At 39.2% G+C, this 232,823-nt stretch overlaps 3 protein-coding genes, 2 long non-coding RNA genes and 1 pseudogene across 14 annotated transcripts; 1 reads left to right on the plus strand and 5 right to left on the minus strand.

Moving 5' to 3' along the window:
• Nucleotides 1-1,445: 1,445 nt before the first annotated feature.
• Nucleotides 1,446-42,864, minus strand: AOX1 (aldehyde oxidase 1). Its single transcript, XM_072874099.1, has 34 exons — nucleotides 42,827-42,864; nucleotides 41,805-41,997; nucleotides 41,537-41,645; nucleotides 40,857-40,983; nucleotides 39,898-39,959; nucleotides 39,209-39,289; nucleotides 38,214-38,294; nucleotides 36,934-37,078; nucleotides 36,672-36,764; nucleotides 34,738-34,889; nucleotides 34,404-34,497; nucleotides 31,204-31,313; nucleotides 30,137-30,321; nucleotides 28,835-28,997; nucleotides 27,872-27,964; nucleotides 25,741-25,910; nucleotides 24,370-24,496; nucleotides 23,715-23,837; nucleotides 22,438-22,534; nucleotides 21,385-21,509; nucleotides 19,782-19,915; nucleotides 18,391-18,478; nucleotides 17,279-17,365; nucleotides 14,707-14,898; nucleotides 14,176-14,403; nucleotides 13,016-13,111; nucleotides 12,179-12,307; nucleotides 11,613-11,687; nucleotides 9,885-9,937; nucleotides 7,664-7,778; nucleotides 6,958-7,023; nucleotides 6,177-6,365; nucleotides 4,537-4,704; nucleotides 1,446-3,448 (listed from the first exon to the last, which is right to left on the minus strand). Exons 4-34 carry the CDS (start codon nucleotides 40,930-40,932, stop codon nucleotides 3,398-3,400), a joined length of 3,648 nt encoding a protein of 1,215 aa, XP_072730200.1. The 5' UTR covers nucleotides 40,933-40,983; nucleotides 41,537-41,645; nucleotides 41,805-41,997; nucleotides 42,827-42,864; the 3' UTR covers nucleotides 1,446-3,397.
• Nucleotides 42,865-61,178: 18,314 nt separating this feature from the next.
• On the minus strand, nucleotides 61,179-64,313 carry LOC140657359 (uncharacterized). The gene is made up of 3 exons (XR_012044295.1): nucleotides 64,017-64,313; nucleotides 62,951-63,105; nucleotides 61,179-61,309 (listed from the first exon to the last, which is right to left on the minus strand). It is a non-coding gene; the product is annotated as an uncharacterized lncRNA (long non-coding RNA).
• Nucleotides 64,314-65,490: 1,177 nt separating this feature from the next.
• On the minus strand, nucleotides 65,491-68,985 carry LOC140657360 (uncharacterized). Its single transcript, XR_012044296.1, has 4 exons — nucleotides 68,865-68,985; nucleotides 68,565-68,715; nucleotides 66,036-66,212; nucleotides 65,491-65,635 (listed from the first exon to the last, which is right to left on the minus strand). It is a non-coding gene; the product is annotated as an uncharacterized lncRNA (long non-coding RNA).
• A 154-nt stretch (nucleotides 68,986-69,139) lies between these two features.
• Nucleotides 69,140-80,672, plus strand: KCTD18 (potassium channel tetramerization domain containing 18). 2 transcript variants are annotated; one of them, XR_012044294.1, is made up of 8 exons: nucleotides 69,140-69,241; nucleotides 70,135-70,332; nucleotides 71,595-71,806; nucleotides 72,722-72,915; nucleotides 74,055-74,149; nucleotides 74,594-74,696; nucleotides 77,149-78,223; nucleotides 80,418-80,672. XR_012044294.1 is itself a non-coding variant. In XM_072874269.1 (7 exons), the coding sequence occupies exons 2-7, from the start codon at nucleotides 70,176-70,178 to the stop codon at nucleotides 77,678-77,680; spliced, it is 1,293 nt and encodes a 430-aa protein (XP_072730370.1). In that variant the 5' UTR covers nucleotides 69,140-69,241; nucleotides 70,135-70,175; the 3' UTR covers nucleotides 77,681-78,888. The 2 variants fall into 2 exon arrangements, 1 of the variants encoding a protein (XP_072730370.1); XM_072874269.1 differs by lacking the exon at nucleotides 80,418-80,672 and having other exon boundaries at nucleotides 77,149-78,888.
• Nucleotides 80,673-82,421: 1,749 nt separating this feature from the next.
• On the minus strand, nucleotides 82,422-227,256 carry SPATS2L (spermatogenesis associated serine rich 2 like). 9 transcript variants are annotated; one of them, XM_072875083.1, is made up of 14 exons: nucleotides 170,063-170,199; nucleotides 148,139-148,211; nucleotides 128,901-128,962; nucleotides 116,676-116,784; nucleotides 113,079-113,128; nucleotides 111,846-112,086; nucleotides 106,541-106,741; nucleotides 105,980-106,115; nucleotides 93,292-93,350; nucleotides 89,714-89,823; nucleotides 89,057-89,159; nucleotides 85,692-85,912; nucleotides 84,431-84,509; nucleotides 82,422-83,271 (listed from the first exon to the last, which is right to left on the minus strand). In XM_072875083.1, exons 3-14 carry the CDS (start codon nucleotides 128,937-128,939, stop codon nucleotides 83,255-83,257), a joined length of 1,365 nt encoding a protein of 454 aa, XP_072731184.1. In that variant the 5' UTR covers nucleotides 128,940-128,962; nucleotides 148,139-148,211; nucleotides 170,063-170,199; the 3' UTR covers nucleotides 82,422-83,254. The 9 variants fall into 9 exon arrangements, with proteins under 9 accessions (XP_072731184.1, XP_072731180.1, XP_072731177.1 ...); XM_072875079.1 differs by adding an exon at nucleotides 132,751-132,826 and having other exon boundaries at nucleotides 82,423-84,509; XM_072875076.1 differs by lacking the exon at nucleotides 170,063-170,199 and adding an exon at nucleotides 227,238-227,256 and having other exon boundaries at nucleotides 82,423-84,509.
• On the minus strand, nucleotides 199,399-199,555 carry LOC140657823 (U2 spliceosomal RNA; annotated as a pseudogene).
• Nucleotides 227,257-232,823: the final 5,567 nt, after the last annotated feature.

Below are 232,823 nucleotides of genomic sequence, written 5' to 3' on the forward strand. Positions count from 1 at the left end.
TTTAGAGTCAGTGTAGGCTTGCAGCACAAAGTAGTCAGTCCCAGATCTTTTACCACTCCCTGTTAGAAGGAAAGAAAATTAGTCTCAGCAGAGATATGCTGCTGCTTTTGTGGTTTAGCCCCTAATGTATGCCTGAGAGCTACCACAATGCAAGCACTGAAGTGATGCCAGTCACTGGATGCTGCAGGCAAAAGCCCTAATGGGTCCTGCCAACTGCCGCACTGCTGTAGTATTCCACGTGTTGTAGGTACAACGATGCAGGTTCAAAGGCCTAAGAAGAGAAAGAACCAGACCCAATACAAGATTTTGGCAGTCCAATATCTAATTTTCAGAGTACTAGGCCTCCAAATCAGAACCTAGTATTTATGTTAGGTGTTTAAGCTTACACACACACAGAATGGGAGTGCTGAGGGTGGATAGTTATAGAAACACTTCTTTCATGAAGAAAAGGAGTCAAAAGAGTTCTTCTCAACCATCTCCAGTTTGGGTGTTTCTGTACAGTGTACATTAATATGTCAATAGTCATCCAATGTGTCAGTGCCTTTGGAGCCCTAACCTTTCTGCTTATCAAGCCCCCTGAGTCTGCACATTTTAAAAATATTAAAAATGTAACAAAAACCCCCTAACGCCTGTATAGTCTAAGAAAACTTCTTTCATAAGCATGAAAGAGCATAAGCTCTTTCATAAGCATGAAAGTAGTATGTAGCCATAGTGTCAACTGTCAGGATGTTTAATTGCTGATATTTCTAGCTTCCACGCAGTTTTTCAAAGACCTAAAAGCCAGGAGACAGCTTAATATGTTTCAGCCCCCAAAAAACACAACCACCCATGTTTGGTACACATATAGACTTTACTGAGACAACCAGACAACAGTGCCACCTTTAAAGAGGCAGGGAGGAATCTTTGTTAATAATAACTGAGAAATGCTGACAAGCAGACGTGTGATCTGCACTGCAGAAAACAAAGTGTGGGTCTAGAATATGATGAATCCCTAGAGTGCAAACACCTCAGCACTGCAGGTGGGGAGATGTCATTGCCTGCAAAGGTCAGGCCACGATTTTTACAAGATTTGACTTGTCTGGAACTAACCAGCACCTGTGCTGATGCATAGGTACATAGGAGAACAACAGATAATGCACCTTCCCCCAGTTCAATAGACCTATGTGCTTCCTGTTTCAGCATATGCCAGGATTTACCCAAGTTTTGGGGGTGTTATCAACACGTGGGGTTGTGAGCTGTCATTAACAAGGCCATGCAGTGAAACCAAGAAGATGTTTCAAATCAGAAAAACTAATTATGGCAGCAGCATTCACATTTAATTTGATTTATTGACTTTCTTACAATATATAAAAGCCAAAGTAACACAAAGAAAGTTAAGAAAAAGAAGTAAGAACCAATGGGGCTTCAGCTACCTAAACCACACTTCTAGTGTCACTTCAGGTGATTTGCTATAACCTGCGTGGCCTCCAGTTGCTACGTCGTATCTTCCAGTCCTGTGCTCTCCTATGTTTCTGCTGTCTTACGACATCTAAAATGGTCTAGACACATATGCTTAAGCAGTGAATTTCACCTACTCATAGTGGTTACAGAGAGACAAACAAATTGAATCAATAAAGATTTCATATCTTAATAGCCAATGCAAAACCAGTTTAACCTACTAACCTGATTTCTGTCACAAATACAGTATCAACTCATAAAAGGGATGGAAGGCAAGAAGAGAAAACAGTCTGTGGAAAACTGAGGAGCAGTGAAACAATACGAGCCTGCAGGCTGACATGTCAAACAAATTAGAGCCATTTATTTTAATTACAAATGGCAGCCTTCATGGCTCTGGAGCAATGTGACCTGTGAGTAACTGGAAGAGCAATCACCACGCTCAGCAAGGAATAACCGATGCAGAGGTTCACTGAAACCACACACTGAATGTACAAACTACCCATTTTCTCAGTTCTAGTTTCTTATCAAAGAACCTGATGCAATTTTTCAGGTGCTACTTTGGGTAATTTCTGTAGACTCACTAAAAAAAGTGAAGCATTTTCTCTGTATCAGGATGTATCCCAGATCAAAGCCCCCAGTTCAAATACCATGGAGATTTCTGTATTTGTGTGTATGTGCTTTCAGAAGTGAAATCTCAGCTTTGCACTTCAAGAGGAGGAAAGGCTGAAGTTCTCAGTCAGTTCAATACTGTGGATTCTGATGCTGAAATCTGAATATTGTGGCCAGAGCTTTCATAATATATTAACTTTGATATATTCTGTGTAATTTCTTGGTCTCATCTTAGGTTACAAATATATACATACTTCAAATCTAATAACACCAGAATTTCTGTTACCATTTAATACAGTGCTGCTTTATATTTTCTGGTTTCCTCCAGCTGCTACTACTTGGGTATGGTCTAATCCCACCGAACCCTCTGCAGCATCAGATGACTGATCTCTGCAGATCATCTTTTGATCTCATTACGTTTTTTATACCTTCTTTATCACAGGAGTGGTCAAGAGTGGGAGAAAGTTCTTAACTGTACTTTGATGGCTCAATATAGTCCTGAGCACAGGATTAAGCACTGCGTAAGAATCCTTTCCAGAGACAGGTTCATCCAGTCTCCTATTTAAAGCATGCTGAACTCCATGTGAGTTTTCCCATTAAGTTCAGAGGCTTTTGGCTTGCTCCATCAGAAAAAGAAAGCTTCCAGTGGAAATTATAACTACGTGACTCTTCCAACTTTTGGGATAAAATTAATCTCCTGTATATGTAGGTCAGCCATAGCAATTTGCCTGGCATAGCAAAAGAAAATCATAACTCTTGTTTCTTGCATGTTTTTAATGCAAAGATGTCTGTGCCAAAAGAATCTAAAGCAGCTTTATTCCAGAGACCACTTCTGATCAAGAAGGGACTGAATCCAACAAACAAGGTTCTGGTTCCTCAATAGGCAAAGATCTCTGCACTCACACTCCACTGCAAGACTCAAATCTAAATTAGAAAATTAGCTGAAGCTATTAAAAAATAATTTATCATATGAAGTTGCTAAGTGTAATAAGTGGCAGTAAGTTATCTCACATACCTTTATGTTTCATCCTAACTTTCTTCTCCTGCAGCACTGAGCTGAGCTGTTCAGCAGATCTTTTTTGTTGAATACATATGCTTCAAATGCAGGAGATGTATTTCTAGCAATTAAGTGCAGTAATTTAAGCAAAGTACTGTAATGAATATACTGGATGGAGAATGAAGATAAGGATAGAAGATGTAGTGTGCATATTTTTGGTAGCTGATTCTATTCTGAGAATGAGAAAATGAGAAAATATATCTATCTGTGTGTTGATTAGTGTGTATTGGGGCGGTAACTCAGTTTTTCATTCCATTCCATTCCATTCAGGTCTTGGGTACTCTGGTTTGTCGTTCACACAGATATGGCCCGAGGAGTGGAGGAAGCAGATTCATCATTTGTCATCTAAGAGAACAAGCAAGAAATGAGAAGAGTGACTTGTTAATATTATTTGACTGGCACGCTCCCAATATCGCCCTTATCAGGTGCCTCCAAGTCACTCAGCAGGGTCCCTACAGGAGACTACAGGAGAGTGACTACAGTCACTACAGGAGACACCTACAGAAGATGGCTGGAAGGAAGGTCAGTGATAACTGGGGTCAGGGCCAAACAGGGATGGAGATGTATGGTCTCTGCACTGGTGGACTTCACCTCCCGCAGGTTCCTGAGATGAAAGCAAGCCCACGAACCTATTGATTTGGGGGCCAATGATGCCCCACCACGACCACAGAAATACTACAGGAGCAATCTGTGAGTGAGAGCTCAAGAGTTTCCATGGAAGAGCCTCAGAGGGTCAGGGCACAGTATGAATTTATATGCTGGCAAGGACCTTGCTTCACAGATGTTGTAGGCTAAATAAAAACTTACACAGAAAAAGAATTGTAATAGCAGTGGGAACATGACTGCAGTGAACGGTTGCAGAAAACATAGACTATAAAGGATCAGCATTATAAGAAGTGTATTGCCTCATTTGTTTTTCTTCTGTATCCTTTCGTTAGCTCTGAGCTAATTATTTTTCTCCCAAAGAGTACTGGGCATAGCAAAGAGTACCAGAATGAGGTGACAGTGCCAGAGTGCAAGTCAGTGGGGGAAAGCACCTGGAAGGACACTGAAGATGCTTGGGAGCCGATCCATTTCACGTCAATAAGAGGAGCTATTTAATCCTCTACAGGATTTGACACACAGAAGAAAGGAGAAGGCTTCAGGGAAAGAGGGGATTGTAAAAATTATGTAAATTTCAAAGAAAAAAGAAAAGATGATACAAAATCAGGGAAATTCCAATACAATGCTTGAATGGCATTTTTTGGAATAACTTGTGTGAGTGAAATGTGTTACTAGACATTTCAATTACAAGGATCCATATGATATTGTGCTATACAAAGCATGACCAATTGGAGACATCATTAGGCATCCCACCATTCAAGCGTGCCCAAAGCAGTATGCACTTCTACCCAGAGATACTTAAACAGACCCTTCCCCCACCTTCCTATTACCATCTCAGTAAAGTCATCTGCGCAGCCTGCCCGTATTTGTTCAGCGGTCAGAGGGCTGTTCAGTGTAAAGGTCTTTTTCAGTCCTCTTTCATTCCTCACACTAGTTACTGCATCTCTCAAAGCAAAGAACACAGAGCATCCCAAGAAAAGTCCTGCCTCACCTATCCCCTGAAAAAGAAAAAAAAAAAAGTCAAATAGGTGTAGGTTTTGAGCAAATGAGAGGAGTACATGCCATATCAAAATCAACTAAAAAGCTTAAAAATCAGTGACTCAGAAAGTGTTTCGTCCTTCAGTAAGGAAGTTTATTTTAGATTTAGTGGAAGCAAGCTTAGATCACACCAAGTCTTCTGATGGTAGCTGCTTTCAGGGAGTTTTTTAGCTGGTTGATTTCAAATATTGGTTATTGATTTTAGAATCTTTTTGGCTCATTGCTAAACTGAAATTTAGAATAACTGGCAGATAAAATTAAAACAATCCAAACCCAGGTACAGATACAACTAAGAAACAAAGCCTGAACTCGTGATTCAGGCTGTGAATGTTTGCCCTGCGGACAAACACCACTGACCTCAGCAGGCTTGACATCCTCTCACTGGTTCTGACATAAGATTCACATTTGTTCCTTATCTCAAAGACAGGTCAAATCCACCCTTACTCCATAGTTCTCTCAGTGCTGTGGTATTGAACCTTTTAATTTGGACTGGATTGGCATATTGCAATTGAATCTTACTTATCTCCTTGCTAAAATCTAAGAACCAAATGTCTTCCCCAAACATGGTGCACGAAGACAGAATCACACCTTCTTACAGTGAGTTTTAAGGTTAATTATAGGAGATAAGTTCACAGAAAAGGATAAAAGCTCTGTTTGAAGAGGGATATTAGTACCAGATCTCTAGATCAGCTCCAAATCAACTATGTAACTACTTCACCTAGATGATAATTTTTTTCAAACAAATACTTTTCTAATTATGTATTACTGAGACAGCTTTAAATAATTTTAAAGGACCTATTTGTTCTTTAATAACTTTTGCCGTAAAATATGCTTTTTCCTATCATGCTGTTTTATTTTACTGTATTCTAGAAGCATACCTAATACTTGAAACAGCTGGAAATCTGCAGAATTACCTTCATCTTGATTTACCATTACTACTTATATGCAACTGGTCAGAATATTTGCTGGTGTAAATTGAGGCAATGATTATACCAACTGAATATTTGAGCCAATCTCTCATAAAAATACACACATACAAGCCTATTTCTTATTGCATAACACACATAAGTAAGCTGCACACTCTCATTGTCATTATGATTTCTCCATCAATTTCTTTGGTATTTTTATTCTAACCCTTCAGTTTATCAACACATTTTAAAAGTATGGTTTTAAATTCAGCTTGCAGCTTCTGTGTATGCTCTGTTAACAAAACCCTAAAATTACTACTTGCCAACCATGAAAGATATGCAGCAATATCCTGCATTATGTCTTTTCATATTAGCTTCCCTGATGTCATAAATAAAACAATTTTATGGACATTTGTTTGAAATGCTAAAGAAGAGGAACTGAAAACTTATATATGTTTTATATCAGAGCAATTTCTCTGTTTGTCCTGTGATCTAAGAATTAGGCCCTGTGATGGTTTGCTTACCTTGGATGCATAGATGGCATAAGGATTTTGGGAAGATGACAGCAGGAAAACACTAAACTGTTCTGGAATATCACAAACAGCAGGGATCTTATACTGATCTGGACCCCGAGTATAGAGGACTCCTTCTGGAGAGTACTTTAATTCCTCCATTGTGTACAGTCCAATGCCTTGAACAAAGGCACCTTCAATCTTTAAATAAGAAAACAAATAGCATTTACATTCTCATGTTTGGTAAAATGGGTAAAACTTTGGCAAGAACTGATTTGTATCACTAGCTGTTAGAAAACCATTTTCTCTCCTGTTTGCCTAATGGGATTCTTCAACATTTTGGGGCTACCGTGATGGGAAAATCTTCCACACTCCTCTCTCATACCAGGCAGAGACAAATGCTTTCATGATTATGAGATCTGTGGACCAACCTGCAATAAAGAAAGGTGTTTCCCTGCTATCAAGTGGGGAAGGCAGGTCAAACAACAGGAGAATCTGGAGACTGCAGATCACAAACAGGATTTAAGTCCAGCAGATAGTGGGCATATATACATACAGGAAGTACTACGGGTTGACAGCATGGGTAAAATTCAAGCTTCACTGACATCTACAAAGCTCTGACACTGACTCAAATGGGGCAAGTCTAAAAGTAATGGACCTTCTAATATGATCTATGACTTACAACATTATCTAGTAAGAAATTAACATTTTGTGAATTAATGACACAATCTTCACTTCAGATAAGGCTATCAGTATAACAGAAATAAGACAGCGGGAAATTCTTGGCACATACCTGTCCTATATCCACAGCTGGGTTTATGCTGCATCCAATGTCCATAACAATGTCTGTTCTGAGGTTCTGTCAATAAAATTCAAATGCGTGTTACTGAGAGAGATGCATGGAGTGGAGGCATTAGAAAATAATGGAGGTTAGAGATGGTATTCAGTAGAATAATATATGCTAAGACAGAGGCCCCTCTGTGTACACAACTTCAAAGTAATTTCCAATACCCCATTACAAGCAAAATGGGCTTGTCTCAACTTTAACAGAAGTTTAGCCAGAGACAGCCCTGCCAGATTTTTCCCATTGCACGAGGAAATCCCCACATAAATAAGTACAGATAGAGGGCATATGATCAGCAGTCTATGACATTTAGCTGTCTAGATGGTCAAAAGCCTGGAAACTGAATATTTAGCTCTGCTGTAATTTGTTTGCTGGCAAACAGGGAGAGAACAAGCAAAGAACATGTCAGACGTCTCCCATAACCCAAAAAGTGAACCCATATGATATTAATATAGATGTGACAAAAGCTGGTTAACACTGCACAGCTTTCATTCTGCTCCACCTGTAATTTGCATTTACACTGTTGATATATTTACTATCATGTGAAGACAGGTGACTTACTAATGCAAAACCTGAATGGTTGTTGGAGCATCCAGTGATACAAACAAACCTCATTTGCATTATTTACACAACTTCCGTGACACTCAGTTATTACCTTGTGATCTCCTGTTAGACAGTTAATTTCAACCTCTGAACAAGCAGCTCCATAAAGAAAATATGTGAATGGCTGTCCTTCCCCTTTCTCCCAATCCATGTTTTCATTGTAACCTCTGATAGAAGAAACAAAGTCCACAAGAAGAAAATTAATGAATGTTTGCATCATAACAAAGCAGATGAGCACCTGAAAGTTTGAAACTACTTCAAGTGAAATCTTAAATAACAGGTCAGACCCCAACAGTTAAGTTCCATGAAATCCTACAGAGCACTAGTAGTTTAAGTTTGATAGACCTGGTGTTTATATAAAATTTAGCAGACAAGCAAGCTATTTCAGTTCAGGAGAGTCTATAACCAGCATAACCCCAGAAATATACTAATAAAGACATGGTAATCAAGTACAGAATACAAATTTAAGGTAATGGTTGCTGAGGTCATAGCACATAAGGGAATTCAGAAAAAGAGAGAAAAACTGGTCAGGACCTATGAAAGAATAATTTAAAAGAAATAAATTGAAGAGTTAAAATTACAGAAACTGCCTACAGAATGAGTGAGAGGGTTAAAACAGGAATATTGAAATAAAGGTGTAATTACTTAGAAGGCAATGGGTCTAACTGAGGAGACTACAGTAATCAGGATTGATGGGGTAGATTCAATAGACACAAGAGGACAGTGAAATGTGGTATCTCCCAACCATGTGAGCTATGTGACCAAGGCATATTTTCTGATCATGTATGACTGAAATGTCTTTGTTGAGCATATTTAAAATCATACCCCAGAGAACAATTATAGTATAATTCAGAGCATTGAACTGTACATTGAAAAAGGGATACACAAAATCAACATATTCAACTTTTCACATCCCATCTACCTCAGATGGCTTTGAGATTCTTGGATATGGAGAATATGACTGGATAAGAACTAGATCGATACAGGATTTGAGGCTCAGGGATTTGCAGATGTTTTTGGACACCATTAAATGTCAATAGCAAAGTATGACTTGCTCATCGCTTTGGAGATATCAACATTCCTAAAGGGCTGCATAAGCAGAAAATGTATTTGAACAGACTTAACAACAGGAAGGGACATTTTGTTTGCGCTTTTCTCGGTGTTTTAAATAAGCATGGGTTTGCAAAGTGCCTCTTCAACTTAATCCAGGCAGCCTGAATACCTGAAATGTTGCTATTGATAAGTAGGTAAATACAGGTGAAGGGAAAGAAGATACAAGGCACAGCAGGCTAAGGGAGAAGCTTTGCTTTGAATCCCACCTGACTTACAGCACAGGAATTTTTCCTTTCTGATTCTTTATAAACACTGTGAAAGAATTCAGAGAAAAAGGACCACGAGACTGCACTGAGAGAAAGCAATGGGAATTGTGTTTAAGATTACTGTGTCCTACAATAGCATGCTGCTGTGAATAAATCCATATCTAAGACTATATATGGTGGGAATTCTCTGAGGCTCCAGAAGCAAAGCGGTCAAAACAATGACTCCAAAACTAGGGTCAGTAAGCAACCCCACTTCTCGTGTAAGCACTAAGTCTGCCCCTAGCTTTCAGTTAGTGCTGAATCATGGCATCTGATTCCTGAGTTAGTTTAAAAAAAAAAAAAAATTACCATGAGCTTTCTCTTAAACTCAACCAGATATTTTAAATTCTCCTTCCTCTAAAGAGAAATAACCTTAAGTTTCAGATCTAGAATTAAATGGTCCTAATTTTATACAAGTTCACCTGGTTGCTCATTACAGGAGTGTGCTGGATAAATTTTCTAATGCTGCCACTCATTCTTCCTGTCGTGCAACTCGGTGTGATTGTGTTTGTGGGTAAAAGTTTAAATAATTTGTAGTACAACAATATTTATAGCTTATAGCAATACAGCCTCCAGTAAATAAACTATATCCCACTTTGCACATCTACTGTTATGGGCAGCAGTCACCTTCTTGATGCATTCTGGTTTGCTAATGGCTGAATCATGGAGCAAAGATGGGATGAAATATTCTTTTGATAATTTCTAGAGAGTCCACACAGGGCTAGGCATAAATTAGCACTTAAACTTTATACTCCACCCCTGCTCCTGCCCCCCCCATATCAAAGAATTACATAAAACATAAACCGAGCCATTAGAAAGACCTATTGGACAGGATCTTCTATTCACAGCATTGGTTATCTTCAGAAATCAGTCCTCATCTAACCTATGCATTTTTAAGGAACAAAAATATATTACCTAAAGTAGCCAGTAGCTGAAAGACTCACACTCTGTTTAAAAGCTTCTTTAATCTGTAAAATATAACAGTGTTTGTGGTAAACCAAGGAAGGATTCAGGAAGGAACACAACATACATATATTTACTTATTGACATATATTTACTTAAAAACCAAACTGTAACAAATTGTAAAGAAAGGAAGACCAGCTGAGTTAAGCGTGTTTAGCTGCACATGGGGCCTAATACTGTAGAACTAAAACCCCTTTTGATGAGTAATCTGAATTCTTTTGGCAATAGAATAAGGAATAGACCTGTCAACAGTGGTGTTCTTGCAGAATATTTATTACTGGTAATGCCATAGTCAGAAAGGGCCCTGCTCAATTTTTCTGCTCAAGTTCAACAGAAATGGATCCCTCTTTGTCAATGGAACAGAGCTGGTTGTTAAGTCACTGAGATAAAAGATCTGCATGGCCTATTTGCACAAAAATGACGGTTGACAAGAGAAATGCTCTTTGCAGTGTTCTTCTGTCAGTGGTAAAAATGACAGTATGAGGTCCTAAATCTATTCCCTTTCAGTGATTCTCATGTTAGATGTACTCAGTTTACAAGTCAAGAAGGTATTTTATTTTTCTTTAATTTTTAATTATAATTTACTGACTTTGCAAGACGTAAAATTACTTCTCTGCATATATTAACATTATTTCTTAGGTTAGCCATTTCTGCTAATATTTTGGGTGTGTCTGAATTATCCAAATTAATTTGGCACCTATTAGAGGAGAACTGGATTTTATCTTTGCATACATAGCTGTCAGTTATCAAGCTACCGCACGTATTTCAACATTATTTCCTATTGCTAGGAATTACTACTGCCAAGAAAGTGTTTACATTTTCACAGTTATTATAGTATTCAATCACTTGAGAAGAAACATCCTAGTGTACTGGATCCGTAAATGCCTCAAGGAAGGGATTGTCCTTTTTGTTAGGCCGTAGATAACAAGCAATACTGAATAAGAAGACATAACAAACAGGTTTTCTTTTAACATCTCAATACATAGGACTAGATTCCTAGCCATATCTTCATAAAAATAGTTGATATTATAGCAGAAAGCTTTTAGTTAAGAAAATGCAGTTTCTAGCCCTAAAATTCTATACCAGTTTCAAGTGGGCACAAGACAAGGGCCATTTCTATAAGTAGCTTTAGCACTACTTCTGTACTACTCTACTTCAAATGTAACTAATATTATAACTAATTACATATTAGAGCAATGGGAGCAAGGATTCCTGCTACCTTTTTTTCAGTTCTGTAATATACTGCATATGGAAGAGAGGTGGAAGGAAGAGGTTGAGAAGGCTTCTCTTTATTGATTTGGTAAAAATAAAGCATAGCCATGTAGGAAAACTGACACTGTACACATGTACCCTGACAATCTTTTGGCAACAGCTTGTCTGAGGGTAAGCTGGGCTGGGTTATGTTATTGCACAAGCTGGTATTTTTTTGTATATTAAAAAGTTCTGTGCCTCCAAATGTGACTTCACAAATAGCTTCCCCTCCTTTCCAGCTAGATATGATCTGCGGATTGTTTCCCACATATCTAAACCAAGTGCCTACACTCCATCTTTCTGTGAAATAACCTGTTTCTGCAGTTTTTAACTGTAGGATTATTAGGCTAAGCAGACTGATAGACGACAATACATGTATCACAGTTTCTGCAAGCACACAAAACACATTTAGTAGGATACACATCTTACCCAATCATTCCAGGTCCCTTTTGGATTCTTGTTGATGATAGGCTGCAGGCGTTTCAGAAGAGTTTGGCAAGCATCCTGGTGAGAAGTCAGGAGAATATAACACAAAATTAACACAGATATGTTTGGTACTATTCAAGATATGTTCTAGTTAGTACTTAATTAGTATATGCTTTACTGTCATCTTGGTTTGAAAAAGTATAGTAGGAGGTGTCATTTTAACTGCATAGACACAAACCTTATAAAGGGTTAAGTTACAAGGGCTGGAATCTGCATGAATCAGTAGATTTAGAACAGGAACAGGATACAAGATTTGTATGGGACTAGTTAGTTTGTTACATGAAACAAGGATTTTGTCAAACATAAGCCTTTTGGGGAAAGCTCAGATCACATTCTGAAAACTCATAAGCACCATTACTGAGAAACTGTCAACAAGTCAATGGCAATCTCTAGTGGTATTATTGGTAATCTCAAACTTGATTTCTATGGGATCACTAATGCTTAAAGTTTGGCAGGTACTAAATACCATGAGGGATAGAGTGTTTTTTAAACTAAATACTACTCTTTACCTTCACAGCCATGCCATTGACATCTGTCCCTGCAGATCCTACTGAGGGACATGCATTAGGAACAGTTGTTGTGCTCGTTTCACAGAAGTGAATACATGACATGGGGATGTTCAATTCCCGACTAGCAACCTGTTTCAGGAAGAACAACATATTCTTCGTTTTAGAAACATACTAAACACTCCAACAGTTTCCCAGTACTTGCAAGAAATCAGTGATACCAGGAAAGATAAAGTTTTAGCAAGTCCTCTTCCAACATCCAGCTGAAATCATTCTGCCCAGTTTGTCAGTACAAAGAAACAGAAAAGAAGGGCAATGTTTTAGCTGTACTCAAACTCTGGATTGAGACTCTGGAGTCCAACGTTCAGTTCCTGATTTTGCTGCTTATATCCTGTATGACTTAGAGCAAATTATACAGGCCCAGATCCCAAGCTTTCATTGACTTGATAAATATCTTTACAGATCTGTCTCTCAATTATCCATTAAACAAATACGATCATAATAATATCATCTGGACTGTATATTAATCTGAATACTGACTTTTTTTTTTTACCATGGTTTTTACGGGATCAGCCCCAAAAAATCTGATTTCTAATAAGCCTCTTCCCATACCATTGGAAGAATAAAACCCAAACAATCTGTTTTTTTCTTCCTGCTGTCTCTATGACTCTTAATGAAGGCATCTTTGCTTTCTAACTCTATCAATGCAAAGAAGCAGTGGCTATGCTGATAAAGTAACTGTCCTACTGGTACACTAACTAACCAAGAAGAAAACCTTCACATTGTTTATCTGCATGACAGATAAAGCAGAAGGTAGTATTTGTTTGGATCATTTGTTACCTGGATCATTTTTGTATGAATACCCTGCCCCATTTCAATTCCACCATGTGTCAGAAGCACAGACCCGTCAGTGTAAATATGAACCAGAGCAGCAGCCTAAAAAAGAAAAACAAAATCAAGATTAGACTAGTGAGAAATGTGTTGTATATGGTGATGAACTGATGACCAAAAAAGACAGACACAGTTTTGAAGTGTATTTCAATTTATCTGTTTAATGCTTTTGAATAGAAGGCAAAATTTGGAATGCTAGTCCCTGCTCTTTGTCTATAATGAACTTCAAAAGAAAAAGATACAAATCCTTGGATGTCTGCTTTTTCTGTTGCTAGATCCTAAAATAAAGCTACGCCTGTCACAGTATCTCAATGGTTCCAAAAGAAGCTGGAGGACCTCCCTCACTAGTGGCTGTACATGCAAATTACTGCAAGTTCCATTTTGTCTCTCATTGATGTTTGAGAGCCTTTGGACACAGGTGTTTCAACCGCATGGGTTGGGCAGGCTGTCAGCATTAGACACAGCAGGAAGGTTCTGAATTATTTTCCTGCTGGACTCAGGTGGAAGCAGCACTGTAGACTACAAAGACCCTGTGACTTTAGTCTTGAAAAGAGACAGACAGTTTGATATGATACAAGTCAGTCAATTAATTTTCAATTGATAAAATACTGTCTATTCCAGAAGCACTGGACACCTATGTTAAACAAAATACAAAGACCAAAAATACTACTGTCCTTTTCTTCCTTAAACTTAGTCTTTGATGACATCAAAGGGTTAAGTCTTTAAGAACAGCATCCCATAGTACCCCCCCAGTCAGAAAGAGTAAGCTCAGAGATACTTCTAGAATGGATAACTTATGCAATGAACACTTTGCCATCAGTCTTCAAAACTTTTTCATAAGTGTTCAACTCATCTATACCAATACCACATCACAAGTGATGGGGCTGGCCTTTAAGTAAGCAGGGTCCAAGCTGCCTGGGTCCTGAAAACCAAACAACTTTGATCTCAGCTTGAAGAGAGCTAGAAGCTAGTGTAGCCTTCAGAAACAACCATTAGGAGGATGATAGTTTCACAGAAGTTGAAAGATAACATATTGTATCCTAAGGTAGAGTAACTGTAATCTTCTATGGATAAAAAGCTTAGCTCACTTATTCTTTAAAGAAACTAACCTGAGAAAGGTAACGTGTGCCTAGTCCAAACGGAAACTTCATTGGTACAATGGCAATTCCTTTTTTCTTCCAGTAATTTTGTTTGTTAAATTCATTGACAGCTGTTTTTCTACTGTAGTATGCAGATTTCTCCATACATTCATTCCAACACCGTATTAAGTTTTGTGGATCAAGCTTTTGTTTGAAGTGTGTCTGGTTGTTCTCCTTATACATATTTATTTCCCTAATCTGAGATAATAAAATTAACAGCTATTACTCAATCCTGTTTAAAGACAGACTGGCCATTTGGGGGGACTAGTAAACAACAAGAAGATTACTGTATGTTTTTTGAACAATTACCAGCTTGGTTCAGTTTGTAAGAGCATGCTATATATTCAACAACCAGACATTGATTTAAAAAAAGTTAATTTTAGCACAAATTATTTTTGACTTAGAAAAGATTTGTTCAAATAGTTGAGCTAATCTAAAGGGTTTTAACTTTCCAACTGCACAGACTTCATTTCAGGAAAGAAGATGTCTTCATTTTGTCACCTTTTCTGGTGATAAACCAGTTTTATCTGCAACTCCTGTTATCCAAGTTTCTGTCACCAGTGCTGACTGGGGAAAGCCAAACCCTCGGAACGCTGTGTTTGATGGCAAGTTTGTTTTGCAGGCATAAGCCCAGCATCTCAAGTTGGGAATCTTGTATGCATTGTCCATTTTTAATAAGGATACTTCTGCTACCTGAGGTAGGGGACAAACAAGTATAGTTAAATGTCAGAACAGTGCTTCTTTCAAATTAACTTTTAAATCTTCCTCATCTCATATAAAGACCTTAACTTGAGACAATTAGCTTTAAAATTGGGTTTCTGTCAATCACTGGTAGTAAGAATACTTTTATGCACACATACAGACTTTATTCATACATTTCTCATGCAGCATATTAGTTTTCAGTTCTTTTTTGATATTCACAGAACACAGCTGATGTTAGTAGTAGCTGAGTGCTAGTCAGTAGTTAAGGATGTAACAGATACTTAATTTTATGATTGATTTTGCTCCTACTTCAATATCTAAAGCCACACAGAACTAAAAATAGGCAGATTAGATTTAAAGCAATAGGAGCTATGAAAGGAACTAATGAAAGCATTCTGAATTATCACGTCCTATGGAAATTCACAGTTAAGGTTTAGTTCCACCAGAAAGTATATGTACTGCAGTCTACAGTGTCTTCTGGTTGTTACATTTTTCTTTTAGATTTCACATGACAAACACAAAAACACAAGAAAAGGAAAATCCCATATTAGATACCTAAAATTATGGTCTAGGAGTCAGTATCAAAATAAATAAATAAGTAAAAAAATGTTTTGATGCCTCTTGAAGAGGCCACTGGCTCTCTTCAATGTTAAGTAGATTTCTCAGAATGACAAATTTAAGCTTGTATTTCTACTGTTCCCACTGAGCTTTAAACAACAAACTTCAAAACTTTTCTGCACAGAAACAACTGAAGATAGTTTTGCTGTAATAACTATGCATATGAATAATGTCATATAATGCTACCTTTTCACTTAGGAAATACAAGTTGAAATGTTATTTGCAGAATAATAATAATTTAAAAAAGAGTCATATTTTGGGGTTTTTTTATTATGACCACAACTTTTAGGGACTTCAGAGAAAGTATGTGTATGAAGCTGATCAATCTTAAGAGGGTTATTGATAAATCAGAGTCAATACAATGTATAGTTATAATAAAACTCTTAGCTATGCCAAAGTTTCTTCCCAGAAATGTCTGTTCTAATCTTGATGCAATCACAGAGAGTTAAAACATATTATTAATTGTTGACTAAACAATAACTAAATTAAGCATAGATTACTGGTACTCAACTCCCATGCTGGAAGACCAGTCTTTATTACAATGAGCATCAAGCATCTTGACTCTCTAGGGGTAGGCTCCCATAGAATAAGGCCTTCTCTAAAGAAAGAATAAATCCCAAAATACCGTCTTGGGAACACACAGATAAGTCACACTGGCCCAGAAAAAAAAAAATGGACTGTAAGTTTGGTAAAGCTTAGAATTTTATTTCCAATAAACCTATTGTCTCCTTTTAAAAGTGTTGAATTATTAATGCTATACTAATAGAATCAATGGAATCACACAGCTAGACCACTGGTTATTGATCTAATTAATTAGGGAGTGATGTTAGAGAGTTAGGCTGTTATCACATGTGCTATTTGTGCTATTCCAGCTGCAGCTGAGTTGGGTGGAAAGGTTACTTGGTTGGGTGGAAAGGTTACTTGGTTGGGTGGAAAGGTTACTTGGTTGGTTATCACTACCTCCAATTCTAGGTCCACCAGCTTCACTGTATCATTGTAGAATTTCATCTTAAAATGGTTCTGACATGTGATCTGCAATAATGTACATGCTTTTAATCATGGATTTTTTTCTAACCCAGGTTATTTTTCAGAACCAGGTTGGGCAGCAGTAGCATGGGCAGTTACACTGACAGATTTCAGAGTGCAGAAAATACCCATAGGTGGGGCAATGACAAGCAGATGAGGGGTAGTAACCTCAACAAACATTTCAGTTACAGCTAGAATAGCCTGCGCAAACACAAATAGCTAGTGACAGTGACCAATATTAAAGCAAGCAGCATTTTATACTTTGCAGACCTCTAAGTGAGGAACTGAGATATACAGCACAATAAATGCAGACCCAGTACAGAAATTAATAGAGATAGTAACAGGACAAATATCACCATGAATTTTCTGAAGGCTAAGAAACATTTTCCCAGCCTTGTAGACATAAAGCTTTAGGCAGGCACAAATGCAAGTACTGTGTATTTTAAAAGGAATACATTGTTAGTTGACATGTTTATAATGAGCAAATAAGCCTGAGAAACCATTCATTAAGTGAATGCGTAGGAAAATATAAAAAAGTAGTATAGTGCTTCACTGAACTGAATACGGAAAGGTTAAACTACTAGGTGGAGATTTTCCAACAACCCATAGTCCCTACATCAAAAGGCTATATGATTAACAATACATGTGCAAGGGAATTTGGCCTTCATCATTTTCCAGCTAATGATTCCTCCATGTTATAAGATTTTTCAGCTTATAAAATCCTTACCAGGACAGATTCATCAGGGGTGCATCCTCCATTAATGTAATATTTGGCATCCACAGCTCTGATCCTACCATCGTTCATGAAGCCAACCTAGAAAGATCAGCAATAACCTATTCAGATTTTGGCATTCACTTATTTCTTCAGTGCTTGTATATTTTGAAAATGAATGTAACCCACACAATTAGGGTCACACTGCACTATTAATTTCTGGGCAGCATTCACTGAAACTATAGAAGGACAAGAGAGAAAGAAAGTATTTTCCTAAGATATTGGCTTTCCACCTGGCATCTGTGATCTGTATAGGTACAGCATATAACAAGCAACATCAGACCATTGGGAAAGGAAGAAGCAGGGAAGCCCAGTGGCTTCCTGTGTATTGCCTGAGATGGCTGATAAGGGTGTCATCTAGGAATGTTCACTGTAGACAAAGTCAAATCCCGCTCTGACTGTAAGAATCGCGTCTGGTGGATGGAGTATGACATTTGTTTTTCTTAATGAAGAAATGTTATCTTTATCTCTCATCTCTCTTTTCATCTGTTGCCACTAATAGTTCCTCAATTCTCAACATGAGCTACAGCTCATTTTCAATTTAAGGGAAGCATCTTATAAAACCTCTTTTACTTTACCTATAGAGTAGAGATGGAAAAGAAGGCAGAAATTGTCCTAATGAATAGTTATGACTGATGACAGTGCATGAGCAGGGAAGAGATTGATTTCCTCCAGAGGGTGAGTTTTCCAGTATGACACTGTTTCTGTGAAAAACTAGCTGCTCCTTTGTGTGAAACTAACCATATGGACAGTTTAAAATAAACCTCTGCAGAAGAAGTCTGAGCTAGTTTGGCTTCCCATTCCCAGAAAGACAGACAGAAAGAGCTATTAAAGGAAAAGGACACGAAGGGACTAGAAAAAACCAAACCCTGCAGAGATAGAAGCAGAAGCAGAGAAAGGGCTGTACAGCAACTTTATCTCTTGGTTTTCTGGCTAGTAGTTTTGTTTTAAAATTGAATTGATTATACTAATTTTCATTAATACAACAAGTATTAACCAGTAACACTGAAATACTTATTCACAGAATATAGGCAGGTATTTTTTCACCGAATTCTTGTGGCACTCACTTTATATTTACCAATAAAAGGATGTCGGCCACCAGTGATTAACATATCATCCCCTCGGCTCAGGATAAGACGGACTGCTCTGCTGGTTCTAAATCAACAAAAGAAAAGTCAAATTTCAGTCAAAATAAGAGATGTTATTAACAAGATGGCTATTCATCATGTATCCAGATCTAGCCATGCATATAAACATGCATTTAGATTAAACTTAACTTTAATAGGCTTAAATATATGTTTAAAGGTATGTCCAGAGTTCATATTGTTTTGCATTTACAATCATGTCAGAATTTCCATTTCATCTCTTGAAAGCCAACGAGATAACTCAGTGCAAACTTCTTCTGAAGAAATTGTTATTTCAGTGTTAAGACTCAGCTGTGTTAAGTGAGCTAACAGCGGTTAGCATTCAACCTTAAGCAAGAAATAGTCGCCTCTTAGCTATTCAGAATCATACTGAAATAGGATGCCTTGGAAAAAAACAAAACATGGATAATAATAAAAATATGAAAATTAGTCTACAAACGCATATACCATTTAAAATAGTTACTTTTGAAAAAATGGACATAAAATGTAAAATAAAGTCCTAACAATAAAAAAAGATTGTTTAAACTATAAAAAAAGATTATTTTTAGCATGGCCTGGTTAATCCAAAACACAAATAACATGGCCAAAAATAATCAAGAGCAGTTTGTACAACAGTGACAGTAGTAACAAGAGAAATGCATTGAGCTAACCACTCAGATTACAAGATCATTTTGGCTAAGACAGGACCTGATGCGCATTCTGCAGCAAATAAGTTATGCTTATAAAAGAGGTTACTATCCCCTGGCAGCTAATTGCCAATATAGTCCTGCCAAATTTGGAGGGTGGGGAATGGAGCTTTATGTGTTAAAGTTCCTAAACTAATTCAAGTAGTATTAGCAAAAACATAATATCTAATTGATTTAAGCTAATTTTGTCTGAAAGATGTTGGGGACTGAACTAGAACTGCTTGTTCTTAAAAGCAGTTCCACTCATTAACTCTCTTTTCTGCATCCTGCTGTGCCAGTGAAGTTCACATCTGGATGGTTAATGTCATGTTTTGAACATACAAAGCCTCAGTAGTTAGGGACCGGTTCTTTCGAAATGCTCAATCATTTCAAGAATATTTGTAGCTTATACTAATCCCCATTTCTTCAAGTCCCATTAATTTAGTTGAGGCTAGAGCTGCTTAACATAAGCGGTCTAACAAAACAAAACAAAGAAATGCACTGAACAATTTTACAAAATGTGAACAGTCAGGATTTTATGACTTTTTGGCTAGCAACTTTGGGAAAGGAGAAAGCATTTTAGCCAAAATGCAAAACTCGTTCACACCATTTTCTCTTCATATCCCAATACACACATGCCACACTTACTTGTTTGCTGCCACTGCAGCAACTGATGCCAGTAAGCCAGCTTTCAGGAGTTTCCCACCAAAAGCTCCACCAACTCGTTTTACATGGCACATGATCCTGTTGGCTGGAATGCCTAAACTTGCAGCTACCATCTCCTGTAAAACCAGTTTTAATCTTTTATGCCAACTCAAACTAAGCCTAAAAATTAGGTTCTGAAATAAAAACCTTTTCTAGAAAAGGGTTCCATAGATGTTACTAGCTTTTTCTTTTTAAATCAGATGAACATAATTTTTCCTTTACTCTAGGTTAAAAAGCAAGAAAGAGATAACAACAAACACTCAGCAGTGTTCACATTTAAAACCTCTACCATGGAGACTGTGAAATGGCCATGGACAGGAGTGAAGAATAATACCCTTGGATTTCATTACCTAAACAGTAAGAAGCTTTGGGTATAAGAAAAAGGGATTAGAATACAGATTTTATTATTTTTATTACTAAGATCAGAAAATTTATTTTAATTTTTAATTCAAATAAAACCATTTTTTAAAATAATCTAAGGTCTTGCTAGTGTCAGCAATATTCTTGCTTCAAATCATTTTCTCAAACACAAAGTTCTTCATGCTTCTTGGCTATTGGCAATACAATAATAATGGAAATGATAAAAGGAGCTGAACTGGGCTTTGAACACAAAATGCCAGTGTTGAGTCTGAAATACTATCAGTTCCATGCACCATAGCTATTACTATGTAGACCATATGCTGTGTCCGCGTTTGCTTTACCATTTACCATCATGAAAATGATCAGAGGGCTGGAACACCTCTCCTGTGAAGAAAGGCTGAGAGAGTTGGAGTTGTTCAGCCTGGAGAAGAGAAGGCTCCGGGGAGACCTTATTGTGGTCTTTCAATATATAAAGGGGGCTTATAAGAAACAGAAAGAATTTTTACCAAGGCCTCTACTGACAGGACAAGGGGCAATGGTTTTAAACTGAAAGAGGGTAGGTTTAGACTGGACATAAGGAAGGAAGTTTTTACAATGAGGGTGGTGAGACACTGGAACAGGTTGCCCAGAGAAGTTGTGGACACCCCCTCATTGGAAGTGTTCAAGGTCAGGTTGGACAGGGCTTTGAGAAACTTGATCTAGTGAAAGATAAACCTGTCCGTGGCAGGGGGGTTGGACTAGATGATCTTTAAAGGTTCCTTCAAACCCAAACCATTCTATGATTATGATTTTCGCATGAAGCAGCAGTCTCACCTACAGCTATTAGAATTGATCAGACCCTCAGCAGACTCTGACTCTGCAGGGTGCTGACTGCTCAATGGAAAGCTAATGGGGATGGAGGAGCCTCAGCACTCCACAGGGAGTTTTTCATGCCTACAATAGTGGGGCCTGAGGTACTTTGTTCAAAGGGAAATGAGAGACTTTTACTTCCTCCTTATCCTCATGGTGTAGTGGTCAGTGTTTATCAGGTTACAGCAGTACTACAAAGCAGCTGTTGTTGGATAATCCAGGTGTGCAATTTCATGTTCCTACTGCTTCTAAACTGTTAAGATTGATTTGTAAACCAAACTTAAAAAGCTCTATTGTCACAGGTTCAACCGCTTTCTCTGAGAATGCTCTGTATTACCTGAATAATTGCTGGATGCTGTGTTGACACATACAGATCCATTTCTTTATCTTCTCCTTTTGGAACAGCAAGCACACTCTGAGTCTCCATGTAAAAGTGTTCCTGTCCCCCAATGTGAATCTCCCCTGATCCAAAGAGAAAAACACAAGTATTACTGAGGGAAAAGGACAGAAGAAATGAACCGGGAAAGAACTAACTGCCCATCATCACGTAAATTATGGTAATCAGTGTCAAATCTTACGATGCTTCTTGCATGAAGGAGCAACATCTAAAATAAAAATACAGATGAAACTCCTTGCAGGATTAAATTGGTCTTGTTACAGTGGCATCAACAGAACTTGATTAATAGTGGAACAATATTGCCTACAAATGGTGACTATTAAATAAAACATAGATAAATTAAACAAAGCATGGACCTACTGGACCAGGTCAGGAAGAAGGACACCAAGATGGTCAGGGGCCTGGACCACAGGATGTATCAGAAGAGGCTAAGAGAAGTGGATTTATTGGTCCATAAGAAGAAAAGGGTTAAGGGGAGATCTTATTGCTGTCTACCACCTAACGGGAAGTTGTAGAGAAGAGCGAGCCAGAGTTCTCAGAGATGCACAGTGGAAGGATAAGAGGCAATGAACACAAGAAATTCCAACCCGATATAAGGAAAAAAAAATTCACCATGAAAGTGGTCAGACATTGGAAGAGGTGCCTATAGAGGTTGTGGAATCTCCATCTTTGGTGGCATTCAAAACCTGATTGGACACAGCCCTTAGTAACCTGCTCTAACTGCACCTGCTTTAAGCAGGAGGTTGGACTAGATGACCCCCTTCAAACCTAATTATTCTGTGATTCTGTTTCAAGGACAGAGGATGCAGAAAGCTTGAATGTAGTAGCAGGACCACAAGACCACTAGGTTTAATCACACTTTCTTCCAGGTGACCAAGAGCTTTCTCAGGCCTAATGGCTATATTGTAAAAATGTAGAACTGGGACTTGAAGAAAAGACACACAAACCCAAATACTGACAACAACTTCTCACCATATATATTCTGCAGTTTACCTTCAATTATATTATCGACAGTTTCAAATGCCTGATCAACATTTCCTTGTTCTAATTTTCTTTTTGGTTCAAAGAACGAGTTGTGCTTTATAGCTTCCTGCAGTGGAGAAAAAGATAAATAGTTTTTTAAAGTATTTTAAAGGTTCTCAGCTTGTTGCAGCATTTTACTCTCAGGAGAAACACCATTCTCTTCAGAGATTTGAAACACCAGCTATCAAAGTCAATGAACAACTGTATGTCATCACTTTACTGTCATAGTTGATGGGTTTGTGTATTCAGTTCCAGCAATTCTTTCCTGATGCATCTTGTGTTACTGATGCTAGCAGTTTCTGAAGGAAATGCATTCAGTTTATTCAACCTGCTCTTCCCTCTCATGCATCTAGCAAGTGACCAAGAGAGCACAGGATAAGAATGCAACCTCATCATCCAAAGAGCGATGCCATTAAGAGGGGAAGAAATCACAAGGACTAAGTAAAAGTAGAATCTATTTATTAAGTTTGATTTACTTTATTTCTAATAAGTCTTCATTGGAGTTTCAACTGTAATGAAATATTAGTAAAATTTGCCAGTCTTTAAAAAGGGATTACTTCTATTTTTATACCAGAAGGACTGTTCTGTTACACCCCATGTGCATTATGGAAACAAGCTGTAAAGTGACTACCAGAACTAATGCTGATTCCCTGCAAATGTGTCCTTAGTTCCTTACTTCCACTCATCTCATTAACCCAGCATAAGTCCATTTCTCCAATGACTCGCACATCACATTTCTAAAATGTTCTATATCCCTAAAATCTTTCCCCTCACATTCCCCCAACACTTCCTACGTCTCCAGCCTAACTTTGTTGGCTTGCTAGCCTGACAACAGATACAAAAAGCTACCGATAATCAGGAGCTGATCATTTAGCCAATATACACATGTTGATAGACCAACCAGTAGCTACCAAAAGAATTATAAACAACCAGCATGCTCATTGCCTTTTCCTCACTGGGAACATTAAGAGAGTTCTTCTTTTCTACTCTTATGTTTACTATGATGAAACTTGTGGGGCCTTAATACCTTTGAGACTGTTGCCTATCTATCACAAGTGGTCAGAATTATCCAAAAGGTTGAAAAGTTATTTATAGGGAGACTGACAGACTGGTTAGTTGGATGTTCATATTCACCTTGTTTCCTTAGAAAATCATGTTTAAACAGCAAGTGAAGAGTGTGAACTGCTTCTTCCATTAATTATATAGATAAAACAATTAAAAAGCAAGAGAAAAGAAATTATTAGTACCTCAATTGTTAAGATCACTGGTTCCAGCACTTCATACTCTATCTTCACTTTTGCAGCTGCTTCTTTGGCATGAACATCTGAATCCGCAACCACAGCACAGACAATCTGACCCACACAAATCACCTGTAAAATACACATCACTTAATATAACAGTGGATTCAAATTACTCCCACATGTGCTGCTGATATTCCTCCTTCGTGTAACCACTATTCATGTTTCCTTTTTAGAATTTTTTTTTGACTTAGGATCTCTGTATTTTTTAGATCATCCATGAAGCTAACACATTATTAGAAATGCCAGTATAACTGGGGAATCAAGGAAAATACAGTATTCAAAAATGGATAAGTGATTTGGGAGCCTAACTTTCAATGAAATATACTCTTCCAACAACTCAGATGGTTTTGTGAGGTTTAATCTGTATTCTTCTGATTTATATATTTTTCTCTAGGCAGAATATAATGTACATCAGCTATTTTGAAGTTGAAAAGGGAGTGGGAAAAAATTGTAAGAATTTACCTTGTTGTATGCCTAAAGTGATTCCCTGACGTACACTCAATACAGAAATTCAAGAGTCAGCAATTAAAATTTCATTATAAAAATCTGAAGAAAAACAGCAAAATGAAGAAAATCAGTTTAAAAAAGATTGTAGTTATACCTTGTTTCTTGCAAATACAATCTCCGGATCATTGGAGTAGTAGAACTCATTTGTAGCTGGTACATCATGAGCTGTTATGACATCGAACACACCTGGTTCTTTTAGAGCCTCTGAGGTATCTATAGATCTGATTGGGATATGGGAAGAGAGAAGCGTAATTCATCAGTTTTACAATGTGTTGCAAAGAGGAAGGGAATGCAATACAGAGGTATGTTTCTTGTACTGCCAGGATCTGCTCATAGGTTCAGACATGCCTTTTCCTTCTCTCTACGCTGCCTGAACTGCATTGATTTAATGAAAATCACTGCACAATTATGATGCTACAATTGCAACTTTCTAAGACCTCACAGCCTACACAGATATCAAACTGATACAAATAAGCATCTGCAAAATGGAAAGTTCATGCAGAGAATTATAATAGAAATTGCAAGACCAGTATGAATGGAGAATGAATGGGAATGTATGGGTGTAGAAGTATCAGAAAGAACAGCAGAAGGTCTATAAGAATGGCATGTTTTGATAGCACTTGGTTTAGCTGGTCATCAAGATCCCAGCACATCTACAGGCATCTCCTCTGGACACCTAGATCAGAAGACAAAGGAGAGTGAATATATCCTACTGACTCACAGAGATGGGGGTGATGTCAGCTCCTTGATGGTACCAAAAAGAGCACATCCAAACCCAGCATACTATCACCAACCTAAGAATAAGCCAGGAAATATGACAAGGACTCTATAGTTAGCAGCCCTAGTCCTCTCTGTCATCACAATTAATCCTGACCAGACCATCTGGATACACATCTTGGTGCCTGAATGCTGGGCAGACACCTTGGATATGTGCATTTTGGTGCCTGAAATGTTGAAAAAACTGCTAGAATAGATGTATCTTGGCAGTATAAAAACGTAAGTGAAAACAGTTTTCTTTCAAAATAAAATCTTCCCAACTTCCTCTCCTGTAAGGCCTTATATGAGCTTTGCTACCCTGTTGCTGCAATGTTGCAACACCATTTCCTATATTTTGAACAATTTTCTTTTTTCATAATAGAGTTGAGATTTCAAAGCTATGTTGGTAAAGCTGAGTTTCAGTGCCTGCTTGCACTGCATAGCTCAGCACTTTGTGGAGGTACCTAGGCTAGCTCTAGGCTGGCTCATGGACCAGAAACAGTTCAACCTTATTAGTACAGCAATATGGAGTGAGACACTTAAATCCAATCAGAGCCTTCTACTAGAGTGACAATATTGCTTCTAGCACCTGAGCCAGTGTGGGTATCAGGCATGCTGTTCTGTATACACATAACTCATTAGTCTGCTCTACGAATCTCAGAGAGCAATTCGTAATAACACTTTCCTCAGATACACTTTGAACACTTACACAATCTTAGCATGAGCTCTGGAACTAGTCACGACAGCCATGAAGAGCTCCCCATCCACAGAAGGAAGGTCATCAATGTAAACTGCTTCACCAGTGGCATGCTTAATTCCAGACTGGTGCATAATGGGCCGTCCTACAGGATCCTGGGGAGACTGACTCGGCTCTATGTCCTGTACAGTCAAAAATACACACACCCCCACCCCCAAATAGTTAAAAAAAGAATAGTCATGTTATTCTTATAGTAATCAGAAAATCAGATGAAGGAACAACTGTTCATATTATCATCTTCTGGTTCAATATTGAAAACAGATGTGGACGCAGGACCTGACTGCTGCTCCTGGGGATTTCTTCAATTTCTTCTCTTAAAGAGCCTTCTGAGAGCCTTGCACAGGTTTGTCTACTTGGATTTTTTTCCTTAATCTTTTACATCAAAGTGATACAAACAGCACTTCTTTTTCGGAAGGACAGTTTCCTCTCTTACTGATTAGTGTCATGAATCTTTGATTAATTTTCTGAATTATTCTCACAAGATTCTGCTCTGTATTTTCCAGTGTCTGGTGTTGTATTTTGAGCTGTTTGCACTGATTCCTAGGTTCGTCTTCCTCGCTGAAAGATTGCAACTGATTGATGTAAATCAGTGAGAAAATGTTGTTTAAATATTTCCTTCCCAACTTTATTTCCTTGCACCTGTGTATGAATTTAGTGCTTTATTAACCTTATTTTGATAAGTCTTTCCTGAAAGTTAATTCAGTGTTGCCAGTTAATTCTGCCACACCAACTAACTGTTGCCAACTTCCAAAACACTTTTCCAATTTCTGGGTCAGTGTTCACACTAACTTTTTCCTTTTCTACATTTAGAGCTAGTTAATTGCTCACAACTTAAAACCTTTTTTCTTCTATAGCTTCCAGCACACAAGTGTTCTGGCTACACATTTCTACCTCCTGCACTTTCTGGCACATTGTCTACTATTAGTCAAAGGCCAAGAACAGACATTTTTCACTTGACTGCCTAAAGTTCCTCAAATGGCTGTCAGCCAAACCATCTCAACTTTTCCACTAACAGAATGACCAGGTATTATCTTTCAGGATATGTATTCTTTTCTTCTCCTTAATTTTAAAAGCTTAATAATGTTCAGATTAAGAACTCCAGACAAAAGATAGGGACTTGCAAAAGTTAGATAGAAATTTAAAGTGAAAAAACAGATTTTCTGTGTTTCTAAATAATTTCTGTTGCTCAGTGCCCACTGATCTGAATAACAAATTGTTTTCATTTCTGTTGTTTAGTCACTTTCTTGAAGCTGGGGAATAAATTGCTGAAAGTCATAAAGAACTAGTTCCTTTGATACTAGCCCCTTTTATAAGTCTGTAGAGTTTTTTTTTATGATAACTCTGAAGGAAGCTGAAGATCACGACTTCAACAAATTTAAAGTATTTAAAGCTAAAATGTTATTCTAAAGAATATCTGAAAATGAAAAAAATATGTTTACCTAGATTTCATTTGAATTTTCTTTAGGTTTTCAAAAACTTGGGATTTTTACTTGTGTATTGAGGGTATTAAAATATCAAAAATCCTTGCAGGAGTTCCCACCATGATCTAGTCAGAAGGGTGAGCTCAGAAAATCCAAAAGGTGTTCTTTGCTGCCCTCTACTGCTGACTTCTCCTTGAATACTCTTGTTAATTTAATCAGATTGCAAACTGCATCTTGATTCCTAAATCTACAGTAAGACCTGAGAGCCCTCTGAGATCTTAAGAAAAGTGTATCTTGAGACAAGAATACTACAGTGATAGCTATAGACTTGGGCTTTTCAATCTTTTTTATTTTCTTCTGATTTTTTTCCAGTTGGGTTGCACGCTGCAATATACCAAGTTTAAGCAGTCTGACAATGGAATTTGTTCAGCATATTTATCTTTTGAGAACTGTTTAGAAGAAGTGAGTATACTCATATAAGTCTATTTTTACAGATAAGGTTTTTCTAATTGAGATGCAGTTAAAATCAACCACTAAGAGCCTGTTGCCTTCAATCCTTTGGAAAATTTGTCCCTGAGCTTCACAGCAGGGGTCATGCTTGAACTGTGACTTTTTACCAAGTCTTAGAAAGCACAGAACAATCTTAGAATAAAATCACTTGCCTGGTATATTTGGATACTCCGGGGCATTTTGGTTTTGAAATCTTGTAGGACACTCCTATATTCCATAGGTATGCCAGGATAGTGGCAAGGATCCTGAAAAGGAAGTGAATTACCACTAAAACTCACATTTTGACCATTCCAAATAAAAAAGCTAACAACCAAAATCACCGAATACATACTCTTTATACAGGAAATTCCTTCAAGACTCTCACAATCTGGAAAGGCTCTAAAATAACAATTTTAAAACCACATAGAGTTTTGAGATTTCACTAAATACTATTTAAAATATATTGGATTCAACAAATATGCTTGTTTAAAGTAAGCAACATAAAGCAGGGACAGTCAGAAGAGCTTTTTTCTGGGGTCTGATCAAAACTGGCACAGAATCACTCCTGGTAATAGTAAAGTACCTAGTAATGGTAATTCAGAGGAAAGAGCTCAAGGTAACACAGAAGAAAAAGGCAAAAGGGATATTTTTTCCTCATAAGAATGGTTTTAAGACAAAAATAAGTAAATTACACCTAGAATGTATTGGGAAGTCACATTTTAGAGTCTTCCTCTCTCAGTCAACAACTCATACAAGAAGGAGGGTTGGTTTAACACCTACAGTTGCTTTCCAAAGCCTTTATTTCTATTCTGTCTTTTTATGTTTTGAACTACAGATGGAGTAAGACCTCATGTATGTTTTCTTTGAGCCTGGGAGCTCAATACTGATATATTGTTGCATTAAACATTGCTCAGTTTTTTTAAAAAGCCTAATGTCCAAGGTAAAGAGCACCTAAAAGTTAAATGGGCATCTCTCCATCAATCTCTTTGGGAGTTAAGCGCTTACTGTAGATCTGTTCTTCTGTAGATCTGAACTCCTAAGACAGTATTTAGCACATTGTACAAATTGCAAGCATCAACAGATAGAAAAAAACCTTTCATTTACTTGCACAAAGCAGACATGGAGAACTAACTTACCATTGTCTTTAATGACTGCAATACTTCCAGGAAAAATCTGTAGAAGAAACTGACTATCAAAGTTTTCTTATAGTCTACTTTTTCACCACTGGCTGAGCCTGGAAGAGCAATTTCTTTAAGAACTAGTCTGCAAGCTTCGTCCAACATTTGTTCATTCCAGTGTCTGTCAGGAAGAATAATAGATACAGACCAGGACTCAAAAAAATAAATACAAATTGCAGTAATACATTTGTACCATGGACCACAGGCATAATCCTGCTCACAATGAAGCCAAAATACCAATTCTAATAATGGCCTGCAACTTTGAAAACAGCATAGGTCACTGTTGCTCACAGAAGTGAGGTCCCTTAAGTCAATGGTATTGAGTGCTATGCCAGACTTTTTAAAATAAATAAATAAATAAATAAAACCTATTACAGCTTTAAAGCTGATTTAACAGTCTTACAGATTATCACTATTCTGCAGATACTGTCCTATATTTAAAGAAAAGTGGATAACAATATTGGTGTAAACTGTAGATGCTTTCAAGGGATCTGATTAGTGCTGGATAGTTGTTACATTTTCTGAAAAGGCTGTCTCCTTGAAGTATCTCAACACAGTTAATTCTCCATAGTTACACAATCCTAGATATCAAAATATAAATCTGTTAGAATAAATTTAATCATGTAAAGCAGCAAAAAAAAATGAAACTAGTGAAACAGTTGCATATTAAATGGTAAAACAGTCCAGTGGTACTCCGTTCAGATAAATGGTTTTATACTGCTTGAATTATTTGTAATTTTTTTCCTCCAAACCTTGGATGCTGCAAAGTGGGAGGGAATGTCAGGGATTAACTTTAGAGATTATTAGGATCTTGTAGATGAAGAGATATTGAAAAGGTTAAGGCTTGACTTGTGCTCCTAAGTGTACTGGGCACATCTGAAGTTCTCAAACTTTGTAGCTATTAGGGCCAAACTGAAGGACTCAAGAACACTGGGGGATTATGAAAACCTACGGGGTACACCATCATTTACCAACACTTGGGTTCAGGTGCACAACTATGTATACCTCATCCACCTATCTCGCAAGCTCATATCTCATATCTGTCTGCATATTTCACACCGGAGTTGCACCCATGCGCAGACTCCAAAATGTAACAATCCTGAGAAGTCATCATTAAGGTATGACCAGATCATTCACTTGAACATACGTGGCATCAGTCAGGAAAGTGAAATCTTTCTGTACTTTCATGCTCCAAGGAAGTACACCCAAGCTCTCAAAGTCCCTTTATGCAGAGATATAGAGAAGGCAGAGAAATTGTACCTTCCGATAAGTGTCCAACAGGTTTGTTTTGCACAGATTGTGGTCGAGACAGCACCTCCATAGAAAATGCTTAAATCCTTTATTATGTCGGTACCTTCTTCAAAAAGGACTCTCATTCCAGCATTGGTTATTGGGAGAGCATTTTCCCGTCTTGGTGCTTGTCGAAATGCAGAGACATACTCCCCCTGGGCAAGATCAGACAGAAGTGGGTAACCTGCAGACATGTAAGTATCTGAAAGCAGAACTTGTTATTGCACTATGTGAAACAAGAGAAGAAAAAATGAAGAGCACAAATTCAACTTCCAGAGCATTCAAGAGCATATACTTCCTTCTCTTGACCTTCAGTAGCTTTACCATCTTTGATTTTCTAGCAGCTCATACCCAATCCTCCATCATCTACACAGCTAAGATGACCTACATTTTTTCATGGTAGATAGCTGGAAGAGAGGGATCTTGTGGAGTGGAGTTGCATTTATAACAAGACCAAAAGCTTAGAGACTTCAAAGTATTGCGAAACTTACTGAAGTTTAGTTAGCTACTCAGAAGTTTATCAAGTTACTCAGATAACATGACCCATAATTCTCTTACAAGATCCCATACTCACTCTTGCAAACACAATACCAGTTAAAGACTATTATTCAGTTCAGTAACATTTATGGAAGCACCACGCACATGTCCAATCTTATCTCATTTTAAGAAAAATCCTCAAGAGATGACAATGCTTGATGCCAACCATAACACAACTGAGCAGCCTGCTTTGGTGAGGACTATGGCAACTTGTCCAAGACCCCTTTCTGTAGGGGGTCTAGACAATTGCTATTGCCCTCATCATTTTAGGGTAAACTTTTGTCTGAATATCACTCTTTATATATCACCAACTACCTGCTGAGTTGTGTTTTTTAGCTGAAACTGGTAGATAGTATGGCACTGACAGGGTCAAATGTAAGGAATTCAGAAAGTGAGCAGTAATAGTGTTACCTTAAACATAGGGATTATGCCCCCTCCTGCTCTTTATTTAATAGTCTTTAACTCTGCATAAAGCAAATCTAAACAAACTAGCAACTTACCTTCCTAGAATGGGGAATATGGACAGAGACTAAGATCTCTTCTGGCGTAATGGTATTGTTACCAACTCCATCTGCAAAAATATCACTCAAAGGAATCTGTCGCTTTCTTCCTAAAAAAAACCCAAAATCCAGAAACTTCTGTACTGTTGTGCAATTAACATACATCAATCATATTTTAATTGGCAAGAAATACCTGCAGCCTTCCTGAGTAAATAATAACTGCAGAATTTACATAACAAATTATTAGTGGTATGCTCTATAAATACAAATGACTGCTCCATCTTGCATGGCATCAGAACACCACAGTCCTAAGAAAGTGCCCAGAGATCAATCCCCATCCTGTAATCCTCCCTTCTGATACTGCCACAATGATCCCATCCCCACTCCTGTCAATCAGTTCTAAATCTCTGCAGCTGCTGTCATCACACCCTTCCTTCTAAAATGTACAGAATGAGGAAGAAAACTGAATGGCAGAGAACTGCTGCAAAAGGAAAAAAAAAAAAAGATTATTTGTTTTTTGTTGTTCTGAGATTTTGAACACTTCTAGGAGTCCAGAAGGGAATCAATGCTATTGCCTTTTCCTTTCTCTTTTTGGTAGATCATTCTAAAAGTTTGAAGATGGGATTTTGAAAAGGGAAGAGCACAAAATTCTGCAAGGAACCAAAATCTGTAAGAGCCCTTTGAACACTTAAACTTCATCTATGCTATATTGGGTTTGCCAACATCACTACACAGTTAAGCTAGCAAGCCTTCTGGAAATGCAACATTTTAACATATGTAAGTGATTCTGTTAATTAAACAAGCTCCATTGGCGCAAGCAGTTTTGTTGGTAGGACTGCAACTGTACCAGTAACACAATTGTCAAGTAGCATTGTTGTTCTGCAAGAACATAGAGGCATAAACATTGTACAGATGGAAATCCACACTGATTCACCGGTGTGGAATTTAACCACGTGTGTTTGACAGATGAAGTCAAAATGTGTTTTTTACTAGTCTTCTGTGTCGTTTGTACTTTTCACATGCTACCTAAGGGGCCCAATGCATTTTTAAATAAATTATTTCTTATTAATAGACAATATTTATCTTGCAGTAGCCCTGACCTATCCCAAGACTTTCCATAGCCAGATAATATTCTGTGCCATTTTTAAAAGCTTCATATATTAAAATACTCCACTCACATTCAATGAACATGATATTTCAAGACTGGCTGCTTTACAGCAAGATTATTTTCTTCGTGTTTGTCATGTTATGTGTGATGATGACACTGTAACCTGTTCATCCTAGAATATCATTTAGCATTAAAATTGCATTCCTTAAATATAACTAGTGTGACAGCAAAACTTTAGTAAAGGAATTTTATTTTGCTGAAGTGTTGTCGTGGTTTAACCCCAGTTGGCAACTAAGCACCACACAGCCACTCACTCATTCTCCCCCCTCCTGGTGGGATGGGGGAGGGAGGGAACTGGAAAAGCACAAGTAAGAAAACTCATGGGCTGAGATAAGAACAGTTTAATAATTGAAATATAATAATAATAACAACAACAACAATAATAACAAATTGTAATGAAAAGGAAAATAATGAGAGGGGGGAACAAAACCCAGGGGAAAAAAACAAAAAAAACAAGTGATGCAACCGCTCACCACCCGCCAACCAATGCCCAGCCAGTCCCTGAGCAGTGATCACTGGCCCCCCTGCCAACTGCCCCCAGTTTCTATACTGAGCATGACATCATATGGTATGGAATAGCCCTTTGGCAAGTTTGGATCAACGAACTTGGCTGTGCCCCTCCCAGGTTTTTGTGCACCTGGCAGAGCATGGGAAGCTGAAAAGTCCTTGACTAGTGGAAGCACTACTTAGCAACAACTAAAACATCAGTGTGCTATCAACGTTATTCTCATAGTAAATCCAAAACATAGCACTATATTAGCTACTAGGAAGAAAATTAACTCTATCCCAGCTGAAACCAGGACAAGTGTGAATCTGAAAAATAACACTGTTAAGAATAGCAGCGCTGGCATTTCTGGATATTTGCCTTTGCAATTCAATCCAGAATACACTTCGTTTACATACATAAAGATCATTGTCCAATCCCACCTGTGAGCCTGCCAGGATCTAGGAAGGTGCATTTTCTCTTACATTGTGATCTAAGATAAATACTAAGAACTAATATTGTTTCTGCAACCTCCTTTTCTTGAACAATCCACTTCTCCTATGTTTCACTGACTACCGTTTGGTAAAGAAATATGTTAAAAACCTGTGAAAACACCTAAAACCCTCTCCCAGCTGTAAAGTTCTGCCAGGTTAACAGAAAGATATATCAATCAGTGATCCTACTCATGACTCAAATAAGTAGGCACATCATTAGAATTGTTAAGAAGATGCAAATATTTGTACTTCCACTTGTCAGAACAACATTCTGACAGGTATTTTTCCTCTCAATGCCAAACTATGCAGGAAGAAGTCATGGAAATCACACAGCATAAGTTTTTGTGTATCTGTTCCAAGAAATCTTGGCTCAGAAAAAAACCCTTAAAGAACATGTATTTCAGGGTGTTGAGTGGAGTATTACATGGTCTGAAATGGCAACACGCACCCTGTCTGGATCAAGGGCAAAAAGGACATAAGCCATCTAGAAGGGAGAGCATGCAATTCCAGGCCACCAGATAGCTCATGTTGACCAATAACTTCATCAACCTTAAGGTAGTGCACAAGAAAAGGAGCAGGTAGAACGGAGTATATATACAGTGATGGAAGGAAACTGAGGAAATGGGCATGGAAAAAGATGCTGGACTAGTGGCTCCTGTATCAGAAGTAAGTATCTGTGAGGAAAGAGAAGCCAGGTTCTCAGGGCCAGAGGGTGATTTTAAAACCAGGGCAAAACATGCATTACAGAAAAAAACTACTAGGGAGGTGAGGAGGTAGTATACAGCTACTCAAATTGTGAGGTTTTATGAGTGCTTATAGTAATTCCCTGCCCACAGAAGTACATGTGATCTGGTTAGTCTGAATGCTTACCCTTGACATGAGAATCTTTGACATGTTCTTCATTTGCAAATTGCTTTTCTTGCAGATGTGATCTTGTATGAGAGTGGGAAAAGGGTTCCTTAAGAAATGCTCACCTGTTGTTATTTCCCCTCTCCGCACACAATAGGATCCTGTACCTCTGGCACTACTACAGAGACAGACTATCTCTGCTTACCTCTTGAAGCCAGATTGAGCATACAGTTGCTGGCTGCCAGAATAGGATTCAAGTCTGAGGTTGATTTTCTGCTTATGATGTTTCCACCTAATGACTTGAAAAAAAGAAATTTATGTCACCTTTCTCCATTACCTTCACATTTTTATGTTAAGTGACAATATAACATGCAGGCTATACATAAATTTATACATATCAAAAGCTCAAAAAAGATGTATTGATAGAAAATTCACTGCTAAAAACAGAATTTAAAATGCAAGTTTTACATGTGGTCAGGAGCAATTTCACATTTCTTACAATTTGTTACAATTGTTATTGCAAGTAACACACAACATACAGCAACGTTTCTTATCTGTTCTCCACCCAGAGTTCTTAATTGCTGCAAGACAGCACAGAAAACCTTTGTCTTCTCTTCAGGAAACTCTGAGATTGCATTTGTCAAGATGTCTTTCACTAGAGACAGGCTGCAGGCAGCTCCCAGAGTTAATCCTGTAATCAAAAGATTATGGAAGTGTAATGTGCACATTGCTTTATTGCCTGGGTTTTAAACCATGTTCAGACTGTAGAGCTAGGACTGCTTATGTGGAATACAGGCAGATACAAGGAGAGAGGCCTTTGCATATTAAAGGTACTGTGACCTTCCATTTCAGGAGACTGAGGGTAATATTTAATGAAATTATGAAATTGAGCTAATAGCTCACCACTTCTACTAAAAGGGAAATCCCTTCTCTGCTTCCAGCTGCCCATTCCAACTGCTTCCCTTGCACCAACTTTGACTGAGTAAAGGTTTAGGTGATGTTTCACCCAAAGGTGAGTCAGCTTCAAAATGCTTTCAACAGGCTCTTCCTATGTTTAAACATTATTTTCATCATAATTTGATCTTGCTTTGCATATGTACATTCTAGTTATTCTCCTAAGGTATGGGTAGGCACTATTCACAAAAAAGCCCAAACAGTCCTAACACTGAATATGGTATTCTTTTTCCCACTAGAAAGACAACCTATAACTATATGGATTTATTTGAATAGTTATACATTTTTTTTGAGATTATACTTTATAAAAATTTCAATAGTATAAAATGGTAAAGAGTGCCTTTCTATTCAAAATTATTAATAGACTTTATTTATGTAATGTATGAATGTTTTGAGTGAACACTGGAATTCAATCAAAAATATAAATGAAAATATATATAATTTTTAAATGGCTTTTTATTAATCAAGTACAGCAATATTAAATGTTGTTTATTTAAAACCAAAATTTAATCAAAACATGTTTTGCATTTAAATCTGATTAAAGAGAGAAAATACTATTTCTGTCTGGCAAACTAAACTGTGTATCTCTTGTTTTAGAACTAGTAAGTCTCACCTTCTCATAACTAGATTTTATTTACAGATTAGAAGAAGCAGTAAACATTATCTCTGCTTCCTTTCAATTCCCAACCACTTTTCAGCTAAGAACAAACTAGTCATTGACTAGAACTGGATGACTGACCTGAAATGAAAAAGATATTCTAAATGCAATGACAAAACTGTCAAATACAGTTTACCACTTCAAAAAAGTGGCTTCAGGCATATAGCAAGTTACTTTCATCAGATACGGGGTTTGATTTTCCTTAAAACTTTGGCAGTAAACTTGCACAACGTAATTTATATGTAATTAATTTAGGCTATTATAGTAAGTTTAAATCTATTTCAAGTTGTTATTTCTAATTTCAATAGAATTTATTTAATAACTAAAACCTAGTCTAACTTTAACTAAAAAAATATCCATGCTTATCTTAAATATATAAATTGAGGTACAAAATTCTTAATCTACAACAATTAATGCTGTTACGGTTGAGAACAAGACTAGTTAATGCATATTAGCTATGCCAGTTTAATCACAGCCTTTTTTCTAATGTAGACAAGCATGCAATGTTGCTAACTCTCTCTGTGGTTCTGTATGGGCCTCTCTCTGCTATACAGCATAGCATGGTACAGAGATCACAAAGCAAACATTGCATGATTACCAGTATTACCAGCATAATTACCCTTGCACTATTATGGCTAATGGGGCCCAAGATAATATTGCTGGTCAGTACTGCACTGTGTCATGAAGAAAAAACTGTATCATGCACTGGGATGGTGGCCACAGCCACCTTGACCTGGGAAAGAACCAAGCATGCTTAGGAATGAGTTGCACAACACTTCACACCTCCAGCACTATGGAATGGAGCAGTATCCCTTACTGCAGAGGAATCTCCTGTGTCTGAACAAAGTAAAGTCTACTGACCATCATCCGTGCATTTCACCACATTCAGATCCGGGATCCTTGCAGGAGCAATAACAATTGGATGGAACACACCTCTAAATTTCATCTCAGGTCCTATCAGATAGGAATAGACTTAGACAAAGACATTTTCCATAATGACAACTCCAACATAGTGGAGAGTAAGCTTAAGGATGAAAATGCAAAAAGAATGATAAACATAGCTCCACTCCTCCCATGCACACTGGAACTATAGCAACAGGAGCTATTCTGATTGTATACATACCCACACTGGTGTTCCCAACCACAAGAGGTGCTTTGGGGTGGGCAGCTTTCAGATCCAGTAATTCATCTAAGCTTACAGGAGAAATCCATGTCATTCGCTCCCCATGAAAAAACAGAGTTCTTTTTGGTTGATTTTCAGCCATTCTCTGATGGTGAAATATGGCAGATTTAAATATTTAGACATATAGACAGGTGCAAGGTCTAACAGACACTAGACTGAAAGTCAAAAGACGTTCTTAAAGAATGGCAGTTCTACTTAATCCTTCAAAATTGGACAGAAATGGGACTGTTATGCACAGATACTCTTTGCACAGTGGTGAATTTCTAGACTGCATGGGTGAAACGTCTTCAATTAATTCCAATGGGCTAATAAACAAGATTGATAATAAATAGCCCCCAAGCAAAAAATGTAGGAATAGATCCTGCAATTGCTGAAATTATTAGAAAAGTGATAAAAAATACTTAGGGAGGTGTTTGCACACTTAGCTTTCTTGGAGTTCACCAATGATACTGGCAGCAGCATCCCTTTCTAGATTAACCATGCACGTGGATGTCTCTCGCTGTTCTAGCACTGTTCACTGATGACTCAGAAATAGCTTGTGAACTAGCGGTGGTACAAATACACGGTCAGGAACCCCTGCCCCACAGTTATCAATATTTCTCCATAAGCAGCCAGCTAGTTACAGAGAATTTGGCTTTGAATCTATAGATTGACAATAATGTAAAGCAAACAGCTTCCAGTTTTTCTAGGGCAAATACTGCTGTCAATAATTAAGCATGCCTGACACTTTCCATTCCAGTGCCCTTATTTCAGCTGCTTATATCTTTGTCATACTCTAATCACTGGGGCTAAATACTCCCCAGTCTGGGTGGCTATCAGAGGCTGACATTTTGACAGAAAAGATCAACAAAACTATTAAGCCACAAAATGGGGAAAATGCATTGTTTTGCCAATTTTAAAAAGTGTTTGCCATTCCATTTCCTGAGAAGCATTTGTATTTTCAGGTGCTGCACCGAAAACTCACTTTAGGTTACTTCTTTTTCTTCTCACCTAATACCTAACTCTGCAACTTCATTTTCCCAATATGATTGGGTTTTGTATGTGAATATTCAATAAGCTCACTCAAAAAAAAAAGGAATATAATTTTGGATTTATACTAAAATGTTATGACATTTCTTCTGATGAATTACTGCTAAGCAGGACTTCAGAATGAGTTATGAACTACAGACTACTAAGGAAAAGACAGAGCTAAAGAATAGTCTATAAGCAGCAAAAATTACCATTAGTTCTGGAGGAAATATAAGCTCCTGGGTGGGATCTAAGGGCTGGAATTCATCTGTTGAAAATAGTCTGGTGGAAACCTTAAAAAGAAAGAAAACAAGCAAAGACCAAGAATTTTCTCTCATTAACTGCATCCAAAAAAAAGGCAAAACCAAAAATAAACCATGAGGGTCCCACTGAAGTCAGTAGAAAATTAGTAATTCCATTAGCATTTGATTTGGTGCTAAGTTACCATGCATCATTTGGAGCTGCTGAGGTGAAGAAAGTGTTCATAGCAGTTTCTCAAAGTTCACTGCTAACACAAATGACAGCGTAGAGGCAAGCAACTGAAAGACTAACTACAGGCTTCCCGTAGTCCTACTATAAGAAAGTAGCTGGTTCCATGCCAACCTACAGTACTCAAAAAGCAAAGAAGTAGATCAGATATTATTGGAAGAAAATTGAGAACAAAGTCAAATATTCATATGGAGAAGAGGTTTCATATAAAATTACAATCATAACTGATTTTTAAGAGTGTATCAGTTCTTCAGACTCAAGCCAGCAGTTAGATTCCTAAGAGATCGGTGGTTACATTCAGATCAGCGCTGATCATTGATTTAAGACAGTTCCACATCTGCCCTGATTTCTTGCACACTATGATGATCACTGTATGAGTAGAGCTGAGACTGAATATTCCTGAACTTGGAGAACTGCTCAAATCTCGGCTCTGGAGACTCAAACTACCTTATACCTTATACCAACTATCTGCCACATCATCGCCTCCTCATACAAATATACACAAAGAATCCCTAATGTTTAGAAATATCTCCAAATTTATTGTAAGGAATCATAAAATACCTTATTTTACAAATAATATTATGCAAGGTGAATAAGGTGGAGGATAAAAATGGCAGACAATACTGCATTTACTTTCATTACAAGAAAAAAAGCCATGCAATATTATTTCTGTAAGTTTTATATCTAAATACGACAGGTAAAATACTTAAAACCCTACCTTCTCTTCCTTGTCAAACAAATCATCTTCCTGATCCAAGCAACACTTTCCATTTGCTTTCCTTTGACAACAAACGGATTCCTAAAGTAGGAATATTCCATTAGTGAAATATTGCCCAGAATGGCAATGAGTTAAAGCCTGCTTAAGCTGGTAAGGGTGTCTCTTTATATTTCAATAAAGTTATAGATGAAGTTTAATAATAAGCTAAATTGGAAGGATTATGTGTTAAAAAAGTGATATTCAAAAATAGCTTAAAATCATCGGATGTTGAAGTCCTTAATACAAAATAGTTCATACTATGTGATCTTGTGAGAACACACATAGATGCTCTGCATTGTTTCTTTTACTCACTGTTCACTCTCCCGTTTATTTCACTGTAGGTTTCTGACATGTTGCATTACATGATAAATTACTAAGAACTTCGATCCAAATTCTGCTTTTATTTATGCCAGTACTGACCCACAGTAAAACACATGGAGTTACTTCAGATTACTGTTCATAATCCAGGCTAGACACCAAGTTAATTTGTGTTAGTCAATTTTTGTAATGGATTAGGCCACTATACACCTTACTCGGACCTACATCTCTTAACAGAGGAAAGAGGTGGCCTTAATGAAAATCTTGATGGTTTGTATACATACATACACTAATGGGCACAATCTAGTATTCCTATCATCACTACTTCTTACCTTACAGAAGGTTTTACAGACATCTAGGATCGGCCTATATCCAGTACAGCGGCACAAGTTCCCTGAAAAAAGGAAATCAGTAAGAAAAAGCTTGTTCTAAAGCATGTGGCTTTAAAATGTCATGTCTTTATATGAGGTTTGCATTTTTGAAGCTTAAGGAGAAATGTTAGCTCTCCGAAAGACAAAAAAGATCAGTGTCACAAGACTTAGGACCCTGCAGCTCCTGAGGAAAAAGGCTGGTGTTTCAAGGGAAGTATGAAATACTTGAGAGCTGCACTAAAGGGAATGCTGACTACAGCTTAGTATGCAGGAGAATAAGAGATTGTACAATATCCTTCACCCACTCAAAATGGTTTTTTCCTTCCCCCTGACTTATTTCTAATAGTGAAGGAGGTTAGCATTACGCCTCCATCTAAGTTCACCTCATAGTAACAGGAAATGCCTTTGGCTCCACTGTGACTCTAGAGCACAACAGATGACAAAAGGCTATTTTACCTGCAATAAATGCTCACACTTTCCCTTAGTGAAGATGGTCTGCACCTCTCTACCTTATTTGACTGTTTTATTCCTGCCACAAAGGGGCTCTCCTGTGAGGCTTAGGACTTTCTCAACTCCAGATGTAATGGGATCTCAGAGACCTTCAGAGGCAGCTACTTCTCCAATATGACATCATTTTTGCACGTCTGATTTAAAGCACTTCAAAAGACACATATAGGGATGTTTTGAACACCTGTCCCTGAAGCAATCCACAGCTCCATGCTTCATTTTCCAGGATAAAAGAATGACAGGGAATACAAGGTCTGTATCCAGTAGCAACTCTGCTGGGAAGCACAATTTGTATAGAGTACATACATACACACATGCATGTGTACTCACACAGATATGCTCTCACATACACAAAGTATCTGAAGAAAGTGGTTCAAGGACATACCTACAAATTAAAAAGTGGAAATATTTACCAGCCAGAGCCGCAATCATCTGCTCTGAAGTTGGTTCTGGGTGGTTTCTTAGCAAAGTGTATATGGACATCACCATTCCAGGGGTGCAGAAACCACATTGGGACCCATGGCACTTGGCAAGCCTTTCCTGAAATGAAATACCACAAATAGCACTCCATCCAGAGCACATCACCATTCTAATGAACTCTTCCTTAAATGGGAGATGCCATACTAAATGTTGTCTTCATAGTAAATCAGATTTTTTAAGTAGAACAATTTAAACTATCTCACATAAGAATAATTATTTTGTGTGTGATGCCCAGGCATATCTTACTAAGGAAGCTAATTAACGTTCAGTGGACTTCTGTCTTTTTTGCATTCATACTAAAACACCAGCTAAAGGGGCACTGTCCAAGATGCACCGTTAGCCCAAATAGAACACAAGACTGGTCCACTCCAACAATTCTTACATACCAACTATTTGATCAGGCTGTCAGTATTAAAGCAAGATCTATCATGAGACATATCTCATCAGCCTTGATCAACCAACCATCAGAAACTCATGTTGTCTTCTGTTACCATTTAGCAGGGAGAATAATAATCATGCGAAATTCCCATGCCCTAAAAGCACTGCTACTGAAGCCAGCCCATACAAAGGAAGAAATCAGTAATCCTCTTACACAGTGATACTGTACTCTCACCTGAACTGGATGAACCCTGGTTTTTGTACTTCCAACACCTTCCACTGTGGTGACTGCTGCACCATACAAGGAGCAAATGGGAAGCAAACATGCATTTGCTGAATAATGTCTTTGGAACATAAACGAGAATAAAGAACATTAATGTTATTATAATAAGATGCATGAATATTACTTTGCGGTCAATCAAGACATAGTTTATACTTACAAAGCAGTCATTATCATCATTTGGAATGAGAAGAGGGTAAGCTTTATAGAAGGGATCACTTACTAGCTGTGTCTCTTGTCTCCAGTATAAAAACTGTATCTATGAGGACAGTTCTGTAGAATTTATATCTTCCTTAATACTTCAGTCTTTTCTAATTGCCCTCTTGTCTCTCTTGCCCACAAGCAACCTGTCAAGTGTGTTTTGGAGGAGGAAGGGAGGGTTGGTGTAGTCGTTTGCGGGAAGTAAAGAATTACTGCTGAAAATCTGTAATGAAATTTCTGACCCAAAGGAAATTCTGATGTAAAATAAATATCATTCTAAATAGGAACAACATACCAAAATGAAAATTCTTCAAAGCTTTTCATCATTAGCAAAAAAATGTTTTGTTTTACTGTAATTGAAATGTTTCTTTTCAAGTGTCATTCTGACTGTTTTAATTTCAACTCTTATAATAACTTTAAAGATTTTAATTTGTATTGCATCCCAATGTAATGCAATCGTCAAAAGGAACAACTGGAACATTTTTACTTTTTCCTCACCTAAAAAATATTCAATAGACAATGACATGTTACCATTTAACAATTTGACTGGTGTTTTCTCAATTTAAAAGTAACTTATTCCAGTTTTTAGCTTAATGAAACTCTGGTTTTGAGTTTCAAAGTCCTTCTTTTTGTGGGTGGGGTGTAGGGAGGGAGTTCAGTATTAACAGGCCGGTAAGACTCAAACTTCTGCCTGCCCTACCTTCCCATCAGTCATATAACACAGCTGCAGGTAGGAGCCACATTCCAGCAGTCAAGACAAAGGGTGTTAAATGTATGCCTCCTAAAGAGAAAACTCCTTGCAGGAGCTGTCAGCATATATGAGCAAATTAAGCATTTGAGCATGATACTTCAGCAACTTTACAACACAGCTGAATTAACAGTATTTTTCACAGCATTCTCTGTTGGATTAAAGTGACCCTTCCTTTGGATTCTTTTACTACTAAGTACAGATTTTACAACTTTGTTTTTACAGTTTCATATCTGGAAATGGAATCTACAGTCATAAAATTCTGTAAGGTTTTCAGAATTTTCTGTTAAGGATACCTTATCTTCTTTGAAGCTGGCTCATAAGTTGATATCATCACCGTGCAGGCACCACAGCCACCTCCTCCACAGCCATACTTAGTTCCTGTAAGATGGACTGAAAATGCTGTCATTAGGGAAAAAAAATGATCAGGTGTCACTTTGGTCTTTATTCTGCTCAAAAGCTTGAGGACACCTTTTTTCCTGAACTGCTAAGGAACATAGAATTGGTTTGGTACGATAGCATATATATCAGACTCCTTTCTATGTTGGATTAAAATTTTCAGTGAAAATAAGATTGAAGCTAAAGAATGACATGACCAAAATCCTGTTCCCAAGAAAAGAGAAAACTTGACTCTGACTTATTTTGGAAGAGGGGTAAGTTAGGACAGAAAGAGGAAGTGCAAAATAGTTTTCTAAGTGAAAATATGAAAGGAAAAAGCATGTAATGGGCAAAATAGCTGTATATCTAAAGTTCCAGCGGAACACTAAAACCAATATCCCAGTTTTTCCCAGAAGGCCCATTTATAGTCAGGATATTAACCTTGCATCTCATCTGAAAGATCACACTTATGAGAGAAGTGCTGGTCTCTATGAATCTGGAACAGTGGCCAATCTGAAGCTGTGAATCAACAAACAGGTAATTTAATGTTCTACAGCCACCAAAAGGAAGATGCCTTACTCCCCATTTCTTCCTCCTCTTCTGTCCTTCCTCTTCCCAACATTACCTGCTCCAAAACGCAAGACCTCTTGAACCAAGTCTTTTTCGCACTGTCCCCTCCATGAGCTGACTAATGATGAGATGACTAATTAGCAGGTGAGTCCTAATCCAGCTGAAAGCCTCTGTTTTTCCTGGGTTAGTTTTCTGCTGGCCTAACGAGTGGAATTAGTACACAAGAGAGGTCTGAGGAACTCCACAGCGAGCACAAGGTGCAGGAATAGAACTGTCTACCAGGAGCCAGGAATGATGGAGGGGAAACAGGCTGCCTTCTTTTCACACCACATTGTCAAAAGAAAAAAATGTGTGTCAATGTGAGGGTTAGCACTCTTCACTTGCGATAAAGCTTTGAGATGCATGTATTGCTTTAAGGTCTTATCTAATCAAGCTCTACCACTTTTTCCACTGTAAAGTGGTTTACTGAGCCCTTTCACAGACATCCTAACCTGTCAGATAAAGCAAATACATTTTAAGATACTGTTTCTTCCCTTCTTGCACTTTTATTTACTTGTTAATTTACAATGGGCCTTCCAGTTATTAACAGTGGTCTAATGTGCTGATTCTTATGGCACTCAGCCTCAAAAAAAAGATGACAGGATGCTTAGAGAGGTATTATACCGTACCTTGCAATTATAAAACATATTACTGGAAGATGCTAAAGTTCCTCATGCTCACTCAGGCAATCATTTCACATTATAGTTTGGCAACATCAGCATAAGATATTCCTGTCCTATATTTTTGTTCCCTGACATTAATTTTTGTCTCTTTACCAAAGTTAGCTGTCCCCCTAGCTGTGTTAACTCAACTATATGTGGCGGCTTGGTGTGAAAAGGATCAGTTCCTCTATCTGGCTAACAAAGTGGTGTCAGACACAGCTGGGCAGGCGCAGCTCAGGGAATGGCACACTGTCATACAGATCTAAGCAACAGAGAGCAGGAATACTACAAGCTGACACTTAAACTGTATGGTGAAACCAACTAGCTCCTGAAAACAAGTTAATCTTATCCTTATTTTATAAGCAGGGTACAATGATATGGAAAGGTTAAATGATTTTTCAAGGTGTCAGAGCAAGTCAGTACAGAATTACATTATCTCACTCACCAATGCACTTTAACCAATGAAGTACAACTCTTGTGATAGGGCTGGTACTGAACTACTTGGTGGGTGTCAGCCTCTCCTCCCAAGTAACAAGTGATAGGACAAGAGGAAACAGCCTCGAGTTGTGCCAGGGGAGGTTTAGGTTGGATATTAGGAAAAATTTCTTCACCAAAAGGGTTGTCAAGCACTGGAACAGGCTGCCCAGGGAAGTGGTTGAGTCACCATCCCTGGAGGTATTTACAAGACGTGTAGATGTGGCACTTAGGGACATGGTTTAGTGGTGGACTTGGTAGTGTTAGGTTAATGGTTCGACTCTATGATCTTAAGGGTCTTTTCCAAGCTAAATGATTCTATGATTCTACTTTTTATAGTCCAATGGAGTCTGAAGTTGTTCAAATTACTGAAGAATAATTTCATAAGCTCCATAACTACAGCAACCTATTCTGCTCCAGACTCCTCTTTATGACTGACCAGTAACAAACATGTTTTGACTTAAGTTTTTCTTTTGAGACAAATAGAAGAACTCTCTCCTGTGTGAATTCTATAGTATATAGTAGATCACTTGCCCTGTGGGGGGTATGTTTCATGAGACAGTCTAGGAAGCTGCAAAAAGGAGAGATTCTGCTCTTCCCCACATTTGCTTCCTGCTCCTGGCTGTGCGTCCCTACACATGTGTTCAGAATATTACACAACAGCTTCATGAACACTGGAAATAAGCTTGTGGCGTAGCAGATTTTGGAAAACTTCTAATTAGAACAGTTCAGAGCAGACACACAGTCAGGCTTCACCTCTGAAATGGTGAAGAGAAAGAGAGGAAAAGATCAGAGCAAGTGCTGCACAATTTGTAGCAACCCAGAAAGCCACTGAGCTGTGGACCGAAACCAAGACAGGAGGAAAGAACCTTGTCTGCAAAGACAAAACTGCCAGGATGAGAGCTCTAGCTGTCCCAACTTCTGTTCTGTCTTGTCTAACGAATTTAATTGTTTTTCTGTTTTAAAAACATACTTGTTCCTATTTACTTACTATTAACCCTGGGTTTTGAGTTCAGAAACCTGTTTGGAGTTCTTATCATAAGAAAAAAATAGATTACCTCAAAACTCCAGCAGACTCGGGGTCTCACCACAAGATCTCCCCTTTCCTGGGAGAGACACTCCTACAAAACTTGGAGGCTCCTATTCTGTCAAGCTTTATGTATACTCGCCAAAAGGTTCTTAGGTTTCTTTATGGGGGGAGAGGGAAGGAACACAAATACACACATACACATCATGCCGATGGCATAACTTTGTTTGTTTAGGAAACTAGGCTAAAAATACAGCAGCTCACTGAAGAGTATTTGGCTTAAGAAAGACACATCATTTAATATGGTTGTTCTATCTTAAGGGAGTCACAACTTCCTTAACCTGGCAAATCACCTTTTAATTAACATTTATGAGAATTTTGCTTGAATAAGGCTTTCAAATGAGTTACTTAAGGGAACAGACAAGAAAAGGATACGCCTCTTTCGCAGATAAGACAACAGCATTTGTTCAGGATCAGCATTTTTCTCTATTATCTGCAGTAAGAAATGAAAAACAAGCTTTAACTAAGAAACCAAGGTTTTTCAAAATTCAGGGCACAGACTACATTCCCATAAAGCCATAAGAGAATCCTTCTCTCGTTCCCTCTCATAGAACTAGACTAATTGCCAAAGAGCACAAGAGAATTTGGGCTCCTTCTGGAAATTCCTTCTCAGACAGGTATGTTTCCAGGAAAGAAGTGCCAGGGCACCTTGCAACTACTAAAAATAACTGCTGGTCATACTGAATGGTCATACTGAGGGAATTTACCTTCAGCCACGCTAGAAATAAAAATGCAGTAGAACTGTGCTACAACAGAGGCAGCATAGCAAAAAGAATTAATGATTTGCAGATTTTAAAGTCTCCCTGGCACTTTAACCTACCGGGATGAACACCAGAGGAAGCCTGCAGGGCTATCAGCAGGAACCACTTTTCTTCCAGCTTTATTTTACATAAACTTTCACTTGCCGTAATAGACTAACAGGATAGAGCAATAGAAATGCCTACATTCTTGACCGATTACAGTATTTCTTATTCCATTGCTTAGAACCAGCTAGTTCTGTCCAGTTGCATGGAATCAACAACCAGTTTAATTTTGTTCTTGCAATATTATCTTTATGTTGGTCAATAGTCCATATTTTGGCACCTGAGTCTTGCTGACTTTCTGTTGTGCCTCTGAACATCTGACACCATCTGATGCCTCTACTCTGATACCATCAAAGATGAGAAGCCAGGCACGTACAAATGAAAAACTAGTTTGCTCACCAGCCAAATTTGATACTCAGCTGAAAGTCTATTTCACTTTGACATGTTTTTTCCCCCAAATGCAGCAGAGCTAGCTAAAACGGGATGTTGTAATCATGTTTGTCCTCCTCTGCTGCTTCTCCCCTTCCAACAGCACTTGCTATACGCAGGAAAGTGTTAGTGTCCTAACACTAAAGTAATACTTTAGTCCTAACTAAAGTAATACTTGGAGGCTGATTCGCTTCTTACTCAGCAAGGAGGAGATGGGAAGGAATGCTTCTGGAGGCTTGTGTGAGGATTCGGTTATACTCCCATGAGGAAGAAGTCCGAGGAAACCAAATCTGTGCCCACACCCTTCGGCGTTAGCTCTGGAACAGCAGCCCCCCCTTTCTCCACAGTTTCCGGGCAACACTTACCTTCCTCCCATTCACATAGAAAATCAGCTCCTCAGCCCCCGCCGCCCCTTGCAGAGGCATTGTACCCCAGACCCGGCACCAGCAGCGCCAGGAAATCCCGGGCAGCTGCAGCAGCCGCAGCTGGAGAGCCCTTGGCAGGCAGGGCGGGGCCGGGGCCGGGGCGGGGGCTGGGGCCGCGCCGCAGGGGGCGGCCGCGGGCGGGAATCGCGGCGGGGCTGGCGGGGACACCGCGCCCGCTGAGCTGCTGCGGCTCGGAGGGTCACGGGTCAGCTGTTGTTAACGCTGGGAGCTCCTCGCACGGTCCATGTACTGGATCCTTTCACGAAGACATACCTCACGCTTTCTCAAAGGGCATGTACGTTCCTGCAGAGCAAAACGGCAACGTTAGCAATGTGAACTGCTGTTACTTTCTAACAGTAAAATCTCCAAATCACAGAATCACCGAATCGTATAGGTTGGAAAAGACCTTTAAAATCATCGAGTCCAAAAGTAGTTTTAAATTGTGGTAAAATCCAGCAGTGTAGTGATCGTGAGCCCAACAGGAATTTTGCGTTAATTTGCACTCACAAAATAATCGTCAGTAACTTCCAGGTATTATAAGCATTTGTAAGGGCTACTTGTGCAAGCAAGGGTTTATAGAATCATAAATATTCTCCTCTTCCTGTTTAATCCAAAGATATAGAATTAATTTTCCTACAAATTTTAAAACAATCAAAATCTTTATTAGTGGTAAACGAAAATATTAAATGCAAAAAAAATTAGACTGAATAAACATGAGAAAAAACAACTTGGAAGCTATAAAAATAAGTTCAAATTCCCTTACCCTCAGCCAAATAATCTTAATACTTGTGACAGCTACAGATTATTTTTTATCTTGAATATCATGAGCTGTTTTTACATCTTTTTCCTGGCAAGAGCTTCTAATATATCAACTGATCTGGTAAAAGAAGCACATTTAGTGAAGATTTAACAGGCAATGAAACATTATTTACACAGTACCTGAGTAAGTGACCATTTTGCAGAACAATTAAAAGAACTGCATCCTAGAAAATAACAAAGTAAATTTTATCTGTGTATAGAACATCAATTTGAGCAACAAAACCCATAAGGATGGAGAAAATGAGGAAAGAAGGGCAGTAGCAACAATAATGATTTCAGAGTTACTTAAAATAACTTCTACGCATTGTCAAGTCATTTTCTTTATCCTTTGTCACTTTGAAAGATATCTGTACTAAAAGGAATGGAAGAAACTAAGGCATAAAGCCCTAGGCCTTATACTTTCATTGAAAATACATGCTTTTATTTGGAACACCGTAGCGGTCTAGCTGGTAACACCTGAGGCTGTGTGGAACAACAGGACCTTCACTGAAAAAATAATTAAGACCAACTCCAAAAATATTAATTTTTTTCTGAGAAAATGAAGAATGTGCTTCTGTTTCTAGCTTTCAAACCATGGGCAAGAGAGAGAAACAACCATTTAAAAAAACACCATGCTTTGCTGCTGCAGTGCCAGCACAGGGAACACAAGTTGTAACAGATACTTCTTTGGGATTTCTCATGAATGGTTGGTGATGTTGATGAACAGTGAAAGCTAGCAAGAACATTCAATTAAGAAGCCCCAATTAATTACAAACTTCTTAAAAAAATACAAGAAAGAATGTATAAAACCACTCTATGTGTAATTCTTTTTCAAATAACATTGAATCAGTATAGAATCTATCTTCCCAACCATTTCTGCACCTCTTCATAATGGTCTTGCTGACGTAGCGACATACACAGCATGTTTCAGAAAGAAAAAGTCTGTTTGCTAAAACTTCTCTGATAATAATTTTAACAGCTCTGTTTCACAATACAGATCACATTGCCTGGGCGATAAGTTTCGTATTGGAAGAATTTTCATACTGATGGAATACTTTTTTTTTTTCTGGTGAGGTTCTACCTGAAGACATCTTGCTGTCCTTATTGCTGTACATTCACAATCTTTGCATGGTCTCTGGAACTGGTGACCACAGCTAGACAAGCTCCCTGTTTAGGGGATAAAGGTCCCCTATGTAAACTACCTCGCTAGTGGCATATTTAACTCCAAATTCATACATGGCATGTTTTACAGGACCTTCAGGAAGCTGCCTTGGGGCTACAGACCATCATTAAAAAAACCACAACAGAAAACAGTTGTGGTATTACTCAAATATTTGTAAACAATGCTTCTGTACCTCTTACTGTTTATGTTTATAGTTCAAGACTTACATGTAGAATGGACACAACTGAAAGCTATATCCAGGAGTACATTTTGATATGTATGACTCATTTTTCTGTCAAAATATGCAGCTGAAATTCTGGCATCTCACAGGAGAAGGACATAGGTTCCCCTTGTTGAACTTCATGAGATTCCTCTTGGCCCATTTCTCCTCCGAATGGCAGCATAACCATCCAGTTTCAGCCACTCCTCCCAGTTTCGTATCAACTGCAAATTTGTGTAGGCTGCACTCTGTCATACAGGTCATTAATGAAGATGTTAAACAGTACTGTCCCCAGTATAAAACCCTAGGGAGCTCTAGTGTTTTGCCCCCAACTGGACTGCGTGCCGCTGATCACAACCCTCTGGGACTGGTGGTTCAGCACTTTTCAACCCACCTCACTGTGCACGTAACTAACATAGTGCGTCAGCTTGCCTGTGGGATGTTATCAGAGATAACGTCAAAAGCCTTACTAAAGTTGCGATAAACAACATCTGCTCTCCCCGCACCCACCAAGCTAGGTGTCTCATTGTAGAAGGCTACCAGGTTAACAAAGCATGATTTCCCCTTTTGTAAATCAATGCTGACTACTCCCAATCACCTTCTTGTCTTTAACATGTATGGAAACAGTTTCCAGGACTATTTTCATCATCACCTTCCCAGGTTACAATGGAAGCTACAATGAAGTACGAAGAGTACGGTCTGGTTTGGTATTTTTAAGAATACATTATAAATTTAAGAGTATCCATTACACGTCTTAAAAACAGTATCAAACCAAAGGTCTAGCTAACCAAAGAACTGGTCTCTGAAGGTTTCAACAGTGAATGCCCTTGGAAAAAGTATAAAATTGGTCAAATGCATAGTGAGGCTTCTCCAGAACACTCTTCCAGCCTTCAACAATTTGCAATTGAGGGACATCCTGTGCCAGAAATGGTGTTTCTGGTAATTCCTCACAGATTTTTCTTCCATTAATTTGTCCGATCATTTTTTAAGCCCATGTAAATTAATAACATCTACTCCTGCAGTAAGGAATTCCTCAGCATAACTGCATATTGTGTGAAGAACCACCTTCTATAACCAAAAGAAGTTAACTTATTTGTATCTCATTAAAAATAAGCTATGGCTATATTGGTTGCAAAATGAACCTGAACCTTATCCAACATAATCTGTAAAAGTTGTGTGGGCTGTGAGCTATAGCCTGCAGCTGGCAGCATCTATGATTCAGGTAATGCCAGAAAACCGTTTGTCAGCTGACAGTACATTATGGAATGCAGAAGTGATTAATGAGGGTCCAGAGGGGAAGCAGTACAAAAACCTGATAGGTGAATGGTATGATGCAGTCGTTATCAGTCGTCACACTAGCACTCTCTCAGTTGGAAACTCAAGGTGTTGCTTTGTCTGGATCGTGTTTACTACTGAATTTCTATTGCAGTGCTATTTACTTTCTGGCTGCCTCTGGCACATACTCTGGACACTAGACTTCTCTCTACTGTTTCTCAAAATATTACTTCCTCATTCAAATTTCAGTATGCTTTTGTCAAATCCAAAAGTCAACTACCAAAAAAAAGGGACTGTCTCCATCTATTTCAGTAGATTTAAGATTTGGGATGCTTGTGTCTGTTCCAACCAGCACTGAGAAATGGTTCTACTCATGGTAAATATGAATAACTCACATTAAAATTTGCAAAGGTGATTTATTTTTAATTCTCATTAAAACGTACAGTTTTCTTACAAATTAAGAAGTGCTGCAAACCCTTTGAACAGATTATAAATTACTGACCAGAAATGCAAAACACAAGAGTGGAGCCTAACCTGTATTTGCCTTCCTCAGTAAAGTATTCTGCGTCCCTTATATAGGCGCTCCTTTCCAGGAAATTCCACTTTGGATGACCTTTACTAATCAAAGAACAATAAGTACTCTATACTGCTAAACATATGTATATTTAAAAAATTGTACCCATTTTAGAAGTATTGTTCGTAAAGGCAATTCTCTTGTCTTCTTCAAATAAATTTTGATTTACTTTTAAAACTTCTTTTATTTTTTACTTTATAGACTGGGGAATCCAGAAATTGTGTATCTGTAAACTGATCCCCACGCCTTAATTTGCTGTAAACAAAAGAAATAAAAGACATCATGGATGAATATCACCAAGCACCTATGTAACTATAATTATAATAATTATGTAATTATAATAACAATTTCAAATGGTAAATACTCTCAATGAAAGCTTAATACACTAAAGAAATTAAATTTATGGAAAATAAATATGTCTGAAATAACAAGGCATAGATAACTGCTGTTTTCCAAAACAATGCTAAAAATAGTAGTCTTTTTATGTGGCCTGTATCATATTAATATGTGAGTAATCATAACTTATTCCTATAAGACAAAACTAAAAAATGATTTAAACCAAGAGCTTAACAGTATCCACTCAGGACAGCAGACTTGAAAATAAAATATAAATAGGAGACAGTAATCTAAAATCTTGAGTGACATCCACATTTTTTTCTGTTATTAATTACTGTCTCTCTCCAGAAATACAGAACCTTATCATTGTGGGGTAAAAGAGGAGAATGTGTCAATATCATAATATTACAGCATTTTAGCATCCAATTCAATTAGTAAAAGAAAAATGTAACTCTAATCCCTTTGCATTTCTTTTACAAGCTATCTGGCATAAAAGTTTCTGAAAAGCCAGTGGCAAGTTGAAAAGACACTTCCTACATTACTTTTAGCCCCTGTTTGTCCTCAGTCTCATTGCTTCAATTAATTGTTTGCTTACTTACAGAGGTAAACAAAAATGTTTTGATGGTGTATGAGAACATTGTGCTAATTTTTTCAGTTTGTGGATTTATTTTCTTCTCCTCCCACAGTTTTGCCAGAAAAGGAAGACATACTCCTTTTACACCTTTGTCATAAAGTAAGATGCTATAATCCTTTCACTCTCAACACTACTATGGGGAAATCTTGATACTGTCTTTACCTCATGAATATGCATTCTACTAATACACACACAACACAGCATAATTTTTCCTTAAATTAGTATTATACTTGATAATAACAAAAAACCAAACAAAAAACCCCAACGAACTTTGTGGCAAAAAACTCTCAGAATATTTTCAGAAGTAATCAACTTAAAGGTCCATTGGGATTTAGATCTATTCATGTAAGTGCAAACATATTAATTTTCTTAATGGAAATTTGGCTTTAAAATCCTCTTTTAAATTTTAATAGTTATTTCACAATTTATGGCTTGTCTTTTAACAGTCTCGGAAATCCTGTGCCACTAAATTTGCTAAGAACACTGAGAGGTAAATAACTAATTGTCAAATTAATATATCTGAAACTCAGATAATTTCTTGTATTAGATACAGCTAGCTAAAGCAAAATGACTGAATTATATAATATTAGTGCATAAATTATCTTGCCACTTGACAATATGACAAGGACATTATTATGGTATAAGTTTGCATTTAACATTTACAATTATCCACCTCTAAAGGGGTTTATATAATGAAAAACATTAAGAATTCACCATTATTCACTACTAGTATAAAATGTTACATTATATGTAAATTTTGAGACTTGAATACTGTTGGAGTCTTACTTTGGCACTTGGAAATCCAGCCACATGAATAAGAAATGTTTTATATCAACATTGAAGTATCTTTGCGAAAGAGATTTGTGAAAGAAATAGTTCAACTCTTTATTTGGGGGTTTTAATAGCAAATCTTTACTGGAGATAGTTATGTACTCCAAAAAACAAACAAAAGCCCTAATTTATGTATACCTACCAGTTTAGATTGGGTTCTTTGTAGCAAATAGCAGCTCCTCGTTGTCTAGATGCTGCTGCGGATTTTTCTTCTAAAGTTTTGGGGGATTTGGGTAAGGAAGTGTGAGAGCATGTACTAGTATTTGTCAGATCTTGCAAAGCCTTTCTCCCTGTGAATACAGTAGTTTATATGCCTCATTTTAAATATTTTCTGAATCATTACGTAAACTTCCAATTAATAATTATTTTTAATTAGTATTTCTTAATTCAGGTACTTTGGTTACTGCTCCTGCTCTAAAGATGCTCAGCAAAAAATGGGATAGATGATCAAAGAAAATGCCACTACAGCAGCTTTCAACCTACCAAAATTTGGAGCTGTTTGAGGTCTGCCATGGCTCTTGGGACATTTTAAGAAAGCCCCATGAGTAATGTAATTTGCAGCTAGCTGCTTAAGACTCCCAAAAGTTATTACAGTTAAAAAAAGTTTTTTTCTATTTATTTCTTTTTTTTTCCTTCTGGGTTTTTTTTTTTATTTCTTCTGCATACAGCTCATGGCCTTGAATACAGGGGGAGGACATGCATGTATAATCTGAAGATTCAACCTGTACAAGAGTTCCCTAGGACTGCATTTTCCAACTTTATGCCTGCTCTTTGAGCATACATGCATAAAATGAGCATAGCAACATAAGCCTCCTTATCTTCAAAACTATATACTACCGAACTATTTACAATGCCTTGTATTTTGAACCACTGAACATATCAAGAGGAATAGTCCATAAAAAAAGCCTTGGTAGAAGAAGTACTATTTGTGTCAGTTTTCCATAATCCTTTAAGACCAATTCAGAATGCCAGACTAAACAATCAATATTTAATACTAAACAATCAATTTGTAATTTGGAGACAAATATTTAGATAACTTGGGAGACATATTGAAATTATTATTTAGCCCACATTTTAGAAAATTCTAAACCATTTATAGATCATAGTCTCTCTGAAAAGCACTAAGATTTAATGCAGACAGCAATCCAAGGTGAAATAAATAGTCTTAATATGTATTCCTAAAAGTTCTTCCAAGAGCGTACATTCCTCACTGATACAGGTCAAGTTTTAGATTTACTGCATCCAGATGAGAACATCTGGAATGTAGTTTTTCAAAGGAACTGAACTGAAAACTCTCATCTTCACTTCTTGGGTTTGAATGCTTTACCTTAAATCCTCTGTGGCAGCAAATGGATGCTATTGATCTCATAGAGGAAATTCATACACATATGGGATAAATGATGAATTTTTTGTTGTGCCTACCTTGAGACTAACAAATTATATCACTGTATATTTACATACCTGTCAAAAAAGTGAAGATTTTCTTTCTTTATTATAGCATCTGAATGCCTTGTGCAGTGTAGCATACACACGCTTAACTGATGGTCAAGCTGATAGTGCTAAATTACTATTTCCCTGTAGTAGAATTCTGTGCTGAGATCAAGTAAAATATCTCAGTAAGATAGATCATTTTATTAATAGTCTTCTGAAATGTGTTAAGCAGAGACATAATGTCAGAGGTTCTTCATTGGATTTCTGCTAACTTTACTTCTGAGAGGCATATTAAGGTGACTTTGGGCTGCTTGCAGCAAGTCCTCCTGGTTTATGAAGGCAAAAGAAAAAGCATTGTCTTTTGAAGGAGTTCATTAAGGAAGAGCGATGCTTATTTGGTTTAAATGAGAGGGCTCTCTGATCATGAAAAACCTCCCAAGTTTGGCTGCCTCACAAATCAATCTTGATTTGTACTAGTTTTAAAGTAAAAGTAAACTGTTATTCTGAATTTTTCCTAAAGCTTAAGGTTAGAGATCAGGTCAGCTTCTTTTTAAGCAGCAAGAGTTTTGAGACATCTAGAAGTCTGCATTATTTAGGAAAGCTGGATGCCTTTGAGTGTGAATATTTATGTTCACATAGATCTAACTACATACAGATTTTCATTACAGGAGACTTTCAAGGTATATTTCTATGTACACCTCAAGGTAGTGATCAGAAAAGCTGGCATCATCAGAACGGATGGCATTTCCTTGCTTTCTTTTAATTCAAGGTATGGATTTGGATGTAGGATGAAAAATGAACTGGTTTTTGAACTATGCTTAAATGGATGAAGATCAAATTATTAGCTTGCTTTTTATGTCAGTAGTCTTTGATGCTGCTGATCACAAGGGTTTACTAATTTATCATTAAAGCTAATAAAATGATAGGATCCTTTTTCTACCTTCCAAAGAAGGAATCGAAGATGAGAAGATGCTACTGCAAATTGCCAGGTCTAATACCTTGCATGATGGTCTAATTCCGCCAATATTCCTATTCTGTGGTCATGTAAAATAGAAGACTTTTTTTGGCCATTGTGTCCTAGCATTCAAATGAAGCCAAGGCAGTATTTGCTTGATAGTTTGGGATTCAAACTATTAATTTGAGCTAGGAAACCACCTAGGTGTTGGGACATTCTCAGAGACAATGAAGTAAACAGGAACTTGTTGAGAATACATAAGTTTACAAAATAGATCCCTCATGCTAGGAAACTTCAAAGCTACATTTTAAAGTATATTTAAACTCTAGCATAGACATGTTAGTCATATATTCCTTTAGCTCCTTTACAGTCATTTCATTGTGTGATAGAAGAGTCTAAACCTATCTTCCAGACTACACCAGAGTTTGATTATTTTCTTAACTTAATGTAGCTTACTTAAAAAAGACGTTGCCACATGAAAGTTTGCTCATGGGTAGAGCCTAGAGAAAACCTGTGGAAAGTACTTCTTTTAGATCTCAGAATTCCTGTTGAATTGCAGTGTTTCTAAAGAAATACAAATGAAATCTTTAAGTCCAGCTATATTCTCCATTTATGAAGGGAACATGTAGTTCACTCTTATTTCCCCTGTACAAAAGCTCAAGCTATTGTATCTTTTCTATCCCCAACTTTCTGAATTCCATCACATTCTTTGAAAAACGAATACAGGCTCCAACTATAACTGCTCCTCAAGAATGTAGACTATTTACATCTGCCCAACTAAATGTCATCTTGGAATATACTGAGAAGTAACAAGGATATTAGTTACCACAATTAAAAAATTGTGACTGACATATGATATAGAATATGAATCATTTTAGTGATTTTCAGTCTTACCTTTCTCCACTCCTGTTTTATCCACTCTAAGCAGAAATAAGAGGAGGACAGTATTAAGAGAAAATACCTTACCACTATCTCAGGCACTACCTAATTCAAAATGTCATTTTTTTTCTCACCTATACACTTACCATGACAAGGTGTCAGAGTCTTTTTGTAAGTCTCTTTAGAAATATGATCCAGTTTTTGTTCTGCTTTTCCAGCATCCACTGCTTTATTATGATCATTTTCCCCCCAGATTTCAGCGTTTTTCAGTATAGAGAAGTTCATGGAAGCATTGTGGTTATCGAGAGCTGGGAGCTCCACAATAGAAAGACCTTCCTGGAAAAAGCTATCTACATTTAATGGCATATTCTTAGAACATTCGACAGGTAAGAATTTTAAAGATTCTGATTTTTGAACCATAGGCTTTAACTTGCTCATAGAGGAATCTACCTCATGAGGGACTTCCTGGTTATCCAAAATATTCTGCCCCCCCTGATCAATATGCCTGAAATAATTTTTTTCTGATCTGGTCTTAGTAATACCGGAACTAAACCTCTGTTTGCACTTTACCTGATTATCAGGAGAATTACTAATGTGAGGGGTTTTATGTGCCATTGATGAGGAATCTACCTTCTTTAACATATTAGCATCATCATCAACTTGTTCGTTAGCTTGTGGTGTATTCATAGCTACACCCTTCTGAGTAACTAAAGCTACTTGCATTTGCTGAGTTTCAGTTATTTTATTTCCACAAACAGCCTCTGCATGCAATGCAGCCTTATTTTTTAATTCTTCATTTTCACAAAGTGAGAACTGTGTAAGATTTTCTTTTGGTATTACGTATGCTTTCCGGCTAGCCTTTGCCAATGTACGTTTTAATCTGCCTGGCGAAAAATGGCTACTCTTTTGGTCTACTTTCTGAGCAGTTTTATGAATGCTGTTACTTTCAGTTTCTCCACTTTGTCTGTAACTACTTTTTTTGTTGTATTTTCTCTTTATAATATGCTTCTGGTCTTGTTTTCTCTTGCTGTCACGTTGGCGTATCTCTGTTTGAGACTTTTTTGAAATATATTCTCCATACTGCCCATTTTCCTCTCTACAGTATTTTGCTGTGTTCATTTTAGAAGGGTTTTGAAAAGTCTTCCTGTTTATTTTTGGTCTGCTATGTTTCTCATTTGTGTGCAGAAGGTCGCACTGTAAAGGCAATACGTTCGAAGTGTTAGCCTGAAATGGTAAATTTTCAGCAGAATAAATTTCTGGTAGGATCTTGTTAATAGATGAGTTTGAGTTTGCTTTTTGTATTTTGCTTTCCACGTCTTCAAAAGTTTCTGATAAAGTTTCTTTATTTGTCTCCTGTTTTCTTGGACTCATTAGGTTAACCTGGTATGTCCTCCTAGTACCTCTAGCTTTACTTGGACAATTTTGTTCTTGATAATATTTGCGGGTATTTAGCAAGGTCTCTTTCCCTACAGAATTTCCTGTAGGTAGCTGTTCTGTCTGACTTTGTAATAGTTGAGTTTGTGAGTCAGTAGTTTTTGAAACTTTACTATTGTCAGCCCTAGTGTGCCTTTCTTCTGCATACAAATTTGAACTTACTTCAGTCGTGCTTTTAATTTTCTCTTTATCCTTCTTAGAATATTTTACTTTTCTGAAATTTCCTAATATTTTATCAGAACTGGCATTACTATTTTTATTTTGGTGTAATTTATCTTTGTCTTTGGCTGTAACTGTGAGTACTTCACCCACATCACTGGCAGTCAACTCCATATCAGCATCATAAACAGTTTCTTCAGGCTTCATCTTGTCAGTAAAAAGCATCTCCTTACTTTCATTGCTAAATTCAAGAGGTGAAGGAATAACACAAGACAAGCCACTTGAACTTTCCTGCAAATTTATGTCATTGGTGTTGCTGCTGTTGATACCGTGATGAGGCAGATTATTTGAGCTACATTTTTTATCAAAATCCTTTATATTAGGTTGTGGTTTTGACTTATGAAGTACTGCATGTTTCTTTCTTTCAGTCACATGTCCACAGAATGGCAATGAACTATCATTATATTGTTTTGTAAGATCCTCAGACTGTCTTAAAGACTCTGTATTTTTGACATGAGTCAGGAAGGCACTGTTGCAAGTTAGTTCTGTGCATATTTGATTTTCTGCAAAGAGAAAAACTTCAGCAGCTTGGGGAAAGAGAGAATAGAGTATAGTTATCAGAATAAGACAGATTACTGAAGGTTGGACCAGAAGCATGGAAAATTACAAACTGCCTTTTTTTTTTTTTTCCCCTGAATACACACATTCTGTGGTTGGTCCTTAAAAATTTAGTTAACTAGAACTAATTTCATATTTTACCAAAGCTGGACTTTTGAAATTGGGTATAAATAAAAATGTATTTTTCTATAACTACTTCAGTTATTATTTGGTTATCTTATCAAAGTTCTATTCTGTTCACATTAATTTTATTACATTTCAGCTGTGTTATTTCAATGAACATTACTCTACAAGTGATTGTCAGGACACCTATACTTATGGGTGAGCATTCTATTTTTTATTAGTTTATTACAGTTTAGGAATCTTACTATACCTCCTGTATCGCACATCAAGTAATGAATTATTAAATACTAATTCTTAGATAGCTTTTAAAAATAAATCACCTGTACAGAAATACATCATACCTTTTAAAAATAGATTTTTGTGAACAGTTGTTTCCACCGGGTCTATTTCAATTAACTTTTGATTATTTGTACCAGAAGGCAATGATAATGCAAACTTGACTTGATCTGAATGCATTTCCTTTGACAAAATAGTGGTACACTTATAAGAATTTGGTATTTCACACACAGAAGGGCTATCTTGCTGTTTTGCATTAGCTTTTGCAATTAAAGGAAGCTTCACTGACAATTCTACAGATCTGAAAAGAGGAAATTTTACTGTGAAGACTTTTATTACATTTTATGCCATAACATTCAATTGTTTAAAACATTCCCTTAGTAATGTATAAAAGCAGAAAACAAGAACTCAGACATGAAATCTGGTTCTATCTTAGGGGCAAATGTATTTTTCATGATAGAGAATCCTACTTTGCGCTGATGAGAGATCCCATGAAGAAAGAAGCAAGTTATTCAAACCCAAGTTTTGTCTACCACTCTCTCTACATGTAAATGCCAAGTTGCAAATAGATAATTTCTGAATTAGAAAGGAAATTGTTTCTCATTACCTCAAAAACACCTGGGACAATATACAAAGATTAGTTGTAAAAAAAAAAATCCACAGACACTTATCAACTTCCACATTTAATATAACCACCTACCTAGCAGACTGACATGTACTCTTGAACTGGCCATCAGTAAGGCTACTTGGACCAGCTGACAGAGGAAGAGAACTCTGAAGAGTCTTTCAAAAGAAGAACAGTGGGGAAAGAGAAACAGTTGAATATTCTCTCATGTTTTAAGTATCAGAAATATCCACAGGAAAAAAAATAATGAATGGGCAAAAGCCAGAAGTACTGATGAAAAGTGCATGATGTTCAAAAACACACAATAATTTTAAAGAAAAGTATTTTGTAGCAAAACTTATCAAAATCTGTAACCTACTTGCATCCCAAAGAAATGTATAGACTTTTTAAATGTAGCTATAACTAATGCAAAGTGCTTTATACATAAAGAAGCACAGAGCAACACTAAGCAACTGTTTAGAACAGATAATAAAAATAATATATTTTTTAAATTAACTGTAATTTTGCCATGACACAAGGACTGACACGGACTACGTTTTCTGGTAAAGTTTCCACATGCAAGATATTTATTGCAGCACTAAGCAAAGCAGGCAAGTAGCGCTCTCAGTGCTGAAGAGTACCACATACTGAAGTACTATGCCTTTTTTTTTTTAAAAAAAAACACATTACTTCATCAGGGCTAACTGATACTTAACTTTTAGATACTTTGTAAACAAGATTAAATCCTTAATTTCTAGTCCAAGCAACAGCAAAATTTAATTGATTTCACTAGGCTAGGGTTTCATCCCAAGTTTTAAGGAACTGGGGTAAATGTTTTAAAATGCATATATGATTTAAACAGTGCACTCATTTAGATGCTTTGAAAACATTATACTGGAAAATGAGTTCAATATGGTAATAGTTAAAAAAAAATCTTACCTCAGAAAGACTGCTTATTTCTATTGCAGTTAAGAGGTTATTGTTCAAAAATGCTTCTATTTCTATAAGAGTTTTATTCTGCATATAAAAGAAAAAGTAATTTAAAAAATATATTTTAAGTGGCTTCTGGCTTCAGACAAGATATAAAGGTGAATCTAAGTTGTAAATTTTTGTTTGTTTGTTTGTTTTTACACTCAATTGAGCACAAATTGATTTTTAATACCATCTCACTACCTATAAATATAAAGGTGAAGCTGACACTAAAATAGCTATGGATAGACATATACACTGATGGACAAAATAGAAAGTAAAAAAAAATCCTGTGAAAGAAAAATCAAACGTGAATACTATGCTATCAGATGATATAACTTCAGAAATCTGAGATGTACATTTTAAACCACAGTTTTAAGAAGCAATATTAAGTTTCCAAAAAAGATGAAAGCTTGGTTTAGCTGATCTAAGTTTAAATGATATTATTTGCAGCATACCAAACAGTTTAGTTTTTGACGAAGCAAGATATTATGAAGCTGCAGCTTTTCTACTTCCTTCTGAAGAAAAATCTTCTCATTCTTCAGCTTCCGAGAATTTTCTCTCTCCACACTCAAAGCCACAGCTAATGCTCTATTATTTTGTTTTAAAGATACTTTAAACATAGATGAGTTATCTAAAGGAGACAAAAATCATATGATTTTCAACAGTTTCAATTCCAGGCCCTCTCTGCATGAACTATATAACAACATTTTTATCTGTAGTTTTGGTGGAACAATAGCAAAGCCTAACATTTTCTAATATAAAACTGTTTCTGTTGGCTGTCATTCTGATGACTACAATGTCAGCTTCAAGTTCAAGTTTATTTCATGCATGGATTCTACTCTAGTCTGGATTTTAAAAAATAAGGTTATTTTAAGAAGAAAGCATTTAAAAATCGATAGTTTCACAGGCATAAAAGTATTTCCAAATTTCTAAAAAACAAATACATGTTTTACAAATTAAAAAGCTCAAACATTTGCAGCATAAATATGAATTTTGACAACAGAAAGAAAAAAGCTTTAAATTAAAAAAATACCTTCCACTGTCCTAATGAAAACCTGCCTACTGATATCTGTTACAGAATGTTTTAGGAATGTCTTCCCCCCCTCCCCCCCAGTGACACTGCATATTACCAAGATGATTTTTTTTGCCTCACATTCATAGTATATATAGAGTTAACTTGAACTCAAGGTAGAGACAAGTCTGACCATACTCTTTTATAGTACAAAAAGGAGCAAAGTTAGCTTGAAATCTGCTCCAACTACATCTCTTCATTGTCTTACGTTATTACTTCTGTGATCTGTAGTCCAGTATTTGCAAGACCTTATTTCTTTGCTTTGGGAAACAGACAACACTGGAACCTTGTTAATCCAAACATTATGCACTGAAGTTACTATTCAGCTTAGTGAATTATTTTTATTACTGCAGCGTGGAGATTTCTAAAAGGACATTAGTACTATTAATCTATACTGTTTATTTTTCACTGAAAATCAGTATTTTTGACATAAAGCCACAGTAAGTTCAAATATATATATCTACAAACAACAATAAATAAATATATATCTGTACAAACAACAAAAATTCTTGCCACACTGATCACAGAAAGAGAAGCAGAAGTCAACATTCACTTAGCCATGCTGTGCCACGCTGAATTAGAGACCTCTGAAATAGCAGCGTTTCACAACATTTATAGTTTCTGTACCTTTTGCAGAAGGTCTGAGATGTTCCAGTGTTGTTTTTGTCAGAGCCAGAAACAAAACCCAACCACCTACCATGACAAACCTATGTTTGAATTTAACCCTGACTTACTGGGAAAACGAAGTACCTTCTGGCAAGTGATTAAATCAGCAGATTAATATTTGTGGTTTTCCTTGATTCAGTAAATGACTCAAAGAATTTTATATAAATCCCATTTTGCAAATGGGAATTTTACTATGGCAACTATATTTTAAAAGGTCATTGATTTTAATCATTTTGGTACCTCAGTTTTTAGATGACCCAAATGGACATGGATGTCAGAAATGCACTTGAGTACACTCTTTTAAAAAACACTGGCATGCCAAAAAGCAAGCACTGAAAATACTCAGAGAATTAGATAAATAAACAACTTACAATCATGTGCTTTAACTTTCAGACTCTCCTAAAACTCTCAACATGCCACATTAATATTTTTAACAGGCAGCAATTCAGCAAATCATGTTAAATACAATTACTATTCCTTCTGCAGTCATACATTCTAAGTACAGTAAATGGCTTCAGTTTTAACAGGACTTACTTATTATTTTAGTTTTGATTTTAGAAGCTAAAGAAGCATTCCATTTTGCAGCTTGTAATGTTCCATCCCTCTTCTTCGCATGTCCTTTAGCAGCATCCGAGGTGAAAATGGTAGATGATTTAGCAGTTGCTTGTTCACCCATCATCAAAATGAACCTGTACATTGTCAAGAGGAATGCCCAAATAATACATGACCTTTCTCACACTTTTTAGGTTTTGTTACCTCTTAATCAGGATTTGTTATCTCTGAAGTTGAGAAAATTGCTTCAGTCTTTACCTTTGTTCAATTAATTCAAACAGGTTAATGAATTGTCCCTTGAGACTTAAGTCACATTATCTCAGAGTGGCAAAATATTTAACTAATAAACATGAAGACTAAAAGGATCACAGATTTTTGATCTTGCCCATTCCCTCAAGTTATCTATCCACGTTTACACTTAAAAGGGAAAAAACCCAAGGTTTTATCGCTTCACAACATGACCAGACCAGCTTTTGCTTTGTTAGGACACATTTTAAATCGAAGCATTTAAATAAACTGCATTATAAATGCTATAAATAAACAGCAAGAGAGACCGGCCCGCAAGCAGCACAGGTGGAACAGGGAGCGGTGTCCCAGCAAACCCCTTCGAGGAGGCAGGTCCCGCCGCCGGCCGGCCCTGGCGCCTCTCCCGTCCTCCTCACAAGCAAGAGGCCGCGCGCGCCCGCTCCCGCCTCGGGCCGTTGGGCGGCAGCCGTTGGGCGGCAGCCGTTGGGCGGCAGCCGTTGGGCGGCAGCCGTTGGGCGGGGCCCCATCGAGACGCCTGGCGGCTGTGGCCGCGGCCGCGGGGCGGAGAGGGCAGGCCCAGGCAGGACTGCGAGCCCGGGCTGGGCTGCGAGCCGGGGGGGTGGCTGGGCAGGCAGTCCCCCACTGAACATCAGGCGAGAGGGAGGGGGAGAGCCCGGCCTCAAAGCTGCGAACTGATCCATGCCCACGTTTTATATTGTATGAAGAGTTATTTAGAATTAAATCACTGGATGACAGCTGAGTGAAAAAGATACACGAAAGCAGGAAAATATGACAAACTTACCAGAGAATCAATAACGCTTTGTGCTTCATAATTCAAAGGTAAAATGCCTAGCCAGGCCGTAACAGTTGGATACAAACTCGTCCCATATCTGCAGCTGGATTTATACCACAACCACTGCGGTATCTTTTTTGATGCTTTGTTGATAAAACAGGAAAGGCACCGTAGCAGCTTCGTCACATACATGCAAAATCAGCCATGTTAAAATAATTCATGGACTCTTACATATGGTCACATACATTTCTTTTCAGAAATGGGATATGCGTAAGTCATTAACCTTTAATCCATGGTTCCAGTTCTTCAGTGACATTCCTGGATGTTTTAAAAAGGAGTAGGATGCATGTGACTTTTCAACTACATGTCTTTGCAAAACCATTTTAAATACCAACCATTAATAATGCTAAAATTAAAAAATAAAAATTAATTGTATAAACACTTAGCATCAATCCCAGTACACTGTAAGGAAGGGAGTAGAGGACTGCAGATGTCCCACCTGGCTGTCAGAGATTTTAGGAAGAGTCTGAGGTATTTGGCTTTCTGTTCAGAGTTCCCTTAAGTTAAAAGGAGAAACCCATGTAATTCCTTCTCAGTGGCAAGTTAAATTTCTTTTTGGCTGATCTTTAGCTATTAGTAATAGATGAAATAACAAACAATTAATGGACAGTCATTGAGACAGTTATGAAAACAAAAATGATAAATTTAAAAACAATAGATTATAGCAAGTATGCATGCTGCCTGCATACTTACCGACTTATAAGGGTAGGAGTCTCCAATGTCAGAATTTGAGCAAGCCCACTTTTAGTTTGGTTTAGGTAATATTAGGACTGGGAATTGCAAGGAGGTATTTTAGTCTAATAAAATGCTTTTCCCCAAAATCTGTTCTGAGCCTGAAAGCCCTTGCTCTTTAACACTCCCTTAACATACATTCTCTTTCACTTGCTATGTTTGCCCAGTCCTACCATTAGTTCAGGTGGACATTAGTTGCTAAATTTGATCCAGGAACCAGTACATTTATAGTAAACAGTTTTGTGAAAATCTTAAGAGAGTTAATGTTTTAATTTATTTGAAGATTTACAGAGATGTGGAAGGTTGAAATAAAAACCAGCATTAAGTTCCATAAGACAGTAATCATCAAGAAAACCTTACCTTTCCGTGTGCTAACATTACAATATGCTATAAAGTAAATCAAAGGAATTGCACAATAAGTATCAGTGGCATTATTTGAAAATGTATCTTTATGAACTTATTATTTTCATAATCTGCTGCAAACAGCATCTGGAGAGTCTCTCTTTTCTACCTTCTCTTAATTTGTGTATGATATATGGCACAATTTCTCAGTGTGGCCCTGAAGCTGCAAAACCCTATGCTTCTATGCAATCCCCTTAAAATACAGATTTGATCGAGCACAACTTATATACCTTTGGTACATTTCCCCTTACAAGGCAACTTGGAAGTGACTGTAAAACTCTGGCCAAATAAAAGAACAAATAACCTTACGTAACTTTAAAAACAGAACACCAATCAAGTAAAACTTACCTCCTCATCCTTTCCAGAAGGCAGTGTTTTCCTCCAGATCCAATCACGAGTTTTAATTTCCTCCAGTTTTACAACAGTCCCAAGTCCTGAAGGGGCAATCACCAATTTGCTTCCATTTAATGTTTATGTCACTACTGCGGCCAATAAATTTAAAACAAAACATCAAGTATTGCGTTTCCACCCGTGGTCATACTTTCCTTTACACTCCACTGAGGAACTCCCACACTGTAACATTTCACATGTAAAAATCTCCAGTTAATTGCCAGCCGCTTAAAGTGGGGAAGAGCTTAAAGCACTGCCAAGTTTCACAGCCTATATATTTTAAATATATATTACGAGAGGAATTCTGGTTTTCAGTCATTTGGGATCCTACAACTGATCTTTAAACCGAATAGAAATGAGAGAGAGTGAGGGAAAGACAAACAGACAGACCTGTTGTAAAAGCCTTAACTGTGTGGGAAGTGTTGTATTTAATTTGTGTCTTACCAGATACTTGCAAATCCATCTCTGAGAAAAATCTTGGTTGAGGAATTAATCCCATAGGGTCTAGTAAAGTGTGAGCTATGACTAAAGCACTTCCGGTGGGTAGATAATGTAGAACAGCTTATCCCTCTGTGGATTCTCTGATGTCCAACAAGACTTGAGCTCATGCTATAGTTTTTCCTGAAATTATAGTATTAAGAACACATCTTCCTCTAATCACACCCTTTCTTGCACAAGCTTAATGAAAATTAATTTCTTAATGCCTCTTCCCCTCTGTCAAATTTGACTGAAATTAGTAAATTGAAACACAATTATAGAGGATGTGTGTGTAAGCCTGGCTTCCTTTGGAAACTAGTGAAAACAAAACAAAAAGTCCCTGTGTTCATTTCCCAAGAACATGCAGCTCAAAAGGCAGTTTGCTTGTGCAGGTTGGTTATGCTGCATGCTTCTATACCAAGTACATGCAGTACTAAGCTTGACTGAATGGTATTTCACATGGTTAAATCTGAGCTCCAAAACTTACCTAGTGCAGAGAGAGAGTGAGTGTGTTTTTTTACAATATATGGACTGAAACCATGCATATTGTTGTGGTCTCCCAATGCAGAAATGCATGAAGGAACATTGTTGAGGCTTCTGAGGCAAAACCAAGCCAGCTTAAAGGAGAAAACAAGCATGGAAAGCTGCGGCTTCATTAAGCGAGTGTTTTAGAGTGAGAAAGACTGGAAGTTATAATTTAAAATATATTGTAACATTTGACAACAGTGGCCACATTTAAGTTGCAATTGCTATGCGTGAACTATTCCCAGTGAGTAAGGGACAACACACATATCCTTACTAAAGATACAGTTAAACCAGACACCATTATTCCACAAAAATAATCTATTATACTTATTTTCATGTATTTTATAGAAGTCCAACATCCATGAATTATCAGTCTGTATTGCATTCAGTGGCACATTGTAACTTGTGTGCTTATTTAATTAATTAGATATTAAGCATTGAAGACCTGGCCTCTGGGTACATTTTTCGCCAAGAACTGTTCAGAGAGCACATGAGAGCTGTGGTACTTGGCATGCCATTTCCTCTCTGCTGCAACTGTAGCATGCTTAGCTGCTAAGGAAAATGAAACGTGAAGTATTTACTGTAGCTTTAACTACATTTCTAATGCAAATCGGCATTAAGATAAAAAGAAGGGAGTTCTAAGTAGTAAGTGATCACTCAGAGTTACACAATTTCAAAGAGAATTTATTATCTCCCTACTAGGACCAGATGCAACATGATTTAGATGGCTCTTTCCTTTAATGTCCTTCACTAGACTGAATGGAAGTCTGAATTACAAGTCTATGGTCCCAAATAGTAACTGAAAACACAGTAGCCTATGAATATTTAGGTACTGTCAAAATCAAAATGTAGTAACAGACAGGAATACAGCAAGCTATGCCATTGGAACTGTGGCTGCTGTGTGATTATTTGTTACATGTCCTTCAATTTGACCTTTTAGCAAGTGAACTTGCGGTTGAAGTTTTAAATACCTTAAATGTGGTAATAAAATACCTCCAAAGCAAAATGGTGAGTAAAAAACCAGGATGATAGAAGATGAAAATCAATAGGAATTGTAGATATAACGGAGTTAATTTGCTAAGGTAAATACAGACAAACTATTTAAATACAATATGGGCACATTTCTTATATCTGCCTCTACAGTTAAATAACTGGATTTTTAGTGGACTTCAGATAGCAATTAAAATATATTGTTAACCTTTGGGATTTGGTTATCTCTTACTATATTTTCTAATAATATAATTGGCTTATAACTTGAGAAAGTTTGCAGAAACCTGGAGTTTGTCCCTGTTAACTTTTGCATACAACTACTAGTTATTTGGCAGTTGTATCCATAGGGATAGGTTCTTACAGTATGTGATGGCAAAAAATAAATAATTTATTTGCTTACAAAGTGGGAACTAGACATATAAACTTTTTTTTTTAAATATGGCTGCATCTTAGAACCATTTTTCATGTGTATGGCAGTTTTTCATAATGATGCTGAGACAAAAGCATAATGAGAATCTAATTTTTTCACCTTGCCATTGTTTATGCATGCATTTTGGTGAGCAAGCAACTATACGTCAGACATAGCAATTCCTTTTAATATAGGACACTGTTGCTGCAAGTCTTTGTGAAATGACTGTATGAGGGTGAAGCACCTTGCCTGCATTCATCCATGCTATTTTAATGCATTAATAGTTTGCTCTAAAAAATGCATACAAGTCTGAAGCAGAAAACCCCCCATATTTCACAGGCAAGCAACAGAAAAGCAAATTAAAAGCTATGGTGCCTGCATTCATATATATTAGCTAGAACTAAACAGACTGCTGCTGGCACATGAGTTAGCAAGTTGGTCTGCTCAAAGGGACAAGCAATCATGTCAAGGTAGGCCAGAAAACACTGGCTGACCTGAAGCTAATTTTTTCTGCCTTTGCCCCCCATTTTAACCAAAGCAGGCCTGTCCGTCTTCAGACTCAGAGCACGTACCAGCATCACATCATCCTTGTGAAAGCACCTGTCTCCGTGCTGCAACTCGGGATGCGCAGCCCCAGGAGAAACCAGCACCCATCGCTCGGGCTTCCCCCTTGGGCCGAAGCTGCTGCCCCAGCCCAGGCTGACCAGAAAGGCTCCCAGGCCACTGTGAAGTAAAACAGGAGCATTGCAGGTTAGAACAGCTCAAGCTGCGGTATTCTTGAGCCTACAGAAAAAGCAATTGAATCAAACCCACTTTGAGTAAACACTTGTACTTTTAAAAAAAAAAAAAATCAGGAAAGGTTTGTGCCTTACAGAGTAGCCGAGTTTACGTGGGTCAGCCTCACTTCAGAGGACGCAGACACCAAAGCCGTGTCTGAGGGACGCCCTCCGGGCAAATCGGGGGAGGCAGGGGCAGCAGAGCCATGGGGGTCCCTACACCCGGCTGACCCGCGATACCCGTGGGCAGGGAAGCCCGGGGGAACCGGCGCTGCCCCCGGGGAAGGAGATGGCGCCGCGGACACCCCGCGCCGCACGGGCACACGGGCTGCCTTTCTCCTCTCCCCGCTCGGCTCCAGCCCGGGCCTTCCTGCCGCCCGGCCGCCATTTTGCGGAGCCGAGGCGGCCCCTCAGGCGGCCCAGCCTGCTCGAGGCCCAGCGAGGCGGCCCTGCCGCGGGAGGCGGTGGCACAGGTAACGTGGGATGGCGGCCGCCCCCGCCGGGCGGCGGGACCCCCTGCCCGCGGGCGGCCCCGAGCGGGGAGGGGAGCGGAGCGGCGTTCCCCGGCTGGCTCCCGGACGGGCGGGGCGGGGGGGGAGCTTCCCCTTTTTTGGCGGAGCAGCGCCCAACGAAAGGGAGGGAGCGCCCTGGCCTGCTGTGGGGGCGGCTGCCCAGCTGCCTCCCCAGCCGGCTGCGAGTTCCTCCGTTAATTCTGGTGAAACAATAGCAGGTGCCCAGGCAAAAGGCGCGTAGTGGGAGTTAGTAACCCTCGCAGGGCGTGCTCAAAAAAAACCCCACCAAAACCAAAAACTCCCACTTTTGAAGTTTTGAAGATTTTCTTCTGCTTCTTGTGCCTACTTTTTTCTGCCCAGACAGGGCCCCCCTGCTGTAGGGAGCTCAAGGCAGGCACAAGTAAGAGTATTTATTGGCCATGTGGCATTAATGATGTGACAGCTTCAACAACTAGTTAAAGCAGCCCTAATTAAAGATCACATTTTAAAGAAACAAAGTTGTTATTAGTACAAAATTACTGCATTTTTAGTACATTGAACTATACTCAAAGCAAGATTTCCCAGAATGTCCTTCTAGTGCTTTGCTCACACATACTGACCACATAATTCTGCTTACCCATTTGTCTCAAAAGAGCAACCTCTGTGTTTCCTAGCAAAGTAAAATGCCATAGTTTTTTGTAGTGAAGGTGTAGAATATTTGGCTATTTGCGCTAATATGTCTCCAGAACTGTTTTCAAAGCTGAGTTACAGTATTGTGTAACAAACATGTAAGAGCTGAGCTAATGCTTGGTATTGTGTATAATATGTTCAGTCTTAACTGGTATTAGATTTACTTTTGTTTGTATCTGTTACAGGTTTGAATAGCTTGTAATTAACATAATAATTTGCAAGTGCAATGGAAGAGGGCAAGACTGAAGATGTCCAGGGTATTCTACAACTTAATGTGCGAGGATGTTTATACACAGCCAGGCGCGAATCTTTATGCCGCTTTAAGGATTCAATGCTAGCTTCTATGTTTAGTGGACGCTTTCCTCTAAAAGTGGATGAATCAGGTAAATATGTTCAAGCTGTACATATGACATTTTGATCAGGGAGCTCTGTGGCAAATACATGTTTTATATATATATATAAATGCATTTCATAGTATATCTCTTTTCCCAATCTGCTGAGCATGAGTTGGCTTCTTTAATTCCAGGATGTAAAACAATTATGCATGCATGACTTTATACTTACAAGTAATTAATCTGAATTCCACAAGACTGCTCATGTTTGCAAACACATGTTTGTACAGTGCTTAGCCCTGCCTTGTCCCAGTCCAAATTGTGGCTTTGGAATGAAATTCTTCAGTATGAATATGAAAACAGATAAAATTGAAGTTGGCAGAGTATTTGTCATTTAGCTTGGATCCTGTTTATGACCCCCTATATTCTCCGGAGGCATCTCACTCTGCTCATTACATAAGGAGATTTAGGCCTAATCTTTGTTTCAGAATACTTCATTACCCAGTAAAGATTGCATTTTTCACCATCATGGCTTCATATGAAAGCTTGAATAAAACTATGCATGGGTCAAATTTCACACTTGTTTGTGACTTGGAAATCCTGCCAAAGTATGTCCAGTTTAAAGATATGATGGATGGAGAATAGTAATTCCTTGTTGTACACTTTTGACTGTTTAAAATATCTGAAATGTTATAACATTTTTACAGGCAGGGCTTTGCTACTGTCTTTCTGTTGCAGTGAACAGCCTATTGTATACAGCTGTGTGTAGTTTGGTCAGTTTCCGTAGTGGTCCTTGAGCCCAGCAGGCAAAGGAGAGAAAAAGAAACAAAAAAATACTGTAAAACTTGAGCAATATTCAGGGAAGGTTAGACTATGTGTACTGGAGCTGATGCTACTTTTAACTCTTTTAAATTTCCTCGATCCAAAATTGAAAAAATCTCTGTAATAGTGAGAAAAGATGTATCTGCAGTTAGAATTAGAAATGCATCTAGAATTAGATTTTAGCATTTTAAGTGGAGTGCAGTACAGCTGAGCTTGTATGTTGGCATGATCCTCTGCAGATTAGTGTTTTCACTGAAATTCCAAAGAAATGTTTACTGCACTAAGAATTTTATCTTCAAATAACAAATATTCCAGGGAGACAAAATAGTAGTTTTAAAAGAACAGAGAAAGTATACTTACTCCTCCTAAGTAAGTAAAACTAAGTACGGAAGTTTTACATAAAGGCTTTACTTGATGATTTGGTAGAATGTGACAAGTCTGTCGTTGCTTGCTGGAAGCAGTATCTTAAATAATTTTATTTATGTTTTCAGGCGCATGTCTAATTGATCGAGATGGAAGCCTGTTTAAATATCTTTTGGATTATCTTCATGGAGAGGTTCGGATTCCTGAAGATGAACAAATTCGAATTGCACTGCAGGAGGAAGCAGATTATTTTGGCATCCCTTATCCATACAGTCTGTCTGACCATTTGGCCAATGAAATGGAGATGTATTCTTTAAGGTCAAATATAGAGCTTAAAAAGGTCTTGACATTTCTTACATTTTAAAACATGTAGTCTCTAATCCACACCATTCATTAGCATCAGATCCTAAAACTACAGTATATGCAAGTTAGCACTTTTTAATCACCACGTTAAATCACCAGTAAATTCAGAGTTTTAGGTTAACAAATCCTAGAGTTGATAATGCAGTCGTAGTTAAGGACATCAGCTTTTCCCATCATTGCAATACAGCAACAGTTTAAATTTGACTTTGTTTTACATGCAAGTCTGCTGTAAAACTTGCATAGTAGGAATGACATTGTTTAGTTCCCTATTTGGCTTCAAATTTTACTTGAGATTAGATTTGATCCCTCCAAGATGTTTGTTTGGTTTTTTTTCAGTTTTACAAATCCATCCTAAAACTTGAAAGATAAAACGTACTTTGCCATTTTTTTAGAACAAGAAAGGAGAAAAGAAAATTAACATATTATTTAAAATCCTAAGGTCTGTCTATTTTTGAGTATTGTAACTTAAAAGCTAATTCTAATTAACTGATTGGAAATTAACTCATTACCAGCTATGGCTGTGTTAGTCCTGACAGTCATCTGTGTTCTCTTAGTAAGCTATTGTTCCATGTATTTCACATTCTCCCTTATTCATTTCCTTTTGAAAAGCATAAAACATTTCCAGGCCTTTCAGTTTCTCTTCATATTAGGGATTTGCCATGCCTTTAAGTATTTCTGTTGCCTTTCTGTGAATTTCTCCTAGTTTTACAATATTGTCTGTTAACATCAGATAAGAAATACTGCACACATTATTCTAGATAAACTACATCCTTGATTTACTTAAAAGAGCTCACCAGTACAGTTAAGAAAACTTAAATATGAAAGCTTATTCAACTAAAAAATATTGTATTCTTATTAATATTCTGTATTTTGCATTTTATGTTTTTTCCAGGCTTTGTTAGATTTCTGCGATTCTTATGATTTAGTTTGTATCAAGCCTACAGTTTGGGTGCTGCACTATCTCAACACTTCTGGAGCAAGCTGTGAAAGTAAAATTATTGGTGTGTATGCCACAAGAGCTGATGGGACTGATGTAATTAATAAGGAGCTAGGAACAAAAATTCACAGTAAAAGCATTTACAAAAGGTAAGATGACTGTCAAACACATGAAAGCACTATGAAATGAGAATGAACACTCACATATTATAATAATACCTAAATATTATTATATGTAGCATAATACAGCATTATTGTATTATAAATCTGTGGAAGGAATTAGATTCTTTCCAGCTTCGAAAACAGCTGGCTAATATAATGGTCACATTAAACAAACAAAGATAAAAACTAAGCATGGAGTACAAGAATTTGAGGGAGTCCACAAAAGGTGGCTAGCATGCAGTTGCTCTAAGTTCTCATGATGTTTTACTTGCTATTTTAAAAATGTCTCAACCATTTAAAATTACTTTCCAGTTTAGGACGATATTTACGCTAAATACAGTGAATGAATCCCCATCCAGAAAAAGTTCCAGAAATATTCACAAAGTTGGTTGTGATTCATGCAATTGTGTTTTGCACTCTTCTAAGACAGCTGAAAGAATATTTAACACCGAAAAGAACTGAATATGAAAGGAAATGGGTTTAATTCTTTAAAGGACACGTACATCTCTACTACACTATTAATGTATTTTTATGACAGTAATTATAAGTTATTGGTAGACCTGTACTTCTGAGTGTCGGGAAGCAATTTGTCCTTCTCTTGGTCCCACAGTACAGTGTCAGAAGTGTACTTCACTGTGTACCTTTTGAAACATGATTAACGTAGAGCTTTGATGTTTCATCATCTTTACAATTAAGATGCTTATTTTCCTAAATTTAGGCTGGGAACATTAATATTTATTCCAAGGTATTTGGACACATAGTATCAGGTATCTGTCCTCCTAATGCGTTTTCCCTTTGAGTAAATGATTGAGATTTAGAATAATAGATTTTACACCATTAATTGTCTAGTTATTCTTTTATGAACATCTATTCTTTCATGAATTCCCATTTTTAGCAATAGATGTTCACAGGCATGCAGATCATAGGAGGATGGCTATTTAGAACCTCTTATACAAATGAAAATGAAATTTTAAGTAACATTTTCCTTTCTACTTTACAAAACATTTACTATTAAGTCCTTATAGTTAGGATTTGGTAAAAAGAATGATACATTTCATCAGTGTTACATTTTTAAGGACTTAGCTGGATTTACCACATAACTGTTACCTTTCAAACAATATTTCTAGAGAAGCTGGAAATAACGTCCAGTACATCTGGAGCTATTACTCAGTAGCTGAGTTGAAAAAGATGATGGATGCTTTCGATGCCTGGGAAGGGAGAGGTAGAGTATTGATTTTTTTTCTTTTGTTTCAGTAGTACTACTTTTTTACAGAAAAATAAGAAAAATATTTGCCAATTGACTATAATAAAAACTCTGCATACATTTTCACTCATTAAGTAACATGTTGTAAAATATCCCATAGTAGTGGCTATTTGGAATTAAAAAAAAAGAGTCTTAAAGGACGTTCCAACAAGGTGACATGAGTTGACATGAATGAATAGATGTAGTGAGAGCCACCCCATGCAAGAGGTGATAGCCTGCTGGTGTTGGGCACTGGTGGAAGCCCTAGAAGCATGTTGGCTGTAAGCAGTGTTCATGTCAGCATAGTTTCAAAGCTGAAATTCTACATAATAAAATACATGCATTCATTTAGTCAGGTGTACATACACACAGTATTGACTGTGTTCTCTCAGCTCATCAATACAATGTCCCTTTGAAATGCAGGTGTCAGCTACTGGAGAGTGCCTCAGGAGCTGATTGAATGTTGGACTCTTGAAGAACGCCCTTTGAAAGGCAGTTTGCATCATATGCCTCCAGTTCATAAAAGGTATGCTGATTTGCATAGGTGACTTAAAACAAAGCAGAAACACAGCATAATCTTATTTTTATATATAATTTCAGGTTCTTTGAATAGCTATGAATGTTGAGTTTTCTCTGTTTTTCCTATTTACATTTTTATAAAATGTCTTATAATCAGAGAGCTTAATTGCAGAACTGAACTTGCTAGAAACAAATTACCTTTTTTAGGCTGCTGAAACTCTTCTCTATTCTATTCTACTTCTTCAGCCTTTGAAACATAATTTTAGAGTGGGAAGGAGTAACTTCAAAAAGTAGAGAGCAGTATTAATTAAATGGACTCCTAAAAAAGAAATTTAACCGAAAACTTTAAACGGTTAACTGATTTTCACATATGTGAGATGCCTTCTTTTTAGAAGGAATTTCTAGAATTTCTTCTTGGCAGTTTTACAGTGATACTTTTGACTACACCTCCATTCTCAATACGTTACCTAAAAGCAGCCTTTGCAGGTGCAGCTACACAGTTGATCTGAGCCACCCTACAGCCACTTTGCTGCTAGATAGAGGAGAGGATCCTGCTGACCTTCCTTGTCCCTGGCCACGCTGTCATTTCAGCAGCAGCCACAGAGCCACATCAGCACAATGATCCAGCTGAAAACTCCTATCTCCCCATCCTCCCTTTTTTTTTTTTTTTGGATACTGCATTCTTTGCTTTTCATAGCTCAAATAGGAAGGACTGTGATCATTTGATCCCTGGATTGCCAAACAGCCTACATATATTCCTGAATGCTTCTCTACTACCATTGCCTGATTTATTTCCCATTCTCTGCTTTTATTTGTCTTCTTTATTCTTCTGCACCCTCACAAAAGCTATGTTCAGGTTTCAGCTAAAACTCCTGATGTACCGCAGTGATCCTGGTGAGACCATATACTGTCTCAAAATACTGTAAATGAACCTAGTTACTGATTATATTTTACCTATACTTCATTGCTACTATTAAAGCACCAAATCTTAGAATGTTTAAGCTTTCCTTTTTGTTTTGGTTGTTCTTTTGATCTAGGATGTGCAGATGTTGAGAATACATTCTCACCTTATGGCTCTGAGGAAAACCTCCCTGGACTCATTATAAGCACTAGGTTATTTGCAGGCTTTCTGTTTGAACAGTGTCACCATATACCAGTTTTATAAGAGCAGTAATAAGAAATATTCCTCTCAGCTATTGTTTATTCTTTCAGTATGAATCCCTGTGGCATTTCACGGATCTTTAAAAATCCAAAATGCAAGTACCCTGAAGAATATCAGTGCTTTTGTAGTGTATCTTCTAAGCTGTTCCTTAGTGGCTCTCACAGTTCATAGCTTGTTCACAGTACTGACCCACCAGCTAAATGCTTCTTCTTTCCTGACAATCAGATCAGTTAAAGCTACATCTTTTCTTTGTCAGCTCAAAATCTAGATATAATCTGATTCATCCATGTTCTTTCTCCTACTGCCAGGTTTTAGTAGCTTTACACCATGTAGGAGCCAGCAATAGAGTCACAGTTTGACAGCTTTTGTTTTGATACATTTTTAAATGCATTGTTAATATTCTCTGAGTTTAATTGGTCTCCATGTTCTTTCCCCCTCCTTCCTCATCTCTCCAAAACTGATTTTGATTTCTATTTACTGATCATGCCTCTGACCTGGCCTGGTCTAGCTTTTGTTTTGCTGGGTTTCAGGTTTTCTAACCTCCTGTTCAGCTGTTTTAGCGTGACCTGGATTTCTATGGCATCATTTATTATTTCCTTGAGGAATTAAAATCTTCTAGGTGTCTGTCCATTTTTCTTTGCCAACACTGAGAAACAGCATTTGTATAATACTTTAAAAATGCTGTCTACTTGTACCAATTAGAGTTCCCATGAGACTCCATAGGCTTTCTTACGTAGGTTCTTTTTTTTTAAAAAACATTTTCTCTTAGAAGCTTATACATAATCATTTGTATTGAAAAGAAATGGGGGAGGGAGAAGGAAACAATATCTTTCTTCTTCTTTTCTCAAATTACATAGTGTGGAACTCTTATGTTTTGTGTTTATGTGCAGTTGGGTCTTACATTTTTGTAGAGAACTTAAAACATATCGGGCTAGTATTTAGTGGATTTTGTATCTGATGGAATTTGTAGCATTTTAATATTTTCTTTCTATAACTCCTCCAGCCTTCTTTCTCATTGATTTTCACTTACCAGTTTGTGCACCATATCTCTTACTATTTTTAATGTGTAATATTACTTACACAGATAGAAGAGATTGATGGTACTATTTATATAAAGGCAAGCCTGATTGCAGTGATGAACAGTTGAGAACCATAAATGATATTGTAACAAGCAAAAATTAAAAGAACTTCAGATTTGTGGATGGCTGTTGCAGGTTGTCTGTTTTGTAATAATGTTATAAAAAGAATAATTTATATACCTAGTTTCTTTCTTTAATTTAAATTCTTTGTTTTACAGACGATTAATCGACTTTACTGAAGAGGAAGACTATTTACCGTGTAAAGCGGGTCCCAAGCCAATTAGATTCTCAGGTCCCTCAACAAGTACCCATATCAAAGTCAAGAATTCAGCTTCATTAAAGGTAGCTGCTTGCAATGCTTCACGTTCTGCAGTGCCTCTTAAACGACCCAGTAGTGAAAGTCTGATGCTGCACAAAGTAGCTTCTGAAACTGTATCCACAACATGCACACCGGCGCCCAGCGATTCCCAGGTGCCCTGTGGCAGGCAGAGTGCTGACAATGGGACACCATGTCAAATGACGTTCAAGATCGCAGCGTCTAGGAAGCCCGTAAGCAACCGTGTAGTAAAGCTGAAGCGAACGCCGCTTTTTCTTGTGACACCATCTCAGCCATCTTCTTCTGTATCCAGTAAAAGTGAACAGGACAGTGCTGCTGTTGAAATTCCTACTACTTCTATGGCACTAAACAAGAAAGAACCAGCTGTATTAGCAGAGAGTATTAAGCTTAAGAATGATAAAGTGGATGGATAATGTTTGACTTGGCCTGATAGACTGGATAGCTTTGCATCATCTGGTCAAAGAAGGGATCATCATCTCATGTGGTCATTTATTCAAAGATTTGAAGAAAGAAAAGGTAGAAAATTATGATGGGAAAGTTCGTGAAAAGCATAGGGAGAAATTGTTTTAAGTGAGCACTGAAGTGTGTTTTCTGCTTTATTTCTAAATATTTTTTAGATGTTGGGAAGGGAGGAAGAGAAATGGATTAAAAAAATCCTCAAACACGGAGCATGTGCAGTCTAATGTTACAGTGTCTCACATTTGTATTTCTGTCAGGCTGTACTAGTACAACTGACCTTTTAAAAGGGAGTACTTGCAAGCATAAAAGACGACCTCTTTGTCAACTTTAACTACAGTTAACATTAACTAATTTCTTTAATTTGTATTTTTAAAGTGGGGACAAGTAGATAACAATAAGTAGCTTTTATTAGGTACAAGTTTGCCACAAGTGTGAAACATACTGAGCACTGTGAAGATTCCAGAAGTTGAATGCACTTACTGGTACTTCTGGTGAGGGTAAGTCACCATTTTGTTATTAACAGCAATGAAAGGGACCGCCTTTGCTTGTACACAGTGAGAAAATTCAGAAATACAGGAAGGGAAGCAGCATGCCTGGGGAGTAACGAGGCAATTTTTTCCATAGACCTGAGACACGCGTGTACTACTTTCCTAATGTGGTGTGATCTGCCACTGGGGTGAGGCTGCTGCTGGCAGCCGGTGCAGCCTTGGCATTTTGTATGGCACCACTGTGGGGTGTGTTTTCTGCAGCTACAGGGAACCTCACAGGTCTGGGTTACAGCTGACCTTCCTGTGTCCTTCTGTGGGTCCTTTCAAATGAGGAGGGGACAACCTTAACTTCTGTGCAGCAAAGCAGTGTTAACAGAGGTGCCCTGGTTTGAAGAAAGATAAAAGAACCCCTCCTTCCCCCAGACCTTCTTGTACCAGCATAAATTTTGAGTAATGACACTGAAGTGAAGAGCTGCTGTATGTTTCTGTCGGCAGAGGAAAGCTGAATTTGGCTCGCTGATTTTAAAAAGCCCTTTTCGTTGTTTAAATCAGTGAACGAAACCTGGCTTTCTTTTGTGCCCTTGCTTGCTTACAGTTGGGTGCTGGGTTTTTTTGTTGGTTTTGCTACTGCTTTTGCTTTTCCGGCACAGTTAATACAGCTGTCCCTAAACATTGAGAAGTCCTATCACATCGCCAAAATGCAATGCTCTTAAAATTCCTGAGACTATTAAAATTACAGAAGGGTTCTCTAATTGTTTTATTTTGTAGATCATTTAGAAGCGATCACATTTTCAGGCTTTTCTCGTAACCACAAGGACTTGAAACATCATTTGCACAAGTAAAAAACCCCAAATTTTCATGTACTAACATTTTTAAGGAGACACTTTCCCATGAACAGTAGTCACTGTAAAGGTGTGCAGTACTGTAATTTTCTGCTATTGGTGTGTATATTGAAGACCAGCTCACCTTTAGAATCTTTAAGCTAGTGTGTTTTCTTAAAAAATAAACCTAAAGAGCAACAATTTGAAGGCTCTTCCTATCCCAGCAAAAAGCTTCACTGAAGAAAGGACAAGGCAAAAATTATGGAAAGATACTAACATAATGTAATCCCCTATTCTTTGAGCATGCAATTCATCATTGATGCTAAGTTTGTGAAATTTGTTTTTCATAATAATCTGACTGAAAAGCAGTTTTTAGTACTTATCTTCTGTGTGACTTCTACTTCACTATTTATTGAATAGCTGAGCACTTTATCATGCACCTTTAAATCTTTTTACAATGCTTCCTAAAGCAGATTTCCTTCCTCTTCAACTTTTGATGAATTTAGAAGGCTTCTATAAACATAGAATCACAGAATCATTTAGGTTGGAAAAGACCCTTAAGATCATCGAGTCCAACCGGCACTAAAGCTCACAAATATCGAGTCCAACATCACACTGAAGCTCACAAAAAGTATGGAATTTTGCATGTGTACAAGAAAAAAGCTTTCAGAATAATCCTACAGGACTTTCTGAGTTTGTACTAGCTCAGTGTTTATTTAATTATCCTGGTAGCACAGTATTTTTCGAGTAACATTTGTGTCATTTGCATTACAGTGGCTTTAATGAGTCTTCTCTTTGTCCTGGACAAACCGAACAAGAAGTCCCTTGAATTTCAATAGATGAAACAGGAAAGTGGCTGTGGTGGGGAGGCAGAGGAAGATTAATTATTTTTTGAGGGACTTGACTTGATTTTATTTATTTATTTTTAATTGGATGAGGTGCAAACATGGCCTTTTAACTTATCTGAGTAGGCACTTTCGGCACGTTTTTTTTATACCTGTGAATCTTGCTAAGTTTCTCGTAAACTGGTGGACTGATATTAAACAGTTTTATGATGGCTGAATAGCATTAACCTTCATGGTGACTTTCACTATAAAAATAGCTTTGCCCTTATCTACCCAAAGCCTTTTAAAATGTGGAAGTAAAATAGAATTTCATCTTCTCGCTGGGAGGCCAGTAGCTGAAAACAAATGAAACTCACCAGTCCAAGGACGAGTCATCCCTTAACCTGGCTAACAGACTGTGTTTTTGAAGCTTGGAACAAGAAGCAGAAATTCTGCAAGCCTGAGTTTCCTGCAGGTTGAAACCCTCAAAACTGTATGTTCCCAAGTTTCTTGAAAGTCTGCAGTTTTCTTAACATTTCACTTGTCTCACTCAACTAGGGAAGTACCAGCTGGTACCGCATTTGCACTGAGAAACTGTGATATACTGTCCATACACGCTGGATAGCTGGACTGGGGAAACTACTAAAGGTGAGCTACGGTTTTATAGCTGGGATTAGATGCATTGTCAAGTGGTGTGACAATGGTTTACTTTGAATCTTTGTAAAATTATAATTCATTATAGAAGAGATCATGTTCAGAAAGTTACTCCAATTTAGTAATCTAAGGATTAGTAGCATCTAATAGCTGCACTCTAAAGGCTGACATATGTATCACCAGTGTAGTTTGATGGATTAAATTTTTTGTCACAAATGCTGTCAATTTTTCAGTTGTTTAGTTCTCACTTTCACACTACTGTCTTTCCAAACCATCAGTGATACAGCATCACGTGGGTTAAGGAAACAAGAAAAATAGGATTCAAAGTTAAATTTCTAGAAAATTACTCCTCTGTGATTACACATGGGCTTGTGGTGCAGAGGGTCTATTATCACCAACATGTGATTCAAATAGATGTAATTCTGTTTGCTTCAGAGTATGGAGAACTCATTTGTAGTTGATGTAAGCAAGCAGACGGTATTTCATGTGATAGGCACATGTTACCACTGATCCTCAGGGAGAGTTTTCGTCAGGCTTGTTTTTAGCTGAAGAGCCATGGAAATACCAAAGCTACCTCTTTTTTTCTTCTAAACCGTTCCAGTTACTTCCCTACCAGCTCTTCCAGAGCACAAAAGTACTCTTTTAAACTGGCTTACATTAATTTGCTTAGATAATAAATGTTATATAGTTCAAATCTTACTATGGCTAAAAAAAGAAATACCAACATTACCCAGGAGTAAGCAGATTTCATCTACTTAGTTCTTCCCAATCCATGAAGGACAAATTTTCACCTGATAAAAACAGGAGGCCAGTTGTGCCATCAAAAACTTGGGAGTGAAGCTAGCTGTCCCTTAGCTGTAGTTACAGAGTCAAAGCGTGGTTAGAAGTAAAACTCTGTAAATACTCTGTGGTAATAAAGCCCTACAAAAATCGAGATTCATTTTAGGCAACAGCTTTTAATGAAAGATGTTAAGCAGTAGAAACAGGTAAGGGTGATGTTACAGACCTTTGCTGCTTTCTGAGCTTTTTGGGTATCTCTTCTTAGAGAATTTTCTTCTTGCCAAAAAAATCTGGATGTTTTTACCAAAATTGATCACTCTTGGCTGAAAATTACTTTGCAAATTCATGGGGTCACGTGATCACCTGCGTAGTGTGCCCAGAGTTTGCATCAAGGATTTGGCCCTTTTCAAAGTTGCCCCTTTCCTATATATATATATATATATATATATATATATATCTGTCCTGGTTTTGGCTGGGATAGAGTTAATTTTCTCCCTAGTAGCTGGCGTAGTGCTGTGTTTTGGATTTAGGATGAGAATAATGTTGATAACACACTGGTGTTTCAGTTGTTGCTAAGTGGTGTTTACACTGGTCAAGGGCTTTTCAGCTTCCCATGCTCTGCCAGGTGCACAAGAAGCTGGAAGGGGGCATTGGTCACCGGGTGGTGAGCAATTGCATTGTGCGTCACTTGTTTTGTACATTCTTTTATCATTATTTTCCTCTGTTGTCCTTTTATCGCGACCCACAGGTTTTACTTTTTTTTCCACCATCCCATTGTGGGGGGGGGGGGGAGGATGAGCAAGCGGCTCTGTAGTGCTTAGCTGCCGACACCCACAGCAGTCCTTTTGGCGCCCAACATGGGGCTTGAACCCACGGTCCTGTGATTAAGAGTCTCACGCTCTACTGAGCTAGCCAGGCATAAGCCGTACCACTGTAACCCCACAGTGAGGTTACAGGTCAAACTGTAAGGCAGCAGATAGGTAGCTTTTCAAAAGTTATCTGATGGGTGTGCACAACACAGATTCTGGAATTTCAGTTCCATTTACTCAAAACATTCAGCTTACAAGCGTGACAGGTAATTAACTAGGATAGAAGCAGTGCTTGCAATGCTAAGAAAGCCAGTGTTTACCTATGCATGTTTATTTTTCTTTCACCACTCTTCCAGATGAAGATGAGTTATTTGCCTTTTAGAATCAAGTTTTACCAATATTCACATGTGGAAAACTGTATACAGATACCAAGAGAAATAAAAATAATCAAAATCGCCCATAAGGAATGCACCTCACTCTACACTTTGAGATTATTTTTCAAGGGCCACAGAGGAAAAGTAAACCAGTCAGTACTACGGAAGCATGCAGTCAGCTAACAGAACTTAGGCAGAGGAAATCGGTAAAAAGCAACAGCAAACAATCACCTAGGAATAAACTTGTAAAGATATGCAAGCATCCTGCCCCCTACTGACCCCAGTGGGAGGTCAGTCTTACTGACCTTTTACGCCTTTCTGATTCTGACACTTAGGCCACTAGTTCACTTGATGCCAGGTCCGGATTCTGACACCTTACTATGTTAATAACTTATAAGTATGTCCAGGATGGAGGCAGCTCTCATGGGAAGGTTCCGTTCATGCAGTCATGGCATTAGAATCTAGCTAAAAGCCAAAGCCTAGTCCAATCCAAACTCAGCTGAACGCCTCCCACTGATACCAGGTTAATTAAGCAAATACAATTTGAATAAGATCACAAAGGTTAGGCACTGCAAAGCAGCAAACACCAGAATATTTTAAAAAGAAGATTTTAATTTTTTGGAAGAAACAGGTTTTCTGAAATACAGAATCAGAACGTTAAGACTAAGTAAGATTTTTATTTTAATAGAAAACTCCGAAGAATGTAGTATCTGCTCAAGTATGTACCTCCAGATTCTGCTGCATGTTGCTGTAACAAATGTATTGGTCATAGCTCTCGTTATGGACAGATGGTTCCTACGGCAAAAATATAGAAAAATAATTTGGATTCAAGTCTAGAACACCTGCAACTTTTAATATGGAAAAAAAAAAATCCAACTAGTCATAGAAAAGTGGCTGATAAGGATGGAGAATAGGGCTGTGCATCTGAATAGCCATGAAGATATACATTCCAAACTTAAGACATGAGCATTTTCCCTCAACCTCATAAAAATAGTTTGCCAATGAAAAATATCAGTATGTAATACATTTAATACAATTTATACTTGAATTTAAAGATCTCAGATTATGGAATAAAAAGCTAAAATCAAATGTACTGCTTTTTCAAATGTTCTTGTATATAGCAATACTCTCTGTGTATACAGTGTGCATGCATGTACGTGTATACACGCATAGAAAGAAAGAGGTGTACAGAAATTTGCTGAAAAATTCTACAAGATTATCTGATTTCATTGCAGACCACAGCATACAGACTTCCTGGGATCCTTCTAACACAGGCTGCTCTAAGAAACAATGTTGACTGGTATAACCACATATCTACAACAGGTTTTTGCTATTATGAATTTAATTACAAATTTATTTTTCCAATCTAGATTTCATTTTTCTAAGAAGTAAATGCTGCTTTGGTAAGATGCTTCTGTACTGTCATGACAAAATAACTGTGAACATATTGGGCAAAGCCTTGGAAGTATGGATTAATTTTGATAATTAGTAAGTAATAAAGATACCAACAAGTTTTAAGCAGCAACAGATTTAAAATGACTATGTTCTGACTTATTTGCTTCACCAACAAGCATCTCAAGCAAGAAACTGAAATGAAGAGATTACATTTCTCTGCCTGCCATCACTGTGACATTTTAAGCCACCAAAGTCACAGCTGGCACTGAAAGAACAGTGGCATCAGCAGAGACCTCCATCCTTGGAGGACATAAATTGCATTGTGACACCCTGCCAACACTGCCTTGGAAAGGCCTGTGATCTGCAGCGTCTGGTGTATGATGCTTTCGTCGGGTCTTTTCTGAATGTGTCGGATTCTCTGTGGTCCTTGTAGTTGTGGACTGCTCTTGATTTTTCATAGCTCCTTTATTTTTAGATCTGAAGCTGTTATGCTGCTGTCTTCTGTGTTCAGACCTGGAACCACTCTTTATATTATTTTGATCTGCCTCATTACTGGCACCTTGTGACTTAAGAGATCCATTGAGCCGGATGTTTTGGTGCTGTGGGTTGAATCTTCGTCTCTGGCTAGAAGGCCCATTCTACCAGAAAGAAATTGGATAACTGTTAGGTTATCTGAATCCTTCCAACAGGACAGGAAATACAGCAATCAGAATTAACAAAAATTGCAGAATAAAACTTTCAGTGTAACTAGGAGAGGGAAAACACTATACTGTTTTGGTTGTTGCTGGAGCTCTCTATTTATAATACTTAAACTGAACTATGAGTAACATGCTACATCTAAAGTAGCCTGGAAATACAGATGGCAGGTTCATCACTGATGCCAAATTAAAATCTTCCATGAGAATACAGAAAAGGGGATGAAATTCTAGACATCTCAGCAGCAGTTAAGAAGCACTGAAGAACTTGATGCTGACTGATTTTTTCCAAAATCATGAAAATACCTTTCCTAGTAAAGTATTATGTAAATACTACAGTAAGACTGCAGGAAGAACAGAAATTCACATGTAAATTAAAGTCAAGAACCCACATGGTGGGAGAGATGTCCATTGTGATATCTTGCTCAGAGGAAGCTTTGATCCTTAGTGGGAAGTGGCTGAATTGCTTTATTTGCATGACTGCCAGGGCAGCTGATTCCATACATGCACTGACATTATGTAATGCTCCTACATTTCCCTTCAGGCACCTACTTGAGCCTAAAATCCCTACTGGGACAAAATTCAGACCAACCTCAGTGGCAGCTTTACCTAAGCACAACAGTACAAGGACATTCTAAGGTGCTCTAACAGTGAAATAGCTACCATATAGCACAATACTATAAGCTGTATTATACAGCTTCTGAAATAATATGCTTTTAAACCTGGCAGGATTCCACTTTCAAAGTCTATCTAATAATCATGCTTTAGCAGCACATCAGCTGATCATTTGTCAAAGATCAGGAATAAACGTTTCTCCATCGTAGCACGCAGGGCAATTAGCTATTATGGAGGGTTTTTGTTTTTCAGTCTATTAACTGCCACTAGTCACTTCGGAACACCAGACAGTGGTCTTTGCTGGTATGGCATTTCTGGTATTTCCACCTTCTGTGTTCACACTGCCTTGAAAATGAAGCTGGAAAATACATACTTGCATATTTTCAAAGATTATGAATTAAATATGCAGACTGCAAACCAGTATTTGATTTTGTATTAACAACTTTCAATGCTGCATATTTTTCCAAAAGTTTTGAAATAATTTAGTTTTGTTCATAACTGGTTTCTTACCTGCTTAGTTACCGGGATTCCTTGGGAAGAAGATTCTGTAGGATTGGAAGGAAGCTGACTTTGTACTTTAGTGCTGGCTGTTTTATTATCAGAGTTCTTGACATTACTAGAGGACTTCCGGGTGTGTGTATTTTGCTTGCCAGTTGTTGCATGCGACGTCATTGAAGCCAGCACTGAACTACATGGTGTTCTTGAGGAGTAGTTGTTCTTTGGGTGAGAAACTATAAAAAAAGTATTCTGTGTTATCAGTTAAATTATCAACACCTAAACATAAGGCTGTATTCTTACCCTGCTTACAGTTAATTTTGGTAGCATCGTTCCAGCCTTACTTTAAATAATGAAGTAAGCTAGGTAACTAGGGTTGGAATTAGGCCGCAGCGTTTTACTTCTGTGAAACTGCCTCATCGTGAAGCACTTCTGGAGACAAAAGAGACAGTGTGGTGGAACTGCGCTAAAACTGGAAGGAGCCTGGCAGAAGGCTAGGCTTTGGTCATCCAAGAAAACTTTTCAAAATTCGTGGCACCTATTGGTTTGCTTGCGAACTTTTAACCAGTTGAGCTGAACACATGTGCTGTCAAGGACTGCCCCCACGCACTGCTGTCCTATCAGTAATGCTCCTGACAGGAGTCTTCAGGCAACAAAGGAAGCAGCACGGGAAGGAAGTGAGTGGTACACCAGTAACTCTCCCGACTGCTTGAGGTGAAAGGAAGTTGTGCCTGCAGACACCACAGACTAAATTCGATTTCAAATTATTCTTTGATCATGGAAGGCTGAAGGGGCTGATGTTTGCTGTCTATGTATGTACTAGCTACCACACAGATAACAGCCACGAAAGCTTCCTTAGTATGTCTAAATATTTTTTAAGAAGAGGAAGAAAAAAGTCTAGTGCCTGTTGCTCATTCCTCTCTAGGGAGATGGTTAACAAAGGTTCTTCTGTACCATGGATATCTTATAAAAACTGGAACTGAATGCAATGCACTAATCCACTTCATGTAGATCATGGCAGTCAGCACCATCAGGAACCACTATTGCTCATCTCAGAATATCCTGTGCCCTACTTAGTATTTTGAGGCTGCCTGATTTCTTAACCACTTCCATGTCTGGATGTGAAGTGCACCAAACAAATCCTTGATTCCTACGTCTCTGCATTTCCACAAGCTCTTCAAGCTGCCTACTTCTGTGCAATGGCCCCTAAGCAGTCTCAAAAAGGACTCTGAGGCTATTGAAATAAAGTTCTTGATCTTAATTTGCTGTTCTGATTTTTCTGATTATGGAACCTTCCTGCTTCCTTCTGGTACAGATGACAAACCAGAGGCTCACTTCAGTGAGACACCTGCTGTTTTATCTAAGGGGTACTTCTGTTTTCCACTTTTGGTACAAAGAAAGATGCGGAATAATTTTAGCCACTGAGCATCATCTATTAGGTTTTTTGAAGCTCTTATTCAGTTACGCCAACATCAGCTATTTCTCCCACTAGGTGTCCTCTTCAGAAAAACAATGCAGTGATCTGCACAATGAACTGAATTTTCTATCCTAAGTTCAGTGAGACCGGCTGTCACTGAATTCTACTACTCTCTCGTCTAAAATAGACTGCTGCACATGGAAGCCCATATAAAAACCCAGGTGCTTGTCATAAAAATGTATTGTTAACAAAAAAGATGTACAAGGAAGGGATACTACCCACCATCAGGCATTCTGGATATATGTCAGTCCAATTATTTTTGTTTCTTCCTGTCCTTCATTGTGAGCGTATGCTGCCTACCCTCTTCTCATGCTAGAACATGCCTTCCTTTGCACAAGCTCTGTGGTTTTGGTTATTGCTTTTGTTAAAGCCCGCAACAGTGGCTGTTCTTAGCTATAGGCCGGGTATAATCTCTGTTTGAGGGGTATTCGCAGCTCCTAGCAGGGTATGGGCCCCATTGTGAGATGCTCCAAACAGAAACGTCTTTTGCACTGAAGAGCTCTTATCAAAGACATGCCAACAGCATGAGTTGCTTGTCTAAGGTCACTGAGGGCAGATTAGAGCTAAGTTCTTCAGACGGCCAGTGCACTATCAGTCATTTGTAAGATGGCACTGCTTCCCTGCTAGTAGCTGTTCTTTTGACTTCACTGACCTGATTTCAACAGGTCTGCATCAAACTATGCTTAAGTAATGCTTTACTGAAATGAGGTATAAATAACTAACTTGCAGAATTAACTGCAGCTGGAAGTTATTTAGGAAAGTAGTTCAGTGAGTTTAAAAAAATAGTCCATGGTTGTATCAATAGCAGCTGTGGTTATATTAGTCAGGATAATCTTTACAGAACATTCAATCTCTTAAGCTTCAGGGTGTGCGATAGGGTCTATGAGGTGACTGTGAACAATCAGATGCATTACTGGGAAGCTTATGCCTTCCTTTGAAACATCCTGGGTTGGCTTCAGTGAGAGACAGGATACGGGGTGAGATGGCTCTTCAAAGTGTTCTGCAAAAACAATTCTTATGGTCTAATGAAAGGAGTCAGTTCTTCAGCTGTGCAGTCATAATATTGTATTGGCAGGCTGTGTGATATTTTTTATTTTTTCTATTTCTAGTAACTCCTTGAAAACATTAATTATTTTTCTTCCCAAAATTGTTTTCCTTCTGCCAAGACGCCCTAGTTCAGAATTGTGTTAACAGTTTTTCTCCTGAGTGATGGTACTGATGGGATATCATGGGACAGGGTAACATTTGGGGCAAAGCATTATAGCATTTACTTTTTTTTTGGGAAAAAAAAGCATGACAAAGATGAGAAATAGGCTATCTCATATTTTGTAACGGGGACATGATACTTGGAGCAGAAAATGAACCTGAATTTCCAAGCAGAAGAGCAGATGATTTGGAAACAGGAACATTTGGGACTACCTTTAGCTCCCGAAAAACCCAGTGAATACTGTTATAAAGCTGAGGAGTTACTTTCTAGCAGGAGAGATCTGAATTGGTCTCATAACATTATGCTTACACAGAGAAGCTTCTGATTTACTAGTTATTCATAAATTACTGAATTTGAGTGTTCCCCAGAGCTGACTTATTTCCACTTGGAAATCCCGTTTAGAAGGAAAACTCCAACTGATCTGAGTAATACCTGGAAATCTCTGACAAAGAGGGCACTGTGCACATGCAGATGGACTGTGCAGCATGTGCACAGTGAGTCTAACGTGTTGCATACTGTAAAGTTGACTCGTGCATGTTCAGCAAGCCTGCTGCATCCAGATATACCACTCATGTCAGGCTTGCTGCACACACATACACTGGCAGTACACATGCCATTATTTCTGCCGGCACTTCCTGACCAGGTATGTGGAACACCATGTTCCGAGAACTTCGGTGAGAAATCACCAGCACTTACTTTCTCCACAGAGCTGAATTTGGGTCTTCAGCTGTTCTGTATCACAGGAAAATCGGGCAGACCTGCCCAGCTCTTCATCATATTTCCGTTCACTCACAAAGTGCTGCAAAAATACAGACAAATTAACAGTGATTGGCATTCTGAGCAAAAGACTATATGGATGGTACAGAAACCAGTCAATATTTATCTGAAGTTCACTTTAAGGCTCATCAAACTCTTGACCCTGCCCTGTAGACAGGATCTCTATGCAGAACCAAGTATTTTCCCATCCTTACCAAATTACGTGTTCTCACAGCCCAGTGATGGGTGGATCACTCCCGCACTTGGGAAGTGGATCATTTCATCGGAGTATATGCATTTGATCACTGAACCTGAAACTATCAGGTTTACTTGTTAACTGGGTCTGATAAATGATACACAAACAGCAAAACTCCCCACTGCTCTACTTAGGAGGGGATAGCTTACACTTCTCTGATAGCATCTGTACACTGCTCAGAGGTGCTCTAATTGCTTTAAGAAGGTATGCTTTCCCCATGGAAAGCTAGTTACCCTTTGGCCCATAGCAGGAATGAACAGCCTGGGCACATTAACATTGACAGCTCGCTCTTGACATTTATGCAAACAGCCAAAACACCCAAGCAGAAGTGAATGCCTGACCTTAATTTCAGCCCTGAGTTCAGACAGTTGTGCTTCAGCCATCTGACTGGCTAGGTCTGTCAGTCTCTTCAGCTCCTCAGCTTTCTTCTGCCGAGCAGTCAGGATTTCCACTGCCAAATACCAATACTCAATAATTAATGTTAGGAAGGTAAAATTGCTCTGTAATTCATTACTCTTTGGGCATTAAGACTGTACATCACATGTGAGACAAACACACACATCTCAGACCACCGACTTCAACTGGACTTCCAGTATGCTGCTTGCACAGATGAAGTCCATCAGCATATTTCACTGAACTGCCTGATGTTGAACAAGACCTGGAAATGGGATAGCTGTCAGAAAATCCAAGTTAAACCAATTCTTCAGCATTTAGACAAACAGGGGCAGAGATATGTTTTGAGTTTTCCAGTGCTTTATTTTTAAGCACAAAATCAGGGAGCCTTCCATGGAGACATGGAAAGAAGCATTACATTGAGTCAACAGCCTGTTTCTGAAAACATGCTATATTTTATTTACACAGGGGCATTTCAGTTCCTCTGAAAAAAAATCTGTTCATATATCGTTTATGTTAAAATCACCGGCATTGCAATTTTGCTTTTGAGTACAGAATATGCACAGTTACCATTTCTACAGCAAAGCAGTATTACAAAGGCCAAGAGTCTTTATGAAAAAATACTAAATATTTACTACTGCCCGTCCTGTATATTTTATATAAGGAAGGGGTGAATAGTTGTGTTCTTATAGGAAAAGATTAACCATCAACCACAAAGCAACGGTCCACTCACATGCAGGATAATATGACATTACAATTTTGGTGGAAAATTAAATATATGCAAACTCTATTACCCACAGGGTGACTCAATGTAAAAGCAACAACTGATTAATTGGCTGGTGGGACCAGCACTTATGGCAGAGAGGAAAGTATCTAAATGTAAAATAATAACAATCATAGTCTTTTGTCTAGAGCTTATGCCTACAGGCAGGGTGAGTGGTAGTTGTGAACTATCCTAAGGCCACAGCCTCCATTACAGCTGTGGAGACTTTAGCTTCTTTGCCTTCTTTTGACACAAATTTCCAGAGCAGACTTGGCAAGGCACCTAACCAGCTCTTACTTTGTAATGCCATTTTTTAGGTGAGAATTAATGATATTGCACAGAGAGTTTGTTTCTCAACCTATTATCATTTATTTAATCAGATGGCACCTTCTTTTGAAAGTAGCATACAATCATAGAATAGTTTGGGTTGGAAGGGACCTTTACAGGTCATCTAGTCCAACCCCCCTGCAGTGAGCAGGGCCATCTTCAACTAGGTCAGGTTGCTCAAAGCCCCGTCCAACCTGACCTTGAATGTTTCCAGGGATGGGGCATCTACCACCTCTCTGGGCAACCTGTTCCAGTGTTTCAGCAAGTATGGCACGGTCCGGCAGGCATAGGGAGACAGAGCTACGGCTGTACAGCTGTGTGGGAGCAACCAAACCATACGACAGAGGAGCGTGTGTCACACAGGGCAGGGAAGGCAGAGGGTGGCTACAGTTCCTTTAGCCCTGTTGGTAAATCTGTGCCTATGTTATTACTTATGCTAAGAACAGGTCTGTATCTGTCTCTCTAGCTGATCTTTTAATTTCATTTTTGTGGAATACGGTCTACAAGTCTGAGAAACCTTTATCAGATTAAATGAACAGTTTATTACCTGTTTTTCTTTGTTCAGTAGTTCTACTTTATTGCTTATTCTAGGTAATGCTAATATTGTTTCTCCCCAAGGCCAGCATCCCCTTTGCTGAAGTGACTGACCAAACCATATGATCTCATCTCATACTGGCACTTATCTCCACATGAGATGCCAATCAAATACCCATTTTTTCAAAAAACTGAAATTACCACATTTGAAAATTTTCCCAGTATTGACAGTAAGAGTAAAATTACCCACTGTAAAATAGTCCTCCAGTGCAGCAAAGAGATGTGAAAATAAATAATAATGTAAATCTTGGTTAGCATGTTACAGTCCTATAACAACTTTCTGCCTAAAGTTCTGAAGGCACTTTACAAGCCTACAACAGCCTTGAGAGACAGCAGAAACTACACTGTTAAAGACAGGTACAAGGGCCATCCAGCGTCACACGTGGAGTTGGCATGAAAGCAGGGAAATAGAACCTGCCACGTGCAAACACAGCACTTCGCATGCCTGTAGATAAGAATTAAGTTTACTTTCCACAAAAATTACTACTATACGTGGCCAAGGTTAATGAAGGGAGTCTATGATACCATCGGCCCTGGATGGTGGATTTCAAAAATGTGGTTTTGTTTATGCAGTTAGGGCTTAGATCCATGTCTGCTGATATCAATGGGAATTTTACCACTGGTTTTCCTGGGAGTAAATGTATGCCCTGTAGCTGATCATGGCTACCTGGTCTCTGCAGGTAACCAAAAAGCTGCTGATGTGTTTCTATCCACAACTCCTCCCCAGAATAATACAGAACTCCAAATCTGCCTCTATTTCATGTTAGTACTAGAAAAGTTAGCATACAAAATTCCAAACACAAACTAACGCCAATCTTTGCTGTAACAACTCATACCTCTTAGTTTCCACATGTATGCAACTGCAAGAGTCTTAGCTAGCAACAAAGGATTTAGATTTTTTTTTGAAATAAAAATTTAACTAGTATACATCTGTGAACTAAGTGAGAGTTCTAAATGCAAATGAAGCATTCAAGGATGTTACATATATTTGTGACCCTCCTTGAGAGGACCTTAAATTCACAAATAAATACAAGGATTGTATGCATATGTAGCAGCGATATTTTCATCTGCCAGGCAAAGTATCATTCTGACAATATTTCGGTTATTCTTCAGTTTCTTACTTAGCGCTCTCTATTGAAACGCATTCCCTTGATTACTAGGCCATGAATACCATATCTCAGATGGGGTATAAGACATATATTGTGGTATCCTAATACATGGCTCATCTTGCTCTTTTTTCCCCAAACCAGAATATATATACCTTACCCATGCAAAAAACAGAGATGACAAAGCCTGGAATCAGATCAGCTCCCACAGATTATTAAGAAAACAGATTCCAGTAAACAGCTGGTTTTTCACTTTTTACTATTCTAATTCATAAGCTTGATCACTATCCCTTAAAGCTATGCAAGGCCACACAATAACCTATTCCCCTAGTAATTTCCAGTATTCGAACTCATATATATATATAAAAAACATAAGCAAACAGTGATTAAAAAATGGAAATGAAGTAATCAACAAACCATAGAAATAAGAAAAAAAAAAAGAGCAGTCAAAAAGCTCTGGTAAGTAAGCAGAAGGAATAAATCATTTAAATCTAACTTCATATGAACTTTTGATTTACCTTAATTTCATAATATTGAAATTTTGATGCACAATCGTTATAGATAGAAACTATACAGAAACTATCCTGAACATCAAAGACTTATTTGATTGTATACGTATACAATGAAAGATGCTGGAACGCTGCTAACCAAATTTATGTACTGTGTAATTTTCTGCCAAACAAAACAAATGTTTCCATGACTATTCCAAAAGTACCCTGCATATTTTTTTACTTACTGGCTTCTTCTTTAACTTTATCAATTTCTGCCATTAATGACACTTCTTTGTCTACGATGCTAAAAAAGGAAAAAGAAAGAAAAAAACCACAATTTAATCCATGCTAGAACTCCATCAAAATCAAAAGCTGTAACTACACAAAGACTTCAGACCTTAGTTATGGGCAGTTTAGAAATTAATAAGGCTTAAAAAATGGAAGCTGGAGAAACAGCTAGGCAAACTGACTAAAAAAAATCAGTGATAATCAATGTATGCTGATTTATACAAACATCTCACTGGCCTGTCGATGCGTCTGCACAGATGTGGAAGTCACTCTGATTTACCTCTTCAGCACTACCTGAGCACAGCAGTCCTCAAATGACTAAACAGTCTCTTTCCTAATTAAGCCAGATATACCATTGCTGCTACCCGGGGTAATACAGCTTAGCTCTCAGTGCAATATTAAGATTAAAACAGAATTAAAGCCATGTGGAAAGAGGTCCTTCTCTTCCTTAAATAGAGATATTCTTGCAAAATATGTCAGGGTAAACAAGAAAATGGTTTGCGATGTAAATAAGCATTAATGTATCTCCATAATAAGAGATCAGCTTCCTTACCCCCCATTCTCTCCTGGACTGGGAAGGTGTGGTTCCACTTTCACCTGGCCTTCCTAAAGGTCTTGTGTGCCTCTCCTTTCACAAATCTCTGGTGTGCAATTCCTGACAGTGCTTTAAGCTGTCAAAGTGCAAACTGATCAGGTGGGTCTACTGAGAGCAGACAGTGGGTCTGGTAAATTGTTCCATCATCAACCCAGCGACATTGTTCAGTGAAATAACACTGCTGCAGAATGCTCTCCAGTGGATAGTGCTCTGGTGTGCCACTCCATTTTCCCCTCACTAGATTATTCTTAGTCATGTTCACGTTTAATGAACACCACCAATGTTAATGTTTATGTTTGCATAAGTGAGTAAACTCAAGCAGCTGGGGGGAAATAGCAAAAAGTAGGTCAAACACCAGGAGTAAATCCAGGCACACACTCAAGAGAAGAGTGGAGTTCTCAACCCTTTCAGTAAAATCACCCTTAAACGTAAGCTTTTGTGCCCAGTGAGACACTGAGTTATATGTGAACTAGCTTCCATCAGAAGGAAGACATTATAGAAAACTCAAGAACAAAACTTTGTCTAGAAGGCCCTTAGCAAGAAAGGAAAGATCCTACGGAGTTCAGCAGGCAGCAAAGACAGAAGACTTACAGAGGAGAGAAGGACTGACGGGTTGTTAACTAAAACAGGAAAGATTAGGGAGCAGGCAGTGTGGGGAACACATGGCAGATACACAGCTGACTCAACCAGAAATTTACCAGCTAGAACATGTTCAAGTGCCATGCAGCCTTCCTTGAAATCTTCCCATAAATTAACCAAGCTCATACAGGAGGTTTGCAACAGAAGTTCTGCAGAATCCTACCCTTGGGTTTTAACAATCAGCCACGCCACCTTTAGAGAAGGAGAGGCTGCTGCCTTCACGCTGCCTCCCAATAGCCAACAAGAGGGACAGAAGCAAGTTGGCTGATCGCAAAGGATGCAGCATAAGATTGCAACGTAACACATTTTTCTGTTTCATACATATAAACATGACTCAAAATATTGGTTTGGCCTGCCAGATCAATTTAGTGTGACCTACACACCAAAGGAAATAAAACAGCAGGGTTTTTTATGGTAGAGCAAATCACTTAAGAGGCATACTCTTACAATGAAAGGACATACTTGTTCCAGTTGGCCGTCAATATTCTCCAGACATAAGCATTAAACTTGGACTCCAAATAGGCAGGCGATGATTCCAGCTTGCTAATCTAAATAGTGATAGCTTTTCAAAATTAATCTATTTTCAATTAGCTTTTGTAACTGCATGGTATAATAAACTTCCTTGGCTTTCACAGCAGGTGGCTGAAATGAGTCTTGTAAGTTCTCACCTGTTTCTACCCTCCACAAAAAAGATTTTAATGGTCTTTAGTATTTTCTCCTAAATTTAAAGAGTCTGCATGTTTTCGCTTTTGCTGTTTCTGTTACAAAAGTGCCTCCCTAGCGTACTAGACAGATTGCATAAACATAAACTTTTGGCTGGAAAAAAATATTCGAGCAACGAGCTCATGACAGCAGAGCTCATCAGAACTGTGTTTTGGCCCAGTTCATTCCATGACTGTCCTCTCCCCACTCCAACAACAGATCCTTGCTAAACTGCTTGGCCCCTAACATTTTATTTTGATGCCAAATAAAAACACTTTTAATACCAGAATGAGAACAAGGCCATAGCAGTCCTAAATTTATCATATTTTATCATCAGATCTCATCTGTTACTAGACAGTTTTCCACTCCTAATGTCTTAGTGTGGTCTCTGATGAACATTTCAGGAAAGCGTTTAGATGTTGCAGTAGTAGAGGCCAGGACTCTGATGAATTTGATGGAGGACAACCACCTGAGTACTTCCCTTCTATCTACAAACTAACATTGGGAAAACTAAAGAATAAAACAAGAGAAAAAGTGTTTGGTGCCTTTGTCAATATGAGACTAGTTGATGTGATAAACCAAGTTTCTTTAATAGACAGATCTTCATGGGGTTGCCCTTCCCTGAAGGCAATGCAGCTGTACTAACTTATACCAGCTGAGGACATGGACTCTGTCTCTCTCGACAAAAGGAAAGGAACGTACTAATTCTCATCTGGAAGCGTACAGCTACATTTCTCAGCTTGGAAATCATGAGCTACTGTATGTCATGGAATAATGGGGGAAGTTAATGTTTCTTTAAGAATGTCATGGGGCAACCGGTGCTAGGAAATGCTACGTTTCTTCTTAGTTCACATAAAGGTCAGTTATTAAGGAAACGGAGTAGGAATCAATTTGATTCCTTTCTAGTCACATAGAGCACTTCAGTGCAAAACTGATGAACTCCTCCTCCATCAAGAACTTGGCAAAGTTATAAACAAACAAAAATGACAGCCAGAAAGCTAGAAATCCAGATTGGAAAAAAAAAGATGAAAAACAAAACAAATACAAAAAGAAAACTAATTGCTAACAGATACAGAAGGAGAAAGTACAAGAACACCATGGAAAAAATCAATGGATCAAATCTTGTCTCTTGTTCCTGCTAAGATCCCACTGTTTTCACATGAAGTTCAGAAAGCCACTTAAGCTGAACAACTTCTTAACTCATGAGAAGTTTAACTGGTTTTAAAGTATTTTCTGGAATAATGCCCTACTCAGCCTCAATAGGATGATCACGATCAGACCACAGTCCTAGCACTACTGAGAACTGCTCAAAGCTCAGCCCAGCAATGCCTCCTGGGAATGCATTTTCTTTCAATGCTTCTTAGTGTCCACTTGATAGCAAAACGTTATACCAAGCTGGTACACTCCAGTGCACAGCCTGCAGCCACTGGTCTGCTGTGGAGAACTGGATACTGGGTGCTAGAGGAACTTTCTGCACACTCGCGTATCACCAGATCTGGGCTCTAGCAGAGCAAGGAACAGAATGCATTTCAGATCTAAAGACACCTCAGGGAAAATGTTCTGCAAATTCCTTCCTCTCTAGTTATGCTGTTTCTCTTGGGTCTTCTGTTGATGTTAGGAACCATTAAAATCATAAACATGCTTCTTTAGCTGAGGTTCTGGAGAGGTCATACCCTTATAAATTTTTTCTGATTACTCCCAGCACTAACATTCTCTCAGGCTTCAGCCATCCCTTCTCCTTCCCTCTAACATCAGCACTTAAATATATTCCATATTGAGTATATTCCATATACTATTTGAGACTCCTATGACAAACAGAACTCGGCACCACCACTTCCCCCTCTGAATGTACCTGAATCCATGCCCTTAATTATCAGTCCGTAGGATCCCCTGCTGTAGTAATATTTGCCAGTTCTGCTATACATGGTCAGGTTTTTATGATACATTTATAATACTTACTGGAGCAGATACTGGGACTCAAATCCCCTCTCCCATTGACCAGGCTCAAGGACAGATCTGAATCAAGTCTTACATTCCATGACTGATGCTGGAGCCAAAACAGAGTAACACTACTACCTCTTTCTTTTCCATCTCCCTTTGCAACACCTCTCTTCTGAAAGGACTGATTCTGTTCTCTTACTCCTCACTTTTTCAGGATCAGGGCCTGGGTACCAAACTCTAGCTATCAGCATCATATCATTGTTCACCGCAGGTGAATATCTGTAATTTGGAGCACAAGATTCAGCACTGTTTGATTTTAATATCCAGACGAAATTTTGAGGTGAGGTTCAGGAAGAAGACAATTTTTTTGAAGGAACACAGCAAGGCAGAGGCTTAACATAGAGGACATGCAAATGGAGCCAGGACACAGCCAGTGCTCGTGCTGCAGAGATATGAGATGCAGCAGGAGAGAGAGCAGCTCTCTAGGATTCATTTTGCTGAAGCAATTCTGAAGGCAAGAGCGTAAGCATCCTGTTCCTGGTCAAATGGACAGTACTTGCGCCTTGGACTTAAGCAAGCCGGCAGAATTCACACTAGTGTACAATGGGAAAAGAGCTGCAAACTGCAATGAGTTACCAGCACAGCAATGATAGGGGTAAATTATGCTGACAGCTGCCTCATTTCACAGTTTCATACTCAGAACAAATTCTGAATTTGTTCTGACATTACTGGAAACAAATTAATTGTCCTCTAGTTTAGTGCATGAAATTCAGTGCTTGCACAGTGAAAAAGAAAATATATTTTCAGTCAGCTGCAGTACCTCAAAATACCACTAAAATGATTAAAGTTATTAGTGCCTCTTCAGAAAAGCTGCTTCAGATTGCCAGGCTGCCTGATTTATAGCTTTACTGGATGAGAATCAGAAGGGTTCCAGATGACCAGAATCTTCTCTTTCCTTCTGCCTCTTCTAGGCATTATGATAAACCTATTGTGCCTGAAGAGATGGGGAAATAAAAAGACCAAGCTGACATGGAGGCAAGCATGCCAACACAACTCACAAAGGTAAGCCACAGCTGCATAGCGCAGAGGTTACTGTTAAGAGTGTAATTCAAATAAGTCCTTTCAAAACCCTGTTAAACCCACTAAAATGCCAATTTTCTCCTTGAGGTGTTTAATAAGCTTCACTCTCCCCTGCACCACCTTTGTGCAGTTTGAGAATGAATGTTGTTTTGGAGACCAAGGAAGACACAGTCAGCTGTGGCATTCTGAATGACTTCATCTGGAAGGGGGAAAGAGCCATTTTTTCATGGGCACCCTCTGGGGTCTGGTTCAGCAGGTGACATGCTGGAACACTGAGGTACAATTCGAGTCCTTTTTTCATGAGGAAAGGAGTTAGTTGTGGGACACTGCTGGAGTTTGACAGCTTAGGCTTCAAAAAATACAACACAACATTCTCCAGTGACTTTGCTCTGTCAGCGGGCTTTGGAACAGACCCCAGTAGCTCCTTAAAGTTGCACTGGTTAACAATCTGCTGACAAACTCAAGCAAGTTTAAGGGACATTAGTACTCCCACTGTCTCTGCTATATCTGAGCTGAGGTTACATGCAAATTCATGGGATAGTCCTGATAAGCTCAGAATTGGTCTTTAAGCATTATGCCTTATTTCATGTACACATTTCCCTTCTAGCATGAACATATTTGACTCACAGGTGAGGTGAAAAGACAACTGATAAGAACCTCTAAAGCCAGTTGTGTATTTCACAAAAGAATCCCCCATTTCAATCCAAAACCCAGAACTGTCCCTGTCAAACTTTCAGCACAAGGAACTAGAATGATGTGATGAGAATGTAAATATAAAGCCCAATCACCTGTAATGGGCAATTACAAGCTTTATAGGATTACTGAATAGCCACGCTATTTTGTAATTGGAGAAATGATACTTTAAGTTTTTTTTTATATTAATAAAACTGTGGGAAAAGCTGTTGTTACTTTACATATTTTGCAATATCTCAGTAAATTATATTCTTCCAGTATTAGCTCAATACTATTTAAATAGTATGTTCATCGTGCTTGAAGGCTGTTATTTGATCACTGTATTAGCATATGCACAATGTTTACACAGTATACCAGATTACATCAATTTTCATTCTGATCACAAATACAGTCTGACAATAAGCAGATAAACAGAAGACAGAATAAATCAATTTCACTGAAATCCATCCCTCTGCAGCATACCACCTGGTGAAAGTAAAAATGCCTGAAGGCTTTTAGTTATTCAAGTTTATTTTGTGTTATTCTTTATCTGTCTTCACTAACATTGTTCTCTTTAGCAGCCAGCTAGCACAGTGGGGCCTGCTAAAGCCATCATAATTAAAGGTCTATTTGCATTTTTATTTTAAGATCTCTTCACAAACAATTAGAAATTTATTGCCTGATCATAAAAACTTGTTTAAGCTGAAAACTGACATTGAAAACGTTTTCCTGAAAGAACACTTCTAAATTTTATTTATTTAGAAATGAAGGCATCATATCAGGATTTGGCAGAGTTTTAACAATTAATATGCTAATGGATTGTTAACATCCTGCTTTTTTTTTTTATACACAAATTTGTAAAGTATTTCCTTCCTATTTGAGTCTCAGTTCTGATCCGACTAGAGAGGTATCTGAGTATCTTATGGGTTTTATATATTTTAGCCTAAACACACTCTGTCAAGGCAGAAGACTGTGGTCCCAGTTGTTGGGCTCCTGCTACAGAGGTGAGGGAACTTTCCCAAAAGCATCCTGGAAAGCAGCCACAAAGAAAGGAGAAGAGTCTGGCTCTTTGGTCTAACACCTGTTGAAATTTTTTGAGATAATTATTCCCTTTATGTGTTTAATAAGTTAGATTTTTCCTTAGTCTGACAACAATGAGATCAGAAAGGATATATTTGCTTTTCATCCACAATGACATGCACAAAAGCAACAATCTACCTGCACGGCCTCAAAAAACACATGTGCTTGTGTTTTACTGAGGATGACAAACACACCTATGAATGTCTGGGAGGGAAGAGGGGAGACACAAGGCCATAAAGTATGAACAACAGCCTAAGAGACAGTGTAATCCACCTTTGGATTTCACCTCTGTAATCTGTCTTCGCAAGCTTAGTAAAAAATACGGGGATGAAGCAAGTATCTGTAAAAGACAAAGAGGCCAGAAGGGGGACATTATGTACCTCATTGAAACCTAACACCCCCCAATTTAATGAGCTCTGTCTGTTCTCTCCACTAATACACAGCAAGGGTAATCCCAAACTGCTGGGGGTCGCAAGAAGAAAGCAAGCACAAGCCCCTCTCCCAGTGCTGCGGCTCTGCATGCAGGTAGCCAGCCTGAGGCCAGAGCTGTTGGGTCAGGTCCTCCCAGACCCCCCAGGCAGTAGAGGCAGGGCACAGGGGCCTTGGTAAAAGCACTGGTCTTTGAAGGTACCTGAAAACCCAGCTGGGCCCGAGGAAACCTAAATGCTCAGGAGACCATTTTTCCCTTCTCTGCACTGGCAAAGTTATGGACTGGATTCATGTGACTGATGGGCAAACAAGTATCAGAACAAACTGCAAGAGGATTTGACAAATCTGTACTTTAGAGGCATAAGGACTACCAAAGGTCAGATGGCAGACATGACGCAGACAGAAGGCTAACGAGGACTACCTGGAATGCAGAGAGAAACAGCACAGGAACTCTGTTTAGTGTAAAGCAATACCAGTCCTGGCCTTTCCAGCCATCTGCCCATGCTCTAAACTACCACATTGCTTAACACAGGCAGCTCTTCATCTGGTGCCACTGATTCTGGGCTATGGGAAACAAAGCCATCATCTTTACAGTTTAGCAAGTAGGATTCCCAGAAAGGGGATGACCGTGTTCACTCACTGCTCTTCGGCTGTGAATACTGGCAGCATTACTCATCACCCAGGACTGAGTTAGTACAGACACAACTATGTTCTCTCAAATGGCTGCTTCTCCCATTCAACCACTCCTCTGCTTTGACTTTAATTTAGAAAACAATAGAAAAACTGCTTTATCTTCCCCAAAATATACCATCCATGCTTCCTAGTTGTTCCCTGAATGTATTTTTAAATTGTTAGTATTGTCAAACTCAATTTTTCCAGCATTATGTCAGTGTCAATTTTTTATCCAGCTTATGGTGGAGCTTTCGAGTACTTTTTGTTCACTCAAAAAAATCGACTGTGTTGGTTTTCACAGTTGGCTCTTTATAAAGCATTGAACATACCAATGTGTTTGAGATGCAAAGAGTAGAGGAGGCTTGTCTTTCTTGGGTCCAGTTCTGCGTGCAGTGTAATTAAACCTGGCCCTTACTATTTTCCACAGACTATTTTCCATTCATGGTTGGAAGCAGACCATATGGGCAAGTAGCAGATGTTTCCTTTCAGTTCTCCATATGACTGTGCGGATGCCCAGTATGTGAAAATGATTTTCTGGCAAGAGGTGTTATGAGGAACTGTGGCTCCTTTTGTGCTCTACACATTTCACTCAGATTTCCTAGGGCTCTCTTTTTATCCCCAAGATCATTATTCAGTCTCTTGGTGGTAAAGTGAAACAATTATAGCATACGGGTTTTAACCTTGGCAACAAACGTCTCAAGTGCACTCTAGTGAGAGGGGAGTTCATCTAGCTTTTCTGACCTTCCCCTGCAACTTAAGCATGATTTGGTATTCTTCTTTTCCTTGCCCTACACTACTGTAAGACATGGCTATGCTCTGACATGTTTTACATCCAAGCAATAAGTGGAGCAGCTTATGTTCTCACTCACACAAAGGTATTCCTGACAACCATACACCAAAGCTAGATGCAGCGAGAAGAAATACTGGCTTAGGGAGCACAGTTAGAAGGATTTTCCTCTTAACTTCCAGGTGCACATATGAATCTGAGAAAGTACCCTTCAGCTTGCTCTGCCCAGCACTCTCATAGCCTTGGGGAAAGCAATGTCACAGAACGCCCTGCAAGAGCAGGGGTGACGAGAGTGCTAGGTCACAGTAGAAGCACAATCCACATGAGACTGCAAAAGACTTCTCACAGAGTGGGGCCAAGTGCTCTGCCTGGTCCAGCCCATGGCCTGTAAAATGCTCTGGTGTCTTCTGGCATGAAAAGCACTGCATAAAAGCAAGTCCTTATCACTTGTTCTAAGCATGCAGATAATTACTTCAGTTGGCAGGAACTCCTGGGAGGCTCTTTAAGAAAGTGAGCCCACTGCAGTGTTTTTAAATAAACATCCTTCTGGAATTGTTTTTTGGCCCCATTTCATTAAAAAGTTAAATCCAGAAGCAAGCACTGCAATTTTTTTTCCCCAAGCATGTACAGGTGTTCACAGCACACCTGCTCCATGTCACTCCTGTTTTAGATTGCGAGAGCATGGTATGCACTGTTTTGCCAGATAGGTGACTTTTTAAATAGCAGCATGGTACTGACTGAGCATGTTCAGGAGTAACTTCCCTTCATCAGTTAGGTCAAGCTGTGACATACTGAGCCAGACAGAGACATGGACTTCCACTGGCAACTCTCACTCAACAGTTTCTGCTGCTAAAAGGAAAAGTTATTGTGAATCTTTCTGCTGAAGCTTTCAGGACATCTTAGGCAACGTGCTATTCATTTATCTCCATAATAATGGTTTCATATGCTATCTGGAGGTAGAAGAAGGATATACGATGTTATCTTTGCACTTCTTCATCCTTTCTGTGATTGGTAAAATCATGAAAAGATTAAAAAAAGAAGATTATTAGAAAGTCCAAAAGATTGCTGACTCTTGAAATGCAGGTTGGATTCTGACCTTGATAGTAAACGCAAAAAGAAGGACACAAAAAGGGTCTTTTACCCTGTTGCCAAAGGAAGAAAAAGAAAAACAAACCCAAGAGAGACAACAGAAAGTAGTATGTGTTTCAGTATTCAGCTGCAATACAAGATTAAAGCTTCTGACTTCATTTAGCTTCACTAAAACCCTTTAGGTGGTGACAGCTGTGTGTAACAGGAACCAGTCAAGCTCCCATCTAGGTTACAGTATTGAGCCCATTCAAGTATTCCCTGCAGTTCTGACTACAGACAGCACTTAGTTGCTGTTGTATGTTTATCTGTTGTACATCTCAACCAGTCCAACACTCCAGCAGCAACTGGGAGAAGAACTTTGCAAAAAGCTTTGGAATCACTATCACAAAGGAGACCAGATATCATTGTCATGCCCTTGCTTTTGATTACTCCATAGCATCCTGGGAGCAACAGTTCAGCTGAATTGCTTCATTTTCCCTTGATAGACAAGCTGACTGTGCCACAGTGAAATTCCCATGCCCGAGTAGGGTGATAAATATGCAAGAGGCTGAGTGCTCACTTAATTACCTTATCCTCCCGCTACCACTAGTGATGCTTTGTTCAACTTTGAAGCAAGGAAACTGCCATGTAAATAACACAAACTAAACCGTTCAGCCCAGGAATACAATGTGTTGACTGTATGAGGTTTGAAGCTGTATGTATCACTGGTTCTGGCGATTTCTACTCAAATCCAGTGAATCTACAGCAGTTGGCAGCAAGTTTTTGTAAATGAGGCACTAAAGACAACTCTTCCCATCTTTTTCAGAGTTTAAGCCACAAGGTCATAGGAAATATCCCAAATCTGTTTTTAATTTTAGCAAAGAAGGGGTTAAGTCATACATTTTACTGTTTAAACCAAATTTTCCCTTCGTTCATTTGAAGAAAAACCTAAATATTAGGCTTATGAACTGCCAAAAGCAACATAGCACACATTGAGATTTCCATAAACATCTCCTAACATTATATTGTCCTTGTTGCAACGTTATGCTACGTGCATGAAATTGTTTTGTGAGGTCTGAATATTCAGAGCACAGATCTGTTACATTCTAGAGCTTCTGGCAGACTCCACTCCAATAATTTAGGCACTGAAGCTGGTAGGAGGTAAAATTAAATGAAGCCTATTCAAAAGTTTTCCAGGCTATTTTTCATCATTTTAAGTCTACTTGGATTTACATACTCTTTTGGGGTCATTTTGTCTTTTCCCCTATTAAGCTCACTTATTAAGCAACACATTTTAGCATAGGCAATACACTTTAGTGTTTTTCAAGCTAAAACATGAATACATGAAAAATGAAGAATTTCAGTTGTGAATTTACTAATATAGCGCCTCCCCCCACATTCTTAGATCATAACAGAATTCTAAGCCTTTTCCATGACCAGGGCGACTATCATTTAAAGACCGAATTGACTGTGACTGCCTGCAAACAAGATTAGACATGTAAGTGACATCATATATTTTTAATAGTTACAAGAGAACTACACAGCAAATGAGACCCAACTATGAGTTTACACAGAGAAAAGGTCAGAGCCTTCTTAGCAGAAACAAACCTTTTGAAAGTTTTCTAAAATCATACAAAAACACCTCTGAGAACTACCAAAAAAAGGTGCAAGGGGTTGATGAACTTTACTTAATTTTTCTATACCAACAATATAATTACTGCATTTTAGTTTGCAAGCAAACATCATTATACTGGCTCTAGAGCACTCCTGACAACAATATGCAGTTTAGAACAACTGGTGATCACAGCCCACGTTCATTGGAGTACACAGACAGAAACAAAGTTCTCCCTGCTAGATGGTAAGGTACACTGGCAGCTCAGTGCAACAGAATCTTCCACAAAGTCAGCTCAGTAGCTCTTGGACTTTCCACCCATACAGAAGCGGAGCACCAGTGGCACTGAAGTCACTTTAGATGCATTATTGAAGACAATGAATACACCACTGAAGTGCAGAGTTAAACTTCTGCCAATACCACAGCACTTTCATAAGATATGCTCATTAAAATATTGACAAATATTGTGGACTAATTAAGGATGAAAGGTTTTTGTACTCTTCTGTGATTTGTAACTGAATCTTGTACAATTTAATATGATTTTTTTATTTTACTGCAACACTGTATAATAAACAGGTTTTACATGGCATCCATGCTTAACAAAAGGCCAAGTAAAACTCAAACCAGACAATATTTTTCTATGACAAATATATACAAGACATGCAACTTGCTACTACAGCAATTATTTCTGCTACAAATTTTTAAAGGGCGTAGACATATATGCTGAAGATCAGGAATAACCAAAATTATAATGGGAAAAAATTAGAAAAAAGGAAGAGATAAAAGAATGAGGAAAAAGAATGAACTAGTGATGAGAACTGGAAATGAAGTGATGGGTGGGAAAGTTCGAAGAAACTATGAGGGAAAGAAAAAAAAAAAAGAATGGTGACATAAGAAGCAAAGATGATGGGAAATGAAGAGACACTAAAGGACTGGCTGCCAAAGAAGATAAGATCAAAGAAGAAGTATAGAAAGAAGATATTTAAAGAAGGTAAAAGAGACTTCAGAAAACCCCATAGACAGGATTTTTGGAAAAGCTTTCATTTGCTCAGATATGCTGCCACTGAACTTGATACAAAAGAATTGGGTCAAGATGGATCACTTAGGGAAAAACCCATCATAGTGAGATTTTTTTCAAAGAACTGTAGTTTTGTCCCCCTTTATCTTTATGTATGTAAACATACACTTATGCATATATTACTTCTTGGTTGGTGAGGAGTTACTTAATGGCACCACATATTTTTTTGATGAAACCAAATGCTGCAAACAAACAGGGTATAAGTGATCCTTCCCCACCAATGCCAGTGGCCTAATTAGACCCTCTTTTCTCAGGTGGTGCAGATGGATCTCTCAAGCTGATTTACCTACCAGCTGTGTAATTCTGCAAATGCAGCTTTGATCTTCTTCACTGAATTATCTACTTCCTCTTTGATCATCATACGATACCTGGTTAGAGAAACAGTGCAACGCTGCAAGTCTTTTACTGATTTTTCAATGTTTGGCCCTAAAACAGAAAACAAAAATTGCACAAAAGTCAGAAAGCTGGTTTTGGCTTTTCTGAATGAGGGAGCAGGAATAGTTCAACATGTTATTTGCCCAGATTAGGATGAAGTGGTTACCCTACTGAAGTCCACAAATCCAACTTTTCCATAGTCCTTCCGTGTTGCTCTTCAGTTTCTAAACATGTTTGCTCAAATTCATTCCCCAAATAAAATAAATGTTAAAACAGCACTATTAATTCAAATTTAAAAAATAATTTCATTTAATATGTTAAATAGACCATAAATTGTTCTACTTATTTTTGTTATGCTGAACATGATTCTGCTCTCACTTTCCAACACATCTCTTCTTCACATATGTGCTTTTTTTTTCCTAGAGGCCCCAGCTGTCTGATCACCTCAGCACACAGCAACCAGGGATACAATTTACCTCTTTTTTTGACTGAATCATCTGTCTTTGTTTCAAGTTGGGTTGTAGCATTGGGTGATTTAACTGAGGAAGATTTTGACTTTGGCCTGCCTAGGTTACGCTGGAGTTGAACTGATGACTGAAGAGACTCATGCTGTTCTACTCCATTCATAGTCTTTGGGTTTAATTCCACAGATACTCTCTGGTGTTCTTGTTCTTTGTCTGCAAGAAAACATTAAGGTAGAAAACAGGGAGTTACAAGATTAAGAAAGATATGAAGCCTGAATGACTTTATGTTTATACACTGGAAAAAAATCTTTTTTTTTTTTTTTTTCCCACTGGCACACATTCTACAGAACCTCGGAAAGCAATTACAGAACAGAAACAAAACAGTTTTGTTATTAAACACTAATCTGAACACATCTATGTTGCAACAGTCTAAAAAGAAAAACCCATAAAAAAATCAACTCTTCCATGCTGATATGAAAAAAATACCTCATAACATAGAAAGCATACTACCAGTTGTAATCTTTGCCCAAATATTAGAGAACAGAACTAGAGAGGAAGTCTGCTATGGAAAGTATGAGACTTTAACGTTGAGATATATAAACATATAGATATGTTTCTCACACACAAAAGATGTTAATCATTTAATCAGCATTTTAAAAGCACTGATTAAACATTCCTACCTGAAATACTTACCTTGCCTGACTACAGATCTCTATCAAAAGCAGCTGCTAAGCAGGACCAAGCAGGAAATGAAAATGTCAAAGATTAGGCTCCTGGGTTCAACAGCTTCAGAGGGATAAGATAACAATGCCTGAGCCTGTTTGGCTGCCACAAGACGACCTGACTTTACTCTTTCCAAGGCTCCAAAGGGATTCAAGATATCAGCACCATGACAGAGGGACAAGCAGCCAAAGAATGGCTATGAAAACTGACAGGTAAGGCCAGCTATTACTGCCACTGTGAATTTTAGTTAAGGAAACATGCATAGAAAATGATTTGTTATGTTAACACATTTTTCTAATCTTTGTACTCACTTTGATGAATGAATGATAGTTTGTCCTGAAGATGCTCTTTATGCATCACTTTATTCAGCTCATGTTGTGTGGTGTCTGGAGAAAAGGGGCTTGTCAGATTAACAGCTGGATTATAGCCCACAGAGTGGGATTAACACTGCTGGGACTGAGGGATACCACCTGGACAGCTCCAGGATATCAACTAGTGACTTCTTTGTGCCCTGGCTGGGCACTAGGATGGGTGTAAAGTACATCTTGGTATGTTTCCATGGCAATCACATAACACCAGAGGAACAAGAAGGAACATTAGTGCGCACATTTCTAAAACAGCTTTTTTTTTAATGGGCTTTAAAAGGTGAGTCTCTAAACAGAAAAAGTATCTTACATAAAATAGTATGCAAGAAAATAGCTAAAGAAGTTAAAGAAACCTGTGAATTTGTGAAAGCAAGAAACACCAGGTATGCAGCACTCTGAACATATCAAAGGTTCAATGCAGATACCAGTCTCACATATAGCCAGGAACTCTGTTCTGAGATAACTGCCATTAACCCTGTGCAAACCTGGCTGCATCTCACACTAATGCAGATAGCTTTGATTTATAAAGAATGTTCTTTCCACTGTCAGTTGAGGCTGGTCTTGCTAAATAACTCCAACAGATAGTTCAAAACAAGCAATCTATCAACTAAGCTATTACAGAAAGGCCAGGGCTATTTGGTTCTGTCCCCAAGATTAGACCTTTTGAAATTTGTTGTTAAAGTGCAAAATTGTTATTTACTGCATTTAATTGGCAGCTTTGGTATATTTGTCAAGACAAATGACAAACTGACAGCTTTTTGCCTAAAGAAAGTAATCTAGAACAATGGTTATACTCTAAAAACTTTTTAATCATCTGTCTGCAATACGCTTTGACACTGTTTCTTCCAAAATGACACAAAAGCTACTTTGAAACCCAGCAGCAAGGTGACCAACATAGCCTAGCAAACAATACCTTAGTATGCTGCAACTGAACTTTCAAATTTGATTGAGGACAATCAACACAATTAAAAATAGATTGAGAAAGTCTGCATCAAATCGAAGACTTGGGCCAGCTAAGAAACATGTAGAACAAAATCTAGGGACAAAGTCTCTCTCAAATACTTGAAAGAGAAGTCAAAGGTTTGGGTAATAATAGCTACAAGTAAACTGTTGCAGTGTTCAGTAGGTGGTGGCTTGGAACTTCAGCACTAGTCTAACATGTAACCTCCGCTGTATTAACCATCAAGTATTACCAGACCTGCCAGTAATGGCAGTAGCCCAAATAAACTTGCTTTGAAATCTGCTGAGCTGTTGTCTTTGAAATGAGTGGTTTATCTTTTTATAACAGCTTGCTTTTCAAAACCTTTCAAATAAAGTGAACCTCAATGAATTCTTTGGCTGAAAGAAGAAAAAAAACTCCCTTGAGATATAAACAGGAAGTTTGAAGGATTCACTAAAAATCATCCTACATGAAAAACAATTTTAAAAAGTACAAAAGAGATCAGTGTCTGATTTGTATCTGGTTTTACCCATGTCCCTGCAAAAGCAATAGCATGGCAAGGCAGTATTAAATATCCTTTCAGTGCATTCATGCTCCTTCTTTACAAGGGCGTGCACAGAAAGGGTAGCTCTAAGTCCTTTAGATCCTGTGTTGCCAAGGCCTCTAAAGAGAGTTGGAGAGTCTGTTCTGGTCATAATTTTGAAGTAATTGGTTTATTAGGGGCCTTTTCCCCTTCAAGATATTGAGAGGGATAGCCCCTGAACTAACCCATAATTAAGTGAAACACTCCCTAAGGCCCTCCATGATGAGGCAATTTGGCTTTCCAGGGCCTTGAATTCTCTGCTTCATTTTCTCTAGCAGGTCTTGATTCCCTATGGGGAAACCATCACACAAAAAAGCAACAACTAAAGACTTCTCAGAAAAAGAAAGATGGAATAATGGCAAGAAATAAGCAGACCTGAACGAAAGCTAATAGCCACATGTTCTCCCCTATAATTTTTCTATCATGGGACACACTATGGAGAAACACCAGCTACAATGCATCCTCCCTTCTGGTCCCTGAAGTCCCTTCCAGGCAGCCAGGATTTTATGGCTCTTAAAGACCTAATCTCACAGACTGTGAGTTAGTATAAGCAAAGCTTCAACCTCATGCTCCTCATGGGGAGGAAAGCATAAGGGACTGCCAGCAGACACCTGACTATGATCCTTCTAAGCTGTGAGCTGTCTGAAGGTGATGGTGAAATGACTACAGTAACATTAATTTGATAGGGAAGGAACCAAAACAAGCAAGCCAGACAAGGACAAAACAAAGGAGATGACAACACAAGAGGGAGCAATATGAAACGGGTGCACTTTGGACTCGCTTCAGGATTTCAAACTGCTTTAGAACAGTCTGTAACTTGGTCAGAAACCACAAGGGCGCAGCTGCTGGCCCCTGAGGGATCCTGATCACCGTTCTCTTCTATTTAGTTCCATGCACTTCAGCACAAATTTAACAATATGTACATAGGTGGCTTTGGACCTTAAGAAAGTAGCTATTATACTGGCTGCAAAGAGAAGGATTCTAGTGCAACTGAAAGTGAAGATGAAACTCTTTCCTCCTCTGTATTAAACAAATTGCCAGAAACTTATTTTACTATGGAAGGGAAACTTGAATATCAAAGCTTCAGGTTTTCCTTTCCCTCCATTTCCTTTCCTTTCTTTTTCACCTTTTCTTTTATTTTATCCCTCTCCCCCCCATTTTTGAAACAGGGGATATGTGTAAAAGTTTATAAAAATTGTAAAACTATGGCAGCATCTCATTTGTCACTTGTAAAAGCAAATAAAGATTCTGAGATACTTTTTGCCCTTGGTATGTACAACTCTACTCTGTATCATGTCAAAGAGGAAAAAAAAGGACTCAATCCCAATGCCACAGAAAAAGATCACTAGGAGCATGGGTACTCTTCTTGCATTCAGGTCTGTTACCCCCTAGAAAACACTCCCCATGCATGGACAATTCAGTCGATGTATATTTATTCATGCATGTATCATTTCAAAAAAAGCAACTCTAAGAAGTTTGACATGGGAGCTTGACATATATTTGTACCACAAATGTTTACACCTTGCAGAATAAGTGGCAAGAATGCTTTTAGTATTATGGAAATGCAGAATTTTCTGGCTTATGGCATATTCTACCCAAAGTAAGTGGGAGTCTTTAGCAAGGGTGGGAAAAGTATCTCTGATCCTTTGCGAGGCACCAAATTCTGAGGACAAGCTGCTACAGGTTGCCGAGTTTTCATTTAATTGACCAGAGGCTGGCACCATCAAAGTCATCTGGAAGCAGCAGAGAATTCACTTCAGGACAATTATCCATTTGGCACATTTCTTTAAAATGAGGTTTGAGAGCTGTATTTGCAACCACGGAAAAAGGGATTTCAAGGAAAGTTCTTTTAATGCAGTCTTACATACTGCTTAAGACACAGGAAGAAAATACTAACAGCAGCAGTAATCTAGGGCTGTCAGAAGTTTGAAATGCAAAGAGCTGAAAAACCATTACCAGCAATTAAATATGAGCTTTATGAAAGGATACTTGAAGGCAAAAGCTTTCACAGAGCTTCTCCCCCAGAGAAGGTTTGTTTTCATTGATGTTGCTATAATCATAACTCTGTATCTACTACAACCCAGTGGGGAAGAGCTTTCTGTGTTACTGTCCCCCAGAGTTTCAGAATCAGTATCTAGACCCTAGCAGAAGCGTGCGTGTACTAAGAGGCTATTGGACTGCCTTCCCTCAACACAAAGGCCCTCCTGTCCCTGTTAGGGAAAGCCAGTGAAGACCTATTGCGACTAGCCTATTCAGGGAAGATGAAAAAAAGAAAAAACGGACTAGTCTGGACTAGGCAATAAAGAAATCCTGTAATATGCCACAAGCTCATACTCCTCAGATGACTTTGCTCCAGATGAGGGACTTTATTGCTTCTGTCACCATTTTACACTCAAGCCATTTTCTAACCCTGCATTCTTCTGTATTTATACCTGTAATATTCTGTATCAGCCGGACCTCTAGTTATAGTTTGATCCTTTTGTCTCTAGAAAAAAGGACATTTTGCAAGGAAACATATTGCAAGGCAAATTGTGCCCAGATATAGACCTACTTGCATGACTAATAGCTATTTGCATTATTTTGCACAACTCCCTCCAACTTCTTATTATATACTACTTCATGGCAATAAAAATACCATGATCTTTATGTAAATGGTGGCTTGGCTATTGCCAGTTAAAAAGGTGTCTTGTGCCAGGATGAACTGACCTGTGATTTCTGGACAGACCAGCACTGACTCTACAAATCCTGAGCCTTTGTTCTCAAGAGAAGCAGCTTCCAGTTTCTGATTGGCAGAACCACTGCAAGAGTCGTCCTTAGAGCATCCATTCAGACGGCAGTCATATATTCCCTGGGGCTCTTGAGATGCCTTCTCAGATCCACCATTCTTGTTTTTAGGATCTTTATTGCCTTGGTGCTGTTTAGATTTGCTTCTTTTTCTCCTATTGTTCTAAATGGAGAAATATTGCAAGAACAGAGACATCACTCAGTGCAACTCATATAAACTCAAAATATAATCAGTTAGTAGTCCATGCTCTTAAAATGCCACACAAGTGACATCAGTGTAATGCAATTTACAGGCCATGCTGTGTTATACAACACATTGCATCTGTTCAGCTGAATATATAAACCATTTCAAATAAAACCTGAAGCCCCAAACTGGTTTTCCCCTTCCTTCCACACAAAATACTTGTGTTGCAAAATGGTAACAGAGTCTCTGCTAAGATGCTGCTCAAAATGTTTGCAGTCACTTAGGACAAGCAGTTCCTAACCATCCAGGGGACATCCACACAGTAACACGGACAAACCCTTAAGGCATCATCACTCTGACCAGGTAGAAAGTGATCACAGAGGACACATAGGCTGGCCATTGCTACTGTAGCTCTCCCAGCCATAAAGAGGAGCCTCCATGACAGTGACTCACAGGGCAGCCTCCTGGTACAGGAGGCTTGGAGATACATAAACATGAAGATCATATCCCAAATATATACTTGAAGTATCTGACTTCATAGTGTCACTAATGCATGACTCCTAATGGATGACTCCTATGCATAAGTTATTTTTACACCTGGCAGCAAAAACTCTAGCACTGTAAGTGGCTGTGACTATCCAGGATACAATTGCTTATTAAAAGTGTTTCTGCACATGGGCTGTTTTGGGATTCATTCTGTACTTGTCCAGGGTCTGGCTCCCACATGCATGTACACACACATGCTGTCCCAGAAATTCTCTCAGAACACTGGGCTAGAGAGACAGCAAGAGATGAACAGCATTAAAAATAATACACACATTCGCTTTCAAGTATTCTGACTACAGGTGTGAATTAAGTCACCTACGTTAGCAAAGGCAGACAAAGTACTGGCCAAAATAAAGGTACTACATTCAACTACAGACAGATGATAAATGGTCTGAATGCTTTGATTCTCAAGAGCAAGTTCTTACCTTCTTTTTCCCTGTCATATTCCATTCCTTTAGAACCTGAGTTGCGCTGCCTAGAGAAAGGAAAGATAAAACATTTCAACAAAAGTTCAGCTATGAAAAAGAGCAAGTGTGTTCAAGAACAGTTTCTAGTCTCCTAGCTGGGCAGCATTTCCATTTGTTGTTGTAAGTTCTCTTATGTGGGGAGAACAAAATGAGAACTGCCATCTTTCTCCTTTTTAGCTACCCATTTTATTTGATTACACTACATACAGTGGCTTGGCTACTTGGCACTACTGCTTTTTACAGCCTTCATTCCACAAAGCGATTAAGCGGGTACCTAACTTAAAGCAGTAGCATAAGCCCCAGAAAAATCAACACTCAAATCTCTTGCCTGAAAAGGGAAGCATCTCAGCACCCTAGTATAAACACTGGGTAAACTAGATAGTCCACACTGACTCTAGGGCTTCCGAAAGTTTTAAAACCTTTTGGCATTTTTATCATATACTTCCTATGTGTTATCTGTCACATTCAGAAGACATAAGAACATAAAAATGAAGACTTAATTAGCATCCAAAAGAGTAATTTTGTGGACTCCTGCAGAAATTCTGCATCACATAAACACAGTAAACTTAGACCTGGTAGAAAAAAAATGGTTAAAATTTATATTGAAAAACAATTACAGTTTTGTATACATGAAATTCTGTCTGCCAGCCTTAATGAGTTGGTTAGATAAATTTATGGAACAAAGCAAGCAGAGTCTTGGTCAGACCAGTGCCAGCTGCCATGTTAGAAGAAAACTCTTCTGCATCTAGTTAACATCGTTATTTTGTTCTCCTGGACCCTAAAGCTGAGAATAGATTCTCATGGTAAGCATGCAGTCTGAATCATCATCCAAACTACTATGACACTATCTGCCACAATAATCCTTTTAATCACAAGCAGGTTAAAGGTCTTCTGCTTGAATTTAAGAATCACTTTACCATCACTGCATAATTCTAGTAAATATTCATTTATTATCCTTTCCAAGTGGGTTTCATACTCCACCATTCTTCTCACTCATTTCAGTGAACTCTTGATGATATTAGTATTAAGTAGTAATGCTGTTTTTCAGAAGCTGTTAAATGCTGTTATTAAGAAGTAATGGTTTTTCAGCCAAAGATGTGTGAGGTTTTCAAATGTACCAAAATTATTTTTCTATCACAATAATCCAGATCCAAGATTATCTGGTGAGTCTATCATGCACATTAGAAGAGATTACATGTCTTGCTAGCAGTGCTAAGCCTAATTTGTTAAATTGTGAAAAAATGTGTACGGAATCCATCAAAGCTGTATTTTGTTTCCTAGATGACATGGCAATGCAGACAGAAGGCTAAGAAAACTTCTATTATGTGTATAACTATACATAAATCTATATTTAGTTATACACATATATACATACATATAAATACAATCCCGTCTCCTAAAGGTATGCTATGTTTTGACAGTTACCACATTTCAGTATGAAGAAATAAACCCAGACATTTGCTGCCCATTTTACTCGGTGCTGCTGAAAACACGCAATTTCACTTGACAGCTTTGTTATCTGTTTTCACAGTATCGTCCAACACTTTTTGCGCTGGCTGGTGTTGTCTTAGCTTTGCTTCCCTCAGCTTCCCTGTGAATACTATGCACGGTGTGGGTTATTTTAGCGATTCACCCAACTAACCCCAGTTTCCTCCTGTTGGAAATGCACTAACTGTGCAAGTCCCAAAGCCCTCATTTGAATGCACCAGTATATTTTCTTGAACACATCTACAAAGCAGCTAAACAGACCTTCTGATTACGCTTAATTAGGTAAACACCAACATAGCAAATAAAACATTTGAACTGCTACTTTATTTCACTCAAATTTCACATATAGAAGTAAATTCATAATAGAGACATCACCTATATGCCACTCCAGATACGAAGCAAGATAGGAGCTGATCTCAGGAAACTCAATTTGAACATTTCTTGATTCAGCATGCAGCACCTCCGAGAGAAGCATTAAATGGAAGTGCTCAGCCTTTTCACTCAGCATTGCATGCAGCAATGCGTTCTCCGCAATTGTGATATTTCAATCTTCGCAATTTTTGTCATTCCCATGAAAAGATACTCAAAGTGCTAGATTAATTCTATCCACAGTGGCAGGTGAATGGATACACGTCTTTTCTCACACTGTCTCCAGATAGTAACAAATATTGGCTGTTTTCAAATGCTCACTTGCAAAGACTTCTGAACTCAAGGCACAATAATCAAACTGCTGAAGTTCAAACAAAGATCATTTGAACTCAGGTTACAACAGCTTGCTTTTCTTCAAGACTTTGTTGCACTCTTGCAAGGCTTGCTTTTACTCTGTTTCCTTCTCACAGCAGATGATGACACATGGCTATGAAAGCACTTCCCCTTTTGAGGAGCCATTGGAAACAACTCATAGACCACAAGTGAGCAATGGCAACTTAAGAGTAAATAAATTGAAAGGAACTTACTGAATAATCATGGAGCAACCCTCCACTACTTTCCCCAGGACATACATTACAAAATTATTGTTAATTAGATGCATCACATTTTCCTTTCTCTGTGTGTGTGCGCACAAATAAACTCAGATTTCCATACATCTATCAGAATCTGACTGTCTATGCAGATGCCTGAATCAAGAGGCACCATATAGATCTGATGGAAGAATTCAGATGCGTTTTTAAGAAGTCCAGTTTGCTTGCATCTGCTTTTTGCATATTGGTAAGTAACTCCTAGTACGTCATGATACTTTTTGGCTGATACATTTTAGTAAATTAATCCAAACCAAACCCAAAACTATTCTGAAAGAAAATAGATATGAAATAAGCAACTTGGTGAGATGGCAAATCAACGCTATGAGGCATTTTTAAGATATACAGGGCTTTTGGGACCACTGAACTTCTAGTATCTTTTAAGCAGCCCCAAGCTACAAAGATTTTGAGAGGATATGCTCATGGTATGCTATTATTCCTGCAAAGGGTTTCTTACAGACTTTGGTGAAAGTTCAAAATACTTGCCATTATATATTTATCAGAAAAGTGTTATTTAAATACAAATGACCTTTCATTAGACATGGTGTCATGATGCAAAATACAAACTCAGATGCAGATTTAGAATGGCTTGAACTTTCAATGGAGTCTCGGTTCAGCCATTATAAATGTCAAGGCTATTTGCAAAATTCAGATTGAGGTTTGAATGTCAATGTATGCATCAAGTTCAGGGGTTTAGGGGCCTGGTTATCCACTTTAGGACTATTCCAAAATTTTATTAGTTACTGTATTTTCAATAGTGAATCATATTCTGACATATTTACTTTAAAGAGCATTAACTTTCACGCAGAATAAAGAAGGTCTGCAACAAGAATGGCACCAAAAAATGGCAAAGTCAAGTAGAACAGATAAACAGCCATGTCAAACTCATACTGTGAAGAAGTAAAGACGCAGACAGGAGGATCAAAAACAGTCACAATCATCTGAATTTCAGCAGAACAACAGAATATATTTTGAGCCACTAGAGACAATGAATACTTTACCATGCAATTGAATCCCTCATGCCTTAGTGAAAAAGGTACACTGTACTCACCATCCATGAAAGCTTGAACAGCCTTGTCTACATTGTTATCAAACTGCTGCAACACCAGAACTATCTCATTATTGCTTTTGTTTGGAACAATTGATCGGATTGCATTGATCTGGAAGGGATAAAGGAAGACAATAACATATGGGTTTATCGTACTCCTTTAGACAGCAAGGTACCTCTGTGCATATTTATATAAATGCATGTTATACATGACATGCTTACAAGCATACAACAACGTATCTGTATGAAGCAATACCCATCCTCCCCGTCTGACCCATGCAATTAATGAAAACAATTTCTTCAAGAGACCAAATCATAGAACTGGTAGCCAGTAAGCTTGGAACCAAATGCTGCCCTCAGTCACAGTGGGAGAACTAGTTTAACTAAACTGACAGAATTTGGCCTTATGCTTCTTTCCTCAACATTCTATTTGCTGCCATGCGACTTGACAAGACACATCACCTATACAAACTTACTGAGTACACAACTACTTCAACAAGGCTATAGCATGGCCTTGCTACATCAAAGTTATGGTTGGTGGTTTTTTTGACATCTGGAAAACAGTCATATGCATGAAGACAGCCACAGGCTAGAAGAAAACAGTATAATTTTTAAAAGCTCTAGTGGCTGCTCAGCATAATTTCAGTTTGCTGTTCCATATATATGAGACCGGGAAGCTTGTGTAACAAAATCCTGAACAAAGGACATGGGAAGCCAAATGCTGCTTTCAGGAAACTCTGCTGATGGATGAGGTGTTACACCCACAGATGATTCTAGCATGCCATGCTTCAATTTTACAGCATTTACTATTGCTGTATTGTCTTCAGTATCCACTTATACCAAATGGTAATTCAACCCACTATGTTTTAAATACAATACTCCTACTGGAATCATGTTGATGATTTACTTTCTCATGCCCGCGTAATATAGCTGAAAGTAAATAGTTACATGAAACTTAATTACTATATTGTTTTAATGCCAGACAAGCTTCACTAGGTAGTACCAAAATAAAAATACTTGGTTAAACGTAAAAGCAAATTAGCAAATTAGCAAAACTAACAAAAGCCTATGGTAGTACTCTGAAAAAACAAGAGAATAGGTGTCAAAACCAGTCTAGTTTTTCCAAATCAGTTTTTTGAGCTTCTGTGTTAAGCTATCCAGCATGTATTTACTATTAGAAACTTGTTATTGCACTGCAAATGTTTATCCAGCACCCTTCTTTGCCATCTTTCTGTGGGAATATATCCTTGATTAGGGTGTACTATATTTACTGCATCACAATGTCATCATGCTAATTTCTGGTTGTGAAGCACTAGTGGTCTTTTTATTGTACTGTGAAATATAATTGTAAAAAAAAAAACAAACCAAACAAACGTGAAGATAGATCTGTTAAGGGACCTAGGCTGGCTTACATGGTGAGAGCATTCACACTACCTTGCCTTAGCTGTCCATTTAGATGCTGAAGAACAATCTTTCTAGATTCCCTTTATGGGGTCTCCACCAGTGGAGACATCAAAAGGCGATCCAGAACACTTAAGTGCTCAGATTTATGACCAAAAATCTTATTTTGCTGTAGTATGTTCACTCCACTCCTCAACCACTGTATCTCCCTGTCCCGTATACTAACATAAGTCATGACTCATTTCAGGTTCTATTAATGCACAGTGACCGAGGGCTCTGATTCACGATGCCTGCTGGACTTAGCTTCAGCACCGCAAAAGGTTGATACTTGCTTCAGCTAAATCCACACAGGATCAAACTCCCTGCAGGATGCTTTCTAGATGAGCTCATCTCTTTCACTGTGTAAGGAAGGCCACTTTCTGACTTCAGCACACAACCTTAGTACATCTGCTTAGTATGATTTACTCTGCTCCTGACCATCATGCTATCACACATCTCTTTGCAGCTTCACATTTGCCCACAACACATTGCAAGTAGCAAGTCTGACCTTGGACAACTCAGGCCACAATCATAATTTAGAGGGCAGTGGAGTTAAACTGCTTGTCTACTTCCCAAGGACCCTTTCCGAAGGCCTACCTAATCATTTGTCTAATGTTGCCACCCTATGACTAGGCAAAGCTTGCCCACAAGCTAGGCCCCACCCCAACAGCTAGCTGCTTTGGAGTCTCTAGAAAACCCAGGTAACTTTATGCTGGAAGTTCAGACAGGCTAGGCTGTCAACTGGACCGCTTGAACCAGAGGCTGTTGTTGCCAGAAACTATCCAGAAAATCTCTGTCTGCTCTAGCTTATCTCTTCAGCTGATGCGTACGCACGGGGAGGGAAGCAGCGAGTACAGCTCTATGCACTGCAGGCATTCAAGTGAAAACCAACCCAAATCAACAGGATGTGCAAAGAAAGCCCTGGAAAAAGGAGTTTTATTCATCTTCTGGTTGTGGGCACAGGCATGCTATTTACTGATAAAGCTGCAACAAGTATGAACTGACCTGGCTCCATAACAATAAAAGCTGGCAAAGACACTAGGGTAGAGCAGGCGACAAGCTGCAGTCCATTTTATGTTCAAGCTGGTAGTTGCCAAACATTTCCACCATGTGGATTACATCTTCATATTTTCACAAAAACCTCCCCTCTTCTTTCACAATCATGTGGATCATCTCTCTGCCTACTCAAAATTGCGTAATCTCCTTGTGGCAAGTGCTTACAGGAAAAATAGTAAAAGGAATTATCTAGTGTATTTTAACCGTCTTTAAATATAAGCATGGGAATTTCATATGGCTTCTAGGTCCTTCTTTGCTATGAAAGGTCTGGAAGCCTCAAGAAGCATCTGGAAACAACAAAGTGAGGCCAAGACCACAGGATGGATCAGGCAACTTGCCACGCACTGCAGTTTGGAAACTTCTTAAAGACATTAAGAACAACATCTGTGGGGTGGAGAACACTGACACACAAGAACTCGACCAGGCAGGCTATGTTTTAGACTACAGAGTCTACTGAAGACTTTGTTTGCACTGTATGGTCTTTGTTAAGGAATTTTTGATTAATAGAAAAAACAGAATTAAAAGCTAAACTGTGCTTCATCTGACTAGTACTATGATTAAATAAAAAAAGATTACGGAAACATTCTAGTTGTGAAGACAACCCAAAAAAAGCAAGATGAGGATCTTAGGAAGAATACTCACCAATACAGAGAAAAGAAATTAAGCATATGACCAACACTGTGCACACAGTCCCATTTTAGTTGGACTATATAGAAATTTGATTTAGGGAACATTAATGTACTGCAGAGCTCAACAGTTCTACTGCCAAAACCCAACAATATCCTTTGTTGACTGTTGTACAACATATACATTTGTTTATCTTTCCATCTAGAAAATAAAAAAGTTAAGTTTCATGAAAAAATTCCTCAGAAAAAGAACATCAGATTGCAAAGTAAAGCATCCAGGACTTAGGAAATTCCACGTCAGAAGTTGCTTACACTTTCTTAATCTGCTTCCCTTGTGTATGTATGCTGTGATACCCAGGATACCTACAAGTTGTTAATGTTTCTGCTTTCCAGATTTCTGCAGTGACTTATGTGGGATAAGACAAATGAAAAATAAAATTTGCAACCAGTAGGATATGTCAATATTAAGAAAAAAAAAAAAAAAAATATATACTGCTCTCTTCAGAAACAACAAAAGCATATATAAACCCAGAATTCCAACAAAGGAGAAATCCCAAAAGGTTTTGTTCTGAAAGAAAATATTTTGTCTTAAAAATTTTTAGGAACAAAATGGAATAATATTACCATATTTTTTCTGGAATTTCAAAGACAGACAGATCTGTGTGCCAGATATCAGGTTTCCAACATATGCGCTGCTTGAGTGATGTTTTCATCCAGAATACACTGGAACTATTGTACACAGGCGATGATAAGTCAGTGATTTCTGGACATCCAGAAATTATTGACAAATGGCTACAAGTCTCAAACTGTGACTTGACAGTATATCTGGGAAGAGGACAAGGCCTGTTGAGGGAGACTAGGCCATACGACAGCCTTCGCCTAGAAATGCAAATTTCACGGTCCCTGATATTCCACCTCTTAGTCCTTTCACCCTGGTTTCAAAAATATGTGTAGATTTCTATGTCTGAAGCTCAGGTCTGTCCCCACATGCAAAATGTGTCCCATATATTTCTGGAAAGGGACATAGCGATGTAAAAGAAAAAGGCAAAGGGAGGGGTAGACAACCTTCCTGACAGCATAAGCCTAACACAAATGCACTTCTACAGCTGAAGGTCATAAGAGACATATCAAAGACTGCGATGAATGGAGGCACAGAAAAGCTCCAGGAACGCTTGACAAATATAAGATGACAAGTGGGAGATATATTAAAGGGCTGGATGTGAGCTGGATCTAGGCAGCCCAGGTATGCTGGCTCCCCTCTGCTTCACCTGCTAGTTCAGGTGATAAACCAGCCCTTTTGCTAGTACAGCTCTATACCTCAACTGCTTACAAGTCTCCATCTGCTTGAGAGAAGTCAGTCACTTCCCAATCCAGAAAACTATATAGAGCTCATTTTTATTAAAGGTGTGATAGGGTGATTCCAGGGCAGGAGATAATTCCCAACTTTATCTCTCTAAACTTATAGTCCTCAAACTTAACAAGAACGTTCATCTTCTCAACATGTAAGCAAGATTATGGAAGTAGAACAATCCAATATTGTATGACTTCTCATCAACAAATTCCTTTTAAAAAATATTTAACATCCTAAAGGATAAAAAAAAAAAAAACAAAACCAAGAGCCAAAGAATCTCCTAACTTGCAGTGATACTGCATTAATACCTAACAGTCTGCAAGAACAAACTCAGAGCAGTCTACTTTATTAGATTTATTTCTGTGTATGTGGGAGAAAACAGTTTTTTCCTACTCACTGAAACCTGATCATAGGAAGAACAACATTACCAGACAGACTACAGGGAAGTCAACTATTTCAACAATTTTGTGAATCATCCTGTCTTTATCCAGTGTAGATTCCCAGTGAACTTCTGTCATCATCTGGATGCTAGACAAGCATTCCGGGACACGAAGAGAATTCAGTAACACACCTTCTGAACCACAGATAATTGTGCTGTTAATGACAGCATTAGTTGAGAAGCTGTCACTGACCGTAGTTAAATTCCTGGGCTTCCCCTCCTGTAGCCTGACTGGAAAGCACATTTCTTTGTTTACTATTAAGACAACTTGCTTAGAATTTCAGCTTACAAAGCTACTTTAAAGCACTCACAGATCTAAAATACAAAGCTATGATCTTGAAAACAACTGTGTATGCTCAAGAACATACAAGATAGAACCCACGTCCACCTCCATTTAAACCCACGATCCAGAGACCTACCTTGCAAGCATGCATTTAATTCCTGTGGACCTAGCTACTTTTCTGGATAAGGCTAAAGTTAGTTCAAAGTTTAGAAGACTTTGAAACCACTTTTCTGAGCTGAAGTCTTAAGCACACACTTAGCTTGAAATGCTTACTCAAATCCTGTTAAAGTTGCTGCAATTTGAGCCAGATTGCATCTCATCAGGATCAGAATTCCACAGTCATGAGATCGTTTTTATCAGTCTCTTACACAAATTGCTGAGGACTGCCCAGAAGTGATATCAATATTGAAAAAGGTTCCAAGTCCCCTCAGATAAGCTGTTTCTGCCCCAAAATAAAGTTCCCAAGGTCTGATCAGATATACTTGACTATTTTTCTGAGGATTACTGTTAAACTATAGCCAGTCTCACTTGGAGCAAATTTTTGGCTCGCCTAAAAATTAAAAAAAATTCAGTAACGGGTTACTTTGGAGGAGCATGGCACACAAGAGAGGAGGACACTGAAATTCTAACCTCTCATGGTATCTTACTCGAAGTCCTCATGAACACCTATCTCATGAGACTTTCCTGGTAAGTCAAGCTCAAAAAGAAATATAGCCTGCCTGAAAGTTGTGACAGCAGATTACCTACTCCACACCCAGAACCAAACTGACATTACTGTGTATTCCTCCGAGTCCGTTAGGTTCTCGGTCAAGTTTCAGATGGTTCCCAGGCAACTGTAACAACATGGAATCAATCGCTGCCTGTTTGCTGCTCTACTCCATCTGCTCCCCCTTGGCATCATCTCAAAGAGGATGTTTCTGGTGAATAAGTAACATTTCCGGGGTTCAGAGAATTAGTTTATGTATTTCTGACATAGTGACAAATTAGACTTCTTTGCTGAAAGCTCACGGCTGTTCTGAACCCCCCTGAGCACAGCTGCTCTAATCCCCTTGAAGTAAGTACTATTATGGTCACTTATTCAGTTAGAAATATTCTTACTTATGCTTGGTTAGGGATACTAATACAGATCCACCTTTGCTTTGTACTAAACATTAAGATCAACAGATTTACTCTAAGTTAGGAGCTAAATTCATTTAGAAGCATGGTTATCAATGAATACACAGACATTTTCCTACTTTATTTTTACTGCATGTCAGTAGCAAATCTTTATGTACACATATACACCATATATACCCACTGCAAATGAGGACAGGTAGCAGTGTAGGCCACGTTCAACTAGATTACACCTCCAATTGGGGTTGATCCAAATCCTGCAAGAGAAGCAGGGAAGGAGGGCCATCTGCAGAACTCTGCTGGTTTCTATATTCTAGGAATTGAGCATTAGCAGATGTCCTGGCTACATTAAGCAGGAAAATGCATTTTTAGAACACTTCATGACAGAATTTAAGGTTTTGAAAACTCCTACACAAACATATTTCATAAATACAGTTTGACTTTGCTACATTAAGAGCCTATTTCTTACGTTGGGGAGATTTTTCCAGAAGCTTTACTAACAGAGTTCATCACGACACACTGAACAAGTGTTGTTAACATCCCCTTTGAGCAAAATAACAGCTTTGATCAGGTCTGCACCTCTTTCCACTACGTGACCTGTTTATCACACTGAAACCTCTGGATCATTTATCCTCAATAAGCACAAAGCAAATTCTACTTGCTGCAGTAAACTACTTTAGGCAATCATCATGGATTTATTATGTCACCCCTGTCCCCCAAATTTGTAAACTAATTAAATGGAAAAACCAGACATTTCAGGAATCCTGAAAGAACATATTAAAAAGTTTGGCTCAGTAAGAACTGTTCTGCTTTAATAATGACAGCAGTATTTAAAGACCTGAATCTATAATATCCTTAACCCAAGTTAAATGGCTCATCAAGTGACACAAGTGCATTTTGATCAACTTTGCTGGTCTTTGGACTAAGTCCATCTACTTCAACACATGGGAAAGGAACAGCTGCAAAGGTCAACTTTAAGGAGACCTAGTGAAATCATAGATTGGAAACTATCTGCTTTTGTAATGTATGATTTTAAATTTATATACTACTTCCATTCCTTCCACGATGAATCCTACTCTTTCCTTGCCTGCTGACTATTGCTTATAAAAACCACAGTTATGGTGTAATGTAAACAAAACTGTGAAACCCCCCCAAAACACATCTGAATAAAATTTCCTTCTTGCAGTTTATGGAACAAACCTGTCCATCTGCTCCTACAGCTCTGACACTGGAAATGACAAATGAAAAAGCAAGCCTTTCAGGAGAACTTTGGCAAAACTTCACTCCTAACAGAATTCCAAGAGGAGGATTTTCATCTGAATGAGTATTTTGCTAGTTCCAGCTGACACCAGATCTCATTTGTTCAAACATGTTTAGACACACACACACAAAGACAGGGCCAACAGCAAGTCCTGAAGTTTGAACAATTTGAGATATTTCTTTGGATCAAAACCAAAATCACGTGTCAGAGCTGAATGGCTATGCTGGGGAGTGCCTGATATTCCCTCTTGTCTTGTTAAACTAAGAGGGTCTAATTGTTGCACGAGACAATATCTCGCTTGTATTCCTCACTCCAGTTGCTGCTTCTTTGGAGGCCTTGTCATTCAGAATCTCAGCACATCTTCTGGTGATGTACTAGGTTAATGCCTGAATACCTCCATTAATTTTATGGAATTATTTTGGATTTAACCAAATTAGTTTGGCCCATTTTATCCCTTAATCCAGTGAACTTGTGTGCATATGATCTGAACTACTTATAACTCTCAGTCTCTGAAAGTCTTGATACTAGAAAACAAGTCCTTAATAATACTGTATTTTCAGGTACAGATGACTATAATCAGAGGCAAGAGGGAGAGTGGCATAGTGAAGGAAAACTATAGCAAGGGTTAGGGCAGAGGGAATTATTCCAAGAAAGATCCTGATGGTAAACTTCTCCTTGTACTATCTATGCGAGCATGTAATGACCCTTGCAGCTGCTGAAATGCAGAACTTGTGTTATTCCAGAAAATCTGTGGGTTATATGCATGAAAATATGGTAATCAGAACAGTCCTGGCTCCCCACAAGAGTATCACAGCTGCAGAAGCCTCTGCCAACTATGGAAACTTCCATTAGCCTTCCTGACATCACAGACACAACATTTATATAAATCTCTCAGGGACAGGGGGAAGAGAAAAGATATAAAATAGAATGTTTAACCTATTGACTTTATGAACTATTTCAGCTGAAATGCCAAGAATTAATTATACAAGTATCAGTACTACAGTAGCATTCTCTTATAACTCAAATTAGGGGTAGGGTCTTACAGAGCCTGTGTGTGGGAATAATACCCAAAATGTCTGCCTCAGCCTCACACCACCTTTAGAACAGTGGCAGAGGTCTTCTTCCTTGAATAACTAGAAGCTGATCATGGAGAGAACATGGGGAAAGGCCACCATGTAAAAAAACAAAGCAAAACAAGAAACATTATGCTAAAACTTCATGAGCTTGTACTACATTTTTGTCACAGAGAAACAATGTTCAATTTAAGGAGAAACTTGTGTTCTGCTTTTGCAGAAACTTAGAAGAGTAAGTATTTGTGTGCAGAGGTACAGCTCCTTTGGGTTCATTCAAGTCCTAGCAGGATCAAAGTCTTAAATATATTATTATCTGCAAGCACTGAGGTAGAAGAAAGGGAGAACTGGGAAGGAACTGTATCCTATTCTGTTCTTTTTAACAAGGCCTGCTTATATTTGTGTTGATGGGAATGGATTTGTGGAGCTCAGCAAAAGTAATTAACTTTCTAAATCTTGGTTTTGTTTCCCAGAAATACTCCCCCCAAAAAGGTGGATAAAAGTAAACATTAAACTCACTGCTTCAATGTTATGTAGCATGACCATGTCTTGCTCCATAAGTTTTCTGAGAAAGGGATTTGATTTTGACTCTCTTACCAGGGCACTGTAAATAAGTCTGCTTTTCAAGTGTGCAAATGAAATCCTTACGTTTTAGCAGTCTATGTGCAAATATAATTAAAGCCAGCTCAGCAGGACTTACCTGTTCAACCCTTTCCTTGTATTTCTACTGCATTACTCAGAGGGTTCTAAAGCTACAGTTGCTTTAGAGTTACTCAATTTGTTGCTGACAGAAAGAGCCACGATACCGTAAACCAAATACGAGATGTCAAATGGAGGTTCTGTGCCATCACAATCTTATTTTAAAACAAGAGAGACTTGTCCAGGTGAAATGGCAAACTGAGCATGCCAGCTTCTCAGCTGATGTGTAGAATTCATGAAGTTTATGCTGTTCAGTCACTAAGCCTTTATTTAGTAGGTTATTAGTCTGTATTTTCCAGAATAAAACCCAGTGATTTTGCAATAAAATGTTAATTGCTGTTAAACTAAGTTTTCACTTTGGCATAGGGATTTAGTGGCACTAAATACTGACGGAAGATACAAGAATAAAGAGAGGAACTATTTATAACAGAGTGTATTGATCCAATTATTTTCCTGCCTTAAAATGTATATGCTCATAAACATTTGATTTTAGATACTCCCAGCAGCTATCAGACTTGGAATAGCAGATATCTAGTGTGAATAAAAGTCCTGTTGCAGTTCTTCATTCTTAAACTAGCAAAAGACAAACAGATGATTTGTAAAATCCTGCACTTGTAAAACTGACTAAAGTAATTAAAAAATTCAAGTTATGCAGTAAATAGGCAGAACTTCAATTGATTTACTGAGTTACATTTAGACAGTTACTGTAATTTACCTTCCAGCACTCTGGCACTAGTGGATGGGATTTGATGACATTACTTTCTATTGCAAAATCCATCATGCTACTCAATATTTAAACCCTGTGCTGTTATTAAGGACTAAGGAAGATGCTCATCACCAAAATACAGATTCATGTTGACATGCTAATCCTCAAGCACAATGAGTGATTCAGGAGCTACCAACAAATATAAGGAAAAAGTACTCAAAAAGCAGACACCTGGGCAGTGCAACAGGTAAGGAATTGTTTTCCATCAGGGGATATAAAGCAAAAGAGTTCTACATCCTTTTGAAAGCAAAGAAAATGAGTAAGCACTGAAAGAGGGACACAACAGCGTGAACAGGAACTCATTCTCACCTGAACTACTCAGTATAAATCATCACTTGCTATGCTGCTTCCTCAGCAGCTTCATTCAGGTATTGGTGGGCAGGTAACAGTTTGTAACCATTCTTTCAGGAAACATCATTAGCAAACTGAAACTTGATGGAAACCTAGTTTCAGGGTCAGTAGTTGTCATGGTTCATCGAGTCTTTATAAACCACATGCGATGCCTAAGCCATTAACTACTAGTCATGACCAGTTCTGAGAAATACATTACCCCACTGAAAAGGTCATTATTTGTGAACTTGGAAGCAAAACAGCAAGTTAACTAAAAATCTGACTACTGACCTCCAGTTCAAGGCTATTTCTTTTCTCTGTCATGCTGTGGTGTGTCATATTACATCTTAACTCTCTATCACTTCTTGGGACTTTTCTGGATTGGAAAGCCATGTTTACAGTATCTTGCACACATTCCTCAGGCCAAATGATTTTTTCCTTGTTATCAGTCCACCTAATTACAAAACTTAAGTTTTGAATTACAGAACTGAAGTTAGGCAAATCTTTCTGCTGAGTAATTTTTTTCTGTCAGCTCAGGAAAAGAGTTAATCCAAGGAATCATACACAAATTTTTATTCTTTTCCTTTCTATTGACAGGCTTAGAAAGAAGAATATTTCACATGCCTGCTGCCCTGCAGGATACGTAATGTGCCACAGGCAGGTCTTACAATACAGCGGAAGATGACTACATTTCTCAGTTTCACATTGCCCTCACTGTCCTGTATTTCCTTGATATTTAATCAGTCTTGATTCTTTCTCCTTGTGCATCTTTCATGAAGTGAATGGGCCTAATCAACTTTTCGCTGATACCTGGACAAACTTGGGCTCACTGACAGAATTAGATTCTGGCCTTTAACATTTATCACACTGCCTTAAAATCTGCATGAGAGCACTACTTTGGGCTTAATAAAGCTGTAAATCAAGGAACCCATTAGCCTTCTCTGAACTTCCTAAATGCAAAGCTCTATCTCTCTTCCCAAACATGAAATAGAACAAAACCTGATTTTAAAAAAGATGACGATTCAGATGAATTCTCAAAATCTTGGCTTCTTTTAAAATATAACCCTATCACGTTATACTCCCACAGTCTTCCCACTTCTCTCTCTCTCTCTCCTTTTTTCCTATTCTTTGACAGATGTCCTGGTTTCCTATTTATGTTGGTGAGGAGTATCTGTTAGTTAGATTGCCTCTTCACAACCTGCCTGCTGGGAGTCACAAAAGATCTCCTGATCTACCTCATATTTGTATACTAATTAGCTTTAGGTCCTTTACTGCTCCTGACAGGGTAGTGAGGCTCTAGCACTAGGCAGGATATGGAGAGGACATACTCAAGCACATAGAATACAGTTAAAAGCAGAGCTACTTACATAGGGAAAAAAAAAATCTACTCTTTTCAGGCCCTATAATTTTAGGAATTGCCTTTAAGTAGTACAGGTATGACAGTTTTGGTCAGAAAAATTATTTTCTAAAGGGTGTGTTTCTTCAAAGGTTGTATTTTGCATAGCAGCAATCATCACAAAGTGCTATTCTCCACAGCATCAGCATGCACAGGAATCACAAAGGAATAAGAGAAGTCAGTCTGACAAAATATTGTCTCTTTGCAGGAAAGCAAAAATGTTTCTCATCAACCAAGATTAATATACTAATCCTATCGATACCTGCCTGTGTACTTAACTTTATGCACAGAGTCAATGCATATTAAAGTTAAGTATGTGAATGGTGTTTGAAGGAGGAGGGATGAAATATGTATGCAAATATCATTTTGGTTTGCACTGTACTGTTACTTGAACCTACCTTTTCCTTGATATTTACAGGAGAATTGATTTCTGCCATGTCTCTTCAGGTGAGAATATTGTCTGTGAAAGGAGAAAAAAACCAAAGAAGATTCATTTGGAGGTTTTAATCCCAACCTGTCAAAGCTACACCTATAAAGACTAATTACATGTGCTTACCTATAAGCATTAGAGAAACATAAGAACACTTAATGTCCTGCACAGCAGTGCTCAATCTTTCCAAAAAGCAAAGCTATTCCAAATGTCATACTTTCCCCAGATTAGTTCCGCAAACACATTTTAAAAATGCCTCATAGTTATGAATCTGGATAGAAGGGGTATCATGCTTCTCCCAGCCATGTCTCTTGGACCCTATTCATTATTACTTGATACCTTTGAGGCTTTAAAGAGGAGGAATACCTTAGGCAAACTCAACAGCTCCTGTCTTCTCATTTACCAGCAATCTCAATTTTTGCCAGAAAATTCGTCTGAAGATCCCATCTTAAAAAGCAGCTAGATGTGCCAGGAGGTTAGGCTGACAAGTGCTGCATGGCTTTCCCCCCCACCCCCAAAACTAATTCAGAGGATTTAGCCACACAGCTCCTACTGAAATTAACAGGGTCTGTATAGTTAAATCTCCAAGTCTGCTCTGAAAACTTGGGCACATGAAAGGAATTTGCATGTGATTAAGAAACCCTGCAATATGCTTTATATTTCCAGTTATGTGGCTGGGTAAGTGAGAGACACCGTACTACATGATTAAGAGTTAATACAGGGAAGGGAGTCCAGTTGCCTAATCCTACTACCATCAAAACCAACTGCCTTAGACTTCAGTAAGGAACAGGCTTGAATCTTCACATGTTAAAATTAAGTCACACAAAGGATTACAGCAAAGACTAAGTCAAATGGAATAAAAGCTTGGTTTGGCCACCAAATTTAACTCCATTGTACACTGATTAGAAGGTATAGATGTACATAAATGAGAATGAAGTCTTAGTTCTTTCCAAGTTTTTAAGTTGAAACACTTCTTCCTTTTCCCCATTTGAGCCCTTTGCTATGTGGACAGATATAAGAGTTCCCATAATTCTTCTAAATCTCTTTTAATGTACTTAAACAATCCTCCCTTAACTCCTGCTTTGAAACATAGCACTTCAGTGGAATTCAAACTCCAGAAACTAAGTGTTTCTATTACAGTATCCACTGATAGCATTTAAATCTTGTTATTAATTTTTGTATGCATCTGTTTTCTAATTAAAGAGATGAGATTCAAGGAAGCACATTTTCAAAAATAATGTGACTTTGTTTGTGGTAAATGGGGAAGAGACGATAGGAATAAAAAGGAATGAATTTTTGAGTTTTGGTGTGATGAAGAGCAGACACTGAAATATGGAAACTCTCAAAAATAAGGTGCCAGAAGAAAAAAGTAACCCTTTCCATTGCCAGTCATTAAAAAAAAAAAATTGCTTGAAATGAGTAAGGTTCCTCCTGCCATCTCTGTTTTACTAAACCATGAACAGATACCCTCTATTAAAACTCACATACCTTATATCTGTCTTTAGGCAGTGGCTCAGCCACTTTGACAAGACACTGAGCTGGAATCTCGCTATGTCCGATAAGACTTCCTCCTGGCAACTGGGCCACTCTGTCACTGAATGCCTTACTGTCTACTGGTATCTCAGATCAGAAGGTTCCCCTCCCTGCCCCTCCTTAAATCAAGGATGAAAGAGCTTGAATTAGTTTCTTTGTCAAACCCACCCAATGGCTAAAAGCAGAGCTATAAAACATCTGGACAGAGCAGGCAGGAAGATTACACAGCGTATGAGCTTGGGGCAACTCCACTTCCAATATTTAGTGTGTTCCAACAACTAAAGGAAAGTGTTGAGAAATCATTGTAGTCTGTAGTACCTACATAACATTTTTTTAATGTACTTCTTGTCTTTTGCTGTCAGCTATTTCTCATGCCAAATGGGCACAGAACATGAGGTATAGGTCATCAAATTTCCCATGCAGACTGGAAAACTTAGCTATAAAATTACTCTGCACATCTTCATCTCCCTTACTGCTTTTCAGAAAAGCATGCCTTCTACCTAGTGACATCAAAACCATGCCGGGCTAATATTATTCTCTGCTTAACAGATAATCATATGTTAAGGAATAGTTAAGGAATTTGACTAGTTCGACCTTATATCTACTATCTAGCAGCTTTTGTAACGTTACAGACAACTGATGGAAGCCTGCCCTCTTGCATAGCAATTTAAATACACTTAATCTGATCCAACACCTTATAACGACATTAATAAAAAAATAGGAAAAAACTGTTCTTGAGGAACCAACACACAGCACAGAAACAAGTACAATAAGGATTATAGCTAACAAACCCTTCTGGCCTTAGAAGTCTATTAATCTATAAAAAACAATAAATAATGGGAAAAGATCTTTGTCACCTGAAATCTTCAGGTTCTGCTTTTTCAGCATATATTTTACTAATATTGTACCAAAACTGTACATTTTAAAACTGCATCTTGTATGAAGCAAATTAACCCCAATAATCGTACTTTGTGAAAGACCCACACTTCTCAATTTATGTTGCTTCAAAGATACTAGCTAAATAATTCTTCAAATTTAAATTCAATTTGCTGATTAAACCCTACGACAGCACTTAGCCACATTTACTCTTTGTAGCAATGCTGTGACTCAGTTTAAAACCAGACATAAAAACTTCATACAACACCTTGCCAGATTTGACTTGTCTCTTCTTTGCTGTATGCTCCAGGTATTGCTATGATTATAGTCTTCCACTGATGAACATGGTGCTGATTCAGCTAGCTTGCAACTGCAAGCTGTTTCAAGATTTGGCAAGCCACACAAAACGTACCCTCGGTTTCTCTCTTTCTTCCTCTCTCTTTTTTTTTTTTCCTTTTAAGATCAAGAACTAAGAGGACACCAGCTTTTACAAATGGACTCATTCCTCTACACTTCAGATGCTTCATTAATATGCATATTACAGCTGTCAAAATGAAGATGCTAAAAGTGAGTTGGAGCTATTTTTCATTCACCTTCTCCAAGGACAGATAATTGAAATAACCTGCACAAAACACTTGCTCATTTATATAACTCAGTCCAGCACTGCTTGTTACATAAAATACAAATGATAAGTTAAAAGGAAAATGTCAGTGTAGCACTAATTTTTAAAAATATCCTTTATGGCTACCCTTAATAGCTAATCAATTTAATTTTCTCATTGTACCACAAACTGATTTATTGAATTAACTTATATTTTTCCTCTGAGGATATTTTAATCTCTGTAACGAACAATTACTGCATTTCTAATCCTGTGACAAAAGATTATAGCACATGAATAATTTTATGAACAAAATAGTCCCACTAAAGTTTAGAAGCTTTAGCTCCAGGCTTGGATCTAAATTTGAGCTGCTACATTCTCATCCTGAACTCAGAAGCTTCTTTCTGCCTGAGCTGTGGAACATCACAATACAGCCCTCAACTGAGCCCTAAAGCCCCCTAAAGCCAGGGGAGAACAGTGCTTTGCATGTCACTAACAGCATGCACACAAAAAACCCCACATTTGGAGAAAGATCTTTTACAGAAGATTTTCTGCAGTGGCTAAGATTAAGTTAAGACAAGCACTAAATTTATAATGCACAAAACATACTGTATGAAAGGTGTGCAGCTTGAATGTCAGCGTACTTGCTTTGTCTTTCTCCACATCTCTTGCTTGTACTTGTGCTCCTGAAATGTCACTGCTATGTCGTACCAACAGGACTTCCATGAAAAAGGAATGAAAGAAAAAATACTACAGAATCCCTTATATAAATGGGTCATTGATTTCTGACAACAGTTTCCAAATACGTTACCTGGAATAGAAGATTACTCTCAGTTGCTTGTTACATCCTGACCTCAAATACTGATGGAAGGGTGTTATTTCTATACCTATAACACACGTTCAAATGAGAAATTTTACTGGCCTTGTAAAATAAAGCATTCCAATACAACAAAAAGATAAAATATAGTAGAGGCACTTCAAGGGAATTCTGCAGAGAAGACTGGATTAAGTTTGGCAGAGCCTTACTTCTCTCCCCTACCAAATGAAGCAATTCATATTACTCTAGACAGGTTTAAGCTAACATGAAACTGAACCAGGGCAGCTACGGTGCTGGCACATGCTCTGGCCTGCTGACCTTACTGCAAGCAGCAATGTCCAGCAGGGCAGACAGTTAGGAACAGTCTTTAACCACTGCAGCAAAATATGCCAGGGCTCACCTGTCACAGTCTTAAGTATGTGGCTGCTCAGCCAGCCTTTACAGAAGTTTCCTTTCTGTCTTCAAGCAGCTCTGAGATCCCACTGCTCTGTGTTCAACCCCCCAAAGAACACCTGCCACCTTTCCACTAGTACCACGAAGGTACCACTAGTACCTTCGGAGGTGTTCAGCTCACAGACACCTTCCAGCCAGACAGGCCTTGGGGTAAAGCTGACAAACACTCCATTTTCTACAACACTTTGGGACTGCCTGCATCTCAAGCATCAGAGAATCACAAGACCAAGTCTGTGCCCTGCCCCGACTGCAAAACCTATTTCCGACTTAGAAACAGTATCAGAAAGAAGCAGCATGCCCCCCTCCAACAAAACAAAAAAGCATCTCCTTGCAAATACAGAGAGGGAAAGGAGTTTATGAAAGTGTAAATGTTGCCAGAAAGATACAATTTGTGAAAATACCCTGGCAGTAAGCTCTATCAAAGTGGAGGAGATTGTGTGTGACACCTGTTCCACTATTTCTGATACCTGAAGATACAACTTATCTTTGGGCAATGGGGAACAGAAAATTCCCCATGAAACATCATAGAATAATCCAGTGTTGGAAGGGTTTCCCATATCTAGGTTTATGGATGAATAGTCTCCTATACCCCAAAAATGACATATTTCCTCATCTGCCCACTGCAGTTGTATAATGCCCCCTTCCCAGCACAACAGGAATCCCAGACTTAACCAACTTGACCCTTGCCAATGCTTCTCTAATCCCTATCTGCTTCTGCAGTCATCTGCTGCACCTTGTGCTAACCCAGTCCTTCCTTTCATTGTGCTAATTTCTTTCAAATGTCCCACGACTAACCTTTGCAAAGTTTCACATACAGACACTTTGGGTGACAGTACAGCAACACAAGGTAGGAGATAAATAGATACACGGTCCTACCACTGATAAACTTCTTATCAGCCCTACTAAGCAAGACTATACACACTCAGTCACTGAGTAAGCTTTCTCTGTTAACAGAGCAACTGGAGTTTAGAATTTTGTCACTCAAACATGTTCATAAAGTAGATCAATGCTAGAATGTGGATTTTTTTTATTTTTTATTTTTAATTAAGGATCATTAACTCATTTCCAAATAGTTCAAAATCCCCCAGCTCCAAAAAGCTAACATGCAAGGTACAGGCGGAACAAAGCAATCACAATTTTAGAGCCAACTTCAAAAAATAAGATGTAAATGCTAAGTATCTAATGAGATTGTAGCAGCCTGCACTATGCTTTCATCTTCTGCACTTCTACTTCCTCTACAGAATTACATCTCATTTTTAAATGGGATTCCTATCTATCCATGTATATTATATTACACTGTCTTGCTTGCAGACTTCCATATGCCCTAGGTAAAGACAAAACCAGCAGAATCAGAGACACAAGGCCTCCCTTCCACATTTGACTTTGGCTTTTATTATAAAGAGATGCTACCAGAGAATCGCAGATAAAGGTGGGGATGAACACACCCAAGTTAAGTTAACATTTAAGTTAACATTTTTGTATCAGAAAGAGCAACAAAACTGCGAGACTGTGATTCCAAAATTCAAGTATTTCAAAAAATAATTCTATTTTAAAGATTTTATTTAAATAGTAGAAGAAAAAATTACCTTATTAGGTCAAAGGCCAAACATTAGCATGCATATGACTTAGTTACAAAAATTAGTGTCCTTAGTTGTGCACAAAGCCCTGCCATTGTGGTTGCAAAACCACTAGAGATAGCATGAGATTTAGACACCTGTCTTCACTATCTTGAGATTAGCAACAGGTATGATTTTCTATTTGCTGTAGTCTATTGTCTAAAGATAAATATAATAATTTAAAAATAAATGCATAAACATAACCAGTGTCAAGAGCATCTAGGACATATTAACAAATGTCCTCCTAGCTGTCCTTTTAGGCTTCTGTGTCATTATAAATGAACACATTTAGTAAAAACAACTTAAAGTGTAATTAATACAGAACTGCTATTTTTCCAGTACTGTTTTATGCCTTTCTAAAGATTGTATCCAGAAATGGTACACACCATCATTTTGTATTTCTTGGTTTTCAGAAGTTTGAGATTAGCCACTTCAGGCTGGTTAAGTGCCTCTGGGTAGCTTTCTTGATATCTGAGGCCTTTAGTATCTTTTTCTTTAAATGCATGCACAAACACATGTACGTGAGTGCATACACATTCCAGAATACTCTCAATTTCCAGAGCCCAGTCCCACTATCCTCCCCGGTCATGCTTGTCTTGACCACAGTACGCAGCAGTTGCCTCTGCATTCTCCCTTCTGCTCAGCTAATGCAGTCTGACTCCCTGATGGTCACCACACTGCCTGAAACCTACTGGCTGCAGAGCCAGAAACAGGATGCAGGAAATAAAACGTCTCTCTGATTCCACATGTAGGTCTGAATTCCTACAGAAAAGAGGCTTATACTCCCTCATTGTTTATCACCTCCTGCCTGAGGATTTCTGAAATGATTGACACTACAATCTGAGAAAGGAGCAGATGTCTCAGAGATACTACAGCCTTGCAGACTGCTTGTTTGAAAACAGGCAGTAAGGCATAAGAGTTTGGAAAATATGCAATGGCGCATCAGGAACTCAGTTATGTTATTTAACACTATAAAATCCATACCTGAGAGACCACGGACCTATCTTCTACAAAGAGAAAAGGGACAGAGGTGAGAGTGGGATATGAGAAGGGCAGTCCTTAGCACCTGCGTCAGCATCCTTTGAAGCCTGGCTGCTATCCTTCTCAGATTTCTGCCAAGGGCAGGAATGGTTCTAAACAGGTATCACAGTAACACTGTGATGTCCAACCAGTGTCACAACAAAATCGTTAGGCACCAGTAAGTCCTGTACCTCATTCTGATATACCACATTGCTCTTTGGTCTTGGCCTACTCTCCTCTTCGTAAGCAGAGATGGTGCTATTGATATAACCCAGGGAGAGCCTGTGCTTCCCCTCTCCTGTCAGCTAGCTCACTTCCCAGTCCCAGTGCATGAGTAAAGCCAGGCCACTACATTTGTGGGCTCCACAAGCATCTGTGCTTTCACACTGGAAAGTGTGATGGATCCTCAGGTCCTCCATGCACCTGGTGCTGCAGCCCCCACTGTAAGGGAGCCCTGCAGAGGAATGTTCCAACCCTTTTCAAGGTCAGTTTGAGAGAGGGTCAGAAGAAAGCTACTTGACTGGCATCTTCCCCAAACTCCATTAATATTTCATCCAATCAGCTTACAAGTATTCAGTGATACGACCGTGTCTTTTGATACGGACATCACAAAAGATTCTGGCTGTATTTCCTACCATTGGTCCACAGACAACACCACACTCTTGTTACTACAGCAAAGGCTGCTTGCAAACCCTCTTGCTGTACAGTCTTTGAATGCTGGGTCTGTCCTATCGAAGCTAAGCTCTTATTTAACACAAGTTTCAGTGTAACATCCCCAAAAGATCAGTGAGTGTCACTGTACTAGCTGATGTTCGTTCGTGCCAAGTGACTGACACCATGTGATAGTTACCATCCCAGAGATCTGTAAGTATAAGAATCTGCTAACTTTGTAGAATATAACTCGAACTTTGTAGAATATAACTTGGGCCGAGAAGGATCCAAAACAGTTGCTTATATTTAGGTCGTTAACACCATGCTGCATCTGAGAATGGAGATCAATTAAAAAAAAAAATCAAACAAAAAACACCCCCCAAAAAGCCCCAACCCTAAGAAAGTATAGATTTTTGTACCTTCAGGTACCTTTGGTACCTTTTTGCCTTTACACAGCAAACACTATTCAAGCTTAAGTACAGTATAAGTGGCATTACACTGCAGTGAAATAAATCAAAGTGATTCTCATAGCCTCTGGCTCATGGGGCAGAAAATTCAGGAGAACAGCCAAACCCAGACAGCTGCAAAAAATATGCCCACATTTGCAATAATGATTAAAAAAAGGTAGTAAGTAGTAACATTTTGCTGATCTTTTCTTGCACTTCTGAGCAATTTGTTCAGGAAGTTTAGCTTAATGTGCTCAAGAATACCAAACATTAGAAATTACTCTTCTTTTTACTAATGCTTCAGGCTGAATTCTAAAGCCATCTCTGCCACCTCCTTGCATTTTCCCATTGCAAAATGTGGTCCCTGCTCTTACCATATTTGTAATGAAAAAACTAAGAACTCTGCCATGAGACACCTGAATCACAACACTGACAAAAGGACAGCTCTGCATTAATTACACTAATTCTAAATTATTAGAATGAAGAATTGGGCCACAGAAGGGGACACATGTGAGTCCTGTATAGAGCAATGTATTCTGTAACTAGAGAGAGAGAGAGGCACATTACACATACCCAGAAATGCTATTTCCACTAAGTTGTTCTGCGACAACCCATGAGCCAAGATATATAAGGGATATATATGCACCCATGTTTTACTGTCTGCCAAAGAATCATCATGGCACCATTAAGTTTCACTACAAAACACATTACCTTCCCCTGTCCAGCAACCCTATTATTGGAATAAAGTTGTTTTTCTTCTAATGATACATACGTATATTCCATAGCAATACACATACATTCTTACACCAGCAGTCACCTTCTGCACTTAACACAGTTAGTAAACAATTACTTGCTTCCATATGATATGAACACTACTCCCTCCTTTGACGGCTACTTGGCTTCCATCCATAAAAAGATCTTTGATTCATTACCTCACATTCTGCACCTGTGCATTAAACATACACACAATACAAATATCCAAACACAGTAATTTTGTGTGGCCTATCATGATCCATTTACTGAGTCCAGAGGATGGCAGTCAGCTACTCTAGGGCGGCAGTGAGCTTCGGATGAGTGATCTGAAATCTCTTTGCATGGTGGGCAAGTGATTACAAGTCCAGAGACCTGCAAGGTTCTCATTATTTTTCACTTCCTCTTTGCTGCTGTTTGACAAACTTGTATTAAATTGCATTTAAATTCAATCATGGTAGTTCTAATGATATCATGAATTAAAAACAAAAGACAATGGCATACCGTTGGCAAAAACAGAGATAAAGCTACAAGGCTGATCAATTTCCCACCCTCCATCTTTGTTCAGAAGAGTTAGTAAGGATGAAGAGGTGTTCAAACTTTATGAAGTCATGAAATAACATACTATAGAAAAGCTAATCAAATCTTTGCTAAGTACTGGACACCAAAAGTTTAGTTAACTTGGAGTGTTCTAAGAACACATTCTAGCCAGTTCAGGAATAGTTCAGTGGGTGGAAACTACAAATATAATAAAATGCTTTATGAAATAATTATACTTTCAGTAAAATAAATTTGAAAAGAAAATAAGCACAATTATTTAAAAAAATAAACAGCATTCTAAACACTGAAAAACATCCACAAAACGCATGTGACAGTATGTTTCTTAAACAAAAACTAGGAATTCAGATTCAAAAAATGTCAAATTTCTCGAAGGGAGTCTTGCTGTACAGTACCAGCCCTTTCCATGAAAGGGTATTTACATGATACAAGAGCTGTTTCCTAGCGAACAGCCAAGTGACTTAGGCACAACCTCTGAAAATTCCTCCCAACCTTTTTACCATACTGATTAGTAGCCAAACATTTCTTTTCAAGCCAAACCCTCTGTAAAGCTGCACAACTGTTGCCATTTGAAGCTGAGTGCCAGTAATCTGAAGCCAACCATTTCCCACCTCAGTCAGTATACATATCGTCATGTCTTTGAACTCCCTATCCACTTGGTTTTGTGTACCTGCTGAGGTACATGATCTGATTCAACCTGAACAACTATCAAGTATATGGCTGAAAGGATGTGAGTGGTCGAATGCACATTTAGTTCAAAACTGAGGTGACAATGCTTCCCATTGCTTTGACCCATACAATTTTTACCACCCTTTTACCTAAGAAGGAAACACCAATGGCACTGAAACTCTACTCCACACTAAGAAGCTATACTGAACTACAAAAAAACCAAAACCAAAACAAAAACAAACAAAAAAGCCCCCCACCAAACCAACCAAACAAAAAAAACCCCTATAATGCTGAAATAAGATAAGCCAGGAAGTCTCCCAACAATTTTTCATTTCAGAGTAGATTATCAATCCATTAAAACCAGAACTTCTGAAAGAATGAGAGGTCCTGTTCTATAAATCCATCTGATAAATGTTTAAATAAACAAAATGAAGCAGCTCAAATGAGAGACTGAAAAAACTCATCCCAGCAGCCCAGTGATGAGGGAATGTCTCCAGCCTACAGATACTGAAGATCTAGTGCCTGTTCCAAACGAGCCTCCTGCTACACTAGAAGTGTGCTTTAAGCCCTGGGCCATTCTTAAGAGGAGAGGGGAATTTCTCTAAACGTTTTTCATCTTCCCCTCAAATCCACCTATTAGTTTCCCAGAACCAGTTAAGAGCCAGCAAAGGCATTTCCCCACTCCAGAGGTCCAAAGGCAAGAATCCCAGCACCACTCCATCAATATCAAACTGCCAGTGGCTGCTCAGGATAAAGTAGCAACTTGCTTGGCTCCTGACACCCTTCACTTTAGGGACTGCACCCAGGGCCTCTATACCCTCCCCACGCTGCAACAGAATCACTGCTGAGAGCCTAGAGCCTATGTTCTGCTGGCTGGCATGCTAGAGGAGCATCTCAAGACCATCACTTTGATTCAGCATAAACTGAAGATGTCCAAAATTCCCAGGTTTACTACATATCTCTCACTAGTAGCGCTGAGCCCAATTCAGAATAGCTGGATTCAGCTACGTGGCCAGTAAAATGGTCCTCTCTGATATGCAGGAGGGAGGGAAGGGGGATCTGGAAAGAAAATTTCAGACTGAGAAAACTCACTTTCTACAGCAATGCTTGCCAAAATAAACATTACAGTCTTGGTCTTCCTCAAGTGCCTGAAGGAATTTTGCCAAACATACCGATAAAGAGCACTGAGTAAAATACAATCTACTCAAATTCTACATTTGCATGAACCCCCTACAAAACAAACAAACAAAAAAAGGTTAACTTTCAGTTTTTACAAACTAAGCATTCTCTTCGAAGTCATTCTTGCCAGGGGCTTGAGTCATTAAAAGTAATTTACTTTGGCTCCTATTTCAGCTCAGAATGGCATGTCAAGAGACAGTGTCAGTTAGTTTGCTTCTGTGGTCGCCCAAATGTGGGCTGCTAGAAGAGTACAGCATGGGAATGCTAACAGCAAAGTACGTAGTGTAGTAGTATACCTTGCCTCAATCACAGTGGTTTCTCTAAACAGTAAGAGCAGAGGGACAAAAGTGAACATCAGTAAGTGTTCAAATCCATGCTTGTTTTAAATGTTAAGAAATAAAATTATCACAAGGAATCAAACTTCTACCAGCAGACTGGTACAGTGTAATTGTTATAGTAAATTCTCATAATCTTTCAATAAATCTCAAGTTCAAAGAAAGTCCTGGAGCTATTCACATTTCAGTCTTCTTTCTACTACCTGTTCTAAGTCCACACTGTCTTTTCTTCTTGCTCAGACATCTTTGAAGAGACAGTTTACCATTGCTAGATGTGCAGGGCTGATTCTCAGCAAATACAGGTTGGAGCAAGTCCTTTGAATTCAAGGAGCTACATGGACTTTAACCAGCTGCTTACTGGTCCCACAGGACAGGGCAGCACAGCCCCCCTGCCCTGGCTGCAGACGTAGAGAAGGAGCCTCTGGGCAGTGGCATTTTGAACACAGTTGCCAGAGCTGCCCTGGCCGAGCACACAGCAAAGCACCACACTCATGATGATGAGTTGGCAAGTTTATAGTGAGCATGGGGAAGGGAAGAACTTTACTAGAGCTCTGAAAGAGCTCCCTGAAGTACAGTGCTTTTAATGAAAACTGATAAAGCCAGATACTCAACTGGAGGTAAGACAGACCCAAAGAAGCCTTAATGCAGCTAGGCCTCAGGTGACTAACGTATGTTTGAAGCATATGTAAGCATATTTTATGAGTCAGTGAGGTTATGCATGTGCTTGAAGGTAAGTACTTGATTTAAATGTGCCAGAGCAGTCTGAACCTTCCAAAACTGAACACTGAAATTAAATGCAGCCTTTCATTTTCTAAGACCAAGTTACCCCATATAGGTCCTTTGAAGAAGACGCAAGTTTTTCCTTTTTCCTTTGAGTATTTTTAATTATATTTATATGTACACACACACAAAATGTATGTACATAAAAACTCTAAAAAATGCTTACAAGTTCCTCTATTAAAATGACCTGATGTATACCCATGATAAACAGACACAGGCCCAGCAGTATTCCCATGTTAACAGTACCCATAGAGTCACGCACTACACTGGAAGCAATACCACTGACATTTTGGTATCCCCAGATTTACAACAAATGCTAGCCTTCCTCTCCTCCCCCACCTTCTTACCCCCAAGGAAAATGTTGATTTCCTATGTTAACAAAAGGTATTCCTGGAAACAACAACAACAAAAGCATATAAATAAGTTAACCTATAATTACTTATTGTTCATACAGTCCTTCAACCTAATTGCTATTACACATTAAAATAAGTGGCTATTACAGTATTTACTGGACTTTGAACTGCACTTTTTTTAGAGAAAAAACCCAAGAAACCAATTATTCTTTTCAGCTGAAACCCACACTACCCATATAGATAAAAATTAATTACAAAAGTACAGCCAATCAATGCAGACTGTGTACTGCCAAAAATATGCAAAGGCACCTTAACCAGTCTCCCCTCCCACCCCCACTCCAACAGTCAGGAGACAATGCCAGAAAACTTTTCTACTTCTGAAGGTCAATAGCATATGAAGTGTTGCCTGACATGCATGAACTGAGGCCCTTGTTTAGCCAGGCATATCAAGGGGCTTTTTAAAAAAATTACAGATTTCTTAACTTGGAAAGGGCAATCCTGATAAAGAAAGCTGTCTGACTACCCATGCAAATGAACGCGACATGTGGACAGCAAATGGAGTAATTTTATCAACAGAATAAAAAGAAGGTATTTTGTTCATCTGTTGAGGAACATTTTAAAGAAAATAAATGTATGTTTATTTTGAGGGTACTTTTCTCAAAGACAGGTAAGATCAATTACACTGTACAGCACAGATACATACTCTAGAGCATTTCTCAGTTCATCTGTTTTTGCCCATTTGCTGGAGGTGATCTTTGGCATGCCACAATCCATGAACTGATAAAAACTGTGGCACATTAGACAGACCTTTACTTTGCATCTGTCCAGAATTTCTGCAAAGGAATATTTAACATAGCTTTGTAGTATAAAGTAACATACTATTTGCTCCACAGAATCTAGTGTTCAAAAGCATGAAATTAAGCTCTCATTTGCAGTTACCGGCAATGCCCTACCTGTTGAAACTGTCAGTGTGCTAAGGGATGCCATACCCACATTCCTTGGGCAAACACGGATACCAGCATGTTTCAGATAAGTGCACAGAAAAGCACGTTTTGTATGGGAACTTCAAAATTGCCCTGACTGCTAAATCTCTTTTTCCACTGCTGTTAATTAGCAACGTTACAATCGCACTTACAAGCTCCTATATACTGCATGTAGGCACTATCAAAGAAATTGTGCCAGTTAACAGTTACCACACTAAGCAAGCCAAATTCTCAGAATCTCAACTTGCTCTAGCCATCCCGTAAGCAGTAAGAGCTGGTAGACAATAAACTGGACTGGCTAGGAATTTTCCAATCAAACAGGAGTTTTGTTGGGGCGAGTGGAGTTACTTCATCATAACTGAAACATTTCTCAAACATCTGCTGAACATGACTTTTCCAAAAAACTAATCAAATTCCCTATGAGCCAGTTATCCTTCCGCAGAGAGCTCTAATCACAGCAAAACTTGGGATAAGCAAAGTTCAACTTATCAAAGCAGGAAGTTACTGTGGCTTGTGCAGTCACAGAAGAGCTGACCACAGCATTTATTGTCAAGTAAGGCCCTATATCAGTCATGCTTGTCCTTCACTCTTCTAGAGCCACCCCAAGTAAAGGCAAAGGCGATTCCTGAACAACTAGTCTTTTTTAAGTGTCTGACTATATTTTGAGGAAGCCATCCACACAGTTATCATCTTCATTCACAAAGAGCAGTTCTGGCAATCACTCGTACAGATTTCTTACCGTAGACAAAACCATGCAGTCAGAACTGCTACAAATTTACATCTCCAATTTAGCCACATACCAAAATGCGCAGGGCTGGCTCTGCAGGCAGCAGATGTGAGCTACGACTAGATTCTGTGGTTAACAGAGCTCTATTGCTGGCATCCACAGAACCAAGGATGTATGAGAAGCAATTTACACAGGATGAGATTCAGCTCCACTGGCTGTCTTCCTTAAATATGCAGAGTTCCCAATAATATTGACACAGGTAGAATTCTTCCAAGAGCTGAACTTTATCCATCATTATTTTTCCAGGGGTTCTGCTCATTAACTGAAACCAGACAGTCTAGCCACCTTGCTCACAATCAGAGCACAGCAAACAGGGAATGCTTTGGTTCTTTTTAAACTGCCTGAACTGTGCAGTTGGAGGAAAAAATACAAGAACTCTTTCACCACTTTATCCCCACATACACCCTGCTTTTGGACAGGGCACAAATTACTGCCTTGGTCCTCCATTCAAGCAGAACACATACTCCATCCTACTGCCCTCAGAGAAGGTGTTTTTTCCTCTGCTTCTGAGGATAAAGATATTCACAATTCTTCCAACCTACTCCAAGTGCATGCTCCATAGAGAGAACAAAAATGCAAGCTATCACTAGCAAAGAAAAACTGCTTGCTCTGATCATGAACCTTTACAGCATGAACCATTTCAGAACATACTGGAGGGGGGCAATTCTGTCCTGCCTTTACTGTAGGCTGTTTTTTAATGAATATGTTCACTCTTCCCCATCATTCAAGGCAACCTTCATTCAAATCAGTGCTTCAGTATTGAAAAGCCATGAGAAATTGCATAACACCTTTTAGGAAGACATTGAAGTTTCAGTTTCACTGTGCTTATGGGATTTGGTTGGTCACACGGTAATATCATACCTCTCCTGGAATTGCATAGCATCGACTGACAAATCCAGTAAGAGATCTGAAGATGGCCACCTTGAACTCTTACATTCAGAGTGGTCACACTGCTATATAGTCATCAAAGCCTTTGTGATGCTTTTCACCACCAGGAACAAATGCTTATCCACCTTAATATTAACAGAAGTGGAATAAAGAAGGCCCAGCAGTAACAACAGAGCAGTCCAAACATCCTAAAAATAAATAATCTCTTCAAGAACCCAAGAGTCTCCTTTAACCTCAATTATTTCCTCAGAAAATTCTGTGAAAGCTCAACCTGCTTTTAGTTTCAGACTTTGATATTGATCAAAGTGATCAGTGAAATCTAATCTAAATTATTTCTTGAGCTCTTTGCGTCACACGGCTGCCAGTTATTTTTCATTGACAGCAGCACACGTGATCAAAAATAAAGTGTTGCAGGGGAGAACAGGGACACTGACAGTAAGGTGATTCACTTTTTTTTCAGAAGTAAACTAAGATTTAATTCCTATATCAGATCTTTTCTTTCTTTATTTTTATTTTTCAGTTTCCTAGGATAATCACATAATTCTAATTCTTAATGTTTTAATTTTGAAAGCATTTTATCTGTCCAGTCTCATGATAAATGCAGACAATTCCATCTCAGAAAACTTGTAGAGTTGATTATTTTAAGGCACAAAATTACACATTTATACAGACAGTAACAAGATGCATCTACAGGTAACTACAGAACTACCAATTTCTAAGATAATTTGCCCAGTGTGAACATCAGAACTTTCTTCAGAATTGCTCTTGCAGGACAGCACGACAGAGTTGGCTTGAACACGCAGCACCTATTCAGAAAAGCACTTAAGTGCTACTGAATTCCATGAAACTTAAACAAATGTTTTGAGACACTTTTCAGAGAAAAATGAACTTCAGCACGTACTTAGGGTCTTTTCAAACTGTTTCAGAAGTGCCCATGATACTAATGAAAATGTCACATCTGCACATGCATGAAAACATTTTTAATCAAGAAAACTCTGTTCTTAAGATCTTACAATAGGATTTTGTTCTTCTGATGATCCTTTTTTTAGTACTACATTAAAAGTAAGTAAGCGTCCTGAGTCTGACTGGGATGGAGTTAACTTTCTTCGTAGCAGCCCACACGGCGCTGTGTTTTGGATCTGTGGCTACAACAGCGCTGATAACACACCAGCATTCTGGCTGTTGCTGAGCTGTGCTTGCACAGCATCAAGGCCTTCTCTGTTTCCCACTACACCCCCACTGCCAGCAGGCGGAGGGTGGGCAAGAGGCTGGGAGGGGACCCAGCTGGGACAGCTGACCCAGACTGGCCAAAGGGATATTCCACACCATGTATCCTTATGCTCACCAATAAAAGCTGGGGTAGAGGAAGAAAAACAGGGTTTTTTGCTTCCAAGGTGGCCACTGTTTGGAGACTGGCTGGGCATTGTTTTGCCTGTGGGAGGTGGTGTGCCATCTCCTTTGTTTCACTTGTTTCCCCCCCACCTTTTCTTCACCTGTTAAACTGTTTTTATCTCAACTCAAGAGTTTTCTTGATTTTGTTCTTCCTAATTTCTCCCCCGTCCCACTGTGGAGAGCTGGTGAGGGGAGTGAGCGAGCAGCTGTGTGGGTGCTTAGCTGCTAGCCAGGGTAAGCCCACCACAGCGAGTCATACAGAAAAGCCATTCCAGATTGCTGCACTATACTCTTCTCAGATTCTGGTGTAGAACTTGCCCCAATATTCAGTGTTGACAATATTCTATTATTTCTGTAGATATTTGTAGGGCACTTTACATTCAAATATCTGATCTGAGTATAATCCTTAGCACAACTCTATAGTCTGGGGAAGCATTTATTATTATCATTTTACTGATGGGTAGAGAAATGGAGAGAGACTATAGAAAAAGATTTTCAGAACTGATTAAAAATTTTGGCCTCATTTCCAGGAAGAACATTTACACACACCAGCCATCTTTTAATAGCAACCTGAAGGTTTCTCAGAGCTGGGAAACCAGCCCTTTAGCAAGTCTGAGGGCTTTACTGACCTCCCTGCTACCGCCCCTCCAAGTACATGATCTGGTTCACAAATTTGGACCTTCACTAACAAGCCAGCAACAATTTCCCTATTTTCAGAGTCACAAGACATTATCCTGATGTGGAAGACCAAGTACAGCTGAAAAGCTACCATCTTTTCACTGAAATCACTGAACTCCAGCACTGCTCTTCTGAGAAATCCCTGTTTTGAGTAACATTGCTGACAAGGGTGGAGATGCTTTCAAGGTATCTTGCTCTCTAGGCAGGCCATCTGTTTCTGACAGCTCAAGGTCTGGTCAGGAACTGACCCGATGATTCACTTAGTTGTAGTAAATAGAGCCCATAGCCAGACAAGTAATATTTCATCATGTACTTGGCCACACTTGGGATCAGCAGATGTGTAAGAACCACTTTGGGCATCCATATCTTTTTTTCTTCTTTCCTTTGAGGAAGTCACACATCTCACCACTACTGAGTTTAGCACGCTAAACTATTAACTAACAGATTGATTCCATTCAGCCACTCCCTGTAAACCTTCCACTACCAAAAGCTTTGGAATTTTGCCATGTAGCAACTCTGTGTAAAAAAAGTTTCAAGCAAAAAGGAAATCCTTAAGAAACAGGGTAACTGCCCTCCACCAAAGAAACAGGGTGCGTGCAGTGAATAACATGTGCAAATGAGTCCTCCTTCTGCCTATTTATTATAATGCCTGAGCATTTTGCAAACCGCAATACACTATTTATCATCCCAACACCCATGCTCAAGTGCAGGAGTATTGTTATCTCATTTTACAGATATAAAATTGAGGCATATAAAGTCTTCACTGAAGATTTCTCAGGAAGCTCTTCATAGGGAACACAATCCAGATGTCCTAAGCTGCAAGTAAACTGGAGAACCTTAAAGCCGTTCGAAAAAATGGTCATCCTCCTTAGCATTACATAGAATGATGAGGTCATTAGCCCACTTGTTAGACTAAGGCTTGGAACGGACTGAGCTTATGCTTTTGTAGCGTGCTGGAGAGAGAGAAACTGCCTACTTTCAGCCACAACACCAAAAGGAATTGATAGGCTTAAACAAGTATTTTCTTCAAAACAAGTGACAAAAACATTGGGTTCAGACCATCTCTGAACTGAGGCAATTGCAGAGACCCCATTTCTCAGTTTTGTAGTCTATAGGTTTATCTCATTAATTTTTTTTATTACTACGAAGCTGCCATTTTCCACCATCCTCTGAACATCACCTTGGACTATACTTAGTGTTAGATGATTTCAGAATACCAGTTCAGCAGAACTTTCAGTTGTGAACCATGATACATCTTCACAGGGGCTTGAACAACTAAAAAAAGGATGAGGAGAAGCAGTAGGACAATATAGTATGAGATGATCAACTTAATGACACAGAGAAAGAAGATAAAGGAAAGAAATTTATCTGGAGTTGTGAAAGATAGACTCTGCAGACAAAAGAGGAACCAAAGCAGCTTCAGAGATGTTCAAATAGGCTGCGCAGCCCTGGTGAAAGAAGCTCCCAAAGTTCCTGGCTTCTTGTTCCTGCACTGATAGACCTATAAATAAAGTACCTTCCTGTTTGTTATCCATCACACACATGCGCAGTGTGAAAGTGGGCACACTTACCCACTAACCTGTGTCTTTGTAAGGAGTCAAAGCTATGCAGTAAGGAATTTAGAAAACACCATTTTACTAATCGTTGCATTTGTCTTTTTTTTTTTTTCCCCTGTGATCACTGTGGCACATGGCACTATGATCAGCTTTAGCAGGACAGCTCAAGAAACCTGGTGAACTCAGTTGTAAAGTATAGGTTGAAAGTGTGACTTACAAGTTTCTGAACTTACTGAGTCACATGCCAGTCACAATGATTAGCAGAGACACACATAATAGGTATCTTACCACTGCGAATGACTCCAGTTTCTGTTCTTATTTGTCTATCTTCTCCAGTAGACTGTATCTCCTGCAAAAACAGCTGGAAGTTAAAAAGAAAGTAATTAGTTAATTTACTTTTGATTTACTTTACTGCTCTCTCCTTATAGGAGACTTTTGTGAAAAAACATCCCTCATCCCCTTACTGCTCTCGTCAACACGTGGGGGTGCTGATAGACACCCTTACCAGTTTTTACAGGGCTTACCTTCACTGCTATGCAAGCTTAGGCAATTACCTAAGCCTTGTTGTGAGCCCCATTCCTGACCACACATATAATTCTCACAGCTAAAACAAACCTGTTTTTAAAACTCATATTTTAAACTCAAACTAGCCAGCACATTGGGATGTGCAGAAAGATAAACCTTAAGTGATGCAAACCATGCTATCCATTAATGCAAGAAGGCCATAGGTGCAAGTCAGAGTAACTCGCCAGTTACTAATTAAACCCCTCTGAGCAGCACCAGTGCAGTTTCAGTGTGGTCATTCTCCGATAAGCAACATTATTATCTCAAGAATACTAACTCAGCTGAAACAAAGGGAAGCCCAAAGACTGACACCAGTACTTCGCCCACAGTACAAGGCCTTTGCCAATTTGCATACAAATTTCAGAGCAATTCTCTCCAAAGTTAAAGACATACAACCACACGGACAGCTGAATGCCTGTCTATATTCATGCACAGATGACTGGAAACTGACTTCCCGATTTCATTAGCAGGAGGGGGAAAAAAAAAAAGTAATAGGTAAGTTTTGTACTCTCTTCTGCAGTTGCAAGGAGAGGGCAGTCATGAACTGGTCTATGATTTAACCATGCATGCCAGACAGGAATTATTCCTTTCTAGTTGTTACTTAAGTGAGTTGCACACTGGTCCTCATTTGCTTTGGAATAAGATCTGTTCAGTGGTCCCTCAGCCAACCCTAGAAGTATAACGTGACATTTCTGAACATCCCGACTGCTGTAATCAGTCTCTACTAAGCCACTACGACTGGATTGTCTTTGCAGGCTTATTTTTCCTTCTGTATTACAAACTACTCACTCTCTGTGACAGACGAAAGTGTGTGACTGCTGTCCTATTTTATCCATTTTATCCTTATGGAAACTACAAATTTTGCCAAAGCTAAAGTGAAGTTTTGGAGTGCAAAAGTCCTGTCAGAGTCACAGCTTTTATTTTAAAGCAAGGCAGTAAGCTCTTAATTGCTTCTGCATCTGAAACAGCCAGGTGTTCATTGAAGCACTTCACCTAGCAAATGCTCCCACAACAAAGGCTCTCACAGCTTAGGTCTCCAAGTCCATTGCAATCTAAACACACATTTCTGCATGGCTTGCTGAGTCACAGTTATGTTCAAAATCAAAGGAATGAATGGAGCAATTTAAAATGTGATGCTTCGATGAAGAAATACAAGTATCCACACATGTCACAGTGTTAAAGAGCACTTCTGGGTGTTGGAATCTACACAACAGGCACAGATCCATGAGATGAATAGAGAGGCTGGAAACCTGGTGAAGGAAGCATACCCACTTCCATGCCTTTACGCAGAATACCCTAACCAAGAGGTTGGGAAGAGGCCTATGCTATGGCCCTACCAGTACTTTGTTCCTCGGGCAAGACTTGGCTATTTAATCCCTTCAAAGGGACACAAGGAAGGGCTGAGAATGAGGGAGATGCTGTGCATCCCTTTTGTCTAGTGAGCACCTGAATTGAGACCAAGAAAGACAGCAACATTCCTAATAGTTACTGCATTTCTTATGCTAACATATGGACATCTAACTCCTTCCAGTAATGTCTGTACTCTGCAGGTGGTATTTTTAGGATTTAAACAGAACAAATGAGATCATACACGTTATTGTACTGAGGCACCCTACTGATTCTGCTTTTTTTCCCTGCATAACACACCATCTGCTAAACCCCAGCTTTGATCTTCTTCAGCCCAAGTTGTGGGAGAGATTCCTCTCCAACTTTGGTGGAAAATTCAAATCTGAAAAATCAAATGGGAAGTTTTACAACTTAAAATCTAATTTTTTTTTCTCCTGCTCAGTGAGCTCTTTCAACAATTTTTGTTCTCTTGAACTTCATGAAATATTGAAGACCAAAGTGACAGGTAATCTCAGAATCCCACTTCTTGATGTGGTCTCAGCTATGGAATATAGTAACTGGTATGAAATTATTTAAGTTAGAACTGTAATGCTTGTACTTTGAGGGCTACTACTATTAAAGACTATTTTAAAAGACAAAGGAACACAAGCAAAATACTGAAGCCAAAAGTTTTTGTTTTGAATCACTGTAAAGTAAAAAAGCAGATAACTAAGACAGCTATATACCATATGTAAAATTAAAAAAAAAAGTTTTATTGGATGTTGTAAAGGTTTGTTCTTTCCAAACAATACCACATCTATCAAATTTGACCACATGAGATGTAATACCTCAAAAAAAAAAAAAAAAAGAAAGGATTCTTATTGGACACCTCTCCATAATTTGATTACCTTCCTAACTTACCATTTTGTCCTTACTCAATGTTCCATGGCATATTATCAAAGAAAACATTATGCAGGAAATAATGACTCAAGGGAGGAGAAAGGCAAGCAAGAGTAAAGGTAAAATAAGTTTCCTTATTTTAAAATAGTTTCCTTATTTTAAAATAGTTTCCTTAAAAGGAAACTTATTTCACCTCTGTGTTATCAAAGAAAATACTATTGCTTAACGTCTGCAAATGTTTAAGGAAATTTCCCATCATAATCAAAAGTAAATTCTTAAAGTGATTTTTATTTTAATACAAAAAAGACCCTGAAGTAGGAAAGCATGCTGTGACTCTGCAGATAAGAATACAGACTTTAAACACAATGGCCCATATCCCTGTGTGGCAGATCTGTGGCCGATGAAGGCCATGTGTATGGAGATGACATGAAACACCCTCTCAGAACCTTCAACCCACTGTCTCCCACTGCAGGGTATGAAGAGAAAAGAAGCAGGGATCCAGACATCACATCCCCAAACCTCACATCAAACAGAGCTCAGTGACAAACAACTGCACCAAAACTAACATAAGCCAAAAAAAGCAGCAGGAATCAGTGCTCACCACAGCTCTACAGCCCTGGAGAACGTACAAATAAACCAAGCACTTAAATCCCTCCCCATCTTGAACTCTGACCTTTTTAACAGTTCCTTTATTCTATTATTATTGTGACACATGACACATACAAGCATCAGAACCAGATACTAAGATTAAATCCAGATCACAACAGCTATTCATAGAGATGCGGGCCTTAATGAATCTAAAGAGCAGAATCAAAGCATACCACGAGCTATATAACACTCTGGATAGGAGTCCTCATCCTATATGAATCTTCTTTACTCTTTGGAAGAGTAAAACAAGCTCTCTGACCACTTATTTTCCGATACCTAGCCCTGACCCCAACCTTAACCTAAGGTTTCACAATACACCTGTCACACAGAAAAGATCAAAAAACTAAACATTGCACTCTGCTAATTCCACTGGAGACCTATGAGTCTTCTAGATCCTAACAGTAAACATAACCTTCATCCCTCCATTCCTGAGTACATATCCTAAACACAGTCCAAACTACAGTGTTAAGTATAGCCCAGTGACAAAGACTAGCAATGAAATTAACTGAAAGTTATTTGACTGTGTCTAAATCAGTGCCTACCTTTGTGGGAGCCAGCAGTAAAATAAAGTCCTCCAACTTAAAAGCCCCAACTTAAAACATAGATATCATCCAACACTACTCCAAATTTAAGCAGAAGCCATGAGATCCTGCCTGCAGTAGCCTGCATACAAGCAGAGAGATATTGCAGGGCTGAACATTAAATTGAACTCAACACTACATATTCACAAGCTCAAAAAAAGACTACCATAAGGAGGAGTGGAAGACTTCCTTTCTGTTAGCTTGTAGGGTCCAATGCTCATATTTAATTCTAATGGCTCTACCTGTCACTTCTACATTTAATGTTAAGAATACTTTGGTTTGGTTTTGTTTTGGGTTTTGGTGGTTGGTGGTTTTGGTTTTTTGTGGGTTTTTTGGGCTTTGTTTTCCAAAAATTAAAAGCTAGGTTTATTGCTGGAATCAGAGGCATGCCAAGCTGGGATGAATGCTGGTAACACAAGGATACAATGGACTATGGCTAGTTTTCATTCCAGGATATTTCTCTGGTGAGGCCACTGATGGAACATCTAGCGTGAGAAGCAAGTCGACAGAAAGAAGGGAATCTTCTTTCAAATGCTGACATGACTGAGTGCAGAGGCTATTTGGAGTCTGCTGGTACACACACAAAAAAGTGAAATTTTGTTGAGGGTTTTGGCATTTGTTTTTTTTGGACCTTTTTTGTTTTTTATTTTGGCTTTTTTTTAATTTTGGTTTTTATTTTTTATTTTATTTTATTTTGGCTAGTGAGTCAAGCACACTTCCCTAATTGCCAATGCAGTTATTTAGCACATGGAAAGCAAACCTCCATGTCTTTGACACTTAGTCAAACCTTAAGACATTTAGTCTCAACCTTATGCCCAACACAGACTGTAAGCTCTGATGTAGTCAAAGTAAATAGGGGCTGCTCCTTGTCTGTCTCCGCTACACTTCAACACAGTTGCAAGATTCCTGTTTTGCATTTCAGTATTCAGTCAATTAGTACCAACATCCTCCAAAGCTGAATGCTGCCTGCCTTTACAACTAACCCATGATGTTCCACTTCGTGCACTGCAGTTTTTAACTCCAGCCAGGGAATGCAGTGTTAAGGATACTCAGCAGGATCCCGCCTTTAGAGGACAATTCATATTGACATTTACAATGTGCATTTCTTATTACAACAAGAGATGCACATGATTATAAAGCAGCATAAGCTCCCTGACTAAAACTATCCTCATCTGATATTTGCCAAAGACTTTATAGCAAAAGAATCTGTTGACTTTAGGATGGGGAAACAGCCAAATGGAAGTTTCAGGATTGGACCAGCTCTCATCCTATGCCAGATGTCCAGTGACACAAGTGGGATAACAATACCACAGTAGGGCAAAGGAGAGGATCCATGTTCAACACTGGTCCAGGAGGGAATTACAGTAACTGAAGAACAGCTGCAATGAGGAAGAAAACCTGTAAATGCTGTGTGGTCTTGTCACAGAGAAAAATTATTCTTGAAGGCTCTCATAGCAGAGAGCCAGCAATGCAATCAGACATACAACTGGCACCACTTCAGTTTCAGCCAGCGTGAAACAGAATGGTTGAAAAAACAAACTGACTCTGGTGTTTACTATGATCTATACATCTTAAAGGACTTGAATATCCAGTCCTTCTAGCCTATGAAACTCTTGCTGGTTGTGTGGGAACTTTGGTGTGAGCTAGAGCATCAAGATGGGCCTCAGACTCTTTATAGATACATTTTTTAAATTAAGTCCACATGGAGAGTCTGTAAGCACCTTTATTCTCCTAACAGTGATCTGTCAGTATTTCAGTCTGTTATTCCTCCTAACTTAATGCCGGTCAACATTTTCCTCCCAAAGCTTTAAGGGCCTAACCCAATTCCTACTGACAGAACGGGAGCTGGAATGGACCTGTAACAGAGACATATGTGAGCCATATGACACTGGAAATTCAACACCACACAGCTAAACACCTAGTATCTCACTGGATGAGAAATCTGTCCTAGAAGTCCACTATCAGAAGAACTGGACCCACCTGAAACCCAAAATGGTTAGAGGACTGAGTTGTGGGCCCCACTAAAGCACTAGCTCTCAGACAATGAGCATAAGGCAACACTTAGAAGTTCTGCCTCCTACAAGAATTGCTGTCTGCTTCCTACACTTTCTATACTTCTGATAGATGGGGATAGTTTTTTCCACAGCTGGGAATGTTTTACTTGGATGTGTTTATTTTTCTTCAATCTCTGGCTGACTCACAGATATCTCCATTTATTTTAGTTTTCTCCACTCTCAGAAACAGTAAGAGGGTTTCTGTAACCAGCTCTAGGTACACTGTTAATGACCCTAGTAGATTTATGGAAAGCTCTCTGTTCACCAAGAAACTTACCCACATGTTCCCAGAGAAGCCTTATTTTGGGAATTAACTTCATTAAAAGAAACATATACTCATTTGTAACATATCAATAGAATGGCTGTCTCAGAGTTGTTACCTCTTTCAGCCTGAAGGTGATAAGAAAATGATACTTTTCATTTTGCAGAATTCTTCTGTGAAACAGGGATGACAACAGAATAGCTACCCAGGCACCTATGCTATATTCAGTTCTCAGACTGTCTGTATACTTTGTTAAGATCAGCTAATTGGATTTAAGATGAGAATTTTACCTGAAACACATAAGCCCACATGCCAAAATTATCCCCCTAAGGGCAGGAGAGGACTTCTCAAGCTACATTTGGAAATATTCATAAAATGACATGAGAGCCTCAGCCAAATGGTTATGACAGTTCTTCATTATTATCATTACTAAAGAAAATATTCCCTAACACACTCCCAGCTAAGCTTTGCCCTTTTCCCTGCCCTAAACTGAGGTTGCACATAAAGTATATCTGAAAAGGCAGTATGCCAGCTGGAGTTAGCAAGACTGCCCGACGACACAAGCCATTATTTGTTATTCCTTGCTTCCAGTCAGGATTCCAGCTTCTGAACTTAATGAGTTTGTGCAGAATCCTAGTAGTAGTCCAATATACTGAAAAAACATATTTAAAATAGAAAGCCTTTGTGAGTAGCCAAGTGGAACACTTGACGAAAAAAATTATCATTAAAGAAACTGTAGAGGATTTACAATTCTGTTTTGTTTGGATCTGTACAGTAGCCTAGCCCATAAATAGAAACCAGTTGGTTTTGGTGTTGTTTTTTTTTTTTTTAAACATTTGCTTTGCTTTATTTGAGAGTTGTGGGAATGATGGTAACCAAGCAACACCACAAAGTTGGAAAGCCCTGGTTAAGACAATTGCTGATACCCTGATGAGCCAGGATATGTTCAGTCCCTAGAGGAGCTATGGGATCTCAATTTTTGTACACTTCAGGGGCCACAAGATCCTAAGAAGAATGAGAAAAAGATTCCGCACAATCTGTGGACTCCCCACGCCTCTGGGTGAAAACTGCCTCCTCTGAATTGAATTCTGCTGCCACTTGGAGTCCACTGTGAGTTTTACTCGCCATTTTTGCACACTGAAAGGTCAATCTGCCAGGAAAGCTTCCGCTTACTGAGGCTGGGGAACTAAAAAATACTATGTCTCAGCATAAGTGTTTACAAGTTAAAAACAGCCTCCACAGATTTCATAGAAAATTCAGTGTGGACCCATATAAATTCAAGTATGTTAGTTTACACAGAACATGACCTTATAATTAATTCTAAAAGATGATCATAAAAAGTGTAACTAAGTTCCAATATTTTCTGGGCAAAAACTATCCTCCCACTCATCTCTAGCAAATCAGAACAATTAAGCATTTTACAGCTTCTACAATTAATGACAGCTGAAATACCTCATTTTCAATTAAAGTGCAATCATCGCTATTTTCAAACTGGCACACCCTCCATGTAATCTGTCTTCAGTCTCCCAACAGAAGGACAGAAGCTTCTGAAGGAAGTAGTACTTCATATTTTGCACACTTAAGCAAAATCAGTTGTGCCCTCACTCTGTCAAATGATTTTTATTCAGCACTTTATAAAGCAATTTTTTTTTAACTGCTCCAAAACCAAAATAGGCATTTTCTTAATAACAAAGCCAATATATATATTTTTGTATATACATTTCAAGACATAATCATATTCTGAGAAAGAGAAGTATGGAAGTTATGCTTTTTTAAAAAGTTAAAGTTATTTGCTTATCCAAATAAGCAGTAGGCAGAGAAAATGTCTGAGTGCATAAGCTTTTAACTAAATGAGGGATTATTTTAGGAGATAAAGAGTATCTACTGAACATAATTAATGTGTGGTGGATAATGCATCAAGGCTGCGGATGCTGAGTTTATGCTGCAATTTAGTAGACAGTGTTACAGCAGCTTAATATCCCAGGTAAGGCAGTGAGATCAGTACCAAAAGCAACATAGTATAGCTATAGCAGACGTGCTTAACACGTGGAACATGCAGATATTGTGAAATCTACAGGGTCCATTAAAAAGCTCAATCCTGAGGAACAGGTTTACCACTTTTCCTGATACCGATACCCAGTCGATACTGGGTTTTACTGTGTACTACCCGATATCAGCGACTATGATAAATAAGAATTAAAATCACCAAAAAGCCCCAACTAGAGACCACATCTAAAGATGTCCCCTCCAAGTTACACTGGGACACAGAGATAAGAAGGCTTCAGGGGACTTGGTCTACTGGCAACCTCACTGTGCTTGTGAAAAACACATTACACCATGAATATGAAAAGCAGAACTTTTCATCAACACTAAGTCATGTCATAATGACAGTGCTGATTCTGCCTTTATGACAACGTAAGTGGGCATTAAGTCCAAAGAAGGAGACAGCATCTCCTGGGAATCCTTACTGGAAAATAGCCCAGCAGAGGGAGGTACACTCTGCATCACCCATTGGAGCAGGTATTGCATCCTGCTCAGAGAGCACCCACTCTGCCCAGGGTCCAGTACTGCAGCGGCAACGGGATCCTCAAGTCTGATTCCACCTCACTCCAGCCTAGTTGACCTGATCTCTGGAAAGCAGGACTGAGAATTCCCAGTCAGCTATTGTCTAAGCAGTTTCATGCTCTTCTTCCTGGCATTTCTACAAGAGCTGAACACAATCATGAAGCATGTTTTATAGTATTAGAGCTCCTGGGATTAGATATATTCCTTCTTATATGAAACTCCAATCCTTATTTCTGTCCATTTAGAATGGGGAAATACGCTCTTTTCTTGTTGCATACAAATTCTAAGAATGGGATCATAATGAACAAAAATGAATAATGAAATCAATTTACAAATGTAAATATAACTCTAGCCTCTTTTGAAGTTTTAATAGGAAGGAAAAGCAAAATTACCCAGGGGATCTTGGTCAGACTCAGTCATGGGTGTAAATGAGATCTCATTCCCTTGTGGTATTTCACATCACAAAGGAAAGCACGTAGAGCTCTCACAGCCCTGAAACAGAAGGTTCCATGAAACACTGATTTGTATGTCAAAGCAGCCTTTTCATGCGAATGACATACAAATAACAAAATAACCCCCGAAGTTTTGAAGCAAACTTCTCACACTAGAACTTACTGTTTCTTTGATGATTTAAAATATTTTGGCCTGGGCTTCAGCTGAAACGCTTGTGTCAGACTTTTATTTATGAGGGAATTTGGCTAAAAAGGCAAAAACACAGCTTGGTTTTCTGCGAATGAGTTTGGATAAAAGTGAGTGCTGGTGCAAATCTGGAATGCCTTCAGTGAACTCAGATACACACTATGCTAAGGGAAATCAGTTTACCAGCCTTAGTTTACCAGCATAGCACTTTCTGTATGGATCATTTATTCAGGATTCCCATCTGTATTTACTTTCCTAGTAAGAAACATGTATTTACTGCTGACATTGAGCCTCAGCAACTGACTTACAGCTTGGCACCTCTGCTCCAAGTGCCTTTGAGATACCAAGAGTAAAGTTTGTTCCAGTAATATCCACTCACCCACAAGACAGTGTCTGCATATTTTATGGTACACTAAAAAAAGTAACGTTACATTTAATGATAGAAAGTTGCATGGAAAACATTATGTGCATGCAACATGGCCAAGCTACCATCTCTAACCCAGCCTTTGCTTTGCAAACTATAAGACTTACGTTTGTTTTAGCTTTGCAAACTCACAGTACATTGATGTTATTTATTTTTCCATTTTATTTCCTGAGATTTTTGCTGCTTAAGTAGAAGGGGGGAGGGGCACAATAAAAATAAATACGGTGCCCCTACCTTTCTTGTTTCCAAGGTCTCCTGACTTTCACAGACCTGCATGGTATAGGCTCTGTTCACATCACCCATGAAATCAACTCAACATCATCCTTTTAACTCTAGTCCTCAGTATGAACTGAAGCTTTCACATGTCAGCAAATACATTAACATCCATACCTGCAGATTTCAAACATGCACACTGCCTGACCACTTCATATTCACCTTGATCACCAATACGTTAAAAATGAAAATTTATCTCAGCCACCTTAGTACATCAGTACATCTCGTTTCCTAGTGAATTACTGAAGTCCATGAACTTGAGAAGCCATATGAACAACTCCTTGTGTCTGTTCAGGACTATAGCACATTGTGAAAGCTGGCCATTACAAGCAGAATTACCAAGTTACAAAATACAAGCGAAACGATTACATCTTTTCACATCTTGTGTATAATGAAATGCCTCATTTAACACAAATCACACTAACAGTGAACTATCAGCATTCAAGCCATCCCTGAAGCATGGCTGAAAAGCCACTGCCGTCACTCCTCATGGTTATTTCCTGCCAGCAGTATCTGATTAGACAGCTGACATACCTAAAGGACTATGAGACCCACTAGATCAGAAATGGTGTTAGGTGCATGCTACTATGCATGTAGAATTGACTGGAGGCATGACGTGATTTCCAGGAACAAGCTTAGAAGGAAGAAAAAAAAAAGAAAAAAGGAAAGAAAAAATGCAGACTTTTAAAATTTTAATTTCAATTCCTGTTTAGAGTAGAAGACTTTCAAAACATTATACGCTTTACTCTTAATTACATCTTCTCTAAAGAGAAAGTAAAGGGAGATGAGAAGAAACATGATTTTTTCTAAGAATATTTTTTTAAGGCAGCACAAACACTTTTTATATGGGAAAGACATTTTATATGTAGAGGTGGTAGGTGGGAAAATTATTTTAATCTCTCATATTTTAAAAAGGGTAGCAGATAAAAACAAAACAGCCACTCTTCATTGTATTAGAGGCCAATTTTTTCCCCCATTCCCTATGATCGTTGTCAGAACTTCCAGCATAAGGGAGGGAACAAAGAAAAAACTCAGCACACAACCAATCTGTCCATCCCCACCCCCAAAAATAAACATGCTGCAAATGCAAAAAAGAAACATGAACTATCATAGAACACAGTATGTAACATTAGCCCACTAAGGAACAAACATGAAACCGCTGAAACTGTCTTCCTTCAGCACTGATGCCTTATGGTTAAGTGAAAAGATCACAGAAATTTAAGGAAAACCTTCAAACTTTAGGTATGTCTAAATATATAGTTATTTTATATTCTTTATTATATATATAAAAAATATTTTTTAAATAATGTAAAAGTCTGAAGACAGAACTAGAATAAAAAGTCTAGTACGAGAATATAAAGTCCAACAGTTTACCAGAAATACCATTAGCTGGTCCCTCTCACATGCCTGGCATTTCAGTAAGAGAAGACTTCTAGAAACATAGCCTCTCCTTAGGATACTACTTTGACCTAAATTTGACTACTATGATATCATGGGAAGGTAAGGGATAGATCCGGGGAGGGGGGGGGAAGGAAGCCAACAACACACACACCAAACCAAAACCCAACAATGAGTCAAATAATAATTCAGAACCTGACCAAGGTAAAGCCCCAGCAAGGGAGCCTGGATGAGGGAGGCAATGTAGCCAGGGCTGGGCAGGACCTGCGATCCAGGTTGCTTAATAAACATTACTTAAACCAATAGAAGAGAGCACTGTTCAGCCATGTATTTCTTCATGTTTTATGTAAGAAATGAACTTAGAAACTGGCAAATCAATTCCTGTACAACTAGAACAGGAATTTCAAAGAATTAATGCCACAAGAGAAATTGTTACTAAGAAACTAACAGTTATTAGCAACACAGACAAGTTTCCAGAGATCTAGGTGTTGCTTTGGCCCTACTCTTTACATACAAACTGCACATGAAATGGAATTGCAGAACCATTTTGTAATGGTTCTGAGAGATACACTCTCTGTATGAGTGTTTTTCTTCTGATGGCCTGTCATTGTAGCGACAGAGGTTCAATATACTTAAGCTCTTTATGTTCCTCACAGAGGAATGCTCACATCTGTCAGTAATCACATGAATATTATCACATGGCTGTTAACACGTAATGGTTAGGACCTTATTAGCAGTCCTCTTCTTGGCTTCTCCTTTCAAGGAATTATGAGAACTCATTTACTCCACACGACTTCAGGCCAACTCTTTTATACAAATTATCAGCCTGGATTCATTACCCACTTCAAGGCAAAAATTAACAACATCTTATTTTTTCATATTTTGTTTTTAAAACAACAACAAAAAAATCCTAGATTCTAATCAAAAGGAAATAGACTCCTAGATGGCTCCAGGTTTCAGCCTATATCCTGAATATGGAAATAGTGCTCCAAACAATCTGGGGAGACAGCTAGAAACAGGCAAGGGCTGGGCCCCACTCCTCCTCCTAGGTTGATCCTGATGCAGGATCAAGCTGTGGGAAGGTAAATCTGGTAAATTCTTTCAAGGAAGAAGCTACACAAAAATTTAAAACTGTCATGTAAAAAAGCATACAGAGTCAGACCAGAGTAAATCATACTATCTTTATCTCTGTATGTATAACAAGAGAGATCATACATACACTTCTTAGACTTCTTTGTATCACATGTGCTGAAAAAGTTACATAGCAGAGTCCAGATAGTGCTCATATGAGCAGCTGATATATTCCCATCCCATCACCACGATCTGATAGCTCTTTGAATGTTTCCTTTAACTACACACAGTTTATTTGTATACTTTTGTGTGTGTGTTTTGTTTGCAGTGGGTTTTTTTGGGGGGTGGGGTGGTGTTGGTTGGTCATGGGGGGGGTTATTTGTTTGGGGGGTTTTTTTTGTTTTTTTTGTTTTTGTTTTTTTTTTTAAACTTTAATCCATGAACAGGTACCTTTCTGCATTTGAATTAACATGGAGGATTAATAATTTATGGCCTGTCTCTTAAGGAGTCCATCTGCTGTTCAAGAGCCTATATAGTGTATCCCTATATTTTCCATTTCAATTAACAGCAGAGTCCTTCCCAAAGCTCTTTTCTGTGGCCAGTACTGCAACCTGAAAATGGCAAAAAATGTAGTGCATAACACGACCCCGAGGTCCCTCCCAGAAAAATCCTAAACTAGCAAAAGGCAAAGCCTTTTATGGAGTCTGGTACCAAATTTGTTTAAAGAAAAAAATCCAACAAAACCAGCACACTCAGCAACAGTCATCCCAAACCACCCCAGCTGCCAGCTGGCACGAGTTCCAGCGGTTCCCCATGCCTGCCATAAGGCCTGCAGGAAGAATGCAGCTCTGCAAGAGCCTCACTCCCATACACGTGTGGCAAAGCACCTTCATCACATTCCTACCTTACAGCCCAAGATTTCAAAATGAGTTGTCCTTGCCCAGGTCTTTTGGCACTGCAGAAAACAGCCCTTGCTACAATGCTGTTTGACCACTTCCCTCTGTTAAACCACTTCTGAAGAGTTGGGCTCCAACTTCACAGGCAGCTCAGTGAGGATGCAGAGCCTGGTAGGCTCAGTTCAGCCCTATACCAAGCACTATACTATGATACAAAATGTCTATTTTTTGTCATAAGTAACAGTAATCTTGATTTTTTTCTTTTTTAATTTACAGAAAAGGAATCTTTAATATCAGGCTGAGCTGCTCTCCAAAAGGAAGAAGATACTATTCACTTAAAATAGTGAATGATAGTTTAAAGGTGTGCTATTCAGTTTAATTAATGATTGCATTTACATTGCTTCATTCCTTTAATATGATGCAACAATAGTAATGACTAACCTTTTTGCAGTTTAATAGACCTTGCAACTGCAAGATGATCCCTATTCCATTTAACAAGCCCCTTGTTATAGCTTAATAAATCTGGTTTTGCTCTTTGGCAATTCTCATTAAAATGCTTTGGAAGGTACCACCATTCACCTACAGCATGATTTTCAGAGGACCTGACTGCACACAATTCCAATTAAAACTTTCTGCACTCAGCATCTCTGAAAATCCAACACTAGCAAGGCAATTAGAAGTTTCCAACCTTTCCTCATCTATAGGGTAACATGCAAAATAATCAGGGTTGGACACAGTGTAGCTTAAGAGAAGGGAATCATGTGTTAAAATGCTAACATGGGAACCTCAACTCATCCCCTTAGCGTGCGTAGAGAAAAGCAACCCATCATTCTTTGTCAAGTGATGGCAGTGCAATGGATGAATTTACATACGTGACCATCTGTTGCCAGATTAGGCAACAGCAGAGTCACTTTCCAGACTGCCAAACGTCTGCCCTTGTTCAGAACTTCCTTGGTTTTGTAGGCTTACTTTCTTTACTACAAAATAAAATACAGCACTTCACATTATAGAGTACCCTTCATCCCAAAACACTCTGTGGACTGTGAACCCTCTCACAGAACTGCCAGAAGCTTCAAGACTGAGCACTACATAAACACAGGACTAGCAAGTGAAAAGCAGCACACTGCTGCAGCCTGCTCCACAGCTGTGTCTCTCATGCCATACTCTTGGCTAAGGACATACAGGCAAACTCCTACTCACATCAAAAGTGTGGCAAAACTTCTAATACATACAGAGCTCTGACAGGACCTTAGTTTGAAATATCCCTTCCCCACAAACTAAGCTGCAGAGGACCTAGACTGCACCTATTTCAGACATACGAAGGGCTTGTGTCTCATGACAGGAAAAAATTGTGGGGTTACAGGCCATGCTGTGATGCAGACCCAGTAGTGCACCCTTAGAACCATCTTGTATCAAAAAGCCCAGTAAACTTAATGAAAAAAAATAACTACATAACAAAAAAGATAATTTAATATAAATATTAAAAAGATCATAAGGCAAGATACTGATTTTACACCAGTATCATAAAAGTGCAACTTCACCGATGTTGAGGATTTCCTGTCTTCAGCACGTGCCAGAAAAATTATGACATTTTCCATAGTCCCCTTTCACACAAAGACAAACACTAGAGAGTCAGAGCTCTTCTGATGTAAAGCTGATTGTCTGCTCAGCTCAAGATTTCCCCAACACATCACTGTTTGGATATTTATTTTACTTCTTTTAGGATAAAATAATAATTACCACATTAAAAAAAGTCCATGCAGCTATCTCAATCAACTCTATGACAACCATGTTCTCTAGCCTTCTGCAAAACCTTCCAACCCACCAGCAATTCAGTAAAGATTCAGCATATATAGGCAAACAAGGCACAAGAGCACGGATATTAAAGACAGGTGTGTGGTTTTAGCAACAGATAATAGAGGGAGAACTGTTTTTATTGAGTGACAAGGAAGCAATAAAGGGCCAAACTCTGTACTTGTGGATTTCAGTGAGCATAAGCCCCAAGAGAATCTGGCTCTAAATCAGTAACATATGAACTGCTACAAGCCCATCATTTCCATCAGATCCTTAACCAAATGGCCAAACCTGAGGAAAACCCCATCAGGGCCAGGGAAACCCTGATCTTATATTACCATCACACAGAAAAGATATTCCCTGTAATTCCCCCCTTTCACCCTCATGTCACAAGCTTCCATTCCTAATTGAGCATCTAAACAGACATGGTCAAAAACCTTGGTGCTCTCTGACTGCCAGAGCTCCTTCTAGCCCCTCGGATCTTCCTCGACCTTCCTCCCTTCTCCAGGGCTCCTTCCAACCACCATCTTCTGCTCTCTTCACTACTACAAGCCTCCAGGCACTCTTCTTACACAGCCACAGCAGCTGCTCTAGTTCACCTGTATTTGCCTTGCACTGCAGACCTCTTCAGGGCACCATTGGCAGATACACCTCTTGCCCTACCCATGCTACAGCTCTGTGCATCTGATAGTACACCTGATCTTTTGACTCCTTTCTACTGTTCTTTCCTCATGTGTCAGACCTGGCTGCCTCTCTGTTGGCCAGATGAATCATCCAATCCTTTCTGGCTTCCACTGTGTGTGTACACAGCGTAATTTGGCTATTGTGGAGGAAGAAATCCTCAAGTTCTTTGAGGATTTTAATGAAAAGTAGGTTTCCTTCTTTCACTCTAGTAACTAAGTGGCTGCAGCACATGGGAAGCCTCAGGAGCTGCAGGAACAGATGGGGAAGCTGCTCTCCACCTGAGTGCTGTGCAAGCAGCCTATCTCCACACCATCCCTCTCCTCATCAGCTCCAGAGCAAGGAGCACAAGCTCCGATCCTAACACCAAAGCACAACTTCATGGCAGCAGCTTAACAAACCAGCCAACTCAAAACAATTTCTAGCCAGCACTAAGTTATCATTAGAAAACAGAATTACAAAAAAGGCAACATTTCATTCAGACCAAGTCCTAAAGATCACTAAATCAAATTCTGCACAGGCAAGTATTACTGCACAAGATAGCTATTCCCTCCATCAACACAGAAAGGAGAAGTCCCACAGTGATGAAATTGTCAGACTTGTAGTTTTTTCTACCGCTAGTATAAACCACAGTCTCTGAATACATTCCCATTCCAAAGTACCACCACACCCAGACTGCACGTGCAAGGCTTTTATTGCATTTAATTTTGCACAGAGAACCATACACAGAACTGTAATTTAAATACTAAAAGTGGACAGTTTAAGTGTAGTGCAGAAGTGGAAGCCACAAACTAGACATGTATAGGACAGTACACACTGAAAGCTGTTTTTATATATTACGACCATTTGAGTACACGCTTGAGCTTAGAGTCATCCGAAGCCCAAATACTCTTTCTTGGCAGTTATACCTAAACCAATAAGAAAGCCTCAAGTCCTGATCTGCCACCCCATTAGCTGTCAGCATGCATCAGTCTTCAGCAGCAATAAAAGCCATGTGTCATGGAGAGCACTCGGGCGGACACCCCAGCGTTGAACGTTCAGGGCAAGCTCTGCGCAGGTTTAACAAAATCAACCAGGATCCTGAAGACCTACCATCATTCAGGAGTGTCTCATAGCACAAACACTATCTTTTGGTGCTGTTCCAGGTAAAATTCAGTCAAACACCATAAATCCTTGCATGGATTTTGCATAAGGTTGGGACAACAAACACCAGCCTACCTGCCCTGAATGTGGGGTGTTTATTTTGAAATGCTGCTAGGCAGGTTAGCCTTACCAGCACAGAAGGGTAACAACTCAGTGAGACTGCGCTGTCAACACAACAGTGGTAGCAGCTTCTTTAATGCTAACTCAAAACATGCCCACAACTTTCGAGGATAGTCACCTCCCAAGAAGTCGTACTCACAGTCCACTTGGCCATGCACAGCACGAACAGGTAACATTGCTCAACACCACTCGGAACATAAAACAGCATCAGTCCTCTTAAAAGCTAAATTACGTTCATGGAAACACCAGGTTTAAGTTACCACTTTTAAAAAAAAGAAACAGAACAGACCTTCAGTCAAGGAACATCAAACAAAACTGTACCAGTTTACACAGGCCAAAATCTGTCCCCAACTCTGAGCAGCAACACGCTGGTATTCACAAACAGGTGAGGCTTCTTTGCCATTTGAACTCTTACCTTTCAACACTTGGGAGATTAGATTCATCAGTAATTTAAACACTGGACACAGTACACAGCCATAGGCATTTTTTTTTCAGTCAGCAAACCACTAGAGAGAGTACTGAAAGGCCTATTATAAAGGCCAATCACTATCCTTTTCTTGAATGACCACATGAAAATCGGTGACTGTTCCACAATGGATTGAAAGGGCCTTTTGTCTGAAGGAAAAGGACAAGGAGTCACAAAGTATTGCAGATTCATTTGTAACTCATGGTTTTTGAAGAAACTGTATAGCTTCAGTTAAGAGCAAACCAAGAAAAGAACAGGCTTTGAAAATGTTATGCCACAACCCTTTCCTACTATGTATACGCAGAGCATATTTTTAGATTAATCTCTTGTACTACAAAAAGATGGGCAGGCATTCTATATTATTGTTGTTTTACGAGAGAAGTTTAAAACACATGCAGAGTTTTGACTTTATTCCAAAACCCTAATTAGGGTCTGCAGCACTATTTGCCTTATCTAAAAAGAAAATAATCAGAAGCTTTTTTGGTACAAGATCTAGTAAAAGTATAATTGCACTGGGATAATAAGTGAAAGCATTCTCACTGTTGCTTAATAACCACTTTAGTAATTGAGCAAATTCACCATCACCCATAAAGTATATGGTGACTTATTCAACGAAAAGACATTTTTTATATTGAGAAACCAGCATTTGACTCTTTAATTTTGAAGTCTGTTTCTGAAGCCTCTCACAAAAAAGGGTTGATTACATCTGCTGACGACTTCTCAGAAGAAACGTTTGACTTCTCCACCCGCCCCAATCACATTTTCAGTTCACAGGTTTTACATGCAAATGCACACACACCCAAAATGGGATTTGCACACGAGTTCATTACAGAGTTTCTAAACAAGCTTCACATAGACAAACTTTCAGCAGTTAAGACAGGGGGGCTAATAAGCAAAACCAGATTTCTTCTAATCCATATCCAGAACTAGGGAATTACTGCACTTCTATTCAGAAACAAAAGTCACAGCTGTCAGACTTGCCCTCTTCACCTGTCTGTTCCACCCACGTACTGTGAAACTAAACAGTCAAAAAATGTCAGTTTTCACTCTCTGGCTTCTTGCCACATCCCAGAATTTATATTCCTTGTGCTCCCACAACCCCTCCTGAAATCAAGCAATATATTTTGCACACACCATTGGTCAAGGTGCCAGCTGGATTTAGCTCTTCTGACTGCCCTATCAAAGTACATCAGGCAAGGAGCTGGTCTTTGGCATGTTACAAGACAGCACTACCAGGACCAAAATCTTTGCTGCAGGAATCACCCACGATGCCACTTTCAGATATACACTGGAAGTAAAAGTCCTGCCATGCCAAACATACCCCCAAGGTAACCACACACCCCATCATCTCACACAGTGTAAAACACAAGCTTATAGTCCTCAGGATTGGAAAGAGAATCTTGCATATGTAAAGCAGAGGCAAAACAACGCTGCACTGTCTTCTTGAAGCTCAAGGTGCTCAGAAACAAACAGGGCAGAGAGATGTGAACTGCACAGCCCCCTGCTAATCTCAGTGAAGTTCAGGGCCAAATTCTTTGATATAATAATGCTACAGAGTGTTGCTTTCAAACAACTATTAGCAAGGGAAGGCGCCCAGTCTAAAATAAAGGCACTTTGCTATCGAAGTTAACTATTTCGCTAGTTCATTTTGGTACATGAAGGAGAAAACTAGAAGAGAAAGCTGGTGAAGCATCTGAGGAGGGAAGAAAAGGCGGGAGGAAGAAGAGGGAAACTAAAGGATTGGGACAGTGCAAAAAAACATGGAGGATGGAGGAGACAGTAGCAGCAGCCATACATATGGGGTCATATTTCCCCAGAGTAACATGGACAACAAAATCCTTAATATTAACTACAAGTTAGCTACAATTAACCATTAACTATAAGCTATTTTTCTTCCTTTGATCTTTGTGCAAAGCCTCACTGCCTCTAGGTCTTCTGCTCAAAATCGTTACACAGCTTTACTTGTATCCTTTGGTGCACAGTGAAAAGTGGAGTTTGACCTTTCCTTTGGATGTGTAAATCACCACACCAGATTGTTTTGAGAAAATGACTGAGGATTTTTTTTTGTATTCTGCATGACTAGCATTACTTAACAGTGTTTAAAGACCTCTAAGACATGGGCCCCAAAAACACAGTAGGAAATACAGTCCCTAGAATGACAACAGAGGCGATGCACATGGCTGAAAAGGAACACAAATATAACAGCCTGGGGGAATTAATACGAAATACAGGTTGCCTACAGCTGCTGACAGGCACGGCTTTTGTACTTCCACCGTTGCTGGAAGAAAACTCAAAGAAAATATAAAACAAGTTGCAGACCATTAGAATTTTGTTGTGCTTTCTCTTAAGAATAGGCCCAAACTGATTTCAGTTCCTGGACAGATATTTCCTTAAAATTTAGGAAACAGCAGGAAGGTGTCCTGACATAGCCTCATTTCCATTTCTTTGAGCAAGAAAGACTAGATAAAAAAACTGATCTAGATTCAGAACCAAACCTCCCTCAACACAGAAAGTACTTGGAGATGCTTGTGTTCAATTTTTAGGCTACAATTTTAGGCTACAATTTTTACTACATGTCAGACACAACAATAACTCTAAAGCACGTGTTCCTTCTCAGGCATCTGCCTAGGCACAAGGACTGTGGAAATAGACCCTTCGCTTCAGGATAATGCTGAGAACATTTTGAAGGGTACTTAATTTACTTCTTCTTAATCATAACACTTTCTTACACAGTAAATTTCCCAGAGTTGTGACCTTACCTCCTTACATGATTATACAGCACCCGACACAATACAAGCCTTATCTTGATTGGTGTCTCATTACATTTAACAGATCCTGCTGTTCTCATAAAGGGCCAAACTGCTTCAACTCCCGTAACACAATTAGTGGGAGAAGACTCACAGCCCAGCAGCAGCGTTCAGCTCCAGCAGGTTGTGATGGCACCTCACAAAATTCATCAACCTGTTCCGACCTGGAAATCATTCTGCATTTACACAGTTTGACTGCATTCATGGAAACAATTGTGGCAAGGGCACAGCGTCCTGCTCACAGCAGCTTAAAGACTCTAGTTAGTGGCACTCAACAGGTTACCACCCAGGATTTCTTTCACGGCCAGTGCAAACAAGTTCCTGGTTAACCTTGACATTCTGCATACAGCAGTCTTTTCCACTTTCTGTTTAGAAGTTTTTTTGTTTACTTTCCTTGAATCATCACAGTTTGGAAAATATTTTATGACTGCATCAGGAGCTCAAAGAAACAGAAGAAAGATGCTTTATACATACACTAGTAAGTCCGATTTAAAAGTCAACAAAAAAGAATTCCCACCGAGGATCATTAGTTGCCTTGAAGTATATAAAGCATTTGCACATTTTCAACCTGGAATCAACCCAATCAATCCAGGGGAATGTGGCCTGGAATGAAACAGATGGATTTTCTGTGGTGCCTCTTAGCTCTCCTAAAGAAACTAAATCTGGTAGTCCAAGTGATTCACATCTCAGGATGATGAGGCTGAGGGTGGGGAAGAAGCTTACACTATTCGTTTACAGCTCAACAAAGGAAGCATTGCATTCTGATAGAGAACAGAAGAATTTTGCCAGCTGCCACTGCTTATCAACGACTTGCACACCTAATGATCACATTTTTCATGCACAGTAAGACAGACAACGAACATTAAGGAAAAAAAAAAAAACAACAACAAAAAAAAGCCCTATCACCTTAGCGGTCTTTTACCTTAGTACAGATAAAGCAAATCCTCAAACGGGTGGATCTGTGAAGAAACAGTAGCTAGGGCACAGCAACCTTCGTCCCTACCTTGTAGTAGGTCAGCACTCGCAGCAACATTTCACAGCCCATGCAAAAACGTAAGGCAGCATTTCAGGAACAAACGTACCGCTGGCTCAGCGCCTCTGGCCGCCAAGACAGCCGGGGATAAACGGCTGCGCTCGGAAAGACCCGGCTCCCAATTCCCCGGGTGTGCAGTTAATCATTTATGACCAAGGCTGTTACTGAATAGCCTCGAACAGCACAGCACTGCCCAGCCTCGGCTCCGGCGGCGCCTGGGGGCTGGCGGAGCGGCGGGAGAGGGCGAGCCGCGGCGAGCGGCTCCCGGGCGCTCGCAGAGCCGGTCCCGGCGCACGCCGGGCGGGGTCCGAGGGGCCAGGGCCGGGCCCGGCTGCGGTCCCCGTGCCGCCAGGAGAGGCCCACCCACCTCCACCCGCAGCCGGGTGTCGGCGCCGGGACCCGGGGCGTTAGAGCAGCGGGCGGGGTGCGCGCGGCACCACAGTAACCGTCCCCCCACCGCGGCACCGCTCAGCAGGAAACTCCCGGCGGGCCCTCCTCCGCCCCCCGCGGGCCCGCCGCCCCGCGCAGGTGCCGCCGAGGGGAGAGGAGGGCAGGGCGGCGCCTTACCTGGTAGCCGCCGGGCCGCAGCGAGGCCGTGCGGCCGCGGCCGAGGGCGGGGAGGCGGGTGCGGACCGGCGGGGCGCGGCGGCCGGCAGCGGGGCGCGGCGGCCGGCAGTGGGTCGCGGCTGTGGCACCGCCGCCCGCTCGCGGGGACACGCCTCGCGCCCCTCCCCTGCACGCGCGCACCGCCCCGGGCCCGCCCCAGTAACGGCCGCCACAGCCCCCGCCCACAGCAACGGCGGCGCCGCGCTCCCCGGCCGGCAGTGGGGGCCGCGGGGCGGCCGGCGCCGGGGGGCTCGGAGCGGGGCCGCGGACCCGGGGGATGGGCCGCTCGCCCGGGACGCTGGGGAGCGGGGTGGGTGAGCTGCCCGAAGCCCGACTCGGGCGGCACAACCCGTGGCGCCTGCTTCCTGGGTGCCGGGCGGGAAGGGTTCTGTGAGACGGAGAGCAGCCTCCCAGGTTCCGGTGGTTTACTCGTGCAGCGGCTTCAGAAGTTGCGTGTGCCCCTCCTGCCACGCACAAATAAATGCTCAGGTAAAGACCGACGCAAGAACTTCTCGCTAAGCAAAATGAAACAGGCAGCATAAGTCATCGCGAGCGTATGAATCTTCCTATCTGTGAATACTCTTGGCAAACAACCAGAATATAAAAACTTAGGGCAAGTTTCTCAGTAATCGATGTTTTAAAATACTACCTAAAAGCTCCAAAGAAAATACATAGTCAGGGTTGTTAACACAAAGCTAAAGGAGCAATAAACAACTATCTACTTAAATTTAAACACTAGAAGGTGGAGATACAACCTCACACTTGGAACTAGGAAAAAAACAGAGCAAGTTTTCCATAAACAACTGTAATCTGGATTTACTATCAGTACTGGTGTCTTACACCATCATCAGCATTTCCCTTAACCCAAACGCATAGCAATTCTCATTTTTGGTAGCACTGTGAGCCACAAGTACTGGAGAATCATAGCGTTTCCTCTCAGAATCGTTGCGTACCTCTCTTCCTGCTAACGCAAAGGAGACTCTCTTGGTCATAATGCACCTCTACTTGAACTCCCTACCCTCAGCCAGAAAAATAACCTTTTAACACCTTCAAACACAGTTTGGAGGCAGCACTCAGTCCTTATTATTTTCAACCAAGGCTTCCCAAACTGCAGCACAGAAAATAATTCAAGGTGAGATTTATACTGAGTATGTATCCGACCCACCCTCCAAACCAGGCAGAGCTGGCAGCGTTTCCTTGTGGCAGGCAGGTGGGCTGGCAGAGAACCACCTCGGTGCGACAGCACGCAGTTCTCTGTGACGGTGGTGCCCAAGCGAACCTCGCTGGGCAGTTTCTACTCTATGCAGCTGCAGTGGCTTCGTGGAACGAGTGTCTGTTGAATGGACTTGTCCACCTGCTGCAGAAAGCTGGGCTTGAATTAGATATTCAACATTATGGTGAGGCCACAGGTTCAGAATTAACATTTCATGTGGAATCATGTCTTCAAAACTATGCAGATCTTCAGTAAATGCAGGTTTATTTTAAACAATGTAACTTTGAATGTCCAGGCTTGTATTTGTGTTCTGAGAGTGCTCTTTATAGTATTGCTGACATTTATCTGCACCCTGAGCTGTATGAATTTTGCCTGGGAGTTTTGGAAACGATTCTGAAGTTCAAGAGAATGGTGCATTATATTCATTAAAACAAGGGTGCCGCTGACCTTTCAGCACAAGAGAATAGATGTGAATCATGGACCTAAGACTTATCTAAAGGAACACAGTGGAAACACATAGGATGAAAGGCTCTAAAAGCTTTACAAATTATATTTGGATGGGGGAGAGTAGGGAGAAAGAGAATGTGGGAAAAAGAAGAATGAAAAAGGATCCTGCTGTTTAGCTCATGCATAAACTGTATGTGCTCAGCCAAAGGTCACTCCTTTTATTTTCTCATTAATTTCAATGATGGTAGATGGTATATGAAGAACAATCTAAAAATAAGAACAGCCAGAAATAGCTTAGGTTTTTCTGTGACAGTGTAGTGGGAAGAAAAACCTGAGCTGCAACTTCATTCCATATCTTTACTTTTGATTTTTTAAAAAGTAGTGACTTAAAGTTAAATAATTAAGATGAACTGTAAAGTTATTTAGAAAAGTTAAATAAAAATTAAGTGGTCTACATTTTATGTATTTTCCAATAACGTTTTTGTACCCTGTGTACACTGAAATTAATTAATTCCTGGGGGTTTTTTTCATCCACCACTGTTGGTGAGAAATAGTGTATTTGGACAGTTTTGAGGGCGAGTTGTCTGGGCACTAAATGCAACTGAGGAAAACACTAAGTACTAGGCTGAGTTGTAAACAAATAGATAGGAATAACAGCTTTGGGAAGCCTGCAGGTGCATGCAAAAGCTGGCACAAGGAAATTGCCATCCACAGCAACTGAAAGTAGAGACCGGAATGGGAACATAGAAGGGATCATGAATATTCTGCAGTGAGGATCATGAATGGCTGCCTCAAACAAATCTTCAGAAAATAGGAGCCCTTCATACAGAGACTGATGCAACATCTGCCAACTTGTTTCTAGGGAATAAAGAGCTAACATGTAGAGGCTGATCTCCAGATGAGGTGCCACAGATTCTACATCAGTGTTGAAGGAGTTTTAGCATTACTCCACCAGCTTTTAAATTTTTGCAGCAAATGTGCAAATCTGCATTGACTCGCAGTATATTTGGCTGTATGCTGAGCCTACGTTTTCAAAAAGAGGACACCAGCTGCCCAGAGTTTAGTTCTCATCTTCTGTTTCTGCCAAATAGCTGTATGAACCTTATGGTCAACACATGTTGCAGTGTTTGGTTCCTCTGTAGAGGTTATTCACTGATAAAGGTAAAGTGATAATCAACAACAATTAAACATCCCAGCTGGAACCTTTGGGCTATATTAGAAGGGAGATGGCCTGCTCAGAGCACTGACCTTGGATTTTGCATTAAATCCTCAGTTCACAATATTTCCTATACAACTGTAGCCGTATTTCTGATGCGACCACAGACAACTCATTTAATTTCTCTGGGCCTCCATTTCCCATCTGCAAAAGAGAAAGAAATTTCCAAACCTCAGTGTATATAACAAAGATTATGAGATACTCCAGGTGTAACTGTACAATGCAGTAACTTTGGCAGTAAAGGTGCCTTAATGATTTCTTGCTCTCTTGCAACCTCCCTGTCTCCATCTTGGCACTGTAATCTGTTATTCTTCTCAGTTCATGAAACTTCCCTGCAGACCAGACCACTCAAATGACCTGGGCTAAAAATACCATGCCCCTTTTTGTTAAAGATTTTTTAAACTCAGATCCAGTTGATAGTGAAGCTCCGGCAGCTGGTGACCTGTCATGAAAAGGACCTTGAAAACTGACATGCCATACTCTAACATCAGTCACTGAGCTGCAGTAATCCAGAGGGATGTCACAACACAACATTTGTAAATTCATTGTTTCTGAAGGGGAAGAACACACCGCCACACATTATACGGGTTTGTATCTTGGGCCACTTGATTACTATTGCTTTCCTTAGGGTTACGGATGGGACAGGAACCAACTGAATGCAAAGGTAATAAAATATATCCTTATGTAATTGTTCTATCTCCTTGCTTCTTCAAACACCTACTGCTCCCACAAGACTGACAGACTCCAAAGCTGCAGTTAAATCAGTAACACCACGTCCTCTTGGACTGCTTCTCAGCAATCAGTTTCACAGTACTATCCGAAGCAGGTCACTGCCATTTTTCCTGGCTTACAGATAAGACAGCAGCACAGAAAGAAACGGTGCAGAGAACTTGCCAGCTGCAGAAATGAGACACAGGTCTTCCGAGTCCTGCCCAATGCACTAACTGCAAAGCCTCACCTGCTATTTGGTGATCCCCTTTGCCTCACCAAAGGGACTGTGTGCCACGTGCAGCGACAGGACTGGAGACCACAGAGCAGGGAGGAGAGGCGTCTGGAGGGGAGCTGAGGTGTGTCTCTCTAAGTATGTATTTGTTTATTGGTTTCAATACCAGAATCAGTGATTAAAAGTTTGTTAATTGGCAACAAATTAAATCAGTTGAAATTCCCCTGGCAAAAAACTGTTTCTGGCTCGCAACAGGGGGAAATTGATTCAACAGAGAAATTTGGAAATAAACTGGTACAGTCACAGTGGTCTGGCAACAGATCTGAGGGTGAAGATACAGAAAGCAGCAAATTACGTAGCTCATGTTGTACAGCAGTTGCTAATCTGGGGCATAAACGTAACGTGGCTCTTTTAAGCCAGGAGAAGGGCTGATAATAACAGTTTATCCTGGCTTTCGTTAACTGCAGTTAAAAACTGCAACGTTAACGGAAAGAAGTTCAAAGAGAAGCACCAGAAGTGATTAACAGGGATATGTCTTCAAGAGATAGATGTTTACATGCTCAGCTTAGGAGAAAGCTGCCAAGCAAAGACAAGACGAAGGTCCTTTCAAGGGACCTGTGTGGAGTCATAAAGAGCATTATATAGAGTATCAGCACAGAAAGAAGAAGATTCATGATAACTACAAAAAATTCTGACACTCAGTCACAATGGACCAAAAACCTAGGGAGGCTGGGTTTCTACATGTTATCAGCAGAAAGTTGTATTCAACATTCAGAAAATCTTTAGAAATAGAAAATCCCCTGCATTTGCATGTGTGATCCCAAGCAAAAAAATCAAGGAAGACAGCTTTTTTGGTTCTCAGAGCTACAGGTCAAATTCAGAAAGGATAATTCACAACCCACACATAAGTTAATGGCCATTATGTTTGCTCAGACAAGGCCTGAATTTGATTAAATGGTTATGAGCACGCAGACTATATACTATATAAACAAAAATCTGTTTTGCAATGAGATTATTTATATCAAAGATAATTTCAGCTGCTGCTCTGAGATCTCACATTTGGTTAAAAATACAATGTCCTCAAATAACCGTGACAGTCAAAGTACAATATTCTAAGAAAGATTTTTATTTTTACTTTTTTTAAGGTTGGCAAACAGGCTGGTTAAAACCTTCACAGAAACACACAGCTGAAAAAAGAACCTGAGCATTTTCTGATTCCTAAAGCAATGCAGCAGTATCTTGTGGTGTCTAATGTTTCAGAGTGAGTGGACTTGAGCAGGGTGGTAAACACTTAGGAATGACTGAAGTTCGAAAACAAACAAAAAGCAGCCTTGAGCTCACTCTTGTAGTAAATGGGAAAGAAGTGAGGGAAAGCTTGGCAAAAATCAGCATAATAGTAGGCTTATTGTTGAATCTGAAAGCTTCATTTTCCAACAGTGTCCCTTTTCTGGGAAGCTGCACAACTACTCTGAAAGCGCTTTCTATAGAGATGATAAATCTATGGTGGAGATTTACGCACATTCAGATTAAGTCAGGAAATCAGTAATGAAAAGGATAATTAAATAGAGAGACAAAAACCTAGAAGAAAAATTACCAAAAGCCCCCAAAACAAACACAGCTAACAATACACCATGATATATCAGGTCCTGGGATTCTGACTCTGACTTTGGCACCTATTCTTGCTTGAGCAACATACAGGGTGAGCTACCTCATCCTCTTCCTCACTGCGGTTCCCAGGACTCCAGAGAGGGGCACTCTGCACAGCAGCAGATTCTGGGCTGTAGCAGAGTGTGTGAACAGATGAGGCTTGATATCTTTGGTCTTCCCATCTTAGGTGTTTCTTTTTGCACAAGCTCTTAATTCATCAATAGGTGGAAAGGCATAGGAAGAAAAAATATTCTATACTGATACATGGGATTGTTTGAGACCACAGCCTTCCTGCTCCTGCGGGGGCATCCAAAAAGGAGGGGAAAGATACACAGACAGCTCTTGATGATACCAGCCAACCCAAAAAAAGGCTGTGGTCAGCTGGAAGAGTTTCTGATAATGGCTTGCAGTTCCAGGATGTTGAAGCTGTGTTAATGCTTGTCTTTTGATGACTTCCACCATGCTTTCAGGGTGCTGGTATGTGCTCAGCACTAAAGAAACAGCTGAAGAGGTACCTCCTTTAGTTAGCAGCAGTGGTAGACTTTCGCTCTGAGGCTGGACTAGACACTGGTCTAAAGAGGCTAGTCTCACTGTTTAGCTTTAGGCACCCAACTTGGGTGCCTAAGCCAGCAGCCTCAGTGCCTAGGTTGTCAGGGAAGCTATAGGTGTCCCACTGACTCTACAGGAGCTTTCAGCCCCAAAATAACCAGAATTAGGTGCCTGAAGTTAGACTGTGAAAAACCCCAGTGCAGGGATGACCTAAACAGTCACAGTGTTACTTGCATTACTTTCCTGAAGCACTTGCCTGTAAGGAAAACTACCCTCAGTAACTCAGAGGCACTATGCCACTGTCTGACTCCAGCAGCTTACTGCTTTATGTTTCGAAAGGGCTTGGTCCACCCCCAAAACTCCAGCAACAAAAGAACAGGAAACATCCATTAGCTGGTAGCAGTAGTAGATTGCTGTCCTCTGTCTGGACTTGATACTGCGAGCAGAAAATCTGAGGGTTCATAAGCTAAATGAGAGCTTTTGAACATTATAGTCTCCATTTAATAACCAACAGCCCAGCCTTTCCAGGCACAAGTAAGTGAGGTGCTGTGAGAGCTGGCTCTTTTGACACAGCGGTCACTTCTCCCCTTTCGGCTTTACAAGATGCACAGCCAACTCAGAGTGTTGATGGTAACGCAAACACACTGACTGAACAAAATTTAGTGAAAAAGCCCTTCTCTTTCATGTCACTGCAACTCTAAAACATGCAAACTCAGTACTGTGTCATAGTCCAGTGAGCAAACTACGCCAACTTTGAAGATATGGTATACAAATGCTGCAACTCTGTGAGAATCTTTAATTTGTGCACCATGACTTTTTAATTAATTCATTTATTTATTAAATCTTGTCCCACTTCTCTAAAGTGGATTCAGTCCTAGTGCCTGATTAATCTCATGTGGGAGCTAAGGACAGATGCAGATGAAAAAACTTGACAGCTAAAAGATGTAGATCTGCTTCCAAGTTTTGCAGTGCAAGATGATCTATAGTAGAAACTATTTACAATCCTCTCTCCCATACCACTGGACAAAAAAAAAAAAAGTTCCACAAAAAGTGTGGCAATTCCAATTTCTACATAAGAGTTCTGTCCTAGGCGGTGTACAAAATGGTACTTCAGCCCTTGCCCTCTTCTCCTTTCTGCTAGCAAGAATAATTTACAACAGTTTGAAATTTTTTCCACAGAGGCTGGGTGAGTTTATAGATGGCAATTTACTTTCTGCTACTAGTAAGCCAGGCTCAATTCAAACAATAGTTTTGAGGTAAAAACCACTGTATCATTTACTAATCACATAAATCAAGACAATTTCCCTTAAACACTGAATCTGAGAGCAAAGTAATCCACTGCCATTTGGAGATGTATGGGAGTTTAACTGACACTTACATTGCTGTAATGAATGAATGTGTGTAACAGGGAACAATGCAAAGTAGGGACTACACTTGAGGGCTGAGTTTGCATATGGACATTACCCTGGTCTCCTTCACATCAAAAAAAGTCATCTGCACAAGATAATCCTAGCCAGAAGGAAAAAGAGAGGAGCAAAAATATTCAGTGCCTTGGAGTGTGGTTTCAAAATCTGGAATTCAACATGAAACTTATCTGGGAAGGAATGTAAATAATGGAAGTGGCACATTTAAATTATGATTTAACTACTGGAGCCAGGAGTTTGGCAGTTGAGGTTATTGTTGTTGATACAGTGACATGTCTGACAGTATTTGAAAAAAGGGTTGGCCAACAGGCAGAAACATATAATCAAGTTGGAAAGAACAACAAATGCAAGGATTACAGCTTTAGTGTTGTCACACAGCACACAGGGAATTAAAGGAAAGTAGAAAAACTAGATAATAACGACAGAAGAAACTAAAAGGTATCAAAAAACCAAGAGGTAACAAGGTTTGATCAGTCAGCAGTGTGCTTTAGAAGTACAATGATCGTAACAGAAAATATGCCAGCAGTGTGATTCAGAAATTACCAAGGTAACTTAAGGTTTAATTCGGAATGATGCCAAGCACAGATTTGGTTTGTCTCTGAAAAGACTCAAGTGAAGCTCAACATGGTAGAATCCAAATTCCTCAAAAGCAAAAGGAAAATGTCCGTATGCCTCTGTGCACTAGAAAGCAGCACCTCTATTTAACAGGGAGAGAGTCCCAGCTCAGAAAGTGCTTCACCCATGGCTGCACAGGAAGGCTGTGTAAGAACCAAGGACTGAATGCAGCCCTCCACCAGAACCCTACCTTATAGTAGCTGTTGAAAGTTACCCTAAAATTAAATCTGCTTAAAATAGCACTCTGGCTAAAACAAGAACAAAATCTGTCTAAGTGCAATTACTTGATTTAATGCACAAACACAGCTTGCTACTTTCAAAGACCAGAAAGGACAGCTCATGGGCTAAGAGAAGACAGAGCTGACATTAAAAGAACAGAAAACAAAACTGAAAAAGGGATATATATATACACACACACACACACTATAAAAAACCCTCCAACTTTGGGGTCATCCTTTGTACAAGTGCTCTACTGCGTGTAACTGAATTCAGGCAGTAGTTCTGTAGTCATGGTCCCCAAATCTAGAATGTAATGAACATGTCCCATTTGCGACCCATTTTATTAATAAAGAATGATATTCTTTATTAATTAAAATCCTTAGCCTGGCTTCAAAATTTTATGAGAAAGATATCATTATTCTACGCCAGAGCACTTCTCCCTGAAGGATATGTAAGGAGTTAACGTGCACAGATGCATATTGTTACTTATCAGCACTTCACTGCCATTACCATGACAGCAAGGCAAAGACCATTTTGTTCTGCCCCATTCGTCCCTCAGCAGAACTGCCAGTTGACTTCCAAATTCAGAATCTTAATGGAAACTAATGTTTGAGGCCAGATTTTGCATTGTGTCCTAAAAGCTCAATCTGATATGAAATTTAATGAAAAGGAAAGGTGGAACAAAAGGCTGTCCTTTCATAAGGCTAACTGAACATTAGGAGGCTGATTATGCTGTTCGCAGTACAACATGCATAAAAAGAATCAAACAAAACTCAGAACAAGCATTTGCTGGGGTAAAATGTGCCAAAAAAACTACCTGCATCATCTTTTGTTGCTCACAGACAAGCGCAGGGATCAGCATATTGCTGCTGCCTACAGGACATGTATGTCTGACAAGAAAGAGCAGGGAAATGACAGTAGGTTCATCAGTAAAGTGTGAAAACAGTAAGCGGAGTGCACCAAAGGAGTAGTCAAGAACATGTAACATGCCAGCCATCATTATGCTTCTGAGCTGCATATCCAATAGATTATAAATATGAACATGAAAACTGGTGCAGGAGGAGGCTGCTAGGGCATCAGAATTGCAGTTTCTGATTTACTCTGACACTTTGCACACAGTCCATGTCTAAAGAATAAAGAGCAGAGGGAGAGAATGCTACAGACAAATAACATAAGGAGTACAACCACTTCCTAGCTGGTCCAGACTCTCTATCGGGCTCTACACAGGTCAATTAAGGAGTCCCTCTCATTAAAAAATTCCTCCACGAATCCCATTCACCAAAGCTGCATGAGTAAAACTACTGATACAAGTTTTCCCACCATTCCTGGGTAGAAACAATTAGGAGGAGGAAGAGAAGTCAGGAGAGCAAGGCTCAGGGAAACAAAACTCTGGCACAAACAGGCTGGAAAACAACTGGAAGGGAAGGATGAGAAGACAGAGGGGATGCAGGGGAATCGGAACACAGCAGGTCTTACTCTCCTGGAGAAGAGGTTCAGTGTGTGTGCGTGTGAACATCATGAAAGGTCCAGATGGCCGCCTCCACCCAACAGCGTAGTTTGCTCACGTAGGTCTTGGAGGACACAGTTACCTGAACAACCTGTTCCCTCTTGTAAAACTTGTCATGTCATCTGAGTTTATCCTGCTGAGCTGAACCACAAAATAACAAAGTACTTAGCTGTTCCCCCCACTATGTCACAAATACTACATAAGCTGTGTTTTGTCTACAGCAAAGTAAGAATTAATTTCCCCACAGGAACAGAGGCAGACAGAGAAAGATGGAGAAAGAAAGCAAGAAAGGAGATAGAGCAAAGCTGCAGGCTGCAACAGTTATGCCATTTGATTCCCAGCTTTAAATAAACCCTTTGAAGTAGAACAGGTTTTTTATGTTAAAAAAAGCTGCTTTTCAGTATGCATCATTGTTTATGGTTGCAAAAATGACTCCACTTGAATTCTAAACTGGATATTCAGTGTTAAAAAAAATAGCAGAAAATTTATGTGCAGACTCCCACCATTCCCACAGCTCCCATGCCACATCCAACGCTTCTTTAGCTGCAGCAGTAATAAGTGTTACAGTAACAGCTGACATTGTTTTGCAAGCACAGTTCAGAAACTTTACCTTGATCCCTACAAACCACGAGCTCAATGGTATAGCTTCACAATTGAAAAGTCTGAATTAACTACAGAAAAAAAGAATGTACCATCTTCGTGAACTTCATTTGTCAAAAAGATCTTGAAGAGCCACAGAAGAGAATATACCACGTGAACAAATAAATGCCGTAGCTGCTGAGCTGGGTTTCAAAGCACTCTCCTCTCTTCTGTCTCCTACACCTCATGAAATTAGACTATAAATATCAAGCAGAAGTGCAAATAACTTTCTAAATGGAGAGTAAGTTTGCACTTATCTGAGGAAGTCTGGCAACTTTGCCAGTCAAATCCACATAATCTATTCTTTGTTTATAGTTGAGGAAGTTGAGGAAGAGGAGGCATGCCTAATGGAGCTCTCAAAATGACGGGTAATGTCCACAGAGAACAATGGGAGAACTTCATTGTTATTTTCTACTGTATAGATCTTGCTTCAGTATTTAAAGAGTTCACCCTTGCCACCTATGAGATCTCCAGGACTTTGTAGATTTGAGAACACTTACATCTGTGTCAGAATTCCCAAAGTTTTATCTTCCCCATGAGAAATAAAAGGTCTGTATCTACTGTATTGATCAACGGATGATGAAGAGGACCTCACCAAATGCCTGCTGCGTATTTGTGTTTCTATAAGTAACAGCTGTAAATTAGGGATTGCAAACTGGACTATGTGCAGTATCAAACCTTAAGTCCCAGAAGTATTGAGCTGTAATGAAACAGGCTAGGAAGCAGTTGTTAATTTTAACTAAATTATGTAAAGGAACAGCTGCATTTCCAAGAGCAAAGCCCCAAACAACAAAAGGCGATGAAAAGACAAGCCTATACATATTTCTTCTAAAATGGCTCTATGAAGGGAGAAAACACCGGATTTAGAATAAAATCTAAGGTAGGACTTAAAGGTACAGTAAAATGCAGTTCTGGTACTTGTTCCAGGGATACCAACAATTGGCTACAATCCCCTTATCAAAGTGTTGTGATTAACAAGATAGAAAGCTACACAGTGGTCAAGAAAGATGAAATGCTGGCAGTTAGCCAAATGTGGGTTCAGGAAGATATCATTTGTCATGCTCAGCATTCATTGCTATTGCAAAACTGCTCTGAGATCAAAATCCTGATTGTAATCCATCAAACCAATAACCACAGTGAGTCGAATGGCTGAGTGATTGTGATGACACAGCTGGCTGCAGGGATGGTGCTAGGAATTAATATGTGGAGCTGCTATCAGTGTGTAAAAAGCTTTGGACGAAGGGAAAAGCAGCATGGTAATTGCTAATAACCACAACACGGGAATGATATCAAAAGAGTTATTAAAAACAAACCCAATCATGTCATGCCGATTTTTGAAGGAGAAATATTTAGGCCTGCTGCTCACAATTTAAACAAAAGTGTGTCTACACTATCTCTTCACCTGGTATGGGCAGAAAAACTCAGTTCTCTTCCCAGTCAACATCAGTCCAGGTCCATACTGAGCAATGTGAGTGATTTCCCCATTGCTACCCTACCCCTAGTGCTTTCACAGGAACTGGCCTCCAGCAGCTTCTGTCACAGGCTATGTTCAGGGTGGGAGTGTCGGGAGAAATCAGCGTGCTGGACAACTCAAACTAACTGCAAAAGGCCTTCAGTGTGGGCCCCCACTGTGGGCAGTAAGAATGCCACTGTCACGCAAAATTGATTTTGCTTGGGGCCACTGGCACTTTGGCTCTATCTTGCCTACTAGATGGGGTGTGAGAGAACTACATGGACTGTCTGTGCAAAAGCAATCTGGCACTTTTGCCCCCGTGAACGCAGGATCAACCTGACATTCAGCAAGACTGACCAAACCCTGCTTAGCTTGCTCTGGTAAGTCACCTCAGAGAAGCCTGCAATGTGATGGACATCCACCAACAGTATTCCCCCCTTTGATTTCTGCTTCCCATTGCCTTTGTCGCTTTGACCCCTCAATCTCCTGTCCGTGGGATTCTCGGCTTCAGTGTACTTTTTTTTAAATCTAAATATAGCAGCTCTTCAGCCTTTTTGTCTCTCTGCTACAACCCTGGCTGCCTTTAATGTATCCAGCATGAAATTAGGCCTAGTTTGCATTCTAATCAACTTTGGTGACTTATGCTTTTAATTAGTCCTTAATATTCCTCCAGTCTGCATGGATAGTGCATTATAAAGAACCCTTTCTACGTGTCATTGTGGTTTCAACTTGAGGGGAAAAAATATTTCACAAGTAGTATGGATACAAGAAATATATGCAATTTATCATAAACCATTATGATTTTATTCTCTCCAGCTGGAGCAGCAGACATGTTAATATGTTTTTCCAATTGAAAAAGTACCATGTGACTTCTTATTCCATGAGGAGCAGGGGTCCAACAAGGCCCCTACTTGGATACAACCTCTATGGGATTCTCAACATATTGTAAATTGCTGGGTCTGAGTAACCCCTCTCCAAAACCACAGTGGGCTTCTGACTGCCTTGCACACAAAGATTTAACAGGTTAATTGACCAAATCATGCTCGCTTCAATAGCCCCTTTGTGTTCAAGATTTGACCCACAGAAGAGTTCTGAAAGTTTAGAGCACAACATAAGTGGTAAGTATTACTGGGTCACATTTTGAGGTTCAGAATCAGTTGTTACTTAATGTTTATTCAGGCAAACTTCCATTAAAGTAGAGCACTGAATCAAAAATCCAGTAAGGACCTCCAAATTTCACCCATTATTAATCATTTGATGTATCAATTAAATGTAATGTTCTCTGACATCTTTTACGCTCACCTGATTAAATATCATTCCAAATAAAAGATATTCAACTGTCACGTAGAAAGTGTGATTTATTGCTAGCCAACCTGCTCAACTGATAGTTGAATAAACCAAGAAGTTTCTATCAGTGTTCTTGAAACAATCTTTCATTACAGTTATATTTATTGCCAGTTTCTGACTCTTTGTATTTAACAATAATTAGAAGGATCATTCCAGAAATGAGGTCTGGAAAAACATATATCCTAAGAATATTAACTGTGCATAAACCAGCAACTTTTTTTAAGACATCGAGATCTTTTCCCATCTTATCAGACATATGGTACTGACATTAAATATACTCACAAGTGGTTTAGAGCAGTGGGTGATTCCTCATACTGATAAGCGTAGTTCTTTTAATATTTCACATCTCCTACAAAATACGTTTTATTAAAGTATTTGTTTCCCACTTGTTATTTGGAATAGAAGAGTTAAGAGATAAGCAGGGCAGTAAAATTTTGAACCTATCATCTAAAACACTTGGTCCCATGAAAATAATACAGAAAAACTAATGGGCCCACTGCCATTAGTGCCACCAGGACCTCACCTTCCGTGCCCTGGCAACCTGGCGGTTTGCAACGCCAGGACTAAAGGCATATTTGTCAGCCTCATGGTTTTCAGATGTTATTTGCTTGGTAAAGTAAAGCACGCTCATTTCTAGAATTTAAAGATGAAGAGACTCACCTCCTGTCAGCTGAGGAAGTGACATTTCAGCCAGAAAAGAGCACTTGAACTTCTTAACATCAGTGGTACAGGGTCAGATCACAGGTCCGACCTCAGTGTCTCATCTCTCAGAGTCACAGTCAGTAACTGATGCTTAAGAGAGAGTGTGACGAGAGAAAGCATGCAGTGCGGCTTCTTCACTAAACTTTCCCAGTTTCCAGAAATGTGCAGCTTGGGCACCTTTCTTCTGGCATGGTGGAAATTATCAGGATCAAGATCTTAATCTTTCAGGGTTTGAACAAGGGAAATGACGAACAGCACTTGAGTGTGTCACTTCATATGGGTGACAACTCCCAAAGTCCAAATAGTTGCCTGGATCAAGGCAACTTGCCTAAGCCCCTTGCAGAACTGAAACATTAAGGTTTGAGACACACTGGGAGGAGGAGGACATTTTCTTAGTCTTGGCTGATTTTGCTCTGAGGCTGCCAGAGTTTGAAAGAAGGCAAGCCTAAACTGCATTATGTTCTCAGTATTTACAGAAGCCGTCTTTACTCAAAGGTATACTGTGGAGAAACACTGGGCCAGACTCTGGAGATCTTACTCATTCTACTTCTGCAAACTTCAAAAGAACTTTAACAAGGTTTTAGGCAAGCATTATATTTCAGCCTAAGGTTAATGAAGCTCAGAAGGAAAACTTACTTTCTGTTCAATCCTAGGAAAGGAAATAACCCAGCTTCTTAGATCGAATCTAACCCCTTTGAAGGCAACTGACTTCAGTAAGGGAGAATTTTATCCCCAATTCCTGAACACACTAAATATATAATAATTACTGAATAATTATCTCTTGCATTGTTTCTTGGAATGCAGGTTTGAAAGACCAAAGGAAGTCTGGGATTTAGAGCTTCCTGCAAACAAGAAAATACATGTTTTTAAAGCCATTAGTAAAATTAATTAGAAAAATATTGTCCTGAGTGTGAGATAAATGAAGGGGAGAAATACTTTTCTATATTAACCTAAAATATGCACACACAGAATTAAAGGAAAAAGGAAATTATGACTATTACATACTCAAATTACAGGGAAAGAGCCAAATGTATCAGGTTTGGCTTTTCCTCATATGCAGGGCAGAAATATTTCATAATAATTTGCAACACATACAAAAATATGTTATTTTCCCATTTTTCTTCCCCCTAAAATGTAACCTCAATATAGCAGAGGTGGTTCTAACCCAGTGCCACTATTTATCCATGGAGAAAGCTCCTTAGAGAGGCAGTATGCTGCAAACAAACAATACAACTTAAAAAGCCAAATTATGTAAATCAAATACAGAGCTGCTCTCAGCAAGCTCACTATTACCCAGAGATTTCAATGAAAGCAACTTATATCAGTATAAAGTTCTCTCCGTTTACGAAGTCCTTGTCCTGACAATCTTTTCTTTTGCTTTAACAAAAGCTGGCACTTTTGCCATTTGCACAAAGTAGAGACATTTCCTGTTTGCTGCATAGGAATTGAAGCAAGAAATCATGTAAGTGCCAGTCAGCTCTCCTAACTGAAACACTGGGAAAATACATTAAAATAACTTAACACAGTCTAGACAGGCTCAGCACTGTCTACCTCAAAAATTGTGATGCAGGCATACCCAAAAGCATGAGATTGTCTTCGAACCGTAATACCTTTCAAAAATAATTTGTTTTAGGTTTTCTGAGTCTTTGCTGTGATTCAAACACTCCCATGATGAATAATTTTTTTAGTAGTTTAGAAAAATCAGAAGCAATATTTCACCTGATCATATGATGCCAAGGAGCTAGAACGTGAGGAAAAATATAATATATTGCAAAAATCAAAATAAAATTTTGGGAGTGAACAGTAACACTCATTTCAGGAAAAACTCAACTGAATGGGAAGGGGAAGCATCCTTAAGCTAAGCATTCAAAAAATTAGGAAAAAAATTAGGAAAATTAGAAAATCAGAAGTTTTCTACTGTTGTTATTACTTGAACATTAAGAATATTAAGAATCAGCTTTCCATGAGAGCAAAAATGGGAATAATCTTGCCTACACTGTAGCGTTAAAAGTTATGTTAGTATGAGAAAAGAGATGGGAGGCAGAACGTACCCCCAGAACAGACCTAGTCTATCTTGGCAGATATCTGTGCAACACTGCTGAGGGCAGTTCCTCAGCTTCTTTGAATACTCCAGCATTTCAAAGCCTGTATAGTCAGAAAATCTTTCCTCATATCAAAATTCTCTTTTTCTTGCTGTAAATTAAACTAATTTCCCCGTGTCCCGTGGAAGCACAACTTAACATTGTTGTTCTTAGAACAATTTTTATATTTTCATTTTTATCTTCACTTAGCTTTTTCTTTTTTAGACTAAAAAGTCCCTTTCCCTCACTTTATCTCATAAGCTGTATTTTCTTAGCTTTATTATCCCAGCTTCCCCAGGCTCAGGTTCTTTGTACAGTTCTCACAAAAACTGGTGACCTACTTTATATATATGAATACCCCAAAAAGTATACGTATAAACAGCACCACGACATTAAATCAATCAGAAAAGAATATGTTACAGTTTAATATATTTTACTAACTTATTAGTCGACAGTGTCATCATTGCCAAAAGATTCACAATCCCTCCACAAAGATCTTTGTCTTGTCCTGCAGTATTTTTTCCAATTACATTTGGCATAGGAACTTTATTGACGTCTATTCTGTAATGCACCTTCCACATTTAAGACAATATACAAAACCCATGCATAATATCACTAACAGTTTTGAATTTTAAACATTTTAAAGTTACTGGAATATTTCATTTTCTCATAAAGCTGATGAAATTTAGAACAAACGTAAATGTTTTCTCCTCAGAGAGAAGTCTAGGGAGTAGCTCAAAAGTCCTGAGCCATGAATGCCAAGGAAAGGAAAAGAAACCAAAAGATTTCCTTTCCGCAGATCCAACAAGTATTTTTAGTATATTTCAGCTAATGCAGGTGAAGGGGGCAAAGTGTATGACTTATTATGTTCTGTTTTCACATGAAGTGAAATTAATGTTTTAACCTAAAGATATGAAAAGAAAGGCAGAAAAGCTGTAGGGGAGATTGTACCTGACCTGGGAAGAAGGAATCAGCCATATTCCAGGGCCACGAGGAACATCTGAAGCTGGGCAAGGAGACCTTGGCAGAGTAATAGGTATGAGTGGGTCAATGCAAGGTTGGGGTTGTTCCCACAGGCAAATAAGGGTTACAAAGGCTCCTTAGCACTGTGAATTAGGGAGTGAAATTGGTATCCCGCTGCTCAAACCAGTAACCTGAAAGAATTGCTGTGCAAAGATGATGATGGATGTGGGCTGTTGATTTTAATAAAAACATTGAGAAACTGAAGGAATTAAGTGGGTTCCAGTCATGGGGAAACATGACAGTAAAGGCAAAAGTAAGTTTCTCACAAACGCCCCAAGAAAAATACAGAGGATATGCAAACATGCAGTGACACAAAGTCTAGAGTTAGCCATTATACACGGCAATTTGATTAAACAACAGACACACCTTGTCTGGTAGTAAACTGTAATGGGGATGCAACATTGCCCCAGAATCTCATAATGATGATTTTGACAACTGGCATAGAGTGAGCACGTTCTCTGTGCCTGCAAGTCTGTGATCTGCCAAGACAGAGGCAGATGTCTATCTTAACAGAGATCATTTAGAGATATTGGATAGATAAGCAATCATAAAAGAGAGAGATGTCTTTTAAAAAGACATTCAGGGACTGAATAAAACAAAGAGGGCTAGTAACTTTTTCTACTGGCCCTAAATGAATAGTTTTGAAGAACCTGTGAAGACCTACCACATGTATCAGGAAGAAAGCCAGGCTAAGCAAAACAGATTTTGCTGGTAACATAAGAAAATATGGACCCCAGTGTGCTAGTGGAAAACAGTACAGAAATAATAACATGACAAATGAATAGGCCAACGAGTCACAGAAGCAATGAAATGTCATAATCACCTGAGGAAAACTGGGTATTTGATGTATCTACAGCAAGGAAATGATCCCCCCAAAAATGGAAAATTGGAATTTGCAAACTAGGATATGCAAAGATAAACTAAAAAAAAAAAAAAGTAGTATGATTTGGGGTTGTGCTGGGTCTGGCTGGGAGGGAGAGTTAACTTTCTTCGTAGCAGCCCACACGGCGCTGTGTTTTGGATCTGTGGCTACAACAGCGCTGATAACACACCAGCATTTTGGCTGTTGCTGAGCTGTGCTTGCACAGCATCAAGGCCTTCTCTGTTTCCCACTACACCCCCACTGCCAGCAGGCGGAGGGTGGGCAAGAGGCTGGGAGGGGACCCAGCTGGGACAGCTGACCCAGACTGGCCAAAGGGATATTCCACACCATGTATCCTTATGCTCACCAATAAAAGCTGGGGTAGAGGAAGAAAAACAGGGTTTTTTGCTTCCAAGGTGGCCACTGTTTGGAGACTGGCTGGGCATTGGTCTGCCTGTGGGAGGTGGTGTGCCATCTCCTTTGCTTTGCTTGTTTCCCCCCCCACACCTTTTCTTCACCTGTTAAACTGTTTTTTTACCAAAAATCAAGAGTTTTCTTGATTTTGTTCTTCCTATTTTCACACCACTGTGAGGAGCTGGTGAGGGGAGTGAGCAAGCAGCTGTGTGCTTGGTTGCTGGCTGGGGTCAGATGCTGGTTAGAAGATGAGGCACCTTATTTAGTACTGTGCTTTAACAGAGCTTACCTGGCATAAAGAAAAAAAAAAAAAGTCTAACTGCAGTGTTTGCATTTACTCCAACTACCCAGACTTGCAACCACTAGTATAGGCAGAACAGAGCCTGCCTGGATTTTCTTCACCCCGTTCAAGAATCCTTCAACATCCAATACTGCACAGTTTTAGTAGCACTTTACCTACATATATACCTATTATAAAACCCTAAGACATAAATGAACAAACCAAATTATTCTCCAGTTATTATTTCATTCTCCAGAAAAGCAATGAACGTATCACCCATGTAGAAGGAAATCACAAATATGGAAAGGCTAATAAAATATCTCATTGACTAAGCTCATGCCCTTGAAATGCAAGCAATAAAGCTCTCTACTATGACCCAATTGGAGAAATAACATTTATAGCATGACATGGTCCTGAGCCGACGCTTTATTTAGTGCTGAGAAGGAAGAAATACAGTGTTTATTCTTTAAACCCTTTTTAAGCCATTCATTATTTCTGCAGAATGGCAAAGGCAAATATACAACTGAAGTCTAATCCATCTATTCCTCAAACACCAATTTTAATGCAACAGAAGTTCTAATTGAATTAATGACTGCCTTCTAAGTAGCCTAATGGCTGCAAGTTAGAAATAATTCATACCTGTGCTAAATAAAATGGAGTTTCTGGCTTGATATTGATGTATTTTCCAGAAAAACAAGGTGTATTTGGTTTGTGATTTCTGACACAGAGTAGGCACTATATTGTCCATTTTTGACACAATGGTGGAACTTTTACTACTTCCCTTTACTTTCAACGGTTCCCCTCTCACCTGGCTTGTCTGGCAAATTTATAGAGGTTTTCTCTTTCAGTCTTGTTGAATTACCACCCAAACCACAGAAACATTTTTCTAAGACAAAGCCCTACTACGTTAGCTTCTCTAGCAAAACTATTTTGTGCTTATATCATCTTTCCTTGCAGATCTCTATATAAATATTAGACAGAGACAATTATTGCCCATATGTTTACTGAGCTTCAAGAACACAGTGAAGAACATGACCTGGGAATCCTCGCTCACTGTCATAATTATGCATTTTTAGAGAAACGGTCTGTCCTTTCACTTGAATGCACATGTGATATATAGAAAACCAGGACATATATATTTAATAGTGAGATTGTCTAAGAGAGAAAAGATATTTTTTTTTAATACATGGAAGTGATAACAGATTTGATTAGGAGAGGATGCTGGAGGTAACAGGTTCTTGGCTGCTGGCTGGGCCAATGTACCACAAGAGTATGTGTGCTTATTTTTCCACCGTGCCCAATGAATGGGTCACAGGCAAGAGATTTAACCACATCTTCTCCTGGAGATCATCCATTAATCATGATTATCAATTCATGAGTTCACGATAAGCCTCTTTTTGTTCAATCTGATTTTTTCTCCTCCTTGTTTAGAAGTTGAATTAAAGTATCTTTACTTGCATTATGCCACTTGTGACAGTATGAGCTGATTAGCCTGTAAAGCACCGATTAGTTTGGGGCTATCTTACTAGAAAACTATGAATTATAATAGAATATGCAGATAAGCTTGGAGAGGTACTTATGAACCAAATGAATTTTATATATAAAAATACATATATAATTCAAAGTGAGAATATTTCATAATTGTAATCTATTATAGATGGAAAAGATGACACTATATGAATGATTATGCTAATCTCATATCCAAACAACTCCCATCATTTCATAACCAGTATATCTTTCTATTTTCTGGTACAGCAACTTCGTGTCACAAAGGGTCCCTCCCTCCCTCCCTCCTCCTGCGTGCTCCAGCTCCTAGTGAGGGACTCACTACATACCTGGCTGATGGGAGAACACCGTAACGTTTGAAAACATTTCGGTGGAACTGCTTACCAGTGGGTTACTTTACGGCATGCACATCCTGCATGTCAACACAGATCAAACTCAAACCAGAAAATTTTGCATTTCATAGCTGACTGCTCTGCTCACTGAACCACTGGTGCTCTCAGGCCAGGGCACAATGGGTGGGCTAACCATAGCACAGTGGGATATTTTCTGCAAGTCCTATTGGGTAATGAGATTTTGAAACAGAAAACAAGAGTCATAGCAAATGTTTTTAGTGCCTTTTCAGCAAGGTTTTTACTGTATTGCAGTACGTTAATTTGCACTTGTGGGATGTTGGTTTTGCCTCTGCTGCAACATGGCATGTAACGTGCAGGTGGAAAAAGAGCACCAACTTACTTTCAGCCCAATACCATGAAGTCACTCTAGATTACTTCTAAGTGATTAAGCAAAAATTAGTAGTTCACAACATTCCTTGGGCAAAAGACTAAACCCCAGTGAAATTTCTCCACAAACAATTGCAAGGGAGGAAACGGCTTTGGAAGAAGTCATAGGACTTCTGGCTGAGGTCTACTGTTGGAAAGCCCAATATTGCTGCCACTCCACTACAGCAAAGGGTGCAGAATCCCATTCAAAAGGATTCAGGGCTGCTTATACAGACAAAGCTTCTTCCTTTGATGACAGAATCAGGAGTACTTTTCTTTGACTGCTGAACAAACTATCCATTGCTCACTGTTTCTCATATTCCCACCCCACTCTTGCTTCAGATATCAGACTCGGGTTCACAGGTTGCAATTTATAGTAGCAACCTTAACACTTGGTATTTCTTGTAGAATTACATGTTATTTCACATGAATGTAAAATGGCTTTACACCATGACTAATGCTGGCAGAACAAGAATACGCAATACCTGAACGACTTGCTGCTCCACAATTCCCACAGCACAGATTGAAGCTATTCACACTGTAATGCCAGGGCACTAAAACTGAGGGAGGGGGTGATGGCAGAACACACACACAAGGAAAAAGCAGGGTCTCTTCAATTAGCAAAATGTATTTTCTTATTACTCTTGAAATGAGTAGAAGTTTGTGTCACACCAGAGTCCAAACGGCTATGTAAAACATCACCAAACTGTAGCTCTGATGCTACTGGCCAGATCCTACACTGCATCAATGGATTTCATTAGTATGGAAAAGCACGTAGGAAAGCATATGACTGCTCTACAGCGTAAACACACGAGTAGTGCAGGATCCCTACCCCGTCAAGGGAGATGCCAGGAAATGTACCACCAACCTGCAGCTTACAAATGAAAGCAAGTGCAGGGATAGACTGCTGATAAACACCATCACTCCCGCCATCATGTACAGTCTGGACAATCCACTTCTCTTTCCATGGACTGAATCCTATGCAGATTCTTTATTCCTGTCACCTCAAGTGACAGGAATAAAGGACTTTCTACAAGCCTCAAGTCTGAGCAAGTGGAAACGTTAAGCAGTTGTCCTATGATGTGAGGAGAGTGAACTAAATTGAACTTAAGGAGTTACACTGACTAAGAGGGCCCAGCTCTTGTTTTCTTGAAAGTTAAGCACTCATTTTTCTGCATGGCCTGGCAGATTAGTATGCTGAGTATGTAGAAATCCCACTAATACAAGCAGAATTCAAGTCTCAGCACCTTCCTTCACAGAGTTGCCCAAATACGAATATCATAATCTATTGCTAAGTATCCATTTTGGAAAACAATTATCTATTTTTTCCAGTTAAGCTGAAGTTAATTTTACAGGATTTGATCCAACAGTTTTTTCATGAGTCTGCTTGCCTTAATAAATTGATTTACATGCTTTTGCTATGAACATTAGGATAAGAAAATACAATATCCTCTGAGAGAGAGTGTCAGCTTGTGCAAAAGAATGCAGATGCACTGACGGTTTTGGAATGTGGTATATTTACAGTGGCTGAACAATTGACTGTCCTCCAGCAAAACTGCTGCAAAGGTCACAGATACACATATCCAAAACAGTATCAAACAATGCTTGCACTTCTATTTTAAGCTAGATTCCTCGTAGTTGCTAAACTCACAGTAATCCACATTGTATTATGTAGCACAGATTACTATGAATCTAGTGACTATGCACACACATACGGTGTAACCTTGGTTACGTTACTACTAAATCAGTCTTTTAACTGGGCCTAAGATTAGATTACAAACTGCAGTTGAAAAATGTGTCATGAGATGGCTGGTTTACATTTACAGAAATCAGATTTGTTTTAACAGCCTTTTCCAACTATAGCTCATGATGTGGAATAGGAATGTTACACTTCTGAAGTGTTCTTCATCCACTATTTATTCTTTTTCAGCAGCAACATTTGTGGATTTCTTCTTTAACTCTGACAGCAGAGAAATTATCTTTAAAATTGCCTTACTTTCTAAGCATGTGAATGGCACTTTTCCTAGGGAAAACGTTTAGTAATTTCAAATGACTGTGTAGCATTATGCATACAGAAATCAATGTGTAACCTGAGGTTCTTCCTTCCCCCTCAAGAGTAAAACAATGAAGTCAGTTTTCAGCTTTATTAGAAAAATCGACTACTCCATTAGCAAGTCAGTAAGAAAATCAACATGTTGATCACCTATAAACTTAAAGTTACTTTGGGCCTGATACATACCACGCTATTGAATTCAGTGGACTTTGGATGACACCATAAGCCTTGTTTAGTTTTCTACTGACTTACAGTTACACTCTATTTCACACAAAATCTTTTACATTTTTTAATGCCATTAAGTACACTGTATACAGATACTAAAGGACTGATTTTGCAGCATCATATTGCATACAGCTGTGAAGGAGATTTTATACAGTAATGCAATCACATGATAAGTAGTTGGGTATAATAAGTCAGCCTCCCTCTGTCAGCACAACTACTCCTGTTTCAAAGCAGAAATTCCTTCTATATTCTTACAAGCTCAAACAGATTCCTACTAAATGCCTTCCTTTTTTACTTCCCTAAATGGACACATATTTTTCTTACTACATTCACTGTCATAATATTCACAGCAGAGTGAGGAAAGCATTTTACATGTATGGTTTTTTTTTTTAGTAAGTATTTGACTTGAAATCCTCCTTGAAATCCCTTAAAAAACAGCAAAGGAACACTTCTCCCAAGCACAGCATCCAGAGGAGAAGAAAAGTCTTGGGGTCAGAGAAAGAATGGTTCAGGCTTGATGGGCCTAATTTTCAATGAATTCCCTTATGGCCAGAGAGATAGCCAAGAGCTCTGAAGGAGCCTCAACCTATTTTACTCAGGCACAAGGAATTCTGTATGATGGACAACTTAAAATAAACACACCTTCAAGTACTTCTGAGGAAAGCACAGTGCATAAATCAGAAGGAGAAGGACAAAATAACCAAGTATCTTACAGAGTCCTACAGCACAGACCTGCGGCAGCAGCTATAGTACAGACTGTTCTCCTTGGAATTCAATACTCTGGGCCTTGGTATGTAAAAGGACCCTTTGTCCTTCAGCAAGTTTTGAGGGTTATCTGAAGGACACATTCTTCTCTGCTATTTTTAAGAATCCTATGATAGTTACACATCCTGTTCTCAGGTCTTCAGAAGAAGCAAAGATAGTCTTAGTTCAGTCTGTTCACAGCTACCCCACAGAGGAAAGACAGTGCGCATCACCTAGCAATCTTCTCTGCACAGTTTCCAGTCCAACAATGGACTCCTCTGTGCTTATCATCAAATGACGTTGTCAATCAAAGCCAGCATTCTTAGGCTTTATCAGCTACTCCAACTGGATTTTAACTGATCATCCTCTGTCCTTATGCGTCATTTCACTATCAACAGCACAACCTTTGATCCAGAGGAAGATGAGTACTGCGAGGACATCAGTGTGTTAATTTCTCTTTAGAGCATTTCATTAATGAGCTAGTTTGCCTATCTACCACGTAATACTTGGTCAGGGAAACAATCGCAAATGCAGCCCCATAGCTTCAAAGCACACACTAAGCCATCTAATGCTTAGATAGGATACAATAAGATAAACATTTAGCAGGAAATGTACATTACTGCCAGGGTACATGGTTCTAGTGAAGTGCATTCTCAACCGTGTATGGATAATTTTTTGCATACTTCTATAGTCATTGATATGCTGTATATACACTTGCAACAACATCCATGTACTTAGCATAGTTCAACACGCATGTATCTTTTATAAGCCTTGGAAAAACAGAAATAGAAAATTAATTACTGACCTGTACTAGGTCTCCTATTTGCTCCTGTAACCCTCATTCCTTATTCTTAAAGACAAAATCATGTGCTTTTGACAGCAAAACAAGAAGAGTTCACACGACAATACTATGATGTAAGCAGCAAGGTCTGCATGTGCAGACCATTTGCGCATTACCAGGAGAGAGGAACCAGACATTTCAGAAGCTTCCACAGGCACCACGTGGATCCTGGGGTTGCATGGTTTATGTCCCCTGAGCGTTACATAATGCATGGAGTAAACCATGGTTGGGATACAGGTCAGGTTCTGATAAATCAACACCAAATTTTTCTTGAATGTAGGCAAAGATCATGACAGGCTATTTTCTTCCCATGTTTAGTCCATCTTACTCCTTTACAATGTTTCATGGCTTATTATCCTCCACATCTCTGCTCAACGTCTTATCCATAACCTGATGTTTTTCTGCACAGTCCTTCTCATGTCCTGCAATTTAAACTAAAAGCTGCGGCAATCACTCTAGCAAATTTTTACAGGAAACAAACTTCTGCCAGGTCCCTGGAACCACACTAGTCAAATTACTTGACGGTCCTGGAGTGAGAGCTGGATAGCTGGAAATGTCATGTGCTCCTCAGCCTTTGGAACACAGTTGTCATAACTGGACCTCAGAAATCATCTACTGGTGTGATTCACTCTAATTTGAAAGCCATGCCTCCTCTGGCAGGAAGATACAAAGCCCATTCAGCTAAGTATTGAAGTTATCTTAAGGCACTAAAGACTTCTTAACAAGACCACCATCAAGAGTCTCTGACCTATTTTCTTCAAAAATCACGAACTAAGCAGGATTTTACAAAGCCATTTCTGCCCTGTTCAGAAACACCGGTGCTAGATATGCTTCAGTTACACTGTACCAGGGAATCGCATGTCAGTATAACTGTCTTTCCAAATGTTTACAACATGGTTTCAGTTTTATCAGTTAGCCATGTCCTGACTGGGCAGAAACTTCAAACAAGTTACCCGTTTATTTACTTTACGGTACCCACAATATTTGGTAAAAGACTTTAAAAAAGAAATCTCAGATTTTTTCCTCCTTTTTCCTTGTACACTCAACTTTTGAAGCTACGTGTGCTGGTCTGTTTTCAGTTATTTTAAAAAAAGCATTGTACACAGTACAGTATCAGACCAGTTATGGTTTATATATGTGAACATATGTGACTACATTCTTTCTCTTTAAGTAAACAGTAAGCAGCAGTGTAGTCCGTGACCTTTTGGGAAAAAAAAAGTCACCATTGGAAAAAATTAGTTACTAGATGACTTCATGCAATTGTGGCTACAATTCGTTATGTCAAAGATGGAAAATAAAGAAAAGAGCACAGCAGTCTATCAGACCCTGCCGAGGCAAACACATGAGAATCACCACACATACATATACACTCCTAAAATAATCTCAGAACCTAGCTTCTGGGATTGGAGGTGATAAATTCAAATTATGGCTGAATCCCTGGACAAAATCCATCTCCGATGTAACTCACTGGATGCCCCTGAAACTGTCAGAGCCAACTAAGCAGAGCAGTCTGACAGCACAGACGGAAGATGCCGTTCTGCAGGCAGGTGCAGACAGTGCTAGGCAATGGCACGCCCGCCTACGGCTGAGAGAATGCCAGCACCGAAATGAAGACAGGCTTTTGAGTACCTGTATGTTGAAAAACATGTAACTATCTTCCAGTGTCTGCATGATATCAGAGCACCAAAGAAGCAGAATAAGCAACAGCTGCAGACAGTGGCTTGCAGCCTCAAATCCAAATTTCTGTTTTGCAACAAGATTTAAATCAAAAGGCGAACTCTTTTCTCGATTAAGTCTTTGAAAGATCTTCTGCTGTCTTGCCTGGAGTTACAATTTCACCCGTCAAGACAAAATAAGATATTTATCAAATGTTAATTCCACCATTTTGTCTCAATGCCCACCAAAAGAAAGGAGCATTATAAAGTACTTTATTATTTTTCATAAAGAGGCTTCAGGAAAATTACATATCCTCTAGCATGCCACTTGTTCTCTATATACTCCACAGCAATGTCAAACACATGGTAGTACTTGTAATAGAGAGGTTATCTGGGCATACATTCAGTAACACCTTTGTATCGAGGAGATCTTTGTAACACCTTTTATCCAGGAGAGAACTAAGATGTCAAAAAGCACATGAATGACAGGCTAAGCCTGAGGACAGTTTAACTAGCATGGGAAGGCTAAACAGAGTTATCTGAATCCAGGATGCTGAACTTTCCAGATCACTGAAATTTACTTTTTTGATCAGACGATACGTGTAAGAAAACCAAACTGCCACTGCCAAATAGAAATGGGTAAGGAACAGCAGATGTTACACAGCCAAAACACTGCAGAGACACTGCCATCATGACTACCAACAATGGCAGCCCCACCCAGGCCTCTAGTTTCTATTGTGTTAGGTGCTGTACTTTCAAAGGCTCAATAGGAAGGGAGAAAAAAGCATGAGAAGAAAACATAAGAGCGCGCTAAAGTGATTTGCCTTCAGTTAGGCATCAAATGACAGATATGGGGATAGGACCTGAGTCTCTGGCCTCCCAGAATACTGTCCTCTCCAGTCCACCTTTCTATTTTCTTGAAATAGGCTGTGGAACTTTTTTTTTGTCCTCTTCCATATATTTCTAAAATGGAACGAAACCAGAGTCAACAAGTAAAATTCTCAAGACTCCTCAAGTGAGGAAGGACACTAAGTCCTTGCCAAGGGTCTAGCTGCCTACACAAGGAAGTTGCACATAAATTGAGAACAAATTTTCAAATTTCAGTTGAAGCTACAGAGAAGTAAGCTTGTGTCCCATCCTGTCCTGTTCCTTTCCCTCTCCCTCCCACTCAGCACACAAAGTATATGCCCTTTTTGGTGAAGAAGCACATTGAAAATCCACCCTTCAGCTTGTATTGCTCATTCCCCTGCACAGAAAAATTAGGAGATTTAAATTAAGCTCACAGTCACAAAAAAAGCTGTTGGAAATTTTACCAGGATGCGTAAGCAAGCCAGGTAATGCCACATCCAAAGGTTCTCATATTTTATTGGTGATAAAAGTAACCCCCTCACCACCACCATGGAAAGTCAAATGGTTGGAGACAGTTTTCAGCCAGCTGACACTCTCATCCAAGGAAAATGCTTTGATAGGGAAAACAGCTGGATTTCTGCAGTGTTCATTGGACCAAGAACAGTGTCAACAGCCATGAATGAAAAGAACTATCCTGGAAGCACAATTACACAGCTCTTCCTTTTCCCTTCATGCTTTCCTTGCAAATGTGGAGAATGAGTAGAGACACCCACAGTTCTGGCAATTGCATTGCAGACACCAGCTCACGGGACGGCTCCAGAGCACCGAGCCGCTGCGGCTCAGTGGCATGCTTGAGTTGCAAGTCCTTGCTCTTCTCTTCCAGGGGAGGAGAATGGTTTTGCCATTGCCTTGCTAGGGCCCAGACTTCTTGTCTGACAGCTACTTAGTTTTTGGAGGGATGTTAATTTTACCAGCAGGCTCTGCAAATAAGCTAGGTGGGTGATAATGGTCAACACTAGCCCAGGGAGGGTAGACTGGTTATTCCACCTGTCACCTGAGTTGTTTAATAATATTTCACTCTGTAAACAAACAAGATCTACAGCAGCAATAAACATACACAGAATTTTCCTTGTCATATACAATCTTACCCAGATGCCTCAATGTTGCCATTTTAAAGAGCTGGTATACAAATTCTCTGCACCTCACATGAGAAAATATGAAAGACTAACATGCAAAAAAAGATGCAAATGAAACCTATAAACATGTCAGAAAACAATTAAATAAATAGAAACCTGATATCTGCTAACATTTGTCACTCACAGTTGCTAATTTGGAATTTGTCAGAAATTCCATTTGCAGCACTATTTTTCTGTATTCGTACAGTTTTAGTCATCTCTGAAGCCAAATAACTCTCTCATTTCAGTCAGCAGTACTGCATGATGTGGGGCCCATTGGCTCTGCCACATTTTTTAAGTTTTCTGTCCAGGTAACAGGCGCTCCAGCCTCCGGTTTCTGCCTTCTGGCTTGCCCACAGTGTAAGTCCCAGATGCTCCTGCTTTACTCACAGCTGTCTCATGTAGCACTGGCTCACTTCTTGCCCAGTGCCACGTGTAGGTTTATAAACTAGCAGCTCTACTGCAGACGATCCTTGTGACCGCAGTCTTCACAGCACCGCCTGGCAGTTCAGCCTTTGTTTTAGAGGCAGCTCCCACAGATGGTTCTGGTCCTTGGACCTCTAGTCCTCTAGCAGACACTTAGGACAATTCACCTTCCACCTTACTCCTGTCAGCCTCTGCAACCCAGCCGTACCTGAGCGTGGCAGCTCAACAATCCACTGAGGTCCAGAGAGAAAGCCAGCAAAAGAGATTGTTCTTAATTACCACGTGTCCCTAGCTTCTCAAAGAGATGAAGAGTCTGTCAAGATGACTACTAGATTCCATCAAGAGCTAACCACAAGGATAACAACTTTGGTTTAGGAAATCCCTGAGCTGCAAACTGCTAGAGGATGGGAGAATCTGGGGAAGCAGTGTTTTCCCTGCCTTTTTTGCCTTTTTCTCCTACTGTACTCTACTGCGATGGGTCACTGAGGGGTTTTGATGCAGAGGGAAGACAGAGCAAGCCCACAGGCCATAGCCCAACTCCACAGAGCTATTTAATAGCAAGTCTTCACAGCAAAGACCTGTCAGATACTAAACAGACAAGAACAGACATGACAATCTTAGCCAGAAGGCCAAGAAGAATAATAGGCTGGATGGACATTTGGTAAGACCCAGCACAGAAACAAAAACTCTTCTGTTTTGCTCCAAGGCCTCTGGAACTTCCCTGTTAGCTAGCTCCCCTGTTAGATCAGATGATGTCTTCCTCTCTCTTTGCAGTGTTTGTGACTTTCTGTTTCCTACTGAAGCTTTGCTGTCTCAAAGCAGTTCTGGGTCTGGAACTGCAGCAAGCAAACTTTATCCAGAGAGCTAAAAACCATCTGAGCTTTTTCACTGAGCAGCCAGTGTCAGCTGCAGTTGTCTGTCCTGTCTTGGCTGCCTATTCTTGCAGAGTATCATTGCAGCAAGACAAACAGCCATGCCTACTGCTTCTTGCCAGCACTCAATGAACAAATTACTCTGTAACTTCCATAAATTACTCAAATCCAACTTAGTTTTGCTGGATGACTTTCATGATCTGTCAGTTTCTCCACTACCAACACTTCATAAGGTAAAATTCACCCTGCATTTCTAGTTAATTACTTGACCTTTAGAAAAGAGACACTTTTCACATGTGCCAGCTGGCTGATACTCTTTCTAAAAATCACTAACCTCTCAGCCTAGGGAGATATCAGATATCTCCATTCATACAGATTTTCTAACAACAGGGAATAGGGGGTGAGGTGTTTGACTCTCTGCATCTTTTCCTTTTCAGTTGTGATTTGGATTGCTTTTGGCAGAATCCCTTTGTAAGGGGAATGTGTCAGATATTAGAAGCTAAAATAAAAATCAGTGAAGCCTTCAAATAAATTACAATCACATTAAATACAGTGCTGTCAACTCTAAAGGTCAGACTCTGGTTTTGTGAAAATTTGCTCAATGCAATAGGAACCGCATATGTAAACACCGTTTTCTGTTGTATGCCTTTTAACTTCCACACACAGAAATTCTTTCTGTCCCGTGCAGCTGACACACCTTAAAACACAGAGGAAGAAATATCATAAATGCAAAATAAACAACAAACCAATCAAGTGGGATTTGCCAGAAGGTAATCTTCATGCTGAACAAAAGAGTAAGTTACACCCTGTAGGCAGGACCATGCTAGCAATCACTGAAAACCAGGACAGGAACACAAATCAACTCTCCAGTTTGCTAGCCATCAGATGATACTTTCAAAACTGTCAACAGCCAGAATTTTAAGTAGATGAAGATGCATATAAGTACCCATGGGATTTTTCAAAAACACAAACAAGCTCAATGCCCATGGAAGTCAACAGGGAGTAAGCACCAAATGGGATTTTCAAATGCAATGAGGGATTTACCTGCCATTTCTAAGTGCCCGTATATCTTTCAAACTTAAGTAAACTCCCTTGTGAAAACAGTTTTTCAGAAGTGACTTTGGGTTAACTGTAAACTACATTTCAGTTACAGTGCACTGTGAAAATGGAAGTTAGTCACCACAGGAATAAAGGAATTGGTGATAACTGCCTCATACTGGAATTTGTAGAAGTTAGGATGCTGACGTGTCCCCTGAACCAGATCCTTAGCTAATGTAAATCAGCAGCAATCGGACCTTTCCAAGGTCTGGCTTTATATGCTTAAACCTAAAAGAATAAAACCCAAAAGGCACAAAATTTGGATCTACATCCTAATAACAATTTTATGTAATGTCAGGCTTGAGGGATCACGTTCCTCTTAGTACCCACTGAAGGAGAAAGTGGAAACTAATGTTCCTTTCAGTGTTCAGCTACCAGCAGCTTCTGCTGCAAATTAACCTTCAAGCATGATACTACCTAAGCACTTAGGTTTGAATTTATAAGCTGGTGTGTATTGTCCACATGCTTAAAATAGCATGTGAGCTTACATATTCCTGCATATAAAGTACATGTGTACATGCTAAAAAAAAATTGCAAGGAGAAAATGGAAAGCCACTATTTTGTGACAGGTTTATCAGTTCCTTGCTTAAGCATATTGCTATGCATTTCTTATCAGAGAGCATCTTAGTAGGGGGGTTGCTCATACATAAGCGTATATGCAAGTATTCCCTATATAGGAGATGCCAGCCACTGGTCATGTGGCCAGCATCTTTGTAGAAATGGAAAGGAATGTTTCGATAGATGTATTTCTTCCTCTCCCCCTCCCACCCTAAACTGAACTCCCTTAAACCCTCATTGTACAGCTACTACATGCAACGTAAATAAAACATTCCAGGTGCCTGAACTAAATACAGAATTTAAAGCTCATCCTGAATCTGAAACTTTCTCACATGAAAAAAACCCTGGAGACTTATACAATGCCCAGCCCTGCTTCATGCTGCAGACACTTAATGTTTCTCTGGATGACACTAGCATGAGGCCAGCGCACCCTCCACCTCACCCAATCAAGCCTTTTCCCTGGTTTTACTGAGGCTCAGTTCCTGCTCACATGACTGGGAATTCTTTAAAACTATTAATAGGATTGAGCTCTGTATCACAATAGCACCTATGAGGACATACTGTGCCAGTTGCTAGACACATAATGAGTAGGAAGGAGACAGCTTTGCCTGGAAGAATGTATGATACTTACAGAACAACCAAACTAACAAATCTAGGAAAACGATCGGCCTCTTGAACAGATGTACCTGAGGCCCAGAAAGATCAAGTAAAAGTTGACCAAAATCACATAGGAAGGCTCATCAAATCCAGAACTGGCTATTCCTTGCCAAGAACATTCACACCACAACTGCACAAGCTGAGCAATTACTTTTACTGCTTGACTGTGTTGAAAATGCCCCAATATATTCACCTCAGGTGCAGTCCCAACAGGTGCTGCTCTGTTTGCTCAGACAGTAGTCTTTCACTAGTCAAGATTAGATACAGTTTCAGTACCAGTCTAGAAATTAAGGCAATTATAGAAATTACAGAAATAAGTAAATAAATCACCACCATCACCTTGTTATCATCTTTGAAAAAATATTTTTTTAAAAGAATGATTCACCAAATACAGTAATTCAACACAAATATCCTCTCTCCAGTCCAATTTCAAAAATTGCTCCAAGTCCTCTTTGGTTATATGCAACAGGGGCCTCCTCCTTCACTCGCAGACATCCCAGCTCCTAGTCTTTAACTGAGCCACAGGGAAGCTAAGTGTCCTGAACAAGTTGAAATGACCATGCATTCAGTCAGAATCCAGGACATTTTCTGACAACATTTGATTTTTAAGATCACAAAATAACTACTTTTTTTTTTTTGTAAGCATGCTGCTATTACAAGATTTTGAGTCAGCAAGAACATGTGTATATTTTTCAGAGAGTATTTTTTTCCAGTGACTTACTGTCTGAATGAATCCATCATGAAACATGGAAGTGTCATTAACATGCACCCCAAGCAAAAGACCAGCTTTGAGAGTGTCCACACACATTTGCTTCACTCCAGCCACAGTTCACTACCTTGAATACTCATTCCACCAGACTGTTTGGTCCTGGTAAACACCAGGCAAGTTTTCCTGGCTCCTGAACTTATTAAACCAAAGGAACATTTTGCTGACAAGTGTGTAGCTGGTGTATTTCAGAACTCCAGAAAGCATTTACAGGCTATCTTTGAAAAAGTCTCTTTCATACAAGATCACAAACCAGGTTGGCACAGTAAGGAACAGAACTTTGGACTCTACAGAGCCTTTCAATAAGCCAGAAAAGTGTTCTGAAGGTGGAAAAAGTGAATCCCCAAGAACTTCCCAAAGATGGAAGGTAGCTATGCAGCCCAGAAGGTGATTTGCAATGATATTCTCCTTCCTACCAATACCTAACATCTATGCCTTACCTACATGGCACTGTTGCATCTTTCCAAACAAAAATGTACGATTGAGAGACATTTTTGTGAAGCCGAGCTTAATTTTTCAATTTTTCCCACAGGCCAAGCTAATTTTGTTCCCATCCAACTGCAGCCAGAGATCTGTTCTGCATCAAGTGCAGATCCTCCCAGACGCTTCCCAGCGGTCTCCCCCAAATGTCAATGGCATGCAAATGAATTCCACATGCAAATGAGCAGCTCAGTGAATGGTGACAAAAACGTCCTGTTATTCCAGTTCTGTGACTCAAGAAAAACAAGGCAGCCTCACTACATATATGTGACCTGTTATCTAAAACCTCTGTTAAAGATTTAGTGGCCAGATTCAGAATAACACACACATCTTAGATTGTGTCCTAGTCCATGAACTGACTTACTGGAAACCTGGAATTTATTACTCTGCTTGGTGGCAGGTAAAGGTGGCAAAATTCAGTTCCTAAAGGCAATAAAATGTTGCTGTATGCGTACTGACCATTCAGTTTCTTTGCCCTGTGTAAAAACCTGAATAAGCTTTGTTTATATCAGGGTATTGGAACAAGGAATCCTCCTCTCCCCTACTTGCTAAGCAGTTGAGTACTCATGGTTCCAGTAACCTCCACAGCCTTCCCCTACCGATCCACACTCACAGGCCAGAAAAGATCTATCTCATTCCCCCACACCTCTTTCCATGTCAGAGACGTGCACCGTGGAAGATCAGTCACAGTCCATATATAAAGCAATTCACGACAAAGCTTTAGATACTTTGTGATGTATCACATTATAAACTAACACCTTATTGTTTAGTTGTACCAAAAACTTATTGTACATTAGAAGCAAGAAGAACAATCTCGGATCCCTATCTTGCTTAATAGTTTTAACTTCTACTGGATAAATGTGAATGAAGAGGTTGTATCAAGAGAGGACAGACCCCTCATTTTTTAAAGGAAGCCACTATCAACCCCAAACTATGAAAATTTCTAAATATGAAACCACTTTGCATAAGAATTTAAAAAACTACTGGCAATTTGTAGCTAGATTCTATTCCAGAAACTTTACAGATCCTCCTTTACAATAAGTACACATTGTAGTTTAACACAGTGTTTTTAAAGCTCTCAGCAGTTTAATTAGATAGATTCTCAGAACACATTTCACTAGCAGCTCATTTCACAAAGTAGTAAGTACCACAGTACACTGCAAAAATTCAGATACCTTGTGTAAGCCCATGCAACAAAACATTTTCTCCTGTCATCAAGTCCTTGCAGGAAACAGCAACTTATTGGGTGACCCGTTAAACCCATCCTGTACCCTAACAATTCCCTACTGGTTTCAATACAGGGTCAGATGCATCAAACATACCAACAGTTCTCACATCAGGAAAATACATAGCACTTAAAACTGAATCACTTTGGCCATAATAAAAATCATTCAGCTCTAGTGTTATCAGTACCAGCACTTCTTTTAACTACTCGATTAAGTCCCAGCAATTAGCCATTATATCATTAATTCAAAGAACAATTTTCAAGCGCAAAATTTTGCTTTTCCATCTGAATCTACAATAATTACTAAGACTTTAATAATTCTTAGATGCTAATGTCACCTGTTTAAAACAACCAACGTTTGCTAGGTAACAGAGACAACAGAGCTCATAGTGCTGCTGCAGAAGTGGGGCACAAACTTAGTATTAAGGTGATCTCAGGCAGTTCCAGCTATCATAAGCTTCAAGAGCAACAATTTCTGTATTTGAAAACATTTGTATGCAAAAGTCATGCTAAAGTCTCACAAATCACTGGACTTCAGCCCATCCTTCTCATGAAAATTAATAAAAATCATGCTGCATATGCCAATGCTATACTGAGAACTGGGAACATGCAGATAAAAATGTTGGTTCAAAAAGCATCAGTCTGATTTAATTTTTGCATTAGTAAGAAAGATGTAATGGTCCCAGGATGCACCTATGTAATACTATTCCAGCAAAAGCAAATATTGAGGCTGATGAGATTCAATTTCAAGAAATCCCCAGCCATCATTGCCAAAGGGTTCCAGGAAATGTAGGTATTGATTTCAGAATAAGTGAGTTTATGTATCAAAAAGCTTCTTTTACCCAATTCTTTTGTAAAGGTTAAAGGTTAATTTCAACCCAAGCACAAATCTACTGCAGCCACAGTATCTAGCCAGAGTCCCATATCTGGGGCAGACTTACTAGAGAAGATTTGAGAAGGCTGTCCCTTCCCTCTCAGCTCGTATCACATGGGGCACATACTCCTAGGACATTTGGTGGACATGCTACAGTGACAATACACAGCTCTCTTATGCCTGCATCTACATCACAGCCACATCAACCAATGCAGTCATACTGGGGAAGCCGTCTGCTGGATGGACCCCTGCGGTAGCGGCCCCACCACAGCTACACAGATACCGAGTTCCTTTCCTCCCCAAAGAGAGTGTTTGTGTGTATCCTCAATCAACAGATTCACCTGTCTCAAGCCTCATCAGGAGCCGAGCACCCTCCTCTTCAAAAGAATTGCCCAGCTGGTATTCATGGCTGTTTGATCTTTGCATTCAAGACTGAAGCATCAAACATAATGGTCTCAGAGACAAGTCTGAAGTATGCCAAGACGCCAGGGTGCGTTAAAGCATTCAGCTCCATACAGCACAGTGCAGAAGCAAAGCCTCTCCCTCGGGTGTATGTAGAGCCCTGCTGTGGGCAGAGTGGTGACACTGCACGTCAGTGAGGAAAACACACTGCAGAGCAAGACTGAAAGCACTGCGTGACCTTGGAAGAGCCTGGCATCCCTGGGGAGGTGCACAGCAGGAGCACATCTCCCACAGCAGGATATATTTGGAACTCTAAATACAATCTAATGTGAAGACATTATAATACATCTCTTATTTACAGCTACCAGGAACTTGCTTGTATCTCTGAAATCTCATGGGTCTGTTCTTCTGTCAGCCTTGCAGAATGGCTAGGAGCACTTTCCTAAATTACTAGAAAACCAGGAGCAAGCCAAACTAAAACAGGTTTTTGATACAGACTGCTGGTTAATCATTTGCCCATTAAATGAAACATGTAAACAAAGCCTCATAGCAGAGATATTTGTTAGGGAGCATTTATCAGCTCTTTGATGTTTGTCTTTTATTCTTCCAAATCGTATATTGATGCTGGTTTTGTTACATTCAGCTCCAGCAATATGATCTTGTATAAAGCAGCAGCGGTTATGCAAGAAAAGGAAATTAAGAGTGGGCTCAAAGGCAGATATACATGTTTTATAAAATTTGTCAAAAAACATGTATGTCCTGAGAGATGCTGTGAGTTGAGCGGTAATTACATATCCAGTTGAAATAATAGCTCAGTAAGCCTGTGTAAAGTGACCTGGTGATCCCACCTGCACATGGTCTTAACAAGGAAGTTCCTTTCTATTACTACCCCCAGAGTGGAACTGATGATGGACTTAGACTCACTGTGGTTACTGTACTTTGATATATTTCTATAAATTCAGTGCCTGACTTTCAGCAGCAATTCTGCTTCTTCTGTCACTTAAAAAGGCCCACACTTATTGACTGTAGGAATACTGCATTTAAGAAGAGATAAATGTTTAGACATAATGGTCATGACTACAGATGATTTTTTTTTTTTATTATTCAGTGGCTGAACTGCAAATGTGTGTATGAGTGAGGAAGACATTTAGTAGTGGTCTATCAAGAGAGTAGCTTAAAAAAATCCCACAAAATATTCAGGATCAAATAAGTAAGTTCTAGTTCATCAAAGATGAGCTTAAAATGACACATAGTTGTCATTGATGCAAAAAGTTGGAATGTGCTCTCTAAAATGTTAACTGTATAGTTCAACTTAAAATTCTTCTGCCTGCCCTAGGAAAGACTGCAAGGTAAGGTCCTTTTCGGTTACAATGCTGACTGTGCCAGTATGACAGATGTTTCCTGTCCTATTGGCTCTGTTAGTGCTTCACTCAATTTCTATGTTTCCAACAAGTGTTGGCTAACTAATAGGTTTTAATCCTTCTCATTCGTGCTATTGCCTCTGTATCAGACCAGCACAGATACCTCCAAATTAGCTCAGAGAATTAACATTCCAGATTCTTAATCTTTTGCACAAAACCCCTGCATCACATTTTCTTCTGTGAGTCTGCAGAGATGGTTTGAAGAAGTTTTTCTGTTTGACATATCATGCTTGTATCAAGACCTCCATACTTTCAGATCTCCAGTACTTGCTTCAGTTTTTCCTATTTTCCACTTCCATTTTCCAAATATGCTCTTGGAATTGTCGCCAGGAGGGAGGATCGAGGAAAAAAAAAAAACAAACCATAACTAAGTGCTGAGCTCACTTTACCATATGTGAAATTGCAACTAGAAGCCAAGGCATTTTTTTGTATCATCTAATCTATTGCAGAAGATGCCAGAAAATGGAGGAGCCAAGGACTTAGCAGGTAGTGGGCCAACATGTGAGCACTGACAGGCCTATTCCAGCTGTCAGCAAAAGCATTGGAAAGATTGGATCAGGGCCTAAGGTTTTTAAATCTGAAGCTGGAAAGGTCTTGCCACAGGAAGAAAAATCTGGTTCATGCTACAACATAATCAACTCTATTTCAAGACTAACAGTAACCTTTTTTAATTACTCCCAATGTAAACTGCCTCTTGAGACAATGATGTTTGGTGCCCATAGACAAAAGTTGTGGTAAACTGAGAATATTTAAAAGCATGGAATACATAACTCTGTGTGTGTGTGTGTTTATCCATCAGATCATGCGACAGGCTTAACAATGACCACGGGCATTTCTAGATTACTTGGATGGGTCCTATAATTTGGGGGAAACAGAGCTTGGATACCCCTTCCAGCACATATTTTTTACAGCTCTTTACTCAAAAATACTTTTTGCAGTATTATTCTGTTTGAATAAGGGGACAGACAATCATAGAGCAGCAAGTAAAATTATGCATGTGTACATGTTCGCAGGACCGGGGCCTTTTGGTACATCTAGGAAATATATAACAGATTCCCATACAATGGGTTAGATTCTCACATGGCAAAAATTGGTGCAGCTTTTTAGCAGAAGAGCTCATAAGGTGTTACTTTATGCTGTTGACTCTCTCTCTAGGTAACGTTACTGTAATTTAAGATTGACTCTTTTGGTATCCATGTAACTTGTAATCAGCTTTGATTTTGTGTTTTTGGCAATTTAGGGGAATATGACAAGGTTGCAGCCTGCTACAGCACATAATTAAAATGAGTAAAGGGGCAGCACTGGGGTTATGAATACATGACCCGTCTATTAGAGCTATACCCACCTACTGAAATGAGGGAATGGTTTGCTCAGTTGAACAGGGGAACTGGAAGGCAACAAGCAGAAAGGCAGATAACAGCCTAATAAGTAACAACCCAACAAACACCAAAAGAGAGCAGCTCAGCCATTGTCTGAGAGTTAAACAGCTGTACAGCCTGCATTTCACAGAGCAAGATCCTAGAGATGAAAATCACACTGAACCTACTGAAAGGTCCTGTTGGAAAGACAGGGAGTTAAGTTGTCATCAAATGCTCCTGAGGAAGACCCTAAAGGATTATCTCTCCTCAGCCAGAGGCTGGGTTAGGTACCTCAGGCCTGCATGGATCAGACAACAAGATGCAGGAGAGGACACACACTGAGAAAACAGTCTACATGACACATGGGATAAATAGCCTGTTCCTCTCATGCTGAGAAAGCATCAGCTAGAATCTCCTGCTTGTTTTTTTTCATCTTTTTTACTCTACTTTCTACTTCTTTTCTCCATCTATATACCTAACTTTCATGTGAGCTAGAGTAGGTATTTGGGAAATCTAGTTTGGGATTCCAGATACTCTCACCTGAAGACCATCAGATGAGAAGTAAATTGGTCTTTCACAGCTAAAATCTTGTGATACAGTCCTCATCTGATATTGTCTAGCTTTAGCTTCCAAATACGAGATCCCACATATCATCCTCTGCTAAACTGAGAGCTACCAGAAGTATTTTCCCCAATTATATATTTGTTAGTAGAAAGCAAGTTCTTGCTAAACCAAGACTGAAATGAAGTCAGTCTTAAATCCCTCACCCAAAAGTCCTTCCTAGCTCTCAAATAATTTTTTCTTTCTACATGTATTCCAAATGTCCAACAGACTTTTGAATGCATGGATACCAAAGACCCAGACAAGTTATTCGTGGATGATGTTGCTAATGCCGTTTGTAACTTTAATGTCTCTTCCCTACAACCACATGAAGTTCCTTGCTTACATGTACAACACTCTACTTCACCAGGCTGCAGAATCACACTGGAAATGCATATGCAATTGCTCATTTAGATGGCCCCTCAGTCCCTTCACACAATGCTCTATCTGGGAATTTTGACCAACATACAGACCCTGCATTTCACTGTATGATCTCCTCCTCCCCAAGTAAACCCTACAGGACAAGATACACCTGTCCAATACCATCTTGATCCTTGCCAAATGCAAGAAAACAACTGAAAAAAATATTCTAGAGCAGTATTTTTCAAAAACTTGCTATTGTCGCCTTTGACTACAACAGGTAAGTTTTGAGACAGAAGAATGACTTTCAAGTCCTTCATTGCAATGCTTACACATAACTGAAAAATCTCTAGCCCAATATTCAGAAGACTACAAACCACAGCTAAGCCTTTTTTGTCAAGCCATTGTGAGTGGAACACACAGCTGCTTAGTACACAGGAAAACTCTCCAGATCTTGCAGCAAAGGTGTAGCACACCTTTGTTTTGTGTAGATACACTTTGACTGGTCACAAAATCCTGTTGCCAACACAATGGAACAAAGCGCAAGAGCAGGATTTGTTACCTCTGTGCCGAGATTATCCAATCCAACCTCCTGTGGTCTCTGTGAAGGTATTTGTCAGGGGCTGGTGCTAATCAGCTCCTTATTTGCTCAACTAGTTGGACAGACTTTCACCTTAGCTTCTCTTGTAAATGTATAGGTTTCAGGCAGCTGCTCCATCATTTGCACCACAGGTATCTGGTATCACCCGCAACACCCATCACACCTACAGTCTACTGCCCACTGGCTACCAAGTTGCTGATGAGAAGCTGAGAGTCATGAAAGAAAGGTAAATTAGGAGATCCATTTGCAGATATACCATCCCTAGAGACTGCACAGCCTCTACTGCACAGTGTCAAAGATCCTCTCCTCCTCTTTTCCTACCCAGAATTATTTTTCCTAACCAGGTGCCCAAAGAGTCCATCTCAGCCTTCATGCCAGGCACGTCCTGCTCTGTGTGCACCATACCGGCTCTGGACAGGTTCAGTAAGCTCTGGGCAGATGCTCAGGCAGTGATGATCCTTGTGTGTCTTCAGGTCTCAGCACCTTAATGTCAGAAATCCCTTATCATAAACCAGCTGGTAGAAAGAGCATGAAGAACACAGATGTTCCACCTCAGCACTGGAAAAGAGCATTTCAGCCCCAGCTCTTCCTGAAGGGCTCTCCAGAGCCACCCCTCTGGGAACGCTCAGTGAAAGCCTGACTGCAGAGCATATGAATGGCTTTCATTTCTCATTTTAAACCACCACAGATGGTTTTTTCCTCAAGATATGGAGGGCCCAAGACTCTCTGGTACCACTGTATCTAACTGCCTTTACCTCAGATTTCACTGGGCCATGTATATGGACAATGCCAAAGTCCCTCCTGCCTTCCAGAAACAATTCAGTTATTTCATACTGAGTCAGATGACATGGCAATGGGCTCAGAGGCAGTAAGTATCAAGTCTCATGTTTGTACATAGAGATGTCCTTTGAGGATGCACTCCTGCTCACTCACAAAAAGCAGAAACCTGGCACTTCACCTCCATGGGAACCAGCAGGATACCTTCAGATCCCTCCATCACCTTGTCCCTATGTCCTGCCCCCTGTCTAGCTTCCAGGTTCCTTCTGCATTGCTCTAAATGTACGCGCTGGGCTGAGGTTTTAAATGTCTCAATGCCTTTTCTTTTCCCACCCCCTCCCCAAAATTTCAGAGAACTCATTCCCACCTGCCTCGCCACATGGCTTTTTGCTTCTTGATATAGAAGCTGTGCATCTCAAGAGGGTCAACACAAGATCTGCAGACCTAACACAATTCGTACTTCATTTCAGCATTCAGTCACCTTCACCCCTTTCTATCTGTGCTAGCGAGGACAGGTGAACTCTCAAGGTTTACACAGGGAGCCAGAGGCAGGCAGGAAAGCAGGACCCTCCACCCCTTTCCAGGCACTGCAGGGCCTGCACTAGTCCAGAACCAGTCACACCACCACGTTACCTATCTGTTGTTACACAAAAAAAAATAAGAGGACAGAAGCTTTCCACATGGAAACATGAGAGCTAGGATTCACTTAATAGAAAGATGTAAATAAAAAGCACTAGCAGAAAACCCACATGCTGGCTGCTGCTAACACCTGTCAGCACCACTGCGATAGCATTTGTTTCACACATGTCCTGGCTTGGCAGGCACCTGATTTACGTCTTCACACTTTGTATCGGCTTTCTACACACTTGTTCTCTAGCATATTGTTCATACATCAGATACCACTGTCATCTTATTTTTCAGTGCTAAGTGACATAACTAGGTTATTGCACAGGACAAAACACTTGCTCTGAAGTACACCTGCATCAAAACACAATAACCTTGAGGTAACATATGAATTAATGACATGGCAATTTTATTTTAAAAAGCCATTAACCTGTTAATAACTATGAGCCTATTTAATTTCCAGATTTCTCTCTACTGCACTGTAATAATGAACTCTGCCTGTTTAATTAAAAATGGTAACAAGTAACTATGACTCCACTTGTCTCAACAGAATTGCACTCATTTCTAGCAGTCCTAGATTTGGCCCAGAAGCCACCGAACTCACTTGTCCCATTTTCTGAGGTGCCAAGGTAGGACAGACATGTGCCAGAGCTCTCTCTTTTTCATAAATGACCTTAGAGTGAGCTGGCCTCCAATTACAACAAGTGGCCAAAACTATTCTTCCAAGGCATGTGTTTACTCACTGTGAAGGACGCAGTGGTGGCAAGAGTGCGTTGTATCATTTGCAGCTACGTAGGCAAGAATGATGGACTCACGAGCAGGCAATGATACTTCTGGCTAGTCTCTTAGCTGAAGTTAACCTTACTTTTCTGTGACCACTATAGATTTACCACTGAAGGAGTGCCATTGGACACTTACAGACTTCGGCTTATTTGTAGACACTAAAAAGTACTATTTAATTGCATTATGGCAGAGGCGAAAGTCAGATAACATATATAATATGAGAACACATTCCTCATAGAAACAATGATCTAAACAGACAAAAGGTAAAGGGAAATAGAGCACCCGAGAAGCAAAATGATCTATCCATGATAAGTTCACTGCAGAGTTTGTAACGGTACCTAGGTATTTTGGCTTTCAGTTCCTTTTCTACTGTGTGAGTTCATGCTTTTCTCCAGAACTGTAAGTTTTACACTACAGACAGGTAGGGATTTTAAGATTTTCCAGAGGCATCTGTCCAGTGTTGAAAAAGAGCATTCCCAGGTAACATTTAAGCCATACATGAGATAGCAATAACTAAGTTACTATGATTGATAACACAAGACAGGAAATATTAGCAACTGTTTGTGATGCAACAGTCCCTTTCTTAACAAGTAGCTCTTAACAAAGGAGGCTCCGTGCCTGCATAGCTGAGGCATTTTTGTAGAGCAAGCAGAATAACCTAATCTATGAGAGAAACCAGCGAGATCTTTATTGTGCCATTTTAACAAGTGATTGTCTGTGCTCGCTGCAGGTATCTTTAAAACACTGTGCAGTTATACCTCAATCATTAGCCCACTTGTTTTGTTACAGCAACAGAGCTCTAGGAATGAAAGTGTTGGTAGGGCCAAGAGAAAGAGAAAGGGATGAGTACATAGTGGGACACACAAGAGGGAAAAGAGGATTCACCTTGATGAAGAAATAGGTAGAAAAGCCTGGGTCTATCAGAGTCTGTTCCCCTCCAGAGGCACAGAACCAGGAGTGCAGAACAGAAATTGGATGATACTTCACAGGCCTCACTATAGGGAAGAAATCTGTATGTGCCCTGCTAGGATGGGGTACATTAGTGGATTAAACACAGCTGATAAGTTAATACTTGACATCTTCCTCCATGACACTGAGACCAACAGACTCTGACTTGGATATAACTGATAGTAAAGCTTGCAACTTTCAAGAGTCTGTTAATTATTAGCAAAATCTTCTGGTAACAGTAGGGAAGTTCTGAAAATATCTTGCCTGGGCAGATAATGGCGTTATCTGAGAATAAGAAAGGCCAACAACTACAAAACCATGGTATAAGCATATATCGGTCCACCGTGAGGTGGAAGGGATGGCCTGTCAGACTCCAAAGTTCTCTTGGAGCTCTGTTTTCCAATGAATCTGTGTTACAGCATATGGACCTATTTCCAGAACAAACACACAGGTCTCTTCTATACACCACCACACATCTCACAACCCGGCCTTCAGACAAACAGAAAGATTGACCTGACTCAGTCATTCAATTGGTATGAGATAGCACTAATTTGCCAAGCCATGTGACAAAGTTTAGACCTCGGCTACAAAGCATCTCCTGACAGCTCAAGGAGTTCTCTCTGTTTTGGGTTAATCAGCTGATTCCCAAAGGAAATGGGACTGTAAGAGTCACAATGTAGGAGTAATTTTTGTGCATGTAGGCTCACGCCCTGTGTAACTTATAAATTTATTAGCAGATTTCAAACAAAGTTGACAGAGGAATGGGCAATTCAGAAATCATTAAGAGAAAACAGGCAGCTAGATAGAGGACATTATCTTCAGCATCTGGCTAAGGGAACAGCTTTGTTAGACAGAGAACATTGCTGGAAGACTACTCTTACAAATTTTGCAACTGCAAAAAAGTCAAAGTTTGCATAAACCATGAAGTGGAAATCTATAGAAACCAGATTTGTTACTTCAGGTGCTCATTTTGTCCCAAAGGAAGAGAGAAGTTCAAAGCTTTTCTTGATAAGATACTATTCCCACATTGATTTATCAGTGGTGCACAAATCCTATTACTGTATCACAGCACACGTGAGGTGTGGGACTAAATGCTTTCCTAAGTGACTGAATGGTAAGCAACAAATACAGCCTTTTACTTAAGAAGCTAAGAGGTTACTTTGGTACAAACACTGGGGCAGATAAAAGTCATTTAAGCATTCTCGGCACTAGCTTCCTTTCTCTCTTGAACTCTTGTTTTAACTCAGTTTTCACTTTAACCTTGCCCTTCACCTTTATGGATTTTCATTGAATTAATAAAGGAGAAAGTGTTTTCTTTGCTGTCCGTAGTAATGAAACATGTTGGCTTTGCTTGCTCCGAGATGTGGGTGTGTCACTAACAGAAGAGCTTGCTGCCAGCATGACAGTTGATATCACTGTTGGTATAACTAAAATCATATTCCATAAATGTGTGACCCTGGGATCATATAAAGGCATCTAATTACAACAGAGGGCTGTGTGTTTTATAGAAATAATAAAGTGCTACAAGCAAGAGGAAAAACAGGAGCGTTTCATGAAGGGCTGGGTAAAGGTTATTTTGCCGATTTTCACCTGATACCATGCATTTTCAGTGCTGAAAGTGCCACGTACACTTCAGACTGGAATTTATGCACCTCGAGCTTGGCTGAAAACAGAGCCCTGCTGGCTTCCTGACTGACTGAGGTGTTCAGGGTGTTGTGGTGGAACAAGCAATCTGTCCCTTGAAGCACAAGGGGGAGATTGTCATTCTACAGTCTTATTTATATCATATTTTTCATTCAATTTCAGGGTTATAAAAAGATATTGAGGAAAAGCTCAGGTCTCAAACTAGAGTTTATGGATCTGATGCACACTTCACCATCATTCTTCTAGTGTTGGGGGCAAAGCTTATAGATGATGCTGAAAAGGAAAAATATTATGCTTTCTCCTGGTACTCATACATCTCCATTCTCCTCTAAGCAAGAAGGTGCCAGTCAACCCCGGGCTTGCAAAGTCACCCTGGAGAATTTTCTGTGAGAAAAGAGTGCCTGCCTTGGTGGGTCCTGACTGAGTGCAAAGACACTGCCTTTGCAGAATCTGTGTTCTGTACTTAATGAGATGAAACTGGACAGACAGTAATGCAGGTCACTAAAGAAAACAAAAAGGCTTTTTTCATCTAGGTTTATCCCAGCCTGAGGAAGGATGTGAGCTGTGATCCATTTCCATTGGACACATTCGAATCAAACATCTGTTAGCTCTCCTTTTCCAAACACCTGATGAATCCAACATGGCCACATATCGCACACGCCTTTGCTAATTAAACTCCTGTAAGGTTGTCTCATGAACCAGATGCTTTGTGGAAAAAGACTGTGCTTTGATGCAGATGAAGAGGACTGAGGACAGATAGGTAGCTGTTCATGCACTGGCTCAGCTGAGACTTTAAAAATATTTAGTGTCCTTTGTTGTCTACCAAAATGTTAATTTCCTTTTGCCTATCTGCACTGTTAACGTGGAAAGTAAATTTCAAAAAACAGTAGGATTTTTGTCATTTTTATTGCTTATCTGAAAACCGAGCTAAGGTATCTAATTATTACGTAAGAGTATTTTTATAACCTGTAGAAGGAAGCATAGGGAATCAGCTCTGTTTTCCTTTGTAATTATCCATCCTTATAAAAATAAATGATAGTATGGTAACCTTTTCTGCTACCTGACCTACGGCTAGACCATGCTATGTTACAAATGCAGCCATATGAGCAAAATTGGTCTGATCAAACTTGAATGGAAAACCTCACCTGTAAATCCAGACATCCATGGCTCTGGGAACTCTTTCCATTACTAACACCTTAGCACAGGACTTAATAGATGCTGGCTTTCACATAAAATATTGTATTTTGCACTAACAAAAACAGACTCAAAACACTTGGTTATTGGGATGAAAAGGATACAGAATTGTAAAGTGAATCAGGCTACAGCGGTTTTTGCTGCGTGTACCAAAATTAATGCCAAATGACATAAAAGACTACACTGCACTGAAAGGCATTTATATCATCTTACCTGACTGGTGCCTAGCATCAGGGAAGAGAAGCCTGTTTGCTGGCCAAGTCAGAGCAGAAACTTCCTCCACAGAATCCAAACTACAGTCACCTAGGGAGAAGAGTTGACAAAGCTAGGTGGATGTCCCCGAGTACCATTTGGTGAGTCTGTTCAAAGACGCTCATGAATACAGCAATCACACCTGAAACAGCAGTGTCACCATGGTACCACGTAGTTGCATTGTTAACCCAACTGCTACCTGTGCAAATGAGAGACAGGGCCTGAGTGAGGACTTTCAGTCTGACTAGACAAAAAGGAGTGAAGGAGAGAAAGGTGAATGGATCCTTGAAAGCCTTACAGCAAGTAGCAATCAAACCACAACTGAAGCCCACACGAGAGCTCTCTCTTCAGTGAGAGAGAGTTCAAAAAAGGGACATATATCACGAGCATCTGACACGAGCAAAGCGCGCTGCTAGGTCAAGAGCGAGCAACCTATCAATGCTGCCTTAGGGCACTCTGTAGTAGAACTTTTATTCTGGTATACCATGTGTCAGCATCGCAGAGAAACACCTGCCCTGGACAACAACAGTCCAGCACAGGAAACAGCCATGCTGAGGAAGTAGCTAAATGCAGCCTTGTTACAGCTGATACAGCCAGGCACATGCTGAAGGGCAGTAAGAGTCATGAGCAGATCAACGAGCACAAAGAAAAACAAGATTTAAAACTGCTTTTACTGATTTTTAGGCCCATGCTTTTTACCTGGTGTCTGTGCCCAGTTTCATTTGCTGTGGCTAAGCTGGTAGAGAGTGACTCAGTTGTGAGTCTGAGCCTTAAGTGTATTCCAGCTTCAACCCCAAGGCGATGATGATACCACTTCCACTGTAAATGCCAAGGAAGTGGTAAACAACACTTTGTTTAATATCAGAAAATCTAGGTTCATTTTCCATTGCTCCAGTGACAAACACTAACAAAGGTGAATATTTTAATTTAGAAAAAACAGTACAGACATAAAAGGATACATGCATATTCTAGGTTCTATTTGCACAATACAATTTCTTTGCCTCCACCTACGAAGGTAGAATAAAAAAATCCGCCATGACACACAGGCTTTACTTTGCTGACTAGCATTAGACACATGAGCCTCTCTCTCCAGTTCTCCGTTAGAGCCAGGGACAAATGGCAAACAGAATCAATCCAAGAAAAAACACGCAGCCATTATTCTGCTTTAACCAGAGACTTCCAAAACATGCTTAATATTCCTGTAGTTTGCACAGAATGGATGTTTATTTAAATAACTGTGGAGCGACAGTTCGAAGCTGATTGGTAAAGAAAGCTTCATATTTTTAAAGATTAAAAAAATTACAGATTCTACAGCAGTTATAGTTCAATGTCTCAACACCGGTACAATATATAAAGCTTCCTGTCAAATGATTTCTATCCAGCGTGAGTTTTTGAACTGACATTGCTAATTATGATATTTTAGCCTCAGGGTAGGACAGTTTTTGTAGAACTAACATTATCTTGCTATTAAAAGACTTTTAAAAAATAAAAAGATACCTCAACCTAATTATCTTAACGCCATACAAACTCTGGTATAAGTATTGACCTTTCTGCTTCCTTCAGAAATTACAGTCAACATCCGTCCTGCAGATTAATCTCCTAAATTAATGTTTCCTCATCAGTGTCATGCTTTTTCATTTAGGTGTTGTAGCTAATTGAAATTCTTCCCAATCTGCTATGCAGATAATTATCTAAAACAGACTTCACTGCCAGAGTACACATGCTCCCTCTGTTATACGGTAAACTGTACCATCATTATTCGCATCATCATAGTGTTCAGATGTCCCAAATGATGCTCTGCTTTTCAGCTGCTAGGTGCTGCACAAACCCATAGTTATCTTAGCACTTCAGTATCAATAAAGCTGTGTTCACATTCAAGTGCTCTGTTGCTTGGAACTAAGCACGCGTGCGCACACGTACACACAAAGTATTGGATGAAAAGCAGAACAGTCAGTCCTTATTGTCTGGAGGGAGGAGGGGCATAAAAATGAAACCATTTTATCCAAGATCACGTAAAATTTCAGGACAAGGAGCAGAAACTGAACTCAGAATCTTCTGATCCAGGGCTGCAACCTCACAACTATTTCATTTTCAAGCCTTTATATTACATACATGCCACAATCCAGACTAATAAAACCGTGAATTGAGTTGTGATAACACAGCTAACATTTCTTAACTACACAGTCAAAAAAGGGAGGGAAAAATACAGTCCTAGTTTCCAGAATACACTTGAAATACTTTCTCTCTAAAGAGAGATGAAAAGATGGGGAAGACAGACAACCTGCAAACAACAACATGGTAAGAACCTGCTGTCTTTATACATAGCTTTTTCATGTATATGATTATAGTCAAGAGAAAGGCAGGTAACTGACAGAATCATCCCTTTTACATCAGTGGTGGGCACAGTACAGTAAACCAAGATTCTGAAAGAAGCTCCCATGGGTGTACTGAAGCAACTACTCGAAACAGCTATTTTTACATCTTCCTGAAGAAGCACAGATGTGAATTACAAAGTACAAGGAATAATATTCCTGAAAAAACAAGAGAGCTTGAATTTTAAGGACTTCAAGATTAATCTTTAAGGAGAAAAATTGCACAATCCTTTCAGATACAAAGTCATTCAGAAAATTAAATGGAAGAGTACACCTGGAATATATGTTACTGCAGGACAAATGCAGCAGGATTTGTTTCCACTGGAGTGGGATTCTGTGGGAAGGAAAACTTAAACAAGAAAATATTAATCTGGTCTTTTGGGGGAATTTAAAGTGGTATAAATTGGAGATGGAAAACGAGCAGGACTGAAATAGATGCTGATGAGTTAATGAAGGGAACCAGATTTTACTATGTGTACTAAGCCAGGCTGCATCTTTATCTTCATGAAACAGTCCACATCAACTAGTGCGCAATTCATCAACATTTCTGGCTTCTTCAATAAGCTTAGGGAATTTGTCAACATTTCTCTGAATTTCCCCACTATTCTTCAGTAACATTACAGCCCCAAGAGATGGGTCTAGTAAGAAGAGGAAACCTCTGCTTCTTCATTACCCCCATCATCACTGCAACTTGTAAACACACCCTTTCATGCAAGAGAGGACTTTCGTCATTACCATCTGCCTTCTCTCCATCCTCTTTCCCGGCTTCTGTACCACCTACCAGTCTGCAACTCTGTGCACTGATATCACGTGAAAGTTACAGTTTGTGGTGATTTATAATCAAAGGAAATTATTTGTTTGTTGATTGGCACAGCAGATGAGTAATTTTTGTCAAGAAATTCTTAAGTAATTGGACTGTTGTAGTCAAACCATGTCCTCACTTGCTTGTGCTAGTTTATCTGTCAATAAATTATCAATAATGAAGTTATTCCTCATTCGTCCAGAGTTAAACTGGCCACAGCTATTTTAAGTACTTCATGTTCAAATATTGCCATATTATGAAGTAGTGCTACAAGATAAAAGTTACTGATATATACTCCTAACATACAGCCAACCTGAAGGACTTTTTCTGAGGAGATTTATATAATTAATAACAGATTGTTCTCATATTTTTGTTTCAGTAAACCACAGTGCTGTTGCCAATTCATAAAGCAGCTTCAAGATCTGTTCATGCTGAAAGACATTAAGACACAAGGGCAAGAAAATATTCACTTAAGTTTAAGGTCAATTATATGCCATGTGAAATACACACTGAAATGCATGAACTGTAAATGTACCACATTAAACATTCCAGGAAACTTTACTGGTTATGCTTGTTTAACTTTTATATATACATGTGTGTATATATATACATACACACACATATATATACACACACATACATACACAGTTCACAAAAAAAATAAGCTTCAGATCCCTGACAATATTATCATAAAACCATTCAGATATTGCATGTGCCTCATTCTTTGGCCTGACTGCTATCACATGAACTTTGAAAGAAACAGGCTCCTGTTTCTAATTAGTAAGGACATAAAAGTGTTTATGTAGAAGGAGAACCTAGAGAGCTTATTATGCCGAGTCCTGTTCGGAGCCAATGTGGTTTTGTCATATGTATGTTAAAACTGACACAGCCAAGTTTGGTTATAGTCCGGTAGAGCATCTGCAAGTCTTTTACATACTTTCAAATGCCACAATGATAAATACATACAGCTCTGTGATAATCTGAGAGTTATGTCTGAAAATGAATGAAGAAAAAGCATTCAAAAAGGAATAAGACTATTTATGAAGGAAACCATAATGGAATTGCTTAGACTGAATTTGGGGAAGGGTGGGAACAGAGAGAAGAGGAAGTAGTCTAAAACATACTTCTAAGGACTTGAGCGGAACTCAATTTTCTTTCTCTCCTTATCCTAAACAAAATTACTTCTGCCATGTGCTTACTGGTGATACATTTCATTTATATTGTACAGGCATAGCTGCCTGCCCATGGAAATACATTCAGACAGATGGGACATGGAAATGAGTTTGCTGATCCCACAGCTGCCATCACTGTCTTCATCATAACTCCCCAAGGGAAAGCTCATTTTGGGCAGGTTCATCCCAGCACAGATCTTGTCTACTCATGACCAAACTTCTGACCCAAGCCTGAGCTAAGGGCTTATTCCCTCTCACACACTGGACAGGACTCCTCTTCTCAGATGTTGATTTTAATCACAAGAATTAGCCTTACTAGCAATCTCAAATCACTTCAGAGTAGGTATTATTTAGACTTACCCATGGGAATCCTTTTTGTCTGTTTTGCTTTGAAGTTAAGAATCTCTCACTCTTACTTTGGCTCTCTTCTAAGGAATGAGAAAAGTGTCCAAAGCTGGATCTGCATTCACACTTTCACTATGGCCAACTCCAATGAATAGTCCTGGTGGTAGAATTGCAGTTTAAGGTCTTTTGGAAAAAGCTGAGGGTGCCGGTGACCTCTAACTGCTTTATCCATTCATATAAGCTCTAGGAAGGGACTAAAAGGACGTGGTGTAAGTTAGAAGGAATGTGTTTGGACAAGCAGTCTGCATTATGCACTTCTTTGCTATTGGTGTCAGCCTCTTTATGTTTCGGTTTTTTTAAAATGAGCAGAAAAATTGCTCTAAATATTCAGTGCATATAAAAAGCCAGTAATAGCCCCCTTTGAAACACAGAAAAATGTGTATACTTGGAACAAAAATTTTAATTTGGGAGGCTACAAGTTATATTGGTATTTCTAACCTTCACATCAACAGGGATGATAAGCTGACTCCTCATTGGTGACACCTCTTGTCAGGAGAGTCAGGTGATCTGTGTACAGTTTCTACTTAGTCAAAAGTTATCAACCTGTTTTTAGATCTGGATTTACATAGCCTACACTCTTCAGCTCAAAGCATTTCCCATTAAGTCCAGAGGAGAAATGTTCCAGTCAACCACAGCCAGACATGCAGCCCATAAGTGGGCAGCAAATGTACCTTCAAACCAGCCTCAGACCTGCTCTAATTTACAATGGAAGAAGTAGGGATGAGGGAAAGCTAGTTAAAAATCCTGACTGGCTTGAGGATTATGTGAGCAAAAATAGCTGTGACTTCTTGCCACAAAATCTTCAGCAATTACAGCCTGGCGACCTGGCTATAAGGTCCCAGGACAACAATGATGGATGGATTGTACTGCCTTCATGCTTTTATCAAGGGACAGGAGCTTGATTTTTTGACCTACTCTTTGGTGTACATCAAACAAGTGTCCCAATTATACCCAACCTATTCACACCATAACCCACAAACATCTGTGCTTCCGTAAAGGTACACAAATATATCTTAAGACGACAGACTCACTCTTGTACTATTGTCAAGGTGCAGCAAGCAGTGAAAAGAAGGTGATGCCAGTGAAGTATCAGTCAAGCAGTGTTTATGCTCAAGTTAGGCACCTGCTAAAGATCTGGAACAATCTCCTGTTAGTATTATTGGAAAAAAAAAAACCCCAAAACTACACAACAACAACAAAACCAAACCACACCACAAAAAAACTAAAACACCTCCCCCCGCCCAGCTACTTTAATAAAAGAGTCCTATAAGTTTAGGAGATGTAAGTGCCAGGAACTGCATGTCATTATTCACATGACAACTTCCAGCTCCAGATCAATATTCTTAGCCATCCCTTCAGTGCCCTGAATGTCTCTGGGACCAAGATGATCAGTTCTGGGAGCACATTTGCCAAATCACGTAGCACAGGTTGTGCCATAGCAGCTCTTTGCACAAAGTTTTGACACTGACACTGGGATATGCCCACACAGCACTGTCCAGTGCTCTACAGCATGACTGGAGCCAGCCAGGCTTCCTGCAGCTGCCACAACCATGCCAGCCAGCCTGGCTAACTTGCATCAATGTTTAGAGCACAGGCACTACAAACAGGATGGTCAGAACCTTATCCAGAACACTTGTACTTTCCCCTTTCTAGCCCACCTCCGTAACGTGCTCCACCATCAGTCTTGAGCTCCCATTACTGACCCCTGTTTTGTTTAACTGCTTATAACAGAGATCAGAAAGGAAAAATTCCCTATAGGGAGGATTACTAATTTAGTAAAATCCTGCAGGGACTCAATGAAATTTGCAATAAGGCGTGCCCTGGAGTTTTCAAAAGACCAGCAGGGTTTGAGAGAAAACAGGTACTCCCAAGCTGTCACTGCTCTTCTTTGCGGGGATTCAGCTCTGTGGAAAAATGCAGCATTCTGATTTGTGAATCTGAGCCAATTTTTTTTTTAACTGGGCTGCTGTCCAAAGTAATGTATTAAAGAACTTCCTTGATTCAAATTATTTTCCCATTTTAGCTTTCTGGAAGTGGACTCTCTCCACTGACCAAATTTGTTATTTTGGCTATTCACCATTTCCAAAAGTAATGAAATGTTATTCATTTAAGGGGTGGAGTGGCAGCTTTAAAAGCATGATTCTTCACAACAGTGAATTTACTTTTTCATTTGCAGCCGATCACATTCTGCGAGCAGAGTGTGGAACTTTGTTCAGTTCTCAGTTCACTATTATGCAGTCATGACTAAACCAATCAATCATTGATGTGAACCTGAAAACTTCAAAATTTTATTTTTAAAATGTTGTTCCCAGCTGCAGTGGATTCAGGTTTTAGTGTGTTACAAGACATTGCGTTGGAAGTATGGCAGAATTCAGCCAGAAGCTTATTAGGACGCTATTTCAGACAGAACCTCTCATGCCTCTCTCCCCCTCTTCTTGGATTAGGCATATTTCCTGGATGACCATTAGGCACATATAACTAATCTCAGTCACCATCTATCAAGAACTGAAAGAATTAAGCCAGTTAATACGCATAGATCACTTCATAAATCAGACCAGTCTCAAAGGCATTGCTTGCTGAGCAGTTCTAGAAAATATATCCTGTAGAGTTACATGTGGCATTTTAGAGCTAATGCAGTATTTACAAAACTGAACTAATGAAACTAACACCTTCACTCAGTGTATCAACCAAACACAATATCAAAGTGCTGAAAACTGGCATATCAATTCTCAATATAGCAACTTTTTACAAAAAAAAAAAAAAAAGAAAAAAGGTCTCAAGCCATTAGCCACTTCAGAGGAGCTACACAATGAAGTCCCAGATGACATCACTTCAAGACCAAGCCAGGGATTCTTGAATACAGAAGCACAAGTCCCTCCTCTGCCTCTATCCAAAGATCAGGGGCTTGGATATACAAAGCTGTTTAGATATCTACTGAGATTTCCAAGAGCATCTAGCCAGGTTTGGTACTTAAAGTGAGAAAAAAAATTAGATTTTAGGTACCTACCCTGTTCGAGCACATCTGAAAAATTTGCTAAGCAAATACCAGCTTCATTCAGTGACCAAGTACTGTGTAAAGTCCAATTTCAGTTCTCACAGCTAAAAGCTGAACTGAGTATTTATGCACGTTCCTGTCCCAAGAAGGTGGCAGACAACCACGCTGTATTTTCCAGCATGGTCCAGCCCTGTAGAGTCTGGGGGTCTGAGCACATACTATTTGGCACAGAGAAACCCTGTCTGTTGTTCTTTATTGATTTTCACAGTATGCAACATGGGCAGAGATCATACCGAAGAATAAATACATGCCAGGCAACCCACGCTGTTGAGAGAAGGTTCCTAAAAGCCCTAGTGTCCCTAGCAAAAAAAAAAAAAATGTCATTCATCCACAAAATTAAGTGCAATATACATCCAAATCCTAGTATTTACCCAGAGTCCTAGAAACCTCGAAGATGCAATCAGAGCACCCTTTCAGGAAATGCTCTTGCCAAACAGACAGCTCCTGGTAACTTCAAAAGGCTTACCTTGTGTGAGCTCTGCCTAGTTCTGGGACAGCAGATCACATAAGGATGTGCTGTATGTTTGTAGCAACGCAGCTTTAAAGGACACTAATTTAATGTATTGGGGATTTATGTACCTCCAAAAAAGCTAGGACTGAAAGCTGAAAGAAGGAATGCTGGTCTGAAACACTTGGGTTTTTCCTAAGTCTAGACCTGCAACTCAGCTACCATTTCACTGAGGAGGGTAAGATTTGCACTGCAAGTTTTGTCAACAAGAGATAAGTGATGGTTACGCAATAGAGTGTGAGAAACTGTTCTCATCTACCTGATGCCTTTAAAATTGCTTCCTCTGCAGCCAACCTCCAAGACAGAAATAAACACTGTTAGCACAACCATGAAGAAAAAAATGCAGCAGCAATAGTTATAGAGGCTTGAAGATTCCTTTGAATGTCCCAAACTCCTTATAATGCAGCTGGCAGCACAGCTGCCATTACCAGCTCTGCCCCATGCCCAGAACTGCTTGCTAAGCCAGAACTGCTCTTCAGACTTTGGAATAGTCGTGGCCACGAGGTACTGCCAACAGATAGCCAAGCTTCTCTGTGCTGCTTACACTATGCAGACAAGCAGTGTAAGACAAGGGAATCAGAGCTTCATAAACTGTATGCTTTCACATTGAATAGGCAAAGGAAGAGCTTGCTTTGCGCTTAAAGAAACAGGAAAATTTTGATATTATGAAGTTACTAGGGTTAACTATGCCTTCATTAATAAGCCACTGTCTAGCTTCTTATAAAACACAGAAAAAAAAGAAAAAAAAAAACAAAAAACCAGAACAAGACAGCCCTCTTCTTCAGAATAACATCACATGATTTTATATTTTCAGATTAAAGAGGCACATTGATAGAGATATAAAATGCATAAACACAATCATAAGAAACTTGTTTGCTTGTACCTCTAAATGCTTCTCTGGGTTTTAAAATGGAGGACTCCTTCCTTGTTTTGAGCACATTTCCTCTGCATTTCATGAGGTGGGGGCTCCCTGCTGCTTGAGAAGGTTTCCTTTATAGAATGCTGAACAATGAGTTTGGAAAAGTTTTGATTGATAATAGCTTACATATGGCGTTACAGAAAATGAGTCTATTTTAAGTATCATTCTTCTCTGAGAAGGGATTTTAAAGAGGCACCATGTGCTCCAAACTTGCTGGCAACATGCTGAGCCTCCTCTCAGAGCCTGCCTCTGGAACTACTCCCTGGCTTGTGATGGAAACATACTAGTCCACCATAATCCTTACTACCATTCAGAGAGTGGTGGAAGCACATTTTATTTCCTGTGCTTGTGAGGTTTTGAGAATATGGCAGGACTGGTGTGTAACATGGAATTCTGAAGAGGATTCCTAGAAAACATTTGTATGCTCTTGTCAGGTATATGGATCCAGAGCAATAGATATATTTCTTCACATAAACCCAGGGAAAGGGAAAAAACACTTGGTCATCATTCAAGCCTACTCTCCTTCCTAGTGTTTGAGTTTTTAAAATTTATTTATAATACATTATTATAAGGAAATATGAGTTTTAGTTAGAGACATTTTGAAATGTAATTGACCAAATATCAGGGAAAAGAAAGTGCATTAAACCTTTTTATTAAGATGAGTCTTCAGGTCTTTCTCACTTTTCATCAAGATCTAATCCCAAAACATAATGTGAAAGGCATCGGACTGACACATGTTGGCTTTCAGATAAGAAGTTCATGTTTCTGAGCATAATCAAGGATTCCAGGAACTATTCTTTCAGCAAATAATAGGCAGCAAGGACATAGTGACCTTGCCACATTTCAACCCGCATTGAGAGCTGTCTGCCAACTTCAATTTTGCCTACGATTTCTACGATTACACAGCATTTCCTTTTCTAAACAGTTGCATTGCTTTATGAAACTGTTTCTAATATCATTCACACAGAAGGCTGAAATAATCCGTATCTACTTTAGTGATTACAAAAATTTCCAAGATCAAAATAAGATTATCCTTATCAAATTTTCTAAGAAAAGAAGTATTAGTTTGTAGCCATTTATAAACACTTTTGTAAATGTCTACAGCTGTGACAAGTCACTTGGAACAAAAGTGCAGAAGGTGGTTTGCTGGGTTTTTTTTTTGTTTGTTTGGGTGGTTTTTTTGCTTATGAATGCTCTCTTAATTAAATATGTTTTCTATAAATACATTACCAACATTGTCCATGCACAAAACCATTTGTTCATGGTAACAAGATCACTAACAATTATCTGTCATCTGTGACAGGTCTCTTGACAAAGCAGATGATAGTGTTTCTGTTTTCTGGGTATCTACAACTTTGTGTAATGGAAGCAACATAAAAGACTTCAAAGTGGCTGGTGTGGGAAGGGAACAATGAAACAACTTGCCTTCCTTTAACCATAAACCAGGTTCTTAATTGTCACGTACTGATCAGCAGAGATTTGCATACAAAGAGTTAAAGTTTAAAATACTATCCGAGTGACATTTTTCCTCTATGTAAGTGTATGCTGATAAGTGAGAAAATACTACAAAAAAGTTAAATTATCTGCTTTACTTACCCCACAAGACTTTTGACATTGTGATCATCAAACATCAGAGGTTCATAAGACGATTCTTCACTGTGATGGAAAAAGATGGTGGTTATCAAAACAGCAAACTATGTTACTTATTTTTGGTTAAACTACTTCAGTGCTTGCATACTTTTTCCTAGCATCAGAATGAATTAACTACAGGCTAATTCCATAAATATACAAGGCCAAAGTTACCTCTAAGGTACAGCAAAGATTATGTTGGTCTGAATTAAAACCACCTGAATTTTAATGCAAAATAATGAAAAAGCCATGTGCACCTCCATTCATCCAGAGTTCAATATTTTTGAAATTTCAAGTCAAAGACAGTATTGGTGCCTTCTGCCTGATTCAAAGAAATGTTTTATTAAGGAAGTTAACTTCACTGAGCTCATAATGCAAGTAAGCAAACAAATGAACAAAACAACTTAGCATTGGACAGTTCATAATGTTAGCATCATTGTTCACATCTATAACTAGAGACAATTGTGCTCCTCAGTCTTTTAAGTCATGGGTGACTGTTTGTACAGCGTTCACATCAATAGCTTGTACTGGGAACATCAAAAGCATTAGTTTAGGCAAAAACCTTGGCAGAAGGATAGACTCCAGCTTTACATCATAATCCTGTGCAATTAATCATGACATTACAAAGGGCAAATATCTCCGTGTCTCACTGCCAGGTCTTGTCATTTTAGAGGTATTTTACATTGTGATAGTTTCCTCACCCTTGTGAGAGCTCTTCCTTGTCTGTCAGTAAAACTTCCCTTTTCCCTTCTGAGCAAGAATGCAAGTCGAATCTTTTAGACATGTGGCACAAAGGTATTTTGCAGATTCAGGGAATATCAAAGAGCCCACCCACAAACTCCTTTTCCCTGATACTTCCAGCTCCAGGAACAATGTTTACTAGAAAGGCAATTCATTTCCCTGGAAGAAAACAGGGAGTGGATAAATGCTACCACCAGGGAGCATTTCATATTCTTCATAAACAGTCAATTCAAGTTAGTGTATGCAGACTCACAGAATGTAAATGCAATGCTAAGGAAAAACAGATGCTTTCCATATAGAAACAATAAAAACTTTCCAAAACTGTCTTTCAAGATTCTCTTTCTTCTTCAGCCTGAACCAATGCAGTCTAATTACAGGGAGTCATTTGGGAAAATCATGCAAAAATGTCTGCCTCAACTGGTGCTGTATTGTTCCTTGCAGCATTTTGAAGCAGTTTCCTTTTCAATGAGCTATGCTCATTACATCCTGTGCTTCATTTATTTTTCCAGGAAAGGTTCCCTAACCCAAGCCAGTTTGTCTGAAACATTGTTGCTCCATTCCTTGCCCCTGCTGCCTCGCCATGTGAAATGCCATCACTTCAGGGAAGAGAGATACAGCAGGTCTGTTCTGACCCCTTCTATTACAAACCAGACAAGCTGGAGGCCCAGCTGGTAGAGGTCAGAAGAGAGTCTGGGTCTTGCGTAGCTTGAAACTTTACATCTCAAAACCTAAGACTGCAACTTACTGATAGCTTCAAACCAACACTTCCATCTGCTGTTTCTCTGCAATATCCTTCCCATAAGCACTTTAAATGGATAACGCTAAAATTAGTGTCCAGAAAAAACTGTGGCTGTCTTGTAGAAAAAAGGAGATTTTTTTAAAAGGAATAAAGATAACAGAGTGAGATGGCTTTTGAAGAGAGACACCAAACAGATTTACGATTTACCAACTGGAAGCTCAATTGTAACTAAAACACTGACACGTGGACCTCCACATAGGGATGTTTACTTACTCCAGCAGCATAGCCTTATGGTCATCAAGATAACCCCCTTCCAGATCTTCTAACAGTCACATTAACTAATAATAACAACATTCTTAACAATTTGATCCCAGTTACCTTAAGCTATCCCAAATAAACCATTTTTCAGTTTGGGGCCTGCCTCTTTCAGTCAAATCTCTAGAAGCAGTAACAAATTCCAGGTAACAGGCAGGCTGAGGGCTAGGAATTTATTCTTAAAAATTCCCTGTATTACTTCAGAATCCTTGTTACTTCCTCCAACCTTTCACAGATGTGTGGGAGTGTATATATGCACACAAGTAGAAGTGAACCATACAGATTTTATTCTAGGGCAGGAACTAAACTGGTCAAGATTTTCTGTTCATTGAAAAAAGTCATCCAGTTTCATTGTGTAGCCTACCTTTTGGTCTAGTGAGAAGTAAATTCTCTAATGATTACAAAAATTGTCTGTAATATTCTAGATAAGGGAATACAAACTCTTTAATTTAAATACAAAGGCATCCTTTTTTTCATTTGCACATACATCAAACATTTTGAGGAACAGTTCGCCGTACAAGAACATCCTCCTGCACTCTGAGCTTCCCACCAGAAAAAGTAATGGTCAAGTGCTGATCTTGCTTACACCCAAGGGACTATTATGAATTCTGGCCTTATGGAAGATGTAGTTTTAGTAAGTAGTGAGGAGTTTTGTTAATAGTTATATATAAACTACATATTGAAGGGGAATACTGAGAGACTGTCAATGTTCTCAGTGCATTCAAATTCTCCTGGGTTGGAAGGATTAGAAATGCTTTCCCTTCCTAAATAAGACTGAAGAAAGCACACAGGGTAAACTCCTTACAGTACTTTAAAACCTCCCTTAACCAGAAAAGGCAGAAAAGTTTAAGCCTCAGGAGAAAGCAGCTAGTAGAATTGCATTTAGATGGCTTTGACTTACAAAGTATAGTTGGACAAGAATGCCGCCACCTCCTTAAAGTAAGGTATATGCCACTTCTGAGAAGAGAATCTCAAATGCCAACACACACATGAAAAGATCTAAGGCCCTTTTTTTGTTTTCATGGGCAGGGCTAGTCAACTAGCTCATGCTTGTCTATCGCTTGCACCTCCAAACATGAGTAAGCACTGTTATCAACTCCTGTGATTGTTATCGTGCCTCACATGGATCCTAAAGCCCCATTTCCTACAAGCACGTGAACTGGGGACAGTCTTGGTGGCACTGGAAGATACACACTCCTAGCCTTCAACATCACAGAGAAAAGCTTCAAAAAAAAGATGCTTTTAATGAGCGTACAATCCCAGAAAGCCAGAATAAAACAAACCGAAAGCAGTCAGAGTTTAACTCTAAACTCTGAGTTTAGTTTGTTTTACAAGTAAGTTTTACAAATATTAAGCCACTACCATCATTTTTGACTGCTTGTGGTCAGCAATATTGGATCGGAGCAACAAGGACAAAAAACTAAGGGGGAAGATTAGTATGTAATACCAGGATACCAACAACTATGCAGATGATGGGCTGACATAACAAGATTCATTTGGGGACAGTGGGCTGCCCAAGCACTGGTTCAACTGCAGAGACGAGGCGCCACAAGGGAGAACTGCTGCTGAAAGGTGCAATCCTGCAACCCAGTACTGCAGGGCTGATCACATGCAGAGACAGAATATAAATGATTCACCACACTTCCACAAAGCTCATGACTGCTGGACCAGGCTGCTCTCTGAGCAAAGAACCCAATGTCTTCTTAGCAGTCTGGACTCCTTTGGGAGCCCTGTCTAGGACTGTTGTTTTTTTTTAAATTAAAAAGAGCAAAGTAGTAACAGAGGGAATAGGTAGCTAACTGGGGGGAAAGGAGAGGAGTAAACCTTTCTTTGTCCACAATTAAATTGTTTGCAGTGTGGAGCACTTAGGAGCATTGGGCTGACTGCTGCCACATGAGGATCCTGGGGAGAAGCAGCACATGCTGCAGCAGTACTCTACTCATGAGGGTTAGCATGGTGAGTTTTTATCACCACTGGCTATTTTCTCTCTTCTCTAAGAGGCACAGCTGTTAACCAGAGAGCCACATGAAGCAGAAAGTACCTTCTACCTTCCTTTTCTAGCGTTTTGGGAACAGTTAATGAGAAGTCTGGGTCAGAGCTTATAAATAAGATGAAGCTTTAAGGTAAGCTAACAAGTGCAGGAGAGAGCTTGCAAGAGAATGAGCGCTGTGTTTCTTCTATTTTGGCAAGTAGTACAGTACACAATTTGATTGCTGAACCAAAATACTCTGTGTTGCACTGTAATTCAAGCTCTGCCTCTTTTCGTCAATGTCCTGCACATGCCTTCATACCCCCCACCCCCCTCACCCCATCTTGAGTGCCAGGAAGGTCTGATTTTGGCCCTCTACATATCCCAGAGGACTGTTGAATAGGAAAGAGAATTATAATGTAGAAAAATAAGCCACTGATACTTAAGTCTTAAATCAATATTAGAACAGGAAGCTTTAGTCTGGTATATAGGTCAGGGAAGTATTTGAAGCACAAACACTGGGCAATTTGATTCATGGAGGGGGCTGGCTCAGAGAGCTCTGCTGCTCTGAGGAAAGCAGCATATAGCTGCTCTGGGCAGCCAAGCTGTCCCCCACATAACACCAGAGAGGCTATTTTACTGCTCCAAGATCATGCTAGGGTAGAAGAGGTCTGGTTTCATGCAAAGCTGGGCTTTGGACTGCACTCAGTGAAGAGAGGAAAGTCATTGCTCCTGCTCTGTGACAAAACAACACTCACAGTAATACTCAAGAACATGTTCCAAGTAGTTCTCAAGAAAACTTAGCAAACTGGGAAACTGAGGCTCAGATTTATAAAAGGAATCTAAACCTGGAATTATAAAGTCTGCATTGTGACAGGTACTCTGGTCATAATTCTGAAAAACAAAACAAAAATCCCAACCAACAAACCAAGATTCCTAGAAATCCACAAAACTTAAAAGGCAAGAGTAAAACTATGCAATCCATGGTACTTCTACAGAGTATTTGGTAGGACTGGGGCTAGTACACTCAGCAGCACCTTATATTGTTGAGTGCCCAGGCTCCTCAGTGAATCACAGCCTATTCTGAAGCACGCTGCAATCAAAGGGAGTCATTTATAAGACTGAATAGGTTTTGAGTCATGTCTTATGTGAGCTGACTTCAGCAGTGCAACTGCCTAATACCATTCACTAAGTCATTGAAAAACCCTAGGTACTCAGGCCTTTGGAAAAATAGAGCCATCAGCCCTCAAACAAGCAAAATGCATGCTTTAAAAGAACATGCTAATGAAGCACAAACACTGGAGGTAGACTGTGACCTGACAAACTACACTAGGCTGAGACTGGAGAACTGCGTTCTCTGTCAGCTCAGCAAGTGAACCTGAATATTCAAGACCTTGTCCACCCACCCCTCATTTCCATCTGTAAATGAACATATTAAATAAAACGCTCTGAAAGCTGCATGCAAAACAGGTTTTTCATTTCTCAGTGATTTAGAAAGACCGGTTACAAAGGTTGGCGTATAGGGCACACATACATTAACATTTCTGTACGTATACACCACCTTTTTAGGAGGGATATATACCTTAGGTTTCTGTACCTTATCCTCATTACAAATACACTGAGGGGTTAGTGCATGATATGCACTGTTAAACCACTGGCTGTGAGCTGGTTCAACAGCCATATACCCAGGAAAATATGAAGCAGTGTAGCAAGCATAAAGGACAGTTGTTCTTTAGGAATTTCATTACAACTGAAAACTAAGCATGAGGAAGGTGAGCAAAATGGAAAC

This window comes from Ciconia boyciana, chromosome 10 (genome assembly GCF_034638445.1).
Source record: "Ciconia boyciana chromosome 10, ASM3463844v1, whole genome shotgun sequence".
NCBI lineage: Eukaryota > Metazoa > Chordata > Aves > Ciconiiformes > Ciconiidae > Ciconia > Ciconia boyciana.

What these genes read in the sequence shown, in the direction of transcription:
- KCTD18 (XM_072874269.1), top strand. Translation starts at nt 70,176, where the DNA reads ATGGAAGAGGGCAAGACTGAAGATGTCCAGGGTATTCTACAACTTAAT. An exon ending in CAAATATAGAGCTTAAAAAG is followed by an intron (nt 71,807 to 72,721) that starts GTCTTGACATTT and finishes TGTTTTTTCCAG; the next exon opens with GCTTTGTTAGATTTCTGCGA. An exon ending in AGTAAAAGCATTTACAAAAG is followed by an intron (nt 72,916 to 74,054) that starts GTAAGATGACTG and finishes CAATATTTCTAG; the next exon opens with AGAAGCTGGAAATAACGTCC.
- SPATS2L (XM_072875076.1), bottom strand. Translation starts at nt 128,939, where the DNA reads ATGGCAGAAATCAATTCTCCTGTAAATATCAAGGAAAAG. An exon ending in CTGTAAATATCAAGGAAAAG is followed by an intron (nt 116,785 to 128,900) that starts GTAGGTTCAAGT and finishes TATCCCTTCCAG; the next exon opens with ATCAATGCAATCCGATCAAT. An exon ending in TAAAGTTAAAGAAGAAGCCA is followed by an intron (nt 89,824 to 93,291) that starts GTAAGTAAAAAA and finishes GGTATTTGGCAG; the next exon opens with TGGAAATCCTGACTGCTCGG.
- AOX1 (XM_072874099.1), bottom strand. Translation starts at nt 40,932, where the DNA reads ATGGTGATGTCCATATACACTTTGCTAAGAAACCACCCAGAACCAACT. An exon ending in GGTTGGGAACACCAGTGTGG is followed by an intron (nt 36,765 to 36,933) that starts GTATGTATACAA and finishes CCTATCTGATAG; the next exon opens with GACCTGAGATGAAATTTAGA. An exon ending in GGAGTATCCAAATATACCAG is followed by an intron (nt 25,911 to 27,871) that starts GCAAGTGATTTT and finishes TTGACTGTACAG; the next exon opens with GACATAGAGCCGAGTCAGTC.